The sequence below is a fragment of the Ursus arctos genome, unplaced genomic scaffold, assembly GCF_023065955.2.
Source record: "Ursus arctos isolate Adak ecotype North America unplaced genomic scaffold, UrsArc2.0 scaffold_2, whole genome shotgun sequence".
Classification (NCBI taxonomy): Eukaryota; Metazoa; Chordata; class Mammalia; order Carnivora; family Ursidae; genus Ursus; species Ursus arctos.
Window position 1 is genome coordinate 23,223,604 of NW_026622874.1, and position 231,849 is coordinate 23,455,452.

Below are 231,849 nucleotides of genomic sequence, written 5' to 3' on the forward strand. Positions count from 1 at the left end.
ACTTTTGTATCTGAACTAGAAATCTTGCGCACATTAGGGCTGATTTGCTATTCAGCATAATTTAGCAAGTATTTACTGCACAAATATTTATGTGATCTTGGATAAGAAACAACAACCAACCCACTAATATAGGGTAGCAATTTATTCAAGAATCTCGAAACCTGAGAAAGGTAAATATTTGTACTTGTGGATCTTTAAATTCAGAATTATTATGTACACCTAAAATTAATACAATGTTATACGACAATTTTACCTCAACTTTTTTAAAGGCCATTATAAAATAAGAATGAATAGGTATCACAGTACAACACTTGGCTATGCCTCAATTTCAATCTCAGTCCACTCCTTTGCTTAAGCCAAATTTCTAGACATTTTCTTAGATTTCTCTTTACCTCACCCCACACATCCAATCCATGTGCAAAGACCATAAATTCTATCTACCAAACTTGTCTTGAGACCATCTGCTTTTCATCAACTTCACCTTTATAAATCCTAGTCCAAGGACAATCCGCTTAGCTTAGCTACCAGCAGGATTTCCTAAATGTTTGGGGTACCTGGGTGGCTCAGTCGGTTAAGTGTCTGCCTTTAGCTGAGCTCATGATCCCAGATCCTTGGGCTCGAGCCCCGTATCCAGCTCAGCACAGGGATTCTGCTTCTCTCTATGTCTCTCCCCTCTGCTTGTTCTCTCTTTCAAATAAATAAAATAAGATAAAATAAGAATTTCCTAAATGCCTTGCCCTCCCACTTTTAGCCTACCAACCCGAGTGATCTCATAAAAATATAAATTACTCATCACTCCCCTTGCTTAAAGCTTCAATGGTTTCCTTTTGTTATTCCTCTCTAAGTTATTCCACTTAGAAAAACCTCCCAACCCTATCATAGCCTCCAAGGACTACTCCATGTTGTCCTGAAGGACAGCCCAATCTCGTCTTCTAGTGTTTTCCCCTTATTCATGCGCTCTAGTCACATTGGCCTTCTTTCACATCTAGGAGCACAATAAACCTTTCCCTGTCCCAAAATATGTGTACTAGCAGTTCCTTGTCATTTAGGTTGCAGTTTGAATTTCGTCTCCCTGGAGAGGCCTTTCCGGATTTCTGGATTTAAACTGGCTCCCCTCCCCATTCACCTTTTGTTCTGCCAGAGAGTGAGTGGCATTCACTGACTGCACTGCACAATCTCCATCTAATATTTTCCTCTTCTGCTTATCACCTATCTCCCTCCAATAGAACGTCAACTTGAAGAAGAGGAGGACTTTGCTTTATCAGCAGGGTTTATAACAGGCCTCACACATAGCATTCAAGAAACACTTGTTGAGTGGGTAAATCTTTGTTTCAACTTTGATAGCTTATGTAGAATCACAGTAGTTTTCTAATACAGCTTTAGTAACTCTGCCCCGTACATCTTCTCGGCATTGCTTCAACCCAGGAAAAGGTCCATTATTCCAGAGGAGGGATTCATATTCCCCCTATTTCTTGGCAACCACTAGGTGAAGATCTGGACTCGGTTCAACCATTCAAAATCATTAGATAAGGGGGAAAAGAAAGACAGAAATTAGTATTCCTGACATGAACCATTGTCATTTCTCACTTAAAATTTTGAGGAAGAAACCCCCCCCACACACACAATTCTTAAGATCAAACACTTTTGGAGTTGAAAATGTTAGAGAAAGTAGATGTGGACAGAAAAATGTTAGCGTGTGGGAGGAAAAGTCAGAAGAAGGTAAGAGAAAGAGCTCACACCACGCTGTGAGTATCATGGTTCTGGGCTTGGGTTCCATGTCTTGCCTTGTACATAAACACTAAGGAAGAGAGTGATGGAGTGAGGTATGTGGGGGCGCCGAAAGGGAGGAGTGGGAGACCAGGACAGGAGACGTGAAAAAGGCTAAAAAGAAAAGAGAAGGACGGAGCAGAGCCGTACAAAAGCAGCCTCGGATCTTGCCGGAGCCGCAAGCGTTAAGGGGAGGCGGGGAGTGACGCGGTTTGCGTCTGGAGCGGCTCCTTGGAGTCCACAGCATCCACCGCCGGAGCCTCGCCTTCCTTTCTCCCTCTGCAGACATATCGAGACACAAAAAAAGAGGCGACCCCTGGACCAGCGCGAGGGTCCCACCCGCACGATGACCGAGACCACCAAGACCCACGTAATCTTGCTTGCCTGCGGCAGCTTCAATCCCATCACCAAAGGGCACATTCAGATGTTCGGTGAGTCCTCCCGCCCACCCCCGGAGGCTGCTTCCGCCTCTCTCCTTCCCCGGCACCTGTATTTTCCAGGGCGCCTGAACAGTAAGGCGTGTGCCCCTCTGGAGGGATGCGCCGGCTGATCTCCCTGGTGGGAGGTCATCCCCTCTATTCCGGGCTCCTGGGAAGGGACGTAGACTGCTCTTCCTCGGCGTCACTTGCTCCGGCCAGACCCGGCTCACTGGGGGCCAAAGGGTGGGGGAGGGGAGGGGCCGGAGGTGACTGTGGGTTTGGGCCGGGTGGGAGGTCGCGGTTCCAGAACTGGGGTGCGGTGGTGTGGTAGTTTGGCCACTTGGCTGGTGAGGATCGGGGTGGGATTAGAGGTTGGGTCGCGGAGAAGGGAAGAGGGGGTTGGAGATAACGTGCTGTTTGTTTAGGATGGGCGGAAAGCTCGAAAGAGTTAAATGATGTATAAGCCTTAGAGACACAAACACACTCACACACACCACACACCATTAGCAGGGCTGGGGCTTCGAGGAGATTAATTTAGGGTTTGGCTAATGGTTCAGGGCGGCCCAGGGGCGAATGTTTGAGGGTTGTGGACCGTATATTGCCGGCGCGAGGTGGATGGCTGAGTGAAGGGGGCGGGGGGCTGGCCAGCCTGGGCTTGGCTGCCGGGACCCGCTGCCCAAGGAGGGGAGGGGGCGGGGCGGCCGCTGCGGGCAGCCCTTTTCAAGCCGGTGTTGATGGATCCGGGCCCAAGTTGGCTGAGGCTCTGCCCAGGGCGGCGATGGCACCCGGAAGGCTTGCGGCGTGCGAATGTGTGTATTGAGTGTGAGTGTGTGTGTGTGTGTGTGTGTGTGTGTGCGCGCGCGCGAGTTGGGGTGGGGGGGGACATCATTGCGCGTTTGTTTCTTGGAGGCTTTGGGGCGTGGAGAGAAAGGGAGCGAGCGGTGGCTCCCGGCTGCTGGTTTGAGATTCAGCAGGGGCAAGGGAAATGTGATCGATGCCTGTCGGAGATAGTGGGCCACCGGCGGACGCGGCTTCTCTGCTGCTCCGGTAGGACCCAACGACGCGGGGGCGTGCGCGTTTAGACGCCGAGCGAGGGATGCGGAGGTCACTTCAGAAGCAGGCATAGAGTAGAGGTTAGAAGTTGGGAGTGCTCTTCTCTGGCACTGAAGGAAACGAGAAGAGGAGAGAGAGTGGGCTGGAGATGGATGAGAGACGGGTGGGAGGCCCTGCTCCAGCCTGCCAGCAAGGCGCTATCCAGAGGCGGCGGTGCTGAAGAGCAGGGCGCGCGGGAGCTGGCTTTGGACACACGTGTTTACCCCGAGCCAGAGGATTGCGTGAGCCCTCCTAGGGCTGTTTAATGAAAGCCACATCATGTCGGTAAAGACTTGGCAAGGTGGCTTTGACTAAAAATACTCTTCTCTTCAACCTAAAAGGTGCGTTGAACTGGGCCCGCTTATTAAAAACCTCATGAAAAGAATATAGAACTACTTTGAGCTGAGGGCAGATTCAGGTAGGCACATTGATAGGATCCAAGGAGGGAGATTGAGAGGTAGTCATCCCTTCCTCACCATTCCTTTAGCTTTTAAAAGTGTCTTATTAGGAGCTAATGCTAGCCTACCTATTAAATAAAGACTTTTGTTCAAGCATAAGAGTAGACCAGAGCATCTCATCATTCATGTAATGAAATATCAGTGCCCTCGGAACATCTACTTTCACTGATGCCTTTACCCGAGTCCTGCTTTTCTTCTTCTGCTTATTTCCTCTAGCCATTTTATGTCGCTGTACTTTATTCCTCTCCGTTGCCCAGGTGGGATGGGGCTTTCCTCTGGAACTCCTTGGCTCTAGAAATCTTTAATGAGCCAGCAGGTACTCCTTTTTTCCTGTGGCTGAAGTAGTCAATTCCACTTGTTTTGGATTGGAAGAGGGGTAGATTTAAATCAAAAACTGAGTATTCTGTGTTGCAGCTGAAAAGAGTTTGCTAACAGTGATAAAGGCTTTTGTTAAGTCAATGCTGACCTGCCAATTCTCCACGAGTTTAGAGGACAGAATCTGTGGAAATAGGCATGGATTATAGCAAGCAAGTTTAGACATAGAGCAGATGAAAGTAGACTTTCTGACAGTAGTGACTATGTGCTTGGTATTGGGACTAAGGAATAAGAGAGAATATCTGTCAACAAAGCCTTATGAGCGTCCATTAGTTGTGTGTAATCCAAAGGGCAACATGGAAAGAGGATATGGTATGCTCACTGTAGCTTTAAGGAGTTTATAATCTAATGAAAGATTTAGCACATATACATATGAAAAGAAACAAGAACAAGAACACAAAATACATATTAACTATTCTTTGTAGAATCTCTTATGGGAATCTTTGAGCTCCTGATAAATTTTGTGATTTACTTCTGTAGTTTCTGGTTTACAAAGCCTTTTCATCTCACTTATTCCTAATAACAAGCTTACCAGAAAGGCATCATTATCTCCATTTTACAAATAAGAAACTGATGTTCAGAGGTGAAGTGACTTTCTTAAGAGGCTTAGGTGACATGGAGAGTGGGTGGCAGATTCCTCCTGATTCCACATTCTTGATTCCTCTTGCAGAGGCCTTTGCCCTGTACCAAATGTAGGAACAGGTGCTCACTGATCTGACTGCATAATTCCATGAACTCTATTTCCTTCAAACATATACTAACAGATTAGAATTAAATTGATCATCAACTAAATGAGATTCCTAAATATGCATTTTAAGAGCTTTTTTCCATCTCTAACGAAATCAGTTATCCATGAACTATTTTCTCCTTTTAAATGGCTTTAAAATCTTCTCCACAACAGTACAGAAATAATTAATTCAATAAAGTTATCAAACTTTCTTTGAGGTGCCTGAAATTTGTAATTGAATTTTTTTTAAAGACCTGAACAGGACTTTGAAATTAGACATCTTTAACAAAGTTCTTATATTTTGAAATCCAATTGCTTACCAAAGAAAAAAGAGAAAGACTATAAACAAAAAGAGATGTGCCATTCAAAACTAATAACTCACTCTTCATCTCTGAAAAATAGTACTTGTACAGTTCTCGATATTTGTAAAATATTTTAGAATGAGCTTTTCCTTTTACTTTGAGGAAGAGGGAAGTTGATATTATTCCTAATTGTGGCTATAGAAACACATAGAAAAATTTGATGTTTGTAATGGAGATATTTGATACTTATATACTTAACTATAGGTAAAATGTTTTCAGGGATGAGTAAGTTTCTGGCAAAATAAACTCATAAACTAACAATGTTTTATTTCGTGGTTCTGCCTTATTGCATAAGAGACTAAAATGACACTAGAAGTTTTTTTTAACACATAAAATCTTAGTTATTGAGTATGTAGAGATTATATTTCAGTATAACTTTCTTTGCATTTATATTGCTGTGTTTGTCAATAAATTCACCCTTGGGAAATAAGATAGTAAGGTTAAATAGTAAAGTAAAAAAGGACTGATCAGAAAAGTTTTGAAAAATAAAGGAATTGAAGGACTTGATCACTGCAGAAATGTATTCTGTTTTTTTGATGATTGCAAAATAACTGGATTTTCCACGTTTTCTACTTCAAAATATTTTTACTTTGAACAAGTGGGTCTTTTGAAAAGAGACATGATCCGATTCTGTCCCCCTTCAAGGGTAATGAAGAGGGCTTTTTATTTATTGTGGAATTGGAAACGCAGCCCCTATTGCTACAACTAGAAATCATAAGAAAAATGAATTTGAGTTGCTAGTGATATAGAGAACTATCAGAAATCAAGAAACCGTTTAACATGCTTGAAATGCCTGCAAAAAAAAAAGAGCATTAAACACAAAGTGGTACTTTATACTTTTGGCACCATTATCTTATTTGATCCTACCCTGCAAGTTAAACTGAATAATATTATCATCTCCTTTTTGCAAATGACAAAGTAGAGGTACAGGTGTAAATCACTTGGTCAAGGTCATATGCAAAAGTCAAGATAAAACTAGTTTTCTGATATCTAGACTCTCTCTCATCCAGGATGTCTCTTTATTCCTTTAATTGCAACAACACCTTTGAAAGGAGGAGTCGCCTGAACTTAGTTATTAACAAAGGGTGTTGAGAACTTTGTGAATTTTTGTCCTTGGTAACACAGGCCACCAACAAAATATATTCAACAAAGGTATATATTCCCAACATCTTATACTATAACAAGGGAAAGCTATTTCTTTTCTTACTACTCATATATTTTCCATATAATTGTGTTGCTGGAACGTTTTTTTCCACCACTCCCCTACCTCCTCCTTCCTCCCCACTCTTCTGTTACCACAACTAACACCTACTTATCCTTCAGATTTTAGCTTCAATGGTACTTCCTCGGGGAGCCTCCACTGACTTCTAAATTAAGTATGGTTACCCTGACATTTGATCCCACATCACTGCATACTTTCCATGCCATAACTCTCATCTTATTATGTGCTTAATGACTGTTTTCCATGCTAGGCCTTAAGCTCTATTAGAACAGAAACCATGCCTGGTTTCATTATTGATTTATTTCCTAGTACCTAGCATGGAGTAGGCTTCCCATAATAGTATAATATAAATAATAGTTATAAGTAGCAAGTCTTGGCTCCATCATAGTTGTTGAGTAAATAAAAAATAAATGAGTCTAGAATCTTGTTCCAGGTAGAGGAATCACACCATGCACAAAGGCTGGGGTGGTGAGACAGAGAGCCATGATATATTAGAACAAAGGACGGTTCAAGGAGAAGGGGAGTGAGAGATAACACTGGAAAGGTAGATGGAAGTCTTATCAATTATGAAGGCTTGGAAAAGAATTTAAATTTTATCCCAATGACAATGACAAAACATTGCATGATTTTTAAAGTAAAGGAAAGTCATAATTATATCTCTGAAGTTATGGATTAATTGAGTTTTGAATATAGATTGGTGAAGGGCAAGAATAAAAATGTAGTGACCATCTATGCACCTATTTCAGCAATACGGAGCTCAAGGAAGGGAAAGATGGTCACCTCACCCAGACCGGTAGTATCTGGGATGGAGAGTAAGTGTATCTGAAAATATTTGAGAGGTACAAGGGATGCTTATTTGGTGACTTGATGGGTGGGTAATGGCAAAGTAGACCAGGGTAACTCTCAAGTTTCTGTCCAAGGTAGATGAATGAAGAAACTCTGAAAGAAAAGCAGGTTTGGGTTGGTGGGGAAAGTGAAGGTTCATACTTACTCTAAAATTTCGGAAATAGGGGCGCCTGGGTGGCACAGCAGTTAAGCGCCTGCCTTCGGCTCAGGGCGTGATCCCGGCGTTCCAGGATTGAGCCCCACATCAGGCTCCTCCGCTATGAGCCTGCTTCTTCCTCTCCCACTCCCCCTGCTTGTGTTCCCTCTCTCACTGGCTGTCTCTATCTCTGTCAAATAAATAAATAAAATCTTTAAAAAAATAAAAATAAAAAAATAAAAAATAAAAAAAAATAAAATTTCGGAAATATGTGTTCTAACCAAGCACTGATGCAAAAAAAGGAAATACTTAAATTCAAAGTGTCTTTGTAGCTGGGAAATCTGAATCTTCTAATAAAAGCTCCCAGTAGGTTCTAGTTGGATTATTCAAATTCCTCATATGAGAACGATATTGAAATTTATTAACATTATGGAACTAAAAAGATTTTTAAAAAGGGTGTGCTGCCTTTTTTTAAAGTATGAACTTGGAAAAAATCAAGGTCCTAAAATTGGCTTTTTAAAAAATGTTAAGGTTGTGAAATTGGGAATAGTTGATACAGTCCAAAAGACCATCCTAGAACTTGCTCGTCATAGTGATGATGGCTGTAATATAGTTTCAGGTGGATTTGGGCATTCTAACTCATTGATAAGTTAAAAGTCCACTAATGGAAACTCATGGATCAAGCTTGGTAGTTTCACTGGCAGGAGCTGTGTCTGCTCATGAGATGAGAATAATGCCTGAAAAAGAAAATTTGGACATTTTTGTTCACACGAACAGGTGTTTGCTTTACTTTCTCCTGCTGAATTAACGAAGCCTCACACGGAACAAACTAGCTATGCGAGGGGAATATCCCATCTAGAATTCATCCTAAACCAAGGAATAAGATAAAACCAAGAGGGCTGATGTTCTAACAAATTTGAAATGAAGAAATATTCATTTTCAGTTTCTCTTCTCTTTTTGTTTTACTTGATTTTGTTCTACATGTCTAAGCCTTTTATTAGAAAATATGCTTAGAACTATCAGAATTAGAGGGCTCCTATGCCTTTTAGGAAAAAGTTTGAATTATTACTTAGTAGGAACATCCTTTAAAATATTGTGAATCTCAGGCACCTGGGTGGCTCAGTTGGTTAAGCCTCTGCCTTCAGCTCAGGTCATGATCCCGGAGTCCCTGGATCAAGTCCCGCATCAGGCTCCCTGCTTGGTGGGGGAGCCTGCTTCTTCCTCTGACCCTTCTCTCTCTCTCTCTCTCTCTAATAAATAAAAATCTTTTAAAAAATAAAAAAAATTATGACTCTTAACAGAAACATTTGTATACACATTTCCAATGTTAGACCAAGGCAAATGAACAACCTAGAAGTGTGGAGGCAAATTAAAAAAAACAAAACCTGCTAACCCTCAAGTTTGGACCCTTCTGTTTCAGAGATATCCTCAGACATGAGAGGAAAATGAAAAACTGGATGGATTATCTGTATTTTCTGTTATTTTTCTATTGATAGGCAATAGTTGTGAAAGCAGTGTATGGATGACTGGGAAAGAGAATGGAAACCCACCTTTTTTTTGTTAAAGATTTATTTATTTATTTGAGAGGAAAAAGAGCACAAGCAGGATGGGGGGGGGGGAGGCAGAGGGAGAAGCAGACTCCCCACTGAGCAGGGAACCATGACCCTGGAGCTTGATCCCAGGATCCCCAGATCATGACCTGAGCCAAAGCGAGGCTTAACCGACTGAGCCACCCAGGAGCCCCATACCTGCTTTTAAAAGTGTTTCTTTAAAGGGCGCCTGGTGGGCTCGGCCAGTGGACCCTATGACTCTTAATTTTAGGATTGTAAATTCAAGCCCTATATTGGGTGTAGAGATTACTTAAAAATAAAATCTTAAAAATAAAAAGTGTTTCTTTAGAAAAGATTCAAGTGTAAATTTTATAATATCACCACAGATAGTGTTCTGAATGTAGTGATTGTTTAATCAATATTTAATGACACTGGGGCTTCCCCTGCTCTGCAGGGAGGCTGCTTCTCCCTGTCCCTCTGCCTACCACTCCCCTGCTTGTGCTCTCTCTCTCTCTCTGTCAAATAGATAAATAAAATCTTTAAAAAAATATTTAATGACACCGTAAAATATGCACTTTCTAGTAAAATTCTTGTTCATTTTTTAAAAATTTATTAGAGAGAGGGGGAAAGCACAAATGGGGGGGAGGGGTAGAGGGAGAGGGAGAAGCAGACTCCCCACTGAGCAAGGAGCCCATCCCAGGACCCTGAGATCATGACCTGAGCCTAAGACAGACACTTAACTGACTAAACCACCCAGGCACCCCTCTTGTCATTTTTTAAGTTTTCAAATCATCCTGAATTGCTCAAGAAGATCCTAAGGACACAAAGAAATGCATTAAATATTTTAAATTTAAAATTTTTTCTTCAATATCACCTTTTTAAAAAACAATATTAAACACACAGAATTTTGGTTAAACAAGGCATTTAAAATAATTCCTAAAGATGCGATGTCACAGACTAAGAACAGGGATATAGGAATTTATTTGATAATTACATAACTTTATTTATGGATATGTTCCATATCTCAACATATGTAAATGCAGCATTAGTTTACAAGGAAGGAAGTTTTCCATTGCCAGAGGTTTTCCCATTATAAGCATTCCACTGCAAGGAACAAATTTGCTTTTTTTTGGATACAGTTTGGCAGATAGCCTCAGAAGTATTTTAACCCAAAAAAATATTACATGGTTTGACCAAGGCCATCCCCCTGACATTGGCATCTTCCCTCCACCTCTTGTACTGGACAGTATCTCCATGATCTATGAACTCTGCAGCAAAGGCAAATATTATAACCACTACCAACATTATCATCTTCCACATTATCATTTTAATAGTGGAGTTACCTTCTTTGGGCTTCTGTAAACTCTTCTACCATTAAACTGTTTTCTGTGAAATTTATCGCACAATTCTCTTCAGTTCTGGACAAGTGAGCCATTCAGGAAAATTGTTGTAATTCCAGGGATAAAGGGGTAGGAGGAAGAGGTAGAAAAGAGCAAGACTTAGAGGCTAACCCATGGAAGTGGTGGCAGCTTCAATAGCACTCTTTTTCCTACTTTCTTCTGCATCATGTTACCTCCACGTGGATAGCCATGCTGCTATATGTTGACCTCATTTAATATTTACCAAACAGTAAGAAGAGGGTGAGTGAAGTATAGCCCCTAGATAAGACTTAAGCATATGGTTTTGCTCTTGTTCCAGTTGCTTACGTCATAAACCTTGAACTTTCTTGATCCTTCTCTCTTTGCACACCCCATCTATGTCAGCAAATGATTTTGGATCTCTCTCTCTTCAAAATACAAGTAGGACCAACCACTTTTCCACATCTACAATCCTGGTATAAGCTACTGGTATCTTTCACCTTCATTATTTCAATCGCTTCTTAACTGATCTCCCTGCTTCTACCCTTGGCCCCAATATTCAGTCCTCAACAAAAATAGCCAAAGCAATCCTTTCTAAATGTAAGCCAGATCTAAGTCAGATCATGTTGCTCCTTTGCTCAAAATTCTCCGATGGCTCTCTATCTCATTCAAAGTCAATGTCATTAAAACGACCTACAAGGTCTTCATGATTTGCAACTTTTTCCCCTCACCCCCTACAGCAACACAGCTCTTTCCACCTCTTTTTTAGCCAACCTTACTGACCTCCTTGCTTCAACCTTAGAGTCTGTGCTGGATGTTCTCTCTGCCTAGAATGCCCTTCCCCCACATATTCCCGTGTCTAATTCACCCTCCTCAAAGTTTTTGCACAAATGTAACTTTTTCATTGTCTACTCGGCAGATCCTATTCCCTTGATCACATAATTTAAATTGCAGCTCACACACTCCCAGTCCCCCATATTATTTTTATATCTTTTTATATCTTTTCCCCTTACCGCTTATTACCTTTTAGACAAGCATGTTATTTCCTTATTTGTCATGTTTGTTATTTAATGTCCCCACCTAGCATATGAGCTCTTCAAGGACAGGGATCTTCATTTACTCTGTTTACTAATGTATCTCAGAGTCCCAGAAGAGTGCCTGGCACATAATAGATGCTCAATAAATGTCTGTCGAATGAGTGAATGAATGAAATGTTAGAATTACCTACCATCCTCACCTCAAGACTATATTCTTTTTGTGGCAGGAAGGGTAGAGAGTCAGGAGAGGACTCGGGGCAGTTGATTCATTCAACAGCAGCTTAATGAGTTACGATGTGCCTCAGGCACCATGGTAGGCCTCAGGGATATGAAAATTAAAGGCAATCTTTCCCATGCCCTACGGGAGATCATCTTCCATATAGGTGATAAACAAGCTAAAGATAGCAGTTCAAGTCATCAGTGTTATAAAAGAGGCAGGAACGAGTTAGAGTGGGAGCAAAGAGGAAGAAGACATGGTGGGAAGGCCATCAGAGCAGGTATTAGTGAGAATGAGCTTGAAAGTAGGGGCTGCCCAGTGCACAGGATGGAGAATGGCATTCTGGGCTGAAAGCAGGGTATATGAAAAGGCTCTTAAAAACATGGCACATTGAGGAATCTACAAAGAGCTTGCTAGATAACTGAGTGTGGGTGGAGACAAGGAAGGGCAGGAGATGAGACAACCAGAAAACAGGGTTGCGTGGAGAGGGGAGGGGGGCAGTTCCAAAGAGTTCAGACTTTACCCAACACTTTTAGTGAGCCCCTGAAGGGTGATGGGCAAGGGAATACATTTCACGTATGGGGCCTTCCTCCCAAATGTCAACGTCCCTGGCACTGATTTTTTCTAAATATTTTGATGTTATTTCTGTATCACTCTTTGAAATAAGGAGGGCTTTTCGTTTTTGCAAGATGATTTTATTTACTTATTATTTTCCAAAATGGAACCATTGTCTAATGCACAAGCCATACCTACTAAAGGAATAAATAAGTGATAAATAATACTACTGTGCAACCCACCCACCTACCCACCGAACCTCTTCCCTGATTGGAAGTTGTTCTCACCTACGCTCTAAATGTATGTCTTCTGTACGTCAGGGGGATGGCCTCTCATTGTTCAAAGACTCTCAGGCTTGGTGAAGTCAATTCACTCTCGTTTGGTCTTCCATAATTTAGTAGCATTTGGATCATGTGCTTGCTCTCTTTTCCATAGGCTTAATTGTCAGAAGAGTAAGGACCATAGAGTTCTTTTTCCTTGATACTTGTTTTTAGCTCATATTCTCTCAGGAGGTCTTGAACATTTCTGCTCTTGCTGTAAAACTATGGGTTGCATGACTTTGAAATTTAGTATTATATCATTTTAAATCCTCAAGTAAGTGACATTTCAGTGGGGGGCTGGGTTTCCCAATGCTTTATTCTTCAACATTTCCCAACCCTTCATCTTGGTACCCACAGTGAGGTCGAATACTCATTCCATGCAGCACTGAGATTAAGCTACATCAATAACTATTCATATTTCTTTTGAAACATTTATGTTCTCATAAATATTTAGCAGTGTGTGGTTCATCACATGAACTACAAGATCTTTAGGCAAATGTCTTTTGTTGTTGTCAACTTAGAGACTGTTACCCATTATAAATTAAGAAAGACAATGAAATAGGATACATACAAATTTAAGCTGTAATTGCTTCATTTACCAGGAACCAATCTGCCTAAGCACAGTTTAAAAATTATTTACTTGTTATGCCCTGGGAATCAAAATTTATAGATAACATATGATTTGCCCATGCTGTGAATAATGTTGAAAAAGAGGTGGGTAAATATCTCAGTTTTTCCTCTTGCTTCGTTGTTTCTCTCTATGTGGACATTAATAAACTGAATTGCTATTGATTTGGGAATATACTTAGTCTCCTTTAGCCTTTGTTTTCTCCTCTGTAAATACAGTGATTGAGATAACCCAGGGGTCAGCAAACTATAGCCTGCTGGCCAAATGTGGCTTGCAAGCTGAGAATGGCTTTTATATTTTTAAGTGGTTGAAAACATGTGAAAGAAGAATAATACTCTGTGACACGGGAACATTTTATGAAATTCAAATTTTAGTATTTATAAATAAAATTTTATTGGCATCCAGCCACACTCATCCACGTGTGTATTGTCTATGACTACTTTCTCACACCAGAGCAGCGGACTTGAGCAGTTGCAGTAGAAACCTTGTGAACTGCAAAGCCAAAACTGTTTACTATCTGGCTGTGAACAGAAGAAGTTTGCCTATCCCCGATAGAACCTACCTCTGGGGGTTGGAATGGGGAGTAAAACTAAAGGTTTCCAAAAATATAAAGTGCAGTCGAAGTGCATTACCCAAAGGAACTCTATAATGAACAATTTTCAGTCTAAACTATATCTCCAAAAAGAGACTTGTTTAAGGAGTAAATGTAGTTTCAATTTCATAATTGTAATTTTTCTAGCTGACTGAGTAAATGATTGTGTTCACAATGGGGATGATTTTCTGGTGTTTGGTTTACGTTGGACATTGATTAGCCCCTCTGGCTACTGTCGGACATTTATTTGCTGAAAATACATTAGATGTATTTTCCCAGAACATCCTTTTCCCGATTCACAGTTACCGCCTTCTTTAAATCTAATATTTTATGTACTTTATAGTTGAGGATTTTAAAAGATTAGCACATCAATGCATCAGGCGTTTGCAGGCTGCTCTTGTAGTCACATCTCGTTTTTCTGCAGCATCTCACCTCCCTGTGAACTCTGATAGCACTTGCTTTGTACCTCTCTTATAGCACTTAGCACACTGTGCTGTGGGGTGTAGCTATTTCTGTGCATGTTTCATATTCTCTATCAAATTTAGATGTAGGTCCTTGTTGGGGTCATACGGCATTTTGTATTTGCTAAGGTGCCTAGCACAGTGCTCTAAGCACATGGAAGGTACTATAAATATTTACCAAATAACTGAAAGATTGAACCGTTAGGAATATTTAGAATTCTTAGAGGTAAAAAATAGGTGATCAGAAATCAGACAAGAACTTGGGAACCAGCAAATATGGGAAAACAGAGTCAGAAAACAGGACAAATAACAAACACTCAGGGACTTTAAAATTGAGATGGTTGTAGTCCCAAGATGAGAAGGCTCATGTGTCCTAGTGGAATCCTATCCCAGAGGATAGCCTTCCCAGATCTCCACAGTGGGAACCTGCAGGTCATTTTTGGGAGCTATTAAGTACGTAACTTGGCAGGAGTAAAAAATGTGGGGTCAAGGATGAAGGCGAATCCTGAAACTGTCCCCTAGATGCTTTAGGCAGATGCGTGGTACATCTAGCAATGCCTTCTCAGTGAGGTGAGTAGGTCGGAGGATGGCAGAATAGTTAAGTTTTATTTTTATTTATTCACAGTTTGAAACAGGTTTTAGGCAGAAGGCACCTGGCAAAGGAAGATTTGTGTATTGTTTACTTCAAACAAAGTGAACAGAAAACTTGGTTTGTCAATTGTTAAGTTTTCACCTTCAGAAATCACAGAATCTCCATTTGAAGGACATTTCAAAAATCACGCAGATACTCAGTACTGAAATCCCCTTTAAAGCACCTTCACAAGTGTTTATCCAAACTCTGTTTGAGATCTTCCCAGGCCAGGGAATGCACTATTGTCCAAAGCAGCCAGATAGTGCTTGGCACAGTTTTATTTTTTTTTCAAGATTGTTCCTTCTGTTAGGACATTGGCCTTCCTGAGACTTTCCTATGTTGGTAGTTCTTTTCCTAGTTTTTTTCCCTGGGATCCATGGAAGAGGTCTAATCTGTCTTCCACTACTTGTAAGACATTGGAAAGGCTGTATTCTGTCCTCCTTGCCAGGCTTCTCTTTGGGCTTAAAAAGCTCTAGTTCCTTCCACTGGGCATCCATTACTGCTTCTAGTCTACATACGACCATGGCTTATCTTCTGATTATAACTTCATTGTCTGTATTCCTCTTTAAATGTTATGTCCAGTTCATGATGCATTCTAACGTGGCCTGATGTGTGCTGTCTTATCTATTATGGGACTTAGTGTCCTGGACATTCCCTTTATTTATGGCACTCTTGTCTATCTCTTTCTCATTAAGTCAGATAAGGCAAGCTATTGCTACCTGCATGCTAAAATGTCCTGATGTTCTGAATAATCAATCAGTTTGGTGGACTGAGCTGCTAAACTAGTCCAATTTATTTAAACATCTGTCTGGTTAAAAACAAACAAACAAAAAACCTGACTGGTATATTTTCAAGATGTGGTATCTACTGGAACTTTGCAGGTCAATACACATGCTTAGCTGTGAAATGTCAAGCATACCCTAGGAGTAATGTGCTGCCTTGAGAAGAAGAAACTGCAGGCTCCCAGACAGGGCTGAGACCAAGAGTCTCTGAATTCTTGAATTATTGAGTTTCTTGATATCTCATTGCAGGGTATGTTATTTTTTTAATGGGTTCTGTTGAGAGTTCCAGATAAACTCTCATCCATGTTTAAAAGTCCTGGTTTGGGGACTGAACTCTGAACTTTCTTCCTATCTTGTCTAGTTCTTCCCTTCATGGTTATGCCATTGGCACTGCCCTATTCCCAGGGCTCCTGTAAGAGTGGCGGAAATGCTCTTGTTCCCAGTGATGGTGACTTTGTCCCAATAGAGGTGGGCAGTGTCACATTTAAATTGGGTAGGTGGAATTTAAAAACAAATAACAAAAAGGTCATTTTTCTTATGGAAATTTCCAAACATGCAGAAGTAAACAATGATACCCAAAAGTACCTGTCATCCAGCTTCAATAATTATCAATTCTTTGCCAGTCTTGATTCATTGATACCTCAACTCACTTCCCCACCTATGTTCTTTTGAAGCAAATCCCAGACATCCTATTGTTTCAAGGTGAGATCCGTTCACCTAGTACATAATTGCTTCTCTGTCTATATGACTTCATCAACAGACTGGATCTTTCTCCTCGCCGGTTCATGTTTATTTGCGTGACAGTTTGAGTTGCAAATGGGCAAGTAGGGGGACAATGTCTAATTTCCATCTTTGAGCAGACATAATAATGCCTCCACCCCAGTCAATGGCAAGTGACACTTTATCATTGGCATTGCCTTTAAGCAAAGGATTTATGGCCTTTCCCATCTTTCTCACATCATGTGGGTCTTGGAAGGCTCCCCTCCAGAGCTGAACTCCCACTGAACACAATGGGCCTTTCTTCCATGACATACAACTTCCAGCTCTTTATCCCTTGTCATTCAAAGCCATGAATGTCTGTGTTAGAAGATGTTCCTACATCAGTGGGCCCCACTCCTAGGGGCTCTGAACAACCAGGGCTTCTCATAAAGCAGAAGAGAGGTCTGGGAACTGTTTCCAGAAAGCATATACATTCACCCTCAGTATGGTACAGGCCAAGCATCAAGTTTCTGGGCTTTTGCTTATATTGTTACCAGTTTGGTGAGGTAAGCTCATACTGGTCTGGAGTCCTGCTTGGTAGTTATAGATATCGTTGATGGAAAAAAAAAAGCAGGCAGAATTTTGTCTTCCACTTCTTCTTAAGAGAAAGAAAATAATTGACCAAATTCTGTTCGGTGACAATTTTGCTCCTGGGATAGCATTTGAATTCTGGGCTTCTGTTTGGCCTGCCTTTAACCTCTGTAGAAAATTAAAATAAAATCCTTCTTATTGCCTCAATCCTTCCCTAGCTGTTTTAAATCAACTTTTCAAAGTGTATTGTCATGCAGTTTTGTTATCATTTGCATTTAAATGTAGTGAATAAAGAACTCCCTGCTGAATCCCTTGAGGAATGTTGAAGCCCAAAATCCCAGTTTGCCTGGTAAGTCAAGCAGCTTTGAATATTCATAGAAGAGGCTTGAATGACTTCTCCATATGGAATTTGCTCTTCCGGCCTGCACTCATTTTGTTAAGATTGGTTCTTCCTGGTTTCACTTGTGGTTGTATGGAGCTCTGAGCATGGACAGGGAAGGAATGACAGGGAGCTGGTAAGGACAGTTTCCGGAGTGGGGCCTTTCATCATGGCCATCAGGGTACTCTAATGTTTTTCTGGCAGTGCGCCCCTTCACTTGCTCCCATCCCCCACTCAGTACAACCCACAGTCATTTACACATATGCATTTCTTTTAGATGCAAATAGTTTATTTCAGCCTATTGTGATCAAAAAAATTTTTGTTTAAAGAAATGTAGAAACATATTGCTCTTGGAAAGGCCAGGAAGAGGAAAAGGAATAAGAGATGAATGGCTGATGAGGAATTGTTTTATTGTCTACCAGTGGCTTTGGTGTAAAGTCCGAACTTTGGAAATTAAAAGGATGAGGAAGAGAAAAGAAAACCCAATTTGTCAATGAGGTAATCTCTCAGCTTCCTTTCTCCTTCTTTCCCCTTAGGCTTGAACAATCCCCAGAGGGTTCATGACCAAAGGCCTTTGTGGGAAATGAAACCACTTACAGATACTCTCCCTGGCTTGGGGAAGCAGGGAGCAACAGTAGCATGACATCCCTAACACCAGGGAATTTTTCTGGTTGGTCCATGTTGTGACCAACCCTCTTCATCCTCTCCAATAAGTAATCACCATAAACTAACATGGGCTAACATTTATTGGTTTATTGAGCACTTACTTTGTGCCAGGCACAAAGTAGCTCTTCTTATCTCATTTAATCCTTACAACAATCCCATTTTTTTAAAGACTTTATTATATTTATTAGAGAGAGAGAGTGCAGTCCGTCCGCAAGCAGGGGTAGGGGTGGGAGGGAGGAGCAGAGGGAGAGAGAGAATCTCAAGCAGACTTGTTCTGAGCCGGGAACCCCACCCATGGCTCAATCTCCTGAACCTGAGATCATGACCTGAGTTAAAATCAAGAGTCTGACTCATTTAACTAACTGAGCCACCCAAGCACCCCTTTACAATAATCCTATTATCACTCCCATTCAGCTAATGATTAGAGAGGTTAGGTAACTTACGCCAAGCCACACAGCAAATACACAGTGGGCAGAAACCTAGAGCCAGATGCTCTGACTCTGGTTACTGTTTTTTACTGCAAGATGCTGCCTTGCTCATTTCCTGAGTGAGAAGGGATGCTGAGCACTGTTTTAGGGGCTGTGACACTGCAGAAATGGGCTAGGCCTCATCTGACACTTGCATCTACCAAGTGGGCCAGTGCCAGGGTTCCTGTGCAGAGAGGCCAGGGCTGATCTGGGGATCCTGCCCGAGGCAGCCAAGCGCGGATTCTGCAGCGTACCAAGGAGACCCGTGGACGAGTCCCGAGGACAGAGAAAAGAGCAAAAAGAAAGGCTCATCCCAGAACCAGGAGACACTGGAGGGAAACAGAAGTTTGGGAGCAAATCAAGAAGTGCCCTGGGTGATGATGTGAACAGAGTGAAATAGCCATACTCACCTTTCTGCTCATTTAAAGGCACAGGGTCACAGTGGACAGATACAAATATGAAATTCTCTCCTTTTACATTGTAGTTGGCATGAGTGTCCACAGATCATTATTCAGGAACCTCCCTCCCCTCACACACTGTAAAATGAGTATAATGACACCTACCTTATTGGGCTATTGTGAACATTAAATGAAATCAAGTGAATATATTGTAATACCACCTTCTTTGACTTCTTTTGGGCCCCAGTGCATTATTTCACCCCTTGCAAAATCACAGATCTGGTCCCTAAGGACTGAGTGATGAAGATTTTATTCCATATTTTACAAAGAGATAGAAGGGGTTACAGTGTAAATCACCAACAATTTCTAAAGTGTCACATTCAGTTCTAGGGGGAGGAAGTCTGGTTCTTCCCCTTATGGTAGCAGATTCATCTCCCTTCTGCCGGCACCTGCCACCCTCCATCTCCCCATGTCCTTCCCACAAAATGCCCTTGTCTCCTCCCCACCCATCCGGCACTTAGCTTCCTTGGCTCAGCTGCTCCTCCATCATCTTTCCTACCTCTCTCAATCCCTTGGCCAGTCTGCCTACCCCACTCGGTAAACAAAAGCCACTCGTCAGGTTCTGCCCAGCTCCAAGCATGTCCCAGCCATGTATAAAGATTATAGTCCATCCTGTCACATATAGAGTTTTTAACAAACTATCTGGCCCTCAGTAAGTGATGGATAAATGTGGGTAATACTAGCAACTGTTTCGGTATCTTTCCCCTGATGTCTTGCCTGGGCCAACACACAGTCCACCCGGAAGTCTGCTTGCCGATATTAGTGGGGGATTTGGGAAATGACAGATAGGCAAAGGAGGGTGCGTGACTGACATCAGTGGATGTTGTGAGCGGGCTGAGATTTCAAGAGAGGCCTGCAGAAGTGTGGACATTGCCAGTGAGCATCCAGAAGTCACCAGGGAGGCAGCCTCCTGTCCAGCACGATTTGCCCTTCTCCTTTTTGTAATCACTAAGGGCTTACCTGTCAGTGAGAATAGAGTGAGTGCCGAAGGCATCCTGCCTGTCCCTGCTGGGCAGAGCACCTCGTTTAGGTGAGAGCCCTTGGTAGATCCTACAGGGTGAAGATCTGGGCCCCTGGTCTCCCTGCACAACAGTTAGCTTTTGCTGCTGCTGGAAAGATCTAGAGCCAACAGTCCGGTGATTGCTCATCCTCTGGGAGGGCTGGCAAGAGAACCAGGATCTGGGGCCAGATTTTTGCGCCTGTCTTCGCCCCATCACCCACTGGAACTAATGGTGACTTAGGGTAGAGAGAGTCTCTGTAGAATGGGACATAATCAGATTTGCAGTTGGAAGAGACTTCAGAGGTCATTCAGTCACTTATTGGATACTCTTCATGACAGAAAGCTCATTTCCAGTCTTTTTCATTGATGACCACTTTAATTATTAGAAAGCTTTTCTGTCATGAGCAAAATCTGTGTTCTTACAACTTGGGGCTGTTTGTCCTAGTGCTATCTTCTGAAACTGCCAACCAGGCTCTGGTTAGCTTTCACATCACCCCAATTACCTGGCACCTAGATTGGGAATCTTGCACATCTTCGTAATTCAAATGTATAATTTTGTAGGATCTCCACCCAACAATTTGAAGCACAGTCTAGCCCACTGCCAGAGAAAGGATTTGTGGATAAAATGTTAACGAGTTACTGCTGGGTATCTCTAACATTAGCTCATCTGCTCTGCTCCCCATCAGCCTCAATCCCTTTCCCCTTCATAGAGCTACCACCCCCTGACCTATGTTAGGGGTTGTTTAGTTGTTTATTTGCTTATTGACACCTCTTCTCTAAGAATAGAAACTCCATGAGAACATAACCTTGTCCTGGTCTGTATTGGCCTGTACTGTATGCCCAGTGTTTAGAACAGTGCTGGAACATAGGAAGGACTCACTATTTGTGGAATAAATCAAGAGCCAGATTAGGATAGTGAAGGTCCCAAGTCTTGTCAGTACTCATTTGAGCACTCTGGCGAAGGACAAATTGTCTCTTTCAAGACTGACTGCTATAGAAGCAATACTCCTAATCCTGGGCTTAGGGCACTTGGGTTCATCTCAGTTTTGCATCCATTGGCTGGATGACCCTTAAGCTGATACTTAACTACTCTTGGGCTTCTCCTCTTCATCTGTAAAGTGAGATTGACACTCCCTGCTTTGTTCAATTTCAGAGTTGTCCTGAGGATGAAATCCAACTATATGTGAGAAAGAATTCTGTAAACTAGAAAGCCCTATATAAATATGAGTTATTACTGTTAATGTTTATTATGATTGAAAATGTGTAATCTTCATATAGCAAAAGTATATTTAGTCTGAGAATGAATTTATCTCACTCTTGAGATTAATTAATTTCTGGAGCAGCTAAGGATCATACAATTTCTAGAGATGCTCTTTATGATTTTGCCTCAACTACCAATACTTACTTAAGTGCTTACTAGGTGTAAACATTGGTCCAGTTGCTGGGGGTACATCAGAGAACAAAACAGATAAAAATCCCTGCTTTCATGGCATTTACAGTCTAGAGGAGGCAGAAAGATAATAAAATAAATAATTATTTAGCGTGTTAGGTTCATAAGTGCCACAGAGTGCAACAGAGAAAAAAAAGGAGCACAATAGAGAAATAGGGAGTACCAGGGATGGGGGTTGCAATCTTAAAGGGTGGTCAGTGGAGATCTCACTAGACGGTGATGTTTGAGCAAAGACTTGAAGGAGGTTAGGGATTCAGCCACAAGGATGCTGGGGACAGAGCATTCCAGGCGGAGTGAACAGCCAAGTGCAAAGGTCCTAAGGTGAGTGCTTCTCTCAAATGCCCAAGAGAAAAGTAAGAAAACTGGTGTGTCTGGAGTGGGGAGAGACAGAGTAGTAGATAAGGTTAGAAAGGTAATGGTTGGCCAGATTGTATAGGGCCATAAAGGACATTCTCAGGACTTTGGATTTTACTCCAAGGGAGAGGGGAGCCATTTGAAGGTCTGGAAGAGAAGTGTAACATTATCTGACTTCCACTGAATTATTCTGACTTTGCAAATGATGAGACTAAACCATCAGGGATGAAAACAGAAACAGGCAAACCAGTTATTTAGTTACTCCACATAATCTAGAAAAGAAATGATGGTAGTTTGGACCAAGGAGGTAAAGGTGGCAAGATGTGCTAAGATTCTAGATGTATTTTTTAGGAAGTTCCAATAGGATTTATTAATGGATCTGTTTTGGTGAGAAGGAAAAAGGAATCAAGGATGAGCCAAGGTGTTTGGCGTGAGTCACTGGAAGAATGGACTTGCCATTTATTGATGTGGTGTGACTGTGGGAAGAGCAGGTTTGGGAGGGAATATCAGGGGCTCAGCTTTGGGCATGCTACTTCTGAGAAGATGATTAGATATTCAAATGAAGATGGTGAGCAAGCATATACCAGCAGGAGCCCAAAATACAAGTAAATAAATAACTCGAAAGACATCAGCACATAGTTGGTATTTAAAGCCACGAGACTGGCTGAGAATACTGAGTGAGTGAGTGTCCCCAGGGCGAAGGTCAAGGACTGAGTACTATGGCACTGCAGTGTTTAGGGACTGGGGACATGGTGGGGGGAGTGCATGGGGAAGAGGCAGCTACACTGACTTTGAAAGACAGCCAGTGAAGCTGATGCAAGCATGCTATGAAGGCAAGCACACGAGTTGTGTCTTTCCACAACGTCAGTTTTATTCAATCACAAAACAAGGTTGAAGCAGGTTCAGGATTCCAAACTCAATGACATCTCACTACACATTTAACTTGGCTTCATTCACGTCACACAAAGCAAAGCACAATACAGTCACACAACCAACAAGATACAATAAAGGGTAGGAAGTTAATGAACCAAATGTGACATCAGTCTGTGAGTACACAGTTGAGATAAGGCCATGGTCCAGGTCAGCTCCTGACATGTGCAGCTTATTTTGTTCAAGCAGTAAAGAATCTTGGTTATGTTCAGAGATCAATTGGGCAGAGCATTCGGCGGCAGTTGCGTTTTTGATGTGGTCAGATGTGAAAGGGTCAACGTCCAGAGAGTCTACCGTTTGCTGCAAAAGTCCTCCCCTTTTAAAGGAGTTTAACCAGCCTTGGGCTTTGCAGGTCTCCTCTGGTTCTGCTGGTATCAGTCCTTGGTGCCCTCAGCCTGTGCTGGTTCTGGTGATATCTGGTCTTAGCTACAATGCCCTCGGCTGCTTATGTCATTGTTTGACATGAGTCACTGCCTGACATGAGTGACTCCATGTTGCTCTCTACAGAGGCAGAGGGGAATCAGGACACTGTGAGGTCCTGGAAACCAAGTGAAGCTAGTGCTTCAAGGGAGGTGGGCAAGATGAACCACGTCAAACGTTGATGAGAGGTCAACAAAGATGACCTTTGAGAACTGACTGTTGGTGTCTCAAAGCAAAGGCCATTGAAGACTTTGAGAAGAGCAGATTTGCTGGGTTGGTGGAGGCAGCAGCTGGATGGAGTGACCATAACAAAGAGAGAGGAGAGTAACTGGAGAGAGCAAATTTAGATATTCTTTTGAGGAGTGTTACCCTGGAGGGGACCAGAGAAAGAGGGTATGGCTGGAGGGAGACATGAGTCAAAAGAACGTCTTTGTTTTTTATTATTTTTGAGTGGGAGAAATAACATCACGTTTGTACACTGACGAGAATCATCCAGTGGATATGGAAAAACCAAAAACACAAGAAAGAGAGGAGAGAAATCTTGGAAAAACATTCTCGATTAGGTGAGAGGGTTGGGTCAAGGCGAAATGGTGGAGTTGCCCTTGCCGATGGGCGCTGAAAATTCACTCACAGGAGAAAAGAAAGCGGGGAATATGGAGTCGCATGCAGGAAGGTAGATAGATGTGGTGGTGGAAGTGTGCAGAGATTCTCTTCTGAGAGTTCCTACTTTCTCAGTGAAATAGGGAGAAAGGTCATCAGGTGAGAGTGCGTATGGGGGAGCAAGCTCTGGGGTTTGAGGAGAGAAGAGAAAATGCAACAGGAGCAGGAACAGAACATAACCGATGTGGGGCGGGTGTTTCTCTAAGGGCTTTGGCACTGCCTTTGTGGGAGAGGAGCTCAGTGCCGCTCTCTGCTACAAAATATTAGCTGTCCCTATCCCTCCTTCAAGGTTTCTTGGTCAGGTTTTTATCAATTTTTAGGCAAAAGTTTTGAAATTAAAACTCGCTTGCACATCACTCAAATGATTCTAGGTCATGGGAGCTATCGGCACTGTCACGGTCTTTTCAAAAAATTGACTTCATAAAAAGAAGAAAGGAAAAATGGTCTGCTTCAACCCAAGCTGACCTTCAAAATTCCAAATTTATGCAGCATGCATGGCTTAACTTTTCCTTCACATCATTAGTTCAGGAGTCAATCCTGGCCTGGAAATGCAGGCCTTTATTTCTTTTGTTTTAAACTAATGTGCTGTCCTTTGCCTTTCTCCCTGCCAAAGGCACTTGGGTTGATCTGGCCAGGCAACCCTCACCTGAATTATTTTATCTTTTTAAAAATTCTCAGTGCTCGCTCAAATCACTACCTTTTAGACAGCAGTCAAGAGTCTTCAATTTTGGTTTTAAATATAATTTGTGGAACTACCATTAGAATCAAGCAGCTAACAAGTATTTGTAAGGCAATTAAGATGTACCAGTCGGGAAGTCATAATGTGCAGTGATAGCTCTTCCATACTTGGCATTAATGATACGCCAACGAAAGCAGGATGGGATATCTTCTCAGGCTCAGCCACCTCCTACTAAGGAAACTGAGGACTGAAGGAGTGCTGACAGCATCGGGGTGGGAAGACGACCTTGCCATGTGACATTTTCTCACCAGAAACACTAAAGCATATTCATCTTGGTCATTGAGATCTGCACGTCTCCCTCTCAGTGCTGGCTGGTACCATGGGCGTGTTTGCGTGGCTGTTTTCATGGTGATGTACGTCACCTCTGATTTATAAGCAACACACACAGAGAAAGCAGCAATATTCCACCGCCTTCTCTCACCACCACGCTGACAGGAACTGCCCTGTCCGGTGGATGCCCTCTGTCCTGGGATCACAGAAGCAATGTTCTAAATAGTGATGAGTTTCTGTGCACGATTCTGTAAAACCTCCACTCTCCTTGCTTCATGGGTCCTTTTGGATGGTTGAGAGTTTACTTCGAGGACTGAAAGAGAAGTAACATTTTCTTTAATACCTACTCTGCACCGGGTGCTTTTGTCCATTTTGTCCCATTTAATTCTTACAGTGGCTCTGTAGAGTGGGTTTTATCCCCATGCTTACAAGATATAATGACCAAGGTGGTAAAGAGGTTATGTAATTTGGTCGAGGTCGCACAGCTATAATATTGAAAAACGGATTCAAATTTAGGTCTTCGCGCATGACGGAAAAAATAGTAAAGATATTTGAAAAACAGAAAAATGGTTTTTAATTTCCATGTTGCCTTTTGAGGAGCATGGATTCCAAGGGGCATGTCTTTGCTAAGTAGGGACCACAGGGGTGAGGAGCTACCCTGCAGACCCTATATCGTTCAGGGCCAAGGCGAGCACAGAGATCCAGGAGGAAGAACAGCGGGGGACCTGCAGTGCCGGAGGGGGGCGGCGTGAGAGGGTAGAGGGATGGCCAGCTGGCAGGCCAGGAGATCGCTGTGCACAGAGATGCCCAGTGGAAATTTAGGAAGGAGCAAAACTCTGTGCTCTGTGTGAGGTTGCTTCTCTCCTCCATCCCCCGACCCCCATTCCAGCAAAACTCTTTCTTTTCCCTTTGCTTCGTGATACGCACTTGCTTCGAGGGTAATGGAATAGTATCGATGCACTAACTCAGGGCTGGCTGGCATGAGTAAAGGCTGCACAAGGGTCTGGGGAGCATGTTCCAAGTCTATTCTTTTTCGCATACTCTCTTCATGAATATCTACTGAGTCCCTTCTGTGTGCCGGGCTTTGTTTCAGGGTGCCGAAAATACAGCATTAAACGAGAACGAAGTCTCTGCCCTTTTGTAGCTGATACACTAGTTGGGAGAGACAGACAATAAAAAACGAACGAGGAAGTGCTATAAGGAAAAATACAACAGAGAATGATTTTTAAAGTGTGGGATAGAAATCTTCCTGGAATATTTTTAACACGTGTCTGCTGTATGAAGAGAGAACGGAGAATCGAGAACTAATGGTTTATGACATTTGCTTCACAAAGTTTTATTGATTACTTACCATGCCCAAGTCCAGCTCTCGATCCTCTAGTAAGTGGACTGAACAGGCATCTTCGAGGAGCATCTGGTAAATAGGGGAGATGAGCTGAGTTTGTTAGTAATTTAAAAGGTGGCGGGGTAGACAAACTGCTATAAACTTTCCAGTGCAGTTGGCGGGAGTACATTTCTTTAGGATCCTGAAATTGGTCTAGAGTGGGAGAAGGCCTTCCATAGACTCCACTCTGGGCCTTCACTTTGCTATGTACCCCTGCTTTTTAATGCTCGACCTTTGCTTCACCCAAATAAACATGGGCGCCTCTGGGTCACCCAGTTTACAGGCCTGTCTCCCTGCCCACAGCTGGTCTCGTTCTTCTGGTACTCCTGACGAAGATAGAAAAGCACAATGATCGCGTGCATGGCTTCCCAGCTCTGTCACACTTAGAGCTGGGTCCCCAGGCCGTAGTCTCCTTACCTGTAAACTGTGGATAACATTGCACCTGCTTCATGGGGTTCTCGTGAAGATGAAATTAACTTACGTAAAGTAATTAGAAGAGTGCCTGGTCTATAGCAAATTTTGAGTTAGATTTAACAATTGTTATTCTGGTGTTATCGAAGTGTTCATAATTATTATTTAAATTGACCTCACTTACCCACAAGACCACCGTGCACCTCCCAAGTAGAGAGGCCGCCGGTGCTGAGCCCACGGCACTCAAGAGTTTCAGAAAGGAGGTCTACTTTTCTTTGAGACATATGAGATGACAACGCAGTGGCATTTGAGATGGACCTTGGAGACGAGGAGGATGTACGTATTTGGGAATGGCAGAGAAGGGGAGGGGAAAGCCATCCTAGTCAGAGAGAATTCCATGAGCAGAAGAGCAGAAGCCAGGCATATTGGGAGGCACCGATGCACTGGGGGAGATGATTTGCCTGAAGACTGAATGCATGAGGTCGAGGCCAAGAGAGAGGTGTGGAAACATTAGCAGACAAATTGTGGAGGCACATGAGTGTTAAGGTTGTTGCTATTAGACTTTACCCTGCAGGCAAACGGGGAACTACTGTGGATTTTTAGGAAGCCACATTTATTCTCTGATGTAATGTAGGTGTCTAGATGTAAGGACTGTTCACCCCAACATTCAATAACCCAAAGCTACTGTAATATTTTGAGTTATCCATTTTTTCCCCACTAGTTTTATCTATTAGATGCTCCCCAGGGATTGGTCAAGAAAACCTAAGTGAATTAATTACTTGCAGTATATATTCCAAGTAAAGGATATTCCATATTTTCTCAGTAAGAAGTTGTAAAAAATAGGGGCGCCTGGGTGGCTCAGTCAGTTAAGCATCTGCCTTTGGCTCAGGTCATGATCCCAGGGTCCTGGGATCGAGCCGCATCAGGCTCCCTGCTCAGCAGGGAGTCTGCTTCACCCTCTACCCTCCCCCCCCCCCCCCCCGCTTGTGATCACTCTCTCTCTCACTCTCTCAAATAAATGAAAAAAGTAAAATCTTTAAAAAAAAAGAAGTTGTAAAAAATAGAGATGGGTTTTCCATACACAAACCCTTAGGACTATAGATGACATTTAAAACAACATTTAATTCATGTACCTATTTACTCTTGCATATTTAACATCATATACCATATGAAATAGTATATTCATTTATAAATATTGCTGTCTTCATGCATATTTCATCCGTTTTATTCAAAGTCATCGCGGGCATTCAAACTCATCAGCCTCCATGTCTTTGTCACTGCTAAGTGAATTTTAGAATCGTCTAGTAGTTTTCCAGAACACAATATATTCATGTTTGTCTAAGTGGTTTGATATAAAGCCCTTTTTGCATCTATGTATAATAAAATTTTATCCTAAGCTACAAGTGTCCATTTGCATAACATAAGGGCGGTTTTGATTTTTCATTTTTCCTGTAGCTAGCTGCTCATAATTTCCATGAAATAGCTAATACTGTATTGCTTTTTTTATTGGTAAAGAATTTTTAATTTAGTGCAAGATTTTGACACAATAAAGTCAACTGAAAAAGGCAGGATACATAAATATAGTATGACCTCAGCTATGAAAAAATACCCAAAACAATTATATTTCTTTCAAGAGGTTTTTTTAAAAGCTTATATACAACAGTCAACCCCAGTTATCACAAAGTTATATCCCCAGGACTAATCATTCGACATGCATTAAATTTCTTTGCCTTGTTTTTACCAATTTCATCAAATGTTTTCTGCAAGCACCCAAACTTAGCATAGACCGTGATTGTTTTAGGTGAAATAACTTTCCCTAATACATAGCTATTCAAAATAAAATAATTGAAGGGGTGCCCCAGGCTTCTCTGTCCTAAGGATATTTTCGGACACTGTATGTTTGGACATATACGGTCTCTTCTCTCCCATTGATAATGTCCGGTCTTATGATCCCTTTGCTCCCAGATTTTCTAAGTGGGTATAATTTCTGCTTAAAAGATAGTCCTTTATGTAACAAAATGCTACAGAAGAGTTCAAGAAACAAAAACCAAAAAATTTCAGTTCTTTAGAACAGTCCTCACAATGGGCATCAGGTATGTGTCTTCCTTCCCAGAGCTTCCCTGACATAATGGATCGGTGCCCTCCTTCTGTCCTCTCAGCACCCAGGACTTACCTCCTCAGGCCCCCATCATTGGCTTCAGATGCACCCATTGACTTGTCTGGGGCTCTAACTAGACACTCGGTGTCTTGAGGGCAGAGACTATCTTGTTCACGACCTCAGTCCTCGGCACAATGCCTGAGTGAATAAATGTCACACATCCTCCTGTGATGAAGGATCATTCCAATATCTTAGAGAGTTGGTTCAAATTTCAGATGATGCCATATGCAGACTTTAATGTTTGTTGATTCCAGCTATGCACACACATTCAGATAGTTCCCATCTGTCGTCTAAATGTCTGGGTGGCCAAATCTCCTACACGAGGTGATGAATGGAGGACAGGCAGGGCCTGCATCTTCAGTGTACAAGCTTCTCAAAAAAAAAAAAAAAGTCTGGGCTTGCCTGTTTGTTTCCATCTCTCTGGTTTGGAGCCAGGCCACACCCTCGTCTTCTCAGAAGATGTGCCAGTTCAGCCCATCTGTAGACCTGTAATCTGCTTTGAGTTTGTTTTATCTCAACTAGACCTTCACCTGCCTCCCTCCAAGGTTGTCTTCCCTGGGTGTATTTTTAGATGGTTAGATAGTTGGTGGATGCTTTTCCAGGAATTTCTGCCATCTGTGGGTTGTAGGCCATTGCTTCAGCCAAGCTCCACCCTCCACTGCTCACGGTTTCCACACAGGCAAGCACACTCACGCATGTAGGTACCCCAGGGCCTCGATGCTCACAAGATTTTTGTTGCGTTGATTTCATGTTGCTGCGGTCTTGGGCACAGTTTACATACTGTGTCTTGCCCAGTGCTCTGCTCTGTCGGATCTCATGATTGGCAGGGTACCAACTATGTACCATAGACATTCCTCTTCAATGGCTTCCTTTACATTTCTGTTCTTCTCAGCCAGGCATGTCAGCGTTTTCTACCTCAAGGCAGTGAGAGACACTCACTCTCTGTGGGGGGATGTGACTTGGGGAATTCTTACAGAGTCCAGAGCATCAACATGAGGACATAATGGCACAGAGCCCAGACTCTGGAATCAGATGCCTGGTTTGAATATTGATTCTGCCATTGACCAGTTATGTGATCTGGAGCAAGACGTCTTCTTCTCTCTGTGCCTCCACTCTCTCATTGTCAGCTGGGTATAGAATAGGTCCTACTCCTTGGAATTCTGCGAGGGGCTTAGAACAATACCTCATACAGAGTAGTCGTTAATTTTAAGTGTGAGTTACTATCATTTTATATACTTATTTTTTATTGAGCTAAAATAGTAGCTGTTATTATTATATATGGTACTGACTCTGGTCAGCCAGAAAGGAACTGACTGCCAAGACCAGTCCAAACTGGGTTATCCTTCCCCAGTCCCCTCCCCTGCAAAGTAGGGCTTAGTCTATTCTAGGTAACTTGTACTTTCTCTGCTTGCAGAGGTTGGGAAAAGGAAAACCAGGGCCTGTCAATCTTCCATCCAGAACAGGAATCATGTTATGGTTATTTACATAGTCAATTTCATTCTCATTTATCCTTACAACTAATCCTTTGACCTTTCCCACAGATTTCCTATCACTGGGCATCCCATTTCATCTCCCTCTCATTCTTCCTAATGGCTGGCACAGGTTCTCCTGGACCATTAAAGAAGCTTCCCCACCATCTTCTCCACCTCTAGTTCCAAAATTCCCATCCAGTCCTCACACTGCTTCCAGAGTGATCTTCCTTAAACAAGTCTCATTACGCTTGTTCTCTGTTGAAAGCCTTCAGTGGCTCCCTATTGCCTGCACAATTATGTAAGAAGACACCATTTGGCTTTCAGAACCTTCTACAACATGGCTGTAGGCTCACTTCCCCCAAGCTCCTGTCCTGCTCACCTTCTATTCCAGCCAGAAGGAACCAATACCTGTATCTCTGCTTCCTTCTTTTGCTCAAAATATTTCCTTTTCCAAATGATTTCTCCTGCTACTTCTATCTGTTGAATTTCCATCTTTAGAATTTAAGATGAGGGACTCCTGGGTGGCTCAGTCGGTTAAGCGTCTGCCTTTGGCTCAGGTCATGATCCCAGGGTCTTGGGAACGAGTCCCGCATCGGGCTCCCTGCTCAGCGGGGAGCCTGCTTCTCCCTCTGCCTGCTTCTCCCTCTGGCTGCCGCTCCCCCTGCTTGTGTGCTCTCTCTCTCTGATAAATAAATAAAATCTTAAAAGTTAATAAATAAATAAAATTTAAGGTGAGATATTAGTTTTTAAAATGAGACTTTTTCCCCCTGAGGTCCCCCACCCCCAACCCACTACCCCTCCAGTCAGAATTTTTTATCCTCTCTCGTACTACCACAGTAATTTGTTTATATCTCTATGATAATATTTAGCACAGACTGCCTTGTGATATTCATTTTTACCTTTACTTATTTCAAAACTGTTTTCAGATGGCCATCAAAAATGACATGGTAATATTTGTCAAAACTTATTGAATTGTGCACTTAAGATGGTTTTATATTACTGCATGCAAATTATACCTCAATAATATTGACTTTAAAAGAAAAATACAGTAAAAGCAAAGCAGAATAAAAATAAACACATGGGAAAATTAGGATGAAGGGAAAATAAGGATGGAAAAATAAAATAAATTTAGGAGTAAAATTAGTATAAATATGCATGCCATAAATTTCCATGGGCTAAACATTTGCCTCTGATTAAATTTCCCAGCAGCCAAAGGAAATAGAGCACTATGGGCAGAGAAATAGAGATTTTCCTAGTTCTGAAACTTGAGCAAAATCTTTCTCATGGGTTCTTATAAAAAAAACACTGTGATCTAAAGGACAGCTTTCTCGAGAATAACCCTATGTTAAACCCAGTAAGGAGTTATATAGGACTGTTTCTTATAACATCTTTCAGTTTAAGTTGCTGGCAGAACATCAAAGTGCAATTAAGAAAACAGTCCCATAAGGGACTAAAATAGTGCAGTTCAAGTGCACAGCTTTCTAATGGTTTGGCTAGATTAAGAAATAAAATTGAAAATAACTACAGAAATGGTTGGATTGCTTATCCTTCAAGAAATCCTTTGAATTAATATGAATATATCATGAATATATCTTTTGTTAATATTTGAGAGAGGTTAAAACTACAGTTTGTGACTTCTGTTATCAATCAAAGACAGACTTTTGTTTTTAAAGCTGTGTTGTTAGCTGCATACACATTTATGATTGTTATGTCTTTGTGTTGAATTGACCCTTATATCATTATGTCATGTCTCTTTTTATCCCTGATAATATTCTTTGGCCTGAAGTCTACTTTGTGTGAAATTCTTCTTTATCCTTTTACTTTTAACCTGTTTTTATATTTTATATTTATATTTTATATTATATATTTTATATTTTACTATATTTTAAGTGGGGTTCTTGAAAATGGTATAGAATTGGGTCTTTTTAAAAAATTCAATCTGACAATATCTGTCTTTTAACTGGTATGTTTACATCACTCACATTTATTTTCTTTTTTCCTTTTTTCTTTTTTTAAGATTTTATTTTTAAGTAATCTCTACACCTAGTGTGGGGCTCAAACTCACAACCCTGAGATCAAGAGCTGCATGCTGTACTGACTGAGCCCGGGCAGGTACCCCTGTATCACTCACATTTAAGGTGATTATTGATATGGTTGAATTAAAACCATATTATCAAATTACCATCTTGCTTCTTGATTTCTACTTGTTCCAATTGTTCTTTGCTTATTTTTTTTCCTACCTTCTTTAGGTTTAATTAGAATTTTTTTGAAATTCTATTTTTATTTCTTCTCTTGACTTATTTATATAGTGATTGTCCTAGGGCTTATAATACATATTTTAAAATAATCTGTGTCTACCTTAAAATAATATTACACCAATTCAAGTGAAATATAAAGACCTTATGACAGTATATTCCCAATTCCTCCTTCCCATCCTTTGTGCCATTGTTGTTATATATTTCACTTTTACCTATGCTACAAACATTGTAGCAACACATTGTTACTTTTTTTGGTTTAAACAGTCAGATAACCTTTAGGACAATTAAAAATAGGGGGGAAAATCGGTTTTTCCTTTTTCATTTCTGTATGTTGATTCAAATTTCTTTTCTTCTTCTTCTTCTTCTTCTTCTTCTCCTTCTCCTTCTCCTTCTCCTTCTTCTCCTCCTTCTCCTCCTTCTCCTCCTCCTCCTCCTCCTCCTCCTCCTCCTCCTCCTCCTCCTCCTTCTTCTTCTTCTTTTAGATTTTACTTTTAAGTGATTTCTACACCCAACATGGGGCTTGAGCTCACAACTCCAAGATCAAGAGTTGCATGCGCTACTGACTAAGTCAGTTAGGCACCCCTGTGGATTCGAATTTCTGACATATTTCTTGTGTCTGAAGAACTTCTTTTAACATTTCTTGTAGAGTAGGTCTGCTGGTAGTGATTCCCTAAGTTTTTGGTTATCTGAGCAAGTCTTTATTTCTCCCTCACTTTTGAGAGCTATTTCTGCTGGGTATAGAATTAAGAATTCGTTTATGGTTGTGGGATTTTTTGTTTGTTTGTTTGGTTTGGTTTGGTTGTTTTTGTCGTTGTTTTGCTTTCAGCACTTTCAAAATAGCACTCCATTGTCTTTTTGCTTGAATGGTTCTGACAATAAGAGTGTGGTAACTCTTAGCATTGTTCCTGTGTAGGTAATGAGGTAATGTGTCTTCTTCTCTGGTTGCCCTCAAGATTTTTTCTCTGAGCTTTTTGGATCTGTTATCATTTGGTGTGTCTCACTAATTTGAAAAATTCTTAGCCATTATTTCTTCAAATATTTCTTTTGTCCATTCTCTTTCTCCTTCTTGGATTCCAAATACACATATATTTAATACCATGTATTCAATATCGTCTTACATCTCTCAGATTCTTTAGTCTGTTTTTGTTTGTTTTTGTTTTTATTCTTTTTTCTTGTTTCAGTTTTGGTAATTTCTTTTGACATATTTTCAAGTTCACTGATTTACTGATTCTTCCTTCAGCTGTGTCAGATCTGCTGATGAACCCATTGATAACATTTTTTATCTCTGTTCCTGTGTTTTTTATTTCTAGTATTTTCATTGGATTCTTTCTTATCTATCTGGTGAAGTTATCTATCTGTTTTTCCATGTTATTTGCTTTTTCCATTAGAGCCTTTAACACGTGAATCATAGTTATCTTAAATTCCTAATCTGATAGCTCCAACATCTGTATCATTTATGAATCTGGTTCTAATGATTGTTTTTTCTCTTTTGGCTTTTTTTCTCCCCCTTTTTGTATGCTTTGTAATTTTTTTGTGGAAAGTCAGATGTGCTGTATAGTACAGTAGATAATGAGGTGAGTATATATATATATATATATATACATATATTTTATATATATATATACATATATTTTATATGTATGTATATATATATATATATATATATATATATATATTTTATGCTTGAAGATGAACACACCTTTCCTTTTGGTTGACCTGTAGGGTAGGGAGTTAATCTTAACTGACTCAGAATTAGGCGTGGTTTGAAATTAGGCTGGCTTTGTTGTTGCTGTGGTTACTCTTAGTACACCAAAGGCTTCAAATCCCTCTAATGATAACTTCTGTTTATGGTATGGACTAATTTATAGGAGGTTTTTTTTGTCAATGTCTGTTCTCTGCTTGACTTTTAATCTTCTTGCTTGGATTTGGGTCTCCCTTTGTACTGCTACCCAGAGAGAATCTTCCTTTTGTGGCTCTCCTAGCTATATTTCAGTTTAGTTTAGTTTTGTTTTGTTTTGTTTATTTGATGCTTGTTAGTATGGAGAAGACGTGTGTGTGGAGGCCATTCTCTGATGTCCTGATTAATCCTCAGCTGTAGGCAGGCAGTATCCATCTGGGACTCAAGGCAGTAGCTTTCTCAAGTGTTCTTACTCCTCCTCCAGATGTAATGCTGCAGCCATCATGCATTTCTGCCCCTCTACCAGAGGTAGAGTTTTCCCTTTCTTTCCTATTTCCTTACCCCAACTTTTGTGAGTTTCCACCAATGCTCTAAGACTGTTGTTTTGCTGCCCTTCCTGCTCAATATTTTCTTCCTTAGAGAAGACAGGGGAGGTAGAATTTCAGCAGTGGTTGTTGTTCTCCTCAGCCAGCACTGAGAGGAGCTTTCTCCCCCCAACCTTCTTTGGAAGATCTCGGTGCAGTTCCTAGTGAAAAGAATTTATAAGGAAAACCTTATTTTTGGTAGTCAACTGAGCAAAACTGGACTCCTCTTATGAAAGTTAAAGATTCCAAACAGTTCTTAGACCCAAAGAGATTGCCATTCTGCCTCAGCATGGAAGGGCCTGCGGGGCCTCTGTAGACAGGGCCATGATATTTATTAGAAAATATCTTCCATGGCTTATCTTCAGTAACCACGACACAGTCAAATGCATCTTCAAGATCATAAAGTTCTATATGGGGAACAGTGGATTCCAGGTTTGGATTTCATGGGACACTAAGATTAAAACAACAACAAAAACTCATCAAGAGGATCAACATCAGGTTCTCAACTTTTATTTTCCAGACCAAAAAGCACTCATTTTGCTATCACATCATTTCAGTATGAAAGAACATTTAATACCACCCCCTCACACACACCACAAACTACAATCGATGTAGTCTTGGAATAGTGACCAATCCTTTACTTGGAATGAATTTAACCCTTTGAAAAACTCAGTAAGGTGACTTAACTTTTTATCTTTATCATCATAGATCGATGGACGCTTAGTTATGGACCAGCACAAGCCCTCAGCCTAGTGCTCATGGGCTTGCCGCAGAGCTTGGCTGCCTTTTTATGTAGCTCTGTTTTCTGTATCTTTGTTGTGACCTCCTGAAAGCAGGATCATGTCACATTCACCTCTGTTTTTCTAACTTGACCATCAATTGTAGCCTATGTAATAGGCATTCAGCTAATGATAATGATTAATATTAATTATTAACACCATAAAATATGTGTATGTACATATATGGTACTATATATGTGTGTATATACACATACATGTATATGTATATACAGTGCTAATAAATTTTAGCTGAGCTGAATTGACATCCCGTCATGCCCTCTCTAGCACTCCTTAGATCCTCTCCCAGTGCTTCCCTAAGCCCACCTAGAAGGATGCAGCATTTACTTTTATTTCTTTTCATCTTAGTGGCATTTAGTAAGTGCCCACTTTGAGCAAGGAGGTTTCTTTCTTATTTATTTATTTTTAAGATGCTGTAGGAGATAAAAGGATAAATAAGACAAGAGTTTCACCCTTAAGTGGTTTATAATTATTATGTACAGAGGTAGTTAAAATACTAAGCAGAGTGTGATCAATGACCTAATTATGAGTAGAGAGGGCCATGGGAACAGCGAAGAAAATGTTCATGTGCCCACTTACTCATAAATACTCTGAGTGGTTGCTTTGTTTTGAGCTTAAGGTGGAGGGAGGAGAATAAGCATGAGTTTTGCTTTGATGGATGGTTGCAAAGAAATAATAGTACCAAGGTGTAAAGAAATAACATGTGGAAAGAGCATGGTTAGGCAAGGAGCTCGGAGCGGGGAACAGCTACTTCTTCCTGGGAATGAGGGAATGGCAGGTGGTCAGAGAGGTGATTTATGCTGACTTGGGGAAATCTGGAGATGTTTCATAATGAAAGTGGCATTCGAGTTGTCCTTGAGGCGGGACAGAACTTAGACGTCTCGTTATGGAGGAGGGGAGTTGGTCCCGCAGGAAGAGCCTGGGCAGAGGCATAGGAGAAGACAAGTATAGGTCAGGAGCAGGAAATATAAATTCATAGTGTGGAGAGCAAGGTGTATGGAGTGGAGGGAATGGGGACTAGAAGGTATGATTAGAGAGGCTGGCCAGAATCAGAGTGTGGCTGGCAGGGAGCAGGTGCTTAGTAAATACTTGTCAAATGATTGGATAAGAGAATGACAGCATCAGACATGGGTTGTTGTTATTTTGTTTGCTTATTTATTGCAGTAGCTAATGGTGATGAATTTTAAATAGGGAAGTGGTATGATCACATTATGATGGCAGCTCTGTGGAGGACACATGAGAGCCAAGGCCAACCATGGGTGGGACTTGAGTTAGGAAATCCTGGTGATTGTCCTAACTGGCCTCCCTGCCCCCAATTCTGGAAGGCCTGCTTCTCTGCCTCTGTGAAAAGCTAGGCTGGAATGCTTCCTCCTTTTGAAGGGTTTATGGGTCAATGAATGTAGGGCTCAAGTTAAATGCAGGGTATGCTTAAACACATGCTGGGAACATCAACACACATCCTATTCCCAGGGAGGGGACTAAGGACCTCCTGGTTGCATTTGTGTCAGGGTTGGACTGGCTCCGAGGGAGGATCTGGGGAGGTGACATGTAGCATGACTGTTGGCCCTGAAGTTTGTACAAGCCTCTAAATGTCCTAGACTCGATGGTCCTCCCCTTCCTGCCTCCTAGAGGGAAGATGGGTAGCCATACGATGTTCCTTTCTTAACACTCCTCATCTATTGGTATTGACATCAATAAACAATGAGATCACGGGATTCAGATTAAGGAAATCTATTTTCCTTGCATGTGGTACAACACAGTTTGAAAATAAAAAAACAAATCAAATGCTCTGAAAGCAAAACTAATGCAAATTAAGGTCTGGAGAAATCCATCAGCATCTGAGCATTTATTTTGCTTTCTTCTCCCCTTTAAATTAAACTAACACTATTTTCCAAAGCTCGGATGTGAATCACAGCCCCTTCTGGAATGAATGATTATAACTCTGGCCTAGTTTAAACAGATGACCCCCACAACTGTGGGAAGAAAGGCTCTTCTCCGTGGGGTAGGAGGTGCTCAGGCCTTGGGCTCTTGTGGGCAAACTGCCAGATGCAGAATTGCCCAGGTGAGGTAGCCCGAAGCCAGGGGACTGAAAACAGACCCATGCAGAGTCTACCTTTCTTTTTCATGAGCCCATCACTTGTGCTTTTTTTAATTTTGTGAATGCTTCTCATTAAATTTTTCAGTGGTGCTGCAGTGTATAGAGAACTGGTTCAGATGCTCATCCCTAGATGTGTGACCTTGGGAAGGGTTACTTAAATTCTCTGAACTGCAGTTTCCATCCCTATGATTTGGGGGCATTAACACCCAGCAACCAGCAAGTATTGCATAAGGTTATATGATATAGTACCCGAAATGTATCTAGCAAAGTGGCACATAGTGAGCGCTTAACAAAAGGTAGCTTTTCCTTCTTATTAATAAAGAGTAAAGTTCAACTATCTTAAAGGAGAGGGCAGAAGCCTTAGAATAATCACGGATCGTTATTCTAGACACTTGTGCTTTCTTTGGTGACTCTGGAATTTCGTGGCTGTTCTGAAGCTTTTCGCCCAGCAGTTAATGCAGAAGAGGTCAGTGGGGGCTGGTCAGCTCTGGAGCTGCCCCGAGACAGTAAGAACCCGTTATATCTACCCTCAGGCTCTCCATTAGCTCCCTGGAAGGAGGAGAGTGGAGAAGACTCTGGTGGTGCATTACGCCCATGTCGAGTGTCCCTTTGCAGTCAGACCCCACAGATTGGATGTCAGCTACCTGCCTCACATAGAGAGTACTGATTTTTTTTTTTTTTAAAAGAGAGCCAGGTGCTTGATTTGGCAATGTCGCCTGACCTTTTCTTGTCAAGGATTCCCAGGAAATGATAATTTCAAGTGTGCAGTGGGGGTGAGCAGAGAAGCTATAGGATGGCCCCAGGCCTTCTTATCCAGCCTAGGGCCTGGTGCCTCAGCAACCATCCCAGGCCCTCAGGCCCAGTAGCTCTGTTTAGGGTGTGTCAGCTCCAGGGATGGGACATCTGAGCCTGGACTCTGTGGCCTCCCCGGAGGAGCTGCTCCTTCCATAGGGAGCCCAGACGACGAAAGACATTTGTGTCCTCTGGTTCACAGGAAGGATCCATGGAGGGTCTCTCCACTTCTGGGACTAGCCTGGGGAATTAACCTTCAAGACTTGTTCCTGCCCCAACTGCCAGGCTGAGTTGTTGACAGCATCAGGGCCAGACTCTTTCTTGATGTCACAGGGTATCTTGTCCCTATGGTAACTGACCTGTTCAGCTTGGTCATTTTTGGCTTTTGATGTCCAACATCTCCTTGGAAATTACCTGGCCATTACATGAAAGGGAGGGGCTGTTTTGTTTGCAGAAGCAAAATATTTCAAGGAAAGGACAAGGAGCCAAGCGATTTTGCAGTAGGTTCTGAACTTTAGTCTCACTAAAAAGTCTATTTTATTTTGAGGCATAGGAAGGATCTGGAGTTCCATCTGCCATTCCGCACAGGTGGCCCCACACAGATGACATTTCATTTTCTGTATCTGAAGGCCGAGGCTTGTTTTCTGTCTCGCTCTTCCAGCTGTGTCTGGACCGCTTGCTCTCACTCCCTCAATCAGTGTCCACCCCCTGGCCTTGCTGTTCCTTTCTCTCCTTTGATTTTCTTTCCTGGCTTGCTGTGCTGTGGAGTTTATTTCTCAGCCATCACTGCTGCTGCTTCTGCCTTATCTCTGTCTTTCTGGTTTGCTAAGCATCTCTCTCCCTAATTTGTTTCACCAGCCAAGGACGGTTCCTTGAGAAGCATGTCTTTGTTACCTGTTTCAAATGTCCTCCGGAACTGCCCCTATTTCTCTGGAGAAGCAGGTAGAGCATTCATAGCCCACCTTTTGTTTCTTTAATCTTGCAGTTCTTGCAAAGGAGAGAGGAAACTGAGAAAGCCCAGCTCCCTCTTTCCTTGCCCTCCAGCCACCAGCAAACTCAGCAGAGCTCAGAACAACCCAGTTTCAGGCCTTTCCAGCTCCTTGGATTTGCAGTTTCAGGAAGTTTGTCTCATGCTTTGGGTGGCTGAAAGCATCAATCAAAATCTCTCTCCCTCCACCCTCTGCCCCCGCCCCCCCCCCCCCCCCCCCCCCCCCGGGAAGGCATGGGGGAATCCATCCTAAAATATTTTTCCAGGCAGTTGGCTCTTCCTAAGTGAAGACACGTGCTAGGCACTGCAGTCAGATGCCAGCACTTGCTCACCTGCTGATTCAGAGGATATTTACCGAGCCCCCCTGAGCGCCTGCTCCCCGTGAGGCTCTGGGCATTGTAGAGAGCACCCTGGGCTCTGCAGGAGCTGTCCAGCCTGCATGCTGGCGGAGGGATGGAAGTTCAGGCAGGGATTCGGCCTTTCACAGCATCAGGACTCTCGTGAGCTCTCCAGCACCCCGTTGTTCTAGTTTTCCTGCCAAAACTGGAGATGCGAGAGGCGGCGGGTATTTTTCTGGGGATGTTATTTCATTCCGCCAGGATTAACAAGTCTCAACCACTCCCTCCCCTCAACCATACCTCTTCCCCTTCCTCATTCTCCTCTCCCCAGCACACTTGCTAACTTGAGCAGCCAAAGACTGGCTGGGCTCCAGCGTGCTCAGGAAGGGTTTTCAGTTTTCCCTCTGCAGAAGATAAAGGGTAAAGGAAAGGGACGAGAACTCACAATGACTGGGTTTCTGCTCCGGGTCAGAAACTGCGCCTGTCTGATGATTTACTGCGACTGGAACCCAGGTCTGTCTGAATCCAGAAGTCAGAATCTTGCAGCTACAGCCTCTGGGCGGGTGCGCGCATGCGCGCAGGTGATGGGCGGTGCTAGGAGAGGCCAAAGTGAGCAGTACGGATCTTCCCAGTTTCCTTTCCTCCCACCATGAGTCCTGGACCTGGAGAGGCTGGCCACACTTCTGCTTCTGCTCAGAGTGCAGCCGTGTGTCTTGGACAGATGGGGCATTAAGGACATGAGGCCTCTGGCTGTCTCCCCAGAAGGACTTAATTTTCTTTTACATGGCTTCAATGGACTCCAGGGCCTGAATGCCCAAGTTCTAATCCCAGCTCTTCTGTTTGCTGGCTGTGTTACCTTGGGCAAAGTACTTAAACTCTCTGTGCTTCAGTTTGCTCTTCTGCAAAGAAGGTAATAATACTATTCTCATTCCTAGAGTAGAGACAGAAAGTAAGATGGTGGTTGCCAGGGGGCAGTGGAAGGATGGAATGGGGAGTTATTGGTTAATGGATACAGACTTTTAGTTTGGGAAGATGAAAAGGTTCTGAAAATGGATGGTAGCGATAGTTGTACAACAACGTGAGTATCCTAAATGCCACAGAACTGTGCACTTAAAAATGGTTACAATGGTAAGTTTTATGTATATATATTTTACCACAATAGTGGGAAAAAAAGAGAGAGAGAGAGAGAGGTGCCTGGCTGGTTCAGTCGGTAGAGCATGTGACTCTTGACAGTAGTACATGAAACTCTTGATCTCGGGGTCATGAGTTCAAGCCCCACAGTGGCCGTATTGTTTATATTTACAAAAAAAAAAAAGTTTTAAAAATGAAAAAAAAAAAGTATCTTCCTCAAAGGATTTGGGGGAAGCTTGAATGAGATAATGCATTTAGAACAGAGCCATAGTAAATGCTCCATAAACAGGAGCTCTTTTGGGCTCCAGCCTTGCCTTTTCCAGGGAGATCCTTGAAGCCAGGGGCACAGCTCCGTAGGACACACCTGTCTCTTGGGTCAGGGTTGCATGAGAAAGGGGTCTCACAGCTAGTGTCCAGAGCAGCTCCCTGTGTGTGATTCGGCAGCTATCAGGATGGGCTGGTGACTGTGCATTTTAAGGAAGAGCTCTCACTGCCCATGTCAAGCACCAAGGTTATAAATGGAGCACTGCTTGCTAAATTGCCTCATTTTGCACATACTCGCTCCATGAATTGTGGGCTCTGACATGCGGCTGAATTTGGTGGTTAAGGGAGAACAAAAGAATTGTGAACCCACTGAGGATAATATCCGATTGAATGGCATCAACACAGTATGTCTGAGAAGAGAATGGTGTTTCAAAGTTTTCACTGGCCTTGCCCACAAATCTTTATGTGTGTCAAGGGGGGAGACGGGGAAGCAAGGTTCTTAGAGTTCAGATCAGGAAACAGCTAGCGAGGTGTTCTGGGACAGAGGAGGGAAAGCAGACACATACAGTAGAACGCCCCTGTGTTATGCTGGATCTGGGGACAGGAGCTCCTTTAGACTTCCTGTGTGCAGTTCTCCCCAGACACCGCAACTCAGTCCAGAGCAATCACATTCATTGTCTGGTGTATAGAACTCAGTAAGCTGCAGACAACCCAGGCCAGGGCAGGGGGCAGTCAGGAGAAAAGACTCCCCTGTCCTTGTGTCCTTGTTTGGGCCCCTGAAGACCCTTCCTAATTCACTGCAGCCACGAGGCTCACCCAGTTCTGAACCCAGAGGACCCTGCCACCTGGGCAGGCAGCTTTGCACTGCCCTTCTAGCTCAGGGCTCTAAGACTTACTGTGTCTTGCAGCACTTCCCAGCCCCTCTATGGTGAAAGACCAGGTTTGTATTTTGATTCACTTTTTAAAAAATTTACAATCCATTGTGGGTAGATAAAGTACAGTTAAAATGAATTACTAAACTTGTTTAATAAATAAATGAAGAAATAATTTGGAAAAATGAAGAAAGAAAGAGATTCAAAATACAAGACCACTTCTAAAACTATTATAGCCAGCAGACATGACTTTGCCTAGTCAAAGTGCTATAAAAGTTTCAAGATACTTACTCTCCATTTTTGTGCTTGGTGTGAACAGATCAGTAACGAAATGGCTGTGCCCCCATGCTGGTCGGGAGGCCCTGTTTTGAATTCCATTGTTCTAAATGGCTGGTCTCCAGAATGGTGTGCCAAGACAATCCATTGGGGTGCAGGAAAAAATATTGCCAACCTATTTATATTTTTATTGCATCTTCTTCTGATTTTTACTGTTGTGTATATTTTTAACATACATAACACAGTTGTAAAATAAGACACATACACTTTATAAGCAAAAAAAAAAATGACAAGTTGTACTCAGAATCTTTTTACTGATTTATGTGACCAAAAACACTTGAGGTCTACTTCCCTCAACTACTCGTGTGAAAGTTACTGATATCTCTCTTTGGGGCATTGCTTATCCTGCGTTGGGCTTCTGTTATTTAAGATTTCATATATTTATGCCTGTCCTAAAATTATAAATTCTCTGAGGGCAAGAACTATGCCTTATGTATGTTTATTAAGCTGAGAAAAGCATGAATGTGATTTCAGCCAGTGTGCTGGGATACAGGAATATAAACATGACCAGGAGTTGGTCTCCTTTCTGTAGGATGTACTTGTCTAGGTTGAGGATGGAGACCTTACAAGTTAGTAATTGCTTCTGGTATAACATGTGCAATTGAGTAAGCATGCATCCGTAACAAACTCGAGGCACAAAGCATGGGTAACTCCATTGGGGATGGTTCTCAGATACCACCCCAAAGAACTGATACCTGGAAAGGAAGGATGACCACGCTTTGTATGGCTGGCAGGAGGAGAATATTTTGGGTAATATTAGGATGCGAAAAGGCATAGAGGTCTTCACCTCTATGCCTTCACCTATGCCTTCACCCATGAGGATAGCTCTTTAAAAAATAGAAGATAATAAGTGTTGGTGAGGATGTGGAGAAATTGGAACCCTTGTGCACTGTTGGTAGGAATGTAAAATGGTGCAGCCACTGTTACAAACAGTATGGTGGTTCCTCAAAAATTAAACATAGAATTACCATATGATCCAGCAATTCCACTTCTGGGTTTATACCCCAAAGAAATCAAAAGCAGAAACTGAAACAGGTATTTGTACACTCATATTCATAGAAGCATTATTCACAATAAACAAAGGTGGAAACAGCCAAAGCATCCATTGACAGATAAATGGATAAACAAAATGTGGTCTATTCATACAGTGGACTATTATTCAGCCTTAAAAAGGAAAGCGGTCCTAAGACATGCTGCCACGTGGATGAGCCTTGAGGATGTTATGCAGAGTGAAATAAGCCAGTCACACAAGGACACATATTGTATGATTCCACTTCTATGAGGCACCTAGAGGCATCGAAATTATAGATAGAGAGTGGAATGGGGTTACTAGGGGTAGGGGGTAGAGGGAATGGGGAGTTGTTATTTAATGGGTACAGAGTTCCAGTTGGGGGAAATGAAAAAGTTCTGGAGACGGGTGGTGGTGATGGTTGCACAACATTGTGAATGTATTTAATGCCACTGAACTGTACACTTAAAAATGGTTAAAATGATGAATCTTATGTTTTATATATCTTACCGCAATTTTCAAAAAAGGCATGAAATAACAAATGACACAGTATATTCAGAGCATGGCATTTTCTGCACTTGACTATGGCTGGACCATAAGCCGTGAGGAGGGGAGGAAGGAGAGGTAGGAGGTGCTCATGTTCCTTCCAGTTTCGAATGAAACAACACGATTCTTCTATCCTACATGCCTCTCTGGCTGCTCACTCCCTTATTTCCCTACCTGGACTGCCAGGTTTTCTATCCTTACCTCTCTGCAGCTCTTTCACCTCCACACATAACACACTCACTGAAGACTGGACACGGCCCCTTACCTTCCCTGAAGGCTCACAATGGCTTCTTTGGTGCTAAGTCCCATGGATTCTTCAGTCTTCTTGACACTATTGACCACATGCTTCTTGTTGAAACGCTACTCTCCTTACAATTTTTTGGTGTCACTCCTCTGATTTTCCTATCTGCTCCTAGTTCCATCTCAGTTTCTTTTTCTGGGTTCTCTTTTTTCTCTTGTCTGTTCATGAAGATCTTTCCCCAGGGTTCCATCTTGGGTTCCCACCTCATGTTTTGTAGCCTTTTCTTGCTATTGCTCATTTCCTCTGCTATTGTTTACGTATCAGTAACTCCCGAATTGATGTCTCTATTCCAGATCTCTCATCATAGCATAGGACGTGAATATTCATCTTTTAACTGTCCCTCTGTCCGCCCACACTCAGTGTATCAATGGCATCAGCATCTTGCCTGTACTCTCATCACACTCTTTCCCTCTCTCCCCTCTGGCATCTCTTTTGTTCATATCTGTTCAATTCTACCTCCTTTCCATGTCTCAAATCCATTTCCTTTCAATTAATAATGATAATACTTTTTATAAGGCTACTATTTTCTACAACTGTGTGCTCTTATTGATCCTGAAGTCTCCAAGCTAGCAGAGTACTGAGCCTGCTGCATAGTACTAAGATGAACAAGTAATGATGATGAGAATATCTAATTCTCATATGGGGCTCAGTATGTGCCAGTCCCTGTTTGAAGCACTTCACATATAACACTTCATTGAATTCTAACAAGTATCCTATGAGATTGATCATTCTTTTTCTATCATTCCATTATTCGTTTATGGGTGAAAAATGGAGGCACAGAGAGGTTAAGCAACTTTCCCAAGGTCCACAGCTTATAGAGGCTCAATGTTGAATGAATAAATGAATGAATGAATGACAACATGAATAGGAGAATAAATGTCCGAGGCCAGAAAGAGGGGCTGAGTTGCATAATGATAAGTTGTGCCATGTGTATGATTGGTAGATTGGAAACCATTTCTTGGGTTTCTTTCTAAAGAGGTGCTAAATCTTTGTTTTGGCCGTTGTAGTTTGACCCAGGGTGTAGTAGTACATCAGAGAAAATAAGAATTTGATATATGTGATCAAGATAAATAAGGGGACAAAACATTCTTGATGGAGAGGGAAAGGAAATTGGTTGGTCCAAGGTCTGATTTCAGTTGGAGGCATGAGTCAGGGTGGTTTACCTACAGTCTGTGCCTGCAGAGTGATATTGGCATCCTGCCTCATCCAGCCCTTGCTACACAAACATCGTGACCAGTGTCCCCCAGGGAGCCCTATACCTGGGATTTTTATAGCACAGTGTCCTGGGCATCTACGGGAGGCTGCTGGCCACCTGTCATTGTCACTTATTTAAAAAACCCGTTCTTGATACCCACATCGCCTCTATTACACTAAGACCTGGTTACCACAAAACTATTAATTGAACATTTCATAATCTAGAAAAATTGTGCTGCCGGACCTCTTTGCTGTCTTCCCCAGTTCTTAACCCTCCCCGAGCTTCCTTTCTGTTTTCGGAGGGCTCTATGCTGCAGGTCTGTGGTTCTGCCCTGACCATTGAGAAAGAAAAGCAATGAAAAGGGTCCTTCTCCTCCTTTGCTGCCCTCTACAACCAAATAAACATCAAGACACCTCCATTTTTCCTGCTATTCCTGTTTTCTTCCTTTCTCCTAGCTAAAAATAAACACATGAATAAACTGCCCACTCTGACAGGCTGTCAGAATTATAAGACATCTTCAAGACCTGCTGGTTCAATGTCTTCATTTTAAATATGAACAAACAGAAATCTAGAGAAGGTTGAGAATCCTGTCGTGGGGCGCAGTTTAGATGAAAACCCTTGCCAGGGGACATGGGAGATAGAAAGCATTCTCCCTTTGCCCAAATTCCTTCCCGCAGCTTCTATTTATGTGACAAAATTACACTGTAAATTGATTTTTGTACTTTCCTGTGATTTCTCCTTTAATTTCTATTTAGAAAAATAACTTCTTTTAAAAAAGATTATTTATTTATTTATTTGACAGAGAGAGACAGCCAGCGAGAGAGGGAACACAAGCAGGGGGAGTGGGAGAGGAAGAAGCAGGCTCTTAGTGGAGGAGCCTGATGTGGGGCTCGATCCCAGAACGCTGGGATCATGCCCTGAGCCGAAGGCAGATGCTTAACCACTGTGCTACCCAGGCACCCCTAGAAAAATAACTTTAAAAATCTATCGTATTTCATTTCTTCTCTGCTGGTTGCCCTCTCCAGAGTAAGCCTTGACATAGAAAAATGAAAGCATTGTGTATGTTTTTCTCTCTTCCCTTCTAGTGGCTATATGCAAATGGAAGGATTGCTGTAGGATACCTGAGGAGGGGTGAAACTTCTAATATTTTCACAAGCCCTATCCTGTGTACTCCCATGATGAAAATCACTTTAGGACAATCATTGAAATACAAAGTTATTTGTAAAAAATTTGTAAAAATATCATTTATATACCCATTTTGTCCACCACATGATGAGGCATAGACTATGTCATCTTCCCTTCTGTGTTCCCACTACATAGCACAATTTCTTGCACTTAGTACACGCTCAATAAATGATTGCAGGCTTATGGCTGAATGGAGTTATCAGTCTGGCCACTCATTCAGGGCTTAGACTCCCTTTTATAGAGAATACTACTTAGATACCCTCAAGCTGAGCTTTAGTGCAAAGACAGCACGTGATAGCAGGAAGAAGAAGGTTGTTTTTATGCACATGGAAGAAGCCAGACAAATGCTTGGAGCAGGAGACTAAACTTACTACGTTGTCCATCAGGAAATTAAACAGCCTATCCATTCATTAGAGGAGGAACAAATGACAGGCCTTGTGCATTACCAGACTGTTAATAAGCAAGAGCCAGACTAGCTTTTATGGAAAGCCAGACTCTGAATGTCATGTTACCCAGCCCCGTCAAGTTACCCATTCTTAAAGTCTTGCTGTTCAAAATTGTGAAGATTGTAGAGAGTACTGGTGCTAGAATTAGGGGGTTACAATCCCTCTCTTATAACGGTCTCTGTGCTCCTTTTTTTAAGGCTGCTGAGATGGTTTATATTTGCTCAGATGACCTCATGCAGAGATCAGCCGGGCCACGTCACCCCTCACCCAAAAGGAGAGGCATTGTTGTGTGTGTGTGTGTGGAGGGGATCTCATAATAAACTCACTGACCTCTTCAAATTGAAGGCCTTGCCTTTTGGACTTCAATCCATTCCACTTGCCATGTTGAAATTGGTCCACCAGGGTCAAATACATCTTTCTAAGGGAAAGCATGTCTACAGCAAGGGTGAAGTGATGAGAGAGCCTAACACATTTTTGAGTGTCTATTGGGTACTCCAATCTGTGCTTGATGCTTTTGCATCTCATTTGTTCCTCATAACAGCCCTGGGAGAGAGGTTTGACCTCTTTTTTACGGATAATAAAGCTAAGGTTCAGAGAAATAAAATAGACTTGCTTGAGATCACAGAGCTAAGCAGTGCAGCTAGAATCAAATACAGGTCAAATACAGGTAAACCTGTGATCCTTGCAACATATCATTCATTCAACAGCTGTTGTAAAAATATCTGAGGCCAACAAATAACCCATTTTTAAAAATGGGCAAAAGGTTTGAACAGACATTTCTTCAAAGAAGACATGCAGATGTCCAATAAGCACATGAAAAGAAGCTCAACGTTATTAGTCATTAGGGAAATGTAAATCAGAACCACAATGAAATACCATTTCACACTCACTAGGATGGTTATAATAAAAAAGACCAATAATAACAAGTATTGGTAAAGATATGGAAAAATTAAAACTCTTGAACATCACTGGTGGAACTGTAAAATGATACCACCACTTTGGAAAACAAGAAATTAAACATTGAGTTACCTTATGATACTAACAGTATCACTCCTAGGTATATACCCAAGAGAATTGAAAACATATTTCCAGAGGTGCCTGGGTGGCTCAGTCGGTTAAGCATCCCAGTCTTGATTTCGTTTCGGGTCGTGATCTCAGGGTTGTGGGATCCAGCCCAGCACTGGACTCCACACTCAGCAGGGAGTCTGCTTGAGATTCTCTCTCTCCATCTCCTTCTGACCCTCCCCCTACTAACTCTCTCTCTACCTCTCTCTCTCTAAAATAAATAAATAAAATCTTAAAAAAAAGAAAAAGAGAAAACATATGTCCACCCAACAACTTGTACCTGCATATTTATAGCAGCATTATTTATAATAGACAAAAGGTGCGAACAACCCCAAATGTCCATCCGATGATAAATGCATAAATAAACTGAGGTATATCTACACAACGGAATATTATTCAGCCATTAAAAATGAAGTACACTTTAAAAGTAAGGGTGAATTGTATCATACTGACACCTGCTACAACATGAGTCAACCTTGAAAACAGGATGCTAAGGGAAAGAAGCCAGTAACAAAAGGCCATGTACTGTATGATTCCTTTCATAGGAAATGTCCAGAACAGGCAAATCCACAAAGATAGAAGGGAGTGGTTGCCAGGGGCTGGGAGGAGGGAGGAATGGCCAGTGACCGCTAGGAAGTATGGGATTTCTCTTCCAGGTGATAAAAGGGTTCTAGAATTAGATAGTGATGGTGAATGCACCACTCTGTGAAGAGACTAAAAACCACTTAATTGTACACTTTAAAAATAAGGGTGACTTTTATCATATGTAAATTGAATCTCAATAAAGCTGTTATAAATTATAAATGTGAGGCCAGAGAGTTGGTTTAAGCTAGTGTCAGGTAACGATACTTGGGAAAAACACTAACTCACTGGGCACATGCTACCAAGATTTAACATTTAACAATAGAATGACCAATAGAATGCCTGCAGGGAATGTCTATCCATGACAGACTTGGAAATGAAGTTATTGATAAACAACCAAAAAGGTGAAAGAATGTCCCTTTTGGTTCTTGTGTGAGATACATCACTCATTACAATAATATTAATATATATCACAGAGATTAAGGCTCTAAGAGTATACAGTCAATAGGAGACACAGTCCCTTTTTTATACTACAATAGTAAAATAAAGGTAAATGTAGTACTAGGACCACTATTGCTACTTTCATTTGTTCATTTATTAAAAAGTACATATCCAACATCTGGGATGTATCAGGTACTTTGCTATTTGTGTTAGAATTTATCGTGTTTATTATTCACAGACATCTCATAAAGTATTAGTCTCTCATTTTAAAGTTGAGAAAACTGAGACTCACAGAGGTTAAGAAAACTGCACAAAGATACATAGCTAGTGAGTAGTATAGATGGAATTTGCCCCAAGATTTGTCTGACTCCAGAGCTAAGAGCTAGAGGATTGGATTGGAGAGTACAGAGCAAGCAGTGGCTGGCCATCTATGGAAAACATCAGGGTGGGGACGATGAGCATGGTGGTGGAGTGAGTATGTCTAGCCCAGACCCTGGAGTCAAACGCCTGGGTTGGAATCTTGCCTCTGCCATCTCATGGGGAGGTGTACTGATTTAATAAGTTATGAATACAAAAATACTTGCAACAGTGTTTGGCGCATAGTGAACATCCGATGTGCAGAGCATTTATGATTATTATTATTATTATTGCCACCTCTGCACACACACATGGTCATGGCTCTGAAGTTAGGGACTATTGCTAAAAGTGTAGAAAAGCCTGTCACAGATTTACAGTTGAAACAATGGTTATCTCTGGGGAGTGGGCTTAAGAGAGGAGGAGTGCAAAGAAAGAGGAAGGATGTTCTCACTCTCCCTTATTTGTATATTTTGAATTTTTTACAATCATGCATTACTCTTTAAAATGAAAGAAAACATAGCTGATAATAATGCTTTCGCCAATAAAAGAATACTTGTACAAAAAACAAAACAAACCCGGGGACATTTGTATTTATTTTGATTCTTGAGAAACCCACAAAGTGAGTCTTCTATATGCAACTCACAGACCAGAGTCTTTGCAGTGAGGGGCACGGTGCCAAATTTAGAGATTCATTACCTTGCTCCTTCAGCCTGTTTTCCATTATGGGCGAATTTGCTGTAATTCGATCTTGATAGATGACCTGGCAGGCGTTTCTAGACCTCAGCTCTGCAGGGGGTACCTCTCTGCTTCCATCCTTCCAGGTACTCCCCCAATTGGTGATATTTACAGGCATCTACCAGCAGGCCTTCCTCTAGGAGATTGGAAGGTGATGGGGAGACTTGTTTGCGGATGTGGAGTCTGAGAATATCAGTCATGGGATCCGGGGCTCAGGAAAGGAAGGAAGAAGAAGAGGCGAGCAGTCACATCTTCCAAGATGTGAAAAGACAAACTACGTCCATCATCTCACCCCAGGGAGCAAAGATTGGCTATGCATCCTTCATCTTGCCTAGCCTCAAATTTTCCATGTCAGCCCTACCAGGCTGTTTTTCCTTGGTTGAAGTGTGGCTTTCTCATTTGTGAAATGGGTTTCATATTTCCTATTTTCCAAGGGTTTTTGGAAATCAAGTTAGCTTTGCCCTGAAATGCATCATATAGGCTTCTGGGAGCAAAGCAGAAATGATACAGAAATAAGGACGGGACAGTGGAGTGACTCATCACTGGTTTGCCTCTCTACAGGAATAATAACTGGAGGATTGAAACTTAGCAGTCCCTCAGAAAAGGGCCCCAAACGAGCAAAACTTCCATGTTTTACACTTAACTTTACATAAGGATAAGGGTATACTTGGGAGAGACAATAAGGATACAGGAAAAAAGCTGCTAAAATGTTGTGAGCAAAAGCACTGTCATTATCTTGCAGGTCTCTGTGCAGGAAGAGTAACTAGAAAAAATTTATATCCAGGCTAAAATTCCCAGGATAAATGCCTTCCAGTGCTTCCTGCCTTTAAACCACACCTGTATCCTACCTCTACTGGACTCAGTCTCACACATCTCTCTTTTGTCCCTCTCCCACTGCTGAGCCAGAGCTTGGCAAGGGGACAGGAAGGAGACAGCCCCAAGGGACGTGTTCCCACCAGCCTTGAGCTGACTCCATCTCCATCCCTTACAAATGACGCAGATGCCCTCTGTCCTGTTCTCCCATACTTGGAAAAAGATTTGCCCAGTGCAGTGTCACACAGAGGAAGGACAGAGTTCAGAACTCACATGGCTCAAAATATAAAGTGATTCAGGAAATTACGAAACAAAGACAACTGGCATCAGCTTCCCAGGGCTGTTCTTCTATTGTCGTCCCAGAGCAACCAGACAGTCTAAGATGGGATGAGCTGTCATTCCAACTGACAAATCTGGTGGTTCACATACCGCCATGTTTTCTTCTCTTGGCTATCTGTTGGGTGGGAGACGGGGAAAAGAGGGGATTTCTGTTTCCAGAGTCTTTTGTCTCCTTATGGAAAGGTTCCTAATGGCAGTACTATATGTGTGTCATAAAGAAGTTCTTATTTCCTAACATAATCTGTTGGTAGTGTGGCATTGAGGAGGCCTGAAGGAACCGGGAGATACCCTATCCACCACTTCAAAAAAGAAAGGACATTTTTGGAAATGTAACAGAATTATTAAAATTACATAATAAAATTAATTATATAATGAAATCAGTTTTGTATGTTCTGTAATTGGTATTAAAAGTCACACCTTTTAAAAGAAAAATCAAGATAGAACATTTTACTAGTATATTTGAACAATTCAACAAATAATGACACTTTAATTGTACCATCTTTGCCCAGCTATTCTCTGCTAGCCTGCTTGCACAAGCTTTGTTTTCACATGAACACCTTCAAGTTCTGTATGTGAGGCACGCACGTTGCTGCTCTGTTTCCGTCAGGGACTGATTTGCTACTATTATATTCAAGTAATTTAAGCTCCTCCCTTCTACTCCCAATCCTTAAGCATTATGTTTATGCTATCCCATTAAATCTTGTTTTGATTATGTGATGCTTCCCTTCAGGAGGGAAGGGATTGGACCCTTTCAAAGGAAGTCAAATGACAAAATGGAGGGGTGCCTGGGTGGCTCAATTAGTTAAGGGTCTGCCTTCAGCTCAGGTCATGATCTCAGGGTCCTGGGATCGAGCTCCACGTCAGGTTCCCTGCTCAGCGGAGAGTCTGCTTCTTTCTCTCCCTCTGCCCTCCCCCCACTCGTGTGCATGTGTGCACATGTGCACATGCTCTCTATCTCTCTCTCAAATAAATAAATAAAATCTTTTTTAAAAATGATAAAATGGAAGGAGTCAGAAGATATTATAATGGGAAAAGTCTTCTGAGACCACTTTATCTAATCCTCTTGTTTTACAATTGAGGAAATTGGGGACCAATAGGGTAAGGCATTTGCCCAAGGTTACACAGAGCAACTGGTGGAGACACCAGAGACCACTCCCCTTCTTCTACAACAACAGGATGCTTCTGCCTTCAGAGCGTTCATTCAGCACAGCCTGAGTGAATCAGGAGAGGTTTGGAAGGGGGCGTGCACCAGCCTTAGTGAGTGTGTGCCTTGGACCTTTCAATGTGCTACCATCCAGAAAGGAGGAGCAGAAGGTGAGAGGGGAGAAAAAGAGGACAGCTGCACACTCTTGGCATGCGGGAAGTTTCTAGAAATAGTTTAGACTCAGCGTGTTTAAGAAACTGAAATCGTCGGACCAAGGGATGAGGAAGGATAAGTGATGAGGCACGTATACCCCACAGTTCTCTCTGGTAGCTGCCACTCCCTGTTCTGCTCGGTTTTGCTTCCAGGTCTCTGGTCTCAGTCTGGTCACTCAGCTCAAGATGTTGCAAATGCATTTGCAACATTTTCACCTTTGCACCTTTGCTCGAGCCCTCCCTCTAGCCTCCCCACCCTCTGTGGCCCAGCTCAGAAAATCCTTCAGAGGGCACTTCATGAGGGTACCCCTGAAATATTCTATTGAGTGTGATGTCTCTTTTCGCTGAGCTCTTTGGCTGTAGTACCTAGGTTCTGCCATAGATTATTTTGCTACACTTTTTCTCCTCTTCACTAACATCCTCCACACTCTGCCCACCCCTCCCCACCATAGCTATCACACGGAATCAATTATAAGCTTTTTGAGGATGATCGTGTGTCTTATTAATTTTTACATTATCCATAGCACGTGGCACAGACCCAGACCACTGTGGGTACCGAAACTGAATAGAATATTGGCTGCGAATTTTAACGGTAGACCTGATTCTGTTAGTGAAACGTTGTTTGGGTTTTAGAGGCTCATTTTCTGACAAACACAGTTTAATCTAGAAAAATCCATCTTCCACTACCATAAATAGCCCCTGGCAGCCCAGAGGAATTTTAGCACCTTTCAAAGGTGAACATTTCTCACTTCCTTGCTAGTTAACTCTGCTTGTTTATATACTGTGAACGCAGTCACAACCACTTGACTCAAGCCCACGGTTTATCTGGTTGGTCTTGTCTCTGGCCTGGTGTTAGTGGGGTCCATGGTCTAATGGGAGTCAGGTCTGAGCACAAGTTGGAACAAAAGATTTGAGATGCAGGACAAACACTCAGGGTGATGATGCTACATTTTTGCACTCTGTAATTCAGTAGGAACACCTAAACTACGCACTTGATCGAGTGGAGTGCTGGCAGCCTAGGGCACTCCCTGGCATCGCTGAGTGGAAAGCCTTTGGTGCCAACAAGCTGCTCAGATGCACCCAACAGGCTGGCTATTTGCCCCAGAAGTGGCTCTAAATCCGTGGCTTTCTAATGGGGAATAATATAGTCTAATAGTTAAGAACCAGGAGTGTTTGGACAGAGCTAGGTTAGGTCCTGGTTCCACCATTACTAAAGGAGTGATGGAAGATAAGATACTTAATCTTTTTAAGGCTCATTTTTAAAAAATGCGTGAAGTGGAGTAGTAGCCCGCTTCACAGCATTGTTTTGAGGATTATACGCAATTGTGCGTTTATCTGTAGCGTCCACGCATAGTCCGTGCTCAGTCCCTGCCGGCTGTTGGGAGCTGACTGTTCCCACGTGCTTAGTAATAGATGCCCGGCCTCTCTGGCAGAGGTTCTCCACTAATTCTGGCTTTGAAGCAGGAAGTGCTGCTCTCGGAAAACTAAGCTGAACCCTCCCTACCCTCAGTGCAGCCCTGAGATCTCCGGGAGAAGGATTTAAAAGGTGGAGAGAAGAATGGTACAACTCTGGTTTGTCAAAAACCTTTCCTCTTGGGACTCCTGGGTGGCTCAGTCAGTTAAGCATCTGCCTTCGGCTCAGGTCATGATCTTGGGGTCCTGGGATTGAGTTCCACGTCAGGCTTCCTGCTCAGTGGGGAGTCTGCTTCTCCCTCCCACTCTCCTTCTGTGCTCCCTCCCTCTCTCTCTCTCTCAAGTAAATAAAATCTTTAAAACAAAACAAAACACCTGTCCTCAAGTGTCTAAGGCTGGGAGAGGGGCGGCAGATCTGCTGTCTCTACATCAGGGGCTCCGTGGGTTAGAACATGGCCCAGAAACATGCTGTGAGCAGAATCTGGGCTGGGACCTGGCTAGAGGGCTAGAGGCCATTAAAGTCTATGAAACAGAGCAAGCTTCAGGAGCCCACGCCAGGACGACATTTCTGATCTTGGCCACAGTAGCATCTCTTCCAATGAACCCATGTAATGCACATTTATTCATTCATTCATTCAACAAAATATTATTAAGTGCCTGCTCTGCGCCAACCACTGACCTCACGGAGTTTTCATTCAAGTTGAGGAGACAGGTGTCAATTTGCCACAGGAATAGCAACAGAGCACTGGTTCTCAAACCTTAGTGTGCAGGGTGCCTGGATGGCTCAGTTGGTTAAGTGTCTGCGTTTGGCTCAGGTCATGATCCTGGGATCCTGGGATAGAGGCCCGTGTTGGGCTCCCTGCTCAGCAGGGAGTCTGCTTCTCCCTCTCCCTCTGCCTTCCACTCCCCCTGCTTGTTCTCTCTCTCTCTGTCTGTCAAATAAATAAGTAAATAAATAAATAATCTTAAAACAAAACAAAACCTTAGTGTGCATCAGACTCCTCTGAAAGATTTGTTAAAACAGTTTCTGATCCAGGAGGTCTGGAGTGGGGCCCAACATTTGCATTCTTTTTTTATTTTTATTTATTTATTTTTTTAAAGATTTGATTTTATTTATTCGACAGAGATAGAGACAGCCAGCGAGAGAGGGAAACAAGCAGGGGGAGTGGGAGAGGAAGAAGCAGGCTCATAGCGGAGGAGCCTGATGTGGGGCTCGATCCCAGAATGCCGGGATCACGCCCTGAGCCGAAGGCAGACGCTTAACCGCTGTGCCACCCAGGCGCCCCCAACATTTGCATTCTTAATGAGTTTCTAGGAACCACACTTGGAGAACCACTAATGTATAATAACAAACTGTGATAGGTTCTCTGGGGCAAAAAGATAGAGGGTTCTGGGAGAGTGTATCAGAGGGTCCTAACTCAGATCAGAAGAGTCTTAGAAGTCCTCTCTGAAGAATGGCATTTAAACTGAGGTCCGGGGGCGCCTGGGTGGCACAGTCGTTAAGCGTCTGCCTTCGGCTCAGGGCGTGATCCCAGCGTTATACGATCGAGCCCCGCATCAGGCTCCTCCGCTGGGAGCCTGCTTTTTCCTCTCCCACTCCCCCTGCTGTGTTCCCTCTCTCGCTGCCTATCTCTACCTCTGTTAAATAAATAAATAAAATCTTTAAAAAAAAATAAAAATAAAAAAAATAAACTGAGGTCCGAACAGGTGGCAAAGAGTGGGGGTAGAGAATGTGGGGGTTGTGAGGAGGAAGGGAGCGTGGTGAATTAGAGAAGGGAGGCCAGTGTGGCAGGACCATGGTGGGTGGGGAGACAGCCATTCAGACAAAGTCAAAGGGACAAGAGTCACATAGATCATCGGGGTCTTGGAGATGAGCAGAAGGGTTGTGGTTTATGTGTTAGGCACGGTGGGAAGCCTTTGTTGAGCAGAAAAGTGACATGTTCCGATTTATAGTTTTAAGATTTAACTTATTGCCACTGTATGAAAGATGGATTGGATAACAGTAAAAATGGTAGTAGGAGAGTGGTGAGGAGACTGTTACAGAAGTCCAGGCCAAAAAAAAGGTGACTTACAGGGATTGAGGGATGTAGGTAAATCTGGGATATTGTTTGGAGGTAATATGGCTAAAATGTGGTGATGGGTTGGATGTGGGAGAGAGGAAAAGAAAACAGCTAAGGATGACTACAGGTAAGTAGGAGGAAATTATAGCAGCGGGATGGATCTGATGATCTTCCTAAGAAAGTGATGAAAATTTTGTGCCCACATCCACTGACAGTCTTTATTTGATCTTCCCTCTCACCTTTCTTCCCCCTTTCTCATCTCTTTGCCATCAGGCCAGTCTATACCCATCCACCATTTCCTTGGGCTAGTTAAGCCATTTGCTGTGGCGATAGGCTATCTGAAGATGAGGGTGAGGCTCTGGTAAGTTTGATCAAACCCTGTGGGCGTTGGTTCCCAATCTGGCACACACGGGAAGGAGAAAGGATTTGTCCACACATACAGATGCTCTATCCCTTTCAAGCTCTTCTGTAAAACTCTTAAAACATTCATCAGAGAAAGCTTAACCTTGTCATCCTTATTTCACTGGAGCAACACTGAACCATGGAGCAAAATGCCTTGCTGTCTGCCAGAGAGGGAAGGAAGCCAATTCCAGAGTGGAGGTTTGGGGCTTCCTGGCTCCTAGGTATCTCAGCAGGGCCTCTTGCTCAAGCAACTAGAAGTAGGTCATGAGCTGCAATTAGGGACAGGAGCAGGATGTTTCCAGCTGGAGGTTTGATCACCAGTGAGTCGAAGTGGAGGTTCCCATGGCAATGGTAATACCATCTCTTTTTTTGAGACCAGCAACTTGGCAATATGGGGGTGAGTCAACTGCTACTTTGAAAACCTGTTGTATTTCTCCACTTTCATGTCTCAGATTGGAAATATCTGTGACGACTTGGTTCTCAGGCATTTGATAGAGTCTCAGATGGTTTTCCACATGGTGATGTAGTCTTAGGATAGAAGCCTAGAAGCACCATCTCATAATGTGCCTTTCCCCTTGTCCACTGCACCATTCCCAGGGAATGATAGACTTGAGGGCTCCCATGGTATGAGATTTTTTTTACTTGCTTAAAAGTCTTTCTCAGGGCATTACAGCATTTTCCGACTTTTCTGATTTTGAGAAATATCAAGGAGGGAAGGATGAATGGAAAAGATCCTGCTGTTTCCCAAGATCTCTGAGAACTTTTGCTCTGGTTCTTCTGTCTCTTTAGGAGGTTGTGTTCAGAAAATGATGGCCAGGGCCTCTTCTCCAAGCCCCCTCATCTGGTCAGATTGCATGCCCAGGCCAACCAGGCACCCTCAGGTTCTATCTCAGGATGACTCAGACAACTCCTGAATCACAGAATATCAGAGCTGGAAAGGGCTTCCGTCAGAAAGGGGTGAGCACGGAATTAGCTGGGACTTTAAGACTTCATCCAGGTGAGGTCTCTCATAGTGCAGGACCTTGGTGTGGTCACTGTGTTCCTGAGACCAGCCATTTGTTTTTTGGTCCAGGTTTCATAGACTGACTCATAATAACCAGGTTTACCATAAATTGACATATAAACTCAAATGTCTCTATATAAATTTTATAATGGGGGATATCCCATTTCAGAGACCCGATTTCTCAGGTCTCTTATCCAGTGTCAGAGTATTTGGGAGATAGAACTGATAATCAGGGGGCACCTGGGTGGCTCAGTCATTAAGTGTCTGCTCAGGGCATGATCCCGGCGTTCTGGGATCGAGCCCCACATCGGGCTCCTCTGTTGGGAGCCTGCTTCTTCCTCTCCCACTCCCCCTGCCTGTGTTCCCTCTCTCGCTGGCTGTCTCTCTCTCTGTCAGATAAATAAATAAAATCTTAAAAAAAAAAAAAAGAACTGATAATTGGAACTTACTTAGTGATTAAAGCTTTAGAGCAAAGTGAAGTGGTTGACCTTGAATGATCTTTCATCTGGGACAGAAACTCCTGCTGAAGTATCTCTGCCCAACAACACACACTTTTGGGTTATAGCAGAATATTCACATGCCCTTGAGCTTGCTGTTCCCTTCCTAGGACAGCCTTGGGAAAGTAAATACTGATCAGTTCTGCTCCTTTTGGCATATCCCTGTCAATAACATATCACATTTCATTGGGTTTCAACTGTCTCAATGCTAAAGTCATTTGCAATATGTCCGCTCAAATCACACCCTGGTTACCTTGTCTCCTGATTTATTGATGTTCTCTTTGGATGGGTTGACTGTTAATAGTGTCCCTTTCCAAGGGTACCCAATTTCTATATTTTTACAGGGAGCCCACTAGAGCCTCCTTGAGGATTGTGGAAGGACCAACAGTTCTTCCAATCCAACACTTTAAAACACAAACTCCCCTGGGGCGCCTGGGTGACTCAGTAGTTAAGCATCCGACTCGTGGTTTTGGCTCAGGTCATGATCTCAGGGTTGTGAGATCGAGCCCCGCATTGGCCTCTGTGCTCAGCAGGGAGTCTGCTTGAGATTTTCTCTCTCTCCCTCTGCCCCTCCCTGCCCCCACTCTCTCTCTCAAATAATAAATAAATAAATCTTTAAAACATAAATTCCCAATGCCATATCCCCGGCCCACCTTGACTTGAATACTGCCAACATTGCAGAGCTCACCACCCTCTGAGGGCTTAGTTCAACAAAGAGCCTAGGCTGAAAAGGATGAACCAATGAGAAGATATTGTCAGTGCCCTGTGTGTCCAGCACCTGCCTTGTAGATGAGGTTTTTTCTGAAGGTGCTGCTGGGGATACAAGAGAAGAGTAAATGACATCAGGAATGGATAGCTGGCCTATTACAAAAGTTCCAGAGAAGGAGGGTCCAGACCTCGACTCGACAGTTTGTGTCCTCAGCATCCTTAGAGCTCATTCAGTCACTTGGAACGACTCCTATCTATCCAGGACTCCAAGTGTTTGCTATTTTGATGGAGAAAGCTGAACCCTGGGGCTCAGGAAGGGAATAGCCTGCTACTAGAGCCCAATGAGGCTTGTCCGAGTGTCTGAAAATCCTACCATAGTTTCGGACCCTATTTAGTTATAGCATTATCTCCAGAAGGTTCCTTTTATAATGCAAATCATTTTACATGAAGTCAGTAACAGATGATGACGTAAGTGGCTGAGCAAAGAACAAGACCCCCCCAAAATGGGACTCAGGTGCAGGAGCACTGATTTGGAGTATGGGGCACTCTTCTAAAGAGGGAAATGGAAATTCTGAATGATGGTAGGTTGGCTGCTAACAGTGATGGGACATGGCTCCCAAGGACCCCCATCCCCACCCCAACCCTCAAAACAAGATTCCACAGTGAAATTTCATTGCTATTTTTTGCTGACCCAATTCTGGAACTGGGGAATTTTCCCTCCAAATTTATCTTGAACTCAGTAAACTAGCTTATTGTTCAAATCCCAGCTGTACCACTTAATAGCTTTGCGATCTTATATGTGATACTTAATTTATCTGAGCCTTAGTTCGCTCTGCTGTAAAGAAGAGAAAATAATACCCACCCAGAAGGACTGCTTGTGGAAGATTAAATGAAATTACATGTAATGTGTGGCATGCAGTAGACATGCAGTAAATGGAAATAATTATTTCTCCTCTTATTTCTTGTAGCAGCTCCCTTTAATATGTCCATAAAGAATTCCTTCTACTCCATTTCCAAGAGTCTTGTCCAGATGCACAATCGTTCACTCCAGTAGCTGAATTGCAATCAAGCCTAATAACAAAAGTAAATTTGAACAAATTAGCATTGGCCTTGGGAAGTCAGACATGTATATTCCTTACTAAGGATAACTTATAGACTTTGAGCTATAAAATTGTGGTAATAAAAGGAAGGTCCAGGGGCACCTGGGTGGCTCAGTCATTAGTGTCTGCCTTCGGCTCAGGTCGTGATCCCAGGGTCCTGGGATCCAGCCCTGCATTGGGCTCCCTGCTCAGCGGGAAGCCTGCTTCTCCCTCTCCCACTCCCCCTGCTGGTGTTCCCTCTCTTGCTGTCTCTATCTCTGTCAAATAAATAAAATCTTTTAAAAAAAAAAAGGGTCCCATTCTTTCCTTCTGTCTTCCTTTTCCCCTTTTTCCACTCCTCCCTTTATCATCAAGACCTTTAAACTGCAGGGTATCTTTGAATGAATTTATCTCCATTTCCCCTCCAAAACTGACCAAGGCTGACTAGGACAGTTCCCTGAACTCATCTGGTGAGAAAAGGGGACTCCTTTGTCCTCCTGGACACGCTAGGTCATGGCTCTTGCTTGGTGGGTGAGGGAGGAGAAAAGAAGGAGGACCCTGACAATCGTGTTATTCGATTTGTTTATTGATAGGCCTTACCATCCTCTACAGTTATGCCCCTTGGAATGCGAACTCCATGTGGGACTGTGTGTATCTCATCTACTTTCATGTGTTCGGTGTTTGCACAGTGCCCAGTGCAGAGCAGGCATTCAATACATGTACAGTGAGCGCATGAATGTGTGTGCTTGTGGCCGGGCGGGGGGGTACCAAGGCAAGTCTGGAAATTTGCTGAGCTTAGGAGCCTCCAACTACAAGGGGACCTCCTATTTTTTTCCTAAAGATTTATTTATTTGAGAGAAAGAGAGAGAGAGCAGGGGGAGGGGCAGAGGGAGAGGGAGAGAAGGAGTCCCAAGCAGACGCCACACTGAGCACGAGTCTGACTCTGGGCTCGACCCTATGACCCTGAGATCACAGACCTGAGCTGAAATTGAGAATCAGACACTTAACCGACTGAGCCACCCAGGTGTCCCTGGGGCCGGGCCTCCCATTTTGGACTGAGACATGCATCTTCTCGCAAGTTCAGCATTGGGATAGTTTCCATGTTTTCTTCCCAGGAAGTGTAAGCCTCTCAGTTCTCCCTACGGCACCCCACCCCACCCCGAGCTGCCAGTCTGCAGGGCCAAGATACACTTCCAGCAGGAAATCAGTATTGGACGTTCCCTTCCTTCCCTAGCATTTATGTTTGCAACTTTGGAAATCTCATGTCCTCTTCGCACCACCCAGATGGGAAATTTCTCCCTGGGCTTTTACATTCTGGGCCCAGGCCACCCACTGCTGCAGTGGATTTTAGGCGTATTATTTTCTGCTTCTCTGAGTGCCAACAGCACACTCGGCACTAGACACAAACATGCAACGACAGCGCTCGCCTGCCCCAGAGGGTTGCTGGGTAAGTTAAACAGACAATAAAATGCAGACTTCAAAAATGTCAGAGGAGAAGGCATTTAAAATTCTCAGCGGGGGCTGGAAAGAGAATGCTTTTAAAGTCTTTTCATTTCTTTCTCTTCCCTTGCCTTCAGCTTCGAGCTGCCTGAGAGCGGTCCTGCCCCTTCTCAGTCTGTATGGCCATTTAAGGATGACTGGTCCTTTTGTGAGCAGGCAGAGAGTTTGAGCTGTTGGCCCTGAGTGTGGACAGTGGCTCCTAGGCTCCCCCCAGGCTGTCTGAAAGAGCAGAGGCCCCTACACTTGGCAGTGAGCCTTTCCAAGCCTGCTTTCAATTCTACCGTGTGGAATGGTGTTATAAGTTGATGATTCAGGATTACAAACCAGCAGAGCTCTGTCCTTTGGGGGGAGCATATTCCACATGACAGGCTTCCCTCGAGCTATTTCTGAATACCAGAAACCAGAGCCCAGGACGGTGCAGATCAGGAAGCAGGTGAGCTGGGGCCCATGGCTCCGGGTCCTCCTGGCCGGAGTTTCAGGGGTGATGCTCTCACTGCTTACCTTGGTCTTTGCAACAGATGTCCCCCGGGCAGCGTGGGTCCTCCCCTGCGTTCACACTAGTGTTCCTTTCTCCTGGCAAGGACCTAACCTGCGTCATCGGCTCTCTTAAGCAGACAGGAGGAGAAACTGCGATGACTCCCAAGGCTTCACTTCCTGGCCCCCTGCAGAGGCTGTCTTTCCGAGGAAAAGTTGTGCTCATTGGCTGATGAAAGGATCAGGACCCTGCTAGTGAATTCAACAGGTCTGGCATCAAGATCTCACCAAAACTCATGGCCTCAGAAAGCATAACATCTTCCTTGTGCCTGGAATGTGTGGCAGGAACTGGTGAAGGAGAACCGTTTGGGGGTTTGTTTTGTTAGAGCAAAAGGACCCTGCTGAGATGCCCCTTATCATGACGTACCATGCAAGACACCTCGTTCCAGCCAATCTCCAAACATGGTCCGGGCTGCAAGGCTGGTCTGGAGCATTAGGCAAAACAGAGACATTTTCTCTATCATTCTCCCTTCATCTCCCTTTCTTATTTGTTTCCGGGACATTCACATCAGTACACAGGTCTTAATAGCAAAGAACATAAATGTCTTTGTAGCTAATATTTTTTTGTGCTTGGTGCTGCTCCTTGTCCCCAGGAGAGCCCCCTGGATGGACAGTTATAGTGAGAAGGATAGAAATGATTTAACAGCACTCACTCAGCGTTGCCAGAATAAATTTCTTCCATTCCCCCTGCTGCCTATGCGTGTGCTTACATACTCGTGCATGCACGTACACGCACACACACACAGACTAAGACCAAACAAACCATGTTGCTTATTATTTCAAGGGACTGAAAAACCCCTAAAAGGTGTCATTGCTGGGTTGCCATCATTTTTACTAATCCTCAGGCTGGACTGAAAAGGAGAGAATGTATCACCCATTTTGGGAAAATAAAGGAGGAGGCATTTTATATACAGGTCCCATCTTTTCAAGAGAGGCAGGTGAGTGCCTCTTTTCAAAACGGGGCAGAGGTTGGTGAAGGGAGGTATAGTAGGAATGCTCTTGGGAACGATGCTCAATGTACATGTTCTCACTCATTCCTCCCACCCTGAGTTGCTGTTGAACCTATAGCCACGTTTCTGAGAGTGTGTGCCATCTCTCTGAGTGTTGGCATAAAAATAAAAAGGTTGAGGTCAACTGATCTAAAGAACAGGCTGGTTTGGGGCCCACCTAACAGGTGGAGACTAGCAGCCCTGAAGAACAAATAGTTTCCATTCAAAGATCTGCAGCGGAATGGGAGCCCCTGTGGTAGCGGCACGGTTGCACTGATCTTCAAAGAACGGTGCTGTTGCAATCCTTCGTATGTTCAAAAATATTTTTGAAAATTCAGATTGTCCAGAGCCCCATGCTACGTGCTTCAAAGACACAAAGCTAGAATGAATAACAACATTTTTAGAACGTATTTTTCTATGCAATAGGGAATTTTCCAAGCATTTTCACATAGTACTTTATGCAATTTAATCCTTTCAACAGTCCCATGAGAGAGGTATTCTATAGATCATGAACCAGGAGTTTGTGCTCTCCAGCATGGACAGAACACTCACAGGGGAAAGTGATAAAACACCAGAGGAGAAGCTACAAAGGATGTGCTAAAGTAGTTTGTAAGAAGGAAAGGTCAGTTCCAACCAGGAAGATCAAGGAAGGCTTCACGGAGGAGGTAGCATCTGAGTGGGCTAGAGGAATTCCATCTTCTGCTGTGCTGGAGTTCTTCAGTGATGGGAGGGCCAGATGAAAGTGCAGTTGGTTTAGTTTTATTAATGGTAGGTAGTGGTCAAATTGTATGGAAAATCCGTTTCATTTCCACTAGGATTGGTATGGAGGTCAAGAGAGAATCACCTCTTAACTGAGATCTATTTTTTTTATTTAAGCGAAGGGGAGGAGGAGCAGAGGGAGAGAATCTCAAGCAGGCTCCCCAGTGAGCGTGGAGCCCACACGGGAAGCGGGTTCAATCTCTTGACCCATGAGAACAAGACCTGAGCCAAAATCATGAGTCGGATGCTTAACTGACTGAGCCACCCAGATATACCTCTGTGATCTATTTTGATGTCGGGGTCACGGAAGTTGGCTCCCATGAGACCATGAATTGCTCACAGTTTGGGCTGCTGAGTCAGGTGAGTGATTAAGGATTAGGTTCTCAGCTGACACTCATTTTCTATCTACCCTAACACAGTGGTCCTTAATGCAGGGCAATTTGTTCATTCAGTTCATTGGACTTTCTCCCTTGTGGGTAGAGGCCAGAGATGCTGCTAAACATCTGTTAAAAAAAAAAAACAAAAACAAAATTCAACTGACAAATTAAAGATCCAATTGGCTTTATTCAACAATTCATGAATCGGGCAACATCCCATCTAATGGACAGTTGTACAAAATGGAAGGATATTATAGGCAGAAATGGGAGCAGGACAAAGAGATTATTAGCAAAAGGAAAGAAAGTATTGTAACATGCAAGGTTGGGGGGGGGGGTCTTATCAGCAGATGACCTCACTAGTGCTGATCAGGAAATTCTAGGCTGATTGGTTGAAGATTCCACTCTTGGGAGAGGCTGGAAAGTGCAGTTGAGTTAGGGATTAAGTCTTGGTGAAGTTTAGCAAAGATGACTCCACTTTGGGTCTATTGTTTCTTTTTAACATATCTTACAACGCACAGGACAGCCCCCACAGTGAAGAATTATCTGGGCCAAAGTATCAACGGTGCTGCGACTGAGAAAGCTTACATTAAAGCACTTACTTAATATTCATAAAGCACCTACTAAATGCCGGCTCTAAGCACAGAGCTGATATAAAGATGAGAGGTAAATTTGTGCTCTCAAATTGCTGACAGTGTTGTGTGTCTCAGACATGCTCAATGATGTGGAAATAAGATGTGTGTTACCATGCGGGTAAATACAAAGACCAGTGGGGACAATGGAAAAGAAACCCAGCATGGTGGTTGAAAAGCAGTCTCTTTGTTTTTTGGTTTTCTTCTTTAATATTTTGTTTATTTGTTTGTCAAGGAGAGAGAGAGAGAGAGACAGCACAAGCAGGGGGAGCAGCAGGCAGAGGGAGAAGCAGGCTCTCCACTGAGCAAGGAGTCCGACGCAGGACCCTGGGATCATGACCCGAGCTGAAGGCAGATGCTTAACCAACTGAGCCACCCAGGCATCCCGAAAAGCAGTCTCTTTGGAGTTGGTCAGCCTTGCGTTTGAGTCCTAGTGTTGTAGGAAAGATGTTAGGGTTCGGGGCCGATGGCCAAGAAAGAATTCTTGAGGTGTCTTTGGTGCAAAAAGGTGGTTTCTTTAAAGCACAGGGACAGGACCCATGGGCAGAAAGAACTGCACCGGAGTCCTGAGGAGTGGCCCATTATATACTTTCAAGTTAAGAGGGTGTTAGGAATACTGCAAATCTCTAAGGAATTTTGGAAGCAGTTTCCAGGATGTTGAGGGGGCTAACTATTGTTAGGAAAAGGTCATTTATTACCGTCTAATAAAACCTGAGTTGTGAGACCCTTCAGTTGTGTATCGGTGGGTCATATGCTTGGGGGTGATTGCCAACATGTGTCTTGGGGGTAGAGATAAAGGAAGTTTCCAAAGGAATGTGTCTATGTTAAAGTAAACTCACAGGATTCTGAGGGTCCGGTCGGGCTTAGATTGCCCTTCTGCCCTTAGCAAAGTATCAACATCGAGTCCCTAGAGGAGTGTCACTCTGCCTGTTTCAAGGACTTGTCAGTGGGCTGTAGGTAGTAAGGAAATGTAATTTTTCTTTTGCCTTCGTCACCAGATCACTAGTTCTATTCCTTACTGTATCCTCTGGGGCAAATTACTGAACCCCTGTAAATCTCAATTTCCTCACCTGTGTACACTCCAGCTAATTAAGCTGACCTGGTGGTGCTGTGTGAGGGTTAAATGAACTTAGCACAATGCTGACACGTAATAGTTGATCAATAAATGGCAACGAATGATAATGATGAAGACAGTGCTGTTGCTGATAATGAGGATGATGTTTGCCTGCTTGAAGATATGGGAAAGCTTCACCGAGCAGCATTTAACCTGAGGCTTGAAGGATGAGTGAAGTTTTCTAGGGAAGCAACAAGAGGCATTTCAGACACACAGCACATCATGGGCAAGACCCTGAGAGAGATTATATCATGACTTGTTTGAAGAACTACCTATGGCTCAGTAGTGCTGAAGTCTACAGAAAGTAGGGGTGTTCGCTGGGACTGGGGTTAGGAGCTAGCAGGACAAGAGGCTGGATAGGTAGGTGAGCCCCGTCGTGAAGTGCCTTTTACTCAATGCCAAAGAGCTCAGCTTTTGCACTATGAATTGTGAGGAGCACTGGAATATTTAAAATGGAAGAGTGGCAAGATCAGACTTAGGAGTTGGAAAAAATAAATCACACTTTCTGAAACCTGCAGGGTACATTAGAAGGGGCCAGTAGGCATATAAGGAGACTTTTGCAAATACCCAGGAGGGAGATACAATAGGAACTAATGCCTTATCTCAAAGCATAGTCTCCATTCATTCAGGTAACTTTTATGGAGCATTTGGAATTCCACGATGAAAGACAAAATCTCTGATACCCTAGAGACTGCCCGCTAGTGGAACAGACCTAGAATAAACGTGAAGGGGCGCCTGGGTGGTGAAGCTGGGTGAGCATCCGACTCGGGTTTTCGGCTGAGGTCATGATCTCAGGGTCATGGGATCAAGCCCCCCTTTGGGCTCTGTGCTCAGTAGGGAGTCTGCTTAAAGATTCTCTCCCTCTGCTCCTCCCCTCTGGTGCACTCTCTCTTTCTCTCAAACAAATAAATACATCTTAAAGAAAAAAAAAGAAATATCTTAAAGCTGTGCCCCTAACAGAGAGTTAACGCACTGATAAGGATGTGCACCATGGGTCAGGGTGGTTTCAATCTTCCTCCAGCCTATTTCAGAAAGGCCTTTATGAAGCTGTCTTCAGGGGCTGTAAGTGTAAGCCTGAGAAGGATGGAGCCGCTCCTGGTGAGCTTTTCTGGCAGCGTGGGAGGTTTCTCAACCAGAGACACTGCTTGCAGGTTTGGGCCGCAGTAGGGTGGCCATAGGCGACAGAAGGGGAGAGGAAGAGGAGAGGAAGGAAGAGATAACAATCATAGAAACGCAGCTGGTCTGTAAGGAGCCTCCAAAATTCAGAGATGGGATTCTACCCCATGTAATGTCTTTGGGGCAAACCATCCAAAAGGAATGGAGCTAGGTTTCCATTAATTAATTTGCTAATTGTGTGTCCAGACAAAAAGCACTTTAACAAAATTGAGGGAATATAAGTATATTGATACATTTTCCAGTGGGCTTCTGAGATGACTTATTTCCTCTGAGTGCTCTTGATGGAAATCAATCTTAAATGCATGAGTCTGGAAAGTAATCTGAATTGAAGGGAACAATTTATCATATTTAACAACAATCAACGTCTGTTGGGTGCCTACCATGTATGGTCATTTGTCCCAAAGCACTTCACTAATCCCATTTGGAAATATCATGGTTGCCATTTCAGAACCGGGGCAACTGAGTGGCTTCCTGGAATCTTGAAGTGAACCACAGTGACATGCCTTCTTCTGACGCATAGCATTCAGTCCTACCGACTTGAGCAGTCCCGTGTGCCCGAGAGGAAAGGGCCGAGGGTGCGGAGTTAACAGCGCTGGGATCGCGTTCTAGCTCAGCTGTCCATTAACTGCATGACCTTGGGGAAGTCACTTAGCCAGATAGAACCTATTTTCTCAACAGTAAAATGAGGACAAGTATTGCCTTCGCCCACAGCTTGTCATCAGCATCTAATGTAATAACACCTGTGGGGCGTTTGTGAATGACAGCCTACCCCAGGTGAAGGATATTACCCTAATCAGCACTACCTGCCCGCAGTAAAAATCCAGGTGGTTAGGTGGGGTCACAGTCATTTGGCTGCCCTGCCAGTAGGCCACTTGCCGGATGCTGTCATTAAACCAACAACATGGCAGACCGTCCTTGGGTTGTGCTTCCCCAGCTCAGGTCGGCAGGCCTGGAAGGACAGACACCTGCCAGCATCCAGGCAGGTATTATCACACCTAAGTCAAGGAGTTATTTGGAAAAAGTTCCCAGGCTGGCTGTCCACGGGAAGCAGCTAAGCAGAGGAGACAGTGTCAGGATCCAAATGAGCATGGGTACTGGCCAGCCATGTGTGTTTGTCAGGGGGAGCCAGGGGGAGAGGCTGGGTTTGCTCTTCAGCACTTGGCCCCCTGTAGGGAGGCAGCATCTGGGAAGGCAGAAGCCAGGGAGTCTGATCCTCTGGCTGGAGGCCCCTTGCAAGGCCGGTTGGCAGCGCACCTTAAGGAGGGTGATGGGACCAGGCTCTGTGCTCACTGTAACCGTTCTAATCAGCCCAGCTGGCTCCTTTGGTGGTCAAGGGAACCATTCCTCTTTCACGTGTTTGGGTTTTCAGGGTGCTCATCCTTAATAATAGTCACGGCCCCACCTTCCTGTGTGTTCCAGGCATTAATGCATGCTTCCAACCCTCCTCCCCCGAACCCCGGCAGACATGCCCCTGTCAGAGCCTCAGTGGGCCACCCAGAAGGCAGAGATAAAAGTGCTGTCTCAAATGCAATGTCACTTTCCTGGTCCACAGGGTACCCCTCTGGCTGCCAGGGCAGTTATCAAAAATGCATCATGTGACAACTGAGATTATCCACGTCAAGGCTTAGAACAGTGCCCAGCACACGCACAATCAGGGGTTAGTTAATATGAGTCATCGTTGTTACCTTTCTCACAATGCGTTATGAAGAAGTATTGTTATTAACTTGACTTTAAGCGGGAGGAAATCGGAGCGCACAGAAGATAGATCTCTCTCCAGGCAGCTTCAACTTGTGAATGATGTCCTCGGGACTTGAACTCAGGATTCCCCTGAGCTGAGCTTCCTCTCACCCTGAGCTGCTAACCTTAAACCCTGTCCAAAACTGCTGAAAGGGTCTAAAGCAGTGTTGTCCAAGCACTTACTCTGGGCACCAATCCCTGAGGACTTAAAACTGTGATCTCAGGAACCGGAGCTGCTGTGTCTGCCATGATGGGATGTGTGTCCCCAGGGGAGCCCTTGTGGAGGGACGGGGGGTGGGGGGAAGAGGGGCTGCTGGCAGGACCCCATGTACTTAGCCAGCAGTGAAACAGGCGCGTGGTTCCGATCCCCTGAGACGTTTCCATCTCTCTTCCCAACCTGCCCGTCCTGCCCCACTTCACCCCAATTGTTAGCCTGAGACTGGCAGGGCCATCTCCAGAAAAGGTTGCCTGGCCAAATTCCCCGATGTGGGGCAGTTTCTAGTTGCTTCTTACTGTAACCCAAGGCCACATCATTCATGGTGCTGTCACGGTCAGCTGCCCTCCTCAGCGCCCCCCCCAAGCCAGGTTCGGTTTCCTGAGTCACTAGTGAGTAAGAGAGTGCCCCCCGAGGGCCGCTGAGTAGTCTAGGGGCAGTTTCTCAGACGGACGGAGTGCACCCAGGAGACCCAAGGTCTACATTTAGCTTTTCCATTTACCATCCTGGGCAGTAGTAATACCAAACACTAAGACAGCATTGACAAAACAGCCTCTTAAACCCTGTTTCTTTTAATTCTCGTAAGACCACATGAATCATCAGGACAGATTCTCTGATTTCCATTTTACAGAAGAGAACCTGAGGTGTGGTTAAGAGCTTGATGGAGATTGGGCCTCTCATAGGTGAAAATCAGGACACGAACGCAAGATCTTAGTAGCAATCCCAATGGTGGGCCCACATTGTCACTTCTCTCCCTTCTCCCTGTACCCCATACAAACACATACACACAAGATGAACCTCGGTGTCTCACATGTGAAGTTCAGTAAACTGTAATAAACGAGCTCTGAGGTCCCTTCTAGCTCAAACAGAATTGAGTGTCTTTCAGTTTTCTGAGGTGCCCTTATTCCATTTATGATACCTGTGCCAAGGTTGTGATCTTTCAGACCTATTCCCACTCTTCTGGCTGTATCCCGTAACACTGCCATTCTTACAGCCCATGGAATATACTTTCTTCAGGGAGGGGATATTTGCAACCAGTAATAAGAGAATTACTAGCTTGTTCCTTAGATTGCACTAGCAAATAAAGAAACCCCCTTGCAAGGGTGTGTGCACTGGAACAGCCCTGTACTTGGGCATTCAACCTCTGAGAGCAGCTCAGCCTCACTCCATAAAGAAACCTGGTCTGCAACATCTTCTAGCATCATCTGTGAGGCATTTAGACCACTGGAAAATGGCAGTAATAGTGCAAATGGATCGAGAGTATTGATGGCTCAAGGTATTTAAGTGATTAAGAATTTAAAAATGGAGCAGGAAATGATTGTTGTCAACAGAGAGAAGCTTCAGCTGAATCCGTGGTCCATTACTCTTGAAGGAATAATTATAATAGCCCACAAACTGATAATGATTCTCCATTATAGATGCTTCTCAAACATATGTTTCTTTTTGCTGCAGAGAGGAGGTGATTAAGATTATTGGTAGTAAGGAAACCTAAATTCAGGAGCACACTTTTTAATAAATTAGCTAAACTTTTCATGTCTTGGGGTTTTATTTATAAAAATCTATGTTATAATAATAACACTAAATAACATATCAAATAGGGATGTGAGGATTTTAAAGTAAAAAAAATTATAATTAGTATTTTTTCCTTATTTCCTTCCATTATCTGATTCTCTGTCATTGTGGAAATGCTTTCTTCCCCATTCTTTTCAGTTTTGAAAACTGAGGTAAAATCAATACGGAGCAGCAAGCTCCCATCTTAAATGTACAATTCAGTGAATTTCCATAAATAAATACGCCCGCGTAACCAACTCCCCAGCCAAGATAAAGACCATTTCCCCCAACCAGGACCGTGTCTTCATGCTCCCATCCGTGCAGCCCTTACCCCTCCCAGACAGCTCATTTTTCTGATTTTTGTCATCGTAGATTAGTTTTGGGTTCTCGAACTTCACATAAATGGAATTACACTCTATATATTGCTTTGCATTTGGCTTTCTTTGCTCAGCATAATGTCACTGAGCTTTATTTGTGCTCTTGAGAGTAACAAAGTTTATCCTTTGTTAACTCCAGAATAGTCTTCCACTGAATCAGTCCACCACAATTTGTTTATCCCATCTGTTAATGAACGTTTGGGCTGTTTCTGGTTTGGGGCTATTGTGAACACAGCTGCTATAAGCCTTCTTGTAGAAGTATTTTTGTGGACATACACTTTCCTTTCTCTTTGGTAAGTAGATAGGAGTAAAACTGCTGAGTCATATGGTAACTGTTTAACTTTCTAGAGAGCTACCTTATAGTTTTTCAAAATGGCTCCCATCTTACAAACCCACCAGTTCTGGTTCTTCCACATCCCCACCAACATTTGGCTTCATTAGTCTTTTAACTGTAGGTCTTCAAACTGGTATAAAGTGATGGAAAATGTAACCAATGAGAGAAACTGGGTGAAAGAATACATGGGCCCCCTTTGCATTGTCTTTGCAACTTCCTGTGAATCTAGAATTACTTTCAAAATAAAAAGGTTTAAAAACACATCGTTTTTTCTTTTTTTTTTTTAAAGATTTTTTTATTTATTTATTTGACAGAGATAGAGACAGCCAGCGAGAGAGGGAACACAAGCAGGGGGAGCGGGAGAGGAAGAAGCAGGCTCATAGTGGAGGAGCCTGATGTGGGGCTCGATCCAATAACGCCGGGATCACGCCCTGAGCCAAAGGCAGGCACTTAACCACTGTGCCACCCAGGCGCCCCTAAAAACGCATCGTTTTTTCAAAAAACAGGTGTGAAGTGGTATTTCCTTGTAGTTTTATTTTGCATGTCTCTGACTCCTGACGATGTTGAATACTTCTTGACATGGCTTTTGGTCGCTCATTATCTTCTTTTGTGAAATGTGCATTCAAGCTTTCACACATTTTCCTTTAACTGAGTTGTTTATCTTTTTATTATTGAGTGGTAAGAGTTGTTTACATATTCTAGATATAAGCTCTTGCTTACATATGTTGCAAATATTTACTCCAGTTGGTTGCTTGCCTATTTGTTTTCTTTAAAGTATCTTTTGGCTCCTGGGTTGCTCCTGGGTTGAGCCTCTGCCTTCCCTCAGGTCATGATCTCAGGGGTCCTGGGATCTAGCCCCACATTGGGCTCCCACTCAGCAAGGAGTCTGCTTCTTCCTCTGCCCCTCCGCCCCCAACTCGTGCTCTCTCTTTCTCAGATAAACAAACAAAACCTTTAAAAAAATAAAGTATCTTTTGATAAGCACAACTTTTAAATCTGCTGGAAGTTAATTAATTACTTTTTCTTTTATAGTTAATACTTTTTCTGTCCTTAGAAAGCTTTGCCTATATTCCAAGGCCACAAATTTAGTATCTTCTATTTCTTCTAGAAGGTTTATGGTTTTAGCTTTTATACTTAGGTAAATGTGCTATGCCTACCTCAAACTAATATTAGTGAATGTTGTGGATAGGAGCTGAAGTTCGGGGGGTAGAGACAGGTTTCCCATACATTTATCTAGTTGTTTCAGCACCAACTGTTGAAAAGACTTTTCTTACCCCCATTGATCTGCTTTTATTGCAAGTCAATTGACCGTATGTGTGTGGGTCTCTGGAAAACCTTTTAGTCAGACTTGGATCTCCTGGACTGATCTTCTACCTTCTTTTTCTCTCCTATTGTTCTTTGTCTTCATGGTTTACTTTACATGGTTTCTTCAACCTAATCTTCCAACTTTTCTTAGGATTTTAATTTTTGGCTGGAATATTTTCAATTGGCAAGAGTCTTTTCATGTTCTCATATTTGCTATCTCAACTCCTTCATTTCTGTGTTCTTCCTCAGTGAGGTCTTCCCTGGTCATTGTGTCTAAATTTATGTAATCCCTCCCTGCTAGCTCTGCCTCACTCCCTTCCCGGCTACTTTATTTCTCCATAGAATTTACCATCAGCCGGCATGCTGTAGTTCACCCAGTTTTGTTTTTGTTGTCTATTTCTCTCCACTAGAATGAAAGCTCCCTGATGGCAGGGTTGTTCAAATGTGTTCTATACTAGTGCTATTGCTGTTTCTAGAACCTAGACTAGGGCTGTGCACAGTTAGGCATAGGAAATATCTACTGAACGAACTAACAATTAATTGTGTCTTTGTTATAGCATTTTCTTTTTATTTCATGGATGCAAAATCTTTCTCTCTCTGAGGATATTATAATATCTTTGGACTTTTTTTCTATTTTCTGCGTTTCCTCTGTTTCTCTGAGTTTCCTCTTCCAACCCCCATTGTTTATTTTCATTTTCCTCCTTTGTGTTGGATGCTTTCTTCAAATGACTGGTGAACCTTGACCATTCATTCATTCCTAAACTGGGCCTTGCTGAGTCAGAGATGGAGCTTGTTGACTAGTAGGTTTTATGGACATGTAAGGGTGGCTCCACCAATATCCATCCATGTTTCTCTTGAGCCACTCAGTTTCCCCAAAGAGGAGTCCTCAGTCTTCTGCTTGAAGAACATAAACTAGTCTGCTAGTGTTTTGGGAGCCTCATGGGAAAGGAAGCTGTGGGTCTCATTGTTTAGCATGGAGACTTTGATTTAATCCCCTTGTGTTCCGGAAGGCGCTTCCCCTCTGCCCTTCACTTGGACTTGTTTCTCGGTCTAGAACCTCTTAGGGTTATTTTCTTCAGAGGAAAATATTCCCATTTCCTGCCAAGATCAGAGAGGGGCAACAAACACAGTACAAAATATTCCCATTTCCTGCCAAGATCAGAGAGGGGCAACAAACACACTACACATTCCAGAGTGTGGTGGTCTAATGCCCTTTATACCAATTTTTATCTATTCTGTGTTCAGCCCCATGCTTTCTAAGGTAATGGTGCTCAAATCCTGACTCTTAGATTCAATTGTGCAGATTAGCATTGGGCATTTATGTTTGACTTTCTCCACTCTGCTCTGTCAATTACCACTCATACATCTCTATTTTTCACCTTCCAAAAATATGTGGCTGTCTTTTGACTGGTGTTACCTCCCCTCCCATTTTCTTTGTCCTTAACATTTTTACTTTTTTATTCCTTTACTTTCATTTTAATGCGTTGTTTTTGTTTTGTTTCGTTTTTGAGAGAGAGAACGTGAATGGGGAGGGGCAGAGGGAGAAGGAAAGAGAGAAAATCTTAAGCAGGCTCCATGCTCAGTGCAGAGCCTGATGCAGGGCTCCATCCCATGACCCTGAGATCTTGACCTGAGCCAAAACCAAGGTTGGGTGCTCAACTGACTGAGCCAACCAGGTGCTTCCATTTTAGTGGGGTTTTAAGAGAGTGGAAATAAATATATTTATTCAGTCTGCCATGTGCAACAGAAGTCTGCTGTAAGGATTAAATGAAAAGTGAAGGGGACAGTGACTCATAGTGTTGGCAGTTACCATGTTTAATCCAGTCCTCCAGCTTGATTCTGAATCGAGTCCAGTAGGCTTAAATTTGATCGTGACACTGCTTGAGTAACACCACAGTGCTGATCCTGCTTACAAACCACAAACAGAAGTTCACTGTACTGATTTAGGGAGGCATTAAAGTCTGTTGCCAGGGAATAAAGTTGGTATCAGAGGAAATCACATAAATTCAGGGAGTAATTTCTGACTAGGCTTTAGTTCTTCCCAGAAGCAGGTTTCATAGAGTTCAGGAGCTTAGCTGTGAAAGTCTCTGCCTCCCGTGTCCTTGTAAACCTCTTCATCTCTTAAGAACATCCGTGCACAGAGGACAGGCCAGCTTCTTATATTCACGGATTATTTATCCAACAAACGTTAGTAAGTGTCTGTAATATGCCAGGCACTGGCTAGGCTGGGGATTAAAAAATAAGTTAAACCCGGTCCTAACTTCTGAAAGCCTACAATCTAGTTGGAAAAACATAAGAATAATAAAATTAAATAAATGATCTTACTTAGGGTTAGCTACAAAAAGAGGCATGCTTGAGGTAGCATGGAAGCACAGAGAAAGGTATGATCAAGTTCATCCTGGAATACAATGGGAGGCTTCCGGAGGAATGCATGTGTTGTCCCTTCTGGGAAGTTATATTTGTTTCCCAAGCTTCAGAAAAGCATTATACAGTTCGGAGGATCGTCCATCCTAAGAAGACATAGCCGTGCTGCACCTGAAGATGACCTGATCAGAAACATCTTCAAGCTTGGTGCAGCAAAACACCTATGGATCGGAAAAAGCCCCTCGACCCTGAAGCACCTCACCACAGAAGGGGGTGTGGAGGTGACAACTGTGGTGGTGGTGGCCCATTCACATTTTACATGAATGAGTGAAAGACTATCTCCTTCCCACCTGTATCTGTAGCCAGAGACGTAGATTTTCCAAGACATAGGGAAGAATTAAGTGGAGAAGGGTAGAGTAAGACAAGACCCTGCAGTTTCTTTTTTTTTTTTTTTAAGATTTTTAATTTATTTATGTGACAGAGATACAGCCAGCGAGAGAGGGAACACAGCAGGGGAGTGGGAGAGGAAGAAGCAGGCTCCCAGCGGAGGAGCCCGATGTGGGACTCGATCTCGGAACACTGGGATCACGCCCTGAGCCGAAGGCAGACGCTTAACGACTGCGCCACCCAGGCGCCCCAAGACCCTGCAGTTTCTATCAGACATTTCTATTTGGACATCTGAGTGGATGGTACTGCTGTTAACAGAAATAAGATCTGGGGCGCCTGGGTGGCTCAGTCATTAAGCGTCTGCCTTTGGCTCAGGGCCTGATCCCAGAGTCCTGGGACCGAGCTCTACATCAGGCTCCCTGCTCATCAGGAAGCCTGCTTCTTCCTCTCCCACTCCACTGCTTGTGTTCTCTCTCTCGCTGTCTCTCTCTCTGTCAAATAAATAAATAAAATCTTTAAAAAAACAAAACAAAACAGAAATGAGATCTAATAAGGAGCAAGAAACCTGTTGTGTTGGTAGTTGTTATTTCCGTTGTGGTTGTTTGGTGACCTTTCACAGAAGCCCAGTAAAATGAGAATAACCAGATAGTAGAGTGAATTAAATGAGGGAGCATCTGTAATATGCTTGGTAGGTTATATTAACTATTGATAACTATTATTAATCAATATGGTAAGGAGTTGGGAGACCTGGTTGAATCGTGCTTTTGTGATAGCCTAATCCCAACCTGAATTCTCTCCACTTAGGACAATATCATGTGACCTCTTCCTGACCCATTGACTAGGGCAAACAGGATGTGGGCCCAGAGATCTCCACTGGAGCCTCCCAGACACCAGTGCTCAGTCTCCATGGCTGTTGGAGTGGGACCTAAGGTTCTAGTGTTCTTGTGCTCACCTCAGCGGCCCACTCTGGGGCCTATGGTAAGATCAGGCACAGATAGGCCCTTGGGTGTTGACATGAATGTAGTTAAAGGTGGCTTTCATCCTCAGTCGGCTTTCATGGAAAGCACAGAGTGTGTTGAAATGCAACAGGAAGCAATTCTGTTGTGGGGCCCTAAGGCCTGAGAGCTGCTGCCTGTGGTGACAAAATTGGAGCAGAAGAGAATGGCTTGCTCCAGCTGGGGCTCAGCAGATTTCGACACGGGCTTGTGTCAATGCATCGGGAGGTAGAGACAAACACCTTCTCCTTGAGGAGCCTGCGTAGAAGGCCATGGAAGGTCTCCCCTGACATTTGTTAACCAGATTGCCCATGTGACCGTTAGGGGTGGGGTAGGTGGAGACACACCCCTGCTTGTCCTTCCGGCACACCTCCAGGGGAAGCCCTGGGCCCTGCACATCCCCGGGACAGTAGTGTGTGAAGGCTAACCCCGGTCTGTGTGGCATGGTCATGTGATACATTGCTCTGAGTGTGGTGGGAAGAAACTTTTGATAAGCTCATCTGCTGGAGGGGATCCGTCCCAGCATCCTCTTCATTCAGTGAGGAAAAGCCATCATGCACGTTTCTCAAAGCCTCTGGACTTGCATTTATCATTTCCTCCTTCTAGCTTTCATACCACTGGGAACAGTTAGATTGCACTGGTGGATCCCTGAGATAGCTGGAGAGAACAAACTCGCAGCCAGAAATGACAGAATTAATGGCAGGAGAGGGAAGCACGAGCCAGCGATGCTCTGTGAAGAAAGCCAAGAGGAGCGCCATGTTTCAGGCTTACCCAGAAACGGTTTGGGTCATGGGGGAGTCAAATGGCTTAGTGAGTGTATTTGTTCCCTATTACTGCTGTAATAAATTGCCACACATTGATGGTTTTAAACAATATAAATGTATTACTTACAACTCTGGAGGTCAGAGGTCTAAAATCAGTCAGGAGGGCGGCTTTCCCTTCCAGAGGCTCTAGGGAAGACTCTGTTTCCCTGTTCACTCCATCTACTAGAAACTGCCCCATCCCTTGGCTCAAGGTGTTCCGTTACTTCGACCTCTGCTTTCCCCATCACATCTCCTTTCCCGACTCTGACCCTCTTGCCTCCCTCTTATAGGATCCTTATGTTACCTTGGTCTACCTGAATTATCCAGGGTAATCTCTCCATCTCTCAAGATCCTTAACTTGACACCTACAAAGTCCTTTTGACCATGTGAGGTAACATATTCACAGGTTCCAGCAATTAGGATGCAGACATCTTTGGGGGGCCATTATTCTGCTTACGACAGTAGAGAAGACCTTCTCAACCCACTCCCAGTTTGAACATTCTTTTGGCCAAAGGGCCTATCTTTGGGTCTATCTGGAGATGTTCAGTGACACCTCTGAGTGATGGGGTATCCAGGGTTCACTTTTATCAGCTCCAAGTATCCCCTGGAAGGTTCTCTGGGCATTGGCCTCCTCCTGGGTTTTGTTCTTCCCTCCAAAAGAATTTCAAACAGCTGGGTGGAGTCCTTTTCTATGGGGTTTTTAGTGGGGGCCAGATGCATCCCAGCTCTGTGCCAACACTGCCTGGCGATACAGGCATGACAGCCTTGCCCACCCATAAGACCAAGGGCCACCTCCCTGGATCATGATGTCATTTGCCATTACCCTGTGGTTCCCAATAGGCTGATGGCTGTCACTGTCGCAAACAAAATGAGGGGAAATGTGCAGAGGTTTCAAAGGCCATGAAGCCAGCAGGGAAGGTGGGAAGGCCGGGCACCCAGACCTGGGTGAGGCTGGGAGAATTCCAGGGTGAGTTTGGATCCCCAGAGAAATGGTTACATCCAAGGAAGTCACGGAATTTCCTTCTGGTCCAGCATAGCTAAAGTGACTCTGGGGTGGACCTCCTTGGCTTAGCTAGCATGTCCTTCAGGCAGGCTCAAAGGCAGGCAAGTGTCTTTTCAACCATTTCAAGTGTCTTTCCCCATCTGATACAGGGCTGGCTGGTGACAGGATCTGATCGCCCTTCACTTCCACCCTACGCGCTCATGCGGATCCCAAAGCTCATTTCAAGTCTTTTCTCCATCGTCGTTGCCCTCAGTTTCCCCTCCCTTTGGTCCTGGCCTCCATGACTAGTGCTTTAATTTATTCAGTATTTGGCGCCTTTTACACTGAGTGTTCTCAGTGATTAATACCATACCCTGCCTCTTATCTTTTAACTCTGCTGTACCTCCTGGGTTATGGTGTCCCGAGAAAACAGTCAGAGAAGCTGAAGTTGTCTGGGAAAAGAAAATCCCCTGCCGGTGAGATCAGATAATATAGAAAGGAGCAGGCTTAACTTTGTCAATCTGGGCCCTGCATTCAGATTCTAGAAAAGGCCCACTGGCCCTTTGTTTGCAGTCACATAAAGTTCTCTAACAGAAAGCCAAACTCCTGGCTGGGAGGCCCATGCAATATTTTGGCAGAGCTCTTCTCAGAGAACATGGGTTCCATTTGGAGTTTGTAAAAGGGGTGCAGGTGGGGCATGCTGTTGGCAAGAGATTTGCCTGGATGAGGGGAGCCCTGAATTGTCAGCAGTGTGTACCTGGCACCCTGAAGAGGCTGAGGCAGGAGGGCTGAGCGGAGGGAGAGAGCAGGGAGCCCTCCAGAAAGGAAGGGAGTTCAAAAAGAAAGCCTGGTGGCTTTTCATGATGCGGTGAAGGTGTTTACATTTCAGGCTCCCCGATTGCCTTGGCCACCCCTGGGCGGAACCTGCCTCTGCTTCCTCTGCCACTCAGCCCCATGGGTATCTGCTTTCCTTTCATCCGGTCCATGCAGCAGGGTTCCCTGCCAGCAGCTCACCCCCGGCTCCCATCTCTTCGCCTTCGTCCTTCTCCATCGCCCCCCTGCTCCCCTCTTCCCCAGCTGCAGCCCCACGCAGGCTCTGGCAGCCCTCCACCCAGCCCCCTGCCCAGGTGGCCGGCATGTTTTATGACAGCAGCTGGGGTTTTCCTATGTGAGCGCTCAGCACACCCCTGCCCCCGCCCCAATTCCTCGAGCTTCTGTTCCGTCACAGGAACTGCCATGAGGGGTTCAGGGTGGAGGGGACCCCAGCTGAGTCTTGGGCTGCCCCTCTGCCTGAAAATCAAGCATGGACCTCTAACAAACCTGGGGAAGTGAGAGGGAGGGAGCGTAGGGGAAAAGGAAAGAGGAGAGAGAGAGAGAGAGCGAGAGAGAGCAAGCACCCTAAAAAGGGAAAGAAATTGAGGAGGTTCCACATTTCTGAGGTTGAATGAAAATCTGAATGACACGTTAGGATCCTTTAGACAAGATTGCCAGCTCTGAGCCCTGCATATTTTACTCTAGACCTCTGTTCCTGTTTGGATTTATCCTTAAAAATGCAGGTTGGCCAAAAAAAAACCCCAAACCCCACATGTTTTAGGGTTAATAAGAAATGCCTCATTTGGGGGCACCTGGGTGGCTCAGTGGTTGAGCGTCTGCTTTCGGCTCAGTTCATGGTCTCGGGATTCTGGGATCAAGCTTCCTCGTGGGGCTCCCTGCTCAGCGGGGAGTCTGCTTCTCCCTCTCCCTCTGTGATCTCTCTCGCTCTCACTCTCTCTCAAATAATTAAATAAAAATCTTGGAAGGAAGGAAGGAAGGAAGGAAGGAAGGAAGGAAGGAAGGAAGGAAAGGGGGGAAGGAAGGAAAGGGGGGAAGGAAGGAAAGGGGGGAAGGAAGGAAAGGGGGGAAGGAAGGGAGAGAGAGAGAAAGAAAGAAAGAACAAATGCCTCATTTGTTTAGGATTTCCCTTTGTAACCCAGCTCTCTACTCAGAGCAGGTGGCAGGCTGACACAGACTTCAGGAAGCATCCACAGTCTCCTCCAACGGTAGCATCTGAAACCCTCTCCTCTTCCCAGGTCCCGCTTTCGGAGGCGGAGGGACTTGGCCAGTCAGCCTGCGGTCCCACTGCCACCAGCGATGTTCTCAAGGGCACCGCTAGCTACAGCGCACTCAGAAAGAGTACGGAGCTTTCCCGAGGAGGGAGGTGGTGGGTAAGGTGAGGGGCTACATGTCGAGGTAGCCCAAGCAGCGAGCCAGCATCCTTCCGACCCTCCTTCCTGGGGGGCTCCACCTGGCTGCTTCCGTAAGCCAGCCCCTGGTGGTGAGGGACTCTGTCACCTCTTCAGGCTTCGGATCTCCAGAGGCTGCTTGATTGTATTTCACAAACACACATAGAGCGCCCGCTGCACGTGCCAAGCACACTGTTCACATGTTTTACTCACAGTAATTATAATAATGCTGAAACAAAACAATGTGACAGATACTGTTTTTATCTCCCATTTTACAGATGAAAGAACTGAGGCATAAAGCTCTTAAGTCTCTGGCCAAAGCCAGTGCAGCTGGGGAGGGGTGGAGCTGGGGTTCGAACCTGGGCACTCTGGAAGCGGATCCATGCTCTTGATCACTGGCTATGCTGCCACTCATGCCGGCTCCCTTTGTCTCCATGCTCGGTGCCCAGCCTCTGTGCTTTGGGTGGAAGAGGAATTGGATAGAGTGAGTAGAACACAGCCTGGAGGTCAATAAACGTGGTTCTAGTCTGGGCTCTGTCACGATCTGGCCAGGTGTCCCTGTGCATGTGGCTTGAGCTCTCTGCGCCCCAGTTCCACATGTTTAGCTAGCTGACCTACCACCTTCCCACTGACGGCTTGCAAGGCCCTGTAGAGCACTCAGCGCTGCGGGGGCCAAGCCATCCCTGCAGCTGCCTGGAGCTCACCTTGGGGATCCCCAGAGGAAGATGGAGGGAGGGAGGAAAGCAAACACACTAGGCAGGAAGGCAGGAGGGGACAACGCCCTTTGGAAAGATGGACAGCTTAATGAGGCTCTGACAATGTCCCTCTGTGAGGGGGACAGTAAGGGTTTGGACAATGGTCTTAATGGGGAGATTCTCTCATGATTATGATCCCCATGATGATGCCCATGGTTACGGTTCTCATGGCAAGGTTAGTAGGAAACTGCCAAGGGCTATGCCCCACCAGCCAAAGCCAACTCAAGCAGTCTCCCACGCAGGCAGTAACACAGAGATTTCAGCTGCTCCTTAATGACTTGGAGACATGTACACTTCAATTGCATTTAAATGGACCATTTTACCTAATTAAGAGTCAGGATCAGAGAGTTAAAAATTGAAGTGTCCTATTTCCTCAATGCTAAGATGCATGCTTTTCATGTTGAACATTTCTAAAATTGGAATGTCATACAAACTTATTTTTAATGTAGTGCTTTTCCCCCAGCACAGACACACACACACACACACACACACACACACACAAATTATTGAATGCTTGTGGTGCATGTTAAAATTAAAGAAATATAATAGCATTATTGTTGCTTTAGTCTATGTTGGTGGTGGGGACAGAAATCACTTCAGCAAGAAGAGGGATTTAATTATAATAATCACGAACCCCTGTGGGCAAGAATGGGCCTCAGGGAGGCTAGAAACTCAAATTTGGAACACTATGGGGATTCCTTGAAGTAAACTGATCTCTCATCTTTGCCTCTTCTGTGTACCTGATTCATCAATCATTCATTCTGCTGACTTGTGACCTCTATACCTCAAGATTCATGGTGTAAGATGGTCAACCACAGCCTCACAGAAGGACCAAATCATTCCATCTCCATGTTTTCTGTCTCTCTCTCCTCCAGTCCTAATATCAGGGGGGAAATTCCTCTGTGTCCTTCTAGTCCAATGAACTGTGAGTGGAGTGGAGAACAGGGCCACATTTTTCAAGATGGCTACCAGCTTTTGGTCTCTGTGGATTCTCAGGTCGATATAGGGAGACGCTGTAAATTGGACAGATGTTCCTTAAGAAATCCCTACAGGAGGCAGAAGTTTACTACTATGATACATCATTCCAGTGGCACTATGAGTTGGAGCTGGGAAGGACTGTAGGCTGGACACCAGGAGACAAGTCACTTAGACTAGAATCAGGAGGACTGACGGCTGTGATGGCAAATCTGGTGGATCAGCAATGGCCGTGCTGGCTCACTCAGGGCTGCCCAGGGCTTTGCACGGATCTCCGCCTCCCTCAGGAAGGACTCGAGGACAGAGGGACCATTGCCCAAGAACATCTGAGGCATGGCAGGGAGGCAGAGATGGTGAATCACAGAAAAGAACTCTTCTAGAAAGGCTCATTGACCTTTAGATTAGCACCACGGAGGCACTTTCCAAAATGCTCTCTGAGGGTCCAGATTTGCTGATTTCATCCTCAGACTGTATCCAAAGAAAGCATAGCCCCTCCACAGTTTTTGGAAGTAAGAGGGGTGGGGCAGTTGGGTGGAGAGGAAGCCGGGAAGCCAGGGTCCCAAGCTGTGGTGTCTGGCCCCTCACCTTTTTCAGGGACCTGCCAACTCCGTCTGCTCCAGTGGCTGGGGTCCAGCTGCAGTGCTGTGGGGTCTTCGGTTCCAGGACCAAATGATGAGCTCCTCGCACGACACCTGCCTCTCTCCTCTCTGGCCCTGAGCTCTGGCCGCAGCAGCCTCCCTGCCTGCCACGGAAGGTGCCGAGGCAGCTGATGGCGGTGAGCCGCCGACCCAGAGACTTGGCAGGAGAGCTGCTTGCTAATTTGGAGAGGATGTTAAGTGAGAAAGGGTAGTGTTCAGTGCAAGCTCCCCTGAAAGCCAGGGGAGCCAGGGAGCAGACAGGGGCAGGGAGGAGCTGTGAGGAAAAGCAATAGTCTCCCAGGGCAAAAGAAGAAAACCAGCAGCCAAAAGGACTATTTTTATTTCCAATTCTCCAGGCACCACTCCCAAGAGATCTGCCTGAGTGACTCACGAATGTCCTTTGTGCATAGAGAAATCACCTGGTATATGGGCACAGAGAGCTCTGTGCTTACTGAATAAATATCCCCTCTCTTCTTCAGCCATTCACCCCTACCACCCACTCCATGGCAAACCATTCTGGGAAACTCTAGTCTCTGCGCAGTGTGCAGATTTCTGAATTGGTAAGAGTTGTTGGAACCCAGACAGTAACAGGCATCGGTACACATGAGCTGTCGAGGTAACAAGGGGGATTGCATGCAGATATGGTCCATTTGGCTTGCTGGATTGTTGATTCTTATGCCAACACATCTCCATAATTTGCTGTGTGAACGGAGATAAATTATCTCACCAATTTCTGTTTCTACTTTCCCATTAAAGAAAAAACAAAACAAAACAAAACCATGAGCACTGCTGGGAAGTGGTAATGGTGGCAGCCATCCCAACCCTTTTACTCCTGTGTGGTATGACTGGAGACTGATTCCATTCATCTCCTTATCTTGGTCTTCCCCAGTCTTCTTCCATCCACCTGGTTATACAAGCCCCTGTCTAATCCCCAGAGCCAAACCCTCAGCTACCCTGGTAATTCTTCCTCTAATGCGTATCTTGAGTCTATCCTCTTTCCATCTCCCTTGTCAACTCTTAACCTCTTCTGTGGCAGTTGTGCTGCTCTAGCTTCTCAATGCATTCTCCTCACAGCCCGGAGTGTTTTCCTAAAGCATAAGCGAAACCATGCCACTTTCTTAAATCCCCTCAATGACATCACCTTTCCCTTACGGTACACCCAACATGGTCTGTTGCCTACAGAACCCCTCAGTGATGTTAGACTTTTCATGTTCTGGAACCCACTGAACGTTAGCCTGCCTTAGAGTCTTTCTCATGCTGTTGCCTCCACTTGGCATGCTCAACCTCTAAATCTCTGCCCCTGGATCCTCCTCCTCATTCATACCTCAAATGAGAATTATTTTCCCCACCTATCTTCCTGACAACCATATTTAAGTAGCTCTCTTCCCGTGTGCCACGTGTTCCTGATTACTTCATTCTGTTCATTACCTAATTATTTCATTCTGCTCATGGTTCTCAATTTGCATCTATGTCTTTATCTGTATACTTCAAAATAAATACCAGTCTTTTCTGTCTCCATCCTTCAGGTTGTAAGCTGCATGAGGGCAGGGACATATCCCTTTGGCCCACTTCTGACCATTAGCACCCAGGCAGGGTATGCAAGATATAGCAGGTGCTATAAATATTTATTTACTTCTTTGTGAACACCTATGATGTGTGAAGAATGTACTATGTCATGGGCCAATAGTGATGAAATAAAGCAGACTGCCCACATAGGGCTGATGGTCATAACACATGATTTAACTACTATTTGAGTGTGAGGGGGCGGAAAAGGTGATGGTTCTTTTAATATCCACAACACAGTGCGATTGCATAAAGAAACCCAAAGTAATAGCAACAGACCGATCTGGCTTCCTCCATTGGGGAAATAATATAAGATTTTATGTATGTAAAGTAGCTCCAGCCCTGGTGTAATACTTGGGGCCTATTTAGACATATTCTTTAGAGGTTTCTGATGCATTTTCCCCAAACCATCAAGCATTAAATTAGCTTAAAGAAAGCCATAAAGATTGCCCTGAGTCTTGTAAAGAACATGACACTTTTCATTTTTCCATTTTATTCATGCAGATAAATGTATGTATCCAGAGTATTTATGGATTTTAATCCTTTTACAAGGTGACTGTGTTTGCATTCAGTTGAAAGAGAGGGACTAAAATCCTTTTACCTACACTGAGGAAGAAATTGAATCTAGAGTGGAGCCAGCTGAGGTAGGAAAAGAGCACTGGCTAGGGTTTGGGAAGCTCAGATGCTGGGGTCAGTCCTACCACGAAGTAACCAGCGAGTCAGATCATCTCACGGGCCTCAAGTTTCTCAGTTGGAGAGTCAAGGGACTGGACCTACTTAGGTGTCCTGATCTACTGGGGGCAAGAGACCAGGATGGATGGCTGATGGTGAAATGGGAGACCCTGGGTGAGCGGCCCCTAATCATCTGCTTTGTACCCAGAGAGAGGAGGACTTGGTGTGCCTTCTGGCTCCCGGGTAACCCGGAGGATTTCTCTGTTGGACCACAGTCATTGAACCCACATTTACTCTGCTCACACTGAACCACACTGACACTCTACTGGGTAGGTCTGGAGGTCCAGAGATTGAGTCATTCAGTAGGTATGTATCAAGTACCTGCTACTCACAGTACCAGGAACTAGGTACCTAATGGTGATGGAAGCAAAGCCTAAGTTCCTACCTTCAGGGAGTCTAAGTCTGGGGGAGACAGGTAGTAAGTAAAGAGAAAGAAGGAAGTACAATGTGAAGCGTTAAGAGGATCGAAGCAAGGGGCCGAGATGGAGAATGACACAGGAAAGCCCTTAGGGGTCAGAGAAGACTTTCCAGAGAAGGTGGCATTCGTTTGAAGGATTGAAAAGGAGGAAGGGAGAGCTTGTTCAAAGGCAGGAAAAGGCTTAGAGTATGGAGGAACTCAAGGAAAGCCAGGGAAGCTGGCATTCAGTGGTCTAGGAAGAGGCTTTTTTTTTTTAAGATATTATTTATTTATTTAACAGAGAGAGACCGTGCAAGCAGGGGGAGCGGCAGGCAGTGGGAGAGGGAGAAGCAGGCTCCCCATTGAGCAGGGATCCCAATATGGGGCTCGATCCCAGGACCTTGGGATCATGACCGGAGCTGAAGGCGCCCCCAGGAAGAGGCTTGAATTAAGGGTGGTGAAGAAGGCAGAAGCCAGGCCACACGGGGCCTTCCGGGTCAAAGTAAGAGGTTTGGATTTGGATTTTGAGTAAGGCAAATAGTATGGCTGGATTTACTGTCACCAGTGTGAGATTTCCCAGTTTGAACAGCACAGTGTACACACACTTAATTTTGTGTATTTCCCTATGACAAAACTCAGCTAATGAGAGTCCATTTGCCCTTCTCAGGGCAGATGACACAGTAAGTTCTGGCACTCTATTTTAATACCCTCTCAGCAATTTCAGAATTCCTCACTCCCTTTTCCCTCTCCCTTTCTCCCTGGATTTGCTCAAAATTCCAAGGGGCATGTGTATCTTTCTGATGTTGAAGGAAGGGCACCTGACCCACGCTGGTCCTAGCTGGCATCTGTTTTAATGTAGCTTGGCATTTGTTCTGTTGCCCTGGGCTACATGAATTAACTTCTCTAGGGGTCTTCCCTTCCAAGTTCTGCCTTGTCTGCCCTTACTGCTCTGCCTCCTCTTGGGTCCCCAGTTTGGTCACCCACCCTGAAGCTTGGTGTGCCTTTTACGGTGTGCACATTTTACGATGATCCCCCACCAGGCCCCCAAGCTAACCTTTGTCCCACTTTGGCACCTAGGCATTGATCCAATCTCCCCACCTCACAGGAAGCAAAGATACTGGGCGGGGCAGGGGGAAAATGGCGGGAAGGTAGTATCTCAATATCTCTGCCTACATCTGCTCATTTACATTAACAGTGCATCCCTTGCTGGTGCTGAAATTTTTGTTCAGAGTTGCAGAGGGTTAGTGGGATCAAGTTCTTTCCATTCTCAGATTCTCAAACTTTTCCAATTTGAACTCCATGCCACAGTCATGAGGGGAGTGGGGGCAGCAGTGAGCCAGGTTCCAGCCTCAGTTGAAATGTGCTCCCTTTCCAATCCCATTCTCCTCTAAGCTCCACTACAGAAGAAACGAGTGTCACTTGGAGGATGGTGGTGGCAGTGACGCTGGAAAGAAGCTGGTGGGGTTTAGAGGCTGTTGATGGATCAGATGAGGGTGGGAGGTCACGGGAGAGGGAGAAACAGAGGATACCTCCCTGGTTGCTGGCTTTAGCAACTAGGTCCTGGGTAGTGTCATTGTTGCAGGGAGGGAGCAAGCAGGTGGGGAGTGGATTTGGGGATGGATATCAAGAATCTAGTTTTGTATGTTTCAAGTTTGAGATATTTGTGAGAGACATCCTAGCGAGAGATGTCAAGCAGATCATTTGATTTCTTTTTTTTTTTTAAGATTTTATTTATTTATTTGACAGAGATAGAGACAGCTAGTGAGAGAGGGAACACAAGCAGGGGGAGTGGGAGAGGAAGAAGCAGGCTCCCAGCAGAGCAGAGTCCAAGACCCTGGGATCACGCCCTGAGCCAAGGCAGACGCTTAATGACTGAGCCACCCAGGCGCCCCAGATCATTTGATTTCTGAGATTAAAGCTCAGGGTAGAGGTCTGCAAGGTGATGGAAATTTGGGAGTGGTCAACAGACAGATGGTATTTAAAATCATGGGAATGGACCTTAAGTAGTCTCATGTGTTCAGGTGGGGCTTAGGCTTTGATGTGTGGTCCTGAAAATTTCACCTCGTGATTTGGGTAAGAAGAGCTTAGGCTCCAGATGGCTGTTCCAGGGGCCCTGGGGACCCAGCTGGTGGATCAGTGATCCCTGACAACTGCTGCTACTCACTCAGCAGACTCTGTTAGTCTCGTGATATGTGGGAGCTCCCAGCTGGGGACAGAGGTTGGGACAGGCCCAGCTTGTGAAGCGTCAGGGTGGGAGGAGGGAGAGGTCTGGCCATCTGGATGGGGTGGGTGGAGCAGGATATTTCCAGGCAAGAAGCTGCTGTCCTTGCCCTAAGTGGTTGCGATTATTCCTGGAGCCTCCAGGCAGGTGCAGCACAGAATAGTGAAGAAGGAGAATTCAAGGCCTGCTGTACAGTTCTGAGAGCCTGGGAGCATACGCCTGAACATGTTCTCTCCCTCAAGGGTCTCATGGGCAGATGATAATATTTATACCCCTTCTGTACTCATAAACCCACACAGTATAGTCTCAGAGGGTGTCATATTCCGGAAAGTCAGTTTAGCATTCACTTGAAATTTAAAAATTACTCCATCTTTATTGTCAAGGATGTTAAAGGCACTCAAATGCATAGCCCCAGTGATGTTAATTAAAATCTTATTTCTTTTTCTACTCATATGATTTACACACCACAGCTGTTCAGGCATCACCACCGTCAAACCCAGTTCTCCCTCCCTCATAAATAAACTCTTTTCTACACCAGCCTCCCTGGAAGCCTTCCTCCCTGGCCTGTTCTCTCCCTCAGCCCTTTATTATGAATGTGTCTGGCCTCTCTCCTAGGAGGAAACATGCATCCTTTTGGAAAGCGAGGAAGGAGGTTTAGGGAAGTAGGTTGAAATGACAGGACTCTCTCTGGGGGGAAGGAGGAATGGACATTTTTGTTTCATCACATATTTACGAGTTGACTGACACTTCCATGCTCTCTTTCCAACTTCCCAACAACCTTGCAGGGTAGTTACTCTCATTAATCTGACTTCATAGAGGAGGAAACAAAGGCTCACCCAGAGCCATGTAGCTTAAAAAAGGCAGGGAGAGGACGGGAGCTTCTTGCCAGCATGCAGGTGGCTGAGATGGGGGTGTGCCAATGAGAAAAATGGAGGGAGATGGTTTCTCTCCCTCACCCTGCCCCATTCCTCTCCTTTCTCCCCGCTCTGCTCACCAGTCTCACCTGATCCCCTTTCAGCAGCAAGGACAGGGCAGTTCCATTCCTTGGTCAGGAAATTAGTTGAGAAACAAGAAACCAGGGTCTGTCTGGCTCCTCTCTGTTTCTTTTTCTGTAATAAAATGAAGAGGTTAAAACAGGTGACTTTGGATCAAATTCTGTGACCACAGCTGCCTTGTGACCCAGTCCCAAAATGGTGATGGACTCAGAGAAACAATCTTTGGATAGCCAAAAAGTCATTCACAAAGAAATCTCTGCTAAAACCTCTCAAAGAACACCAAAAGGATGTTCTTCTCAAAATAGAGCAACACTTCAAAAAAAAAATCTCTCTCCCCATGTACATTTTGAATACAACTACCTCAAGCACTGACACCTCCCTCCACACTCCCAAAAACTGTTCCCAAGCCCAAAAGATTCACATCTTTCTTCTCTTCTCATCTCACTCAGGATCTATTTATTTCTCTTCCACCAACAACTCAGAGAGTTACTTTCCAGAGGAAATCAATCCACCCAGTGTGGTTTCTCTCAATTACCCCAATTCGGCAGGGAAGACTGTGCTACCCCAGAGCTCCCCTCCATTGGCAGAGAAGGGGAGAGGGGAGAGATGCATAAGTCAGTTTCCTATCACACTGGGATGAGTCCAGGAAAACAGGAATCCTTGTGTTTCTGGTACCCAGCACGGGTGCTGGCACATACTAGGTACTCAGCATTGGTGGAACGGAAGTAAGCACGGCAGATTTTTTTAGGGGTTGTCAACTAAAGCCCAGAGCACCCACCAGCGTCCAGCAGAGTCAACACCAGCGAAGTCTGACTTCTACTTCAGTGAGGTTTCCACCGTCGTAGGGGGTATCATGCGGGGATGCGCACACACGTGTGTCCCCCGTGCAGGGCTTCCGAGTCTGGGCCTGGTGTGATTCCTGACTCCGCCACCTTAAGCAAGCCCTTAACTTCCCATCGGGAAACTGGGCTTAAAGATAGCATCCCCAATAGAGCCGGTGTGATGATGAAATGATAAGTAACAACAAAAAGGTGATATCGACACGCATGCCCTTGGATTTCCGACGTCCAACAAGGCGGAAGCGGAAGTCAGCCATTCGGGGCTTGTTGCCTCAGCACATGGGGGCCGAGGCCTCCGGCTCACCCGAGGCGGGAAGGACTTAGGACTTTCCCAGGGTGGTGCAGTGTTCTGGTGCCCTCTCCTCCCGGGTCACGAGGAGCCAGCCCCACCAGTTCCTCCCCCACCACCCTCTCCAGGGGATTTCCTTTCTCAGGGAGGACGAGATGACCTCGCTCTGGTTTCAAAATTCCAAGACGGAACAGGAATAAATCCTCCCGGGCTGACCTAGCTTCCAAAGACCCAGCTCACTGAATTCCTGCTTCCCCGTGGGCATCCCCTGTGCTTCGTCGCCCCTCCCCCCAGGCCGGGAGCCGGCTCCAGAGGCCGGCCCTGTTTCTCCATCGGCCTGGGCTTGTCTCCAACAGACTAGGCCCCGGCCCCTAAACAGGCCCGAGAGCTCCAGGACCGAGGCCCAGAAGAGGCCCAGTAAAGCCAACGTGAGAGGAGCTGAGGGCTGGGGCTCTGGCGCTGGGGAGATGAGGCAGGGACCGGCTGGGCCGGACCAGAGGCTCCTTCCCCGCCTCTGGCAGTGGGAGCTTCCCTCTGTCAGTAAAAGAATTTGGACCCGTAAAGTCTATAGCACAATGCCCAGTACATAAAAAGCACTGAGATTTCGACCATGATCGCAACTCCTGACGCTAATGGAATTATTTATCTACGAGGCTCTCCCTCACACCAGGGGACTGATCCCTATCTGCGGTGCTTCGTCCAGGATCCAGCTCACAGTTGCAGTGAACTAAGAAAACATTTTACTTTGGACACGAGGCAAAACTTTTTGAATAGCTCCTGTCATTAGCCTGGGTAGGGGCCTGTCTCTTGACCAGTGACCAAAGCCCTGGAGTTAATGGCTCCACTCGGCTTCTCTTGGGCTGGGGGATCGTGAATCCCTTTCCAGCACAACAGGTTAGCTTCGGCAGTCTCTGGGCCCTCACCTCTCTGTCGGTAAAGTGAGGGGGCAACTGAGTCAACTCTAAAGGGCTTTTCTGCTTGCAGAGACTGAATGAGTGACTTGACTGCCGGTGAAGAGAACTGGGGATCAGAGAAAGCATAGAGGACCAGGGCTCAGGCCCAGTGTGGGGCAGGGGGTGGGGGGGGGGGGCTGAGGTATAGCAGGGTAAAGCTGGGCCTCCCCTCTGGAATGGAAGGGCTGACCCCCCCTGGTCACACTGCCCTGAGGCTTCCACTTTCAAGGTCTGACCCGAAGGCTCCAATTTAGAGGGCTCCACCCTACCTGGACAGAGACTGCTGAAATGGTCATTTTATTTATTTATTTACACTGCCTACCCAAGGGGGGAGAGTCAGGGATTTTTTTTTTTAAGAGTATTTATTTATTTGAGAGAGAGAGAGAGTGTGTGTGTGTGTGTGTGTGTGTGTGTGCACGAGGAGGAGAGAGAAGCAGGGAGCTCCACTGGGGCTCCATCCCATGAACCTCAGATCATGGCCTGAGCTGAAACCAAGAGTCAGACGCTAAACTGACCAAGCCCCCCAGGCACCCCTGAAATGATCATTTTAGAGTGGCTCCTTTGGGGAGGCATGCTGAGGGTTAAATGTATGTATTAGACTTGGACTAGATAACATTCCTAGAACATACACAGGTCTAGTGATTAGTGGTGTCAGGATACCAAGCAACATTTGGCTGGGGGCAGGAGGGGAGCACTGAGGTCTGGAACGTGGAGCCTGCCAAGGCCGCTGAATGAGAGCTCCAAAATGCAGAACAGGGGCCGAGCAGGAAGACTCAGTGCGGCTGGCAAAGAGCTCAGTTTCCACAAGTGCAAGGAAGGGGTATCAGATAAGGGCCCATTTCCAACATATTTTGCTTAGTATGCAATATTCCTGTGACTATTGGTCTGCTTTCAAGCACTCCCTCACTCACTGTTCCGCTGAGTATCAGTGCTATTTAAGATGCTCTCTAAGGGCTGGGATTGGAGTGGGGAAGGCAGCAAGCTGCGTGAGATGCAGTCCCGCCCTCCGGAACATGAAATGTCAACACTCCTGGACAGCCCACCAGGAATCCCTGCCTGGGCCAGCTCCAAGGCCTGGGACACCTGGTGGGCTGGCTGGCCCTGGCTCTGCGGCTGGGACTCCTGCCGCCTAGAAGAGAGTCTGGGATTGTTGTTTGGATCGGCACATGCTCTTCTCAGACACAGAGAGAAGATGGGTCAGAAAGAATGTGTGTGGAGAATGAATCCTCTCCCTTTTCAAGCTAGAGAGCCTGCAGGGGAGAGAGGGGCTGGCCCCTCTCCCCATCACTCTCCCATCCCACTGAGTGGCCACTGATGGCAGGGAGGAGTCAGGGAGACAGATCCTCCTCTCCCCCTGCCCTGTGACACAGACACAGGGCCTTGGCACCCACTCCTTCCTCATTGTTCACACGGCTCTCTGACCTGTGTCAAAATAAATTCCAGATCCCAGGAGAGAAGTTTCCTGGGGATGCAAGCACATGGGTTGGGGGGGTGGAATCTGGGCCTATGATGTCCCCACCATTTCTTTCTTTCTTTTTTTTTTAAGATTTTTTTAAAATTTATTTTTGAGAGAGAGAGAATGGGGGAGGGACAGAGGGAGAGAGAGTCTTAAGCAGACTCCGCATGAGCGTGGATCTCACAATCCTGAGATCTTGACCTGAGCCAAAACCAAGAGTCAGACACTTAACCGACTAACCCACCCAGGCTCCCCTTCCGCACCATTTCTGAAGAAAGCGGCCTCACTGCCTCAAGCACCCCAATGCGCAGATGCTGTCGGGATAGGCACAGACTGAGCCCCAGAAGAGAAATACAGTCCGATCCCTCCCCCAGTTGGTCTTTCACTTCAGTAGTCATTAAGGAGAAAAAAACGTCTTCGAAATCAAAAATGAAAGACTGGTGACTCTGAATGTGGTGGTTTGCTCAGTCTGCGGGGTACTCTAATATTTCAGAAGCAGTTTGGACATGATGTCTTTAGTTTGGATTGAATTAAACATACACCCCCACACATACAACACACTTCCTGCGTAGACTGTACCCCCTAAAGGAATGTTGGACTAGTCACGGCACATGTTAGGAACACGCGTGATGTGGCTTGAGGCCTTGGTGCTCACCGAGGTGGAAGTGCTGTGCGGCAGGGGAACTTGGGACTTGCTCTTCATTTTGTCAAAACAGTTGAGATACAAATGAATCCTTTTAAAAGTAAGTACGGGGTGGGGAGTGTGCCTGGGTGGCTTAGTCAGTTAAATGCCTGACTCAGGGTTGTGAGTTCAAGCCCCATGTGGGGCTCCACGCCTCGCACAGAGCCCACTTAAGTAAATTAACAAACAAATAAATGAAAGCAAGTACAGAAGTATTGTATTTCGATCTGTATGTCTGCCCCACGTGATTTCAGAATCCCGTAGAGATCGCCGTCATAGTATGATGCGTAGTCCCGCTCAACATGCTCTTCTTCTTTTTTCTTTAATCATCATCACCATCTTTTTGTTGAGGCACCACTGTTCTAGATAAGAAGAGAGGAAATAATTGCTTGGCATATTCAGATGAAACGTTAATGTAAAATTTGTTGACCTAATTATTATTTTATCTCTTGAAATCTGTATGACGTAATGTTAGGAAATTAAATTCACAAAACTTTTTTTTTTCCAACAAGTTACTATATTTGTATGTGAAAAATTCACCTTCAGACGGGTAATTCTAGTTTTCAAGGTACCTGCACTTTTACACACACGTGTGCTGTAATTCGGCACAAAGCTGCGGGCACCGCGAGTGCCTGTTGTGTATTACCTCATGTCTAAGTGATAGGAGGGGCGGGTACTGCAGATGCAAAGAAGAGTAAACCACAGTCCTTTGCCAGGTGTTACCAAGCTGGGGAAGGGCCTTCGAGGAAGAAGGAACACGTGGGTGAAGGCACCAGGGGCCGTGTGCAAGAATCCATGGCTCTGGGGGCAGAAGCCATGCTTGAGGCTGTGGCGGACGCACAGGAGAGAGCCTCGGGGTTCAGATTTAAAGGGGTCTTCTTGGGACTTTGGGCCTCATCCTAAAGGCAAGGAGCAGTGGAAAATTTGAAGGCATGGGGGAGGGTGAGTAGGTACCGCTGGAGACAAGCAGAAGGTTCCACGTGGGACACACTGAAGGTTGCTTAACTTTCAGCAGCAACTGCTCTTGGCAGAGGCTGCCTCATAAACTTGATGCCTGAGGACGCGGTTCAGCGAGAGCCACCCTGCTCCCAGTGGCTACACTCCCGGCAGGTCCCTGGAGAGAAAACCCAGCGACAGGGGGGGCCAAACCACAGCTTTCTGCTTCAAGGCGCTTCTTCCTGCCTTTGCCTTTGGAGCTGCCCGTTGATGGTACTTAGGGATGAATTGATATGTGCGGTCGTCATTGGATTTTAAAAGGTATATTTCTTAGGGTGGCTCAGTCGGTTAAGCATCTGACTCTTGGTTTTGGCTCAGGTCACGATCTCAAGGTCGTGAGATCGAGCCCCATGTCAGGCTCCATGCTCGGCGGGGAATCTGCTTGGGATTCTCTCTCTCCCTCTCCCTCAGCCCCTCCCCCTGCTTGTGCAAGCTCTCTCTCAAAATAAATAAATTAAATTTTAAAAAATAAGTAAATAAATAAAAGGTATATTTCTCAAAAAGAAATGCTTGTAAGTGGAAATACCTAAACATCTCGTGAAAGTGCCAGCAATGGAGCAAGTATATTTTCAAACATTAGTTTTCTTTTTTTTTCTCCTAACCAAATACCCAGTTCGCCACACCTAGGGAAAGAAAGTACAACTGGTTGACCTAAATACCCAGAAGCCAGGTATCTCCCTGTCTTCAGTGGTAAATACTCAAATCGCCGTCCCGTTGCTTAGGAAGAGACAGGACCTCAGGCACGCTAGGCTTGTGCTTGTCCTATTTCAAAGCACAGGTATTTTAATAACGTTACAAGAAATGAAGTTTTGTTCTTTTCTGTAGTATGCTTATAAATCTCTAAATCAATTAATTGAACAGAAGACTGATGTGGGTGGGTGCGGAGGGGACCTGGCAGGGAGAGAAAGAATTTAGGGAGAGTGCACGTTTGATGCCAGCTCTGCCCATGAAAACAGGAGGACTGGACTTCATCACAAACGGCACTGGCTGGAGAAGTATTGGAGAGTAATAATCCTATCTAATTACGAGGAAATGAGACGTGAAAAGAAAAGGAGACAGTAGCGAACATGAAGACTGTTGTTATTGAGTATTGCTTCTGTGCCTACGTGGACTTATTTGGTGACTTGGTTCATTTGGTTGTTCCCAGATGCCTATGAAAGAGATACTAGCATTTTCCCCTTTTTACAAACTTAAGAAGGTGTCCAAAGTCACACTGCTGGCCAAGTAGTGAGGCCAGGATTTGACCTCAGATATACCAGGAGATCCTTGGAAAATCCTGTTCTGCCGGTCGGGACTTTTAAACCACTTGCCAGTCGTTCAGCTGTCCTTCAACTGGAAAAGGACGAGCTTCATAAACTGTCCCTAGTGTGCCCTTTTGTGGGGAAATACACACTGAAGTACTTAGGACCAAGAGGCTGCTTGCTATCCAATAGTTTAAAAGTAATGTGAATATACGGAAAGCAAAAATGAGAAAGCAAATGCAGTAAGATATGAACAAGTGGGGAATCGGGGTGAATGGTCTGTTATATGGGAGTTGAGCACCTTGTTTCTAAGTCTGAAATTATGTAAAAATAACAATATTTTTAAAAACAACACAAACCTGTGATTAATGTACTTAGAAAAGGTGATTCTCTGCCTTTTCCTATCTCAGAGTATGCTTCCAGATTTCTAAATCTATTTGATTAAATTGGGAAGAACACCAGGATATGGTGTGTGTGTGTGTGTGTGTGTGTGTGTGTGTGTGTGTGTAGGGGCCAGAAGTGTGAATGTCTTGTTCAACTATCTTACTCTGTTCGGAGCAGCAGCCCACTTCTCAGGTTCTGCATGAGAAAAGTAGTAACTACATTTCATGGCTCTTAATCATCAGGTTATAAGACAGACCCTCCTGCCCCCCGAGAGACAGGAGGCAGATCCTTCCAGGGAGTTTGGCTAGAGACAAGCCTCTCCGTCCACTCCTGCCAAGACCGTGCAAACAGGTCCCTGCCATTTGAACTTCCAGAAGAATAAGAAAAAAAAAATCTTTACAGCAGAGTGCCAAAAACCAGTGCAATTTTTTTACCTGATTATTATATAATATTACTTTGGGCCTAGAAAATAGACCGCTGAGAAATCCTTTCGCTGTTGCTTGTCTGAATGACTCCCTCACAGCTTTTCATAAGGAACATGAATTAATTAGGGCCTGCGAGGAGAAAGGGTCTCCCTTGATCTCTGGCCAAGGATTCCCTAAATCGCTCCGTCTGCTCGTTCCAAAATCCTGTGTGCTTTAACTGCTGTGCACAAAAACCATTCATTCTGTCAGCTCAGGGGGATTTTGAAGCTTAGATGCATGCCTCCCGAGGCTGTGAAAGCAAAGGGAAGGGGGCAGATAGAGAGGAAGAAGGCAGGTGAGCAGGACCTCGTCCCAGATCGCCGTCCTTCACCCAAGCCGAGGCAAGTCTCGCCGTGCGGCCTCTTGTGTGAGCACGAACCCCAGGACTCGTCTCTTACAACCCTGCTGGATCTCTTGGAAATCCTTTCAGCGTGTGGGGCTTTTTGTCATAATGGTATCTGACTTGGTTACTTTTCCCAGTCACAGTCCCTTGTGTTAGAAGGGTTGGAAAGGTGGACTCTGAAATCCCAAAGCCCTTGGTTTTCTTCTCTTGGGACTATAATCCTTCCACCTGTGTTAGCGATATTCGTTTCCATTTTACCTCTCAGACAGAGCCCTTGTTTTATGTATGTGGAACCTAGTTTCTCGATCTTGGCCGTGTTGGACCAGATAACTCTTCACTGTGGCGGCTGTCCTGAGCCCAGGAGGATGTTAAGCAGCTGCATGCCAGTAGCAGCCCCCTTCCAACGGCAACAACCAAAATTGTCTCCAGATGTTGCCAGGTGTCCCCCGGAGAGCAAAATCAACCCGGTCTCGAGCTGATCTAGAACTTCCTTAAGAACTGGGGCCTTCCTGGTCTTCTTGGGAAACCAGAGCAGGCTAAAGGCATTTGATTCAGCCTGGGCTGATGGAGCGACTAGAAACAGTCGTGCCCTGATGGGTGAGGCATTCTGGAAGACGCGGGTTGCGGTATGACTCTGGGTGCTAGAGCTGAAGTCTTAGGACTGTGTCATATTCTGTGCCGGCTCTTCACACAGGAGTTTTTGAGAGCAGTCTCAGCGTCACGGCAGTATGAAGCAGAACCAGAGATAGGAGGATCCAGATTGCCAGGCCAAGGTCTTTGAATAATTAGAAATACGGCATCTTAAGAATGTCTGGGAGCGTCCTTCTGGGCCTCGCCCAGGTTGGCTGCAGATTTACCTGCCCCTGGCGGCCTCTCTCTTTGCTCTGTAATTAGAACTGCCCTCCCGGTAGAAGGTCACAGCGCTCATCTCGTACATTCCAAGAGCAGCTCTGTGGACCGCCCAGGGTGAATTTCCATGAGTCCTCAGGTGTCCAGCCTATATTTTCAGGAAAGTGCTGAGAAAGTTCATCCAAGAAAAAATCCTTGCTGTGCCTCAAATCAGGATGAGAATATCAAGTCTGGTCTTCTAGGGGGCACTGTAACTTCAGCTAAAAAAAAAAAAAAAAAAAAAAAAAAAAAAAGGGAACAAAACCCAGAGAGATAAGTGTGATAAACACATGCATGATACGCCTAAAAGCACGAGAATATGGGACTTACTGCTTACTTAGGAATTTTGCACAGGTTTTCTTAACTCTTGGAGGCTGCTTTCAATTCTTGGGTTTGGGAGAGCAATATTGCTACTCATTTCATAAACTAACGATATAATATCAAGTTGTTGAATACATAGCCACATTCTGGGGAAGGGGTTTGACCAGATCAAATATGGTCCTCACAAAATAATCTTCATAATTCATCAGCTATCACAAAATTTAATTCTACTGTAATATTACTCTCTCCCTCATGTAGGCCTTTCTACTTTTTAAAATTATGTCTTAGTTATCCAACACTTCGTAAGATGCCCGTCAATTACCATAGCTCCTCCAGCAGTAAATGATGGGAGGCCTGGCCATTTGCAAGTTCATGACCGTCCTGTCTCTCCTGGACTCATAATGATCACCTAAGTGGTCTCACTCCCTCCACTCTTGCTCCCCCTCAATTCATTTTCCACCCAATAGACAAATGTACTTTCAAATTTTTTAAAATTGCGAGATAGTCAAAATTTCAAATTTAAAAATTTCAAAAACTACCATTCTCCTGCTTACAACCCTCCAAGGGCTTAAAATAAAATTCTAAACTTCTTCCCTGCTCCCAAGGCCCTTCGGGGTTGGTCTCCCTCCAACCTCCCTCACTTCAGCACCAGCCTGGCTCTTCTGCTGTTGGGACTTTACACCCACTGCACCCCACGATCGGCCACACTTCCCCCCCGATCTTTGTGTGGCCGATGCCCTGTCATTCACTCCTCTGCCTCCACATCACCTCCACAGAAAAGCCCACCCACAACCACCCAATCTCCACCCTCTCTCCCCATTTTATTTTCTGCACTGCTCTTATTATCACTACCTGAAATGATTTTACACACATATAGTTTTAGTCAAATGTCACCATACTATAGGTATTGAATGGTTTTTTTCAAAATCCGTTGTTGAATTTTTTTTTTTTAACACTGTCTTAGAGATCTTCCCATGTCAGGATGAACTAGGCTTACTCCATTCTTTTTAATGGCTGCGTAATATTCCTTTAGGTATAAGTACCATAATTTGTCTGATGGCTTCCACATTTATTTCTGATTTTTCACTATCACAAATAATGCTGAAGTGAAACCTCCTTTTGGACACACCTCTGTGCACATGCGTGGATTTTTTCTGTAGTAAAGATTCCTGGAAGTGAAATTGCCAGGTCAAAGGTTACGCCAATTTGTCATTTTGATAGATGCTCACTGCCACATTGCTTTCCTAAAAGGCAATCAATTTATACTCCCACAGGTGGTGGGTTAGAGTGCACACTTCCCCTCATTCTCACTGACACTAATTAGTATCATTTTTTAAAAAAACGTTGCCTTAAAGGATATACTATAAAGGTATCTGATTTCACGTCATGTGAAGGCCATTTTAAGATCGTTTCCTGCTGGTGTCCCTTGGAGTCATGCCTCTAGGTCAGCTTGGGGAGAAGCAGTGAAGCCCTCTGTGAGCTCCGAGAGGTCCCAAAGACAAATGAAACCTTTGAAAGCAGTCTCATCCATTGCAGCAGAAAGCCTCTCTGTCCAGCCGCCAGCGGAGCGCGATCAATAACGTGGAGAGCCGTGGGCCAGCCTGACGTTTCCTGCATGCGGCATTCTCCCCCATCCATCATCCAAACACATCCCGGCCACTCAGCTACGACTGAACACAGTCGAAATCTGCCCAAGTGCGGCAGGCCCCACCCCCAGTCTTGGCTTCTCTGGCATTACTCAGAACCTTTTGCTTGGCTGCACTTAAGGACGGGAGGAGGTCAGGGTCTGGGAATAGTCGGACACTGGGTCTCCGGAAATGGCTTCTCAAGCCTAGAGGGCCACATCTGCTCTCTCTACGCGAGGGGAGGACAAGTGGCAGTGATCACCCCAAAAAACGCCTCACTGGGGGCACCCAGAGCATGAGGACCAAAGGAAGACTTCTTATACTTGATGTCTCCACAATGGCAAGCTGCATATTTTTTTAAGGTTTTATTTATTTTTTTGACAGAGAGAGAGAGAGGGAACACAAGCAGGGAGAGTGGGAGAGGGAGAAGCAGGCTTCCCGCTGAGCAGGGAGCCTGACTTGGGGCTTGATCCCAGGACCCTGAGATCATGACCTGAGCCGAAGGCAGATGCTTAACGACTGAGCCACCCAGGAGCCCCAAGCTGCATATTTTTTTAAAAGAGTTTTTCAATTTTTCCCATCCCACCTTCACTTTTCTAATAAGAAGAAAACCTCAGTTTTCCACCTCCCCATGGAGGGAAAAACTCAGTTCTTCCCTCTTAGGAGTCTCTTCCCTGGGTATCTCCTTTACTCCTTGTACAAATGCTCATGCTTCTGACATTTCTGGTCACCAGTCATGTGGAGGTTTTTCCCCAAGACAATCAATTCTCTATGACACCAGCTGGGTGTCCTACAATTTAACTCAATTCTGACACTACCTGGATTGAGCACCAGATCCCACAGGTAAGGGCTCAGTCCCACAAGTGTGGCCCCTCTCCCCCTATTCACACACACTTGAGGAGCCAGTAGGAAGCTGGGTTTGTCACCTGAGTTTTTGACCAACCGCCTACACATCAGGAGGTTCTAAAGACCCCTCCTTGGGTTTGATTAATTTGCTAGAGTGGCTCTCAGAACTCAGGGAAAGACCTACTTCTATTTGGCAGCTTACTAAGGTTATGGTAAAGGATACAGAAGAACAGCCGGATGAAGCGATACACAGGGTGAGGTCTGGGAGAGTCCCAAGCTTAGGGTCTTCTGTCCCCATGGAGTCCAGTCCTTGCCCTTCGCCCCGGGGCCGAGCATCACACATCGGAGTGCCCTTCCCATGTTGTGTTTGCCAACCTGGAAGCTCTCTGAACCCCCTACTACTGGGATTTTACGGAGGCTTCTTCACATCGGCATGATCGAATATTAACTCCATTTCCAGACCCCTCTTCCCTCTCTAGAGGATCAAGGGGTGGGAATAGGGGGCTACAAATTCCAAGCTTCTCATCATGGCTTGGTCTCTCTGGTGACCAGCTCCCATCCAGGAGCACCAAGAGTCATCTCATTTAGAACAAAAGACACTGCTATCATCCAGGAAATTCCAAGAAATGTTGGAACTCTGTCAGGAATAGGGGTCAAAGACCAAATATCAGAACAATAGATGCACCCGGTACTCTTATCACTGAGGAATCTACAAGTGTTTTAGGAACTCTGCGCCAGGAACCAGGGGCAGAGGCCAATATATATATTTTCTATTATCTCATAACTTTCCCTCCCCAAAGGAATTTTTAGACTTCCCCAAGAAAGAAAAGTAAAGCCAATGTCTCCTGGGTGCTGGTGTTATCTGCTTTTCACATCTGTTACTTCCCTATGAGCTGGATCATATTATCTCTAGTTTAAAGATGTGTTGGCAGCCAGAGCAGTTGGGTAACTAACCCCAGGTCACCCAGCTGGTCATGCCTGGAACACGATTTGAACTTTGAATCTATAAACTTATGCTCTATGGCCAACGAGGTGGGCTCTGTGTCTTAATTTAAGGAATTTCAAAGGCTGAATTTTGATTGTAGGTTCTCATACATTTCTTTACTTATGGGTTTCTTCAAAGAGAAAATCTAAAATATCAATGAAATTACTTCAAAACCGTGTCCTTTCTGCGACTGTGAATGAGTCCAACACAGGATACGTTTTCTTTGAGCTGATTTCCTCTCTGCACTTCTGCGGGAGTTGGACTTGTTCTTTGGTTCAGTGTGTGCAAAACAAGACGGAGTGACTCACGGGTCCCTGGGCAGGCTAACTCAAGTGACCGCGAGGGTGACCACAGTATTAGTTTCCTTCTGATGCTGCAACCAATTACCACAAACTCATTGGCTCAACGCAATACACATTTATTATCTTAGCCTTCTGAAAGTCCTAAAGCTGTTATCTTATAGTTCTCCCTGGAAGTTCTGGGGGGGATCTGCTTCATTTCCTCTCCCGGCTTCCAGAGGACAGGTACGTTCCCTATCTCGCGGTCCCCTCCTCCATCTTCAAACCCCTCACTGCTCTCTGCTTCCATTGGCACATCTTCCCTGAGTCTGACCCTCCTGCATTCTCTTTGTCCGATCACATCGGACCCACCTGGAGCATCCAGGATCATCTCCTCATCTTGAGATGAGGACTTTCATCTAAGTCACACCCCTTGCCATGTTCAGGTGACCTATTTCCAGGTTTCAGGGATTAGGACATGGACGTCTTTGGAGGGCTGTCATTCAGCACACCGCACCCATCATCTCAGTTTGCGGAGGACTACAAGCCCTTCCAGGTTGTGGAAACTTCAGTGTTGAAAGTAACAAAGTTCCAGGCAAGCCTGGAGAGTGGGTTGCCCCTAGCCGGGGGGGGCCCTTGATCCAGGAAGATATTTCTACTGATTCTTGGCAAAGTAGAGAGGGAAGATTAGCACAAGTAAGAAAGCTAGAAGGGAAAACAGTGTTTTCCCAATCACATTCTTAGAAGAAAAGCAACCTGTAACCTTTAAGCAGTCCCATTCTGTGGGGTCCCTGCAGGAGAGCCCCAGCAGGACCACAGCCTTCCAAAAGGGAGCCTTCTCTGCCTGACGTTCTCCACTTGTTTTACTAGATAAAAGCAAAGTGATTTCCTGGATAAACTCTACTTCAGAGCCTGAATTATCCCTAAATAAGAAGCCTGTATGGTGAACTTGTATTCAAAAAGGTTAATGGTTCATCCAGTGTGAAATAATAGACGTGTAGTTAAAAATAGAGCCTGATTCCATGCGATTGACAGATTCGTCACTAATGTGAAGCCACCGTGGGGTTTTGTGTTTTTTTTTTTTTACATCATGTATGCTCTTCTGTCTTTATACTTTTCCCCACATTTTCCCCTCTCTGCCCCACCCCCACCCACCTGCCCACCCACCCAGTTATATTTAGTATTACAGGCTGTGGGTTTGTCAAATAATTCTCCCATGTGTTTATGAGTCTCACTGAAGGTGAAACCAGTTCATACCGAATTTTTACATATATATTTAGCTTTCTATTTCTGGAGAAATAAATAGAAAAAAAACATCATTTTCAATACCGGGTAAATTCTAAGACACGTGGTTGGGAAGAGTGGGGGACAGGAATCTGGGGAGCTTTTCCAGTGGAGAGGCTTCAGATGGAGAGGCCAGACTTTGGAGGTGGCATGGAGCAGCTGGGACACATGAGAGGTTCACCCCAGCTCAGTCTGTCCGAAGTGACGGTTGTGGAACTGACGGTCATAAATCATTTGCTAGCGGTGAAGACAAAGGGACACCCATTCTCCCAAGCCAGAGGTGGCAGAGCAGATAGGATGAGCAGTAATGAGGGAGGAACTGTGCTGCTCTCTGCGTGCTCCCTGCCGGGGTACAGGGGTGCAGGGGTGCAAGTCCAAGTGGCCGCAAAAACCAGACAAATGGATGAAAACCCAGAAACTAGAGGAAATCCAAGCATGCAAGGGGTTCTGGGAAGCATTTGTTGCCTTCTCTGGTGAATGAAGACAGCCTGAGGTGTGTGCACCAGGGAGAGGGGCAGATGAGGGCGTGGACAAACGGTCAAGAGAACCGGACTCTCTGTCCAGGAGAGCTTCTCGGGGTTTGCAAGTCTGCTCTGCACCTGAGTCTGGTCAGGGGCCTCAGTCTGACCCCCATATGCATCCACACCCAGCCCACATCTTCCTCTGGTCAGCCCCTGGTCACAGAGACCCGGTGAAAGAACATGCCAGATCGGGGCACCCTTCCCACGCCTTGGGAAATGTAGCCTTCCTGAATCAGAGAGGAGGAAGCCGGCAAAGAAAAAAAGCTGTGCTCTCATAATCCCAAGGGGCTCCATATCTCACCGCTTCTCTTATAGTTAAGAGGCCTGGGTGTGAAGGAGAGGAGAGGCCACTATGCTGGCAATCGTACAGCCTGCCCGCCAGCTCTGCTGAGGTCTGATGGTGAGCGTTTGCAGATGGCTGGGGGGGGGGGGGGCAGGGCTGGCTGGCTCCAGGAAGGGCTAAGCCAGTTGCCCCCCATGGAGACTAAGTCCATAACTAGCCTGCACTTATTATAGGGGGCCCGCAGCCCACACAGTTAGTGGTGACCGAGGGATGGCACGGTGGGCTCCCATGGTCTCGCTCATGGATCAATGTCAGGGACCAGACTCCTTTTCATACTTGCTTCAGATTCAAGTGGGACGCTCGCTTGAACACCGTCTATGGCTTAGGCTGGACATCTCAAAGACAGAGGACCTGCTATGACTGACTGTCTCACCCACCAGGAGAACATGATCACCCAGCTCCCTGTTTCCCAAACACGTTGGGACTGGAGGGCCTGGGAGTAGGAGGAGATCCAGGAAGGTGCTCCAGGTCAGGTGGGGGAGGGTGAGACTCCCTTAGTGACAAAGCCTGGAAATGGTATCATTGATTTTCAAGCCAAGAGAACCAAGCCATAGAGTCCACGGTGGAACCCGGAGGCTCCATTCCTGACTCAGTGCATCCGCTCACATCCCCTGGAATGAGTTCTTCCTCTGTTTTTATTTTATTTTTTTAGATTTTTATTTATTTATTTGAGAGAGAGGGAGAGAGCAAGGGCAGTGGGGAGAGGGAGAAGCAGGCTCCCTACTGTGTCGGGAGCGCAACGTGGGCTCCATCCCAGGACCCCGGGATCATGACCTGAGCCGAAGGCAGACACTTAACTGACTCAGCCGCCGAGGGGCCCCATCTTCCTTCCATTTTAAAATGTGGGTTTTACTTTTATTTGGTGCTGCAAAGCCAACAGATCCGGAGACAAAGGGCACTGAAAAAGGTAGTGATACTCACAGATTCCAAGAGAGGACACGCCATACTGCTGGGGGACCGTCTGGGAAGCACCAGTCAGGAGGGTGAGGGAGTTGGGAAACAGGGGCCAGAGCCTTTATTGTGGTTACTGCAGGGAGGAAGTGGAGGAAGCAAGGAGGAAGGGTAATCAGGCTCATGATTGGCTAGTTTGATTAATTTCGGTGGCTCTGTGACATAGAAGCTGTCCGTAGTTGTCTGGTACCTGGCCCCGGGGTGATTAGGGCGGCTGGATAGTAGCCCTGACCATGAGAGCCACACCGAGGGGGCCTGTGGGGTATGGCTCTGAGTTGGTTAGTTTGCATTTCAAAGGCGTGCTCTAGGGTGAGCTATTTACCATCTCTAGGAACTGGCTAACCCTGGGAGGGCTGGCCCCTCCAGGGTCAGCAAGGCCCCAGATGTTGGAGCCTCAGAAAACAGAAAAATAAAAAGACACAGTGAATACACCTAGCTCTTCACTGCTCTCAGGACCCAGCTCAAGTCTCCTATGTTCTAGGAAACTTCCCAGGCCACCCTATCCCATTGGGATCGCTCCCTCCCCCCGAAGTCCTATAGCACTTAATGTTGCTGCTGTTCAGCTTTGTATCTATTATCTAAGCAGAGCGCGATATGCCCCTGTATCAAAAAGCCAAGATCCTTGGAAGTGCAGACTGTGTCTTTTACTTCTCTATGTCCCCCACAGCACCTGGCACAGAGCCTTGAACTTAGTAAATACTCACTAAATTTTTGTTAAGGAATGCCCAGAGTTCAGTGTGGTAGGCCACAGGGATGGTTCCTTTAAAAGAAAAACCATTTTCAACCCCTGGGCAGGAATAGCCCTGCTTGGATCCTTCCTTTATTACCCAATAAACATTCTAGAATTTAAATTTAAAAACATTCTAACATTTAGAATGTTTACAAATCCAGATCACCTTTGTGAAATTCACAAACAAGGAAACTTCAGGCAGCTCCAGCTGTGAACACAACTCCGAAAGAGTCATTTCTAATTGCAGCTGGAAAGGAGAATTGAGTTAGTATCGATGCCCTGACCACAGTGTTTCCTCCATTAACTCTCTGGAAGAGGAGAGTAGATTACACACATCAGCTGGTTTCACTGAGTAGCCAGGAGGCAGACAAGACATGTCGGTCTCATGAATTATTATTAACGGATGAATCATCTGTGTTGTGTCCGTCCTTGGCTGGGGGGTCTAGCACAGGCTGTCAGGACCAGAGATTTACTTGGTTCAAAGTGGCCTGGAATGAGTTGTGAGACCCAGTGGATCCTCAGGGCGTTGAGGGCAGGACACAGCAATGCCACTGATGACCTTGGGCCTCTCCTTTGTGAGTACTGGAGCAAGGAGGGTAGACCAGATGGAGGACAGGTTGGACCTGAGTGTAAAATGTTAGAGGGATTTGGCTCTGTTCCTGGGGCAGAGCTGAGGGACAAAAATAGACCACATCTTGGGAAGCCTGGCATGAAATTAAATTCCAGAGCTCTAGCCAGCTCTGCCAGCGGACTGCCAACGTCCAGAAATGCCCTCATCATGGTGATGGAGCTGGGGAGGGAAGAGAGCTCCTAATGTTGCAGGGGCTGCCCCACCTGTCTTTAGTCCTTTGCTGTTCAAAATATAGTCTGCAGACCAGCAGCACTGGTCTCATTTGGGAGCTGGTTAGAAAGCTAGGCGGGGCTGGGAGTGGTGTGAGGCCAAAGGGGACGCTCCCTCTGGTGCAAAATTTAAGGGAGCACCACTAGACTCGGTAATGGAGATAAATAACATTTTTTAAAAAGGCAAAATTAATGCAAAAAATCTATGGTGAACAAAATAAAATAATTTAAAAATGAAGACAGGATCTGACCCTGCACTTGAAGGATCCTACCTCTCTCACCTCACCCTAATCCTGGTCCTGATCTCAGGCCCCACCCAGACCACTGGTATCAGAATCTGCATTCTAACAAGATCCCCAGACGACTCCTGCAGACAGAAAAGTTTGAGAAACACTGCTTCAGACAATCCTCCCAAGCCGTAGCAGCCCCAAATCTTGGAATCCAGACAGCAACAAAAACAGAAAGGATGAGCAGAGATTCCAGAAGTTCCAGAAGCATCCCAGCCCCACGAGTCTGCTTCTCATTTGCCTGGATATGCGCACTCCCACCTTACAGTTGTACAGTGTTCTGTAGTTTACTGTACACTTTTTAACAACATTTTATTTTGAAATAATGATGGATTCATAGGAAGTTGCGAAGATAGTACAGAGAGTTCCATGAGCCTAACTTAACCCGGTTTCCCCTACCGGTTACGTTTTATGTATCTACAGTACCATATGAAAGTGAGGAAATCGACATTGGTTTGAAGTGGGTGCATAGTTAGAAGCCATTTTATCACATGTGTAGATTCATGTAACACGACAAGGCTACAGAACTCGTCTCTCACTGCAAGGATCTCCCTGGAGCGACAGCTTTGGAGTCAGGCCACCTCCCTGCCCTGCCCCCAGCCCGATCCCTAAGGCTTGGCCATCACTCATCTGTCTCATTGCTGAGAAGGTCATGTGAACGGAATCATACAGCATTCAATCTTCTGAGATTGGTTTTCACCCAGCAAGATGATCTGGAGATCCATCCTCATTGTCGCCTGACTTGTTCGTTTGCTCCTTTTTATTGCTAAGTAGTAGTATTCCACCGTATGGATATACCACTGTTTGTCTAACAAGTTACCTATTGCAGGACATTTCGTTTATTTCCTGTATTTGGATCCTACAAATAAAGCTGATATGAATAATCACGTACAGGTGTTTATGTAGACCTGTTTTTATTTCTCTTGGAAAAACGCCCGGGAGTACCATTGCTGGGTTAGATGATAAAACGTTATGTTTAGTTTTTTTAAGAAACTGCCAAACTCTTTTTCAGAGTAGCTGGCCGTTCGACATTTCCACCAGCAGTGTAGGAGAAATCCGGTTTCTGCACACCCTTGTCAGCTACTGGTATAGTCATTATTTTTTCTCTTAGCCATTCTGATTGGTGGTCTTACTTTACATTTCCCTGATGCTTAGTGCTACTGAACCTCATTTCCTAAGCTTATTTGCCATCGTTCTTTGTCCTCTTTGTCCTCTTTGATGACCGTCTCTTCCTGTCTTTTGCCCGTTTTCTAATTGGATCCTTAGGGGCCTTTCTTACCATTGAGCTTTGAGGGTCTTTTTCATATTCTAGATATGAGGCCTCAGATATGTGGATCGAAGGTATTTTCACCCCGTCAATAACTCGTTTTTTCATCGGCTTAACAGGGTCTTTCAAAGAGCAAAAGTTTTAAATTTTGTGAAAGTTCAGTTTACTGGGTTTTTTCTTTTGTGCATCGTGTTTTTAGTGTCATATTGAAGCCTTCGCCAAGCCCTGCACCCGAAGATATTCTGCCATAGTTTCATCGAAAAGTTCATATTTTACATAATTTAAATCTATGATCCATTTTGAGTTAATTTTCTATAGGGTAAGAGATTTAGGTTGACTTAGGTTTTTTTATTGTTGTTTCTTTTTGTCTATGGCTGTTTTTTAAATTTTTTCTCCAGCGCCATTTGTTGAAAAGACTATCCTTCCTTTATTGAATTATTTTTGCACCTTTGTCAAAATGCAGTTGAACATATGTATGTGGGGCTATTTCTGGGCTCTGTTCTGTTTCATTGATTTACGTGTCTGCCTCTCTGCCAATACCTCCCAGTCTTGATTCCTACAGCTATATGAAAAGGCTGAAATCTGGATAAATTAATCCCCCACTTCCTTTTTTTCCCCCACTTTCCTATTTTTTTAAAAAAGGTTTTAACTAGTCTGTTTCCTTCTATATAACTCTTAGAATTTGTCTGTATTTATACCAAAAAAGTCTTGCTGGAATTTTGATAGGACGTGCATTGTATTTATCTATGGGTTTGGAGATCATTAATATCTTCCTGTGTTATGTCTTCTAATTCATGGTGTTTCTACATTTATTTACATCTTCCTTGATTTCTTTTTATCATCATGTTGTAGTTTTTAGCATACAAATTCTGTGTATGTTTTATTATATTTATACCTACGTATTTCATTTCATTTTTTCTGAGTTGTTATAAGTGGTCTTGTATTTTTAATTTCAGTGTCCAAGTGTTTGTTGCTAGCGCATAAAAATACAATCGATTTGGGGCGCCTGGGTGGCTCAGTCAGTTAAGTGCCTGCCTTCGGTGTCAGCTCAGGTCATACTATGGGGGTCCTGGGATCGAGTTCCACATCAGGCTCCCTGCTCAGCGGGGAGTCTGCTTCTCCTCTCCCCCCTGCTCGTGCTCTCTCTCTCTCTCTCAAATATATAAATAAAATCTTTAAAAAGATACAATTAATTTTCTTATGTTGATCTTGTATCTTATGATCTTACTGAACTGACTTATTTTCTTTAAGGATTTATTTATTTATTTGAGAAAGAGAGAGAGAGAGAATGGGGGAGGGGCAGAGGGAGAGAATCTTCAAGCAGACTCCCCACCGAGCGCAGAACCCCCCCTATAGGGGGTTCAATCTCACCACCCATGAGATCATGACTCATGAAATCATGACCTGAGCTGAAACCAAGAGACAGACGCTTAACTGACTGAGCCACCCAGGCACCCTTTGAACTCACTTATTAATACTAGGAATTCCCTTGTAGATTTCTTGGGATTTCTAAGTAGACTTTAATGCAAATAGAGATTTTTTTAAAATCTTTTTGATCTCTATGCCTTTACTTTTTCTTGCCTTATGAGCTAGCTTAAAACGTCAAGTACTATGTTGAACAGCAGTGGTGAGAGCAGATGTCCTTGTGTTGTTCCTGATCTAAGGGAGAAAGCATTCTGTCTTTTGCCATTAAGTATGATATTTGCTATAGGTTTTTAAGGATGTTCCTTATGTTGAGGAAGTTCCCTTCTACTTCTCGTTTTCGGAGTTTTTATCATGAATCAATGTTGAATTTTGTCAACTGCTTTCTCTGTATCAATTGATACAATCATGTGAATTTTCTTCTTTAGATTGTTAATATGGGGGATCATATTAAATGATTTTTCAGATATTGAAACAGCCTCAGATCCTTGGAGTACATGCCAGTTGGTCATGGTGTATTATTCTTTCTATGTTTAGCTGGATTCTATTTGCTAATATTTTGCTAATGGTTTTTGCATGTTTTGTAGTCTCTTTGCCTGGTTTTTGTATCAGGGTAATACTGGCTCCGTGAAATAAATTGGAAAATGTTCCCTTTTCTTCTATTTTCTGCAAGAGACCCTAGAATTGTTCCATTTTTTTAAATTTCAACTTTACCGGGATATAATTGACATGCAAAATGTAAGATATTTAAAGTGTGCACCACGGTGATTTGATAAACATGTACATTGTGAAAGGACTCTACCTATCCAGTTCATTAACATATCTGTCACTTCACATATTTACTTTTTTTTTTTTTTTTGGTGAGAACATTTTAATTCTACGCTCTTAGCAAAGTTCAGTTATAGAATACAATGTGATGGCAAGATTGTGATTTATAAAAAACATATATTCTTATCTTCATCCACAGTTCCTGGCCCACAGCTTCTAAAACCTTTGAAATTCCCCGAGGAAGAAGAGCAAGAAGAGCATCTTGTTATAATATTTGGTCTCTTTTTCTCAGTTCCTGAAAATGTTTCAGAGCCATAAAGGTGAAATGGGTATCTTGTTATTCATAACTAAGCCCTCTCCCCCACAATGAGGTTTATGTTAATGAAGTGACTTTTGGAAACCACCTGAGGATAGATGGAGGCTGGTGACCAGGGGAACCAACTATAAATAGAGGGTTGGAAATTTCAGTCCCACCTCCTGATTTCTGGGGAGGTGAGAGGGCTGGAGGTTGAATCAGTCACCAATGGCCAATGAGTTAATCAATTATGCCCAGATAATGAAGCCTCCATAAAAACCCCAAAAGGAGGACATTTGGAGAGCTTCCGGTTTGGGGAACCAGAATGCTTCCACACACCTTCGTACTGGGTCCCAAACTCCATGAGTCCCCAAGCTCCCCAAAGGCAGAGGCTTCTTTGTTTGGGACCCTGCCCTATGTATCTCTTCATCTGGCTGTTGATTTATAGTCTTTAATATCCTCTGTAATAAATCAGTAATCTAGGGAGTAAATGAACTTCCTGAGATCTGTGAACTGCTGTTGCAAATTAATCACACCCACCGAGGTGGCCAGGGGAACCCCTGACTTCTAGCCAGTTGGTCAGAAGTATAGGTAACAACCTGGCCTTGCAATTTGGCAACTAAAGGGGAGGAGGCCGTCTTGTAGGACTGAGTCCTTCACCTGTGGGAGCTGATACTATCTCTAGGTAGATAGTGTCGGACTTTATTTGGATTGTAGGATACCTGTTAGCATCTGAGAATTGCTTCATGGTGTGGGAAATACAAAGACACACAGCACGCACATGCGCGCGCTCATTGGAATTGGGGGTTAGAATCATTTCAGTTATCAACTGCAATCACCATGCTTTACAGTAGCTCCATTTGTAGCTTTAGTTTTAATTCTCCTTTAAATGCTTTGGGGAATCCCCCAGTGAAACCATGTGGGCGTTACGCACTTTTATATTCAGAATTTGATTCGATTCTCATAGCGATCTTGCAAAGAAGGCATTTTACAGGTATGGAAACTTAAGGCTCAGAGAAACGAAGTGACTTAACCAAGATCTAGACGTCTTTTGATTCTAAGTTCAGTGTTGTTTCCACAAAACCACGCTTCCTGAGTTAGATGTCATTGGGCAGACGTTTCAGTCATCTAGAATCTCTTTGGGACACAAGGAAGAGAATAATCATAGCTGTTTCTGGCCACTTTTGTTTAGCTGGGTGCCTGTTCTCTCTTGCTGGGCTTCACATTCAAGTTAGAGGATAATCAGACAACTAGTGAATCTCTGAGTAGAAAAACTAGTACTATTAGGACAATCACAGGTTCAGTCTAAACGACTGATGACACGTGCATTGACACACCCAACTGCAAAGCCTCAGAAGAGAAGCAAACAAAACTGTCTGAAGAGAGAAGGAAAGCCTACTTTTTTGTGGTCCCTGGACATTCCCTGGGAAGTTTCGATGAATCCTCTCTCCTCCATCCCTTAGTACCTGACCCCAAATTTCTCACCTTACTTAAGATAGGATTTTTCACCACCTTCACTATCCCTTCTGTGAATTTTTTTTTCCCTGGGTCAGAGCATGTCACTTCCCTGTTTAACAGCCTTCAGTGGTTCTCTATTGCCTATAGTTCTTAACTTTATGGTCGTTTTCTATGTATGTCTAGGGTTCTCAAACTTCAGAGAAGAGAAGACTCACCCAGAGACACTAATTGAAAATGGAGACTCTTAAGTCCCAACCCCAGAGACTTAGACTCAGTAACTCTGGACTGAGACCTAGGAATCTGCATTTTAAGAACCTCCTCCTGGTGATTCTAGTGCAAGTGGTTCACGGAATACATGTTGACCAAACAGTGATCTCTGGCATAAAGGTCATAGTCCTTGGCCTGGCTTTCAGGCCCTCCGAAGTTCGATTCCAACTTGCTCAGTCAATAGTACCCCTCCCTCACCTCACCCCTACCAGGCCTGCAGACCTATAGACCAACACAATGGGTAAGACTAAACCAGTCGGCCAGTGCTCTTTGGAAAGGCAAAATTAATCTCTCCTGTCCCTTTTCCTCCTGCCCTTAGCATTTCAACGTTAGCACAGAGTTGTTCAAATTACGGGTTGCCGCACAGTGGTAGGTTTTGACCAGCTTTTTATTTAAACGTATGATTCCCAGAATAGAATACGTGGAAAATATCAGTGTGCATTGCTGTAGTTAAGGGTATTTTAATACATTTGTTTCAGTTAATTATACATATACATAGGTATGTACTGTGTCAGGATATAAAATGTGTTTCTTACTGTGGTTTGAACTCCAATAACATTGAAAGCCACAGCTGTAGAACTCACCTCTCATTAGATCTGTCAGGATAGCTTTCTGTTTCTCCATTACGGTGAACCTTTGGAGAATAATAAATAAAGCCGTCTTTATCCTCTTACTCCTCTAGGATCCATCGTGGTATTTTGTGCTCAACAACTGAATTGATTTGATTACATCATCACAATCATACCTCTTCTGGGTTTAACTACTTCAGATCAAATATCCTCTTTTAGGGTATAGGTTTAGAGTTATCCCTTTCAGAAATTGCCTCTTGTGGGGCACCTGGGTGGCTCAGTCGGTTAAGCGTCTGCCTTCTACTCAGGTCATGATCTCAAGGTCCTGGGATTGAGCCCTGTGTTGGGCTCCCTGCTCAGCGGGGAGTCTGCTTCTTCCTCTCCCTCTGCCCCTCGCTTCACCCCCACTCTTGCTCTCTCTCTCTCTCTCAAATAAATAAATAAAATCTTAAAAAAAGAAAGAAAGAAAAAAAAATTGCCTCTTTGTGAGACAGTGAACCTTGGCGCATTGCCAGGAGAAGAGGCCCCTCACCTTGGCCAGAAGCAAAGGATAACGTTTTCTAAGGTGATGAGGTTCTTTGAGGCAATGTATTTCCTCTGGAACTTCTGGAGTGTGGTCTGACGAGTGGAGTGGGTGGCTCTCTGGCCTGAGATGGCCCAGTGAAAGGACACTCTAGAAGGTCAAGAGTAGGGTAAATAGCTACCTGAGCCTTCCAGGTGAGCATGTATTAAGCATCCATTGGTCAATTACAGAGTCACTATGCAGGTGCTTAAGAACCCAAGAAGTGTTCAGCACGGGTGACAGACTGAACCACATTTGGACCACAGCTTCGTTTTCTTAAAGCAGCAGTGTTTCAACTGGCAATGTGTCCGGTCAAGGTTGTTTGAATGCAAATCATTTTATATTGAGCTTGCTTCTTACATGCATGTTCACTGCACATCTCCTTTAGCTCTGAGTTGGGGACCTCCGACTTAGAGCAAAATCTCTGGCTTTGAAGAACTCAGTGCAGAAGAGGACTGAGGGCATAAACTTTCAGAAACCATTTCCCGGCCAGGTCTCTTGAACTGGAAGCACAGGGGGCTCGCAGAGCCAAGTCTAGCCATGGTAAACATTGGACAGAGCAGGCATGCCGGACCGAGGTAGAGGCGAGGTAGAAGGGAGCTTCCAATGAAAAGCTTGGGTATGCGAAGAGTAAGGAGAGGTCAGTTTTTCGAGGACGGGGTGGGGGGGGAGCTTCTTTGCTGTAGTTAAGGGTATTTTAATACATTTGTTTCAGTTAATTATACATATACGTAGGTATGTACTGTGTCAGGATAGGAAATGTTTCTTACTGTGGGTTGAACTCCAACAACATTGAAAGCCACAGCTGTAGAACTCACCTCTCATTAGATCTGTCAGTAAAGAAACAGATTTACTGCAGCAGAGACTCTGACAGCTGAGGGCCAGATGTAAACGATCTCAACCAAGACTGGGGTATGAAGGGCCAGGAGAAGAGAGGGGAGGTATGGAGCTCATCCTAATATCAAAAGGGTTTTACAAGGCCTTCAATTTGTCCTTGTCCTCAAAATAAGACTTCTTGTAAACAAGTAAAGCAATATCACTCTTCACAAAAAGCATAGGTGACACCACCTTATTAGAACGGCTAAAACCCAAAAAACCTGACAATACCCCATGCTAGCGAGGATGCGAGCAACAGGAACACTCATTTGTTGCTTGTGGGAATGCAAAATGGAACGATCATGTTGGAAGCCACTTCGGCAGTTTCTTCCAAAAGCAAACGTACTCTCACCCTCTGATTCAGCCCCTGCGCTCCCAGGCGTTTACACGACCAAGTTGCAAACTATGTCCATGCAAACACCTGCACACGAATGTTATCTCAGTTTGATTCGTAATCAGTGAACACTGGAATGAAACAAGATGTCCTTCAACTGGTAAATGGTTAAACAAGTGGCACAAATGGATAGAGAAATTGTGATACATCCAGACAATGGAATATTCTTCAGCAATTTAAAAAATGTGTTATCATGCCATAGAGCTACACGGAGGAGCCTTAAATGCATACTGCTAGGTGGAAGAAGCCAGTCTGAAGACGCCACGTAGTGCATGATCCCAACTGACTTGGTGTTTTGGAAAAGGCAAAATTAGAGAAATCGTAGAGAGATCTGTGGTTACCAGCAGCTGTAGCCGGGGAGAGGGATGGACAGGGGTTGCACAGTGGATTTTGAGTGCGGGGAAACTGTTCTCAGTGCGACTGCAATGATGCATACGTGGCAGGACGCATTCGTCAAAACCCACAGATTGTACAACACAGGGTGTCTTCGTGGGAACTGTGGCCTATAGTTAATCAATACTAAGGTGTCGGTATGGACTCCTCGAGTGTAACAAATGAACCACACTAATGCAGGATATTAGTAATAGGGAAATGGTGTTGGGGGGAGCTAGGCAGGTGGGGGCTGAGTATGTAGAACTCTGTGTACTCTCTGCTCCATCGTTCTTTAAATCCAAAACTGTGCTCAAAAATAAAGTCTATTAATTATTTTTTTTAAGAAACGAAGAGCTTTCACTTTGAAAGAAAAAAAAAAGAAAAAGGCAAATGTGATGAGAAATATTTTTAAATTTTAAGAGAGCCAGCACGGAAATCCTGGGAACTTGCGTGTAAGCTACACAGCCAGCCTGGCCGCCCAAGACCCTCTTCACGAGCAGAATCCCTCACCCACGAAATAGAACCACCCCATGTTTCCTCAGTGGTACCAGCTCAGGTTCTGTTGGGTTTGCACCCTGAGCCCCCCTGGAAGTGAGAACCAAAATTTTCATCCCCTTCGTAGTTTTCTGAATTTTCTCATGGAAATGAAGTTGGGCTTGTCCGGTAAATTTGAAAAAGCAGCCTCACAACTTCCTTCCAAAAGAAAAAAGGCTTTTCTGTGGCTGAACTTTTTTCAGTCAACTATAATGATGGCTTTCCTGTTCATTCTCCCTAATTATGTAGAAGGCCTTTGAAATTTGTTTCAGTGGTTCTTCTCTTCTGAGAAGAAGGTGGCGGCTGCTGCTGCTTCTTCCTCTTGTTCTTCCTTTTAAGTAACTCCTCCATTTTGGAATTTCTGCAAGTGATCGTGGGCTGAATTCCAGTCTGTCCCTCAAATGGCTTTTAGTGAGGTGCTGGTTCTAAGTCCCGAAGCTACTGACTTGTCCAGCAGAGGACCTTTTAAACTGGATTAATCCCCTGGAATTCTAAATCCTTTTGCTTTGGGGGCCAGCCTCGCATCCCATCACCTTTTGCCTCACCAACATGACTTTGAATGTTGGCACTTCCCTTGTAAATGGCGAGAAAGCCATGGCGAGAAAGCCGTAAGGCACTAAGCCTTGCAGGGCCCAACCTATTGATTTCAACAATCACCTTTAACCCACATCTTTACTCTTTATAATGTGTGGTTTTCTTCTCTTAATTAGAAAGAGCCAGGGATTATCTGCACAAAACTGGAAGGTTTATTGTGATTGGTGGGATTGTGTCTCCTGTCCACGACTCCTATGGAAAACAGGTGGGTTCGTCCTTTGCCTCTCTGCTCCTTTACCTTCCCTTTCTGACCGGATGGCTCCTCGGGCACGCAGCTGCCCCACGGCGACCCTTCCCGGAAACACAAAATGCCCGAGACCGGGCGTCCTGCTCCCGGCTCTGGAACACGCACGGTCAGCAGATGGGAGGAACAGCTGCCCGGGGCCGTGACCGTGACCGCGGGCAGCGCCAGGCCGTCGGCGCTCGTTAGCAGCGCACCAGGCACACCCGCCGAGGGCCAAGCGGGACTGGGCGCGGATGCCACCCTGGCGGCCGGTGTCGGATCTTCCCCGGATTTTAGGAGGAAAAGGCCTATGCCCCTTACGATCAGATTTAAATTCCTTTCCTTGCCGCTCCCTCCCTGCCGCATGAAAGGGACAGTCTAGGAGCCCTCCCCGCAGGTCCATCCCCCCTCCTTCCCCAGCTACCCATTCGTTGGTGGGCTCCTTGAGCCTCCAGACAAAGCACCTTTTGCAGGGTTAAGTCTCGTCTCGGCTGGGCACGCGCTGGCTGCTTCCTCCGAGAGGCCCACCTCTGGACCTTGTCGCGAGAGCAGCACATAGCCGCCCTCCGTCCCTTTCTTTCCCCTCCGCTGCTCCGTGTGTTTGTGCGTGGCAGGTGGACACGCGGAGGGCCACAGCCTCATTCCCGGCCGCCACTGACAAATGGCTGCCCTTGAATAAGGAGCCGGCTTGGGGTGGGGTCTCGGGGAGGCTGGGGGGGGGGGGGGGGCCGCGGCGAGCCTCCCACTCACACTGCTCTGTCGCTCCCCAGGGCCTTGTGTCGAGCCGGCACCGCCTCATCATGTGTCAGCTGGCCGTCCAGAACTCCGATTGGATCAGGTAGGGCTGGCCGGGCCATTGCCGCAGGTGGGGGCCTGGGACTCACCGGGGCTGAGTGGAGGAAGAGGAGGAGTCCCCTCGGCCACCTGGATCCATCCACAGGGGTGGGGAGGCCGGAAGGGATGTTAGTCCCCTGCAGGCAATAATTGTGCAGACCTTCGGAGGTGGCCCAGCTGACAGCTTTATTTTGTAAACCCGGCCATGGGGCCCAGCAGACTAAAGAGGGAAGCTTCAGTGTTTCTTCTGCTCTGCGGCTTTTGGATCCGGGAGTATTCCTGGAGCATCGCTGGATTTGGGGTGAGGCATGGCCAGGAAATCCGAAATGCCTCTCCACTTTCCTCCCCAGTTACTTCCTGTGAACTCGCACTTCCTTTTAAAGAATGTTCCCTGGCCTTCCTTATTTCCCATTCCCGAACTCAGGCTGCCTGGGGCTCCACGCTGACAGGGGACAGAGGGGCTGCCCTGGGGCGCTCACTGCCTTGCCCTCAGCCTCCGGCACCGTCCTCACTAAGATGGCAGACACTGTTATGCACAGAGCTTGCAGTGTAATTAAGGCGAGCTTCCACTAATTATGCTAATTATGCTCCCCAAAGTTCCTACAGTTATAATTTGCATGAGAAAATGGCATTTTTTAAAAAAATAATGGCACACCGTTTATACTGTAATTTCCCCCCACGGAAAAATAAGCAGCACCTAGAGGTTTCCATGAGAGGAGGGAAGTGAAGGGCAGCTGACCTCACACTGAGGAAGAGAGATGGGGAGGGCGGGAAGGAGCGCAGTGAAGGGAGGCGACAATGATAATTAAATGGTGATCCTTGCCCGTGAGCAGTGTCTTGCGCGAGCAACACTTGCCCTTTGTAGCCTTTCTCATCTCCCTAAGATACAGGTAGACACAGCTGCCTTTTCCCTGGTGAGCAACAGGCCCAGAGAAGTCAAGGGGTTTGAGCGTGAACAGCACATCCATGGTCATATAGGGATAGAAACAAGGCCTTGCAACACCGTGGCTCAGGACCTCCTGGGGAAAACGGGGTCCAGTGCGGAAGACACGGGGCAGGGGGTTGTTCCCTCTCGGATGTGACTGGAAGATTCGGAAAGAATGGCTTCATTCATTCAATGAGTAGTTACCCGGCGCCTCCTGCCTGCTCTGCAGGGCCTAGGCACTTGGGCAAGGTCAGAATTCCCAGAGTGGAGGTCACTAGGGAAGCTGGGTAGCTCTAGAGATGGGGGCTGGGCTCCTGGACCTGGGGGAGCCTGCCTAGCCCAGTCTGTGTGTTCCAGGCAGGTGCATGGTGGTCAGGGACATGGGGAGCCTACTCACAGGCTGACTCTCAAGGGTTTTCAGTCAGTGAGAGCTTACCTCTGGGAAGCTTAGGTGTGTGCATGGTGGGAGGTGGGCAGGGAATGCTCAACTGCTAAGAAAACGTCTGAGAAATCTCCCAATTTAGCAGCTCATTAAGCTGGCAATTAAGCCTGAGCGCTGCATCGGTCTGGGCTAGCCCCCCCCCCCCTTGTTTCAAGTCCTTGTGGACAGGAGGGGTTGACCAGCATGCGCGGCCGTGCCCGTCTGTCTGACTGGCAGCCCCCCCCATGCCCACAAGGCCCCCCACTGCACAGGGAGGCAGACAGGGGTAGATCCCCCAATCCAGATACCTGCAGCCACTGCGCAATGAGGGCCTGGCTTTTAACCCTTCTCCCAATCCTAGAGGGCCCAGAGGAGAATTTCCATCTTGTGGGGAAGCACAAGAGCAAGACTCTGTACTAAGCACTTTGTTTCTAAAACTCATCGTGCCCTAAGAACCCCACAAGAGAGTTACGTAGTCATTTTACAGCTCGGGAAAGTAAGCACCGAAAGACAACATCACTTTCCCAAAGCCCCATACTCCCCTCATTTTACAGAGGGGGAAACTGAGGTGTAAGAAGGTGTTTCAGGCCCACGTTTGATCTGATTTGGGATCTAAGGACAAGGCGTGAGCCGCTCTGCTAAGCTCCCTGAGCTGCAGTCTCTGGAAGGAACCACCAAGGAAAGAGTGTGAGAATGGAAACCAAGGGAAGCCTCTTTCTGGTTATGTTAGGGTGGACCCATGGGAGTGCTATCAGGACACCTGGCAGACCACGTGCAGCGTGCTGGAGCACCATCGGGACCTCATGAAGGTGAGCGGGGCCACGGCGGAGGGGCGGGAGGCCCCCAAAACCAGGCGGGCCCGGTACGGGTGCTGCTGGCCTACTGACCTGGTTCAGTTTCCTGCCTCTCAGCCAGCTGTGTGCGAGACCAGGCCCCAAGCAGCAGGAAGGAGGGCAGCCAATTAGGAACCCGCCCCCTGCCTGGCTCCCCCTGCTCCATATGACTCAGGTGGTCTTCATCTTCTGACAGCAAATCCAGGGTGGGATTAAGGAAAGACTTCCAAAAGTGAGGAGGGAAGGAGACCTGGCCAAGGAAGGCAGGAGCACCAAGGAGCGCTGGGGGGGAGGTACAAGCAGCCGGGTCTCCTGCCCCATCTGTTTGGGACCTGCTGGTCGCCTTACTCCATCCAGCACAGGGAGCTTTGGCCGAGGGACCTCACCCCTGCCAGTCACTGTCCCTTTGTTCACTCTCATGAGTTGCAAGGCAGACAGTGTTCTGGTCCTTGTTTTATGAGTGGATAAAAGGAAGCCCAGAGAGGGGAGCCAACCTATCTGAGGACACCCAGCCATTGCTTAGTGAACACAGATGGGAGCCCGTGGCTTGTGCCCAGGTGGTCGCGACTGAAGAGCTACTTGCCGGGTTATAACCAGTGCCACACCAGCCAGCAGCACTGCCAGAGTGTGCGGAAAGCACCCTTCCCAGAACGACACCAACCCATCGATTTCCATGGTGGCGGCATGAAGAGCAGTGCCATCCACATCAAGAAACCTGACAGCCCAAGACAAGAGGCAGTGGGTCCTGCTCACCGCCACTGAACCTGTCACGGTGCCCTCGTCAGCCACAATCGGCAGTCTGGATGGCGTTGTTCTGACATGGGGAGCGCCTCCGCCCATCTGTGTTTTCCGCTGGTGGGTGTCAGAATCCGCTCCTTGGGGGGCTGTCAGCATCACACTCCACCAACTGCAGCTGTGCTTGATTTTAATAGAGTTGGAGTTCAGGGCTCCTGACCAACCAGGGAGTCAAGAGGAAGAGGAAGAGCAAGAGGAAGAGGAAGAGGAAGAGGAAGAGGAAGAGGAAGAGGGAGGGCTCTAGCTGGCTGTTGCTTCATCTGCTAGGTTTGTCCCCCTTGGAACTGAAGACAACGTGCCTCCCTTCCTTCCATTTTCAGAATCCTTCACACACATCCTGAGTCTTTCCTGGTCCCCTTGAAAGGACCCTGCCATAGGGTGGCTCTCACTTGCTCCCTGTACTGGTCTCAACAACAGCAGTAATAAAGGCATCCCATCCCAGCTTACTGTATCCGTCAGGATAGGTTGAGATCTGCGTGGTAACAAACATCCCTAAAACCTTAGTGACTTCACGTCAGTTTATTTCTCACACTGCATGTCAGCTAGGGTCAGCCGGGGGCCTGTGCGCCTTCTGATCTCACAGGGGCCTCAGGGTCCGTGATGGAAAGGAGGAATCCAGGACCCTGCAGACGTGCCTGAGCCCTGCCCAGACCAGCCATGAAGCCTGGCCACTGTTCTGCTTCTAAATGCCTGGGCCTCCCCAGTGCTCCCTCTGTTACTCATGTCCAGAGGCAGGAGTCTGGGCCAGAGCAGCTCAGCCAGGAGCCCCAGCCGTTTCAGTGACGGGCACAGGCCAAAGAATGTGAGTCCCAAGGGCCCCTGCCTGGAGTGGGAGCAGGAAACACCCCGCCGCTTCTGTTCTACCATCAGGCTGGTGTTCCTGGCATGGAGGACAGACCTGTTGGAGAGACAGACACAGGGCTTGCTTCTAGGTGACCCAAGGCCGTGCTTGGAAAGGCCTCTGAGACCGTGAGAGCCCGTGGAGGGCTGACGAGGGCAGAGTGGGGCATGCGGCCAGCTCTTTTCTTCTCTACCTGGAACAAGTCCCATGGGACCCGTGATGCAGGCTGCAGGAGGAAGCAATTCCTCAGCTACTCACCAGTTACTAAATGAGAATGTGGCGTTTTCTTTTCTGGAGGTGAAATAATAATAAAAAAATAATAAAAAAGGCTGCCCCTTCCACTCCACCAGCCACCGCTGCGCGGAGAATCCCACAAAGCAGGCCGAGAAGGGCCTGTGGAAGCGGCCTCGGCTGGCTCCCAGACGTGGCTGGCTGCTTCTGTGACCTCGTCGCGTCAAGAACATCACAGAAGGGACAGGTCACCCCACAGAACAAACGCCTACCCTTCCAGGGCTCAAAAGGATTCAGGGCTGCTCTCTGCATGTGGGGAAGAGGGGCCTTCCAAGGGTCACAGCAACCCTGCAGCTCTGGGTTCTCTGGCAGCGGGACTCAGGGATCCAGAAAAAGTGGTGTGTGGGGATGGGATACTGGCTTTCAGGGAAGGGACCTTGAAGAAGCCACGGCCCTGGGAAAGCTAACCGGATTGAAAAATCCATCCTTTGTTTCTCTGTTGCGCAGTCGCAGGCTCTCCCACCCGCAGCAGGGAAGGGGGTGGCTTCTGGGTCAGCTGGGAAGAACGCAGCCTTATCAGCTCTGTGCTTTCTGCGGCCCCAGAGGGAAGCAGCAGGCCAGATAGCACAGCACAATGGATCATACACATAGAATTCCCGTTTGGCTCTGGCATGTGTATCCACACCGGCCAGCAGGCGCAAGAGTGCCAGCACCCCGCCCGCTCTTCCTGCCACACACACGCATCCTGCTTGACCCGGCACCGCTCTCGGCCTTGGCCCTGACGCTGGCATCTCTGGCCTGGAGAGGCGGCAGGTGGCGATGGAGCCTGGGGGTCGTATGACCTTTCCCAAGCGTACACAGCCCTTCTGCAGACATGACCTCATGTGAGCCCCGTGAAGCAGGCAGGGAGGGCAGGTACGCACGTCACACAGAAGGTTACAACGTCGGCAGCCAGGGGCCACATGCTCTACAGGCAGACACTTTGCCAAAGGCTCACGGGTGTAATCCGACCACAACCCAGAAAGGCAGCCACGTGGCCTTGTCCGTGGTAAACTCCTGAGCTGAGGTTCCAATGAAGGTAATTATCCAAGGTCATGCAGCCGGAAGGCGGCAGAGCTCACGCTTGAGCCAGGGTCAGTGCAACACTGCATCCCATGCTTTTCCAGCTCTGAGCGATCAGCCGTCCTGCCTCCTGCTGGCCGCGTGGAGCCACGTGGCACAGCTGGTCTAGAACCTGCCCCTGCCACTGCCTCAGCTCCAAGGGGCCTCCCTGTGATAGATGAACAGATGACCGTTGGAAGACAATGAGGAATGCTTTTCATAAGTCCCTTGGCTAATGACACTGACCTTGCACCTCTCCCTTTCCCCAGCGGGTGACTGGCTGTATCCTCTCCAATGTCAACACACCCTCCATGACGCCTGTGATCGGACAGCCCCAAAATGAGACCCCTCAGCCCATTTACCAGAACAGCAACGTGTCCAACAAGCCCACTGCAGGTAGGGACACTGGTGTGGAGCCGTGGCACACACACTTCAGAACCAACTGGAGGGCTTGCTAAAATCCAGATTGCAGGCCCTTCCCCAGAATCTGATTTAGTAGGTCTGGGAGGGGGAGGAAAATTTGCATTTTTAACAAGGCGACACCGATGCTCTGGCCCTTAAAATAAAGCTTCAGAGAGAAGCAGTCACAATGAGAGAGAGACAGAGACAGGGTTGATGGTGTGCATTTTTTCTTATATTTATAGTTATAAATTTCTATAAATTATATTTATAATTGCCTTCCTGGCATTAAAGATATAAAAGGCAGCATTTTTCTCTGCCTCTTCCAAGGGAGCTGAGGGTCTTGCCCAAGGTCACACAGCGAGGACATAGCAGGACTAGCATCTGCATTTGGAAGCCCAGACTCTTGGCCACCTCTTCAGTGGCAGAGAGCAAGGACTCTGACATTTGCCCAACGCCGAGCCCTGTATGCCTGTGCAGTGCTCAGTGCTTTACACAGATTCTCATTTTATGCCGTAATTCTGTGATATAGATATTATGTTCCCATTTACAAGGACAAAACTAAAAATCAGAGAGGGTAAGTGATTAGCCTAAGGTCACACAGCTCAAAAGTAAGAGTCAGAATTCATATTCAGGACTATTTGATTCCAAGGTCCATGTTTTTTCCAAAATTTTTACCAACCAATTGCAAGAGACAGATCCTGGTATTACTTTTCAAGCCTAGAGACTATAAGCTATTAGGTGATTAGCTTGGTCTATACAGGGTAGTTCATGAAGAGCCAGAATTTCATTGTTCTCATACAGCTACATGTGGGGGCTCAGAAAAATTTCCTGGATTAGAGCCCAGAGAGGTCATCAAAAATCAGATCCCTCTCAGCCAAAGTAGGATGTCTGATTATTATAAAGTCCATCTTCGTGGGAAGGAATGAAGGCTAAGGCTCATATTAAAAAATGAAAAAAAAGCAAATAGCCCATATGTCTTTTAAATGCGGAAACTGAGCCAACTAATGGTATGCAAACATACCTGCATAATGCATATTTTTTACAATGGAGGAAAATAAATAATATACCAGTGTTAGTGGTGGTTGTCTCCAGGGATGGGATTAGGGGTGCTTTTTATTTTCCTCTTTATATATTTTCCTCTTCTATACTTTCCACTTTTTGACAGTATAATAAATACGAGCAGAAAATAGATTCCAGTCTATGGCTCAGAATGCTTGTGCCTTGGACTGTGAACGAGAAGGAATGTTTGCTGTCATATTTCTGTTCTTTCTCTCTACCCTCCTGCCTCCCACTACCCAACCCCTGCCCCCTCCAGGGCAACCCTGTTGTTTAAGTGGCCCAAATGCTGGGCTGTAAGTTGTGAGTGGTTCTCTCCCTCTGTCCCTGTCTGTCTTGCTCTCTCCCATAGCCAAGATCTTGGGGAAGGTGGGAGAAAGTCTAAGCCGGATCTGCTGTGTCCGCCCGCCTGTGGAGCGCTTCACCTTTGTGGGTAAGGGAGCATTCATTCAGTCAACACCTCCCAGCGCCTGCTGTGGGATGACTGTTAATAGAGCAGTGATGGAGAGAAAACACAAGTAAACAGGGATGTCCCCAGGCTTGCAGGACCAAGCAGTTACAGGAGCCGGGGAGCCCGGAGCGTGTGGCCTGGGGCTGCCAGACCTCAGCAGTGATGTGCTCATTCCCCTACCCCCACCGCCCCACCCCCACACACAGAATGAAGCCACCTACCTAAGAGGTTTCGGGGGCCCAGAAACCATCCCTCGGGTCCTCCCTGCTCTGGCAGTGTCTGTACCCCTGCTGATAGGCTACCAACACCCATACTCCTTCCTTAATTCCCTGTTTCTAGCTGTTCCCTCAAGGACTCCGTGCGGATGGGGCTATTTCAGGGTCCCCCAATTCAACCCTGAGGAAGAGTTGAAGGTCTAGACCTCATTTCTTTGATGCTTTGGGGCTGACTTCTGCCGTTTCTGAGATTTCTGAAAAATCTGCCCATTTTCCAAAAGGAACTAAGAGGGGCGGCAGAAGGAGAGGAGACAGGGGACCAAGATGGCAGCTGTGTGGTTTTGTGCACACCAGGAACCCCCGCACCGGCACTGCACACTTGAGAGCACGTGTCAAAGCCTCTGTCTCTGTCATCTGTCACGGGCTCTTGCTGTGTCTGCCAACCCAGAGTGCGTGGTTGTGCTTGTTCTCTGAACCAGGCAGCCCCTAATGGGAGAGGGCCACCCCTTCACTCTCAAGAGCTGTCTGCCTAGGCTTAGAGGACGCTGCTTTTGTGGACTACCTCCCGAAAATACAGAAAGAAACAGAAGGTGCTCAGCACGAGCGTGCCTGCGTTCGTTCGCGGCTTCCCAGCGAAGCTGTCCGATTCTTAAAGGCCCAGAATTGTGAATTCGGGCCCTGGAGCATGAGGAGGCAGACGCTTCCTGCTCTCCATTTGCTGGACTCAGAAGCCCTCTGCGCAGGGAGGCAATGACCCCCTACTCCCACACATTCCCCCCGTCCCACACTCCTGAGGAGGCCCCTGGGCCCACCGCGTGTTGGGGAGCAGTCGGTCAGTCCCCTCATGCTTCTCCGTTCCCTCTTTCCTCCCTAGATGAGAATGCCAATCTGGGCACTGTGATGCGGTACGAGGAGATAGGTAAGTGGCCGGAAAAGCGGGGACACTTGGGGCTTCCTGCCTGTACTGGGGGCACAGTGGGGCAGGGGAGAGGCTTGGAGATCCTGGGTTGTGTTTGCAACAGGGTCTCCTCTCAGAACAATGGCTCCAAACTAGAGCAGATTCTCGGTTATTCCTGTCTGGCCAGTTCCCGGGAGGTGGGACTGGCTGGCTTGGCAATTTTCCCTTCAGAGCCCTCCTCTCCCTCCTCCAAAACCCGTGGAAGTTAAGCTTCCGTGGCAGCCAGAGAGACCTTTCTTTTGCCCATGACACTTGAGGCGTAGGGGCTCCCCGTCTTCCTTATCTTCTTCCTTATTTCTGGGCTTGGAGGGCAAGGAGGAGAGAGGGGAGGGCAAGGAGGAGAGAGGGGCTGAGAGCCGGCTCCACGACCTCCCCGAAGCCGTGGGTGGAGGCTAAGGCACCCGCTGTCCATGTGAGGGTGCGTAGGCCCAAGGCCAGAGCAGGTGGACGCTGGCCACACCGCGCTGTCGGATGGGAAGGAGCTGACCCACCCGTGGAAGTGAGCTGACTCCTGCGGAACCATGGGGAACAAACCAGAAAACGGAGTCCTTCCCGAGGTTCCCGAGTGGGGGAGAGACACACGTGTGTGAAGCTGGGGAAAGAGCGAACAAATACCAGGATGGAGCTGGACTTGGCGCCGTACCAGGGGACAGGGAGGGTCAGTGACAACTGGAATGCTTGCAACTCTAGCATGAGGGGCAGCCTGGTGTCCGGCAGACACGCCCCATCTGCAACCTCAGCTGCAGATACTCCAGACCATCCCTTCCCGAGTCACCTCCATCACCTCCGTCACCTCCATCGAGGGCTGGCTATCAGTGTGCCTGCTGTGATCCTGGGAGCCTAGGACAGTACCTGGAGCTTCAAGGTCTCTCCCAGGAGGCCCAGCGGATGTGACATCACTTCAAGGAGCGTCTCTGAGTCCTCGGTTCTGAGGAGCAGTGGAGTTGGCTCCTACTGTTTTGTTAGAACCCTTTCTGTAATTTTCAGCAAGTATGCAAACTGGTTGTCAAATGCAGCCAATGCTAAAAATTAAATTATATTAAACCACAATGAAATACATTGTATTAACAACAAAGATCCCGAGGACTCAAAACTCCTCACTTCTGAATTACATTCCTGTATTTTGATGTCCTTTATTTACCAGCCCTTCACCGTCTTAAGGTCACAAAAAGCAGCCATGTGGCTTCCTGGATTGCTCCCCCAAAACAGGGCAGAAGCATTCAGCTCCAGGAGGGCGAGGAAGAGAAAATCTTGGACTCCCACTTCCTGCGTTCCCTGGGGGCCTTCTCGAGCAGCCCAGCTCAGAGGTCTTTAGACCTGCAACTGTATTCAGTGTCTATTTCTCTCCTTCCTTGTTCCAGGAAGCATTTACTGTGGCAAGCTTCAGCTGCGACCTTGTTTACCTTCCCGGCAGGCGGGGCCCCTGTGTGAGTTCTTACCTGCGGGGAGCACCCCCGCCCACGGAGAGGCCCCGCTAATGCTAATGAGTGTTTGCACGGTTTGCTTGAGCCCAGCACCCTCAAGTTTCTTATCTCACTGCTGCCTGGTGAGGGGCAGGGCCAGCCTGACCCCATCTTACTCTTCTTTCCAAGAAAGGAAAGCTGGGCAGCCACAGCTGTCAGGATCAATTGGTGGCCTGGTGTGGTCTGGGTGGCCGTGGCCCCAGGGGGCAGTGGGAGCTGGAAAGGGCCCCTGGGCCTGGGCTTCATGGAGCCAGGATTCCTGGGAGGGGAGTGTGGTGCGACATCGCTGGTCCTGCCTCCCGGCTCTGGATCCCTGGATGGGGGTGAACCAGGGAGGGAGGTGGAGGACAGAGCAGGCGCAAGGAAGCTGTCTTGCTTCTAGACTGTGCGCTGGGAGGCCCTCTGGCTCACAGTCCCCTTTCTGAAATCCCCTTGCACCTTGCAAGAAGGAAAAAGCCACGTTCTCCTAGCTCAGCGAGCACCTATGGAAACACAGTTTCCGTGTTCTTAAGCCGCCAAGTGCTCCTGGGGGCTGCCCCAGACCAAGGGCTTTCGGGCTGGAAATGCTTGCATTAGGCTTCTGCGACAAACCAGGAGAAATCACTGCTGCCCTCCAGCGGCCATGCATGGAATCCCACGCTCTGCTGGGGCTTCTGGTCTGTGACAAATGCATCTGTTCCGGTGCTGCAAGAGAAGGTGAAGACCTCACTTTTTATCTTTCTGTGCTTGGCTTTAAAAAAACAAAACAAAAAAACCCTCCAAGCTCCCCAAAACCAACCAACATTGTACTCGAGTGGGAAAGTGAATCGTGGCTTCGGAATCGAAAAGAGATGTATTTTCATGGCTGTAGAGCAGGCTTTCTCAGCTACGGGCCATTGACACTGGGAAATAAACAATGCTGTGCCCATGGCGGCTGCCATGTGCCTTGTAGGATGTCCAACAGCATTCCTGCCCTCCAAGCACCAGATCCCAGTAGCACGCCCCTCTCCCTGGTCTTGACAACCAGAAATGTCTCCAGGCATTATCAAATTCAGGAGAAAAAGCTGCCCTCCACTGAGAACCACTGACATAGAGAAAGCCAAGGGCCAGCACATCCTCTGGACAATGCCACCTGGCTGAAATTTTGCAATCAGAGTCACAGAGCCTCAGCTTCTTTCCCTTTCTACAGGAACAGAACTCTGGAGCTCTGGGTGGTTCCACATGGGGGATGGGGAAGAGTAGGATCCCAGGAATGAGCCCACTGTGGCTCCTCTCAGCCATACGAAGACTGGCTCATCTCTGCAGATGGGGACTTGGGCCAGAAACCCCATGGCATAACACGGGAAGAGGGAGACACCACTTCCCCCAGGACCCCCAGGCTGCAAAACAAAGGCCATGACAGCTAGCACAGCCATCCCAGGCTGCCCAGAAGGCTCTCAGACCACTTGGCTGCATGGCCTCTGTGGGCAGCTTGTCTGCTGTCCACTTATTCAGTACACCCTGAGCACCTACTGTGTGCAGGTCATTCTGCCAGGCCTTGTGCATAGAAAGATCAGTTAAGGTCCCTGCCCCTAAGCAGATCTTTGGGCTCCAGGATAGCATGGAGGAGAGGAGAGGCTGCAGGAATATTCAGGAGCGAAGACCGCAGTGCTTCCCGCGGCTCCCTGAGGATGGGCTGCCCAGGTGGGACAATGAGATACTGACACTGTCATCAGCCCAGCAGCCTTCCTTTTCTGTACCATCTGGAGATTCCCGCAGCAGGGACAAGGTCACCGTCTGAAAGTCCTTATCAGGTCCCTGAGCGAGCTGTGGCGTCTCAGGCAGGGTGACCTAACTGCCATCTCTCAACCTCGGTGCAGGGTGGCAGTGGTCTTTGGAAGGCTCAGAGCAGGGCTGGCTCTCTCTCCATTTCAGACAAGATGGCCGCAGCCACGGCCTCTCGCCGGAGGGCCCAGGATGCCTGGGAACCAAACACTCCACACCGAGTCACCCCGGCAAGGGTCTCTGCCCACGTGGTTCAGAGAATCCCAGGATCCTTTTTTCCCCCATTGCTCAGTTTTAGTAAGTCAATTTGCTGCCTGTCCGGAGGGGCCTCGCTGGGATGATGCAGAGTGGGCTTCGGGAGGGAAGGAAAACAACGGACAAGCAGGAATGTGCCTGGGATGGCGGCAGGGTGGGTCAGCCTCGCTTCTCAAGCTCCTGGCCTAGGACGGTGGCCCTGTAAAGAGAGGACATCCGATTAACTCAGCTACTGCACGGGGACACCCGGTGTCCCCCCAGGCCCCTGGATGAAGACAAAGCCTGGATAAGGCACAGCAGCAGAGGAGCCAAAGTCTGTTGGCACTTGAGTTTGATATGGAGCAGAAGAGAGAGCCCCTTAGACCTTAGACAAGTCGCATACCCAGCTCTGTCTCTCTAGGGTGACCAGCCACCCTGGTTTAGGATGGTAGGACCCGTGTCCCCAGAAACCCCTCGGTACCAGGCAAACCAAGACCTTCCCTGAATGAGTAATTCCTCGCACAGGGGACAAGAGTGTCTGTAAATGAGCCGGGCAGGCAAAGGTGTCTTCACTGCACACACCATGGTGAGGGGAGCCTGGAAGAGCTGGGTGCTGGAGCCGCAGGAATTGGCCACTTGGGTATTTATCAGGGGCGAGGCTGAGAGTTGAATGTGTTCCAGGGCTGCATTCACCCCTGTGCCGACTTTGTTCCCCTCCCCAGAGCTGCGGATCTTGCTTCTGTGTGGCAGTGACCTGCTGGAATCCTTCTGCATCCCCGGGCTCTGGAATGAGGCGGATGTGAGTAGCAAGGTTCCTACAGCAGCATACGGAGCTGCCAGGGAAGGATGGGGTGGGGGTACCTGGTTTCAGCCTCTGCTCTTCCTTCCCCCACACAGCCTCCCTTCCCAGCCCGAGTGTCCCATCTCCTGTGAGCTCCCAGGACAATCCATTCTGGTCACTATGGAAGAAAGTTCCCACCTATCCCAAGCTTTAGCTCTGACTGCGTTTTTACACTCACTCCTACTCGGGCTTGCTCCTGGGAAGCCCCTGGGAAGAAAGCAAACTGAGTCACAGAATACCTTCTCCACGTAGTACTTGGAGCCTATGTGTGTGGCAGAGGCAGGAGGGGGGGAAGGGAGGGAGGAATTTTAAAAAAGCCTTCGCCCTTTTGAGATTATGTGTGTTTTGTTTTCCTTTGATTCCTTTTGAAGAGGTAGTAAATACCACCCTAGAATTCCCTCAACAAGAAAAAAGGGGTCAGGAGGGGAGGCGTTCATGGCAAAAGGTCAGTAGAATCCTTCTAGCAATTGACTGGGGGTAGAGGGAAACAGGAAGTTAAACGTATACCACTTAGAAGTTCAGTGGACATCTTTTGTTGCCAGATCTGATGGTGATGGTCTTAAACCGGCTCATTCGTAAGTTACTCACCCTTGGTCTGTATATTCATTCTTGCTCTTTCATTAATTCTTCCATTGGATAGCCTGAGCTATTGCTAATTCCCAATTTCATAGCCCCCCTTTTTAAAAAGATTTTATTTACTTATTCATTTGAGAGAAATAGTGAGCAAGAGAGAGAGAGGGCACAAAGTGGGGTTGGGGGGCAGAGGCTGAGAGAGAAGCAGAATCCCTGCTGAGCAGGGAGCCCGATGCGGGGCTTGATCTCAGGACCCGGGATCACGACACTAGTGGAAGGCAGGTGCTTAACCAACTGAGCTACCCAGGCACCCATCCCCCCAATTCCATAGCCCTGTGCAAGCTGGGTTCTCAAGGCAGCAATTCCAGACTAAGTGCTTTTTTTTAATAACTTGCTGTGAGACCCCATGCAAATCATTCAACTCTCTGGGCATCAGTTTGTTTCCAGTTTTATTGAGATATAATTGGTATGTTACATGGTATTAGTTTAAGTTGTACAATGCAATGACTTGAGATATGTATATATTACAAAATATTGTCACAAGTTTAGCTAACATCACTTCACATAGTACAACTTGGTATTCTTTTAAAAATCTATAGCATGGGGGCGACTGGGTGGCTCAGTCGTTAAGCATCTGTCTTCAGCTCAGGGCATGATCCCAGGGTCCTCCTCTGGGAGCCTGCTTCTTCTTCTCCCACTCCCCCTGCTTGTGTTCCCTCTCTCGCTGGCTGTCCCTCTCTCTGTCAAATAAATAAATAAAATCTTTAAAAAACTAAATAAAATAAATAAATAAAAGATTTTATTTATTTATGGGACTTGATCCCGTAACGCCGGGATCACGCCCTGGGCCAAAGGCAAATGCTTAACCACTGTGCCACCCAGGCGCCCCTAAATAAAATCTTTTTAAAAAGAATCTATAGCATGTTATCTATCACATTCTGACACTTACAAAAATAGGAAGTACAGTCTGTTCCCCCAAGTATCAGGTGGTAAGACATATACATATGAAATTTTTTCATGTACATGTAAATGTGTTTCTGGAGAGAGAGAGGACCTTCAGGATCAGATTCCAGATTCCAGTTCTATTCCAACACAGCTCATGACAAAATCTATATTGAGCCTCAGTTTATCCCATCTCTAAAATGGGTGTAGTAATAGTACCTACCTCATAGGATTTGGGGAAAATTAAATGAAATTGTGTACGTGAAGTGCCCAGCCTAGTACCTCACACACGATTACATACAACAAATGTTCATAAGCGAATTCACCTAAACAGACTCATAGATAGGCACCCAGATATTCTAGGTGAAGGGTGTGAGTGCTAACATGCTGTAGGAGGACCAGGAGGGGAGGGAGAGTTTCCCAGAGGTAAATTACACTGTGTAGGCCTTTCCTCTCCACCCCTGGACCATTTCTTGCAGGTGAAATTCTAAACCTCCTTTCAGTTCTGGATGAAATGGCTTAATTAACTTTTACTTTCCTCTCTACCTCACATGGCGCTGTGAAAGTAGACCCTCGTGTGGCCAAAGCCGTGTACAAGATCTCAGCAGAGCTCTTTCAAGAATCTAGGCAAATGGGGAGGGGGCAGTTGGGGGGGGCACATCCCACAGGGAGGCTGGACCATCCAGGAGGGATGACGTCAGCCCCTGGGGCAGCAGCCTGAAGGGCCACTTATATGGGCAGGGAAGCTCTAGGGCCCCCTCTCAGGGGCCCACCCAGGCTCTCTGGAGCCTGAAACTTACAGCATTTGGGGCACTGGAAGCGCGGCCAGTCCCTCTCTGTTCTTTCCAGTTAGATCGCTGACCTCAGGCCCTCCGACTGCTCTCCAAAATGGCCACTCTTGCTGTTGTCAGATCTGGCATTTGAAGACAAGATGAGGAGCCCCAGGTCTCTCCTCTTCCTGTTGGACTCTGGTGCTGAAATGACAGCACAGGTTAAGACAAAAAATTAGAGCAACCCCTAGCTGTTGATTTACTGGGAATGTGACAGTGAAGGGGGAGCGAGACCCTCATTTATTCAGCAGTGTTCCCCCTTGGTTGGTTACTCTGAAGGTCCAGAGCACCTAGCCGGGCTACTCCAGGCAGCACAACAAGGGGGCCGGCAGAAACCCCCATCTATCCCGCAAGGGTGGTAAGAATTCCAGTTCACAGCACAGGCAGCAGGGATCTGGGTACAGCAGATGCGCCAAGGTCACTCCCCAAGGCTTTCTGGGCCTAGCGCTCTCCTGCCCCATCCCCACTCAGTCGATTGCTCCCTCCCCTGATTTAACCCACAGCCAGTCTGTGGGGTCCTTACAATCATGGCACCTGAGGTAGAGGGGGGAAAAAAAATCAAGGAGCTGTTTCCTTACATAACGAGTCTGAATCTCAACCCACAGAAGAGGTGTGCTAGAAATATCACCTTTGATTTATTTAAATCAAATTAAAATTCAAGTCCAAATCTATCCCACAGGGCTGATGGGAAGTTAGTCTCAATTATTATACTACTGACTAGCAGAACCCGACAGGCTTCTGTGGGCCCTGAATGTGAACATGAGCTCCTCAGGGTCTCCATGGACACCTTCCCCGTCTGGACATTCGTGGCCACTTGGAGGCGGTGGGGTTCTGCTGGGCTCCTGGCTGAGTCCGGAAGCTTAGCGCTGGGCCCCACCCACCAATGATCTCCGGGACTCATTTTCTTCTGAGGTTTTGCCCCTAGGGTGCCGCTTGCCAGGGAGAGAGGGTGGTGTTCACAGATCTCTGTGGAGGGGGGCGGGGCAGAGAACGCAGAACCTCTTATTTCTATTCTAAACGTATCTTTCCTGTTTTCTCTCATCCTAGGTATCTAGTGAAATCTCTTCAGTGAGTTTAAAGCCACTGACCGCAAAGCATTGTTTTCTGCCCTGCAAATGAGAGAGCAGGGTCTGGTAAAGGGTCTGGTTCTCTGCTAGAAATAGGGTTGGGCTGGGCAGAGGGGGGTATAGGAAGCACACAGCTAGTTAGCCATTCAGGGGATTATTCCATGGTGCTTGTCTGGGGATGGTTGGATCTCAGGGTCTAAGAAAAGGAAGGTCTTACTTTAAAGACTGGGTACAGGGTGAGTCCTGCTTATTCTACTAGAAAATTCTACCATCTGGAGTTTGCCTAGAAGGGCTCCATTTTAGGGTTTTCAGTTCCTGACTATGAGATTACCAGGGATGAGGTATAGGAGACCTATTTCTATCCTGGTTTCTTCATTAGCTGGTGTCCCAAGTGATGTTTGTTGGGCACAGACCTCTGTTTAGTGACCATGAGCCCAAACCCCTGAATCGAAGAGCCAAGCCCCTTGGGAAGGTCTCAGGCTCTGGCTCCACAGTCCAGCCTCCCATGTTCTTCAGAATCCTCAGGATTCCGAGGGCAGGAGAGAAGCCACACTAGTTCAGACAGGTCTAGGGTGAAATAGGAGTTTCTCCACCCTTCTGTTAGAAAGCTTAGAGGGGCTGTGGAGCAGCTTTGCCCCCAGCCAGGCTGGGAAGAAGCTGAGTTGGTCTGTCCCACAGCAGGAGTGCCAAGGCTTCCTCCAGCACAGTCACAAATTCTCCGGGGTCCATCTAGCTCTTTCGATTGGGACTCCTAAAGCAGTGCTATTCATCCAGAAGTCTCATCCCACAGCCAAAGGAACAACCCCACCTCCTAACACATCCCTTGGGCATTTCCTATTAGGCACAAAGATCTATTAGCCCACAGTGAATTCTGACCTCCTCTGACCAATGACACACCCTTCCCCTTACATTCCAGGGGGAGAAAATTCCATACATATTCATCGAGTTTCTCTCCATGGGATACAAAAGAGCTGCTTGTGCGGCCTGGCAGTTGGCTTTTTCATTCTTGATTCCTGAGAGAATTCAAGATCCAGGCTCCTGGGCTGGCCTTGGAGATCAGCACCCAGGGTGGGGGCCAGCCCTTCCCATCCCTGGGTTCTTAGTACAGAGTTGGTCTCCCCTAGGGGACCTGGTCTTTGCTGTGCGGCATCCGGGCACCAGCACCGAAGCAGGTAGCCAAGCATGGAGCAGGGTCTGCTGGAAGTCAAGGCCAGAGGATAAAGGGTCAGCCATGGATACGCCTTTGTGAAGCAGGGAGCTGTTACACTCACTCCCCTCCCCCAAATAAAATCAGTTGTCTAGGGCTCTTATCCTGTCAGCTGCTTTGTCCATCATATTATTGTAATGGAAGGCAGTCTGGCAAATTAATTCTGATTGGAGCATTCTTTCCTTCAATCAATCTTTCAACTAGTACTTACTGAGGTCTAGAGCGCAGTATGAATATAAGCACGTTATCTGTCCTTGAGGCACTTGCAGTCTAAAAATATCTTTTTTATTATATTAGTTTTTTATATTGCATGCAATAAAATTGTCAAAAGTTTAGAAGGGTTTCTGAAACTAGTAAGCAGTCAGTAAATGTTGGCTGTTATTCATCTATTGGTTTTTAAAATATTCATTGAGTACCTACCAAGTGCCAGACGTTGTTCTAGGGCTGAACGAGCAGAGAGAACAAAATAGACAAAGCTTCTCACTGTGTGCACTTTACTTTCCAGTGGGGGAGATAAACAGTAAATACTCAGATGCTTCTCGTGGATTAGTTCAGGTAACCCCTAGCACACTCCTGGGAAGGGGAAGTTGCCCATGTCTTCAGATCCCTAATCCATAAAAGACAGTGCGAAGAATGAGAAATATATATATTTCATAGCTGGCTGTAAGAGGGGAGCACTTGAGCTGGGCTTTGGGTGATGGGCAGTATTGGGTTAAGTGGGTGGAAAGAGATGGGCTTTTTGGGTTGAGAGAAGGCTGTAAAAGATCTAATGGTGGGAACAAAAGCTTCTGGGGAGATGGTGCTGGCTGGTTGAAATAGGTGGTTTATCTTGGTCTTTATTTGGAAGCTTTTGACTCTTCAGCAAACAGGCAAAATCATTAAGTGTAATGATTAAATGTTTGAGCTGCTTTCAAATGGCATTTGCATTTTAAATGAGCAAGGGATTATTAACCCAAAGGAATGGAAATCTGAAGGTGGCACATTAGGCACCCAGAGGTAAGGAAATTGTGTGTTCTTTTCTTTCTTTTTGCCCTTCTTGAAACCTAGCATTCCACAGGCTGGCTCTAATTGGCTGTATCCTACATTTTTCCAGCCAACCAGCCATGGGCTAACTGCTTCCTACCTCCACCAGCTATGGGAAAACAACCAAAGAAAATAAACAGAGGAAGAGCCTGGGGCACTAGCCACTCCAGAAGAAATCCCAGGGCTCGGGACTCATAGAGCAAAGACAAACATTTGGTCTTTCAGGCTCAGATGGTTTTTATCAGATAGTCCAGCCCCAGCCAGGAAGCCCAACGGACACTTCCACCCCAGGGATTAGCCCCCACACTGATAAAACCAATGTCGAATTTACAGGCTCTAGGGAAGCAGGCTTAGCTCCTACCACGGATGATTCTGGTTCTCGTGTGAAAGATACTGTTGGTTTGGTTTTCAAGCTTTTGACTTGAGTCTGAAATCTCTTGCCTTCCCACACCCCCAGTCAAATTGGAAATGGGAATGGGGATAATTTCCTCTGGGAAACCCCTCTGAAGGATCATTCATGCATCAGCACTAAGAGAGCCATTCTGGAAATGCCTTCCCGCTTTCTCAGCTCTGATCACACTAACCTCTTGCCCTGCTTTCCCTCCAGAGAGGAACAGAGGCCAGGACAAGGGTGGGGGATTCCTGGCTAAAATGGGTGGGGCATATTTCAGAAGCCCCTAACCCACTGTGTGGCTTCTGCCAGACACCTTTCCTTGCATCTTTTGCAACCCAGTTGGAAGTGTACAAAATTATATACTCCAGGGGGCGATGTGGAGTAACGAACAGAGGACGCCCATGCTAAACCTAGAGAAAAAATAAGAATATATTTTCAAACCAAAAAAGTTTCAAGTCACTAAAATGTGAGTCTTAAGAAATGGATTTTGAAGAGGTTTGATGTGGCAGAAAGAGCCTTTAAAGCAGAGCAGAGTGGGCTCAAATCCACTAACTAGCTGCTATGTCTCACTGAGTCTTGATTTCCCCATCTATGAGTGGAGAACTGAGGCACGTATCTCAGAAGACCACTGCTGTAACGATTAAGTGTAATAATCAGTAGAGCTCCCAGTACTGTGCTTGGCACATAACAGGTAGCTTAGTCCCTGTTTGTTTCCCTTCTTACTGATAGTCCCTTGTCCCTCCCTGAACATCCTCATCTGGAGAAGAAACACAAGAGGGCCCAAGTCACCCATGTACCTGGAGAACGTGCACAAGACAGCATGTTTGGGGGACATGGTCAGGATTCTGAATCCTGATTTCAGAATGATCCTAGAGAGGATCTAACCAGTTAGGCTTGCCTGTGTAAATCAATGGAAATTGGATCCCGTTGTCAATGGAAATCAAACCTTCTGCTTAAAACACTCTAATGACTTCTGTTTGCAATTGGAATGAAACCCCATCTTTGATCTGGTCCTTGTCTATTTCTCCTACTTCTCTGTGTTTCAGTCCTACGTATTTTATATTGTTTTGTTTTTTAATAGTTTCTCCTACCTCAGGGCCTTTGCACTAGCTATGGCCTAACTAGGAGTGCTCTTACCCCAGATATCCTTATGTCTGGTGCCTTCTTGTCATTTCGGTTTCAACTTTAAGGTCATTGTATTTTATATTCAATACTGTACTTAATTCCACCTCATGTATTCTTATTTACATTTTTTGTTTATGGTCTCTCCCTCCTGGAAGGTAAGCGCTATGAGTATACTAGATTTGCCTATCTTATTTGGCAACACCAGGAGAGTGCCCCGTTTACCATATACACAACATAGAAGTTTGTGGAATGAAAGAGTACCTCCTTCTTGGTTGGAGGAGCTTAGCCCATAAGAGAGTTTAAGTCCACCATGCGATGTGACCCAAACTTTAACCAGTTACCCATAAGACATTAGCCACTACAAGGTATTAGCCACTTCATAGTAAGCTGTCCTTATCCTTCATAGCAATAGATACACTTGAAATAATTAATCATTTGTTTAGTGCCTCCTAGGTAGTGATTGATCGGAGAGATGAAGCCGTGTCTGTCTTGCTCAACCCTCTGTCCCTGGTGCCCAGGAAAGTCCTTGGCTAAGAGCACCGGGCATCCCCGACCCAAAGCATCCCCCAAATCCAACAGTGCAGATCTTGAAATTCGGCCTCCTGGAGAGATGACGATAACTTCGCATTCCTTCCAGATTTGCCGCCTGGGTCCTCAGGAGTGTTCTGTCTCCCAAGGCCAAGTTCCTTCCTGCCTCAATATGTCTCATATCCTTCCTTCAGATTCCCCACGTTTGGGGAAGCAGAGTCCACCCCTTCCCACTTCCCCTCCCCATCCCCACCCCTGCCTCCTCTGGGGAGCCTTTGACCAGAGGATGAAAAGATATGATCAAAACGCTGAGCCTGTGAGCAGGAAGTTGAAACAGGATGAATGTCACAGACCCCACCTCAGGCATGACAGGCCAGAGCTCAACTGAGAAGGCCACTATATGCTGGGGGAGGGGGGAGAAGACTGTACCCTGATCTTGCTAACTGTGGCGGGGCAGTCTGGGGTCACACTAGTCAGCAGCAGGAAAGGGACTTGCCAAGCAGGAGAGCTCGGCTACCTTGACTACTCGCCCACCTCCCAGCCCCCAAGGCAAGACCTGCCGACGACTCTTCATGAGCACGCAGGACACGTGGGCCCCTCACGCTGGCGTAACAGCACCATCCCAGGGCCTGGGCACACTCCTGCAGGCTCCGTGGGCAGGGAAAGCCTGAGCGACCCCTCTGTTTCCTGGGGTCAGACGTCCGCCCCAACCCCCTGCCCCCCCACTCCGCAGGGCACAGGGTGATGTCCTTGTCCTCGTTTTTGTTGGAATCTCCAGAGCTGAGTATCTCATTTTGACCTCATTCCAAAGCAAGCCAGAGAATTAGCAGCTTAGGCCACTGCCGATGTGATTTAAAGCAACAATCCCCCAGAGGTTGGTGCACATCGGACGGATTAGGGAGCTTTGTAAAGAGAGGGGCTCCACCCATCCTAGACGTGTTGGTTCAAAATCCCAGGGTGAGGTCTGCGGGCTCTACTTTTGTCGTTGGTTTTAAAGCTCCCCCAGGTGCTTCTGCTCACCAATCAGATCCAGTCTGGAACCTGCAAAAGTAGGCTCACCCTTACTTGTCATAGGACCTGAGAGTCTATCTTTCGAGTAACCTCTTTGGGCCTCCCAGAGCTCCCATGAGGTACTGTGGGCTTGTCGCCAGTCCTGAGACCTGGAGAGTTTGTCAGCAAATGCCTCCGTGACAGCTGCCAGACAAGACTCTGCAGGAATCCACTCATTCGACAGCACCTATGAAGCACTTATGCGGTGCCAGGTGCTTTTCCTCTGGGGACACAGCAGTGAACAAAACACACAAAGCTCCCTGCCCTCGTGGAGGTTACCTTATAGGAGAGGAAGAAAGAGACAAAAGTCAGGTGGAACAAAGAAAATATATAAGGTGTTAGATGAACATAATATGGCTAAGGAGGAGCGGAAAACCCCGGAAGGGGCAGGGACTGTGCAGGTGTGGATAGCGTGTGGGTCTGCGTGCATGGCCACACAAGTTGAAATCGCCTGGTCTCACCGAGAAGGTGACATTTAAGTGAAGACTTTTGACACAGGAGTAGCTCAATTTATTTTAATACTTTCGGTCTGGCTGTTGGGAATAGACTGAAAAAGGCAAGAGAAAGACAAGGAGACCAGAGCAATCCAAGTGAGAGGTGATGGGGATGAGTTCATTTTCTGTTGCTGAAGACTGGTGGCTCAAGGCCACACACAGGGGCGCCTGGATGGCTCAGTCGGTTCAGATTCTGACTCTTGGTTTCAGCTCAGGTCATGATCTCAGGGACGTAAGATCGAGCCCCGAGTAAGACTCCGTGCTCAGCTCGGAATCTGCTTACCCCAGGGGTCCAAGGATTGAGGGCTGGGGGATTCCAGTGGGTCAAGTTTAGGGACACGAGAAAGAACCAGCACAAGGAGAGCAAAAATTGCAGCTGCTGAGGTCGGAGGAAACCGGGAGAGGGTGGTCTCCTGGGGGTCAGGTGAAGACAGGAGACAGGGGGGTGGGAAGGACAGCTAAGTCCCTGCACAAGGTGGATGCCCATGGGACCAAGGGCACACCTTACCAACTCTAGCACATGGCATCTCTCCCCACCCCTTGATGCACACCCACGCAAATACCCTCTAGCGCGAAAATCAAGCTCGGTGTCCTGGGGTCTTGGCAAAGGAGCAGAAAAGATCTGCAGTCTCTGACCCAAACTCCCGCAGACGTGCAGCTTGGATGTGGTGAAGCTGCATGTTTTGTCCTACAGACCCTGTCTCCCTCTCTCCATCTGCGATTCCCAGGGGGCAAGTCTGTCACCTGTTTCTGGAAAATGAAAACATCTCAAGCAGCAAGGTCTCCATCTGCTTGCCACCCACTGAGCCACCTGGCACTGTTACTGATGGAGTGCTCAGATCGTTAGTTCCTGAGTGGGAAGCAGCAGCTGCACTAATGTCACCCATAGGGTGACTTCCCCGTGAGGCCGGACTCCAGTCTGAACCGTTGTTTTCATGCTTTCAACGAGAATGCTCACTTTAAATTGCCCCATCATTTCATTCACCGCTCATGGAACATCTTCCAAGTTCTCAGAATCAGACTGCAGGCAGATCCTACCTGATGCCACGTACACCGGGAATCTTGAGTCATTTGCAGAGACAGGCAGTTGAGGAATGTTCGTGTATACCAGCTTGGATAGATTCCCTCCCCTCTGCTCCTTTTCCCTCCTCTCTCCCTCCCCCCTCCTCTCCTCTCTTCCCCCTTTTTCTCTCTCTTTCTCTACACTACCATTTGCCCTGGAGTTTGAAGCAGTACTTAGGCCCCTGGTCCTCAAGCTGGTTGCATATTGGAATCACCTGGGAAATTAAAGAAACTACTGACACCCGGGTCCCCTTCTCAGAGATTCCGGTTTTCACTGCTCTTGGGTGTGAGCTGGGCTTCGAGAGTGTTCAGCGTTCCTCAGGCGATTCTCCTGTGCAGCCAAGTTTGAGAACCAGTGCCTCGGGTTACCTTCTGAGTGAATCCCAGCGCAATACTCCAAAGCTGTGGAGGAGGAGCTGGATCTTGCCCCGCCTCCCCAACATGCCTGCTTTATGGGACAAATGCTTGGTGCTGGCTTGCCCCTTCTGAACACTACCGCTAGACGCAGCATGCTGTGCAGCGCCCTGTTCCTCCAAACGGGGACTCTGGTATTCTACCCCCAGCTTCTAACTTCTCTGCACAGCTTCCCTCCCAGGGCGCCCTCAGCCAGCGTTCTGCATCAGAGTTCCAGCTGCAACTCTAGCCCCAGCTGGAAGCAATGGGAGAAGTAGGGGAAAGGTGGCTGGAAATACCCAAGGGCATGTGCCCACGTGCTCGGGCGCACACATACATGCACGAACGGAATCGATGAATCGGACGGAGCGGTGGAATTCTGCTTGTGTCGAAATTGTCTGATGGAGAACAAGTGGCCACGGTGCTCCATAAGGTCTGTTTCTGTGGCACTGACTAGGAGGACCTGGGTCCCTCGCCACCAGAGCACGTCTTGCACCGTGAGCTGCCCTGCTCAGAAGCAGCCTGTCTCCCCCTCCCTTCTCTCCCCATCTGGGATCCTTAATTGGCAAGAGCTAAACAGTCATATGCCCGGTCGAGATCCAAGTCTATTAAATGCCATAACTTTCAGGCTTTTTGAAAATAAAAATTGGCACGAGTTTCCAGAAAGCAACTTGGTAATGATGTCTTAAGACTTTGAAATCTGTTCAGTTTATACCCTTTCATCTAATTATCTTACCTCTTATCCTAAGGAAACAGAGATGTGGCAGAAGATTTATATATAAGGATCTTCAACAAAGTGTTGTGTATACTCGTGAAGAATCAGAAGGAACTGCACACGTTCCATCACACAAGACCAGTTTAATAGATCATGTATATCATAGACAATGACATAATCAGACTGTTAAAACTTGATTTTTTCAAATAATTTTTAATAATGTGAAAAAATGCTCACAATATAATGCTAAATAAAAAATACAGATAAAATGATTAATTTTTCAGTTTAATCCAATTGTAGGGATATACACTTATTTGTACAGAAGGAAACGCTGGACAGAATGCACCACGTTAAGAGTGATTATCCGGATTGTGTGGTTGTGACTGATTTTTTTCCCCTGAATTTCCCAAGCTTGTACTGTGTGTATAACCAGAAAAAAAATTTCTTTCTTCATGAAAAGGTTTCACTTCTCATTAGGGCAGCAAGCATTTATCGGAGGCTGATCTCAGCAGTGACCCCGTTTTCCTATCGCTGCCAGTGGGCACACAGGCGTTCCAAGCCCTTGCTTGCGCTTCCTCACCCTTGAGTCCCCAGCAGCTTTGAGGTGGCTGAGCCCGGGAGCATTCGGCCCTTCTCAGCAGCCTGGCTGGGAGCTGGGATTCACTTGCTGGGCAGCGGGACCTGTTTCGCCCGTGAGGGTGCCTACCCTGTAAGGACTGTGTGCCGTTCCTCTTACTCTTCGGCGTTAACGAACTCAACAGGCCCCGGGAGTTGGAGACCTTGCCCAGACATGCAGGAGCACATGTATTCATTCCGTCTAGAGGTATTTATTAAGCATCTTCTGCGGTGCCCGGCAAAGTTCCCATTCATTCCACCAGCACTGTTACAGGTTGTTACTTGAAAGCGCTGACTGGTAGGGTGGAGAAGGCCAGCTTAGCACCGGAGCTTGCGGTCCACGTGGAAGATCGGTCCACCTGCTAAGTAGTTGGAGTCATGGTCTCACCAAAGGACGCTGTCTCTGTGTTTTTCAGATGGAGGTGATCGTCGGGGACTTTGGGATTGTGGTGGTGCCCCGGGACGCAGCTGACACAGACCGAATCATGAATCACTCCTCCATACTCCGCAAATACAAAGTGAGTCCCCCGTCTCCTTGCTGCTGTAGCTCTGCAGCCTGCTGGGGGGGCAGGGGGGCTGGAGGAGTAAGGGCACCTGGGGAGTTTAAGTGCGAGGGGCGGGCAACCTGCTTTCTCTGCTCTGTTCCCAGAACAACATTATGGTGGTGAAGGATGACATCAACCATCCCATGTCTGTCGTCAGCTCAACCAAGAGCAGGTACGTTTGACAAACAGCCAGAGGGACCTTGGTCAAAGGGGCTTACAAGTTTTAATACAACTTTCCTCAGTTCGAGCAGACCCTTACATTTGCTGACACCTGCTGCCTGGTATTCAGCCTTCTTTGGGGACCTCATGTATTTGTCCCCAGTGGTTTCCTTTTTTTTTTAAGGAGGGGAGGAGCAGAGGGAGAGAGAGGTGTTTTGTTTTGTTTTTTAAGGTTTTATTTACTTGTCAGAGAGAGAGAGAGCACAAGCAGGGGGAGCAGCAGGCAGAGGGAGAAGCAGGCTCCCCGCTGAGCAAGGAGCCCGATGTGGGGCTCGATCCCAGGACCCTGGGATCATGACCTGAGCCGAAGGCAGACGCTTCACCGACTGAGCCACCAAGGTGCCCCAGTCATTTACTTTTAAAGGGGGATGGGTCATCAGCTAGTTCTAGCCGGTTCTCGGGAGAAAGAGGGTGTTTTTAGTTGGAGACTCTTTAGTTTGCGGTGTTTCTGAAACACTGTATTAATGAGAGCATAGGCTAAGCTGCCATAACAAGAGTCCAAATAGTCATGGTTTAAAGAAGAAAATGATTTCCATCTTACTGAAGTCAAAAGAGATTGAACCTCTTCCACGTGAAGCCTCTATCTGTGGGTCCACGGCTGCTGCCATGACTGCTAGAAAGGGCAGGAGCTTTGTCTTTAAAAAAGTGACTCAAAGTTGCAGACCCCACTTCTCCCTGCACCCCACGGACTCAGCCCCGGTCCCCCGGGCATCCCTTGCTTCAAGGGAGGCTGGCAAATGGACTTTCTATGCCCAGCTTAGCCTCAGGAAGCTCTGTTACTAAGCAGAAGAAGGAGAGAATGGATGCTGAGGGCCGGGTAACAATCTCCGCCACACACCCCAAGGGGGAATGTCTGGTGAAATGGTGAGATATAGGAATACAGAGGTGTGGAAGTGGCACAGAGAGCCGTGAGCACATTAAGTGTGAATTACGTTAAGAGTGTGGCTGAGCTCACAGGGAGAGTCAATAAGAAGAGAAGCATTTAAAAGAAGGCTAAGGAGCCGTCAGAGGGCACCAGCAGTGCTGGCCCAAGAACCAGGGCAAGTGAGGGTGCAAAGATGGAGAGCATTGTCATCCCTGTCACATATTTCAGAGAAATCAGATGCGCCCAGCGTTTTTAAAGGTCTACTGGACTTCCTCCCTGGAAGGTGATTATGTAGACCCTTCAAAGAGTAGCATCAAACTGTGAGGTGAGAGCTGAAACCCAATGACAAGGGCCAGTGAGGGGAGAGGAGAAGGATTTGGTTCCAAACGTGGCTGCACAATAAAATTACCCCACAAACGTACACACGCACACAGGTTCCTGTGTCCCCTTGAATCCCACTGAATCAGAACCTGTGGTGGATGAGTCTAGGAATCCGCTTCCTGGGTGACTCTGATCGAGCTGGGGTTGGCATTTGGAAACCACGGTATAGGCCACTTTTTCAAGCAGTTTCCCTGTGAACTGTGCAAGAAGGCCCTGAGGGACTAGCTCGCTTGCAAGATGAGGACAGTGTGGGCACTGAAGAGGCGGTGAGCTGGCCTCTGAAGAGGTCTCCAGGGCAGGGCTCAGATGCCTTTTAGAATCTGCATTTCTGGAGGAGTATGTGCGTTTTTCGCAAATAGCTCCTTGGGGCCTGACATTCCCAAGACCATCACATGAGCAGAGAATGGGAAACAGCCAGACCAAGGCTGGAGCACAGCTGTGAAGAAGCCAAAGTGCGTCCCTGGACCCCTTTCGTACCTGGTAGTGCCTCCTCGTTCTTCCCTGCCTCGGAGAAGCTCACCTTCTTCCCTGTCAGGGCTCCCGTAGGAAGGAAAAGAAGTGGCCCATCAGGAGATTCATTTTCATGAGACCACGATGCAGAGAAACAGGAAGGAATAAAATAAGAACAGCTCACACATATAAACACCTACTGTGTGTTTGGGCTATTCTAAAGACTTTGCATGACTCATTTAATCTTTTTATTTTTATTTTTTAAAATCCTTTTAGTAGCTGAAGGAGATGGGCCCAAATAGTCCCCTCATTTTTACGGAGGAGAAAACTGAAGAACAGATGGGCTTAAATAACCAGCCTAAGGCCCCTCTGCTGGGAACGGCAGAGCCAGGGTGGAATGGAGTCACCAGGGTCAGGGAGGAATTCTGGGGCAGGCGACCTTTTCCCAGGAGGGAAGCCATTTGTGGAGCCTCAGCACAGGCAGGGACTGGGGTGTTGGGTAAACCCGTTCTTTCCCTGAGAGGCCCGGCCTTCCGCCTTGGTCAGGGAAGGTGTCATCTGACCACCGTCTCTTCTCACCCAGGCTGGCCCTGCAGCACGGGGACGGCCACGTGGTGGATTACCTGTCCCAGCCGGTCATCGACTACATTCTCAAGAGCCAACTGTACATCAACGCCTCGGGCTAGCAGCCGCACGGCCCTCCGCTCCACTCTCCCCTCGTCCTCCGCCAACGCACTGGCCCCTCCAGTCTCTGTCAGTCCCCCCGTTTCTCTCCTGCCTCTCTGTTTCTCCATCTCCTCATCTTGACTGTTCTCCCCACTTGCTGACTCACCCCTCCGCAGTGTGGGGGACCTGCAGAGAACCACAGCATACCCTCTTCGGCAGTCATCTTTGGACAGACTCCCCTCTAGTCTCCGGGTCGGGGTGGGTGAGGGAATAGGGGTGGGAGTTGGGGAAGTGCAGGCCCTGGAGACGTGCTGGTGTCTGTCTCCCAGCATGCTCTAGAGAGCGGCTCCGGTGCCCGTCCTCCCAGCATGCTCTGGGGAGGCGGCTCTGGCTCTCGCCTTCCCAGCATGCCCTTTACCACGAAGGGCTATTTTTTCTTTCTTTTCTTTCTTCTCTTGTTTTTTGGTTTTTGTTTGGTTTTGTTGTTGTTGTTGTTGTTCACTCCTCATAGAATTTGGATGAAATCCGTGTCCGTGGTTCTTTACGTTTGTGGTCCTGATGCATTCCTGTGGTGTTAACCTCCCTTTTGACAGAACTCCGTAGCCAGCCTCGGCGCTCAGGCCGTGCGGGAGAGCCACACCCAGTGAAGGAGGCCAAGCCGCCTCCACCCTCCCGACACCCCCCATCTGCCCACTCACGCCCCACACACCCCCACACACAGCAGCTGCCGACCAGGCTCAGGACTGAGGCTTTCGGGTTCCAAAACCTGGGGGGCAGGTCTGGGAATAGTAGGGTTTCGCAGAAGAATTTGTGTCTATTTCCTTAGTTTCAGAAGACCATTTTCCTGATGCTCTGGGCCTGTGATCACACAGAGCCAGTCCCTCCTCATGTCCTGGTGGCATCTGCACGGGTCCTCCTTTGGGCTGTGACTGATGGCAGAGTGGGTTCCCTACCAGCCCAGCGTTTCCAAGGAACCTTCAGGTCCTCACCTAAGCCCTTGGAGGTCCTACCTAGCCACATTCCTGCATCTGAGAAGCATCACCTATTCAAGGCCAAAGCCTAATAATGCAGCCATTCCTGAAATAAAACATGCTAGGAGTTCACGCAACCCTAGAGATCTTTGCTAACTGGAATTATTTCTTGCCTGTTCGGCTGGGAAATTTTTCTGTCATGATGTAAGTCCAGGATGACCAAGGGGAGTGTGGCTTGTTGCCCTGAAGGGAATCGATAGTCCTCACCCACTCTCGCTGCAGTGACACAGGCGGTGCCTGAGGTCAGTTTCTTCTCGAGGCGCAGTACCTCGGCCTTGTTTCTGGAGCTGGTCGTATCTCCTGCAGAGCCCAGAAACCACAGTCATCGCCTGAGGAAACCTGTCTGGCAGGGGAGTGGGTTCACAGAACCGAGATCATGGCGGGGCGGACATTAAGAGCCACTAAATTGTTTCTTCCTTTTTCTAATTTCTTACCTTCCTCCACTGCTCCTGGAAACAGTTCTGACAGACCGTTTTTCTAGTTGTTCAGGTCTCACTCATGCCCTGTTTTGAGAGCCAAAAGGAAATTATTCTCTTATGCTCTGTGTCTCTCATCTAGTCCCTGGCTCTTGGTCTTCTGGTTGTCTTCATGGAATGCGTCCCCGAGCAACAGGATACTTTTATCAAAATCTAGTACCAGTTATGGCCCAGGAGTGGGGGTGAGATCTGACATTGGGGACACCATTCTTCAGCACACATTTCACATCCGTGACAGTCTTCCATAGCCTCCCGGAAAAGGAACTGGATTCAACAGAAGGGCATGTTTGAGTAGCATCCAGGAGGGTATTATTCCTTTTGGATTATGGAGCCGATGAAGATCCTGTTCTTGGGTCTCAGTGTTTGGTTAAGGATCGTGGAATCATAAATGGAAAAAAAAAAACACCAGAGATTAGTTGATTCAACATTCTCCTTCAAAGATGAGGGAGCAGAGACCCACTGGATTAAATGTCTATCTACAGCAAGTGTAGAGCCTGGCAAAAGGATATCGTTTCCCTGACCCTTAGGGCATCATACCACATGATCTCTGTCCCCCCAGTTCCCCATGATACTGACCAGGTAACATGTGGTTTCTACTTTTTTCAGACTTTTCCTGGCATCTTTCTCTTAAATTATGTCTCACCCAGGTGCTCCTATATATGGCATTGTATGTGCCAGTCCTGAGGGAGGGGGGGATGTGATGGGGAGGAAGGCCGTAGCTAGGTTTCCCTCAGAAATCAAGAGATCTCGGTGGCTTAGAGAAAATCCCAAATAGTGACACTCTGAATCCAAGAAAGGATGCTCTGTGGAAGGCTAGGAAAGACCTTGAATGCTCAAGATGACACTGGAGAGAGAGAGAAGAGCCTTTGGGCAAAACAGTCCTAAGCCAGGAAAAGAAAACAGAGAACCAGATTCCCTAGGGGAACGTGGCATTTTCAAGGACGCAAAGTTTATCTATGGTTAGAGTTTATTATGAGGACCTACATGAGCAAATCTGAGAGAAACCAGACATCTTTGGTCTCTTTGGTACACCCCATTACTCTGCTGGGCACTGTGGTCAGGTCGAATTTAGTGCACAGCCCGTGAGAGAGAACCGGTGGGACTGGCTGCGTATGCTTGGTCTGGGAGTGGGAAGGCGCACAGGATGGAAAAGAACAGGGGCCTTAGAAGATGTCTGGAATGAAATGGGGCAGATCTTATCTTGGGGGATCCCAGGGATTGTATTAAAATAGCTTTCCTTAAATATAAGAAAAAGTGAATTTCCTTTTGGGTAGAATTGTCCATTCCCCAACCTGTGCCATTCTTTATTTGCTAGGGGGGAGGTCAGAGCCTCCTCTCTCAGTCCAGGGAGGACACTATGGCTGTGCCTGCAAAGGCCAGCACCAGAGAGATTCTGAGTTTGAAGTAGTGCCACAGGTGCCATGAGGATGACCTCTAGGCCCTGACTTCCCCGCTGGGGTCCCCCTTCTCCCTCCAAAGGCCATCTCAAGGCTGGCATGGCTCAGAGTTTGGGAGAAAGGCATGGACAGCAATGATCATATTAAGAGGGGTCCGGAGCCTCATTTCCTGCCTACCAATGAAAAAACATCTCTCCTGCTCCTCTGAAAGTGGCTGATATGAGTAAGAACAGGCAGGAGGGAAACTCTTTGTGCCAGTGACTCTCTCCTCAAGGAGTGGCCCTCTGGGGAGCTCTGTGCTGCTACCTGGTACCTCATTCGTCGCCCCCGACCCCAGGCAGTCTCTGGGGCCTTCTTGCTTTCATTTTCCGTGAATGTACATAGGAACAGGGGAGGAAAGTCTCTTACTGAAGTGCCTGAAACCCAGAGCTAGAGCTTCTAGAGACGCTCTTCTTCCCATCTCCGCGTGGCGAACTTTCCCCAGCGTTCTCTGGTCTCATGCTTCAGCTTCTCAGAAAGACAGAAGAACTTGCTGTTCTAATTAAGTAGAAAGTGAGACTCATTGATCAAACTGCAGCAAAAGGCAGAGAATTATAAGGAGATATGACTGTATTTTAACAACGCCAATCTACTCTCCCCAACTGATATAAACACACACTTTAGGGGACCAAGAGAGAGAAGCATGTTATTATATTCCATTCATCGAAAGAGGAATGCAAAAATAAATCCATAGAATATGAAAAGCTCAGGATCTCTCCCAAGGCTACTGCAGGAAGGCCGACAGGTGAGACGGGGAGGATGGAAATGGACTGATTTTGTAGCTCTTCCAATTAGGGTACCCGAGGAATAGCATTGTGGGGAAGGAGTGCACGCTCTCAGTCAGATTCACCCAGTCTACACCATCTTAGAGCTGCCCGCTGAATTCAATTCTTCACATGGTTTCTTGGTTGGCTCAGTTTGGGGTGTCCTATTAGCCTGTTCCATTTACTTAGGAATGAGCTACACTCTTTCCCTTCAGTCTAGCCCAGGTCCAGAACTCAGTTTGATCCAAACGGTCTCAAGGATTGGCATGGGGAGGGGGAAGCTTTTTTTGAAATCACTTTTGGTCACCGCATCTGCCATTTTAAGAGTAAGAGTTGCTTTATGAACAATTCATTAATAAAAAAAACTACATTGAAGTTGCAGCACCATTTCATAGTGAAATATTTTGAGTAAAATTTTGTTGCTAGAATAGTCATGGACAAAAGTTTTATCAGCAAAATGTTTGAATTACATTAATAAATAAGACAATGCTACTAGTCTTGTGTCTTTGTCCAGAATCTTCTCTGCGAGTTGCAGAATTAATCACTTTTTTTGTCATAGTCTTACTTCACGGGAGCCAACCATTGCAAAGATGTTCTTAGAGCAGGAGATTTTCTGCTGGTTTAGCTGATGCCACACGTGTGATATGAAAGTACATACAGCCACACCCTAGGATCATAGGCAGGGAAGAATAATTAGCAAATCTGTGAACTGTGCCTAAGAGTTTTCAATTAAAAAAAATTCAGTCTTGGAACCTACCTAATCTTCATGGTCTCCAATTGTTTAGCTTTGGCTCCCTAATGGAATTAGTTCTTTATGAAACAAAAATGTATTTGTAAAAACTAAACTTGTCTAACTCACTTTTGGTATAAAAGATCTTAAGTAAGATAAACCATTAAACTCAGCGTTTTGGCAGTGTAAACAAGCTGAAAAAATGAATAATTTGTTAATTGCTCAGTCCTGCTCTGTTAGTTCCTATTTCATTTGCAGTTGTGACATGCATTGCGTGTTGGTATAGGTCCAAATAGTGGTTGTCATTAGCGAGTGTCAGTCGTGCTTCAGAAGATGAAACAGCAATTCCCCTTTAGGCCCCTCATTTAGGGCTTAGCCGCTTGTTTGTCAGATTAGTTGTACTCTTTAAAAAAAAATCATTTTGGTTCTTACTACGTGTTTTGTTGTTATTGCTTAAGATTGGAATTAGTTAGCTTCGTGCGTGTCCACCTGGGTTTGGTGGTCCGTCATAATGATGCTTCATATGACTTGTAAATTGATTACTTGTGTTTACTTTTGCTATTTTGGCCACAAAACTAAACACTTTTTTTCTCTCTGTCCTGAGAGTATGTAATATTGAAAGCTTGCTTAAAATTGGGCATAAACACTGGTTTAATTTGCTAACTTACATTAACTTATAAAATATATGTACTAACTATGAATTAACATACATGTACATACACATTTCGTCTCTTATGACCCATAAGTAAGCTTCAGGACTTGGAATTTCTTAGGAAGTTCCATGTAGCCCGTAGTGTAAAGAAAGCAGAAAAAAAAAATCTAATCTCTACTTTCCAGGTGGGAAAACTGAACCATAGCAAGAATTCACAACGCTCCCATGACCAGGCAAAAACATTGAAAGAAGACATGATAAATATATCCCAGTCCTTGAGCCTCGTTCCAAACATTGGACATTACTGAGTATCTTCTTCCCCTTTTCCCTGGCCTCCCAAGAGTACTGACAAGAAACCACATCCTGTGATAAGATCAGAAATACATCTGCTAAAAGGCCATAGCTTATGTGCAGTTTCAGTCCTACCCCCCTCTCCAAACAGAAATTCCTATGAGTCAAAGTAGATGATGATATGCATAATGGCCTACCAGCAGCACAATTAATCAGAAAGCTCTCAGCGGAGAAGTCCAAGAGAGTTTTCACTACCAATTAGAAATACTGATGAGAACCAGGAAGGATAGCTCCCTTAATTTGACAGGGTCAGGACAGGACTGGCAACAGAGGCTAAGTCCTGGGTAGGCTATCTCTCAGCCATACACCTCTTCTCTCTTCTTAGGGATAATTCGTCAGGTCCTCAGAAATGAGGGCATCATGTCTATACCAAGGGAGTCACATAAGTTACTTTTCCACTTCCCATCTCTATTCAGAGGTCATCTCCCATTTGTCAGGGAAGATGTTCTATGACCTTCTTAACAATTTATCCCATTGAGGAATCCTTTTATGATTGCATGTTATTAACTAATGGAATCCCTCACCAAGTTCCCTAGAACACGTACTGCTTAATCTTATACTTGGCAGAGACAGACGCCGATCACTAGTTATGCATTCTAATGCATTCTCCCCTTTCATAGTAGGATTGTCACTGAGACATGGCTTCCTACCAAGGGGCTATATTTCCCAGACCGCTTGCAGGTCAGATGTGGTCATAAAACTGGGTTCTGGACCATGGAACATGAGAGAAAGTGACGTGCAGCCCCTCCCAGGCCTGGCCCACAAAAACCTTCCAGGTGTCTCCCACTTCCATGTCTTTTCCCCTTTCTACTCACTGGAATAGGAAATGATTCCCAGGGCAACCTTCGAAGTCACATGTTGTAAGCGGCAGGGTTCTGGAATGACTATGTGGAGGGTCACCCTACCAATTTGCTCCCCATCCATTATGAGAGCAAGAAAAAAAGTCTATTTTGTTTGAGTAATGTACATTTTTAGGTCTACATGATATAGTGGTTAATCTAATCTAATTAATACATACACATTTCCTGGGCGCTGGTTGTTAACTACAGTGAAGAGTTGCAGGATACGTGACTGAGTACACCAAGACAGGATTATAAATTCACTTCTACAGAAGGTAAAGCAAAGTGATCAGACCTCTCAGAATTTGTGGGGTTAATGTGGACAGGAACAGAATCTTTTCCTCAGCCACTTAGCTAGATGGCCAATTCAGGATCTTAATTTATTAGATTTTTATCTATTAAAAAGCGTGACAATGTACCACAAACTATTGATTTTACGTTAATTTCATAGCCAAAGGAAAAAAGACAAAAATATTAATTAAAACCCCGCAACCTGTTCAGGTTGTTCCGGAAATAAATCCTTTATGCTTAGGAGACGGCACCAATTAACTCTCATCAAGTGCTCTAATGGTTGGAAAGGGCAAAACAAGATGTTCAGAAAAATGCGAACTCTCTCAGACTCATTGCTGTTTCTGTGCCATTTTAGTTGCCATTGCTTTGGTACCTCCACCTTAGACTTAGACTTTGACAAATTAGAAACTGACCACAGGCATCTAAGAATTATTCTTTATTCAAAAACACATCCATGAAAAGCCAAGGATGTACAAAGGCGAGTCTGCACCAACATCTTCCAAGCCAAGATGGAAGCATCTCTGGTTTTTCCAGCAATTCCCACTGGTGTGATCATGACTCAACGGTCTGTTGCAATCAGGTGTGGAAAGGGGAGGAGTGACAGCTGGAATGCAAAGAAGTGTGCACAACCCAGAGCCATCCCAGCTTTGCCAAAACCCAAGTGCCCCCATGGGAGTGTCTTGCAACATATGTTCTGTTGAGAAATGAGGTTGCAAACCAAGGGGTTATTGCAATAAAACCACTTGTGATGAACAAGAGTTGTACATTTAAATTTATTTTTTTGATGTTTGTCTTCCTTACTAGACAATCAACTCTTTGAGGGCAGAGACTATGTCACCAATGTACCCCAGCCCCTGACACACAGTAGGTACTCAATAAATATATGTTGTAAGGATGGATGGATGGAAGGATGGATGGAAGGATGGGGTCTACCCAGCTCCAGTGTGAGTAGAAACACTCTCTGCTATAGGGAGAGAGAGTGAGAAAATACAACACATAGACATACAATTTTTAGTTTTTGAAAAGTGGGGTTGAATCAGGACAAATAAATCTTCTGGATAATTGTACTTCTTTCAATGCCCAAGCTATATTTTTCTATCACTTTGAAACCCAAAAGTAAATACCTTCCCAATGTTTGATTTGCTGGCCAGAAATGCTTTAATAAAAATGTAGTCTCTACCTAGTCATGGCATCATCGGAGAAAGGATGTCACTTCCAGGCCCCAGAAGAACGCAAAGGTGGCAGGACCCAAGCAGGCACCATTGCTCCAAATGGACCAACCTTAAAGCTTCTCACTCCATCACTGTTCACTTCTTCCAGCTTGAAAGTGGAGCACATGTTGACAAACTGGGTGGTAAGTGGGAAGAACTCTGGTCAACAAGAAGCTTGTCCTGGACACTATAAGGCAAAAGTATTTTACTGGCCACAGTGTGACTGGACTTCGCTCTCTGTTCAGACATTAAGAAGAATTTTATGGCTGGGCAAAGTAAAAAAAAATTTTTTTCCTTTGGTCACATTACCCAAAGAATAAGCTGACTAGAGCCCAGCAGCACCTGTCCATACTCCAGGACTCAGTTTGTGACTCTCCTGAGGCAAACATCTGCCTGTGAGCTTGTCCTTCCATCCAGTCTACCCTTCCGGGTCCAGGCCCTTGGCCAGTCTCATACCCAATGCTATCTGCCTCATTGCCCAGCATTGGGAAACAAGTAGTCTCACACTGGTGTAACAGGACATTTATCTGGCCAAGATCTCAGGGATGGGGTCGGGTTCAGTGGACCTGAGCATGTCCATTCAACATGTTCAAATGTCTCCATCCCACCCCAACCACACGAGATGGCTCCTGAGTTCTGTATTTCAAGAACCTCAGTTGAGATATCTCCATGGCAGATTCACTGTTGCTCCAGCGCCTGGGTGTTGTAGCAGCCTGGGGGCAGGTTGTCCCTGATGTTCTCCAGGTTCTTTACGTCAGCCAGAATCCCATCTATGCTCGTCTCCAGCACACGGAGGTGGCCCTGCTGCCGACGTGCTCTCTCTTCCAGCTCTGACATCAAGGGCCTCAGCTGGCTGTTGATCTGAGTCTTGGCCCGGAAGAGCTTCTGCTCTAATGAGATCAGCTTCTCTTCATCCACATTGCCAGGCTGACCTATCAGAGGGAGTGAGAAAGGAGTTAATAAGAAGAGCTGTGGTTAGATCTCCTTGAACACACATGGGCCCTCTAGACCCTGAACTAGTTCTTGTTTCCACCTGCCCAGAGGAAACGGTATGCCATGCTTATTCTAAGGGCACCTGGCCGGCTCAGGCAGTGGGGCATGTGACTCTTGATCTCAGGGTTGTGAGTTCAAGCCCCATGGGTGTGTGGAATTTACTTAATAAAAAGCTTTAAACTAAAAAAAATAAAAGGCTTATTTTATATTGGGAATAATATAGAAAATATTCCAAGAGCTCTAGCCTAGTTACTAGTTATGAACAGCCCAGTTCAAGCCCCTGAGCTCTAGAGTTAAGCAATAGGAAGCTTGAGTTTCTCCTTCCACATTAGGGCCAACAGTTCATGCTCTGAGAAGATGAAGGCTGAAGGTCACAGGAGACTGAGTACTGTCCAAGGTGTCTGCCCAACACAGCTCACCCTAGGACCAGGACCAACTCCAAATTATGTTTACTGAACTATCCCTAGGAAATATCTTGCTATTTTCCATTAGAAGACCTTTAGAAACTGGCTGGGCTTTCGGGTTTATAGAGGCCAAGGTATGCTTTGCTATTTGGGGGATAGATTCCAGCTGTTAGGAAATGATGTAAGACGTCACTCTGGCCTGAGACAGTGGGAATCTAGCTAGATACTCGTTTATTTTCAATATGAAACGTGGTGCTATTTGTTCAGGTATGTTTTACCCATACACAATCGAAAACTAATGTGAGCACGAAGGGCACCTGGCCAAACCTGCTTGATGTGAATAGGGTCTGGGTGGCCTTTGGTCAATTCAAACTCAAGGTCAAGTTGCCTCCCATATCTGAGCTGCGGTCATAGCATTTGCCCACCCGAGTTTATTGTGCCTGGGGTGACAACATGGTGACGGCTCCGGGACTCCAGGGAGCAAACGGGAGAAGCAACACCATTACAAAAATACAGAGCCAGTGGATCGGTCCTTCACCGAGGAGCAGGGGAGAATTCCAGCACTTTGGGGTCTATGACATGCCGAGAAAGTTACGTGAGCTTGAGAACAAAATAACCATGTCCACGGAGAGGCAGCACAAGCACTCAAAAAGGGGCAGGAGCACTGGAAACAGAGATCTCACTTCGAATCCCACCTCCACGGTTGACTATGTGATCCGTGGGACGCTATCAACCTCTCTGAACCTCAGTTTACTGCTTCGTGAGATAAAATAATAAAAATAATAAAACCCGTCTCATAGGACCTTGAAAAGCCTTCGATGATATTACACCAGAGAGCACCTGGCAGAGGGCCTGGCACCTGGTAAATGTTTAATAATTCCCACCAGCTTCTTTCCCCCACGCTCGCATTTTCTCTTGAAAGGGCCTATTCGTTTCAGTACCTTTTTCAGAACACTAAACAAAGCTGCTAAAATCTCCACTGGGGAGTTGGGTGGTTTTTTTTGTTTTTGTTTTTGTTTTTACCCTTAGAGGGTCTTTACTCTTTGGGGCTCATTGGACCACAAAGCAGACGCACTAGTAAAACCACAGACAATACTGATCTCCCAGGGCGAGGAGGGTCCTCCACAGAAAAATCGGATTTTCAAGTTCTTCACCTGGGACGTCTGGGGGGCTCACTCAGTTAACGTCTGCCTTCGGCTCAGGTCATGATCCCAGGGTCCTGGGACCGGGCTCCCTGCTCAGCGGGGAGTCTGCTTCTCCCACTCCCTCTTCCCCTTCCCCTGCTTGTGCTCTTTCTCTCTCTCTCAAAATAAATAAATGAATTAAAATCTTAAGAAAAAAAGTAAAGTTGTTCTACTGAACCTAAAAGGCAGAACCAAGCCTTTTCCTGACGATAGCTGGACTCTGTGATTGAATCCCTTGTTCCCTACCTGCTGCGGTCTACACTGGACGAAACAGGCCAAATGAGGGTTTGCTATCAGTTTTACCAATCCGGAATGTTAATCCTCATCGGTTTTTTGCGGGGAGGGACTCTGTGGGTAAATGTGAATTGTCGCCGCCCTGTGCCATCAAATCTCTTTTATCTGAAAATTCTGCAGTATCTCCTGTAGCTACTACCTTTACCTTTCTTCTGGGCTCTCAAGCAGGCAGGGCAAGTTCCCGCAACTGGACACGCCAAGGTGTAACTGCGGGCTGGGGACACGCAGCAGAACCGGCTCTTATCTTCACAGACTGGGACAATCTCCTGCCTCACCACTTGTGCTGCCTCGGAGCTCAGGCTCTGTCGCCCCCCTCCTCGACTCCTTCCACCGTTTCCAAAGTGGTGTCGCCCTGCCTTTTGTCTCACCAAGGCTCCTCCCCTCACTCGGGCGCTCCACTCACTGGTCTTCCTGAAATCTACAGTGATGACGTTACTCCTGTGCCCACGACTGCCCACGAGCTTCTCAGGGTCACGGTCAGAACCCTTACAGGACCGTCAAACCGTCCAGTCTTCTCTGGAGCTGTGAAGCTGGAATACTGCCTGCACAGGTGACCGCGTGATCTGTGAGACACGAGTAACCTCTGCGCTTCAGTACACCTTCCCTAACTGCACCCAGATCTTCGAGCTACGGACTTTCACCTCCAAGGGCAATAGGTGCTCAGTGACCCATCTTCAGATGGTAAAACAGAGTCCAGAACATGTAAAGGCATGTGCCCAAAGTATCTGGGCCTAGAAAGAAAGCAAATTTCTGATACCCTTATGGGGACCCTAGGGCTTCCATTTATCAGGGCTGGGTCTAGCTCGTCTTCCGGGAGCAGCCCTGCAGCGTGGGCCGGAAGCCTGTGAACACTCCACGTACTTATGAGGTGTAGGATGCTGTCCAGTGTGTCGAGTGCGTCTTGGATCGTAGCTCCGGCATTCTTGGCTCTGTTATCAACTCTTTGGGCTTCTGTAATTACCTGAAGAAAAAGAAACACAAACCAGTCTTGAAAGGGTGTCTCTCATATTGGCAGGTTTAAAGGAATCTCCCACGGAAAACCATGGGAACTGACCATCTGCACCGCGTCCAGATCCAGGTCAAACTCTTGCTCCTTCCTGGTCAGCTCTCCTTCCACTTCCCTCACCTCACTCTTCAGAGTGGCCAGTCCCTTCTCCATGGCCAAGGCTCCATCTGCTGTCACATTGGCTTCCAAGTTCAGACTTCCTATCTCCTGGGAAAAGGAAGGGAGCCAGGGACGGGAGGAGAGAGAGAGGGGTGAGGCACAAAAACGTCTCAGGGACAAATAGAGAAAAAATAAACAGCTGCAGCCAGACCCTGATGGAGTAAGTTAGATGAACAACAAGAGTCAGACTTGGAGACACACCCGTCCTCAAGCTCTGCTTCAAACAAATTAAGTTGCGGGTTTGTGTGTAGGGACTGGGAGGGTCAGCAGTGAGACTCCGAGTCCCTCTCAGGCCAATGCTCCCCAAAAAGTGAACGCAATAAAAACTCTTTGGGTAAAAAATTCACATCATTTCCTGTCACAGTTCTTTGCTGCCACAGTCTCTCGAGCAACTTTACTAGGATCCTTGAGACAGCTGTGAGTTCAAGGCGCAGAGAGTGAATGGGCTACAGCTGTGGCTTTTGTCTTTATTAGGACAAAGTTTATCCGTATCTTTACCCATAAGCTGTTGTTAAACATCAACCTGCAGCTATCCCGGTGCTAGAAGCTATATAAAGAGAGCCACGTGAAATTGGTCTCTACCCTCAAGGGAAGAAATTATTCTTGCGAATTACCAAGTGGTCCAAGAGTGAGGTCAAATAGTCCAGATACTAAGAGTTCCCTCTGGGCTTTCCAGAGTTGCATAAGCTTTCTAAAAGTCATGCCTAAATGAGAGCTAAGAAGCTCTCTTCCGGCGAGAAGTACAGCCTCTACTGTAGCATTCCACACGGGGGCTGCCGTGTATCTAGTCTATCTCTCCCCATTACACGGAGCGCTCCTGGAAGAGGACTGCATCTTTCTCATCTTCATATCCCAGCACCAAGCACAGCGCTGGCACAGAGTGGAAGCAAAAAAAAAAAAAAATGAACACGCAGAACTTAGACACAGAAAATAGAAATAAGGGAACTAGAACTCCAGAATTTCATAATCTTGAGTCAAACACTGATGATTGTTGTTATGGGGTTGAATTGTGTCCTCAAAAAGATATGCTGACGTCCTAAAGCCCAGGACCTCAGAATGTGACCTGATTTGGAAGTAGGATTGTTGCAGCTTCAATCACTTAAGGTTATACCGGAGTCCATGGGGCCCTAATTCAAAATGACCAGTGTCCTTATAAGAAGGGTCAGAGATACCCAGGGAGAAAAACCCCATGTGATGATAGAGGCAGAGACTGGAGTGACGTCATGGCAAAGCAAGGAACGCTAAGGAGTGACAGTCACTACCAGAAGCTAGGAAGAGGCAGGCAAGGTTTCTACCCAAGAGCCTCCGAGGGACCGGGGCTCTGCTCACATCTTGATCTCCGACCTCCAGCTCCAGAACTGTGAGAGAATACACGTCTGTTGTTTTAACCCATCTAGTCCGTGGTTCTTCGTTACAGCAGCTCTAGGAAACTAATACGATAGTTGATACGAAAAGAAATCAGTCTTGGATGGTTCTTCTCATGGTATCATCCAAAAAGGGAGCTGAATATGAAGGCTCCAGCTCTTGGTCAATGAAAGCCTTGCGAATCAACCAACAAAAGGGGGCACGTAAGTGGCTCTGGGGCTGCCATGGACCAGGAGACTCCGAGATCTAGGGGTCAAAATGAGCCTGACACTCTCTCTCTTCCCACACGACCCTTGCATTTGGGGCTGCTCGTGCCAACCTGCATTCCGATTTCTCTTTACCTGTTCTATCTTGTCAGTGATCTCCAGGGCCTCCCTGGCTGCGGTCTTTGCCCTCTGGGCGTCGGCAGCAGCACCGCCCAGGGCTGTTTCTGCTTGCTTGGTCTTGTCACTGGCATCTGCGACCTTCTGGCTGATGTAGGAGAGTCTCTTCATGGCCTCTTCTGCTTCTGCTTTCCTGTCTTCAACCTGCAAGTCAAACTCTGAAATGAAAACAAGAAAACATTGCCATGAAGGTGAAAAGTGACTTATGAAAATTATAAATGAAATTGAACGGGGCTGAGGTTTCTAAGAAAAATCCCAAGAAGAGGGTTATTACTGCCTAGGGGCAAGAGTGTGGGAAGTTGTGGCTCTTACTGCCCTTTCTTATCCAGCAGAAAGCATCTTTTTTTTTTTTTTAATATTTTACTTATTTGTCAGAGAAAGAGAGAGAGAGAAAGCACGAGCAAGAGCACAAGCAGGGGGAGCTGCAGAGGCAGAGGGAGAAGCAGGCTCCCCGCTGAGCAGCAAGCCCGATGTGGGGCTCCATCCCAAGACCCTGGGATCATGACCCGAGCCGAAGGCAGACGCTTAACCGATTGAGCCACCCAGCAGAAAGCATCTTAAATTAAAAGTTTCTGCACATCCAAGGAAACAGTCAGAAAAACTAAGAGGCAGCCCACGGAATGGGAGAACATATTTGCAAATGACACTACAGATAAAGGACTGGTATCCAAGATCTACAAAGAACTTCTCAAACTCAATACACGAGAAACAAATAAACAAATCAAAAAATGGGCAGAAGATATGAACAGACACTTTTCCAATGAAGACATACAAATGGCTAACAGACACATGAAAAAATGTTCAAAATCATTAGCCATCAAGGAAATTCAAATCAAAACCACACTGAGATACCACCTTACGCCAGTTAGAATGGCAAAAATAGACAAGGCAAGAAACAACAACTGTTGGAGAGGATGTGGAGAAAAGGGATCCCTCCTACATTGTTGGTGGGAATGCAAGTTGGTACAGCCACTCTGGAAAACAGTGTGGAGGTCCCTTAAAAAGTTAAAAATTGAGCTACCCTATGATCCAGCCATTGCACTACTGGGTATTTACCCCAAAGATACAGACGTAGTGAAGAGAAGGGCCATATGCATCCCAATGTTCATAGCAGCAATGTCCACAATAGCTAAATTGTGGAAGGAGCCGAGATGCCCTTCAACAGATGACTGGATTAAGAAGTTGTGGTCCATATATACAATGGAATATTACTCAGCTGTCAGAAAGAACGAGTTCTCAACATTTGCTACAACATGGACAGCACTGGAGGAGATAATGCTAAGTGAAATAAGTCAAGCAGAGAAAGACAACTATCATATGATTTCTCTCATCTATGGAACATAAGAACTAGGATGATCGGTAGGGGAAGAAAGGGATAAAGAAAGGGGGGGTAATCAGAAGGGGGAATGAAACATGAGAGACTATGGACTATGAGAAACAAACTGAGGACTTCAGAGGGGAGGGGGGTGGGGGAATGGGATAGACCGGTGATGGGTAGTAAGGAGGGCACGTATTGCATGGTGCACTGGGTGTTATACACAACTAATGAATCATCGAGCCTTACATCGGAAACCGGGGATGTACTGTATGGTGACTAACATAATATAATAAAAAATCATTAAAAAAAAAAAAAAAGCATCTTAAAGGAGGCACTGAAAGGGCCATGATTAGGTCATTGCTTAGAGAAACCGACAATCAGCCTGCCCTGGGCCCCCACCGCTGCAAGAGCATTAAGACCCCAAAGTAGATCAAAAACCAGGTGAAATCTCTGAAGCCCAAAGTTTAGGTCAGAGCCTTAAACCCTAAGCTGCGCCTGATGAGAGCTGGAGGTTGAACAGAATGGGTACTAGAGAGGTTCTTTCCATGAAGGAAATTCCGAGACTTTAAAAATGTTTCTTTTTAATTCTTTAGTGAAGAAACCTGAAGTTGTAACCAAATCTCTATAAGGCACAAACTCAAATTTCTTGGGATCCAGGTGTTGCGACAGAGTTTGCTCTACCATCACCACAAAGCAACCACATTGATTCTATATTGCAATCAACCAGGCTACAAAAGAAAAGGAAAAAAATATGTGTGTCGTAGTAGGATGTTGGATCTGTGAAGGACCTTAGAGATCCTTTAACTCAACCTTCTTTCTTTAAAGAAGAGACGTTAGGTTCTGGAAAGGCTATGACTTGCCTATGGTCACCAAGTCTGCTCAGAGCCGTCGCGCTGCCCAGCCAAGCTCAGAACTCAAGCCTTCTGACATCTAGTTAAATCCATTTCACTACATCAACTATTTATACAATTTCTTACTTTAGGAAGATATTTATTAAGTGTCTGTTAATATCCCAGTGTAACTATCATTTAGAGAAATACACAGGGATTCAAAATAAATCAAAGTTGGGGTTATTCCTTTAACATCTTCAAGTGACCTGAACCACGAAATGCTTACCTCTGAGGTTCTTCAGGATGTTCTCAACTTCATAAAAAGTGGCATTGCCCATACTTAGTGCTTCCTGGGCTCTGCTTTTAGCAAGGTTGGCACGGGACAGCAGCTGATCTGATGTCTATAAACAGGCAGACAGAATAAGATGAGAGTTCATGTAACATACCCAGGAAGAGCATTCCAGCCAGCAGGGTCACTCGGACACATTTCTCTTCACGAACAACAGAGTGCTGTGATTCACCAGAGAGACTGGGGGTGCTGCCGCAAAGCCCTCCACCATCCGGGACTGAGCAAACTTCATCATCAACGACACATCCTGTATAGGAACAGCCTCAAACTCCAGTCCACTATCAAGGACAAGTATAGTTTTGCAAATCATAATTTTATACTCTAGATAAAGCCAAGCTAGTAGAAAAAGCTGGACCAAAATTGAACTCAGGAGGCCTGAGTCCTATTCCTAGGCTTGAGGGCTGATTGAGTGGTTGGAACGGAACTAATTACATCAAGCTGTCTGTATCTCCGTTTCTCCATCTACGAGCAGTGGTACCGTGACCTTCAGAGAGTTTTCTATGGCTGCATATTTATGGCCTCTTGCCATATTTATTCATATGGTAGGCATCCAGTACCTGTTTGTTGAGCGAATGAGTTAATAAAAGGATACCTGTCTCCCATTCTTTCCATTCTGTAAGAGCTGCTGGGTTTCTTCTTCCCAGTTTCTCAGATTGTCCTGCACATGCTTGAACTCATCCATACGCTGGGTCACCAGGCTTGAGAGAGAATCAGTTTTTTGTTTGATCCTCTTCACTTCTGCCTGTAAGCCCAAAGAGATGAAGGAGTCTGACTTTCTGCCCATCAGTCTTAGGAACTGGCATCACTGTTTGAAAACAACAGCAATCCTGACACAAAATCTAATAGAAATGAAACAATGTGCCTAATGATAGTCAGATGGCAGTTTCCCCAAGCATCAAACAGGGTTTGTCTCTCTCTCTCTCTCGCTCTTTTTAAATTTTACATGTTGGTTTATACATGCATGGAAACATTTTTGTGGGAATCCTTGTGAGTGCTCTTTGCACAGGTAGAAAGCTAAATCTTCTTAATCTAATAAGTTTGTAATAGTTAAAGGAATCGATGATAGAAACAATGTAAAACTTCTGAGAACAAAAGTCTTCTGAATGGCTGTACATAGAAATGTACTATAGTTTGGACCCATGTGTAAATATCAAGCTTTATCTCTAATGATATCCACGTTTCAGTAGTGCCCAAAACTAAGAAGGAGATATAAAACTGTTGTCCACTAATAGGTTCAGGATGTGGGCTAAGGCTTTTTCAGAGGCAAAGACTGGAGTTTAAGAACAAGGAAGTGGTTAATAAGAACAACATTCTTCCTAATCTAACACATGGAAGGTCCGCGCGGAGGAAAAGCTGAATGGCCAAACCATATGATGGAACCCCCAGGGAAGCGTGGCCCTTCCTCTGTCCATCAGCACATCAGTACATGCCCTCACCTGAAAAGACTGATCATTGACTCCAGGCAGCTGAGACACAGAATCGAGAAGGCGAAGACTATGCTGGTAAGACCTGTCTGCTTCAATGTCAGTTTGAGTGGCCTCCCCTGACAGTCGCTGGGCCAGGGACTTGGCTTTCTCCAACCTGCAGCATGGGGAGAAAGAGAACTTTGAGGAGTCACTCTTTTTATTCAAAGCGACCATTCATCCTGTTGTGTAAAAAGTGTGTAGTTGGGAGTAAGCAGAAGAACCGAATGAGGTTATGTGCCAGATATGTGTCCCTCTCCGCAATCTAAACATAAGCCTTAAAGTTTATACAGGTTGGGTCGGAAGAATTCAGCCCAAGTTTCCCAATTCTTGACAATACATTCTTTTTCTATCCCCCGTGTCATCAGATGGGTTTACTCAACCACCACCACTTCTCCAAGCATTGCAACCTCTCAGTCAAAACACAAGTTTTACTTAATCAGTCTTTTCTTCTTCCAGACATAAAGGCCTGTCCCTTCCCCCAAATTAACATTCTCATTCTCTTGTCCCTTAGGATTAATATCTTTTAATGAAGCACGGTGTCCCTCAAACGTGGTTTGCGCTACACCCCAGAGGGATGCGGATTATCTTGGCCCATGTGAGGACGCATCGAACATACTTTCCCATAAGCCCTTGCACCGCGGAGCTGTCCAGGCTGCCCCCGCCGCCTCCTTCCCGCAGAGCCTTGTGTGCCAGTGACAGCGCCTGTTTGGAATAGTCCTCGGTTTCCCTTACCAGCCGCTCCATGTTACTGGCTGACCCAACATGGCTGAAAGGATTAAAAACAAAGAATTTGAGTTTTCATAGCAAAATTCCTTTAGGTGTTTTATTTGAAGGAAGAGAGAGGAGTAAAGGAGCTGGTTTGTCTAGAAAAGCCAAACAGAACTGACCCAGATTAGACGGAATTAGAGAACTGTCAGGAAGCAGGAGGTGTTCTGGAGATGGCGCTCATGTCTTAGTCCCCAGCTGGTGATCTTTCCCGTTTATGGCGTAACCAGGGGGAGCGGGGCGTGGGGCGGGGAGACGGTGCGAGCAGTCTCGGGGGGATAAAGTATTGCATTTATAAGCTGTTTTGTGCAGGAAGAAACCCCTGGGTCTTACTTCATCCAGGACCCACCCCCCTACTTGCTGCAGTTCTACATTGGGTCCACCCCTAGAGGGGACAGAGCCTGTCCATAAATTCCCCCAAATGCTTACAAAGTGATAAAAACAAAAAACAAACCAACAAAACCCAAAACAACAACCACCACAAAACAAGCTCAGGAAGCAGTTTATGCTACAAAAAAACAAATCAACCTCCCTCACTGACCCAGTTCCATCTGGGATTCGCAGAGCCCGCCACCCTGCTGAGCACTCTGCCAGGAGCAAACCTCTTGAACACGTAGGATCTACAGTCAGTCAGGACTAGGGAGCTGCTGGTTTTCACTGGGGCCCTGCAGAGCCGGTTTCGGGGGGAGGTTCCCTCTCTGCTGTCTTGGCCCCCACAGGCTAGCAAACAACTCGTTGCTACTTGTTCCCAGGCTCGATGTGGGAGCCTGGGAGTCCCTCAAAGCTGCAGAGCGTTCTTTTCCAAAGGCTGATTCATTTCACAGAGCCCGAAAAATCACATCTGACACACACCAGAGCCATACTGTGAGTCATAGAAAAATCTGGGGTAAAAAACACCCCCACTCTCAACACTTGCCAAATGACCATGCCCAGTGGCCACCCCATAGGCTAAAAGCCAAGAGGTTAAAAAAAAAAAAAATGGCTTCAAGGCAAGGAAATGGCTGCAAAGGAGCCCCGAGGTAATGAATATGCTGCTTAGGTCCTGAAGACGCTACAGTCCTGTTCAAGTCTGGCCTTGCAGAAGTAGTCTGAAGCAGGGGTCCGCTTACCTGTCTGCCAATCTCGTGGCCTCCTGGGCCAGGCTTTTGAAACCATTTGGCCCCACATAGTGCTCTGAGGTAGGAATGTTCTGTGGAGAAAGGAGAATTGGTTAAAGCTTTGCACTCAGCCCTGGAACCTGAGTACGTTCTGCGTCTGTCCTGTTAGAACTCGTTGTCGCTAACCACACCGCGTTCTACACCTGACACATCGACAGTCCCTAATCACCATAATCACTACACTAAAACAAGAAGTACAGACAAGAATAAAGTAGAAATCCAGGGCGCCTGGGTGGCTCAGTCAGTTAAGCGTCTGACCCTTGATTTCAGCTCAGGTCATGATCTCAGGGTCGTGAGATGGAGCCCCACATCATTTGGCTCCCCGCTCTAAGGGGAGTCTGCCTGAGATTCTTTCCCTGTCCCTCTCCCTCTGCCCCTCCTCCTGCTCTCCCGCTCTCTCGATAAATAAATACATCTTATAAAAAAAGAATAAAGTAGAAATCCAATTTAAACTGTAAATAGATATAGATTCATTTAAAAATATATATATATGTTAATGATATTTTCACATGTATTCCAAGTCAACAGAATATATACCAAGTTTTGATGATGGTTATTTCTTAATAATGGGATCGTAGGGGATTTTTATTTATTTTCTAAATTTTCTACAATAAGCATTATTTTTGTAATAAGGGAAAAAAATCAATACAATCTGATTATCTTCCAGTTTCCCTTATTTGTCCTCTACCCACCCACTTACACTATGGTCACCATTGCCTTCTTTACGAGAAAGAGACGAAAGCTCATTCAAATCTCTCCCTCCTACCACACTACAAATTACATACAAAATCACACTGGCAACAATTTTTCCTCTTTTCAGAATCCTGTCTTCACTGGATTCCTTCCTTCTTCCCACCATTCCTCCCCTTTCATTTGTTCATATGTTCATCTATTCATTCTTTCATTCACTCATTCATGCAGCAAACACGTGTCACAGCCACACACTGTGCTGGGGGCTGAGAATGCAAACATGAGCCAAACTAAGTCCTGCCCGCTAGGAGCTAACAAGCCAGGAGGTGTGAGCAAGAAGGGAGAGGAGAGAGGCCAACATGAGGTGACGGTGAGCAAGAAATGAGGTAGGAAAAAGAACTTAATGCAGGAAAATGGGAAATGTAGGAAGCCGGAGAACACGAAGAACAGGTACGCCCATCTCAAGGAAGAGAAGTCCAACTCTCTACCAGGTAGACAGAAACATGTGAGCGACTACGGGAGGGTCTCCAATACATCCGTGATCCTCAGTACCCCGAACCCGGAGACACCTACGGTTCTTCTCAGGGAGGCCTCGCTCTCCTCCAGGCTCAGGTGCATCTGAGAGACCAGTCTGCGATCGTCCTGAACTCGGTTCTGATACTGACTGTCCAGGGCCCGCATTCTTTCCACAGTCATCTTGAGGTCATTGAGGCGGTGCCAGTAGCTCTTCTCTTCGCTCCTGGCCTTGCCCAACTGGAGACTGAGAGATTTACTAGCACCTGGTACCAACAAGGAAAAGGGGGATGAGCACTTCTGGAGTCAGCACGGAAGGATCGGACATGGGGGGGGTTGGAAGAGTGACCTTGACCGGCTTATGGCAAAATGGTAAAAACCCAGTAAATGAATGCACGCAGCTGTTCTCTTGTCACGGTCATTCAGGTCCCAGGAGAGTCACACACAGTCCTTCTATCTCTGCAAGTGCTGGACAGAGACACCCACAGAACTGACACCCAACAGGAGATTATAAATTCCCTTCTGTCTAAAGGGAAGCTGGCCTTCATCACCTTCTGAAATCTGGGCTTCTTGCAGAATGTCCTGAAGGGCCTGTTCAGCCTGTCGCATTCTGCCCTCCATCTCTGCGTCGGGCATCGCTCCGCCACCACCCTGAGCCCTTGAAACCAGGGCCTCCAGGCTCTGGAGCTGCTGCATAAACTGGTCCATCTGAAACCACACGGGAAAGCGGTTCAGAACAGATGGTGGAGATCACAGTCCAACAGCAGGTACTCAGGGCAGAAGAGCTAACAGCCCAGAAATGCCTGACGTGTCATGGCAGTTAAAGATGTTAGAGCCTAGATTCGCTGAGTTTGCATCCTGGCCCCACTACTCATTAGCTGTGAGTGTGACCCTAGGCAAGTCACTTTCATTACCATTAGATGGGGATAATAATAACATCTCATCGTTATTACTTGGACTAAGTGAGTTAGTATTTGGATAGCGCTTGGAACAGTGTCTGGAAGAAAGTGCTACAGAGGGCAGGTTAAATAGGGAAACTAAAAAAAAAAACAAGTTGAGTTTGTTCTATCTTTGGGGTTCTTGTTTGGGCCTTTTCTTCCTCCGCCCTTCACCCCAGCAAAATAATAATTAACAACAACATCAATTTCGTTCTTTTCTGGAACGCGAATGAGAAATTTCTGGCGGCCGTTCTTGTTTGAGCAGCCTTGACACCTTCTGGACTCCTCATATCTTCTACATATTTATGCTTTTCTTCATTTGTTTTACAAAAACATCTCTTGGAAAAAATCCAACTAGGAAGTGGCATGTTGTAAGTGGGAAGAGTACTGAACTGAGCCAAGTCTCCAAACATTTGCAATTTTTCAGTCAGATGGCCAGGTGGAACCAAGAATCAGGGAATTCTGGGTGGGACTCTTGGTTCCACCTGGCCACGTGACTGAAAAACTGCAAATGATTGGATTCTCTTGCAAACTGACTCGGTCATCAGGAGCACCAGATGAGACGGCATCTGCAAAGGGGGTCTTGACAGTGGCGTGTGTAAGAGCATAAACCCGAAGCATTATTACTACTAGATTTAATACAGCAGTTTTTAAAGAGAGAAATAGTAATCTCCACCCTCAACCCCGGGAGACTAGGAGGGTCCTAGATTTGTGACAGCCCCACCCAGTAGACACTTAACGACTGTACTCATGGGGTGAGGGCTGGGGAGCACGCACACCTGAATCTTCACTTGACTGTAGCAAGCTGGACAGTTGGTTAGTGCCGCATGGTCACAGCTGGGGCCGCCAAACCCGGGCTTGCAAACACAGCTGCCATCACTTCTACATTCCCCAGGCTCTGAGCCCGCTGGGTTGCAGTTGCAGGCTAGAGACAAAAGACAGACAAACAGACAGCATTCATATCACACTAACTCTAGAAACTGGAGGTATAGCAAAGATAAAAGGAAGAAGTGCGAATCGCCGATGGCAAAGAAGGACTTTGCCCTTGTCAGTTCACATGGTGCTACATTCATCTCTTGCCTGTGCTTCCTAATATAGACAGATCTTAGGAATCATCAAGAAGTTTGTTTGGTGTGAGCGTGGATAAAGAGATCCTACAACAGTCCACCCTTTCTGGTGGCACTTATTTTTTTTCCTCCCCTCAAATTGTGAGCCTGTTGGATATTCTGTGGGCGCTCTAGCTTTGCTCAAAAGGGGAATAACCTGTCTTCTGGGTTTTTTCCCTCTATTTTACAGATGAAGAGTATGAGCTCACAGAAGTGGAGTAATCTATCCTGGGTCACGCAGCAAGTACACGCAAACTGGAGCGAGAGCTTGGAAAGAGGCAGTGCTCTTTTCCTTTTGCTCTGCTGCCTTTGAGGTAGGAAATGCAGTAAAAAAAAAAAAAAACCAGCAGTACCTTTCTTCATTCATATTGATTGAGCACCTACTACGCGCCCCACTGTTCTAGGAGCTCTATGGGTTGCTCTATGGCGCTCACAGAACACTCAGCACACGGTAATATGAGCACATACCTGTGTATACTGTCATTATTTGCTTACATACTTGCATGTCTTCCTTATTAGCATATGATCTCTTTGGGGGCTGGAACTGACTTATTCATCATTATAACCTCAGTATCTAGCTCCACATTGGGTCCATGGTAGGTGCTTGACAACAGACAGTGGAGTGAAGAAATGCATGGTCTAAAGCCAGTGAAGTCTCTATTAATAGCCCCTTGTAGCTAATATTCTATCCTTTACAGTATACCTTCTCAGAGGATATTTTATTTTATATTTGCAACCACCTCGACTTAATATTATTCATCTATATAAAGAAACCGAGGCTCAGAGAGATTAATTGGCATAACCAGTGTGATACGATAGGTATGGTAAAAACTAGACTGGAACTCAGTACCGCGCATAGCATGTGCGCTCTTCCTAGCATGGGTACTTCCTAGCATATCGGAGCGAACCCACACACGGGGGTTAGGGCAGGTGGGATTTGTGCTCCTGGGGGGCAGCCTCAGGTTTCACAGAGGTCCTCAGGCATTCCCACAGCTGGGGATTGTGGGGTGAGTGGGAGGTGCTGGGCTCCCAGCAGACCTCCGGGGGAACCAGGAGTCCTCCCATCTGGGTGCCCAGAGGCCCTCTGGGCTCTGTTTTAATAAACCAGCCCCTGAGTTCTGGGCACCACGGCTGGTCTGGGACCTTTGTGGGTGAGTCTGTGGAGCAGGCCAGCACCCCAGAACTGAACTTGAACTTGCCTAGAGCTAAACGTGCCTCCTGAATGTAACATGTACAGGGGCTTGATAGAAGGGTCGAGCAAGAGGACCGATGTGCACACTCAGCTTTGCTCTGAAGCAGCCTAAGGAATGTGCCCTGATAGCCGCGGCGTTGCAGCCAAGTGTCGTTAGTAGAACTTGGAACTGTTACCTTTGTCTACATCGATTACACTGACTTCCTGAGAGGGTCTCTTAAACTGCGGCACAGCCCCCCCTCCACCTCAGTGTGCTCACGCTTGGTCTCAAGTCTTTCACTGCTGTCCTGTAACGGGCGCGGCAGCACTCCTGCCCGCCAGCCCTGGAATGAGGTTTACCACCTGCCCCATTTCACCTCCCCTTCCACTCAGGAATGTAAACTCGACCTTCTTCTCTTCTCCCCCCCAGCTTTAACCCATTCGACATCCTCCAGCTCTGTCCTCCAGAACCCTGCCGCAGGGGTGTTAAAGCCTTGGACAGGTGAAAGGTCCAGATTGTTCTCGGGCCAGTTGTTCAGAGAAACCAGAGCGGCCTCCTCCTCCCTGCTGCTGGCCTCGCTGATTGGTCTGTTCTTACGTGTGTACACGCCGGCCAGCTTACATGTATCCACGAGCGCGTGCACGCGCACCCCGCCTGTCCAACCCGTCTGGGACGCAGTCCTACCTCGACACTTGTCCGCTGGGTTGGGAGCCAAAGGGTCGCCAAAGTAGCCTGCTTTGCACTGGTCGCAGTGGACACCCGCCGTGTTGTGGACGCACTTCAGACACCTGCCTGTCAGGCGGTCACAGTTCCCGGAGGCGCTGGGGTCCACATTGTTGTTGCACTGACAGGGCTGACAAGGCCTCGCTGGGCCACGTTCCCCAAAGGGGTCCCCAAAGTAGCCATCGGCACAGAGCTCACAGCGGGCACCTGGAAGGAACAAACGCCCGAGCCTGAGGGGTCACCCGTTAGCAGCAAGGGCAGGTGCGGGGGCACCAGTCACCCTCCAGAAGAGCCTCAGGGGCACGTGCTCAGGTCAAGGGCTTGGCTCTTTCACCCCATGGTGGCCCCAGATGTTAGAACAGAGCAGCCCGACTACGAGGCTTCCTGTAGGGGCAAAGTCCGATGGATAGCAACACCGCTGAGGCTGCTGCCGAAGAATTAACTCTTCCTTCAGACTGACCAGCAGCGAGATGTGACGGTTATTTTTTTTAATTTAATTTTATTTTTTCATGTAATCTCCACGCCCAATGTGGGGCTCGAACCCACAACCCTGAGACCCAGAGTTGCATGCCCTACCGACCGAGCAAGCAGCCACCCCAGGAGAGAGATGTGACATTTAAAAGGCCACTAAGTTTCCCTTCTGTACCTTGGTTCATTCTGTAAAGCTTAGTTAAACCACGTATTTTGGGGCATCTGGGTGGCTCAGTTGGTTAAGCACCTGCCCTCGGCTCAGGTCCTGATCTCAGGGTCATGGGATCAAGTCCTGCATTGGGCTCCCGGCTTGGCAGGGGTCTGCTTCTCCCTCTCCTTCCCGCTCATGTTCTCTCTCACTATCTGTCTCTCTCAAATAAATAAATAAATAAAATTTAAAAAAAAATAAAATAAAATAAACCACGTATTTCATCTGAAAAGTTCTTTCCTAATTACAAACCTAAAACAGTGTTAACCATACTTTCATCCCGTACAAACCAAACCCTGCCCTTCCTCAATCCACCTCTCGGGCGTGTTCTTATCTTTAGAACGAGCCCATCTACAGTAACCCTAAGTAATTATAATTCCCTAGAGACTGTTCACGAGAATTCCTGGTGTCGGCGCAGGGCCAGCAGGCCGGGGGCCTTACCCGTGACCCCGTGGGGACAGTTATTGCACACCACCTCCTCTGTCTCCGGCATGACAGAGCAGCTGAACCCATTGTGGCAGGGACACGGCTTGCAGCTGCGGGGGTCGTGTGGGTCGTTGTAGAACCCGATGGGGCAGTCGGCACACTCGATGTCGAGGTTTTCATCCCCTGAATAACAGTCTCCTGGGAGGCAGAGGCAGAAGGGACGGCAGAGAAAGGAGCAGGGTAAACCAATGTGCTCCCTGTAATATGGGCAATGCGTGGGAGGCAGAGCTCCTTCACCCAAACCTTCCTCTCCGAAGCTTTCCCCAAAGCGTCCGGAGCACGGGCATTCACCTTTGCCCCAGCACCAACTCCAAACCTGGCCACGACCCTGATTCTCACGTGGCTCTCCCATGCTCAGTAGACCTAGCGTCCCTTCCTACCCACAACTTAACACTGCTCCCCTGGTCCCCACGGCCTGACACCATTTGTCCGCACATTCATTCAGGCCCTGACATTGCCTTTGATCTCTCCAGATAATTCTTGAAACTTGACACCAACGACACCCCCCAGCACTGAACCATGACAGCCATTTCCTGTAACCTGGTACCCTTCCCACAACCTGCGGCATTTTCCATAATGAAAAGGATTGAGTGTAACAAAGCACCATGTCCGTCTTCTCTGACTCCAGGCCTACCTTCCTAATCCTTTCCCATCTCCAAAATGAGTTCAGGCAGAGTCTGTCTTACACAGCTCTGTCTCTTCCACGGGAGACCCCAGTCACCTGACCACCCTAGCCACCTGGGCCAGGTGTCATTTCACTCACCTGTGTCTGGATCGCAGGCTCCTCCCCCCTGGCAGTTACACGGAATACAAGCACCAAAAGGTCCCAGTCTGGCAGAATCTCTTTTGTAGCCGGAAGCACAATCCTGGCAGAACTGTCCCTTGTAGCCAACGGGACATACGCATTGTTCGACCCAGGGTGCTGGGGCTCCGGAGATGGGGCGGGCTGAAATCAGGGTCACGTTGTCCAGGTACCCAGTGCCTGCCATACGAAGATCAGGTTAGAAGTAGCAAGGGGTGAGGTCTGAAGATCTAAAGGCAGGCCTCTCTTTGGATTTTATTTTTCTTCACTCCCTAACAAAGACAGGTGCCATTCCCTCCCTATGGCGTGGGCGGAAGGACAGCAGTCCATCATGACCAACGCACAGGCTGCACGGTCAGCAAAGTCAGGGTTTAAATTCTGCCTCCAGCCGCGCTAGCTGCGTGAATTGGGCATGTCACATAACTTCCTACCGTTGTGTTTCCTCAAGTGTAGAAGAGAAGCAACAGTGGTATGGACCTCCTATGCAGGTTGTGAAGTGCAATGAGACAATGCATATATTATAATGTGCCTGGCTCGAAATAAAGATTCAATAAAATTGTTAATAAATAGCTTTTCTACATCCTGTTCGATTTGCTTCGTTAGTGATGTGGAAATTATGCATGCCAGTGATGCTTCCTGTTTACGTAAGTGCTGGAAAGCTCAGGAACTCACATTTAAAGCATTCCGGTTGGGATTGGAGTCCCCTCCCCTCTATGTGAAGTTCGATAAAAGGAGTTACCAGAGTACAGCTGATTTCTGAGCATGGTAGCACCGAGTACAGTCCCCGCAAGGAATAGAGGGCTGAGTTGTAGATGCCGTTTCCTAGCTAAGGGGACAAGCCCCTTTGTTATAGATTATCTTCTCCAAACAATCAGCTTTCATTCACATTTGGACAGGCTTAAGCAAAGGAGAATCAGTCACTCTTCATTGCTGTTAACTTCTTTTTAGAGGAACGTTACTTTTAACAACTTCTAGGATATAAGAATTTAGACCTAATCAGTGACCCTCCATCAAAACCATCCAGTAGTCGATCTACTTGTTTGGAGACTGTCCACCTTGGAAGCTGACACAAACTAAAACCTAAGAGAGAAACTCGTGTCCCTTCGTCACTTACTGTATTCTCCGTAAGTGGCGCGGATTCGCAGGGCTGTGAGGTTACGCAGTAACCTGCGGTACTCGAAGTAACTCAGCTGGGGGCTCCAGTGACTGCTTGGACGTTCATTTAATCTGCAGGATTCAAAGCCCAAAGCTTAAAAATACAGCTCTCGGGGTGCCTGGGTGGCACAGCGGTTAAGCGCCTGCCTTTGGCTCAGGGCGTGATCCCGGCGTTCTGGGATGGAGCCCCACATCAGGCTCCTCCACTGTGAGCCTGCTTCTTCCTCTCCCACTCCCCCTGCTTGTGTTCCCTCTCTCGCTGGCTATCTCTGTTAAATAAATAAATAAAATCTTAAAAAAAAATACAGCTCTCGTCAAGTCTTATGATTCGTATACGTGATATAAATTATACCCAAGAAGGTGGGAACCGCTAAGCCCCTTCGCAGCCCTGCCTCGAGGGGGTGAAGGATGGGGAGCTGCATCCTTGTAGGCTTGGGTTTGGAGTGTGCGCTCTCCCCAGGGAGCACGAACCCCACAGGAAGTGACGGAAGTGACAGAAGTGATGGAGGGCATCCCAGTGCAAGAAGCCCAGCCCCAGGGGTCATGGCATCCAGTGCGGGTCCAAGTCCTCGGAGAGCACTTCCTATTCCTGGCCACACACAACTTAATGTCAGGAACGTCGCTGAGTTTGAGAAGCTCTGACCCTCAAGAGAGCTACCATTGATTTTTGGTTTTGCTGTTTAAATGATTTGTTAAGTGAGCACATTTCTCTTACTCTTCAAAAGTCGGCTTTCATGGTCTACATTGGACACGTCGCACACTTCTGAATTTAGCATGATAATAGCTCACGGCATCGTGTCACCATCCCCTGTGCTAGTCTTTCAAATTTTGTTTTGTTTTTTACTGGAATACTTCCAGGAACAACCCAACTTCTTTTCCTTAGTTCACTGACCTCACTGCTCACTGTAGTCCTCTCCCCCACTCCACACTTCACTCACGCTTAACTACTTAGAATTTCCTAACACACAAAACGTCCTCAAGCATGATTATTCCCCCTGCCTTGCTAACCTTCCCCTCTCCCCTTTCTATCCTTAGAAAACTGTTCTTCACTTGGCATGTGGAAGTTTTCCTTGATCCCTCCAACGTGGGTTACTTGTGCCTCTTCCGTGTGTTCAAAATACTTGTGCCCGCCTTGTGTATCTTGTCATTTACACGCCACACTGTAATATTCTGCTTAGTTTTTTCTCCCATTAGCCTGTCAGGGGCTTGAGGGCAGGAAGCACGTCCTGTTTCTGTACATAATACCATGTCTGGTACATGAAAGGTGTTCAGAAAAGCTTGTTAAAAGAACGAATGATTGAATGCATGAACAAAGGAAGTGGACTTCAGTCACCTGACCCACTTGTAGTCACTCTTCTTACCTGAACGTGTAAGTCTTGGTGATCCCACAAGGCAGCGTCTTGCCCAGTGGCATCAAGGGAGCTGTGACCCGTAGACCAGCACCTTCCAGGATCACATCGTGGGCGGATGGGTGTCTGCCTCCCCTGTCCACACGGTAGTCAAAAGACAGGGTTTGCCCATAGCTCACCTGTTGATTCCCAAGAAATTTGGCTGTGAAATAGAATTTGAAAAGATTGAGATCATTGTGAAACTGGAGGAGCAAATGAGCTAGCAAGTTTGCATTAATGTTGGTGATTTCTGTTGGAGTCCTGTGTCATCAATGTACCATCATGCCCCCAACCACTCTTCCAGAAGAATCAGTTCATGGATGTGACCATACTGCCATTGGCTACAAAGGAGAGTTAGTGACTGACATGCTACAAGGGCCACTTTATAAGACAATTCCATGTATTAGATGATTCACAGCATGGCCCTGACAATAGACCGATACATAAAGGTCCCAGGTATGTTGGGAAGAGTACCATTTGTTACATAATGCTTTAGAGTTCACAGACATCATTACATTTGATGTTAATAATCCTTGGAGGTATTATTATCCCCATTTAACAGCTGAGAGAACTGAAATTTGGAAAGGTTAAGAAGACAACTTATCTGGACATCACGTATTAGCTAATGAAATGAACTAACACATATGTTTTTAACATACAAGTGGTTAAAACTGAGAATACCTTATTTTCACTTTTCCATCTGCTTCTCAGTAGATCCACAGATATGACCTCTGTATTTCTCAACTTTATGGGAAACCTAGAAACTTCCCATTTGACAAAAGTAGGAACCTCAACCAGGATCTGTCTGCCTGGATACACAATCCTGTGCTATTGTATCATGACTTTGTCAATAGGGCTGGAGCCCCAACTGTCTTCTGGAAATACTGCTTCTCTGAACACCAGGTGATAACGGTTTTCACATTTGCTAACTCCATTTTTCTCTCCTGACTTCTAGGCTTATTAGTTGGCTTCTATAAGAAAAATACCATACATACCAGGAGCAACAAAATAGACAGGGTCTGATCGTCGTGCTGAGCTGAACACGTCCCGATGACGCTGGGACCACTGGAGCTTTGCAGGAGACCCATTTCTTTGGATAGCCTTCCAGCCATCAACATCTGGAACACACACACAAAACACTTTGCATTCGGACAAATCTCATTGTCTATGGAGTTAATAAGGCAAGACTTGATTGCCAAAAAGTCCTAGAGGTGAAGAGCTAGTGGGGTTTTTTAAAAGTTCCACATTCATGTGCAGTCCTCAAAATGTCCTATGCGTCTCTCTCTACTTGCGTCTCAACTTCACCTGTTCCCACCCCACAGCTGCTCTGACTTCTTTGAGTCTCATTCCCGTAATACGAGAGCATGTTTTCATCTGCCTGCGGTCCGTACTTTTATTTTATTTCCATAAATAGGGTCTGGCCTTCGTGAGTGAAGAGGGTCCAGCATGTTCAAACAGAAATTCAAAGTTGAAATCAAGTCAATCTAGGTTTTTATAGGGTTTTGTAGCTTGATAACTAATTTCACAAACATTAACTCATTTAATGTATGTGAAAACAGTATTTTTTAAAAGATTTATTTATTTATTTGAGAGAGAGAGAGCGCGCACATGTGAGTGGGAGGAGGGGCAGAGGGCGAGAATCTTTCAAGCAGAGAAGTGGGGTCAATCCCATGACCCCTGAGATCATGACCTGAGCTGAAACCAAGAGTCGGATGCTCAACGACTGAGCCACCCAGGCGCCCCTGAAAGCAGTATTATTAATGAGTGTGAATTCCAGGAAGGCTCACATAAACGCCCCCAATCCAAATGAAAGACTCTTTTGTGGTTTTAAAATGCATGGAGATGGGAAGTGCAGGGAGATGAAAATCTGGTCTCTTTTTAGTTATTCTTTCAAGTTACTCATACACCGGTATGAGTCAGCTGTGCGGCTATGACTTTTTCAAGACGTTGGGATCTGCCTTATTGCCCAGACAAAATAATGTCCATTAAGAGCTAAAAGAGAGCTGCTAAAGACTACGCAAACTCCCCAAGCTGTGATGAGGAGGAGGTTGTCTGTAAGCGTAAAGCTCTATACAATGTTAAAAACAAAATTCTAGAAACAGAACACTTTACCTTGATAGAAAGTAGAGGTGATTTTATGGACACTGTAGTCTCCAGAGCTGTGGCAGTTGGCTGAATGCCCATAGCAAAAACACTGGGTACAGCCCTCAGGGTTTCCCCCATCCAGGTGATAGTAACCTGGTCGACACCTGTAGCGGCATTTTAGAAATCAGGACAATGTTAGAGGTTACTTCTTACTTCATATAGAGAATATGATGACTGATCTTTTCTACTTTCTCTCCCACCTGGCCCTATTAATTCCCAGAACTGGGAAATACTAAACGACACATAGCATCCCCTCTCCCGCACGTGATGGACAGTCACGGCCCCCACTGAGAGACCATGAAGGTTCACTTTCTGTCCCTGTGGCAGAGCACAGTTACGTTGGACTTGGTGGCCTGGGAACTTAGTGATTTCCCATCCTTGGTGAGGAACCGAATGGAAGTCACATGAGCAGGACAAGAAGAGTTGGGGCAGGGGGATGTGGGGCTGGCCCTGTCTTAGAGCAAGTGTTTAATGGGGCAAAAGAGTGGGAGGTGGGGCCAGGAAAGGAAAGGCCAATGTCCCAGCCCCAGCACCCGCTCAGCTATACTGACCAGCACAAGAACACTAGGAGCTGCCCACCGTCCTGCCCCTTATATCCCTGCTCTGGTCCACGGGGAAAGGGGCAGGTGGGGGTATGACAAAGAAGGATGGCTGCAGGCTCCCTACAAAAGCAAGACGTAGGCTGTGTCCCACCCATCAGTGGCTTCTCTGAGGACCACAGCTTCCAGGCAAGTCACAGACGTTGGGGTCACAGAGAAGAAGGAGCAGCTGGGGAGGACTTGTTTTTCTCTGTTCAAATTAATTACATCCTTCTTCACGAAATAATACTATGTTTCAGCGACCATTTATTTAGCACTGATGCTATGCCAGGCACTTCATGTATGTTCTCCAATTCAGTCCTTGGTACAACCCTATGAGAAGGGAATTGTATTTCCAATTTTCTTTCTTAAAATAAATGAACTTATTTATTTACTTACTATTTATTTATTTTAGAGAATGAGAGAGAGTGAGCAGGGGGAGGGGACGAGGGAGAGAGAGAGAGAAAATCCAGCACGTGGCCTGATGAGGGGCTCAATTTCATGACCTTGAGATCATGATCTGAGCTGAAATCAACAGTTGGACGCTTAACCAACTGAGCCACCCAGGCTCCCAGCTTCTAATTTTCTTAGACGAAGACACCCGGGCCAGAGAGGTTAAGAAACCTGTTCAAGGTCATAGAGCTGGTAAGTGACTGAGACAAGATTTTTCAAACCAGGTACATCTACCTCTGAGTCATGGGGTCTAATCCTCTGGCCCCTATGACGGGAGTCTATTTATTGTGCAAAATCACAGAACAGCAGGTTAAGTGTGAACAGTAAACTCTTCAGAGAACAGCTGTATGTAAATAAGCATTGTTTTTTTTCTCTACAGAGCAAGGGCTTAAAGAAAATCATTATGGTTTCTTCGGAGGATACTTGCAGAGTTTAAGAGACTAAAAAGCAAGGAAGGAAGGGGGGAGGGCAAGGGAGGGAGGAGAGGCACGGAAAGCGAGGGGGAGGGAATGAGAAAAGAAGGCAGGGGAGGAACCAAGGGAAATCAGGCAAAACTCAATGACAGTGTTGAGGGATGTAACCGGGTAATAAATTATGAAGAAAAGTAACGAAGTGATTACACAGAGGTCAGAACAGTGGTGACTTCTCGAAAGGAGGGAGGGTGTTGTCACTGGGACGGCACATTTTTAGTGAAGGTCTATTTCTTAGAAGGGGCAGTGCTGACATTTGTTTTATGTGGTTTTCTGTTTCTGTGTGACCTTGTGAAATTAAAAACCTTTTCAAAAAGTGCCTCCTCTTCTAACACGTAAGCTGTGTTTCCCTCCCTCTACCTCAGCAGCAAAGAACCCCCTGGAAACACGAGCTGGGAATGTATCTGGTATTTTCTCTGCCCAGGTATAAGTGATTGTCAGGATGCCAAAGAAGTGTTTTCTTACTTTTAAGAAAACGAGGAGAAAGCCTTCATCTCTGGGGCCAGCCCCACGGCAATCGTAGAGAAGGGAAGAGTTTTAAGTCTGAGCCATTTGTCCTTAAGGAATGTCTGCAAGCGGCAAGGGAGGCTGGGTCACTGTTTACGGCACCACCTGCCCCAACATGGCTCGGGGCCCAAAGGGCTCTTACATCTTCTCCCGGCTCATGCGTGTGCATGCAACCACCAGCCCATCCCGGGGCGGTTCCTTTGCTGCACATGATGGTTATATATGGCCATATTTCCTCTTACTAGCACGTTCCCAACATGCTTAATTAGGCCAGGCCTTTTCTGGGACCGGGCTGAGTCATGTGACCTCATTATTGCAAGCCACCTTGTATGGGAGCACCTGGGATTGGGAGTCAGCTGTCAAGGGGACTCCCTGGGCCCCTGGGCCTCTGCCGCCCATTGTAAACAAAGAGAGGGGGCCCACAACAAAAGATGGGGTCCAGGGGGATTTGGGGACTCAGTTGTATTTTTTAAAAAGCTAAGTTTTTGAGGACAGAGGACAGGACAGAGGTCGTCAACACTTGTTAAGTGTCCCTTTTCCATAACTGCACTCAGGATGAATTCTGAGTGCATGCTAGCTGCCAAGAGACTCTCCCTGCTGTGTCTGCAGGGCCACAGTTCACACAGACCTGTCACAGCGCTCTCCGGTGACAGCTGGCTTACAGACACAGCGGCCCTCGTCACAGGGCCCCGAGACGCCAGCTGGGTCACAGTCACACTTGGGGTCTCTGGGAAAGAAGAAAAAGAAAATTAGGGATGTGTCTCCAAGTGCTTTTCAGCTATCCATATAAAGATCAAGTGCTCCTAAGCAAATGTCACCAACTTAAGTCCGTCCTTCATCTTCAGTGAGGCCCGTCTCAGCTCTTCTTGTCTGCGCTGATCTCTCCCAGACCCTTTAAGGACTCGTTTGTTTGGGCTCAAGCTACTCTGAGGGTGACAGCTGGCCCACGAACTGCTTGCTACCCACCCCTAAGAAGAAGAGGGGTTTGCGCCAGAATGGGAAACAAATCCATCACTAAACGGTTCAGTTTGGTTTGGTTTAGTTTGGTGGACTGTTTGGTTAAGTTGCCTTTTTTAATTTTAATTTATCATTTGCTTCTCTATTGTTTAATTCGGTGATGACTGCTTTCATTGTGATGGATTCCATCTACTTGCTATTTTCGTTTATTTAGTTCTTTCTTTTGGTAACACTTCTATCAGGACACAATTCAGGGGCACCTGGGCGGCTCAGTCGATTAAGTGTCTGCTTTCAGCTCAGGTCACAATCCCAGGATCCTGGGATTGAGTCCACATTGGGCTCCCCACTCAGCAGGGAGTCTGCTTCTCCCCCTCTCTCTCTCTCTCAAATAAATAAATCAAATCTTTAAAAAAAATAAAAATTTTAAAAAGACACAATTCACATACCGTAAATTCATCCATTTAAAATGTACAATTTGCTGGGTGTTAGTAGATTCCCAGAGTAGTAGAATTTAGTACAGTTTAGTGATTCTCAACCACCCTAATTAATTGTAGAACATTTTCATCACTCCAACAAGAAACCCTGTGCCCCTAGCAATCACCCTCCCCTTTCCTCCCCCCAGCCCTAGGCAGCCACTAATCTACTCGCTGTGTCTGTAGATCTGCCTATTCGGAACATTTCCTGTAAAGGGACTCATACAATCGGTGGCCTTTTGTGTTCGGCTTCTTTCACTTAGTATGTTTTCAAGGTTCATCCAATGTTATACTTCATCCATGTATCAATAATTCATTTTCTTATGGCTGATTAAATTCTATCACATGGATAGACCACATTTTGCTTATCCATTCCGCAGCTGATAGACATTGGGGTTGTTTCCCCTTCTTAGCTACTATGAATAATGCTGCTAGGAGGATTTGTGTACACGTTTCTACGCAGATATATAAGTTTTCATATTTCTTCAGTGTACTCCTAGGAGTGGAATTCTGAGTTTGACTGATTTTTTTTTTTTTTTTTTTTTTGGTTGCAAGATTTTCTCAATGAAGGAATCCATCAGTGTTTCCATCATTTCGTTCTGGCACAATCTCTTAGTGTTCTGGCTTCTGACTAGTATCACTCAGTGGGCACACAGTCCTAGGCATCCATCTCATGGGTCTAAAACCAAATCTGTCTTTTCCCCACTGTTCGCTCCTCCTCTGACTGTCCTTTGACCCCATCCAAATCCTACCCAAACCTGGATGGGCTCCCCTCTCCCCCTCACGTTTCTCATCCAGTCGGAGTCCCGTCCTGTCAGGCTCCCTGAAGATCCCTTCTCCAGTCCTCGTCTTTCACTTGTGAGGCTCTCCTCCCATCCTAGCCCCTCCACACGACTTATCTGGACCCTTTGACAAACATTAGGCACCATCTACTAGTTGCTAAGCACCAAGGACACTAAGAAATAGGATCCTGGTCTCCAAGAGTCTCCAGGCAGTGCAGACACATGAACAATGATGGCAGCGAAGCCTAAGGCCAGCTGGAACCAGGTGCCCCCCCCTCCCCGTCTGCATGCCTGTCCTCACTCTGGGCACTGGGGTTGCAGTAGGAACAAGACAAAGCCAACACTGGGTTTCGTTCTGGTGGGTGAGACAGACAAACAAATACAGAGAGAAGTGAAGTGACATCTGTCAGAACTCAGGGGGGTGGGGAGAGTCAGGGAAGGCCTCTGTGAGGAGTGATGAGGTGGGGATCAAGCCCGTGGGGCTCTCTGTGGCCCCGTAGGAAGCAGGAGTGCTCCAGGCCAGGGCCGAGGTCCCTTGGCTTGGCTCCTTTGAAGAAGGGAAGGCAGGGTGGGGCCAAGTGCCGGGGGCCAGCGGGAGAACCATGGGAAACGCAGCGGGAGTCCACCGCCGGGGGTGCAGAGGACGGAGGATCTTGCAGGGCCCTGCTGGTCTGCAAAAGAAGTCTGTATCTCATTCTGAGTAGGACAGGGAGCTACTGGAGGGTTGCAAGCACAGAAGTGGTACAATCAACTTCATGTTTTAGAAGCATTTTCAAAGGGAGACCGGGCCAAAGGAAGGGTCTCTGAAGACAATCTAAAAGGGGGCAGGGAAGCCTGGAAGAGAACAGTATGTGCAGAAGCCCAAGGGTGAGAGGGCTGGGCACAGTGGTAGCCAGGCCAGTGCCAGCATGGAGGGCAAGGGGCTGGAGAAAGGGGCAGGGGCGGCCATCCTCCACGGGCCCCTTCCAGCTACCGGCTTTCCTGCCGAGCTCCCTTTCCCCTCAGCCATCCCACTACCTGCCTCTCTGCATCCCTGTGATTGCTCATGTGATTTATAATGTGTGCTCCATCTTCTTCCAGGAAAGAATTTTTTTTTTTTTTTGAGAGAGAGAGCGAGCGAGCACGTGCATGAGTGGGGGGAGGGGCAGAGGAGAGGGAGAGAATCTGAAGCAGAATTCACACCCAGCTCAAATCCAACACGGGGCTGGATCTCACAACCCATGAGATCGTGACCTGAGCTGAAATCAAGAGCAGGACAATTAACGGACTGAGCCACCCAGGCGCCCCTCTTCCGGGAAAGAATATGAGGAGGGATAGAGAATGCTTCAAACTCAAGGGGAATAGTTTTTTAGTCCAAATTCATTTGGGTCGAAATGGGTCCCAGGTAAGAATCTGGAGGCCTCTTTACCTCCATCCTCGTCCGTCTAAAAGGGGGCGATCACCGGGGTGAAGAACGTAGGTTTCAGAGCCCAAACTCTGGGCCTGAATGTGAGGTCCACCCTCATCAGTAATATTGGGGAAACTTAGCCCCTCGGGGTGTACATTTCTTCTCTTCCACTTGAGTGTAATGCTAATCCCAACCTCTGAGGCTTATTGTGAGGATCAAACGGCATGACCCACGTGAGGTCCTCAACAGCGCCTGGCACACGGCTGGTGGTCAGCAATGTCAGTGGCCACGGCTGTCAGTGTCACTGTCACCCCTCAGGGCCGCAGCTGCAGTGGTGTGGGCGGGTGCTTACAGTAGCCGTTGGTCTTGGGCGCACCCGGCGTCAGTGAGCGAGTGGAAGCCTGGCAGACAGCGGTCACACCTGTCTCCGGTCACACCTGGCTTACAGCTGCACCGTCCAGAGTGGTCACATCGAGCGCTAAGAGAACCTGTAACCCACGAGGTAGGGAAAAGGAAAGAAGAAAAGGAGATATTCAGTTTATACGGCATTAGGAAACAACCGAAACCCCATGGGAGCTCAATGGCTGCTGAGGGGTGACTGCCACCTGCCCCCTCTAAGGCGTCCTTCACGTTTCTGGGTACACGTCCTCCCCAAGCATGGCTTCCTCAGGCAAAGAAACGGCAGTTACTCCTGGAACCGTTTTTACTTCTGTATCTGCTCTGATTCAAACATTAAGTAGTATGTCAGCCACTGCTTTTAAAAAGAAGTTTCTTGAGTCCTTGAGACCTCAAGAAGAGGGACAATTTGTGAATGAGCACATTCAGCCTCCTTGAAGAGAGTTAGCCTGTCCTCTCTCCCTAGACCCTGCCTCCCACTCTCTTCCCTGCCTCCCTCGTCACCTCCCTTCCCTCCTTTCGTGCTGCTTTCACAATGGACTTCAGATCACATTACTCAGCTGTTTCGTCCTCTGGTGGCCCCCACCATAAGCAGAAGAAAATGCAAGCTCTGTATCGTGGCCCACGGGACTCGACCTCTCCTACCATATCGCCTGCTCTCCTTCACTCCGTTCCAGCTCCCAGCTCCCCCAGCCTGTGTGTAGAATGTGCCAGACCGCTTCTGTCCTCCTGGGATCTGCTCCTCCGGGCCTGGAAAGCTCCTTCCCCAGAACTCCACCCTAATTGGCCCATCCTCAGCTGTCAGGTCCTGATTTAATATTACTTCTCTAGGGAAGTCTCCTCTGACTCCCAAACCCCAAATAGCCATCCCACTGCTCTAAAGTCCTGCTTACTCAGGATGACCTCAGCTTGCGTTCCCTGCTCGGTCCCCAGGGCCCCCCCCAGTGCAGAACCCGACGCAAAGAGGATGCCCAGAAATCTGTTGGAGGAAGGCACGTATGCCAAGAAAGAGGTCGGAGTGGTTGGGAAAGAGTCAGGGGTGGGGGGAGCAAAAGAGGGGCAGAAAGGTGGTGAGAGGTGTACCTCACCTACTTTACAATCTCTCTGTGCTTGGAGAATTATCAAATAATCCACATATCTCAACTAACTGTGGTGACCAGGCCACCCATAATCTATAAAGCCAACAGAACGCTAACCAGTTGCTCCTTTCTTTCTAATCGGTTATTCTGTGAGTTTTTGATTCACTAGTAGATAAAATTCCACAATAAAGATTTTGGCTCTGTGCCGATATAAAGGCTTTTTGCCCCATGTGAACCTGAAATTAACCACATTCACTGAGTTGGTGAAAGACGCCATGTCAACTTTGCAAGGCTTGAAGGGGTCCTCGGTGGTAATGGTATAAACTACATTTTTTGAGCATCTACCACACGTGAGACACTGAGTTCGGCACTTTATATATGTTAGGAAATGCTATCTCCTAGCAAAATAAGAGCAGACAAAAGAATAACAGATCCATTTGGGGGTAACAGGGAAGTATCAAAGGCTCGGGAACTATAGGCCCACAGTTCAGAAAGGCATCTCTAGGGCAATCTGCAGGATGCCTCAGGAAAGGGAACACCAGCCCTTGTGAGAAGCATCCTCCTGTGACAGGATGACCCAGATTGGAGGCGGCTGGGTGAGAAGGGGAGCAGGGAATCGCTGAGAGAGCCACGTGGATGCAGAATGAACAGACTTCCCCTTTTAGGAAATAGATGATGGGGGGTGGTGGGGATCACATGATGACACCAACGTCCCAACATGCACACTAGATGCAACATGAGGCTATTTAGCAAAGAGAAGGGGAAAAAGGAGCAAGATCTCAGGTCATGGTCATCTCAGGAGAAGGTCATGAGTTTAGTTTCGGACATTGTGAACTTGAGTTTCCAGTGGCACATTAAGGTGGAAATGTTCACCTGGAGCTCAAGAAAGAGGCTGGGGGTGAAGATCTAGGAGTCTTCAGCACACAGGCCAAGTAGGAAGCAGAACAGGTATAAGAACACTTTGAGGGCAGATAGAGAGAGGAGGGGAGGAGCTTCGGACACAAACAGAACCCCATTAATTAAGGGGCCTTTCATAATCAAAGCAGAAAGAAGTCTCAGGACACTGGAAGCCAAGAGAGCAGAGCTCTGAGGGTCAAGGGAGGAGGAGGGTGGGAGTTTCAGAACCTAAGGCAAGAGAATATTTGAGGAGATGAGCATGAAGAGAGGCTCCCCGCGCTGGCATGCGCAGACCTCCACACCCTGCCCTGCAAGCAGTCAGCCAACAGAGCTAAGGAAAGGTTCTGAGTTATGCTCCAATAAGCAACATTCGACAGAAGACATCTTTCTTTAATACAATTCACTTTTTTTTTTTTTAACACAAACGATTGTCAATCTGAGACACAGAAACCCATTTTTTCCCCATTCCAATAAATGGAAATTATGCTTTCAACCTAAGAAAATTCTCCCTACAGTTTTACAGAATGAATTCTTCTTAGAAAATGGAGAAGTCTGTACTTTGCTTTTGGGTTTGGCCCACATAGACCAAAATGGTTACTCTGCAAAACACCTTTCTGAGAGAAATTAATAATCATCGCATGAAAACAGACATTCTGTGTCAAGAAAAGTTTGGGAAATGGTGCACACTTGATCCCTCCGAGGTTTATAACATTCTAGTACCTTCAGCAGGCGTGGAGCTTGTTTATGTTTTAATGCCAGCATTTCCAAACATTCTTTGACATTCTTACAGGCCACATCTATTACTATCTTGAGGAACGCTGTGTCCTACCAGGACATTATCTAGGGAATCCTGCTCTAAAAGCTGGAGGCTCAAAGAGCCCAGACTTTGAAATCCAACAAATCTCCCTTCAAAACCAGCTCTGCCACTTAGCTGTGTGTCCTTGGGCAAACTGCCTACTCATCAGTTCTTTTAAGGGAGGGTAACCACCTATGCCTGTGGAGCTGTTGCAAGACTTTGGACTAAAATACATAAAGTGCCTCATTCAGTGTCTCACACGTCACGGGCGTTCAAAGAATGCAGTTTGCACTGCTACCTCCGGCCTCCTTCAAACCTCGCCAAGTGAACGTGGAGACGTGCAGAGGTCCTTACGGTGAGCATGACCACTTTATGTCACATTCCGAAACTTCCAAACTAATAGCGCTGGGTTTTCAAACTCTCTCATTAAAAGAAAAACACCTGGCCCAACTCCTACTTCATAATCTACTCTTAGGGACTGTGAACAACTGGGCTGAAAGAACAGAAACCAGCTTCCTCTTTCAGTTCTGTGTCCCAGTAAGCTCTCTTAGGGCTTCTATGGAGACGGTCTACGTGCATCTGAGGGCTCCGGAAGGTATGCTAAAATGAGTACTATTTAAAAATTAGGGGCACCTATGTGGCTCAGTCGGTTACATGTCCAAGACTCTTAGTTTCAGCTCAGGTCATAATCTCAGGGTTTGGGATCGAGCTCCGTGTCGGGTTCTGTGCTCCCAGCAGAGTCTCCTTGTCCCTCTCCCTCCTCCTCTGCCCCTCCCCCTCCTCTCTCTCTCTCAAATAAATAAATAAATAAAATCTTTTTAAAAATTAAATAAAATAAATAAAAATTAAATCAAAAAGAGGCTACATCCTTTGGAAACCTTTAAATATATATCTACACTTGTATTTTGAAGTAACATTATTATGTTTTTATAATATTATGTAATATATAATACAACTATATAATTATATTTAATAATGATAAATTATTATTTAAGAATGTTTTAAATAACAACCCAAATGTTATAGTCCAAGTAATTCACCGTCAGGGTCATACATACGTAAAAAATAATAATAAAATTAAGAGAACAAGTCCAATATCCTATATGTCCACACAGGTCTCAAGAATTTAGTTGTCCTGGGAGGGAAAAACCACACAAGGACACACAGTGAATTTCAAAATATTTGCAAAAGGTTCTCAGGGCTCACACGTGTGCTTACAAGAGTTGAAGGTAACTCAGCCCTGTCGCTAAATCCACAAAGTCATCATCTAAAAGTAAGTCTGGGGGCGCCTGAGTGGTTCAGTCGTTAAGCATCTGCCTTTGGCTCAGGGCATGATCCCGGAGTCCTGGGATCGAGCCCCACATCAGGCTTCTCCGCTAGGAGCCTGCTTCTTCCTCTCCTACTCCCCCTGCTTGTGTTCCCTCTCTCTCTGGCTGTCTCTCTCTCTGTCAAATAAATAAATAAAATCTTAAAAAAATAGTAAATAAATAAATAAATGAAAGTAAGTCTGGTTGCTATATTTATGAGAAATTGATGTGAAATCCAAAATATGTGACCCCTTTGGGGATTACTAATGCTGGTGGCTGCATTCGCCGCACATGGACTGACTGCATTTTTCGGAGAGATGTGTTCTTTGGCATTTGAGATGGCATATACCATAAATTCCCTTGAAGGTGACAAATATCTCCCGGCTGATTGGGAGACTGAGAAGTCACACAGGGAATTCAACTTGCGCCACCGGGCGAGTAATCTGGGCAGCCAGCGTGTAGTGGGAGACGGCACGGGGTGGGAACAGTCTCTGTCACTGACATGCCCCTCAGCCCAGCAGCTCAGGCTCGGGAGCTTCACGTCTTTGTCTCTAGAATGGTGTGTGGAGTGTGTTAACACATACAGGTTGTCAAGTTGTTATGAGCACTGAAGAAGACATAGTATATGGAAATACCCTGGAAACACAGAAAGCGTTAGTCAGATCTTAGGAAATAATATCCATGAGGTTCTTCCTGGGTATCTAATTGTCTGCCGTTGGGGATAAAAAGACACCACTCTGATGCTTTTTTCTTTCAGGTGGAAGGAATAAGACGGAGCAGTTCTCCACCAGAACCTTGGATTATAACTTCAGCCCTTGCAATGGCTCGTTGTGAAGACTAGAGGCCGTTCATCCCCTCTTCGAGGGCTCTGTTTCCCTGCTCTTTAAAAATATTCGAAAATTTCACTGCCAATTTCAGGGTATTAATAAAAAAATAAAATGTTAATAAATAGTTTTAGCCCAAAGATGTGGCCTCTGCAGGCTTCCTTCTAAACTGGAATGTGACTTTTTAAAAAGCCGGTGTTCCAGGAAATTGCAACACCGATCTCTGTCCTAATAATAAAAACAACTCCATCAACTACAATTTACTGAGTTGTCTACCATGTGCTTAACAAACCTCATGAGATCCTCACATGCTCTTGGGATACAAAGAGCATGGGGATGGGGACCCTTTTACGGATGGGGACCCTGGGGCCGCGAGAGGTGAAGGGACAATGCCCAGAGTGACACAGCAGTAGTGGCCGCGCCCAGGCTTGAACCCGGGCTGTCCAGCTCCCAAACCCACCACGAGTCTCTACACGATGATCTTGGACGTCAGCGCGCCTGGGGCTGGCACCTTCTCTGCCACAGAGCTCTACAACCTTCGATGGGTCCCTTCATCTCCCTCTCTCAGCCTCTGCTACCGCATTTGTACGATGGAACGAATAATAGCACCTGCTTCACGCCGTTATTCGTGAAGGTTCATTCCTGGATGAAAGCGTCTAGAAAAGAGCCTGGCACACAGTAAGTGAGTAATGCGTGTTAGCTATCATTTAATAAGCCAGAAATTATCGCTGGGCTCCCCCACTTCCTACCAAGCGGTTCACACCGAGCCTGGGATGTCTATGGCCCTATGGCCCGAAGGAAAAGAGAAAGCCAGGCTCATGGAGGCCGGGCGAGCAATGGACTCCACAGTGAAGAAGAACAGACAGTGTGGCAAACACTCCGTTACCATCTCTCTGCTAAGCCGCAGGCTCCTTGTCGCCTCTAAGACGAATACCCTTGTCTTCGGGCCAGGCTTTCCAGCTAAGCCAATTGAACTTCTAATTACATTCCCACCGATCATTTTGCCGGGAAGACCCAATTCCGGTGACTCACAGTGAAGCTGCATGACCTACAGGGATATGGGCTCGTCAGAAGGATCGAAAGTGCCCTAAAATGGAGTAATTTTCCTTTTAATTTTTCTTTATGAAGTTCTTCGATTCACAGGGAGAACTGCTAAACTCAAAAGATTCTGGATGGTGACTTTACACCACGAAGCTGAGCAAATCAGACTCAAACCACACTGTAACAACAACTGGTGGATTTGGAAGTGCCTGCTGGGATTCGGGTCTCTATCGCCATGGGGTCGTCCCCAGTTTTCTAGTGAGGCTCTCCCACACCCTCGACCAGCAACTCATGGCTGGACCAAACCTGCCCGGTTTTAGATTCTTTCAGCTGCTGCTACGAATTCGTTCCACAGAGCTACACTGAGTCATGGCCACGCACTTCGGCTATCCTCTTCAAGCGGATTAGTATTTATCATATTACGCTATTAAACACTTTCTAACAAAGAAGAGAAACATACTGCCGAGAAAGAGAATACACGCAAATAAGGTAGTTTAAAAAAACCCTCCACTTATTGAACAAGTACTTGTCTCTCCCTCTTTGTATGTACTAACGAGTCTTCACTGTCCGTGGTCAGTACGGCACGCCGGGTACGTCTGTGCGCAAGAATTACCCACAGAGGTGTGAGCACAGCACTGGGTGACACATTTAAAAAAAAACAAAACCAAAATACAACAAAAAAAGAGGCCTGCTATTAACCAGTCATCCTGTAGGTGCTTCCTATTTATTGATTCTATTTTCTCTGGTTAACAGCCCTGAGAAAGACTTCAGTGGGCCTGTTCGTTGGGCAGTCTCTTGGACCAGTGCCACCTTACATGCTAGCACCTAGCATAGCACCAGAAACAGATCTTTCTATCCCTTATTTTTTGAGAGGTTGGTCAAAGGGATTGCTGTGGATATGGAGAACTATCACTGAAGCTTACAAGGCTTCCTTTGTCCCCAGGTCAAACTGTCATCTGCCAGGAAAAGTAATCATGTGCCTCTTGCCACTAGAATTCAAGCCAACGTGTCCTAAAGACTCCAGCTGGTTCCTACAGCCCAGACTTAAGAAAAACAGGTTTCCTTTCAGCCTGAAATTCGGAAGACACCACCACCACCAGTGCCTCATAGCTTCCCGGCTGTTCTACACGTTGAACACCACTCTCTTGTCCTGCTGGTTTCTCCCTTCCTCCCCGCTTTCTGTCCTCCCCCGCCTCGTTCATCGCCCTTTTTCCCAACTACTTTTCTTCTTGTATAGTTGACACACAATGTCACGTTAGTTGCAGGAGTACAACATAGTGACTGGACATCTACAGGTCATGCTGTGCGTCCCACAAGCGTAGCTACCGTCTGTCACCCTACGAGGCTATCACGATATCACTGACTATATTCCCCACGCTGTACCTTTCATCCCCGCGACTCCCTCATTCTGTAACTGCAAGTCTGTGTCTCCCTCTCCCCTTCACCCGTGTCACCCATCTCCCCACTTCCCTCCCTTCCAGCGAGGGTCAGTTTGTTCTCTGAATTTATAGGTCTGATTCTGCATTTTTAAAAAGTTTATGTATTTATTTAAGTAATCTCCACGCCCAACATGGGGTTCAAACTCATGACCCCGGGATCAAGAGTCGCGTGCTCTTCTGACTGAGTCAGCCAGGCGTCCCTGATTCTGCTTTTTTTTTTGTTTATTCGTTTGTGGGGTTTTGTTATTGCTGTCGTTCCACTTCTGAGCGAAAAGATCTGGTATTTGTCTTTCTCAGTCTGACTTATTTCACTCAGCATGCTCCGCTCGGGGCAGCCACGTCGCCGCACACTACCTTTGGTGTGACAGTTGCAGGGCAGGCAGCGGTCCCTCTCCCTCTGTCGGTAGAACCCGTCCTTGCACCGCTCGCAGCGAGGGCCATCCGTGTTGTCGTTGCAGTTCAGGCAGCGGAATCCATTCCCTGTGTGTCTGTGGAGCTCGGCATCAAAGACGCACTGCCTGGACTTCCCGTTGCAGTCACAGACTAGGGGCGGGAGGGGGGAAGACATCGCTCGTAAGAAGCTCAGAGACAATGTTATTGTTATTAATATAAATTACGGACGGGGCACTAAGTAGTCGTGCTAACGACTTGGAGTAAGCTAAGGAGGAAATGGGTCGAATGAGGATTGTGAGAGTCCTTGCCCCCCACCCCCACCCCAAAGGAAGCAGGAGCTCCGCTGGGGCTAGGGTGCTGTCAGAGAGAACGTGAGCTCAGGGTGGCCCAACTGTCCCATTCCTCAAGAGACACCAACCATCTCACATGATGTATTTTTATGTAAAAAATCCTGATTTACATATTTGCAGGGCGTTTTTAAAACCCAGTGCAACCCCTAGAACAAGTCTACGGGCTAAAGAAGACCTGAGGGGCGCCAGCGTGTGCGCTCTGGCACAACTGTCTAACAGCGGGTGTGTCATCTGTCCCTCTGTGATGGTCAAGGCTGAGGAGCCAATATGAGTGTCTGGACAGGTATCTCCCTCCGCCCCTCTCTGTGCCTCGGTGGCCCTCCCAAAGCCACATGTCAAAGAGAACCAGAGTCCCCTGAAGAATACATTTTCGCAAGTGTCCGGGAAAGTTCACCCCATTGATGTTCTGAAGACACTCCTGGAGTGACACCCCCGTGGGGGACCTAAAAGCCAGTGAGGTAACATGTGGAAATACTCAGCATTGTTTCCGGCACAGAACAGACACTCAAAAAATGTTTCAGCCACAGCTGAGAAGAGAAAGGTGATAAGCCTTGAGGTTAAAAGAATTGGATCCAATAAATACCAGTTCTGCTGTTTTCCCGGGCAAATCTCTTCAACTCCCTGAATCTCTTTTCTCTTACAAATGCGGAAGGCATTACCTGCCTCCCTGGATTGTTGAGAGGATCTCATTGAGAAAAGAACATCAAGTCCTTCCCATCTGCTACTTCACTTACACAACACAGGGAGACAGGCGCTGCCTCAGAGGAGAAAAATGCCGTCCAGAAGGTTAAGTAACTTGACCCGGTGGAGAGCTGGGGTTTGAACCTGTGTCTGATGCCAAAATCCACTTTCTTGCCACCGAGCACACTATCTGCATTGGCCATGTGGCCTCAATAACAGTCTGTTTCTAGAACTGCCTAGGGCCACAACTTACCCAGAGCACTGATAAAAACATTCGACAAATGGGTCAACAACGCGCACTGAACAGCTGCCCTGTGCGGGCCGTGTCAGGCTCTGAAGGGGCAAAGGTGATGAAGTGAACCCATGAGCTTCCCAAGCGACTTCCTCACCACACGCGGTTCCTACAACTCGCTCTCTAATCTGGGGAAGTGAACTGACATCTCTGCAGAGCCCGCTCTATCTCTAGACCTTCCCAGGCATCCGCTCGGTCACTTCTCACAGTAACACTTCAACGTGAGCTTTGTCACCCCCATTGACTGGCTGAAGAAACGAACGCTCAGCGACAGTGGATATCTTGCTTCAAGTCACACGGTTGAATGGCAACCATATCATTTGCTCCGAGGTCTGTCCAACCACAAAGCCCTCACCCTCCCATTTCACCCCTGCTTCTCAAGAATCTGGTTACCACTTGGCATGGAGGTGTTCCTTCTAGAAATTCCTCACACGGGCTTCTTCAGCCCCTACTCAAATCTTGTCCCTCCACAGACGGCACTGGTTGTAATAAATTATTTATTTGTTTTTTTGAGTTTTAAATCTGCCTCCCTCCCTGGAATTTTTACTATGTGTTCTTATTGTTCCCTGGAACACGCACACACACACACACACACACACACACACACACACGTACTCCCTTCTCCATTTACTTATTTTATTTCAGACATTGTTTTACAAGCACAGTAGCAGCCGAAACTTTGACCGTCTGAAGACGGTGACAACATCTCCCTCTTTAGCCTTCTCTCCTTCTGGTTACACTGGAGACCTATCACGCCCAGGTCTTTCAACCACATCCCGTGTCACTATTTCTAGATTCTTCTTGACTGTCCTCCAAGGAACATACTCTAATTTCCAATGTCTTTCTTGAAACGGCCAGAATTTATGACAGCACTCCAAGTATGGTCTGAACAGCTCAGCTTGCAACACGACTGGACACTGTAATGCCAGGGACACAATTTAACATTGCGTTAAACTTACAGCATACTAAGTTTGCGCTCAATTCAGACTCCCAGGTCTTTCTCACCGAACTGGTGCCAAGTCGAATCTTCCCCAATGAATGCTTGTGTAACTGATTTTTTGGATTCCGAACGGATGTGCCACACAGCTGTCATGTGCTGTGAAATCACCGAGTACATCGTTAGGCACGTACAAGAGCTAAGTCCAGCAGCCAACGACCCTTGCGAGGTTACCCGGCTGGGTGGCCCAGTGTGCCAGTGCCCTCCCGGCCCTGGGTGCCTTTGGAGGCCAATCTCCAAATAATCACAACATTTTCGTTGTGCCTCTCTTCACCCAGAACAAACTTTTGGCTGATACTAGTTAACTTGATAAGGATAGCTCATGAAATATTTATTCAGAGCAATATTTTAAAAATAGACAACCTGCTTATCAATTAACTTTCAATACCTCCCTCCCCTTCTGTCCTTTCTCCTTTCAGGCTCTACATTGGGGGGAAGAAAACAAAACAAAACAAAAAACAAAAAAACCCCAGCTGTGTTCTTCCTTTAAACCCCCAGGCTTCTGTGGGGGGGACATGGCACTTCCAGCAAGGAGGTCAGCAGCCAGCAGCTCCACTCTGGAACTTGCCCTGGGCCGAATCCCCCTCCTCTGTCACCTGAGTTTCCGTGAAAGCCCAGGGTTGTGCTGACTGGAGTGAGGGATGCGGAGGCCTTGTGCCCGGGTGTGTATCGGCCCTCCGGGTCTGCACAATGTGAGCAGTGCACCAGGACACCCCCCAGCCTTGCCTGCAGAACCTCGAGGTTTCCAAGCTGCACCGAGCTCAGCACTTAGCCGAACTGCACTTTGCTTAATATTGACTCTTCGGAACAGTCACACCCGGAGGAGGAGAGCAGAGAGTTTGTTCCTTTTGCATGGGATGACCCCCTTCGTCACTGCAGCATCTGAAACATGGTCTCTCTCAAATCACCTTCCGAATTTAGACTAACTTCCCTAAAACTAAGTATTACTTGTGCTCACTGCGGGGGCGGAAAAAGAATCTTTTTGTTTCAAATTCCAGAATATTCTTGCAATTTGTTAATAAAATGGGCCTCCTACAGCTGGAGCCTGGTCTTTTTTATTCTGTGACCCATTCCTGCCTCGCCATGGGCCCGGGCACACTGGCTGCAGAAGGGCCCTGCCACGCTGGGAGAGGGGATGCAGGGAGCAGCGGGGACTCTGCCAGAAGGGCTGGCGGGGAAGCAGCCCACCGCAGCCACGGGGGGACCCTGCCCACTGTGGTCGGCACTTCCACTTAGGTTTCTAAAGAAGACAGAAATCTGGCTTTGTGTATGACATCTACGGATTTTTAAGTGGGGGCAAAATTTTTTTTTCTTAAATTTCTGTTTGAAATAAAGCTGTGTCCAAGGGCGAATCTTTGCATTTGATTCTGCTCTTATAACAGGCAGAAAACACTGTCATGCTTTACAAAAAGGAGAAATGGGGCCCTCGTCTATGGCACAGTGGCCTGGTCATAGTGGGTATCTGATGTTTTTTGTTGTTGTTGTTTGTGTGTTTGTTTGTTTTTAAGATTTTATTTGTTTATTAGAGAGAGAGCTAGCATCAAGGGTGGGGAGGGGCAGAGGGAGAGAGAGAAGCGGGCTCCTGGCTGAGCAGGGAGCCCAATGCAGAACTTGATCCCAGACCCCTGGGATCATGACCTGAGCCGAAGGCAGACACTTAACCGACTGAGCCACCCAGGTGCCCTATATGATGGTTTGTGTTTTTTTTTTTTTTTTTTTTAATGAACAAATGAATAAATGTTCTCTTGAACTTCAGGAAACCCCTAGGTGTGTTTCTACCACCGAAAGGACTCTATGTGTCCCCACATGTCTGGACCTGCCTTAAAAAAACAAATACTAATACTTGGCAGTCACTCTCTTCCCTATTCCTTGAAAGGATGCTTTTCTCGACAGAAGCTCAGTCCAGAAAACAACCTTGCTTGGTAACTTATAATACAATGTTTTATTTAGGTTAATATAAGCCTTGGCTATATTTTCAAACAGGAAGAAATTCTTAAGATGTTTATTATACTTTCCTTGTTTTATATTTAGCCTTGTTCAATTTCATGTCTAGAATTTTCTTTTCATTTTTATCTTATAATTGACTTGCTATCTTTCCAAATTTCATAAATAGGCTGTCTAGTTTCCATCAAGGAATCTTGACACAAAGACATGTGATGGAAGTATAAAGACGGGCATCTTGGGCATTTCCTGGGTTGCCTGGGAAGCATTTATTAAGGGTCCATTCACTCAACAAATACGTATGGGGCATCTAGTATGTACCAGGTGCTGTTCCAGGCACTGGGGATACAGCGGTAAACGAAACCTATCAATGTCCCAGCCCTCGTGGAGTTTTCATGCAAGCCAGAGGGAAAGAAAATAAACAAGATAGAGAATAAAAAAGATAGAGAATAAACAGAGAATATTGGGATAGTGATATCTGTTAAGGAGAAATACATAAAGCAGTGAAAGGAAATAGGAAGTTGCAAGGGGAGGAGGAAAGTGAGGAGGAAAGAAAGGTTGAAGTACCATAAGCTGGTTTTTTTTTTTTTAACGATTTTATTTTTTTAAAGGAATCTCTACACCCAACATGGGGCTCGAGCCCACAACCCTGAGATCGAGAGTCACCCGCTCTACCGACTGGGCCAGCAGGCACCCCTGGTTTACTATTTTATTTCTATTTTGATGCTGTTCTGTTCATGAGCTTTATCCATTTATCTATTAGATGTGATGTTTCTCTTACAAATTATGAATTATTTACCTAACACATGTATCAAACTATTCCTCTTTCATTTTGTGACATATTTTACCCCTCTTGATAAATCTCCTTTCTCTCCAAAATCCCTCACTGATAGATTTTGCTTTACTGGTTCTTACTCCTTTTCCCCCTTGCTTCTTCTGTCCTTGGTCACTGAGATGTACATTTATTTAGTTCATTTAATAAATACCACTTCCCACCTGACAGGGAGGCTGCACTGGGCACTTGGACTTCATGAGCCAGCATGATTTCAAAACAGGGAGATGCCAATGTTTTACTTTGTCAAATAAGAGATTAAATATGTATAGATTTAATAAATATATTGAGCTTTATATTGAGCTTTCTCAAACACTCGTCACATTATCCACGTTTTCCTCATTTCACATGGACAGACATGGGTCTGGGACCCGGCGTTCACTTATCACCGTAGCAGAAAAAACAGACACAAGTCACTCTGGGACCCTGAACAGACCCAGAGCCTTGTAGTGCCCTGGAATCAAGATGGGCAGTTTTCTCTCCCTCTTTCACTGAGCTCAGTGTCACAGGTGCCAGGTCCTATCCATTGTCTTATTTGGCTATTCCTTTGTACTGTGCTTTTCCAAGCGAGGGCCATGTCTGCAAGCTTCTGTCCTGTCCTCTCTCGGTGCCCCCTCTCCAGCTCCCCCCATCCTGGTCTCTGGCAGCTGGGGCTCTCTCCACAGCTAAAGGAATGAGATTCATCGAACTGACCTCAAGCCCTGTGTAAACGCGTGGGAGACCAAGTCATGTCCCTCAGGTTTTCACGTGCTTCTCCCAGTCCAGTAGCGCGTGGGTGGTTTTTGTGTCTGACGGTGCTGGCGCTGCTCCTTGGCACCCGAGCATTTATTATAATAATAACTATAATGGCATACCGTCGCGACCCTCAAGGTGCTTCTTAGAGAAGCCCTCCGGGCAGCCAGGCAGGCTGATCCACCCACCACCACCCACGCCCCCCAGACACAGATCCGAGAGCTGGGCAGCCCTCTGCAAACAATGGAGCAAGGTGTGCAGAACCCCTCGGGCTCACTTCACAGCACTCCCACCCTCACTCACACTCACGGCTCCAACAGGTTGAGACAGGAAGCCCGGGGCAAAGGCTGTTTCCAAGCTGCATCCTTAGGAGAATGAAAGGAAACCGAACACACTTCCTAGGGTTGTACTGTCGCAGAGCCTCGGCATAATCAGCCTCATGGTGGCCGTGCATCAGGACCTCATTTTAAATTTCCCATAGGAAACACTGCAAGCAGTTACGAGAAATTGTAGCAACTTGGCCTTAATACAATCATTTGCGTCTAAGCCGATCTTCTTTGTGGTTCTAAACTTAAAAACGTGCTCTGCTTTTCACCCGTGTGACTTAACAATTTATGGGATCACCGTCTTTTTAGTGCTCTAACAAGTAACAACAAATTTAAAAATCCAAAGCTCCTTTCAAAACCCTGTGGGTTTGGTGCTGCCGACCTCTCCAACTTCCTCTCATTCCTCTTTGTCTCCCTCTCTCTCTCTGGGCACCAACACACAGACCCTTCATGAGTTCTGGAAAGCACCCCCTTCCTCCCACTGCAGGCCTCTAGGCTTGCTATTTCCTTTGCCAGGAGGGCTACTCCTCCACAGCCTTTTCCAAGCTTGTACCTAACAAAGGCCTGGGGCTGTGCCGGCTGGGAGGAAGGAAGGAAAGAAGGAAGCAAGGCAGGCAGGCAGTTTGACGTTAAGAAAAGCCAAAAAAGCACCTGAAATCTCCCAGGAGTCAGGGTCCCCATATGAAATTTTCTCAACACGATACACCAAGTGTTCATTGTCTACATACATGGCATTCAGCATACATTGAAAAAGCTACTGTTTCAACCGAAAAAAAAAAAAAAAGCATGGTTCGATGGAAACAAAGAATTGCGAGAAGGTGATAGTTTCAGTTAGAGGGAGTGTCTCAGACTTTCAGGTTTGCTCTCACGCCAGAGGAACTACTCCCGCGTCCTGACAGCCTGCGCACCGGTGGTGGTCCGCGAACCCGGAGCCCCGAGCTGCGCTGACGCCCCGAGGGCAGCAAGGCCAGAGCGAGGCGGGCGGAGGGGCCGGGGGTGAGGCCGGCCGAGGCCGTGAGATCAGCTTGCCGGGGTCGGGCAGCCGGGACAGGCAGTGCACTTGGCTGGCGCGCGGGACGACCTCAGGGGCTAGGAATCCGGCGTCGTGTTGGAACCTGGCAGCGCGCGCCGGCTGCCCGCGCCCACAGCCCTGCCGCCCGGGGCCTCCGTTCGCTGCTCCGTGCTCATGCTGACTCAGTTACACGCAGCACGTTTGGGAGTCCCCTGTGATCGCCTGTGGAGGAGTTCCTGCGGGGATGGCACTCCATTCGCTTCCTTATTTAGAGGAAAGGTGTGCGCCCCCCGCCAGCGTTTTGTGCCCCTCGTTCCCTTTCGGAGAGAGACGCCAAATCTTTTTCTGTCCTTCCCTTTTGAAACTGTCTTCCCTGGGACCCTATGAGGCCATCCTATCAGGTTTCCTCCTGGCTTCTGACCTTGTCCCCAAGTCTTTGTGGCTCCTCTCCTTACATGAACTCTAAATGTTGGGGTTGCTCCAGGCTCAATCCTGAACCTCCACGAGGCCTCACTCTCACCCCAGCCAAGGGCTTGGATAACCGTGATAGATCCTGACTGGGTCACCAAGGTCCTTCCTGGCCCAGACCAGCCACCCGCCTGACATTTCCAACCGGTGGCCTTGCGAGCTCTTTACACAGAACATGTTTAAAACCAACCTTGTAGTTGTCATCCCTTTAAGTCAAAAGGCTGGAAGCTATCCTTATAGGTTCTCCATCCTTACTTGTCCATATTGACGCAACACCAAATTTTATTGATATAACCCACCACATAGCTCAAGCCCATCCAAGTCTATGTCCATAATAGCCCCTCTCACGCAAACCCCATCACTTCTTGCCTACACGACTTCTTAACCGAATTCCCTACTTCTCCTGCCTCCACCCAGCAGTCAGAACACCTTTCCAAAATACAAATTCTACCAGTACCTCTCTGGTACCTTTCCTTTACTTTTAGGATAAAGACCCAGAATTCCTTAACATTGCCACAAAGACTTCCAATGGTCTAATCCTACCTACTTTTCCAGCTTAATTTCATGTAACACTCCCCACTGGGACATCTTCACCTCTCTCCCATTCATTTCATTTATACCTCATTTTATGTCTTCAGTTCCTCTGGCTTCTTAAAATTCTTGCTTTGTAAAGAAAAAGCATCACGGTGGGGAGAGGGGAATGGGGCTAAGATGCCACCGCCATCTTCCCTTTTGTTTGTTCAAAGCAATTACGCTAAAAATTCAACCTTCATTTCTCTTATTGACTATTACCCCCTTCCTCTGAGTCAAAGAGCTGGCCTCCCGTAAACTGGCAACACTTTTCTGCTCAAAGATAGCAACTGGCACCTCCGTGAAGTCCGTCGTAACGAGGTTCGTCAACAGGAAGTCCAAATGTAAAGCATTAGACTGAAAGTGGTGAATAAAATGAACGTTGAGGAGAGTATACTCACATTTTTAAAAAAACCCAAAACCTGGCAAATGTTTATCTCCAGAACAAAAACAATTATTGAAAGCGTCCTCCAAGTAGCAATCAATTCTAAGGTATTTTTGGTTATTTTTTCAAATACGCAAATTGCACATTACTCACAAAACCTAAAGCAAGATACAACTGACATCTATCTGGTGGATACCAAAGGCATTGGTAGCTATCATCCTATTTGCCAAAATTGAAGTCTCCAAACCTGAGATACTCAAGATGACAAGATGAGTATTTTTATTGTATTACACCTACATGTAATGATGAAAATGCTTGTAAGTATTTTCTAGTTTTAAAACCTCCTTCTTGAGATTTTTCTTTCCAAGATTTAATATGTCTCTCAGGTTGGGTGAGAATCTGAAGATTTCTTCATTTAAACTAATCTTGAAATATTATGGTTTAATGTGTGAATGTCTGCTTCCAGCTTCATCTTTTTAAGACATGTCACAATATGTGTTCTAATTAAAATTTAAAACTGAAGTGGCACTTTCCTCACTAAAGAGTTTTTAAACTGAATTCAGTTTTTCTCTCACATTTTTCACAGCTGCCTTTTTTCTTTTCTTTTTTTTTTTTTTAAGATTTGATTTATTTATTTGAGAGAGAGAGAGCATGAGCCAGGGGTGAGGGGCAGAGGGAGAGGGAGAAGCAGACTCCCCACTGAGCAGGGAGCCCGCTGCTGGGCTGGGGGCTCGATCCCAAGACCCCAGGATCATGACCTGAGGCGAAGGCAGACGCTTAACAGACTCAGCCACCCAGGTGCCCCATACTCTTAATAGTCTAAAGTCATCAAGAGTCAATGAAATTCAGATCCCCACATTTTCCTTTTGAATGATTACAACTTAAAAAGAGTCACCTAGTTTCACTAAGAGTTCATAGCACATTATATTACAACTTAGACTTGGAAAAGGCCCAGGTGGACTGCAGACACTTGGCCTCGTAAGGCCTACACCAGGAGACCACATCTGGAGATGTCTTCCCCTAATGCTCCACCAGGGCCCAGGCGGATGGTAGGGAGAGGGAAAGAAAGTCCCAGCCAACAGGGGACACCAGTTGTCATCTAACCAGCAAAGGAGTTCAGGGTAAGGGAGGAGGCTGATGGCTCAGTCTGAGTGAGTTCAAAGGTGAAAGGGAAAAGAAGATTAGGACACGAGATATAGAAGAGTTTCTCCTTTTCTTACACCTGGCACGAGAACGGGCTCTACACCAAGACAGCTGGTGTCAGCTACAGTATGGAGACTCAGTGAGCAGGCACGGTAAGGGTTCCACGTGCAAAAATTCAACACCCCACATCCTTCTGACCACACAAGCAGCGATTTCTATGAAATCATCTATGAAGAAAAGCATTTCAATATAAAAAGCATATTTGACTAACTTCAAAGAGTATGGTATTCACCGAGCATTTTCTACACAACTCAACAAAAGGTATCCTATGCCCTTTTAAGAGCAGCTGAAATAAAGAAAGGTAGAGTGTTCAGGACAGCTAGAGGTGACATGAAGCAATGAGGACCAAAGGGGGAAAAAAAACTGGGCATAAGGAGTCTGGGTAAAGAAAAGCTAAAAAGGAAATTCTGATTTGTATTGAATTGCTTTTCAGAGTATATATTAAATGTGGTTTTTCAATCATTTAAATTCATATTTTGTTGGCTCCTTTAAAAAAAAAAGTTACCAAATAAATACTTGCTCTTTAAACACTGAATTGCTTTTAGGAACAATATATTTTTGTACAAGGAGATTAGCCATAGACTTTTTGCTGTCCCTACAGCCCTCCGCAAAGATACACCCATGGAGGTAAGTGCATGCTTACTCTGCCCCATTATAGCTCTCAGTGTGACAAAAGAATGAGGGTAATTCACGTACACTTACAATGTTGCGAAAATATGTATGGAGTACGTTTATAGCATCTTCCTTAGAGATTCCTTTCTGGAAGAAAATCCTTTTGAAAATCATAGATTAAAACTGTACTGCTTACAGTCAGAAGAATGAATCAAATGGTCTTTGAGGGGACCAAGCATTGTTTATATGTCCATAAAAAGAAGTAACAAATATCCCAAGAAGAGACTGGACCACGAAGGCTCCACCAGGGAGTGGGCGCCATGTGCCTTGCATCTCAGCTGGACAAACCCGCTGCTCCTCCAAAGTCCCCTCCCACGCCCGCTCAGCTGTGGCCTCACCTCGTTGCCCGTGGGCCTCAGCATGTAAACGCCCCTCCCACCATGAACGCCCCTCCCGTGAGGCAAGAGCAGAAACTTTGGATTACTGTTGGACCCACTGCCATTGCAAAGTAGACCAGTCTATCTGCGATGAGAAATGACCTTTCAACATTCCGAATCCCCTTTTAGCAAAAGCAAAATGGGTGATAATTTGAAATAGGAAATAAGTGTAAAGCTTTCATGGTCCATGTTCTGGCCATGGAACTGCCCTGATCCTGAAAGACTCTAAAACTCATACCAATGGTCTCCAACAGGGAGAGAAAAATAGTCTCTGGACACAAATATGCATATATAGAGTCAAAATGTCAGCAGTTATTGAAGAACAATGACTGTTCAAACAAAAAGGCTTATCGCTGTCCCTCAACTCTCCTTTTATTTTTATTATTTTTTAACTGAGCCACCTGGTCAATTCCAAGCTGCATGAAAATCTGACAACAAAGTTGAACAACAAAAGAAAAAAAAAGAAAGAGAGAGAAAACTTAGTCATTTAAAATCTGTTCTCTTGTCAATGTCCCCACAAACTAGAGTTTGTGTTTGGTTGTACCCTGTGGTCCCCTGACAGTTTTGAAGGAAGGGCCACTATAGTGAGTCACGTACACAGAGACTTCTGAATAGACAGGACACAGAAGCCCCTACTAGAGACACAGGGATGTTCTTATAACAGATCAAGATTCCATCAAGTCTAGAAATTAATTCAAATGAAAAATTTTAAGAAGAATTGGAAATAAGCCAAGAAGCTGTCTTGTTAAAGAACATTCATCTAGCAACCGAAATCTGGCCCCGTTACCAAGTGCGTGGCTCTGGTCAAGGCAATCACTGCTCTGTGCCTCAACTTGCCCATCTGTAAAGGAGGACTGCACATGCTAGGGCCCAGCTCCGTGATAACTAACTGTGAGAATTTGCACCATTCTTTACCTGGGGCCTGGGTATCATGTTCCTCATCTACAAATGAGAGGCTCTCGTCCAGAACCTCTACGGACCACTCTCCTTTAGGACCATGATGCCGTAGGAAGAGAAAAAAGTGGGGAAATGCGCAAACCTTTTTGTAAGAAATGTCCCACCTACATGCAACTAAAGATATGAGTAACTGTTCCAATGTTTAAATTAGTGTGGGAAATGATTTGGCTGCAATTTAATTTTTTCTAGAATGTGAATACTGATGGCAATGAATACAAATAAAATCCAGAAAAGCAGCAGTTGGAATTCTGTAAATGGCCGACCTGCCTGAAGAAGGCCAGGACGCGTATACCTTCAGCTGGGGATCTCCACCTCTCCTGGGATACAGCAGAAGGAAAAGACTTGAGCCCTTCCATTGATCAGTGTAGGAGGAAGCACCATGCTCTTCTTCTCTCATAATTGTGACATAAGGAAGCACATGTTTGTTGGGGAGGCACGTATACAGACATACAGTCACCCACAGAAACAGAAAAGACTTAGCTTTGGGCTTTGGATATGATTCAAACATTACATCATGTACCTGGTGGTTATTATATTAGAACACAGCCCAGTAATGATTCAGTAATCCGCTAGGCCTAATTCGTGACTAAATTAGAATATTCCACAATCTATGGCACACCTATTTCTACAGCGGTCTGTAACAGATAATTCAAGACTTGTCCTTGGAAATTTCTTTAGGAAAAAAAAAGTCTATATAATTGAGCCACTAAGAACTTTAGTAGGAAAAATATTTCCAAGATTGCCTCGACAACTTAATTCTACGCTCCTGAGTTTCCCAGCAGCACAGATCACAAACCAACATTCTTCCTCAGCTCCTGGGACCAGTCAAGCTAAGCCAATGGCTGCCCCCAGCTCAGGACACCAGAATTTAAGCCTTCATAGGAATTTCCAGCATACACTCTAACCCAGTTCTATACTCCGGTTTATTGCACATACTTGAATATAATAAGGTGGAGGTTTTTATTTTTCTGGGGTGGGGGGGAGGTCACATTTAAGTCTTTTCAAAATCTCCCCTAGTATGGGGCACTTTCTCAATTGCTTTTATTGTTAAAATATTATTTGGGGAAGACACATTAATTTGACATGACGTCAATCAATGTTTTGGACACTTATCAGTAAGAAAGAGGTCAGACTGTTGAACACAACTTTCATTTTCATACTTGTTCATTATCTCACAATGGCGAGTGCTGAAAGTTGTCATAAATAAACCTTTCACGATGATTATGCTGTGAAGATTACAGTGTGTGTTGAAGGATAGTTTTTAATCTGTGGACATTTTGAAAATGATGTGCTTTCCAGTGACAGCATCAAAAGCAGACTCAAATCGAGCTGCATCTCAAGCCACCTGGTCCGAAGTGAAGACGAAACCGTATTCGAGTTGTGTTAGATGCTAAGGTTGAGTCTGAATGTAATTAGTTCATGGAATGTGGGTTTACAAATTAATACTTGTAAGCTATTATTTTATAAATTTTGTGACTTTAAGTGGGTTTGTGAATTAATATGCTAAATGAAGCATAAAAAGACATGTGACCACTGCATCTGCACTGCTAAATGTTTTCATAATCCGGTTGGCCAAACCCCTTTTTTGGGGGCAGGACAAAGATTCTCCTGTTGAGAAGTGAGAGGCCAGCTTCTGTGGGTATATTCTCGAGAGCAACAGACTTGATGAATCTGTATGTGACACGATCTGGTGGCTGACAAAAGGCAAGGATAAGAAATGCTGTGAAATCTAATTTTGGAATTCCAATCTGCTTTGGGTCCCTTGTCAGGAATTCCATTTGTTTCATTGGGTAAAACCCGGGATTCATTCCAGCCGGAGCAGAAGGGCTCCTCATCACCTTTCTTGGGCTAATGAAAGGAGCCTCTTCAAAAATTTTACCACTTAAAACTCAGAAGGCGCCATATTGCCATTCAGCCCTGGCAAGGCAGTTAGTCATGTCATAGTAATACTGAACACGTAGTGGGTGCTTCCTAGGCACTGTGCAGAGTGCTTTATAGGTAATGATCACAACAGTTTATTTTCCTCATCTTAGAGATCAGGAACCTGAGTAACAGGGGAAGTAGCTTGTCTAACCCCCACAAATGGAAAATGACAGAGCTAGGACTTGAACCCAGGCCTGCACCTGTTTGCACGATGCTGTACCATTTCCACAGTTTAAGTAACAGAATCCATGGGAGAGTCTAAGTCTTTCCATGGGACCCTACCACTATCCACAGCACCTCTTTTCCCACATCAGGCCATGGGAGAAATCCAGATTAGTGTTCTATAAACACCTTGGATTCTGAGCTTATCATTCTAGAATGATTGCTTCAAAACTTACCTGAGGGCTGGATCCAACCGTATCATTTTAGTCCTCATTCTTTGTGTATTCACATTCTTATACAAATAGCATGTATTATATCTACATTGCTGCAACTCTTCCTTGGGCTAGCAGAACACCCCCCTTTGACAATGTTCTCTTCTAACCTCAAGGCTCATTGTGCCCTATTCTGCTTCATTGTTGTTCCATCTCCTTGGTAAGTGTTGAGGTTTCTCTTACCTCGATGTCCCAGTAATCTCATCTATAGTCAGGGCTTTGTTTTCCACCACTGTTTTCAAGCTGTTCTAAACTTCAAAATCATAGTTCCAGCTCTTTACCAGGACTGTTGCGCATCTCCACTTGTGTCTCTGATTCAACAGATCCTCATAGGAACTCACCCCTTCCCCTTCATCCACTACCCAACCTTGCTCCCAAAGCCGATCCTTCCCTTTGAGCTCTCGTTTCCTTTCATGGCATCACTGTCTAACCAGTCACACTAACCTCAGACCCATCTTGGACTCTTCTTTAGTTCTCATGATTTCCCCTGACTTGTATCGCTAACACATGCTCGCTGGGTCACCAAATTCTTTCCATTTTACCTTCTAAGTGTCCTGTCATCTCCTTCCACTTTGCTGTTTCCACAACCACAATGAAAGCCTTCGTCATTTCTCATTTGGATTATTGCAATGGCCATTTGTCGCCCTCTCCCCCCTCAAGTCCATCCTCTAAGGCCTTCAGTGAGTGACTTTGCTAAGACACGAAGCTGACCAGGCCCACCCCTGGTTATAAACCATCCACAACTCTTCTTGACCTCTGGGGCACTACCCTAACTGCACAGCCTGGCACAGAAGGCTCCTCATAACCAGGTTCCTGGCTCCATTTCTAGTCTCATTCCTATCAACTTCTTGCCCCTTCTCCAGTCATGTGACCCACGTGAACTATGATCCCGACTGATGGAGCTACACGGCACATTCTCTCACACCAACCGTGAGTTCCTGAAGGGAAGTCCTTATCTAGCTTACTGATCTCTGCAGGTCCAAGTTCACTATTTTTACCTGCACTGTTGGCTTCAGACTTTTTAAAGAAATGTGGTTCCAGGCATTTTAAGGCTCTTCGCAATAATTCCTCGTCCTTTCAACAACTCTGCCAGGTGGCACACTGCGCCCATGTAACAGGCAAAGAAGAAGATTCCAAGAAGCTGAGAAGCCTGAACGATTACTAATAAGAAACTAGTAAGTGGGTCAGCCAAAATTTGAAGCCAGGTCAGGCTGACTCTAAAGCCTGTGCTTGAGCTGAGACCATGCCTGTTTCACTGATGAGATCTAGCACCATAATTTCACCTTCAAGAGAACAACTTGGAAGCGATGTCATTGCTTTAGACTCCTAGGTGCAGCCCACAGGATGCCCAGAGGCAGGCCACTCTGGGGAGTGGCAAGTCCCATACTTTAGTTCAGCTTACGCTTCATTCCAGCAACCCGTGAACAGAAGAGCATGGGTGCTCTATGAAGCTCTTTGAGGAGGGAGCCTAATATCTTAAGCAGCCCATCTCCAAGGAAGAGGAAAGTCTAGAAATGAGACTGAACACGGCTTCTGACTTACTGGTCTAGATGGAATACTCAGAGCTTATCTATCCTAGAGAAGTACGAGTCCAAGTCTGTCCTCCTGAGTCTGATTTTATTAAACAGTTGATCAAATCCTACATGTTTATTTCTGTTATCTAATCCTCACACCTATACCGGCGGGAAAATTGCTTCAATAATCACCCACTATGTAAAACATACGTACTAGCTGCCTTGGTACTTTTACAATGTGGTCCCAAAAGCTCCAGCCTGAGAAGCCCCAGATCAAGTGGCAGGTATAGCTCTCCCAACAGCTGGTGTGTGGCTTGTGCAAATCCATGTTGGTGTTTTTGCATTTTAAGCCAAGGGATATAGTAGTTGATCCAGAAGCAGTTCCTCTGAATTCTAATATTCGACGACTCTCCTTACTCTTAGGATGTTTCTCACTAGGTGAACTCTAAGGGACCTAACCTACATGATTATTTTCATCAGTGACTTTGGAATATGGTGGTCGGGGATGATGGGTTGGCTGTTAATTCCAAGAAGGAAAAAAAAAGAAAAGGACTGTATCAGTGCTTTCAAACACATGCTAAAGTGTCCATGCCATTCAAATATAATTCAGGCCAGCCATTTAGGGAAAGTCGAAGATAATTCCGTGCCTATGTGAACATTGTCTCATGTTCACGCATTCCCATGTGTGAAAATGACTCTTGGACCCATTGAAATGAGTACTGAAATGCCATCAGGTGCAGGAAGCAATATAAATATGAAAATTCAGGGTAATGAGCCATGCAGATATTATTGGTAAAACTCAGTGACGAGGAAAACATGGGTTATGTGTTGTCATAGCTGACACATGCCTATAGCAAACGGTTGCTAGGTTCTCAGCAAGTTTTGTTTACATCAGTGAGTTGAACTTCTCACGAAATGACAGCCGCTGGATCTCGAGCTAAGATCAAATGATCTATGACATAGGTGCCCAATAAGTGCCTGTTGAATATTATGTGAGAATACCTTTAAGAAGTAACGTTATGCAAAATAAAGCATCGCCAAGACTCCTACGGCTCAGTTTCCATCCCAAAGACGAACTGGGAATTCCAGAAGGGTTATTAGGCTCCTTTTCCATCTTTGTGGTGTTCACAGTCACAGAAAACATTCCCACCCAAATCCCGTCCACGAAAACGCATTACGGGAAAGAATGTATATGCCAACGTATTACTGATATTCTTGATCAAACCGGGGCCCACTGGTCCAAAACGCAATCAAGAAGGAACATTTGTAAAGGAAGGAAAATCCTGGTTTGGCACAACCTGCCGGCTTCACGTTGGAAACTCAAGACTGTATGTAACATTAGTCTTAGGTTAAACCCGATCTCCAGAGAAGCCCCAGATGCGGGAGGAGGAGGGAGCTCTAAAGAAGTTTCGACACAGTGGAAACCCTCGGAGGTGTGCTCAGCCATCACAGGCTGCAGGGCAAGGCCGGTTACCAGCTCAGGGCTGCAACGTTTCCTCCGGGGGAAGCCGACTCACCTTCCCTCCTGGAGGTGGCCCGGGCTGCAGGCAGGAGGAGCGCCAGGCAGAGGCAGCCGCTCAGCCAGGGCGCAGGCATGGCCGGGCCGCGCGTCCGTCCGCCGCGGAGGGGTCTGCACGCGCCTCGCCGCCGCCGCCGGGTTCCACTCTGCGCTCCGCTCTGCCTGCCTTTTCCGTGATCAGGTGGTTTTATCGACTCTTCTACCTGACTCAGTCCTGACAGGAAGAGAGCCCGTGTTTCAGGGTGTGACTCACCTGTGAATAAGGAGGACCCAGCCCTCCGGAGGCAGACAAACACACAGGGCGCACTCGGCGCTGCAGCAGCGCTCCCCCCGCCGCGCCCCCCCCCCCCCCCCCCCGCCGCCAGAGTTGCACACCTGGCCCGGGCCGAGGGTGTGGCGCGGAGGCTGCGGCCCAGGGATCCTGCGGCAGGAATGGGCCAGGTCCCCACAGCCCGCCTCCTCTCCCGGGGTGGTCCGCCGCCCAAGGCACCGAGGTAGCCAGCTCCCAGCCTGCCCCTTCCTCAAACCGGGAGCCCCAGGCTCAAGGGCGCAAACTCAGAAACCAGGCGGCAGCCCGGATCGGCTCTGGTCTGAACGCCTGCAAGGGAGACAGGCCAGTCCGAGAGTCCAAACAGCAGCCCTCCGCCACCCCACCTGCTCTAACACTTCTTTCCTTCCGTCCCCATCACCAGGCTGGACGGAGGGCTCCTGTGCTGGGACCCCCTAACTTCCTGGTCACCTGGGCTAGAACTCACAAAGTCGCCTGTTGATTGGTTGGCCTCCCTGGAAGGCTGGTATCACCCTCTATTCCTACCGTCTAGTGCAGTCAGTGCTCAGTAAATGTTCTGTTGAACAGAATTATTTCTTTTACATCTTAGAGCATTTTTCTGATACAGTTCTCTGTGGGCCCACAGAAAATGTTTGACAAGACTAACGTGAGTGTCCTCCAAATCCATTGTGCTAAGTGAAGGGTGTGATATCCAGGAAACAGCAAATCTTGCTGTAGCCTACATTGTCTTTATCCCTGAGAAGGCTGGTGGCAATGATGGGGAGGCCGCTGCCAAACAGAAGCTTTGGTTCCTACTAGAGACTGAAGAAGTCCCAGACCAGCCGTCTGGGTGGCTCAGTGGGTTAAGCTACCAACTCTTGATTTCTTCTCAGGTCCTGACCTCCCCTGGGGTGGTGGGATGGAGCCGGCTTTGGATTCCACTCTCAACGCACGGAGTCTGACTATCCCTCTCCCTCTGCTCCTCCCCCCCCTTTCTCTAAAATAAATAAAGTCTTTGAAAAATTAACTAAATAAATAAAAATCACCAGAGGTTTCTACGTTTTCAATATATATGTACAATCTGTCCAAAACCACCCCTCTCCTACTTTTCACCATCAAGGCCTGCAAAGGCTCCCAATAAATTGCTGTTCACTGACTGAATGTTCTCTAGATAGTTCTATAGATGATAAGACAATACAACATAGTGCATGATTATGTGTCAAAAGGTGTTAGAAATTCAGTTTATGCATGTAATTGAGAGCAGTATGGGCTGACTGGGACCGCTAGGGAGGGTTTTGTACAAAATGTGGACCATGAACTAGGTGTTTGGGAATAATCAGGATCTGAATACAGCACTGAAGAATCACAGGATGAGACAGTTTACTGCAAACTGGCTACCGTCTACTCTAAAATCGCCAGCAACAAAAAATGAGGAATAGAAAGGAAACTCCAATTTTTCTCATCCCAAGCATCTACTCTTCTCTTCCATTCTGTTCAGGAATCAAATAAATAACATAAAGATTTTCTCTCTCAAAACTCCTGGTGTCCAGTTACTGCTACTGTTTCAGTTCCTGGAGACCAGGTCTTTATAATTTTCCCATCTAGGCGCGAGTACATTGTAGAGGCTGAAATCATGTCCCCGGGTCCCCGAGCCTTGCACTTGTACCCATCAGTGTTGCGCAATCCTCCACAGTCCTGCGAGAACAAGGAACAGAGCCCTGCAAAATAAAGTCTTGAAGGTAAATTTCATTTTAGCACAGATTATTATAGTTTACTATATATATAAAACATATATATTTTTTCACTCACCATCATTTTTGGATAGTGACAGGAATAAAAGCTATCACATATAGAGTACCTACTCTTTGTAACTGCTGTTGTAAATCCTTTATACATAACCACACATTCATCGTTGAAACAACGGTACGGAATAAGTGTACTATTAATTTCCCATTTTACAGATGAGAAAACAGAGGCATGGAACGGTCAACAACATGTTCAAAGTTGCACTGCATAGTAAGTGGCAAAGCCAAGATTCAAAACTAGACAATCTAGTTGCAGACTTTGTAGGCAGATGAAAAAACCCCATAAAAAGACAAATGCACAATACTGAATGAATTCAGTAGGCAGCTGGTGGGCTATCAACATCCATGGACTATTGGCCGACAGCGACAGAGCCAAGTCACAATAACTCTGAACAAGTACTTCTGATTTTCCTATCATGCAGGCTCTGGAAGGCCCCCCAGATGTCACCTGGACCTGGGGTAGAAAACGGGCAGCCGGGCCCTGGGCACCTCTTTTATGTGAACAGCGGCCTCTTTTATGTGAACAGTACATGCCAGCGTTTCTTCTTTCCTCCCCTTCTCATTGCCTTATTCTGGGTCTCTCCATGCATCTTAACAACCTGTCTGGTTCAGGCTGGAGACGCCTGCTCTGGCTTAATCTCCTACCTTGCTCCGAGACAATATCAACCCACTTTGCCAATTTGAGGATTTTTCCGCAGTGCTCTACTGGTCAAAAGTCAAAGTTCTTGAAGGTTCTTGAATTCCCAGGGCCAGGTCCTGGTTGACCTCTCATCAAGGCAGTTTATTTAGTTTTCTCTAAGCCTCAGTTTCTTCATCTGTAAAATGGGGGTAATAGAAATAGAAAATGGGGGGGGGTAGAACAGTTATCTGGTAGGGACGCTGGGAAAATTAAATGCATTAATGACCTATCCAGTGCTCACAGAAGCACCAGACCTGTAATATGCACTACACAAGTTAGCTATCATAATAATAATTGTTGCTGTTGCTCTTATTATCACTAAGCACCATCAGTTTGCCCTTATTACAATTACTAACAAATACCGTATGAGAAAGATGGGGAAAGGTTTTGCTTTGACCCTTCTACTAATTGGCTATTCAATAGTAATTTCAAATTTCCGTGAAACTCTTGTTCTAATCCAGGTTCCTATCAGATTGTCAACATTTACTTGGAAGTTGTTGATTAATTTGTATTTTTGCTACATATCTTGAAATCTCCTTCACCTTCAGATCTTCCTGCCTAATGTTTTAAGATTTTTGCATTTAGAACTTCATTTTAAATAAGGGGTAGAAAGATCTTATATTTCAGGGAAAATGGAAAGGTAAGATGGGCTCAAAGAATTCTCATTATTAACTTCAGTGAACACATGCTTTTCGAAAAGATAATGGAAATCTATTTGCTTTTCTATGTGATCCAAATAAATCTTTCTTTTCCAATCCAGACAAAGATCATTAGATGCTGTTCAGCAATAAAAAAGGACGAACCGCTGACACTTACAGAACGTGGATGACTCTCAAGGCATTGGGCTAGGTGAACGAAGCCAGCCAACAAAAGACCAAATTCTTAATAATTCCGCTTAATATGAAATCCTAGAAAAGGCGGGACTATAAGGAAAGAACCTACGAGTGGTTGGCAGGGGTAGGGCAATGACCACAGTGGGGCCCGAGGCTTATTTGGGGGTATGAAAGAAATATTTTGAAATACAGTAATGGTCAAAAGTAATCAAATTTTTAAAAGCAGTCGAATTGTACACTCAAAATAGGCAAATTTGATTGTGTATAAATTATACCTCAGTAAAACTGGTATTAAAAAATAAGAGAAAATCTCAAAAAATTGATAGGATAGGTGAGATGCTATTCAGTTCAAATGTGCAAACTCAGACCCAGGAGGAGAAACACACCACGTCTGCACACGTTGTGGCAAAGTCGCGGCAGAGTCCAGCCCTAATACCCTGCTGGTTCTCATGAGCTCTAAAGAGCTTCAGGCAGAAACACCAGCCAACGATTGCAGGGGGAACCCTCTTGCTGGAACCGGATCTGGGCAATTTAGGAAAGATAAGGTGCCATTCTGAAATGTTTGTTTTGGGAGCACAAATTTCAGCCCTCGGCTGGACTTTTGTTCTAGGAAGTGAGCATCTGGATTGTCCTTGTCTCGCCCACCCCCCCACCCCCGCTCTCCCCCCAAATGGCCCCTTCCCCCACAAATGGCCACTGGCCTTCTAGAAGCCCCGCATCAGTGGGGATGACGTTGGTCCGACGCAGAAGTTCTCTGGTCTCCAGCTGGGAAGGTGCGGGGGCATTTCCTGGGGGCGTGACCGGGAAGGAGGAGGCCCTGGAAGTCCCCAGGTCCATTGTTCTATTTGCAGCTCAGTCATCACCGGGGGACTTTTCTTTTTATGGTGCTATGTAAATCACTCCACGGAACTGTGATCTCTCCACCCCCAACCTCCCAAATAGAATTGCAAGTGACATGTTGATTTTTGCCTTAAGTTCCATCATTACCTTAGCTCACTTTCAGGAGGAATGTCTGGCATTTCAAACTCACTTATGATAAAGACTGAAGCACTGGCTGTTCCACATGCCCGCAACAGACCGGACTGTGGGTGGGACTCGATTCCCTAACCCTGAACCTCCCCAGATGGTTCTAATGATATCAGCATGTGCAGACAAATTTTAAATGTACAATACAGCAATCAAGCAGAAAAAAAACCCTCAAAACCAACAACTCCCCTTTGTTCTTAATTGGTAAAGGAAAATGTCCATAAATGGAAGTGGTTCAGTGTTTCCTGGGCCATCTGGGTAAATTCTCGAATGTTGGCCAGACTCCAGAAAGCACTGTTCTGTGAAGCAAGCACTCTGGCTGGAGTGGCAGGCTTCCATTTTATGCAGAAACATCTATAGCACTCCCGCAGTCCGCTTTCAGGGAGAAGCCAGGCCAGAGTTCAAGTAATGCCTTTTCCTTTTTAAGGGCAGATGATCCTTTTTTTCTGCGGCTGCCTGGTGGTACTCCGAGGCGGGGAATGTGGGAGGAAATGAACAGCTCCAGACAAAGCACGATTTCATTTGCATCTTTTTTTGGTGTCGCTATTGCAGACAGAAATATTCCAATCTCGCCTTTGTTTACCAATATGACAAATGGGAAGGAGCAGAGAGAAGAGGGACACACGCTCAGAACATAGAAGAAATGACAGGGTGGAAGATTCTGGGAACTTTAGTAGATTTAGGGGTGTGTGCCAGCTGTGTGTTCCCTTGGTCTGAAATGGGGTCACCCATCCATCGGTGAAATGTCTGATTCTTAGATTAAACGTGCGGCCCACAGTTCCTCGGCCACACTAATCCTTGATCTATAGATATTAAGAGTTGAATGAGAGGTGAAGGAGCCCACACAGTGAAAATTCTCCACTGGCTTGCACGCGTGGGGGTCCAGGGCTGCAGGAATGACAAGATAGGCTGGAAGGGAGAGGTGGCCACCCTGAGATCAGAGATCCTCGCCCATATGCCTTCCCCAAGGAAGCAACGTGTCCAGGAAACAGTGCTTCTAAACATGCTTCTTAATTTCAATCTACTTTCCCCCCTTTAATAATTTAAATTATAAAGTCTGAAAAACTCTATAGCATTTAGAGTCCAATTCCTTGTTTTTAGATAGGAAACTTTGGACACATTTTAAACATCTAATGGGGGGCACCTGGGTGGCGCAGTTGGTTAACCAACGGCTCTTGATTTAGGCTCAGGTCATGATCTCAAGGTCATGGGATCGAGCCCCGCGTTGGGTTCCATGCTCAGCGGGGAATTTGCTTGAGTTTCTCTCCCTCTCCCCCTCCTGCTCCCTCTCTCTCTCAAATAAATAAACAAATCTTTAAAAAAACATAAACATCTAATAATTTTGACAACCAGGGTAGTGGCAGTGAGGTTGCACTGGATATTCCGCACGTGCCCAGCTCCATGCGCGGAGCCTTGCAGGGGGAGAGGAACTCAATCGTCACCACCGCCCTCTGCAGCAGGTGCTATTATTACCCTCATTTTGAGGTTACTCAGGCTCCCTCACAATCCATGCCAATACCGCTCTCTAGAGTAATTATTCACCTACAAGATAAAAACAAATTAAGCCTCTCACTGAATAAACACACACTACTCCATTAAAAAAAGAAAAAGTTGAGTTGGGTCTTCAAAAAAAATAAAATGCCTAGTCCTTATAACATATACTATATTCTACAGGACTCGTCTCCTGCAGATCAGCAATAAAGGTTTATTAGGAGTGCATTTTCCTGTTCCCATTACCTTTTGTAATTTGTCAGTGGACAATGACTTCGGAATCTTACGCAACATCCTTTTACATCATCCAACGAGGTCTTGATGCTTTCCTCTTGGTCTGATACATTAATCCAGGTAGAAGAACTCTTTCATTAAGTAACTAAGTTCTTAAACTCCTTAGAATAATTGGAAACTGTTTTCAGTCTAGTCTGAGTCTGAGCGGTCTGAAAGAGCTCCAGAATTTAGTGGCTATCTCCAGGTTACACAGAAATCCCCAAACATTCCTGGGTGGGTCTTTTGCAGGAAGCCTGTGGATTGGATTCGACTTTGGTTACAAGGTGGAACTGTCAGACCATGGCAATTATGGAGAGAGCTACCAATAACCACTGAGAAGTCCAGAGACACTCGTCACTAGCCTAAAAATTTCCCACAGCCTCAGTATGTCTACTTAGATTAAGGAGGAGAATTAATGCACTGATTCAGATAATTTAAATCAAGATGACACATTTCCCTCAATTACCTACTTTAGGCGAATATACTTTATATATTATATACATAATATGTAATATACTGAGTTATTTAGACAATTGTTTCAATGTTCTGCTGTTTATTATATGAATACACAGCAAGACTAGATTTAATTGCCATTGCTTTATCAAGGCTACTAATGCCTTTGCTACTTTCTTATCTATTTATATAGATAAGAAAGGGTCCTCTATTTACATAACTTTTGGAAGTAATTTAGAAAATCTCAGCCAAACCAGAATATGGCTACTTGTTTTGGCAGCAGAATTTGTATGTAAAAATGAATACACTTTATGTGCCTTTGGTAAACTTAACATGGATTATATCTATGCTAAAAATTGTACACACACGTGCACATGAATATATGTTACTTGAGCTCTAGATAGAAAAATCTTTTGAATAGAATTGCTGAGTCACTACGTCGTATATTGAAACTGATATAATACTGTGTGTTAACCGTACTGGAATTAAAATCCACAACTTCATAATCAATCCTTTGAATAAAATTTTGGAACTTTTGTTGGTCGGTTTGCTTGTTAGGTTTAATCTTACATTCAATATTTTCTAAGGAAAGGGCAATTTTAAATCTTCTAATCTTTCAGGGCCTGATACAAAGTGCGTCTTGGAAGTCACTATCCCAGTGTTATCCTCAGACTAATTCTTTCCTCTTGAAATTTTCTGAAGAGTTCTTATTAACTTTATAAATTTATGCTAATAAAAATTAACTTAATGAGCTTCCTTTCAGAACCAGATCTTGTCTCACCAGAAGCCCAGTGTTGATTTTCCCACTGGACCACAGAGAGAGCCAAAAGAGTGATGACGTATCAGGTGTGGTGCTGATTCCAGTCAACGTCCCCTTGCACAGAACTAGGCCGTATCGCACCAGTGGAGGTTTTGGAAGGGGGCTGATTCCATGACACTAGCTTAAATGTTGAGGAAAATAATCCAGAATATCCTCAGGTTTTCTTATGAACATATTATGGAATTTTTATCCATAAAGTTCACCAACTCTTTTAAATAGCTGTCTTTTCTAAAAGTTCCTGATCTGCTATAAAAGATGGACTTTCTTTTATTTTCTTAAAAAGACTTCTTACTCGTCCCTGGTTCTAATACTTTAGGATTTGCTAAACAAGAGTAGATCTCCACCATCCCCCACTCCCTCATGACTTTATAAGCTTGATCTCTATGTCCCTTTGCCTTTCTAGCAGAAAAAAACATTTTTGGACTCATCCGGTATCCTGCCCTGGTGATGATTTTGGTTGCTCTCCTTAGAATGTTTCCAAGCTTCCCCATGGATGTCTTGACCCAGAGAGACCAGGTTGTAAAACTTCTTACGTTTGGAAGTGGCTCAGCTTCCACACTGGTGGCACACGGATTTGGATGGAGGGCCCTGTGCCGGGCACCTGGTAGGCTGATGCCCAGCCCAGAGAGATCCAGGAGAGGAGGCATGCAGGGGTCAGGAGTAGTAGAGAGCTGGAAGCCCACACAGAGCTTTCTTCGCCAAGCCATGCACACTAGTCCGCTTGCATCCAGAGGAAGGACATCATTTCCTTACTTTGTCTACCGGTGGGGAGGGGGGGATCCTTTTAGCCGTCAGCAGTAAATGGGAACCAAAGGATCGGTCTACATGAATTCTTGATTTTGTCCTTGATGTGAAGCTGGTAATCCAGATACCATCATTTAGTCTTTCTTTTTTAATTCATGATTTATTTATTTATTTGAGGGACAGCGTGAGCATGAGGAGGATGGGAAGGGGAAAAGGGAGAGGGAGAGACAATCTCAAGCAGACTCCACGCTGAGCGCCAAGCCTGATGCTGGATTTGATCCCACGACCCTGAGATCATGACCTGAGCCCAAACCAAGAGTGGGACGTTCAACTGACAGTGCCACCCAGGCGCCCCAGCATTTAGTTATTCTAATTTGGATTATTTTTCCTTAAATACAATAATTAACACCAATTTTCACTGAATTTCACGTTTTACCTTTCTGCTTACTCCAGTTCTCGCGAACTTTTCCAAAAAGTTTCTTTTCGCTGCACTGATTTGATATTTAACCCCAACCTCAGCAAAATACCTTCTGGAAGATTAAACCATGTATTATGTCTTCCAGGTAATTTACAATCATTTTAGAAAACATTGCTTACCGCACCAATCTTTGAAGGATATTGCTCTTAGCGTGTTTTCCTCCATCCAAAAAAATTGCCCATTCTTCTCTCCTAAGCAAGTTCCCTATGCATAACAGAATATTACCTCTGGTTCTAAGGTAATGAAACTTTAAAATAATTTCTGTTATGGAAATTTAGTAACTTTCTTGAACAAAATGACTCATGTGTCTATCTTGTCTTTAAACACATCCTAGTGTGATCTGTTATGCCTTTTCCAGAGTAGTTTGCTTGCCCACCTTAATTAAAGATTCTATCAGCTTGACTCCCCTGTCCGTGCTTCCTAAGGCAGTGTGACCCAGTGGAAATGTCTGCAGCGATGGCCATGTTCTGTGTTTGTGCTTCCTACTGGGATAGCCACGAACCACATGGGTCTGTTGAGCATTTGAAACATGGTTGGTATCAATGAGGAGTGGAATTTTTAATTTATTTAATTTTATTTAAGTGTAAGTAGCCACATGTGCTAGGGCTACCATATTGGGCAGTGCAGGTCCAAGGCCTTCTCTGTCTCACCATCTTATTTTATTTTATTTTTTTAAAAGATTTTACATATTTATTTGACAGAGAGAGAGAGAGAGTACAAGCAGGGGAAGCAGCAGAGGGAGAGGGAGAGAGAGAAGCAGACTCCCCAGTGCGGGGCTCAATCCCAGGACCCCGGGATCATGACCTGAGCCAAAGACAGATGCTTAACCAACTGAGCCACCCAGGAGCCCTTGTCTCTCCTTTTAAAATGGACATCTCATAAGCACCTCCTTCACAGTGATCATTTGTAACTAAGTTAGTGAGTAGATAAAATTACTTCTGATGGGAAAATTTTTTCCAAAGTAGACACTTAATAATTTATTGTTTGACTATTACATTTTTACCCAGCAGAAATTCTATCCTATGTGTTATCTAACATTTTCTGACTCTGAATTTCTATTGGCAAATATCGTTTTTATATTAATAAAGTCTTGTAAACTAGAAGCCTGGAAATGGGATATAAGATCCTTGCTCTGACTTTAAGTTTCACCTTCTTGTGTCAAAAATTTAGAAAGTTGCCTGTTTTTCTTTTTCTTCCATTTCCTTACTGTATTCACATTGCTTTATTTGAAGCGTATTCTATGAGAAGCAAAATACTGAGCATTTGTAAAATGTCAAAAAAAAAAAAAGTATTTTAAATTGCTTTCCCAGAACATGTTTGAAATCTTACTCAGGTGTTGTAATCACCTACAAATGGAATTTATCTTCAAAAACTGTCATCGCAATGCAGATTTTGCTTTATGATTTGATCTTTTTAAAGAAAATAATATGACACAAGAAAGAGGAAAGAAGTGCTTGTAATCTGTCTTTTCAGTGACCCTAGACTAAACCCTTAATATTAAAGTCTGACAACTTTATTTTATTGAGATAATTTTTTATAGAGATTCCTTATCACAATATTTTGCTGTGCTCATCCTTTTCTTACTTGTTCAATGAGTTTCTTTGAGCATCTCCTTGGAGCCAGACATGGTGGTAGGCACTTGATAAATCACACAGCTCCACGCTACATCATCTCTGGGGAAAGGATAAGACAGGTGTTACAGAAACACACTTCCTTAGGCACGAAGGGACCAAATGAAAAATATGATCATGGAGTAGAGTTTCCTGGTACAACAAGCTGCACTGGAAAAGAACAATGAATTAATCCCTTGGCTCTGTGTCATCAATGGCCATTCGACTACTTGTTACGACTACCAATCAGCTTAATGAAGAGTAAGAATTCATCAGTTTTGCTGTCTTGGTATTGCTGGTGATTTTTAGGTTTGTCAGGGAATCCGTAGGCTCGTGACACTCAACAATTCCCATCTTTCTCAGAATAAAACCTAGTGTCCATGTGGGGCCTCTAAGGTCATACACAATGTGTCCCATCCATCTCTCATTCATTCTGCTCTGACCACACCGGCCTCCCTGCTGTTTCTCAAAGAAGGAAGTATGCTCTGTCTCAGAGCAGGTCCCACCTGAGGGTGAAAATGACCACAATCAGGGGCACCTGGGTGGCTTGGTTGGTTGATCGTCTGCCTTCGGCTCAGGTCATGATCCCAGAGTCCTGGGATCGGGCACGGAGTCGGACTCCTCGCTCGGTGGGGAGCCTGCTTCTCCTTCTGCCTGCCGCTCCCCCTGCTTGTGCTCTCTCTCTCTCTCTCACAAATAAATATAAAATATAAAAGGAAAAGGAAAGAAAAGAAAATGACCACAATCAGATGCCACCTCCCACCTCTGCCCACTCGGCATCTATGCCTGACTCTGCTTTGTATGTCTTCTTACCACTTCTCACCACCCCACATTAGACATTCACGCTTATTATCTGTCTCTCCTTCCGGAACATAAGCTCTAGCACAGCCGAGACTCTGTGTTGTAACGAGGCCTAGAACACTCACTGCCTGGCTCTCGGTACACCCCCAGTAATATTTCTTTTAACGAATGACTAATGCAGGTTTAGTACTTATTTTTGCAAGACTGAATTCACTTAGCCCTCTGTGCCTCAGTTTAAATATTAATGTGATGAGGGACACTATCTAATCTAAATTACCCCTTAACAATGTTCGGAAGATGACTAACCACATTAATACTATACGGATTGGACCTGCTTGGAGGAAAAACAATTCTAAAACTCAAGTTCCCTTTTTTTCTAAAAGTAATTGAGTAGATTGCTAAAGCTATAAGAGAGACTACAATGAATAGAAAACAATGGTCTATAACTATAATAAGAATGGCAGAAGGAACACTAAGCCTCTAAATGAGATGCTGTTTATGAAAAGTACTTCTTTTTGCATGTCACAAGTGGTTATGTATTATTGTTGTTTTTGATAAACTCTTTTCATGAAGGCCTAAGGTTCTGGATTATCTTCATTATTCCAGTTTTAGATGTGCGTTTGAAAAGTACTTTCTTATACTTAGAGCTTGAAGATGCTGAAGGGAAGAGACCCGTGCTTAAGTCCAAGGGTGTGAGTGGACAGTCTGTGCTCAAGGTCTTCGGTGAGGGTCTTCGGTGCCCTTGTCCAGGTCTTCAGTGCCTCTTATATCCATCTTCTTGGTCGAAGCACAGAGAAAGTATCCTCCAACCAGATATTCCATAAATTAAAGGCCATTTAATCAAAACTTCCCTGCCTCCTGGAAGAACCACACTAATCAATCTAGGCAATTAAAAAGAGCTGTTTCATTTCTTATTTTTCACAATTATTTTTAATGATGGAAAGGAAATTTTTTTCATAGAAAGGAAATTTTATAGAAACAGGTATCAACTCTTTTTAGCATGTGCAACCTTTGAAAGTCATAAACTTATTTTAAAATTTTCCATCAGGTAGGATGCATTTAACTACAAGCAATAGAAATCCCAACTCCAAGTGATTTTTACATTAAGCAAATTTATCAGCTCACATAATTGAAAATCCAGAGGTTGGAGGGGAAACAGGGTTAAATTATCCTGTGGTCCAGTAATGCCATCAAGGATCCAAGTTCTGTCTTTCTCTTCTGTCATCAGAGTCCACTTCATCTGCAGGCTGGTTCCCTTCATAGTTGTTGACTGGTTGCCAGTAACAATCAGGATTATATGCTTCCTTACTCAAGTCGGTGGAAGAAAGCAAACCCCTCTCCCCAAGACTGCAAACAAAAATCCTTCCCCTTCCTGATTGGGCTGATTTAGGTCCTATGCCTGCCTCTCAATCAGTAACTATCACCAGGAAAGTAGTGTATGTGGATTGGATTAAGCCTGGGTACCCTAATCACTGGCAAGAGGGGTGGGAAAACTAGGATTGGCTTATGCCGGAAGTCAGCAAACCAGGGCTGTGGGCCAAATCCTACCCACCAGCTGCTTCTGGGAAGTTTCATTGGAACACAAACTCCTCTGCTACATTTTATCCACGGCGACCTCTGCACCACAACAGCAGAGATCTGTGGTTGTTCACAGAGACCATAGCGTCCATCAATCCTCAAGTATTTACAATCTGGTCTTTTAAAAGAAAGTTTGCAAACCCCTGGCTTGGGTCCACATGAGCCCACTTTGGAGCTGACTCTAATCTCTAAATCATGATGTTACAGGAGAGAAAGTTGGACTCCATTGGACCAATAGAAGTCCCTCACATGTAAACCTAAGTTGATGTTTTTCTCCCCATTCTTTCCTGAGCAGAGCTGAAAAAGAAATGAACACACCAGCTTCAGAGTGAAAGCCTTAGTTTTGGAAGGTCATGGACTTACCCTCATTGTTTTCTTCCAGATTGATTGGTATCCGTTCCTTACGTTGATTTGCGTTCCAACCTTGGCAGTGTGTTCTGTTGTTTTGTTTTACTGAATTGTCTGCAAGTTATTTGTGAATTCCGTGAAACCAGACTACTCAAACCTCTGCCAGATCATCAAACCATCAACAGTGGCTAGAGGGAATCCCCAGAGTCCTGCTGCGCTCGCAGAAGAAATCTCCCTCAAGCTGTTTGGTGATGGCTGGTCAGTCACAGGAAGAACCACTCCTGCGCATGCTCCCCTCACGATTTTCCAGGTAAGCCATTTCCTGTCAAAACAACAATCTGACCTTTCCGATAATTTCTGATAATACACACATATATATATGTATATAGCTTTCCTTGTTTACTTCTGTTAGGATAAGAGCAACACATGTCCACTGTGGAAACATTAGAAAACAGATAACCCGAGGGGAAAAAAAGAAGTCTTATCACCGCACCATGCTCCAGGGAACTCATAAAACAAACAGCAACCTCGCCTCCAAGTGACCTAAACCAGCTTTGACTTTTCCAGCAGGAAGTCATGATGGAATATTTTACATGTAGCCCCCTGCATTTATGAAGTTACTGAATGGCTCTATTCTTCGACGAGCCTTTCCAAGAGTCTTTATTAAATTGTGAACTTTATAACCATTTAAGGAAATGTATGGAAAAGGGCAGAATTTGAGAAGCTGCCGTTTCAAATCACTTTCTCCAAGTCTTATGTACATCTTTTGCAAACATGAAAGAGTACCTACTTCTCTTCGTTTGGGCTGGCACATACAATTGCACCTTATTTTGTAAATAAAAGGGAGTCAACCTTTCTGAAATATAGGGTTGGGGAAGTATGCTCAGCTTCACAAAGCCTCCTTTAGGCACACCTGTGGGTTTACTAGTGCTCATTATAGAAACCACTTGAAAATGCCCGAAGGTTGGATTGTTTCCAAAACATCAGGTGGGTACCACACTTCGGTTTAGGGCTAGAGTAGACTACAGGATGGGATTCAGGATTGCTGCAAGTCCCTGTGGGGATCTGAGCGTGGGATCGGGGCCAGTTTTGTAATTAGAAGCCAGGCATTGCTTCAGAGAGTGGTGCTTTCCCACCTTGCTCACGGCACCTGACCTGCCTCCCCTATTTCTCTACTGAGTCTACACAGTACAGCTGACACCATGGGCCCTCCTAAATTCGGCCCTTCATAAACTAAGAGAATTCCTGTTGAAGAGAGCAGGAGCCCCTGAATGCCTGGAAGAGAAGGGGTGAAGGCAGGTGGGGAATACACAAATGAGAGAGGTACAAGAACACTGGCTCTGGGGCCCAGACAGTCTGGATTTTTAATCCCAGCTCCACCCTTCCAGGCAGGGTGATCCCGGATCCTTCCGTTCTCTAGGTGGCATTTTCTGCCTGGACAAAAGAAGAATAATATCGGCACCCGCCTACGTCATAGTGTTTGCTGCTGTGAAGGTAAAGGGTGATTAATGAGCCAAATACTTAGCATAGCACTAGGTTAGTATTAGCTCTTATCTTTACGAGGGGAAAGGGCCCAGAATGGGGAAGCTGGGCTCTTGGGAACACACTTCTCTTCACAGCATTGCCTGGACGGCGGAGTCCATATTTATAGGGGTTCCAACTGCCCAGGACTGCCCGATTTGTGATGAGACTTTCTGCATCAGACTGTGTGAGAGCAGTGTGTTTACCTTTCATTCAAGTAATTTTTGAATAGATTTCATTTTTAGAAAAGCTATAGATTTATACAAAACTTAAATACAGAGGGGCGCCTGGGTAGTGCAGTCGTTAAGCGTCTGCCTTCAGCTCAGGGCGTGATCCCGGCGTTCTGGGATCGAGCCCCACATCAGGCTCCTCCGCTGAGAGCCTGCTTCTTGCTCTCACACTCCCCCTGCTGTGTTCCCTCTCTCGCTGGCTGTCTCTCTGTCAAATAAATAAATAAAATCTTAAAAAAAAAAAAAAACTTAAATACAGAGTACAGAGAATTCCCATATACCCCATATTCCATTTCCCCAATTACATCTTATATTACGATGGTGCATTTGTCACAATAAAGCACTACTGACACATTATTATTAACTAAAGACCATATCTTACAGATTTCCTTAGTTTGTTTGTTTTACTTAATGTCCTTTTCCTAGTGCAGGATCCCATCCAGACACCACATTACACTTAGTTTTTGTGTCTCCTTTGGCTCCTCTTGGCTGTGACAGTTTCTCAGACAGTCCCTGTTTTTTGATGACCTTGATAGTTTTGAGGGCTCATCACATGTTTTGTAGAATGTCCCTCACTTGGGATTTGTCTGATATTTTTCTCATGATTAGACTGGGGACATGGGTTTTGGGGAGGAAGACCACAGAGGTAAGTGCCATTTTCATTCCATCCTATCAAGGGTACATACTGTCAACATGACATCACTGTTGACATTGACCTTAGTCACCTGGCTGAGGCAGTTTTGCCAGGTTTCTCCACCATGAAGTTACTCTTTACCCCCTTCCATACTGTTCTCTTCAGAAGTCACTCCCTGCTGCCCACAGTTAAGGAGTGGGAGTTACCCTCCTCTTCCTTGAGGGCAGAATAGCTACAAAAATTGTTTGGACTTCTTCTCCATGGGAGATTTGTTTTTTTCCCTCAAGTAACTTTTCCAGGCTAATCTTTGCTTGAATGAATTGTTTAGTGTTTACCAAGCACCACTGAAAAATAGTCTAAAGCCAACTTCCCCCAAATCGGTTTCTTTGAAACTTACCACTTTCTGTAATTAAGTATTAATATTTGGAGTGCTCTCAAGCTGGGCATGGAGGAAATATGAAAAAACAAGGTTTCTAAAACCTGACTTAATCTTCTATTCAGTGTCACAAATGCCAGCCAGCTCTGGAATTAGCAATTCCTTGCTAACCCTATACGGAAAGGCCTGAAAATGAATAAGGCATTAAAAATAAAACAAGTGGGATGGTCAAAACCAATATGAATGAATAGTGTGAGCCAAGTGGAAAAGCATCCTTTGGCAAGTTTAAACTGGTTACCTCAGCGTGTCCTGAGAATGCGCTTCTAGTGTTCCAGGCCATTAGGCTCCTTTTGTGGGCATGAAGCCTGCCCCTCCCCAAAAAGGAAGCTAGCTCTGCGCTTCTCCTAAAACATACATCTTTAGATTGACCTAGCATAACATGCTCTTAAAGATCTCTCTCTCCTCTCCCTCTCTCTGTCTCTCTCTCTCACACACATACAAACACACCACCACCACCACCAAACCATTTGAGAATACATTCCATGCCTATAAATTAAAATAATTCAAATAATTGGCTGGGTAGCTGAAAATCCACTTGAACTTTTCCTTAGAAAGACTTCTTGTAAAACGAAAAAGCTGATGTTTGGGGTTGTTCATTTGAAAGAAAATGGGGAAAGAGTATTGTTGGATCAGCTGATAATGTTTCTACATCTGTTCAGCCACCATTATTCTTTTTAAGAGAGTATTTTTTTTTCTCTGAAAGCAATTCAGAATTCGCTTCCACAGCATAGGCTTATGGAAACAGGCAAATGTTTGCTCACCTCTCCAAAGTCTACCTCAAGACAGAGAGGCCTCTGATGTGCTCAGGGGTTCCTCACTCCACCTTAGGTCGGGCACGGCCCTAGTCACAGCATTCCAGGGTTCTGACAATCCCTTTGCAAACCCACCCATGGCATGGCATATAGAAGCAATCATCACCCAGTGGCCGCGGCCTCGGGTCCTGTCTTACCCTCTTCCGCTCTGCTTTCACCAGCACCAGACGACAGGCCTTCATCTCAATCTGTTATCTCAGACATTAAAATGAGCAAAAGGAAAATGACCTTGAACAGCTCCTGTGTATCATCTGAAGATTTTCAAAATGAATTATCCTGGCCAGTTCAGAGCCTTCTTAATCCCCCACTTCCTAAAAAGGCAGCAAATGGAGAATCCTTGATTAGACAGAGAGTTGAGGAAAGATGTTGGGATGGGATATGGTTTCTGGCTAACGAAACCCTTGTTAACAGACTATCCTACAGTATAGCATTTCATTCTCCAGACTGAGGCCTTCAAGCCTTCATTTAACAAGTCAGAAGCCCTCTCTGTGTCACCTGAATTGTCCAAAGCATGAGTAGTACAATCTTTTTTTTTTTAAAGATTTTATTTATCTCTTTATTTGAGAGATAGACAGAGAGAGAGAGAGAATGTGAGTGAGGGGAGGAACAGAGGAAGAACGACAAGCAGACTTCATGCTGAGCATGGAGCCCAATGTGGGGCTTGAACCCACGACCCTGAGATCATGGACCTGAGCCAAAATCAAGAGTCCAGTGCTTAACTGACTGCACCACCCAGCCACCCCTAGTACAATCCTTCCTGAAGAGTTTAGATCCGGTTCTTTCTTAACCACTATTTTTACTCTTTAGCGCTACAGTTAACATGGCAGTGTAAGCCAAATTTTGACTCATCCTTTGACCTCACTTGGAAATTTTGGATAGTTCTTTGTCTTTTTAATTTTTTTTCCCCATGAGGTAATTGATATGAGCTTATATTCTTGAACATTTTTTGTTTTTGTCTTTTTTTTTTTTTTTCAGTTAACTCAACTGCTGGAAAAGAAACATTCAAATTAAGGGTTCTGATTTAGGTTTTCTGGGTACATCGTTTTCAAATTCTTTGCCTTATAAGGGGTATACTTAAAAGAAGGCCAGTTTGCAGAATGCACATGGCAACCACAAAGGGAAATACAATAATCTGCTCTTTGGTTAGAATCAATAAAATATCCCTTCTTAAACCATTGGCTTTACAGAAATTACTCAAGTATACTTCATCAACCCCAAGTATGTATGCTAATCTTCACTGGGGATTCAAAACCGTCCTTTCCTATCAGGGAGTCTCGTCAAATGTCCTAGTCATGTGTCCGTAGGCAGGATGCGGAGAGCCAGGGCATTGATGAGTCACCATGGGTCATTCATGGCCTGTGGGCTGCCAGTGAACAAAGACTTCATTCAGTTTCATTTGAGAAATAAAACAAAGTTTTGGACAATTTACTGAGGTGGCTTCAACTGGGACAGGGTTGAAAATGTGAGAAAAGTGTGACTGCTTAACCAAATACACTTTTTATTAAAACACATTCTACTTGGCTACTCATTCCTGCGATCACATCTAGATCTTGCCATTCCAAGTAACTGCACCTCTTCCAGAACTTCAGTTTTAAGCACCCCCCCCCCATTTCTAATCACCACCTCTGATTTGGGAAGCTCAGTCTGTCCAGTGCCCCGACTTTAACAATACCTCAGCCCCTGCAATCCATTGAACCTACCATCTTTGTACTTGTCCGACCCCCCCTTGCCATCCCAGTGCTTCCCACCCTTTTCCCGCCTTCCTCCCTCAGGTCCCATTAGAATCCCAGACTTAACTACTGCCATAGATTGAATTCATGCTCATTAACCTCAAAGGGCGTCTGAGCAGTCAGACGTCATTTCCCTAGTCCATTGGTTCTCCTAATTCTCCTTGAAGACTATTTCATACTTTCCCCTTTCTTCGATCCTCTCACACCTCCTCCCTCATGTCACTCTCTGCCGTGACCTATTTCCTAAGACTCTGAGAAAATAGAAGCACTTGGCAGAGCACCTCTCCCACATGCTTTTCTGCCCACAACCTGCCCTCCTTTCCACCTTCCCCGCTGGTACGTACCCCACCTACGACCCACAGGAGGGTTCATCCCTCGTCCTACTCGGGGACAGCACTCCACCCGCTGGAGAAGGATTCTTCACTCTCCTGCATTGTTTTTTCTTCCTTTTCTGAACTTTTCTCATCCTAAAACTCAAAAACTCCCTTCAACTGTTACACTTTAGCTTCTGCCCCATTTCTCTGCTCCCTTTCAGAGTTGTCTCCCTTAGGGACAACTAAAGAGTAGCCTGTGCTTGCGCTCCTCCATTTCTCACCTCCTGGTCTCTCTTGCAACTGCTGCTGTTAGATCTCACGCCGCCTCTCCCACGCTGCAATCAGGCCTTTGCCTCCACCACTCCGCGGAGATGGCCTCTGCAAGGTCTACAAGGACCTCCATGTTGTAAAACTCGATGGCCAGTTCTCTGCCTACGTATCCTAGGATCCACCAGCATCATTGGTCAGAATCGATCATTCCTTTCTCCTTAAAACACTTGTCTTGGTTTCCAGAACATTATGTGCCTCTCTCTTACCTGGGAACATAGAAGTGCCCTCTTCATGGAGGGGAAGCCATCCAACGCTCAGGCCTTAGATCTCATCTCTTTTCTGTTTCTAGTCCCTCCCTTGGTTTTCTTAGCTAGTTTCATAGCGTTAAGCACATCTGCTGATTTTCAAATTTATATGTTTAGCTTGCTTGCACAGCACCTCTGAACTCTTGAGATCATGTTCAACTGCCTAATTGAAATCTACATTTGGATGGGTAATTAACATCCCAGCTGTAACACAGAGCTGAGCTCCCGATATTCTGCCCCCTAGACCTCTTCTGCCTCAGTCTTCCCTATATGGAAAGGCCTGAAAATGAGTAAGGAATAAAAAACAAAACAAGCGTCAGGTTCAGTCTAAGCACTTTAACGTCATCCTTGACTATTCTCTTTTTCTCACAGCAAATCTTGCCGCTCACTCTACCTTCAGATCATGATAGGAATTGGACCACTTCTCATTACCTCCACTGAGATCGCCTTAATCCAAACCCCTCATCTTTTGCATAGATTACTGTGCTAGCCTCCTGTCTCATCTCCTTTTGTCTTTGCCCACTTTTAGTCTAAACATAACTGCCAGGCTGCTCCTATTATAGTATAATTCAGACCTCATTACAAAAGCTCCTAGGTACTCCACCTCCTTTTGAGTCGACGCCAAAGTCCCTGTAATGGCATCAGGGTCTCGAATGATGTATTCCACTCCCCACCCCACCCCCCGCCACCTCACTGTCCTCCTCCTCACTCATCCTCAGCCACATGGCTGGTTCCACTCTGGGACTTTTGTAATCTCTTGTGTCCCTACCTGGAATGTGCTTCCTCCAGATATCCGTGTAGCTCTGGATTTACTCAGATGCTGTCTTCTTTGTGGGGTTTTCTCCACCATCTTGTATCAGATTGCGAGCTCTGCCCCACCACCGAGCCCTTTCTTTCCCCCTTCCCTGCTTTGTTTTTCTCCATAGAACTTTCCGCGCCACTAGACACTGGTGCCACATAGAGGCAGTGTAATGGGTGGTTGAGATACAGGTAGGACTTCGAGTCAGTTTGCCTGAGCTCGAGGCCTGGCTTGTTCCTTAGCAGGTAGTCAGGCTAGTATCTCTAGTCTTCATTTTGTCATCTACAAAATGGGAATAATAACAGCACCGATCTCATCAGGTTGTAGGCATAATACTTTAAAGCTCTTAGGCCAACACCTGGAACATATTAAGTGCTCATATTAGCTAATATTTACATATTTTACTCATCTTTTATTGTATCTCCCCGACTAGAACCTAAGTCCCACAGGAGCAGGGGTTTTAGTCTGTTCTGTACGCTGCTCTATCCCCACCAGCTTGGGCCGGGCCTCACACGGAGCTGGTTCTCAGTACATAGGTGTAGAAAGCCAGGTCACTGAAGTTTCTTAGACACTTAAGAGTCAGTAAATCAAACTTGCTTAAAATTTGCTTACTGTAATGATGCCCATATGAATAAGAACTAGAGTTCCTCTATTGCAGATGTTGACGAGGCCTAGATGAGCTGTGTAAATCGTTCACAGGTGGCGAGCCTCTTTCCCAGGTTCCTTAAGAAAGTCACCGAATTGACTCTCAGTGTGCGAGGCGGGCTTGCCCCGGCTCTCCTTTAGTCCTAAATATCAGAAATCACTTTCCTTTGAGAAAAGTAACTAACTGAGGTCTTGTAGTCCTGAACTGAAGCTTCATTCAGTGTTTTCTGATCAGACTATTCTTCAATGTGCCACTTAAGAGAGCAAAAACGCACAGGTTACTTGGAGTCCCCAGGGAGATGGTCTCCCTAAAGAAAGGACACTATGTTATTCTGCCCCAGCCCACAGGCTCCACAAGCATAGACTCAGAACGGTAAGCTTCAGAGTTCAGATCTTTGGAGGGCCTGGCCGGCTGAGCTGGTAGAGCACGCCACTCTTGGTCTTGGGGTTGTGAGTTTGAGTCCCACATCGGGTACAGAGATTATTTAAAAATAAATAATTTTTTTTTTCAAAAGAGTTCAGATCTTTTGGTGGGGCCGGGGAGGGGGGACTGTGAAATTAGTGAAGGGGATTAAGAATACACTTATCCTAATAAGCACTTAACAGAACACTCTGTGTTAACTGGAATTAAAAAAGGAGGAGTTCAGCTCTTTCAACTACTGAAATAGCACTGTTTTTGTTGTTGCTGTTTGTTTGAAGAAAAAGCAAACAGCATCAAGTCAGGGCTGACACATCAGGGTCTGCGCCCTTGCTGTCCCGAGTGGATGTGCCGTTCCGCGTCGTGCACGCTTAGAGCACGTTTGGGCCAGAAAGCGTCTCACAATGACTCCCGTCCATGAGACGGACTCTGGTGTGCAGTTTCCTGAGGATAGAAGTGGTTGAAGTTCTTTTTCTTTTCTTTTTTTTTTTTTTTTTTTTAAGATTTTAGTTATTTATTTGACACAGAGAGAGAGACAGCCAGCGAGAGAGGGAACAGAGGCAGGGGGAGTGGGAGAGGAAGAAGCAGGCTCCCAGCGGAGGAGCCCGGTATGGGGCTCGATCCCAGGACCCCGGGATCACGCCCTGAACAGAAGGCAGACGCTTAACGACTGAGCCACTCAGGCGCCCCAGAAGTGGTTGAAGTTCTATTTTAACAAGTGATCTTTAAAAATTGCATTTTGCCTCTTCCACTTTTGAGATCAAGAGGTTTAATGAAGATTTGGAAGGCTCTGCCCAGTCAAGCCATTCACCGCGGCTGCGGGGAACGCGGGCCTCGGGCGCTCTTTCCTCCCCTGGCAGAAGTCTGATTCTGCAGCCTCGGGGCGCGCTCCGTAGAGCCTGGCACTGCCCTCGGAGCCGCGCCCGCTGTCGTCATGCAGTGAGCACACCAAACAGGTTCTCCTGGCCAGACGGCGGCTGAGCTGTCTGCCGTGGAAGGGAAGTACAGTCATGCACACACCCAATGACACAGTGACATAAAGGAAGCAACCACTCTGCCTTACCGCGGCCGGAAATAAATAGAGTCGCAACACGGACGTGGATTTCGCATGTGGAAGTAAAGGAGCTTATGGGCCCCTTACCCGCTCCATACTCACTTGTGCATTTATGATTTATATATATATATATATATATATATATATATATATATATATATACACACACACACACACACACACACACACATATATATATATATTTTTTCTCTTTGTAACAGATTTCTTTTATTATGATATATATTTTTTAAAAGAAGACTCCAAGACGAAACCAGAGAAGGAGATAAACCATAAGAGACTCAGAATCTTAGGAAACAAACCGAGGGCTGCTGGAGGGGAAGCGTGTGGGGGGGAAGGGGTCACTGGGGGATGGACACGGGGAGGGTACGTGTTGTAATGAACGCTGGGTATTATATAAGACTGATGAATCACAGACCTGTACTCCTGAAACAAATAATACATCAAATGTTAATTAATTGAATTTTAATTTTTAAAAAGTTCAAAAAAAATAGAAAAATAAAAGAAGACCCCAAGTTGTACAAGCTTCCAGCCCCACAAAAACTTAGTTTACCTGATTATACTAAATTTTGTATTCTTTTACATACTTACCCATTGACTTGAACAATTCTGCAGGGTTGTGACAGCCCCATTTATAGGAAAAATAGGCAGGGTTGAGAGACTAGCTAAGGGTACACAGCTAACTTGTCCATGAATTGTGGCCACTCAGTACGGCCTGAGGTCTAAATTGAACTTCGTCTGATGTCTTTAGGTATATTTGTTGCTTATCCTAATTTCAAATGCATCTCCCACATTAAATGACTTGGCTCTCTTTTATTTCATGCTTGTGGAAACATTCAGAACAACCTTGCCAAATTCATAGCATTAGATGATAATTATGAATCATAAAAAGTCTAGCCTATCCCATAATATTTTGGCCTGTTCACATCTAGTGGATAGAAATTATTATTTAGAAGATCTTGTGAAAAGTGGAGAAATCAATTGGAAACAAAAATATTTATATTAAAAATTTTTAAATAGATTTGTCAGTCTTCACCTACTTTCATAGGTTTTCGTATTCCATAAGAGGAATGCCTTGATGAACCAATTGGATGTTTATATAATACTTAGAGTTTCTCAGTATAAGTTTTAAGCACAGCAAAGAGTTAATATTCTCTCAAACACTGTAATTAGCACATATTCTAAACTGTCTTCCCAACTCAAAGAGCTATCCAGCAAGGGGAGCTGGAAGTAAAAACGATGCCTGGGTGAGCCCAACACACAGACAGAGAAGATATAATTGCTGAGAACCAGCAGCACTCTCTAATTCTCTAGCCAGCATCAGAATCCTCTGGAGGGGGCTTATTAAAACACAGATTATCCTCTCACCTCTCCGCCCCTGAATTTCTGATTCAGTAGGTCTGAGGTGGTATCGAGAATGTGCATTTCTAAGAAGTTAACAGGGGAGGCAGATGTTGCTGGCTCTAGGACCTCACTTTGAGTACAAGTGCTCTAGGAGAACTCCTGAGTCCACCATCCTATGTACATACAAACTCCGTTTCATTACATATTCAACTCTCATCAAACTCAGCACAAAAGCACAAAAAAGTCCACAATAGTTTTTGCCAGCCATTCCTTAGAATCTAATAAGACACCAATAGATTATCAATAGTTTGGTACTCTTTTTGATCTCAACATTGCAAGATCTTTCTAGTTTGGGCTCTGACCAGACACTTCTGTAGAGCCTTAATAAACAGTGAGAATTTGAAATAATGAAATAATTTGCTATGTCATTGGCCTTATGAGATGACAGCCAAAAAAACTAGAACATGGAAACTGAGTACGTGGAGTGTAAGAGTTCTCCCTGTGATTAGAGACTACAGTGCTGGGTTCCAGAACATCTTCGATACACAGAGAACAATGGGTGGGAGGAAACCTCAGCCACTCAATTGCACATCATTGAATTCTCTGCATTTTCATATCTGGATCAATGTCCCCAAGCCCATTTCCCATACCATATTCTTTTCAACACAGCCAAAAATTATACCTTTTCATATAAATATAATTCGTCCTTCACAGACGTAGCAGAAAGAACAGTCCTGAGCATTCATTTGATGAATAAACCAATATAGTAATATTAATATGTAATGTCCCTATGCATCTGTTTGTCAACATGCTTACACATTCGTACTCAGAGAGATATGTTTTCTTTATTTTTGTACTATTTTTTATGTTTTGTTTTTTGCTGCCTCCCCTACTTAAATTTCTCAACCTAGGAAAAATTGCCTTTGCCAAAGTGTAAAACCCATGGGTACTGGTACCAGGTAGGCTGCAAGAGCAATGAGTGCTCCAAAAATATTTGTCAGTAATGCATAAAATAGGCCACGCTCCCTAAAGCCAAGTAGCCTAATAAACAATTTGCTCGAAATTCAGCATCATTTTTGAGAGTTTTCCATCATTTTGAGTGACCCATTTTTTGTTGTTGGATCTTGGCACTTGGGAAATTAATAAAACCTAATTTTGCTCCTTGAACAAGTGGCTGGTTCCAGGATTATGACACAGAAAATCCAAGAGGAGCCTGAAATGTCTTGATGTGCCAAAAGTAAGATAACCCTCAAAGAATGAGGGAAATTATCGAAAGGTCACAGGGGTCAGCTTTGAGCTACTCGCACCGGCCAAATAGGGGACATTTAAGGATCCAAGTAAATATCAAGAGCAACCTATTGTAACTCGTTAAATAAGAGGAATCCATAAATCTAATATGAAGATCTAACATAAAAAGTGGGGGAGAAGGAGAAACTACCTCTCGGTATAGTGTCAACTAATAAATACAGAAAGAATGATGGAATCAGAAAATCTCCCTTTGGCAGCCCAGCAATGGATACTAAAACTAGTGGGGAAAAGTGTAAGGAGTAACAGGATATTTATTTACATAGTCTCAAAGTGCGTCCTCACGAGATACTTATTCTTACAAAGGGTTACAGAGTAACTCTACGACGGAGAAATCCGGGAGGCGCCACCCCCCTTAGCTGACGAAGTGAACATCGCCAGTCATGACTTCTGTGCCTCCTGGTACGATGTACTGAAGAGAATTCAGCATCACTTCCATGCTCTCGCTGTCGAAGTGCACAGCCTGAATCCAGTCAAGAGAAAACATCAAAGGAACCCAATTGAAGGACATGCTACAAAATAACTATTTTTTAAAAAATGTCAACATCAGAAAATACAAAGGAAGACTCAGGAACTTCTCCAGAGTAGAGGAAATAAAAGAGACAGGACAAGTGAACGCAT

At 45.8% G+C, this 231,849-nt stretch overlaps 2 protein-coding genes and 1 long non-coding RNA gene across 3 annotated transcripts; 1 reads left to right on the forward strand and 2 right to left on the reverse strand.

Annotated features, from left to right (window-relative positions):
• The first annotated feature begins 2,065 nt into the window (after positions 1-2,065).
• On the forward strand, positions 2,066-144,499 carry NMNAT2 (nicotinamide nucleotide adenylyltransferase 2). Its single transcript, XM_057314867.1, has 11 exons — positions 2,066-2,198; positions 115,377-115,465; positions 116,254-116,321; positions 118,394-118,472; positions 121,734-121,860; positions 123,275-123,355; positions 124,463-124,507; positions 128,709-128,785; positions 141,262-141,363; positions 141,495-141,562; positions 143,889-144,499. Exons 1-11 carry the CDS (start codon positions 2,114-2,116, stop codon positions 143,989-143,991), a joined length of 924 nt encoding a protein of 307 aa, XP_057170850.1. The 5' UTR covers positions 2,066-2,113; the 3' UTR covers positions 143,992-144,499.
• Positions 126,822-139,191, reverse strand: LOC130544202 (uncharacterized). The gene is made up of 3 exons (XR_008960290.1): positions 139,099-139,191; positions 131,143-131,316; positions 126,822-128,206 (listed from the first exon to the last, which is right to left on the reverse strand). It is a non-coding gene; the product is annotated as an uncharacterized LOC130544202 (long non-coding RNA).
• A 6,465-nt stretch (positions 144,500-150,964) lies between the features above and the next one.
• On the reverse strand, positions 150,965-210,915 carry LAMC2 (laminin subunit gamma 2). Its single transcript, XM_026509199.4, has 24 exons — positions 206,562-210,915; positions 206,185-206,400; positions 188,963-189,151; positions 181,182-181,317; positions 177,859-177,957; positions 175,190-175,326; positions 174,073-174,195; positions 173,051-173,240; positions 171,649-171,761; positions 170,496-170,714; positions 169,688-169,870; positions 168,529-168,774; positions 166,346-166,491; positions 165,180-165,336; positions 164,689-164,894; positions 163,378-163,457; positions 162,120-162,269; positions 161,474-161,618; positions 160,630-160,779; positions 159,975-160,089; positions 157,499-157,698; positions 155,682-155,840; positions 155,489-155,588; positions 150,965-152,684 (listed from the first exon to the last, which is right to left on the reverse strand). The coding sequence occupies exons 2-24, from the start codon at positions 206,261-206,263 to the stop codon at positions 152,431-152,433; spliced, it is 3,576 nt and encodes a 1,191-aa protein (XP_026364984.3). The 5' UTR covers positions 206,264-206,400; positions 206,562-210,915; the 3' UTR covers positions 150,965-152,430.
• Positions 210,916-231,849: the final 20,934 nt, after the last annotated feature.

Excerpts from the sequence above, each read along its gene's own strand:
- LAMC2 (XM_026509199.4), bottom strand. The coding sequence starts at position 206,263 with ATGCCTGCGCCCTGGCTGAGCGGCTGCCTCTGCCTGGCGCTCCTCCTG. Across the intron at positions 181,318-188,962 it reads CTGCAACTGTCACACCAAAG|GTTCTCTTAGCGCTCGATGT; the intron begins GTAGTGTGCGGC and ends CGTGGGTTACAG. Across the intron at positions 175,327-177,858 it reads ACCGGAGAGCGCTGTGACAG|GTGTCGACCAGGTTACTATC; the intron begins GTCTGTGTGAAC and ends ATGCCGCTACAG.
- NMNAT2 (XM_057314867.1), top strand. The coding sequence starts at position 2,114 with ATGACCGAGACCACCAAGACCCACGTAATCTTGCTTGCCTGCGGCAGC. Across the intron at positions 121,861-123,274 it reads GTCCAACAAGCCCACTGCAG|CCAAGATCTTGGGGAAGGTG; the intron begins GTAGGGACACTG and ends TCTCTCCCATAG. Across the intron at positions 123,356-124,462 it reads GGAGCGCTTCACCTTTGTGG|ATGAGAATGCCAATCTGGGC; the intron begins GTAAGGGAGCAT and ends TTTCCTCCCTAG.